The sequence below is a fragment of the Trachurus trachurus genome (genome assembly GCF_905171665.1).
Source record: "Trachurus trachurus genome assembly, chromosome: 3".
Classification (NCBI taxonomy): Eukaryota; Metazoa; Chordata; class Actinopteri; order Carangiformes; family Carangidae; genus Trachurus; species Trachurus trachurus.
Genome location: NC_139893.1, coordinates 22,209,988 through 22,498,345, shown reverse-complemented (window position 1 = coordinate 22,498,345; position 288,358 = coordinate 22,209,988). Strand labels below are relative to the sequence as shown.

Genomic DNA, 288,358 nt, shown 5'->3' with positions numbered 1-288,358 from the left:
ACTCAGTATGGGTGTGTTGCATTGTTTACATCCATCTCCTTAAAACTAAATAGCTAGACCCACTTAAAGATTCATCACTGGCTTGTGTCTGACAGATAGTTAATCACTCAACACAATAACCTACATAAAGAGAGTAAATAAAATGATACTACACACACCATGTAGTGGGGTCCTAGTTGAAATTGGGTCAAATCATTTGATACTGCGCAAGCTCATCAATTTGAGAGGGTTTTTATATCTCAAAGATGAAACTTTTTCTGTAAGTTGCATCTGTAGGGAACGGTCTAGTACAAGTACAAGAAACAATAATTATGTGAATCATAAATAATGTGAGGTAACACTTTACAATAACCATAGTTTATAAATGGTAAATAGACCATTTATAAATGGTAAACAGATAGTTTACTAATGCTTATTCATCATTTATAAACAGCATATAGACCAATTATAAATGGTAAATAGATAGTTTATTAATGTTTAACCATCATTTAAGAATTGGCAAATAGGTAGTTTATTTATGTAAGTTAATAGTTAATTTACCATTAACAAGCAATTATATTATGATTAATAATGTTTATTAATTATTAATGGACTATTTATTAACTGTTTATATAGGGTTTAAATATTGGTTGTAGAACATCTATAAAGATTAAAATGTATATCAGTGGCACTTTGTAAATGGTTAATATTTGGTTTATAAACCATCTATAAACATTACTTAGATGGTTATTGTAAAGTTGCAACATATGTTTGTAATACTTTGTAAACGATTAACAATTGGTTTATAAACCACCTATAAACATTACTTAGATGGTTATTGTAAAGTGGCGACTTATGTTCATAATTATGATTAATACGCTGTTTGTATGTAAATCATCAAGTGACATTTATTTGACTTCTTTTAATGGTGATCTATAACAGAGTGATTATTTTTTGCAAAAGAATAGGGTCTGATCATCGTATTGAACACATTAATGAACAGAGTCAATAACATGCAACACTGTACCACAGATAAACATGGTGGTAGGCAAAAATGGTGGGATTACAACACAACAATGACAACGTAATTTTAAATTTGTTGATTAAATTTGAATTCATGATACAATATTCAGGCACACTGCACTTTAAAATTAAAGGGATAGTTCACCCAAAATTCAAATTTCACTCATTATCTACTCACCCTCATGTGGACTAAGGGCTGGGAGAAGTTTCAGAGTCCTCTGTGCCTTCTCTGAGTTACAGCGGGGCTCCGTGCAGCACTGCATGTCCATATGACGGTTGCGAACGAGGCTCACTTTTCTTCGTACAAAAAGACACACCAAAAAACATCCAAGAACCTCAACACAGCTCGTCTGTAATGTCCCTCTTGTTCTTCTTCCCTTCCGTGCAAATCTCACGCGATTTGCACAGAAACAGGCAGAGCACTGAACTGAGACACTGGGAGCTTCCGCTACAAATAAAGCTTTAAACATACTTATTTGATTTTTTTTTGAACAATTTCTCATGTTGGGGCTTCAATACAAGAGGGACATTACAGACGAGCACTATGGAGGTATTTGGATGTTTTTTGGTGTGTCTTTTTGGACGAAGAAAAGTGAGCCTCGTTCGCAACCGTCATATGGACATGCGCTGCTGCACGGAGCCCCGCTGTAACTCAGAGAAGGCACAGAGGACTCTGAAACTTCTCCCAGCCCTTAGTCCACATGAGGGTGAGTAGATAATGAGTGAAATTTGAATTTTGGGTGAACTATCCCTTTAATTTTAAAGTGCAGTGTGCCTGAATATTGTATCATGAATTCAAATTTAATCAACAAATTTAAAATTACGTTGTCATTGTTGTGTTGTAATCCCACCATTTTTGCCTACCACCATGTTTATCTGTGGTACAGTGTTGCATGTTATTGACTCTGTTCATTAATGTGTTCAATACGATGATCAGACCCTATTCTTTTGCAAAAAATAATCACTCTGTTATAGATCACCATTAAAAGAAGTCAAATAAATGTCACTTGATGATTTACATACAAACAGCGTAATAATCATTTAAATAATTATGAACATAAGTCGCCACTTTACAATAACCATCTAAGTAATGTTTATAGGTGGTTTATAAACCAATTGTTAATCATTTACAAAGTATTACAAACATATGTTGCAACTTTACAATAACCATCTAAGTAATGTTTATAGATGGTTTATAAACCAAATATTAACCATTTACAAAGTGCCACTGATATACATTTTAATCTTTATAGATGTTCTACAACCAATATTTAAACCCTATATAAACAGTTAATAAATAGTCCATTAATAATTAATAAACATTATTAATCATAATATAATTGCTTGTTAATGGTAAATTAACTATTAACTTACATAAATAAACTACCTATTTGCCCATTCTTAAATGATGGTTAAACATTAATAAACTATCTATTTACCATTTATAATTGGTCTATATGCTGTTTATAAATGATGATTAAGCATTAGTAAACTATCTGTTTACCATTTATAAATGGTCTATTAACCATTTATAAATGGTCTATTTACCATTTATAAACTATGGTTATTGTAAAGTGTTACCTAATGTGATTACATATTCTGTAAATTAAATAAAATATATTAAGCCAATGTAAGCCCATTACTGGCATGATCAAAACTAGACTGAAACAGGCCTGTCCACAGAGGTGATAGCCTACATATTTTATCTGCCATATCAGCCATTTAAAGCAGAAGTAAGTGATATATTTGTGTTAATATAAGTCTTAAATAGTTATATCTTCCGACAGCAATCACTTACATAGAGTGTTTGGACCGAAACACGGGTCTGTCAGTCACTCTGCTCTGCTCTGAGCCGAGGAGAAAACATTTATCGTATCCTACAGTTTTTATCCAATGAGGAGAGAGAACGGCATGCAGGGCTGTGTGTGCAGCCAAGGGACGCCGTGAATGTGGCGACGTAGGGACGAGGACTGTTATGGTGCGTTCAAGGAAACTCGTATTTTTCCGACCGTGAAGTCGTACCAGTTTGATCTGGTACGAGTTCACCGGTCGGAAGTTACGAGTGGCCGTTATAGTGACTTTCACCGGTAAAACAGGTCGGAAAAACACGAGTGGGTTGCCTGGAACGCTACAAAGTCGTAAGTTGTGACTTGAAGCTGTAATTTACGATTTCAAAAGCCTGCCTGGAACGCAGCATTAGCGAAAACGACCGGACCACTTACTTCTGCTTTAAGTAAGTATTGGCCATGTTTCCTTTGTTATCTCTGACATATGATACACACGACAGTCTCTGGGTTGAAAGTCATAGCTACACAGCAGCAGTGCTATTTTTCTTGGCCTTTTTCAACTCTGAAAGGAACAGAGAGTTCCTGCTGTAATCATGTTGCATCACGTCTTACTTATAGCATTTTGACAAAGGCATCATTCTATTCATCGTATACAGTATGGGTGTTTTGCAGAATTATAACGCAACCAAATTGGTGCTATTACTCATCAGTACAGTGACAAAAAAAACAAGAAAGTAAAAGACAGTGACTTCAGGTTTGTGATGCATTTGTTGGTCAAAGCTTTTTAAAGCTATAGTGCGAAACTTCTATGTGTCTGTGGGTGAGTTGTTTTCGTCTCTTTTCAATAGAAACCAAAGCTAACAGATGTTTGATGCCTGTATTATGTGCTGGGACCCTGTTTGTACTGTTGATGACGTTTGGTGCTGTTCTGAGCATTATTTGTGGCTATGAGTGGCTTTTTGATTGCAGTTTGCGCGTGGAGAAATAGACTGCGCTGTTTGTTATGGTGCGGCCATTTTTCCTGCATAGATACTGTACTTTGGTGGCGGCCACCACGCTCAATGTCTCACTGCCACCAGCTCACGAGTCAGTGTTTTTTTTTCTTTCTCTCTGGCTTTTTGTGGATTTATTTTGAAAGGACAGCTGGAGTGAGACGGGAAGGAGGAAGAGAGAGCGTTGCTTCAGAGTCGAGGCAGACGCACAGTAATGGCCCTTTCCACTACAAAGTTCCAGCTCTACTGGGCTCTGCTCGACTTGGTTTAGGTCCTTTTCCATAACAGCTGAGTTCCTCCTCAGCGGGGACGGGGTCGTCACATCACGGCTCTTTTTTCTCTCCTACCGTCAGCTCCAAACACACTCGTCTGCAACTCGATCACGGACTACAGCATGGTTTTTCACACAGCATTTCCCCCCCCCCCACAACTCATGTGAAACACTCACCTGTTAACGTACACCGTAACCATATCACGAGCTAACGTGTCCTTTTTAGTTTACAATCTCCTCCCTGCAGTGTTACGTTCTCACTACAGCTGTTCTGCAAACTCACGTGTGGAGTTCTGCTGTTGGCTGTTTGTCTGTCACTCACAGCGTCCAGGGATAATTCATTGTCCCACATCCTTGAGTTTTACACTGCTGACTTAATCACCGGAACAAGTTTTACATGTCCCGCAACCTGTATTAACGTTAATGGTGGTTAGCGGTAGCAACAGAGATAACCCAGTACCACACACGTTAAAATTACGATAAACGATAGTGGGCTATATTGTACGCACTAATATACACACACATTACTGCCGATTAATATTTGTTTTCTATTATGTGCCGTAATTTGTTAACTGCATGTTTATTTATTAATCTATTTTTATCTGTGTTTTGGGATTTCTTTAATTATGATCGTCGTGGTTACTTTCTTTGATTTGAGTTTACATGCATGATTTAGAAACAGCCGATTATGCTTTGAAGCAGTGAACACAACCTCTGACCAGCCAATCGGCTGCTGCAGCAAGCCCACAGACTGATTGATAGGCAGGCCAGGTAGCCGGATGCTTGTGCCGTCCAGTGACTTCAGCAACAGTGTATCGAAGGCGTTTGGACGTGATGTAGCTGTGAGTCCCTGACCGATACAACTGTTACAGCCTGAAGAACTCTGAACACCAGAGAGAGTGCATCGTTTGTAGAATAGACTGCTGGCCATCTCCTGTGTTCTAGGTCCACGGCGTCGCTGGAAGGAGCTTCAGCCAAAGTGGAGGCCGTGAGCGGTGGAAGCAGCACAAACAACAGAGAGATCTTCAGACGGAGGACGGCTCGCAGTGGCTACTCGGCGTGGCGGAAGAGACTATAGGAGGACAAAGACTGGAGCGTGGTCATGAGCTTCGGACTGTCAGGACCACATAATGTGGTCCAGACATAAGACTGTCTTTTTTGTTAAGTTTTAAGTTGAGTTTTCTGTCTGTCTCATTTCCTGTTTTATTTTGAAGTCTGTGTCCTACCCCTGTCTTCCTGTCAAGTTTCCCACTTGTGTGATTGCCTGCCCCGCCCCAATGTGTTTCACCTGTGTCTCGTTGTCTCCCTAGTGTGTGGCTCTTAAGCCGTGCTTCCCATTCCTCCTGTGCCAGATCGTCTCGTCGTGTGGTTGAGAGCTTTCCAGCATTATTCCCCCTGAGTTTTCCTCGTGTGACCAGTTTTGTGTATTTTTGACCTTTGAGCTAGCCCGCCGGATTTGTACCGTTGCCTGATTGATTGACTTCCTGGTTTTGACCCTTTTTTGGAATAAACGACCCTGATTCTGCCTGAACCCTCTGCCTCTGTATTGTGTTGCCTTTGAGTTCCTGACACGGACTGTTGAATTTTAACATTGTTCTTAAACTTACTTTTAAAAAAGAGGCCCTCTCTCCTTAAAAGAAAAGATATTGCCCTGACAGTATTATTCCTATCGTGGTCTCGTAAATAAATCTCTTCTATATAACTTTCTGTGTTCGGGTAATTGAGTACTGCTCACCATCATAAAAAAAAAAAAGAACTTGCATTAGAAGTTGGTGGTTGATATAGAGATTAAAAACTAAAAACCACCATCGTTACATATATCGTAATATCACACAGCACTAAACACGTCTTCACATCGTATACGATAAATAATGTTATCCACCATTGCATTGATTGCTTTCTCGCTGGCTTTGTTGAATGCACATGGGTGGGAAGAGGGTTAACAAAACAGCGGAAAAGCGACTGGACTTGCATCACTCCCCTTTAAAAGAACTAGCCCAGAGTCCAGTTCACAGAGATGGAAATTAACTAGTTATCCTTCTACACATATCACCAGCTCCAAATCACTGCCACTGCCGAACTAAATGAACTATTGAACCACTGAAGCATCACAGACATGTGTTACATAAACAACAGCAACAAAAAAAGCCTATGGTGAGATTGAGAATTTATTTTACCACTTGAACAATGTGTCATATTTTGCTGAAGAACGAGGTGCAGTTTAAGTATACTATATATGGAAATTGTATTCAGACAACATGAATTTGTACAGCAGTTCACAAACACAATGAATTAATTCTGATTAATGGGAAAGAAAAACAAAAAACAGACTCTGCATTGAAAAAAAACCTCCAGTATCCTGCACTGCAGTTACTGTGACAACACCAGGTTTGAGTGTTAGTAGATGTATCTCTACCACTAGCACCACCCATGCTGGGCTGTGTCTCTGAAGACATATTGGAGTGTGCTGTAAAACTGTCGTTAAACGGGAGCAGCATTCAGTTCAGTGCTCCCAAAACATAATGTAGGCCTATTGTATAAAATAAGGTACAAAACTGGAAACAGTTCAGTTGGGCACAAAATTAGGAAACACCTTTGAGTGCAGGATTAGTCATACATTGATTTAGATTGTCTCACATGAAGAAAAACACACTGATTTTGTTTTGTTTTGTTTTTTTGTTGTTTTTCGTCATATTTATGTCATAATTATTAGGAAGATACAGGATTAAGATAGGGAAAATACACTTTTCATTTCATGAAATGTTTAAAATGTAGGCCCTATCTGTGGCCTATAAAAAAGAAAAATTCATCTCAGAGTAGTGATAGTCTCTATTAATTCTGCTGGAAGCATCCCTTGTGTGTGCAACACAAACCTGTTTTCTTACTGGATTGGCTGGAAATGGCACGCATGGACACCTATTAACTATCGTCAAGGTTGCAAGGTCCTAGACCTCCAGCTTCTTCACTTTAGTTGTCAGTGTTTGGAGGTGATTCAGGACTCAGGTGCAAACTGTGGATGATAGAAACTAAATGATTCAGGGGTCCCAGAGCGAGATAAGAGCAGTGGACCAAACATTACACACGCAATATGTAATAAACTTTGCCGCATTTTGTAATAAGTTGTTACATTTTGCGCCACTTATTACAAATTGCGGGTGTTGCACTTTTTTATGAAGAAAATGTAATAATTTGGTGCATTATGTAATAAACCACCAACACCCGCCAATGTGTGGCACAATAACCTACATGAATATCTACATGGACTGGACCATGGACTCCTAATTAGGGATGCACATTTAGAATTTTCTTTCTGACCGATAACCGACGCCCATTAACCGAATAAACCGATGAGATTACAACACTTGCGGGGGCGATCGCTTTATTTTTGCCGTTAAACATACATGTGCTCTGCAACAGCTGATTGCCACATCCACTGAGCTCTGTCTCAGCTGATTGCACTCATATGGAGGTTAGATCATCCAATGTTTAACTGTTTTTATGCTAAGTGCAGCCAAACACCAGGCTAAAGAGAGAGGAACAGCCGCAGGTGAACCATTTAATTTCTTTTTTTTTTTGCGCAGCACTGTCATTACAGGTGATGCACATCTACTGTATGTCTGTGTAGGCTACATTTGTTGTCTGATCTTCCTTCACGGGGACTGCACAGCACATAGGCTACTGTCAGTCCTCCTGTATAACTTTTTGCTGGGAAATATGACTGAAGGCACATGGAAGTCTGCATGTGTTGACACACCCCCATGAGTTGACGATATATAGCCAATTAAAAAAATAAATAAATAACCGGTCAAAGTTCTTGTTATCAGTTAAACTGTTAAACATGTGCATCCCTACTCCCAATTGATTTGATTGTTCCTCTTGTTCCTGCCTGTGGAATTGTGTGTGTGTACCGGTATGTGTGAGTGTGGAGCGCAAGGGGCATCGTTGGTTGACGCACATACAGTATACTTTGGTGTTGTTATGTTTGATGCCCTGCTCTCCTTGTGCTGCAGGTGAGAAAATAATTAGAGAAAAAAGCTTGAATGAGAATGAAAGCAGTACACAGGGGATGTAGCCTCTTATAATGAATAAAGTGCAAAAATGCGGCAAAGTTTATTACATATTGCGTTCAAGATTTTTATTACAAAATGTGGCAGATTACAAAATGCGGCGTTATTACATAATGACGTGAAATTTTATTACATTATTACATAATGCGGCTTTACAAGGTGTTTGAGTGGTAAAGTTGTGAAGAATCAGAAAACAAGGGACTGCAACTCAAACAGGCTTACAGCTCCAACCAATCAATGCTGCATTAGAAACAGGAGAGGTCAGACTAAAAATCAAAAGGGAACGTTCACCTTTGCTACTTCATTTTGATTGGCCACAATATTTAAATATGTTTTTTTTTTTGCATCTTGTCACATTTAGAACTGCAGTGAATTTACAGGATATACATATTGAAGATGCACTCAAGAAAATGTTGACTAACAAAGGTGTATATTTGTCATAGCACATATCAAGGCTAATGCATACCTTTCACAACCATGTGTCCACAAGAGTCTGCATTGGTTGATGTGACATAAATGCTGCCATCCATCAATGTCCATGTGGGTTCACACAGACCCCTATTAAGATGTCCGACTTATGACTGCAGCCCTTAATTTGTGACTTCATGGACTGTACTGTATACATAGCAGGTGCATTGACTCTAGGTTTATTGGATTCCAATTAGAAAGCAGCATTGAATGGGTCCTCCCGCTCCCACGCAATCTTGTCGGCTTGCAGCATGCCTCCCAAAGTGGCCACGTGTGACGTTCAGGCATTAAAGCAACCAGTGGGGATCGTGTGGCGAAGAACGAGGTGTGATGCACTTTAAGTGTGTTCTCTGCTTCGTCAACTAGGCGGAGCAAGAGAACACGCCACCATTGGATGTCTGTTTGTGCGTCAGATCTCAGAAGGAAAATGTCATTGAAATTGTCAGTAAAAAGTTTCTTCCTGTTTTCAGTCAGTGGCGTGTGAGAAGAACTCATGCCTACTCCAAAAAACACCCCTATGTGGACAGGGTTTTAATTATCACGGGGTCACTATTGAGGCATTGACCATGTCAGAGTCTTGTTCCCACCAGGGGGCTCTATAATGTTGAATACTAATGCACTGTTACGTTCTGGGCAGAGCCCTTATCATGTCCAGAAATTTTGATGCTGTTTTGATTAAGTATGTGGGCGAGAAATTTTTTGATGAGTCATTGAAATTTGTAGTGCCATAGCGGCCATGCCTATTGATGTACAGACAAACTTTTAATCACCATGATCTTACAATGACAAATCTAAAGTTGATCATACTAAATCCAGTAGGTGGCTCCTCTAGTAGAAGTTCATTAAAACATGAGGTGTGCAAATAGCCTAGGTGAGGTGTAGTAAGCCACCAAGAATGTGATTACAATAGACCCATGGTGCACTCAGGCCCTAAAGATCCATCCATCCATTGGCTATACCACTTCTGAGGGGGGCTATAGGGTGAAAGCGGTGTCTACCCTGCACACACACGCTCACAGGGCCAACATATAGACAAACAACCTTACATTCATTGAAACAATACAATGAGGGCTAAATGGTGTTGAACTCCTATTCAACCAAAGCCATTGAACATTATATCCTCTGTATTTTCCTTTTTCTTTTTCCCTTCCTCCACTTCTTGATTTTTATAACAGTGGACTAACAATTTGCAGCCAGCAACTGGAGTGGACATTAGTTGTAGTATGAATGTCTGCATCTTTGTTTGGCTATGAGACATTCTGAATACTTATGCTTATGTTTCTCCAGTTTTTTATTCTACCAGCCACATAGTGAGGGGTGGCCATACACAACAGAATATAAGATCCTGAAGAAGAAATGCACCATTTACCGTAATGTAAATTTTACACATCGGTCTTATGTCTGAATGAGTCCCTGAGCTCACTGAGTACCCAATGAAAGATGCTGTCTGACTCTGAACATCTCAAAATGCCCACAGAGATATATTCCAAGTGCATCAAACATCTTGGATGATTTGGTTTGTCTGTAACACGCCAAGGATTAGACACAGTCTGTACTGTTTTGTTTCTTTATTTTCATTTCCAGCAGACTAATCCTGGGAAATGCAATGCAGCTTCTTGCCAGTTAAATATCACAACGCTTTTGGTCTTTGCAAACACAAAAGCTGATCTATGTGTTTAAAGAGCTGGTCAACCGTAGTGCAAGTGGAGATGCACACTATGGCCAGATCTAAACTTGTGATCTGATCACCCAAAACACATGTTGTCATATGAGAGGAGATCCTCTTTTATTAAAAAAAAAAAAAAAGTCCTGTTGGAAGTCTTATTATGTTGGACCTGGTAACAACATAAGTGAAACTGTTGTACAAGTATGAATGATTGAACAAGGTAGAACAAGGTTAAATATGCACAGAGGGAATATAAACACACCTGTTCTTGAACTACTAACAACACTGTAATAAATACATTTCTTGTCAGCTCTTATGTGCACAGAAGAGCAAAATCAGCACCTCAACTTATCACGCAAAAATGTCACAACAAACAGGTTTTGCGCAGTGGTTTGCACAGATAAGTCTTAAAATGTGTGCAACACCTTCTCATCACAATCCATCCACACAGTTATTTAACATTTAACATTTAATCCACACTCAAACTTAAGCAACACAAATGTTAACTGGCTATTATTACAAGGTTTACAACAGATATGACAGACAACCTAGGCTGTGTGTGTGTGTAAAAAAGAGAGGGAGAGAGAGAAGTACGTTAAAACCTGCAAACTGTTAGCTACCATAGCTCAGGTGTTGGTGTCCCGTCAGGTAAAAGCTGCCGTTTATTCTTCAAATGAAGCTCATTAAGTTGTTCAGCCAGTAGCGTTATCCATTAGCTGCAAAAACCAAGGGGGCACATCTGTGTGTTGACAATTCACAAAAGCAACGTGAATGCAAGTCCCGCTCACACTTACTAGAGTTACGTTAAGAGGCAGCGTAGCCTCTGCCTCGTGGCGCAGAGTCTATGTGGGAACAAAGTGCGCATGCGCAAACAGCCACATACACACCGTACAGACAGAAGAGGCAGAGCAGCTCTGTGCCTCTGCTCTGAAATACGACGAGACGGCGAGTGGCTTCTACAGCCGCTGCCTGGCCAGAGGTAAACTCGGTTGAGTTGCCTTTATTAGACTATGAAAATTACCAAATGCTGACACATTTAAACCTGTGGTGAAGTTATCTGAAATAAAAAATTATAATTAAACCTTAGATTAACTAAATAATTTCATTTTTCCTGACAGCCTAGGTGAGACACTGCCTCACCTGACTTCACGTCACTGTTTGAGACCCTGAAGGGAATGGAAAATAACAGTACAATGTCAGAAATCTTTGGTCTGGCTACAAGCCATCCATATTAGATTACAACTTACTTAAATAGTCCCAAATGTATGGATGATCAACAGACAGGTACATTTTTGATGTACTGACAGCCCAGGCCTCCTGGTTCTATCTGCATCCCACCTCTCTTCAGATTTTATCCTCAATAATCTCAGTAATGAAAATGTGTGGAAGAGGTGAAGAAGAACCTATCACTGACTGTGAGTCATGAGCTGATATGTTTTTTTTTTTTTTTTTACAAAGCAGTTACTTGAGAAATAAGAAAAGTGAAAGTGTGGAAAAACAAGTGAACGCTATATTCTCTCTGCCACACAAATCAAAAAACATGAAGAGTGCATTTGCTCCCTTAAAATGTATTTTGTTGCATTGTTTACATCCAAGTCTGCTACCGTCTTTACCTCATGTGCCTTTGTTGGCATGTTTTTACACTTCTCTGCATCTGTTGATCAGTGAAATATTATGAAACTGACGGCAGGATCTTACACCCACGTAAGGAAACATTGCTCTATGGTGCTACTACTCTTCAGAGGCTTCACAGGATACCTTTAACTTCTAGGGGAGATTTTCTTATGTTTTATCACTTGATGTTTTTGAAAATGATTTCTTCTTTTTTTGAAGCAGGTTAAGAGCAAAAAAAACATACAACAATCATTGCCATTGCTTGTGCCCTCTTGGGATGTTACACAGTAAAATAGCAGCAGATAATTTTTTTTTTTAATTACCAGTGAGGCAGGGGCAATAATTAAGGCTTCAATCTCAAAAAATCATCACTAATTCATTGTGCCAGAGCAGTAAGTACTATTCTCTTTCTTAATATAACTTCTTTCTGCTTCATGGCTGTTCTCCAGCAAAGCTACCAGTCCTCACACAACAGATGCCAACCAACAAATGTCTAATGACTAGGGTTGCAAAATTCTGGGAATTTTCAAAGTTGGAAACTTTCCATGGGAATTAACAGGAATATATGGGAATTAACGGGAATAAATCAGAAATTTACAAAATTGAAGGTTGGCCCTTAACAGGGAATTTAAATATAGTTGGAGAAAATATATTGTAGCATAATCTTGGCTAAAACAACCAGATTTAATGCAAGTGCACTTGAATATCTATGCTATTCCATGCACACAGCACACTGCTTACTGCAGGGCTATAGGCCACGCCCCCTACATGCACTGTGCATTCCTCCATCACATGCACAGATGATTTCTTGAACCCTGGACTCCTTTCATTTAAAGGGACAACGAGGAGTTTTTGAAAGTGAAGTGTTTTCACACTACATTTCCCATGAGCCTCCGCGCACGGTGACATTCTTGGACCGGCGCAAGACGGACGAAAGCAAAACATTTGCCAAGAATATTTTCATTGATCAAGAATGAAGTCGGAGGTTGGAAGACGATCAGATACCGTCATAGTTCCAACCATAAACGGCGATTCGGTGACGTTATTCCCATGACCCACAGGGCAGCATCCGCGAAACCAAAACTAGGATATAATATATATAATAAAAACAACAAAATAACGATAAAGACAAAACAATATATTTATCGAAAGTGGACCCATTAACAAGTGGGTAATGTAGTTCATCCACATTAATATGAGGCTTTTTTATAACCAAATAAAAACTCCTCCTTGTCCCTTTAACATTTTGAATGGGATTTTTTTTTTTTTTTGGGGGGGGGGGGGTATTTTACTCAACATTCATGTTTTTGTTGTTCAGTAAAATAATTGATTGTTCAAACAAGAATTAAAACTTGATAAAGTTCTACTCACAAATATCTGTTGAAATGTCATGTTTTTTAATTGTATTATTTTGCATGGATGTCTGCTTATGACAAAACAAAATATATTTATGTTTGGACATGATACAGTTTGTTTAGGCTATATTACCCCCAATTTCTAGTTAAAAATCTCTGTTATGGTGCGTTCAAGGAAACTCGTTTTTTTCCGACCTGTGACGTCGTACCAGTTCGATCTGGTACATAGACTGTACAAAAAGACGTACTGGTACGATTTCACGGGTCGGAAGTTACGAGTGGCCGTTATAGTGACTTTCACCGGTAAAACAGGTCGGAAAAACACGAGTGGGTTGCCTGGAACGCTACAAAGTCGTAAGTTGTGACTTGAAGCTGTAATTTATGATTTCAAAAGCCTGCCTGGAACGCAGCATTAGCGAAAACGACCGGATCACTCACTTCTGCTTTAATTCCCATAAATTCCCAATAATTCCCATAAATTCCCATAATTCCCATAATTCCTGTGGAAAGTTTCCAATTTGGAATATTTCCAAAATTCCCCAGCTTAACTTCCCATGGAAAGTTTCCGGAAATTTACCGGAAATTTTCCGCCCCTTTGCAACCCTACTAATGACTAATAGTCCAGTCAATTTATGAGAAAAGGTTAAACAAATTGCAACAGAAGCAAACTCAACTGATTTTGTATCCTCAGCATGTCCTGATTGAGGGAAAAAAAGCCCCGAAGAATCCCATTAGGGGAAAGTTTTGAAAAACACCCAAACATATCCCATTTATACGCATATAAAAAAATTTTTTCACATGAGTAGGGTAAAATGTTTAACCTTTAGATATCTCCATGAAAATTACTGAGTTGATTACTTACATTAAGACAAACAAAAAATGTATTACAAGTTTTTTGAAATTCTTTGTTAACATGAGCAAATTTGCATAAATCTGCATATATTTGCATAAATCGCACCGTTTTGACGGCACATGTATATATGAAGTTGCTGTGGTGGTACCGGCATGAAAATTGGAGTGAGTTGACTCCATCGGTCAACCGACAAGTTGACCACTTTAAATTTCAAGATGACTGTAAAATCCCCTGATTCGCACAAACTGAAATACGCTGCTATGGCCGGGTTTTGGTTGATTTTTCAAGACAGCCACATCCTTAGTAGAGCAGGTATGACATGAGCCAACAGTGCATAATCCAATTACGTATGGCTAATTTGCATACATACAGCACCTGATCCAAACATTGGGTAGAGCAGGTGAAAATGTCTTGTTCAATCTTGTTAATATTACAGTTAAAAAGCTTAAGGAATGGAACCAATTTAGGCCCATGAGCATTAATAGAGACGGAGCGTGTCATACCTGCTCTACTAAGGATGTGGCTGTCTTGAAAAATTGCAGTCATCTTGAAATTTAAAGTGGTCAACTTGTCGGTTGACTGATGGAGTCAACTCATTCCAATTTTCATGCCGGTACCACCACAGCAACTTCATATATACATGTGCCGTCAAAACGGTGCAATTTATGCAAATTTATGCAGATTTATGCAAATTTGCTCATGTTAACAAAGAATTTCAAAAAACTTGTAATACATTTTTTGTTTGTCTTAATGTAAGTAATCAACCCAGTCATTTTCATGGAGATATCTAAAGGTTAAAAATTTTACCCTATTCATGTGAAAACATTTTTTTATATGCGTATAAATGGGATATGTTTGGGTGTTTTTCAAAACTTTCCCCTAATGGGATTCTTCGGGGCTTTTTTTCCCTCACTCAGGACATGTTGAGGATACAAAATCAGTTGAGTTTGCTTCTGTTGCAATTTGTTTAACGTTGACCCCTTTTTTGGCCTAAAATTACTGGACTATAAATAAAGCAGCCAGAAACATTAGGACACAGACACCTATGTGAATGATAAAGAGCCATCACTTTAACACACAGATGAAGCCAGCAACATGTCAAATTATCAGAAAACTGCCATAGAGAGTGTTTGCATGCCGTTGACAAATGCACGGCACCTTAATGTGGCATATACTATGAATAGCTGAGGCCCTATGTGCCACCAAGGCACGAAGTGGATAAAGAAGAAGAAGACTATGAATAGCAAACACTGACGTGTCTCCATCATTGGCTTTTGGCACTGTGCCTTATAAAGATATTTATGAGATATTACAATTCTGATCTCTCTCAGAGGGTGGAGTTTTAGCAGAGGAATGAAAATCTAGTTTACAGCAATACAAGTAAATGGAGGAACTCCACAGGACTTCTCTATAAAATCAATACACCAATGAAATGTTACCATAGGTTTAAGAGGGATTAGTCTAAGTTCCATAAACCTTGGCTTTGGGCTATAAATAAAACCCAAACTGGACAAGTGCTATAAAACATTCCCATTCCTTTGTGTCTTCATTGGAAAGACACAAGTCATCAGGTTTTATGTCTCTGCGACAGCCAGGAGGCTCCGTGTGTTCAAGTGTCAGTCCATCCCTCTGTCCCACCCCACTGCATGTGATATTTCAGTGACACTGCCAGGGAGTTTCTCAAATATTTGGCACAAGCATCCATGAGGCCTCTAGGGTGACCTGATTAGACTCCGATGGTCAAAGGTCAAAGTCGCTGCAACCTCACAAAACAAGATTTTGGCCTCTTCAGTACAATATATCAAGAGGGCTTTGAGGTACCTACTTCTGACACTCATTCAAACTCAGAGATGAACTGATTAGATTTTCATGCACAAAGGTCAAAGGTCACTGTGATCTCATAAAATATGGTCATGGTTCTTGGCCGAATTCATACTCAGATTGACTAACAGGAAAGAAATTAAAAATGATGATCCATATTCTGCAAAAACACCCCTGCCCATTATTCAACACTGTGTCTCAGGAAGGAGAGACTGTGACCATATTTCTTACATCTTGGCTGGTTGGCGGAGGCACACAAGGGGTGGTAATTCTAGTTTATTATTAATTATAGTGTTTTCTGTGGTAAGATATCACTCATGCTGTTTATATAACTAGATGGTACTTGGACACCTGCCACAGTGCCATAATGGAAAATATACAGTAGTGTAAAATAACAGTGCATGGCAGTGGTAAGAGACTAAGACATTTGAAGGTAGATTTTCAAGCAGTGTGGCAGTTATGCAGGATAACTGTAGGGGTTAAAACATAAAATTGGAGAGATGATGAGTGCTTACAGCAGCTGATGTTCATCCTGTCTCTGTTTGCAAGGTGCTGTAGGCCGATGAATAATTGAGACTGTGGATGTACAGCCACAAAGTGTAGCACTGGGCCGGCTGTGATAGAGCCTGGCTGAACAAACCGAGAACAGCAGGAGTGTTTTAGCAGGCTGGCTGCCACTCTGTGATGCCACCTCTAGTCTGGCAGGGACAGATCGCTGTGTAACGAGCCTCATTAGAACACAACTCCATCGCCACATCAAAGGCTTCCCTTTTTACACCAGGAGTGGGATCATAATCCTTGGGATATTTCAGCACCTACTCCATCCCCCAAAATCTTCACATCTCACGTCTGGAGAGCAGGAGAAGGCAAAGGCAAAGTTTTGGGTCATTTTTTTAAGATCTCTGCTGCTGAGTAGTGGAGGCGGCCCTAATTAATACAGAATTATGATAATGGTTTGGAGGATGGGGAAAGGGCAGATGAAGCCTGTTATTATCTCCCTTGCTCAGGTGATGATGGATCCAGGCTCTGATGTTCTCCCAGACTGTGAATGGACCAAGAAAGACTTTTTCATTGTGTCAAGTCAGCAGCTCCCAAAACAAGATGTTTCTTTAGGGTTTTTTTTTGTTTTTCTCTGGGCGGACACCGCCGTCCATTCTTTGGTCAGGGTATTCATGCTGGGTTGTAAATATCTCAGGGAGGAGACTGTGACCTCGTTTCCACCTGATCTCTCACACACACACACACACACACACACACACACACACACACACACACACACTTCTCTGTTCTGCATTACTCTAATTGGAGCTCAGGGTATGCAGCCTTTGCCAGACACCCTCCTTCTCTCTCTGTCTCTATCACTCTCTCTTTCAGCTTCCTTGTCAAAGTCACATTTCTGTCTCTCTGTCACGTATCCGTCTCTCTGTCTGTCAGTTTTCGGCTGAATTGAATTTCAACTTAAGCAGCAGTTTTATCCAGCAGTTTGTTGTATTTTTTTGTAGGATTTTGAGGGCGTTATTTGTTGTAGTCTCTGGGGGATATTTCCTTGTAGACTCGAGACGGAGCCACTGAGGTACAAAGTCAGAAACTGAAACCTCTGTCAAAAAAAAAGAAAATGGTGCTGGACTCTATTATTATTATTACACACAAGTCCCTCTGTTGAAAATCACCAGATCTATATCCACACTTCAAACTATCAATATATTGTCAGCAACTGCATTTTCTTGTATGTGTCCTTGGTGGTTGATTAATGAAAAGCCAAGGGAAGCAAACAGCTCAGACATTCACACCACACTACAGTACAAACTCTCCTGCCATAGCAGCTCCATACTCCAACTCCCCTCACTGCAGAACGAAAAAAAAAAACTAACACGAAAATATTATCAGCAACATTATTTATGGAAACTACTAAATACTACTTCCACGGTGAGATTCATTAAGCGTGCACCTACTATAAACACACAATTTCACAAGTTCAGTTCTGAATGCTCTTACACATTACTCGTTTCCAGATGGAAAGCCGAAGAGGAGAGTCAAAGGCTTCTTTCATCCAACGCTTAATTATGTGAATTTGTTAAACATTTGTTTGCTTCACATTCTGGCTCAGGACACATCTCGCTGTAGGTTTCAATAGATAGGAGTTAGTCAGTACGACTTTCAGACCTACTGGCCCTAATGCTGCTTTTTTATAGTCATGAGATGGGTTTTGACTGCTCAAGCTAGCGCATTTAAAAATAGTGCTGCAGGAAAATAATTTTTGCAAATGGTTAATGAAACTGGCTTAATATTGCTGTAGCTGGTCAAACACACCAGCTGCCTGACTGCACAATCCAACTCTTTTCAGAGTTCCCCACAATGCACCAGTAGCTCATTAGCCTGAGCAGCAGTTGTGCCTCATAGACCAAGGGACCTAGGACACAGGTACTTCAGCTACAAGAGCACTGGGTAACAAGAAGTGCTGGGGAGTCAGTCTGTGGTGAAAATAAGTGGTTCATGTACATTATCTTATCTGGCCCTGTATCGGAAAATCCCAACTCAGGTGGCCCTTTGCTGCATGTTATTCCCCCTCTCACTGCCTCCCATTTCCTGGATTACAACCTAACTGTTGATGCTGTATTATTTTAAATAAGCCTAATACACAAAAAAATGTAATTGTGTGTGTTGATTCTGAGTGACATTAACAAAATAAATATCCAGGAAACACATTGCTTACGGTCACTAAATGTTGAGACTGAGGACTTTGTTGGGGCATACGGCTAATTCCTGGAAGCAGTGCATATTGACCATGATACTGACCTACTTGAATACTGTGCCTAAGGCTGTCCCGATCGATATTGATATCGGATATCGGTCCGATATCAGCCAAAAAACGGATATCGGATTATATCGGGCTGCATCTAAAATCTCTGATATAAACATATGAATAGGTGACTCCAAGGGCGTAGAATTGGGTAGGGACGCTAGGGACACGTCCCTACCAATATTCAGCCGCTGTGTCTGCTGTCCGTAGTGTTTAATCAAATGATTATGGCACACAAAGGGTTAACAGTCGGTCTCTGTTAGAAGTCCCGCCTCTATCCTGAATATCGCTCTCTGATTGGCTCTGCCGTTTATCGCTAACGTATGTGATTGGCTGTCCCCGCGGTCACTCCGTCTGCTTGTAAAAGTTACCTGCTCGTTGGTCGGACGCAGAGCGATAGATATAGCTCTGGTCGGACGGACAGGAGGTCACAGTGCTTGAATCTGCAACCGCAAATGTAAGTTGTCAACATGTTCGGCATCTGTTCTGCCTGGGTCACGTTAGCTAGACGGATTTTAACATCAGTGTCATTTACATGAACATTTGTGTTTGTGTCTGTCTGTTTGCATGCATGCGTGCGTGCGTGCGCGCTCTGCCTGTGGGTCAGTGCTTGGTAATATGTCAAAGAAAAGGAAAATGGACAAGACACTTAAGTCAAAGTGTAAGTTACTTCAAGGGTATCTAACTGTAGAGCCTCAACAATACAGATAATGAATAAAAGCCAATATTTAATGGCAAACAGTAACACTTTTTTAAAGTAATTTTTTAAGTTACATTTTACTAGCTTATTATTTTCATGTAGGCATATCCTTTGTGTGAAAGGGAGCAACTGTTTAATAAAGAACATTGGTCGGGAAAATAGGCCAAAAAAAACCTCAGATTCCAGATGCTCATGTATACATCCATATTTTGGGGGAATAAATTACACAAATGTGTGAAAGTAAAGGCCTTTTTTCCTCAGGCAATAACTGTACCATCAAGCTCTATGGTCATTGTATCCCTAATGTATCTGTTCATATGTCATGCATCAACATTTTGTCAGGTGACAGACAGTAGAGAGGCTGGAGGAGATGGAGAAGGATGGAGAGACCAGGAGGAGGTAGAGGAGGAGATGCTAGAACAGATGAAGGAGGAGAGGCAGGAAGAGGTAGAGAAGGAGAAGCTGGATGAGGTAGAGAAGGAGGAGATGGAGGAGAGGCTGAAAATTCACAGGTGAGGTTAAATAAGGATGGATGTGTTAGTCATGATGATGCACAGTTGACTTCAGACAGAACTGAGAACTCTTCTAAGTTGCCTTCTTGTCTTTCATTAGTTGCTCATTAGTTACCCCTACATAACATGAAATTATGATTTGCAAATGCAAAAAACATCAACTTTCAGGAGCGATGCCTCGGAGCACTTTTGTGTCCCCACCAATGTCAAACCTACTCCCTTGGGTGACTCTGGTTCACACTCCAACACAGTAGGTGGCGGTAGCCTAATGCATGCCGCCCGCCAAAGAAGAAGAGCGCCCAGCTCCAGCATGCAGAGATCGTGAAAAGAAAAAAGAGAGAAATGAAAAAAGAAAAACCCCGGTGAATATGTTTTTGTTTAGCGGTAGTAATTGTTAAACCTGAGTGCAATCTTACCATGTTTCGCGCTTAGTTGGAGCTCATGGTTTTCTGTAGTGACTGTGAGTAGCCTACCTCTGTGTGTTTGAGAAACCAGCTGACCCAAGCAGCGGATGCCAAACCACTTTTCCCTGTCCTTTTCCCTGTCCGTCCGTCCGTCCGTCCGTCGGGACAGCTCCCCCGTCGGCGACGCTCCTCGGTGATGCTCGTCCGTGAACATATAGAGAGCCTAAGCGGAAGCAGGAAGTAACGGCGCCATGGGACCTCAACTCTGAAAAACTCGCCATTCAAATGAATGAGACTGAAAATTTTATTTCGTGATCCGATTGAATTGTGCCATGAGAAAAAAATATGTCCTCTACCTGTTTAAAACATCACGTTTCATGAAGATAAATCAGCCGTTTATCGTAAAACGGCAACAGAAGAATGTATTTTGTGTAAAGACCGCTCCACGGACTACAGATCTGTGTCCCACAGAAAATACGTCACCAACTGACACGGGAAAGGGCGGCATTTGGTGTGTGACGTCACCTACGCGACTTGTAGTCTTTCTGGTTACGGATTCTTCTGAATTTTATTCTACAATAGCTTTACAACAAACTGCTGATTTCTCGGGATGAAACGTGATGTTTTAAACAGGTAGAGGACATATTTTTTTCTCATGGCACAATTCAAACGGATCACGAAATAAAATTTTCAGTCCCGTTCACTTGAATGGCGAGTTTTTCAGAGTTGAGGTCCCATGGTGACCGTTACTTCCTGCTTCCGCTTAGGCTCTCTATATATGGTCGGTGAAGACCGGCGACACTGCCCCGCGACCCGGCAATCCTCGTTCCGTCCGTGCGAGCGTTTTCTTCTCACCGTCTCCTCCTGTGTAGTTAGCTTAGCACTAGCTCTGACTAGCTAACTCGGCTGAACTTTCTTCGTCTCTAATAAAACACTCAGCTCTGCGCTGGAGAGTTTAACTCACACACTCACAGCGTGATTTCCTACAACAGTTCAGTTCGGTTAAAACATGATACAGAGACGATACACACACACCCGGAGGGGTCCCTTCTTCCTCGCTGACAGGTCTCTTCCCGGAAGTGTAAAACAGTCTAAGGTCATGAACTCACGCAGAGACGTTCCTTTTAAAGGCATTCACGCACCATGAAATTATATTTTTAAAGTCTCTAATTTTAAACAAATTCTATATACATTTTAATACCTCATTTATATCAAATAGTTATTCATATAAATTTTATCTTCACCATGAACTGGCATTTTATAGGCTAAAGGGTTAGGTTTTATTCCCATGAAAATAATAAAATAAATAGGCTACACTGATATTTATCAGAGTAGGCTATTACACAAACAAATCGCATGTGTAACTTAACTTATATAATCAACTCTTAACAGTAACAACAACAAAAACAACAAAAAGTCATTTAAATTTGGCTCAAGCTCATAAATACAGTTGGGCTGCCAGGCTCAGACAGAATATTGGCTTGTTTGATCAACTGACAAAATACTCGTCAACTGCAAAAGTTGCAGCCCTAGTTTTAACCCATAACCATTTGGGTAACAAATTTTAATGCCTGGAATTAGGGATGCACCGATTGTGAAATTCTGGGCCGATGCCGATGCCGATGTTTAAAATAACAATTTGGCCGATGCCGATGTTTTTTCTTTTTGTTATTTATTCCGTCTTTGGTGCCACAGAAACATTAGGCTAACTATTTTAAAAGTCTTTCAGCTCTTCATCATATTATTATTTAATGAGCACAAATTCAGTTAGACAAATTTATGAAACAAAAACAAACTTTAATGTCAATTTTTACTTGACATAACCTTAAAACACTTACAGTGGTTAGAGTTGCTACATGGTAAAAGTAATTAGTTACCAGGAAAAGTAACTAGCATTCCTTTTTTTTTCTAAATAAAATGCTCAAATATGTCAAATTACTTCAACTTCTCTCCCTAACCCCCCAACTGGCTCAGTAGTAACACAGAGACAGAAGGATAAAAGGTTGTTTTTTCCCCCCAAACAGTTGATGAACTAAAAATAATCTGTATAATGTAGGCTACACTGAAAGAGGAACTAAGCAGGATTTCTCCCGTGGCTATGCTACATTTTTACCTCAATTAAAAAGCCCCAGAATAATTGTGAGTTAACTACATGACTTGTGACTGGTTACGAGTGAGAACGGAGGCTATCTGCCTTCACCTGGCGTCTCTCTCGTTGCATTAGTGTAGTAGGCTACCTGGCCACCAGGTCCGAACAGATCACGGATCAATGATGATCCGTTGCACCACTAATATCTCCCCCCCCCAAACAAAGGAAAAAAGAAAGGTTCCTCCCGAGCACAGCTGTTCATGCGGCATTTAAACAGTGCTAGTTACTGAAAAATAGTAACTAGTTACAGTTACTAGTTACTTAATAAAAAAGTAACTCAGTTACTTAAACCAAAAAGTAATGCGTTACTGAGAAAGTAACTTTTTCGTTACTTTAAAAGGTTTTTTTTTTTCCAATGCTCCCATTAACTCTTTCACTGCCAAAGACGAGTTATCTCGTCTTAGCGAATCCAAGCGTAGTCTGCCAAAGACGAGATAACTCGTCTTAGCGTTTTTTTAATGGCAACGCCATGTTGAATGTCTTGCCCTACTCCTCTGTGAAGATCAGACTTGTATCATCAAAATAAAGTGCAGAAAAACACATTTGGATTGAGAGATATAAAAAATATAGCGTGTTTCTCCCCCCTCACGGAGCGGTGCGGGTGTCTGACTGCAGCGGCGCCGCTCCGTGACACTCTGGCCGCCGGTGAGAGCTTCGGGGGCGGCGGCGGGGCTCATGGCGGCTCGGCAGCTCGTCGAAGCTCCGTGCAACTCCGTGATACAAAGCACAAACGTTAGTAACAACAACCCCGTTGATCGCTCGTCGTTAGTCGTCAAGAGCGTTAGGAAAGTCGCCAGATTTTGCGAGAAATCACTCGGATAGCAGCTTGAAAATCCCGCGATCTAGTGTGGATGAGGAGCGGAGCGGACGGCGCCGGCGAACGTGACGAGGAGAGCTAAAAATGGTGTCTGTCTGTTGTGAGCGTCAGCGTACTGTCTGTGGCTGTGGGTTCAGGGGGCACGTCAGCCAGAGCTGTAGGCTGTGTGTAGATGTGTGTGTATGTAGATGTGTGTGTGAGACAGAGAGAGTGAGAGAGACCGCTGCCTGCTGACCAGAGGAAGCTGGATCTGATCTAAAGTGCCGTGTTTCGGCTACAAAAACCTGTCGAACTGATCCGCGCACACACACACACACACACAGACACACACGCACGCACACACACACAGACACACACGCACGCACACACAGACACACAGACACACACGCACGCACACACACACACACGTCACGTAGGCACATACACTAAAAAAAAGGAAAGAAAAAGTTGTAACTCAAAGAAAAGAAAGAAAAAAGGCTGCAGTAGTGTGTGTCAGTAGCTAAATGTTTTGTTTTTTGTCATCAAAAGTCATTTGTCAGTGTTGATTTAGTTGTTGTTTACAAGAGAACAACTGTACAGATGCTGAGGCATCACTAAAGCAAAATATAAAGGAGCCAATTGTACTGGTTCACCTGAAAATGACAGCCGACACAAAAACCTCTTTTTCTCAAGATTTTGGTGCCAGAATGGCATTTTGGGCTAAAGTAACCTATATTCAACCGCCAATTTCACAAGACTGGAACAAGATAGAAACAAACAGGTTTTTTTGCTGGAAAGTAGAGACCCTCATCTTTCCTTTGATGGGTTGAATGTGTATGTAGTAACAGTACATAATATATGGTGGGTCTACGGAAATCAGTCAAAAAGCTGGAAAATGCCTGGCAAGCTGGAGGAAGCTGCTGTGAGAATGGCTGGCAGTCAAAGAGTTAAATAAAGGTTGAATTCCCCTCTAGCCGTCATTTCAGTTCTGTACTGATGCTGATGAAGAAACACGTGTTTTTATCTGTACAATTTTACCATCATCATGCTGCATGATGTCAGCAGCAGCTTGACCTAACTGCAAAAAAATCTCGAGTTACGTTTAAGACTCTTTTCAGTGACGGAAGTAAATTCACTCCACCGGTATTTTTTTATCGATCGATCAGCTGTGTTTACCCAGAGCGATTGCTGTGTTTAGCGTTTCAGGTGTCATAATTCGAGTCCGTCTGTCGGACTCCAACCGCTGCTGCTCGGGTGGAGTGGGTGCTTGTGTGTCTCGCTGTGACTCGAGCTGTGTCCCAGTTCAGGGGCTTCAGCCTGAACTGGGACACAGCTTCGGTCTCGGATGCTGCGTTAGCTAAGTTACCTTAGCTCGCCGTCATACCGTGCCCAGAGAATCGCTCTGGCCCTGCTCTGACCTGTCCAGTCCTCCTCTTCATGTACAGTAGCGTGTTTGATTACGTGTGGGACGCTAGAGGGCGGCCACCATAGACTGTATAAAGAAGTGCTTTAGTGTCTGTGCTCTGTCTTTCTTTCAATTCAATGAAACTTTATTGATCGCTGGAAGTGTGTGCCGCTGTAAAACATCACCAAAAGGAACGGAGTAACGCAGTGTTTGGTAACGGAAACGGAGTTACTGATTTAAAAAAAACAACGCGTTACGTTAGTAGTTACTGAAAAAAGTAACGGCGTTACTAATAACGCGTTACTACCCAACACTGCATTTAAACCAACATAAACATCGGCCACTGCCATCGGTGAATGTCATCTTTTTTTGCCGATGGCCGATGGCAGTTAACGAGCCGAACATCGGCCGATGTCGATGTTAGACCAATGCATCGGTGCATCCCTACCTGGAATCCATTGTGCAGTTGTGCAGTTCCAGTCTGCTAAAATACCCAGAATAAAACATTCAAAGCTTTGTTTAAGGTCACATTTCAGTCTCTGGTTTCAAATTAGCCATCACATTTAAATAAGTCATCAGGTAGAAGTTTAGTCTTGTCCACCTGCACCTACAGTATTAGACTGTTCAAATATGGTCAGGTTTCTAGGAGCATTACTGCCACTGTTTGAAGCCTCTGAGGCCTTGCAGACATATGGGACATGCATTAAGAGCAGTCCAACAACTTTATATCAAAGTCACTTTTCATTCTATTTCGTGATATCAGATAATTACAGTAAAACATGAAAAGGGCTTTAGGGAAAGTGAAAAAAAACCCCACAGTGACAACACATACAAAATACTGCAGGAAGATTATGACCTTCAATCAAAAATAAGTATTAAATACCAAAAACAAAACAAAGTCAACTTTTTTTCTCCTAATGATCAAGAAGATCCTCTTACCTTTGTCCCACTCGTCCTGCCCCCCCCCCCCCCCCCCCCCCCCCCCCCCCATCCCCTCCCACCCCTTCCCAGATCAAAGTAGCTGCTGTAGTCATTCCAGCACTGTTTAATGAACATATTCCAGTCCACCCACATGCTTATTCAGAGCCGCCCACATCAAAGAACTTAGGAGCAACCTTGACTGTTGCTGTGATGAAGACTAGGCTTGCCACCCCGTTATTCCAACTCTGCCTGGGGCTTTGGCTACAGAACCTGGGAGTTCCTCAGCTCGGTGTCCTTCTTCCTGACAGTGCAGAGGTCCTCAGCCCTAGTTTAGATTATCAGCGGCTTAGCAAATAAAAAGTAAAAAAAAGTCAAAGGTCAAGTTGTAAACTTATAGAATTGTTGTGTATGCTGGTTTATGAAAATGTGTCCCTGTGGAAATATTAGTTTTACTTACATCATGGCACTACAGGAAATCTTATGAACTGAGGACACTTGATATCTCCTTTATGTGAACTGACATTAAGGGGATATCAAATATGTTCACACCCACTGAAGTGTCACTGTTTTGATGTCTTACTTATTAAGCCTGGAAAAAGCACTGCCATTTTGTTCTTGACAAGCTTTAAGTTTTAATCTGTGACATTTTCTAAATAATATTATTTATTTATTTATCTACCCCCCAAAAGATTTTCTACTTGTCGTTCCACTCATCTCTACTTAATAACCCAGTCCACATGTAGCTTCATAAAGGAAGGAGAAGTAAGAACTCATTTGACATCTCATAGAAACAGTAATGAATGTGGAGGAAGTCAAGCATGCTAAAAGGGCATGTGACTGTCTCAAAGCCCCAACTGTAACACTGGAATTACGTCTCCATGAAGAAAAGCACTTCAAAAGTGAGAAAGACCTGAAGATGTTGCTCTCACAGAGCTAGGTCTGATACATTCACTCAAAGGTGGCCCTGCTGGTCATGAGCCTGCCTGGACTTACTTTGATTTACCTATAAATTAACATTCAGTACGTTTACATGACACTTGAAAAAAACGAATTATTGCCTTAATCCGACTATAACTGGACAACTGAAGTGCATGTAAACACCTTAGTCCGACTGAAATCGGAGTTGAGAACTCCGATTAAGACAACCAGATAATGCGATTGGAATTCGATTTTCTCCGTCATGTATACACCTTAATCAGAGTATAACTGGACAACGCATGTGCGCATGCTCCACAACAGTAGAGACGGCACCAAGTGGAGCAGAGAAGCCGCCTGAATCCCGCAAAGTAAAGAAAAAAAAAACCAACGTTAGCGCCGATTCAATGCATTTCACACAGCGCGACCAGTGTTTTATTAAAAATGAGAGAGAGAGAGAGAGAGAGAGAGAGAGAGAGAGAGATGAAAAAAGGAAGCCCGTATCCTATTCTCAGCGCGAATCCGGCCCAGACTGACGCGTCTGGTCGGGAACTGCAGTTGAGAATTTATTATTAAGCTTACTAAGTTGTTTATATTCAGTTTTTTACGAGGTGACAGAAAAGTCAACAGGACAGGAGGCGTATTAACCCGCTGAAACAACGGGTGACGCCGCATGAGGGGGCGGACCCCGTCAGTTATTCGATTTTCTCAGTTGCATGTATATTGAGACAAGGACAGAAGTCCGTCTTGAGCCAAAATCGAATTTTGAGCATAGCTCGATTAAGCTCTGCATGTAAACGTACTGACTGAAAATATATTTTTAAACCTGTATGGCATACGTAACGGCGTGCTGGTTTCTGTGTCGGCTTGTGTTTGGATATGACGGCTGTCAGAATTGTCATCAGCAGAGGCTTTATGTGAGGAGGTGGTGGGAAACTCGCATGTTCTCGAGGAATCTGTCATACTTAGTGTTGATTTCAGAAATAGCAATAATGTACCGTCAGACTAAAGCGCTACAGGGGCAGATGGCATTTTCAATGAATCACCTTTCCAGCATGTTTGCGACCAGATGGTCCAGTGGGTCAAAAATATCCACATCAGAAATGTTCTTGTCCTAACCTCGTACAAATCTTATGAATGACTAAATTCTATGTGATGGTTTTGACGTAAATGGAAAATAGATGTTTGAGGCCTTTTGTTGTGCTGTTTGTAACTGATCATGACTTGGCGATTTTGGAGTAACTCACAATTTCATACCGTTACGTTACAGACCACTATGCAAGATCGTACAGTAATGCCAGGATCAGACTACAAGAATTCAGGCCTGTTTTTGCATAATTTTGTCATGGCTGATTATGAACATCAGGGACGTGTAGTGTGACAGAGCTGACAAACAGTGATTTTGCGTCTAGGACACTCTACGATGCCCCAGCGGAATGTCTAGAATGTAGGAAGTTATTGCATCTCACCGCCTAGTCTGACATCTCCTACGACGTAAACCTTGATGTTGACCAATATGGGTGATGGAGCACTCAGATGTGCTTCATTTATAAAATGTTTTTGAGGTGAACACATTCATTAACGTACCTCATGTTCTCTCTGAAGGACAGACGGTCATACTGTCGTCTTCACAAGACCCAGGAATGACTCCACGATCATTTTTTCTTCCTAGACCGCAAGCATCACACACAGTGCTATGGTAGCCATGACTGACAGTTTGTTGTTACGCCTCCCTGATGACCTATGAACTCACACAGGGTCATGGACGATGATTGGTCAGGGCGATACTTGTGTTGCCAGTCTCCCGACCAAGACACTTCAAGAATTTATCCCACTGTGAGTGTTTAATCTGACATGGTGACCATCGTGAAAATAAAAATTGTGTAGTCTGATCCCGGCATAAACAAAGGTCGCACATCTGACGTCGGTACATTTTCTGTTGCACACAGTGACGTTCAGCAGCTGAAAACTCCCTATCTATCTATCTGTGTGTGTGTGTGTGTGTGTGTGTGTGTGTGTGTGTGTGTGTGTGTGTGTGTGTGTGTTTGGCCCAATTTTATGTGATCACATGTGAATTCCCATGTGAACCTATTTTCCACATGTGGTAACATGTTTTACACATATGCTCTACATGGTGATCACATGTAATCACATAAATATCACAAATAGCTATGTTACCACATGTGGAAAATGGGTTCACATGGGAATTCACATGTGATTCACATAAAATTGGGCCAAAATCACATGTGAATCACATGTGAAGTTCGTGTGGTTTTTCGATAAGGGGAGTAGTACACTGTTGACTGGTCCTCTGCTCATCATGTAGCCAATGTGTGTTTATGTCCAGGTGTGTTTCAGTGTGCAACAGTGAAGGAGCTGCTCTCTTCATCAGAGGAAAAAGAGCCTGGCTGTTGACACAGAGCTGAGTAGATAAAGTGTGCAGCTCAACCTGGTCTGGCAGTGTGTGTGTGTGTGTGTGTGTGTGTGTGTGTGTGTGTGTGTGTGTGTGTGTGTGTGTGTGTGTGTGTGTGTGTGTGTGTGTGTGTGTGTGTGTGTGTGTGTGTGTGTGTGTGTGAGAGAGAGCGAGAGAGAGAGAGAGAGAGAGAGAGTTAATGTAGCACAGTCTTCATTGATTTTATTTGTGCCATGGGTGTTGCAAGAGCCAAACTCAGACCAGACTACCTCTGTGTTTTGTTTTCTACTGCTGTCCCACTGTGAGTTTCTTCCTCTTCGCAGCAAGTTTACCATTACTCACTTGACAGGCCCTGCTATGAGGAGTCATTCACCAATGACTCTGGCAAGACATTATAAAAGTATTGATATTTGGCACCAGTATATTGATGACATATTGTGAGAGGAAGATACCCATACTGATGTTTTGTTCCACTTCTGCCTCCAGATAAGATTCAATAAAATCTCAAGGTCAGGTAAAAACAATATCCTCTTGTAAACACAAATGGATACATGTGTCTTTTACAAGTAGACCAGTCCATCCATGTTTCCATTTGCTTCATGGATAGTTACAGTAGCTATGGCTGATAAAGACGAAAAGCTAAATGTTAAATGGGCTGCACTTGCGCAGCACTTTTCTGCTCATATCAAGCGACCGACAACATTCACTGACATATTACAGCTGCATGGATACTGCATACAACTTACACACATTTACACAGTGATGATACAGCCAGGGTAGCTAGAGGTGCAGTGTCTCGGCCAAGGACACTTCAACATGCAGTGCTGGTAATTAGGGCTGTAGCGATACACTAATCTCACGATACGATACGATATACGATATTCAGCTCACGATATGATATATATCACGATATTCAGTCAACGATATGATTCGATTCGATTCGATATAATTCGATACACTTGCATCGTTTTCTGAAAGATTTAAAAGGTACAGTGTGATTTTGGTGACATCTTGTTGAGTGTTCCATTTACTTGGATTGAATTAATTGAACTGAAAACTAAAAACATCAATTACACTATGTGTCTGACTGGACAGAGAGTCTACAGCTTGCAAATGCTAGACAAAATGAATCAAAGATGTGTTGAGAAAATGAGTTCCATTTATTGAAACAGTGCAAACTGCATTACAAGCCTTTGAAAAGTAAATAAAGTGCAGTAACAACGGAGAGTTAAAAAGTGCAGCAAGTGGCCTGTTCTGAACAGGTTCTTTGACAGCTTTTTTAGCTTTAAACTGAACATGAGGTAACCAGTCTAGCCACCAGGTAAGTAAACATAGTACCATGGCTTCTCTAAAACATCCAATAATTCAAGTCACTAGGAAAAACATTTAACTTAAAATGTACCCAGGCCCGGTTCTACGAGGGTGCATAAGCATGCATTGCACCCTCAGTTTATGTGTTTGCATGCTCCGTTGAAAAGAGGGGAAAAAAGTGCACGCGCGTCAGTGCACGTCACTCATCTGCGTCCAGCGCGCAGTTACCTGCACCAGCAAAACGCTGCTCTCTGCAGCACCGTTAACATAACGTAAACAATGGATATTCGGAAGTGGTTCAAGCAGAACCACGCCAGCAGGTCGGACAACGGTGGTCATGATGAGACAGAGACTCGATCTCAACTTGAAATTCATGAAGCTGCTGCTGCAGCTTCGTCGGGCTGCTCACTCCTGCCCGAGCCGCTGCCGACGCCGTCCCCCCTCCCTTCACCCCATGAGCAGGTGCCCGGCCCACCCGACGACCTAGGTATGGAGGAACCACTTCAAGTGCGTTTACAGAAATATCCGTCATCATTTTTTGGAGGGGTAAAGCGCTCCTTTTGCAGCTCATGGTTTGATAACAGAGAATGGCTAGAATATTCCTGCAAAAATGATGCGGTATTTTGCTACGCGTGTAGGAAGTTTGGATTTGGCCATAGTAAAAGAGATGCCTTTACCACTAGTGGCTACAACAACTGGCGCCATGCTCTTGTGCGCGATAAGGGACTGGCAAGGCATGAAGCAAGCAGAGAACACATGACATCAGTGGCGTTGTGGCAGGAGAGGATCAGAAGAGAAGGGACTAAAACTGAGGTGTCTACGCTTGTGAATGAAGACCAGCTTGAGAGAAACCGCATTTATGTGACATCGATTGTGGACATCATTCAATTCCTGGCTATAAACCAGCTCCCTTTCCGTGGCTCTGTTGAGGCTTTGGATACAAGAGGTGAGACAAGTAGTGGTCTTTTTTTAGCCATGATGGATTACACACTTAAAAAGGACAAGGACTTTAAGAAGATTTTTGATACCATCCCTGCCAATGCTACATACACATCAAATCATATACAAAATGAAATAATTGAACTAATGAGCAAAATCATAACTGAGGAAATTGTGAATGACATTGGAGATGTGTGGTACACATTAAAAGTGGACGGCACCAAAGACCCCACGGGATGTGAAAATATCTCAATAGTGCTTCGCTTTGTGGATAAAACTGACAACAGTGTGAAAGAGAGACTTATTTCAATGCCAACCAGTAAACACTGTGATGCTAAGTCTCTAACTCAACTCGTTTTGTCACAGTTGGAAGATATTGGATTAAATACAGGGAAGATGCTAAGCCAGTGCTATGATGGGGCAAGCGTCATGTCAGGTGTACATGGAGGAATGCAGAAACTCATACAAGAAGAACTACAGAGGGAGGTGCCTTATGTGCACTGTTTTAATCACCAGCTTCACCTAGTGGTAGTGAATGCCATGTCATCTGATAATGCATTGGAGAACTTCTTTGGTGTATGTAACTCTCTCTACAAGTTCTTAAGGAAACCTACAGTAGCTGCAGTCTACACAGGAGAGAAGTTGAAGCGGCTGCTTGAGCAACGGTGGACTGGCCATCTGGCCACAGTGAAAGTGATCATGAACAGCTCTGACGACATTGTCCACCTTCTACAGGAAATTGAAGGCATCCTGACCATTGGAGCAGATGTGCGAATTGAAGCCACGGGGCTTTTGAAGGCCATTACCGAACCCAGTTTTCCATTCATTGCCTGTATGACACATCAGATATTGGCTTTGCTGGATCCCCCCAATACTGCACTCCAAGCAAAATCCACTGACCTCTACACTGGTGTCCGTCTTGTCCAAAGTGCACTTGAATGTGTGGAAGAACTTAGGAGTGACAGTCAGTTTGATGCACTTTGGGAGAAATGCACAAAAGAGAGAGAGATGACAGAACCTTCCACTGCCACGCCCTCACAATCCAAACGACGAAGAGAAAAGATGACCAGTCACTTGAAAGACTTTGTGGTGGAAACACCACTTGGTCACCGTCACAAAGGAGTGGGAGAGAAGACAGAGTGCAAAAGATTGTATTTCAGTACTCTGGATGCAGTAGTGGGAGAAATGACTGCTAGATTTAATGAAAGAAATAGCCAACTAGTACAGGCGCTGTGTGCCGTACACCCAGAGAGTGAACATTTCATGGATGTCAACAAAGTTAAGCCACTGTTGGACTTGACAGGGATAGATGCTAAAGAAGCTGAGTTTACTGTGGCAAAACGCTTTCTGAAAGATGAAATGGCCAAATCTGACAAACACAAAAGCTGGACAGCGCAGGACATTTTGAAAACATACAGCATGTCTCTGGCAGCTATGCCAACTGTCATAGAAACACTGAAGCTCAGCTTAACCTTTGGCGCATCAACTGCAACATGTGAAAATTCATTCTCAATGTTGAAGAATGTGTTCAGTGAACACAGAAGGAGCATGTTGCACAAAAGAAAAGCTCATCTGATTCAGATTGCTGTTGAGAAGGATCTTACCCAAAAGTTCACTGGAGAATGGAGAGAGAAACTGCTGAGAAGATTCAACACATCTTCAAGGAGGCTGCAGCTCTACTAAGTAAAGGTATGCTGTTCCTCTAGGTGGGCCTATATTTTAAATAGAATTCTGTTTTACTGTGTCCTATGTTATTTTTATGAGCTTAGTTTAACCTTTGTCATCTCTCTTTGTCCAATAAAGGTCATGTGCCCCCTGGTGGTGTCAGTGTGCAACTATTCTGGAAGTGCCTACACAGAAGACTGTCTCCACTCCCATAAAACCTGCACCTTATGCTGTGGTATGGCGGTTTCTGCCAGATTAAATGGACATCACAGGTTATATTTATTTTTGTTATTTATTTTTCTATGTTTCATTTTCAGGCTAAGAAATATTGTCTGATGGGCGAGGTAGCCCAGACTAAAGCATTTTCTTTGTTCTGCAGGAATATTGCTGCAAAAATGCACTTGAAATGTTTGACTGGTATCATTCCACTTAAAAAAACTGTTATATTTAGTGGTGGTTTTGAACTGTATGGATAAAATTAGTTAGAATTTCTATGTTTTATTTCCAAGATAAGAAATATCTGTTGCTAGATCATCTGATGGGTGAGGTAGCCAAGACTAAATGTAGCATTTTCGTTGTTCTGCTACAATATTGCTGCAATAAAGCATTTGAAAGACACTTTAAACATCCTTGTTTTGCTAGTATCATTCCGCTTGAAATGATGGGACAATGCATAATTTAGTGTTGTATAACATGCCAGGCATGTGCACCCCCTCTGAGCTGAGATGCACCCTTAGTCATCATTTTCTAGAACCGGCCCTGAATGTACCCGTCTCTTAGCCGAGTAGTTTAAGGCCTGTAGGCCTACAAGTATGTGAGGTAGCCAGTCTGGCCAGCAGAAAAGAAAAATAAACTATGGCAGCCAATAATTCAAGTCCATAGTACCCATCTTAGCTTAAGGCCTTAACACTAAACAGAAACTCTCCTCTACACATAACTGCAGACTAAGTAATCTACATTCTCTTAAGGTTTTTGTTCAGGAATAGAATCTGATCGACGTGCTCTGGGAGAAGTGCACTTCTTTGAGCAGTGATGATATCCCCGGCGGTGGAAAAGACCCTCTCTGAGGAAACACTAGTGCCAGGGACACAGAGGTATCTTTTAGCAAGTTGTGACAAGAGTGGATACTCATACTGGTGGTCTTTCCACCAGACCAGTGGATCTTCTTTCACTTCCAGGAGATCTGCCTCCTTGTAGCGGGTCATCTGCTCCTGGGCCTCGTCCTCTTGGGTAATTGTCTTGGGTTGTGCTGCACCACCACCATATCGTTCACCAAGAAGGGCAGCCAGTGGACAAGACGGCCTTGGATTCCTGGGTGGAGGATGCTGACCTTCAAATAAACAAACAATAAAAACAAAAACACATTACTTATAGTTAAGCACATTCCATAATTCCTACACAGAGGTTCAGACAATACAGTGCGCTTCACTGGATAACAATGAGTGATAATACTGACCTTGACTGCTCTCTCCTTCCATGAATTGCTCTCCTTCATCTACAGCCTCTTCTTTGGATGCCATCCCCTCATCATCAGCATGGGCATTTGCTGTCCCCTCTTCATCCACACTCCAAAGTGACTAAATTAAATAAGTCAACATGAAATGAAATTCATGAGCTTTTACTGTAATAAATATTTTAATTACTATATTTAATATGCCTTTAAACCTGTTAATATTACACTATTTATGCTTTTTAAACTATTTAATATTTATCTATTTTAAACTGTTAACATTGTAGGATTTGCCCTTTAAACTTTGAAAAATTTATTATTTAGGCCTATGCTTACTCACGCCAGGAGATGGCGGATGGGGTACAAGGCCAAAGGTTAAACCTAGCAGTACCATCACTGCCTTACCTCTGATGGCTGCATGCCCAGTCTTGCAGCCTCTGCAATCAGTCCATCATAAACGCCCCGTCTTTCATTCTCAGTCAGGAAGGGAAGACTTTTGAATCGTGGGTCCATCGCTGAACATGCATGGAGAGTTGCCTTGAGGTCAATGTACCTCCTCTGAAGATCCCCAGCCATGGCAGCCTTCATCTCTTTTATGACTGCAGATTCACCTTCGATTGGTTTCAGTCCGTTGATCAGTGTGTCCTGGAGGGGTGCGACGACGGAGAGTGTAGGGGTCTTCTCCTTGGACATGTACAGTGTAGCCTCCTTCATGGGCTTCAACGCGCTGACTACTTCTTCAGCTGTTGTCACATCTGACTCAGTCAGTGTGCACAGATCCTTCTCGGTCTTCCGGACTTCACTGGAGAGCAGGGCTGCACATATGGCCGGTTGTTGCTCGAGGAATCTTTCTAACATGTCATGAGCACTATTCCACCTGTTGTTAAATAAAAGAAATACATTTATTTATGAACCTATAGCGCCCTATACATTTTACAGCATGGATGCACAGAATGCTGCTTCACATAGGCCTAAATGACAAAAAAAAAAAATTAATAAAAAAACAAAATAAACTATTAAAAAGTAACAGCACACTAACCTCGTCACTACATCCGTCATCAGCTTGTGCTCTGGTAGTAGTAGAAGCCTTTGTTTCTCTTTCAGAATGTGGTTGGCTGTGGTGCTCCGTCTGAAGAAGTTCACAATGCGTCTCACCCTTCCCAGCAGCCGTGCGACTGCTGTGATTTTGAGGGCACGTTGTGCAGCCAGATTCAGGGTGTGAGCATAGCATTTTACATGAAGTGTGAATGCTGCCTCCTCAGCTGCTACTGTCATATTTGACGCATTGTCAGTGACAATTACTGGATCCTTCTCTCCGATTCCCCACTCGGTGAGGGCCTTTCTCAGGTGTTCTGCCAGGTTGTGTCCGGTGTGGCTCTCGGGCATGTCCCTGGTTTGCAAAACATTTGTAACGAGCTCCCATTCCTCGCTGATAAAGTGAGCCGTGATGGTGACATAAGCTTCGGTTGTGCGCGAGGTCCAGCCGTCGCACGTTAGGGCAACTCTCTCCGCGCTGGCCAGGGAGGCTTTGACGTGTGCCCTGGTCTGAGCGTACAACCTGGGGATGCAAACCTTGGTGAGGTGTTCGCGGGTTGGAAGAGGGTAGCGGGGCTCCATCGCGTTCACCATGCGCCGAAAGCCGGCGTTTTCCACCACCGAATACGGTCTTAAATCCTGACAAATAAAGTAAGCAATGGACTCGGTAATTTTCTGCGACCTTGGTGAAGCAGAGGGAAATTTGTGTGAACAACCGCCATCCATGCTCAGCATGGTTTGTTTCGGGTCACGCCGCGGCTTCTTGGGGTCCTCCGTTAACATTACCTTGTCCGGGTGGTGACGTTTGAGGTGGGCTCGTAGGTTGGTGGTGTTTCCGGAGTATTTTACGTTTGTGTGACACAGCTTGCAAACCGCGATGCTTTTGTCTAAGTCGTCACTTTCCTTCTTAGTTTTAAAGCCAAAGTGCTCCCACACGTCTGCTTTTAAGCACGAAGGTGCTGGATTTATATTCGCCGCCATTTTCTTGAATCTCCTCGCTCGCTCTGCTCTGACTCCGCTAACAGGTAGAGGTTAGACGTCGGCGTCTATGCAAAGAGAGTATCTAGACGGGTAACTTGCTCTACAGCGACACTAGCGGCCGGCGGACCAAATCGCTCTTCCTGCAGAGCAAACGGGGGGATAAACACGGAGGATATGAAAGGGATTTATGTATCGATACTAGTGGCTTAACAATCGATACTCTATTGGGAAACAAAATATCGATTTATATCGCAGAATCGATAAAATTGCTCAGCCCTACTGGTAATCAAACCACTTCCTATTAGCGGATGACTCATTCTACCTCCTGAGTCACAACTGCCTACAACACATAACTTGTCAAGATTGGCAGTATTGAGTCTATAGCCTTCATATGCGTTCAGAGGTTATGTTTTGCTTAGTTCAAAACTTTTTCAGAAATGTTCGGCCATTCAGGTCAACGCAATAAGCCAATACAACTTAGACAAGTTCTTAGTTAAACCCAAGTTCTTGTGGCACCCATGTTGGCAAACATTCACATCCAGCAGAAAGTTTTGAGTTTATGTTGAACATATGCAGTCCAAAATGCTCTACTTTGAGCTGCTTTACTCTCCACCAACTGCTGAGGGAACTATCTAGCAGCTGAAAGAGCCACTGCTCACTAACTGGTTGTTAACTTTGTCTGCTGTTCATTGCCTGGGCAGATAGTGAATGGTGGTTTGATCAGAGCTGTTTGGCTCTGCTGTGGAGGTGCTGAGGAGGAGCTGAGCCAAAACACTGCGGCTACTCGCTGTACATTTAAAAAAAAAAAATTAAAATAGCAAGAAGTGCAGCTATAGGAAAGAGTATAGTGTTGGGTAGACTTTTTGTTTTCCTGTTACTATCTCCATAATAGCACCAGTACTTGTGCTCCCACTTTTCCTTACCTGCAGAAACACAAATTAAGCCAAGGACAGCTTTGTCTCGCGGTCATTCTCTGGTCTGCTGGCAAAGCATATGTGCTTCAAGTGCCTCAGTATCAAGCCTTTTCTAAAGAGTGGTGCCGGCAATGATACAGATATTTTGGTTACTCCCTGGAGCTGCATTTGGAACACCATGATAGTGGCGACCTTGCACACCACAAAGGGATGCATTCAGGACCAGGGGGAAAACCCCCAGATAATAGAAGATGAGTCCATGCCACCCATTGGATGATTATCCGTCTTTGCTCATGCAAACTTGTTTTACTCTCTCATTCCAGTTTTCCTCCAGTAAAGAAGATTGTTCCTGCTTGAAGCATCCACACAGTGCAGGAGGTACAGACCATAATGAAAACACCCACAGGTTGTTTTCCTGCTACTCTGCAGCTGTTGACGCCATCAGACCTAAAGACAGGTGAGTGGAGTGAAAACTGTCTTTTGTTACCCCCATCATGCCCTGCCCCCTCCTTTCACCCACTACACACATATGGATATGTGCTGCATGGATTTTGATTTACAGTTTCTGTTAATTGATTTAGAGCTCAGAGTGAGATTTACCTCCTTGAATTTCATGTCAAGCTTACGTTCTTTTGATGATTGCAGAGAAAGGGTTTGCAGCAGAAATGGTTTTGCTTGATTATCAGCTAAATACTCAGTGCTATGCAGTTCAAGGAAGTCATAAATGTTGCTATGTTGTGACTATCATGGCCCATGTATAGTGAGTTGCTGGTTGTATTTGTCCACTGCAGGCAAACAATTCATCCTCTCTAAGGATGCTGGTTGTGAAGGGAGGGGAAGGTGACTAGTGAAAGGTGATGACAGTGCATTTCCTAAGAGCCATGAGGTGAGTTTGCTCACTCACTGCCACTTCAAAGGACCACAGCAGGCCACAGCGTTGCTACCTTAAACCTTACCTATTCTTGCACACAAATTAATGAAGATTATCAATCGATCTCATCATAAAGATTTATTGTGGTAGAGAAAGCAGCGCCGCACAGAAATGACACATTTCCTTTGTTTTGTGTAATGAAGCTGATATTAAAGATTTTTATTTCATTGCCATTCTTCTTGTCTAACCAGTAAAAGATTACTCAGTGAGCACTCAGTGGCAGGCCTCTTTTAATTTGTGTATGAGCTCCTTAATGTTTGGATTATTCCTCCCACCTCACATCTCAGAGGAACAGCATAATCAAGCAAGTCACTGCACACAGTACCAGCACAGTGGCACCTTGTACCCATGCAACTGTGTGATCAAATTTTAAAACGTGAAACTTGATACTTGCTTGACACAAATCAGTAACACATGGTAACTCAGATATCATGCTCTATTTAAAGGAGCTATTTGTATGTTTACTGTTACTACATACAGCAGTTTACTTATCAGCGTACCACTTCATTATTTTAGTCACTAACATCTGTATCCAGAGGTGGAAAGAGGTGAAAAGCAAAGCAAGTTCACTTTTGTCTCCATCAAATCTGTTCTCCTGCTGATATTAGCATGCTATCGAGCTAGTCCATCTAATCACTTTCCGATAGCGAGTCATTATCTCCTCTGATTTGCTCTAAAGACATACTGCTGTTCTGAGGGTGTATGTGTGTATTGTAAAAAACTCCTGTCAAGCAATAATCACCAACAAGAGACATGTTCATCTTAAAAATAGCCCCCTTAAAAAAAAACAGCCATTATTTTTCCCATATAAAGAGCCTGCAGTCTTTGTTAATGAGTATGTGGAGTCAGAGACTAACATTGCTTTGACCATGACTTTGTCTGGCATGGGAGGAATAGCTGGATGCAAACTGTCTTCATGTCTATCAAAACTGGAAGCATTCATTTTTATGTTTATTGAAAACATGTTCTGTGAATCAGGTTGTGTGTTTTTTTTGTTTGTTTTTTTGCCGACATTGGAGCAATAACACATCTACCTGAACAACAGTGATGTCAGACCACACTGCAGAAGAAACACTACATCTATCATTTTGTTATTTTAAGACAAAACCGCGATTATACACCAGGTTTCGCTTGTAAAGACTTATTGTTCTCCTATCCTCAGATGTACTGTACATGACGCCTAATCTCTGTTTAAATTCCTTCGAGGGATTACCCCGATCTAACATTGTTGCACTTACAATGAATAGGAAAACAGTGATGCAGCAGTAGCAGCGATTTTCATCCTTTTTATTATCTTCCCGTGTCTCCTTCACATTAAAAGCCAGTTCAAAGCTTTTAATGTGCAGCAGTAGCAAATGTTTGCATTTTGGCATTAGCAGTAACTTAATCCAGCTCTACTATTGATGAGAGAATCTCACAAACCCTGACACTGTGGCTTGTTTTCTGTGAAACCAACCTTGCATTTGAAAGATTTGAAAGCAGTTTGAATACAATAAGGCGATGGCAGACTGTCACAAACAATGAAATCTCCTATATAGAGAGGTACATACAGAATGGAAATACAATGACTATTTCTGAAAAAAGTACTATTCATAAATGGGTATAGTTTCAAAAACCTTTCATGAAAGTAATAAGGACTGCAGTTTAGTCTTTCTATATCCAGCAGTCCATCTCCCCCACTCTACACTTTTAGTTTTATGATTAATTTAGGTCTTAGAAATGTGTTTGAATGTGCACGTATGAGTCAATGCAGGTTGAATTTGGCCTCAAGAAAGAATTTGATTTACATTTTCAGTTACCGTCTGCTGAAATCTGATCATTGCTCGAATCATGTGTCTGTGACCCTATTGCCTAATTTAAGTTCCTCTCCAGACCAGCTTGTACTGGGTTGACAGGTGAAAGAGCTGTGCATCATGATGGTTGGCTGAGTAAGTCGGAGAGATGCTGCCACATGTTAAGCCTCAGTCAGACAGACTCAGGTGTTTGTTGTGTAGACGGGTAATCACAGTTATTTATTTTTGATGTTTCTAAGCTCGTAACTGGCAGTGGCTGTGCCAATATGATCTCTCACTCTCTGTACTAACAAGGTTTCAGTGACTGGAGAAAGAGCATTGTGCATCAAAATGGTTAGTGTTAGAGGAAACATCTGATTCACTCAGCCACACGTTAGAGCCTCAGTCAGACCCAGGCCCAGATGAGCTGTCTGTTGTGCACCAAAATATACATATTGTATCAGTCTGGGTCCATGTATTTTTGTTGAAGCAGTTCAGAGAGCACTGAGAAAAGGAGAGAGGTGCAGCAAAAGTGCTGGGGTTTCCACAGTACTTGTTGTTTATCATCTTGCTACACTTCAACCTTACCATGCCTTACTTGGTTGGCTCTATCTTATCATGCATGGGCTAAACACAAGCCATATGTTCCCTAAACATTACTCTTTTTGAGGAGTGAAAAGAATTAGGAGCTCATTAATAGGCATCCACCTCCTTCAAGGTGTGCTGCTCTACTAAAGGGAAAACAAAAGTGCAGGCTGATAACGCACCCGGCCCCATATCTAGGCAACACAGCATCTAAAGGGCATATTTCACTACTTCCAGTTTTACAATATCACAGTGGTTAGTGTAGTTAGCCTCTTTACGTAATTTGTTTACTTTATTAACTTGCAAATTGGCGATGGAGAGGGGGTCAGTTGGTTGTTCCAGTGACAAGTCTGTCGATGGTGTTTTGAAAGACATTACAGCAGGCAAAATGGTGCAATTGAACGAGTTCATCACTTGGGTGTTGTGTTTACCTCAATGTCGATCAGAGTTGACAATCTCAGTGTCTACTGTAGGGTCATTTGACCGAGATGTGAATGGTGATTGTTCAATTTTGTATTGCTGAAAAAAGGTCAATGTTAGAGGGCCTCGCTTATTTTCAGTGGGAAAAGGCCCTGATAGATTGTGCTAATCCAAACTGTCAACTCTTTAAATTGCCAAGGTTTGGGGTTTATTTTTCCATCCCCCTGTCCCCACAAGTTGACAGTATTGGTCTGTTTTTATGAAACTGTTACTGTGCCAATGCAGTTCCAGATGTCATTATGGCATTGACTGCTTTGCAGCCATGGTATGTCTTGTATTATAAAAAGTTGAACTTGATTTTCATCTTTGGTGTCTTTGATATCTATTTTTACTATTGCCTGGAATTCCAGAACAACTTCTTAAGGATGTCAAACCATTGACACCTTTAGACAGATGGCAGCTGATGGTCCTACAAAATGGGCTACATTTTACATGTTATTAGAAGCAGAGGTGATAACATCCATCAACACAGTCACCATGACCCAAATAGTGACATTCACAAAAAGTCAAGCCCTTTGCACTCTCCACACACTTATCAGACAAGCATTAAAGTAGTTCCAAGTACTTTTCAATGATGGTGCAAATTGGAGTTGCAAGGTCTCTGTGTGTGAGTCAGAATAGCTGCACGCACTTTAGCCCAAGCCAGTCCTACTGAGTTGGCTGCCATACAATCCCCCCTAATATAATAGAAACCAATTAACTGAGTGGGTGGCTTTACCCAAATCTTGATTTAAAATGGAGCTTTATTAAAAAGAGTTACAATGTGGCAGCATGCTTAACCTGACTGGTGGCAGAGATATGATAAGGAATGTAATCCCTCAGGCGAGAGCTGATTAGCTTATCCAGTCAGAGTCACAGCTAGTGCAGAATGAAAATGGCTGCCGTCTGGGAAAAAAAGTCAGTTATTCAGTTATTTAAAGCCTTGACAGACACAAAAAAGTATTTTGTTTTCACAGCTGTGTTGAAAGACTTGCATAGTGAAAGGCAGACATCTATCTATCTATCTATCTATCTATCTATCTATGTTTGTTGCTATGAAACATGCCCTTGCTTCTCACCCGGTGTTGGCTTTTATTTTATCCTTGCCAGAGCCCTTATGTCAATCAACCAGTGAATATAAAATGTAATGTAAATGGGGCTGTAGCAGCCACCTCCAGCTGGCTTGTTTGACTTGGCTGGCCGGCCCTGTGTATTGAAGGTACAACCATCTTTTACTCCTGCAGCCTTCCTGTTTGCCTGCTCCTTGTTAGTGTTTATCTATGGATTACACCTTGTCTGCATGTCGCAGTCCAATTGCTGCTTCGGATTCTTGCTGAACAAGCATCTCTGTTGGATGGGCACTGTGGTGCAAATGAGGAAACAGCATATTTTTTTACACACAACAGGATTTATGCGAAAGGTGTTTTGGATTTTTTTTTTTTTCTAAAAATATAATTGTGTTCTTGCAAATTGGTATTATGTCAAACCCCTTCCTTTAAGATGGAAATTGAAATGTGTGTCATGGAAAAATATATGTTGCTCCTTCTGCAGTGTATAGATTAGGGAGACAGTTTGGCTTGCCACTTATAGTGGCTGTTTTCTAATCTAGAGTATTTCAAGGAATGTCCATTTCCCTTTTTACTAACCATAACTAAATGTTTGAGATGCCTATTCCTAACCATACTTCACCATCGTTCATTTCACATAACCACAATCTTTCTCCAACATTACATACTGCACTTGCCATATTATGGAAATATTGTAGGAAGCATTACTGAAGCTTTATAAAACATTGGCTTTCAAAGTAATCCGGGGTTTTGCTGAATTTTCCAACACTGACATTCTTGTCAGGTGGCAGAGTTGCAACAGCTACAGGTTCACTTCCTGGAACTGTGTCCGAAAAGTGCCCTTTAAGCAGAAAAATCACCTGTACCTCTTCATTCATTATTAATTGCACTAGATTAACTTTTAATTGTAGAATAAACCTTATTTCTCCTTTCCTAAGAGACTGGGTCTGAACCAAGCTGATGACAGAGGGTTGACTTGTTACGGGTCCCAAGGATGAGGACCGTGGTGACAAATATGTTACTTGTAAAAGCAGGTGAAGAGCGGAGTAATGAAGACACCATGCGTCTCTGTTTTCCTCCAGAATGTGTCTGAGGTAGCAGCGGAAGGTGGGGCTCCTTTACCGTACCCCCCGAACGAACACCTGGAGCAACCACAAACGTTCCGCCCCACTGCTTTTCAAAATAAAATGACTCCTTTCATATGGTTCTCTATTTTTTTAAATAAAATAAATGAAAATAAATACATATATTAATGAAAAGTGTCCCATACATACATAGGTTTTATACAAAATAATATTAATGTGACCATTCCCTCATAGGGGTGCCACACTTGCATAAATTAGCACACTAATTTCAAACTGATGGACTAACAGTGATTTTACTTTTGATAAACCTAAACCAACCTCTGTGACTCCAAGTCACCAGTGAGTGACAAAAACTCTAATGATGAGAACACACATTAGATCAGTTTGGGTTTGAATACAAAACCATCAAATACAACTGAAAATATCAATTGACTATAAGGTCACATTTTGAAGCTGCTACTTCTCCTCCTATGTGGTGTAGTATCTTCTCACTGGTTAAGTTACAAACAAACAAAAAGTTACTCTAATTTGAGTTATCTTGTGAGCAGGAGTCACCTCAGACTGAATAAGGTGAGGACATTTTTTCATTTGCAAGCTGTAATTTTGATTTACTCTCCTCATTCCATTTGGTTCTGGTCAGGCTCCTTTTGTGATCATGACTACACACATAGCCTGCCACACAGGATAATTTATCAGTAGCTGATATAGGCCAGGATAATGGTCGACTGTCTGATATGAAATCAGTCTTCTTTGTGAATTATATTTGGTTCTTTCTGATTGGAATCTACAAAGGCTGTCTTCTTCATGAAGATAAAACAGGTAAAACACAATGTTCTTAAAGAAACTCTGGCCTTATAGTCAAATGATAGTTCACAGTTTTAGATTGACAGGGCATTACTTGATGAAACATCTACTTGACATGGGGTGCATATTGCCAACATGCACCTTGCTGCGCAGTGGGCTAATTGCAGGGCAGCATGGTGGGACATTGTGCGACTCTGCTGTAAAATAATTGTACAGAAGTACCGGATACCAGACTACTGAATATACTTACTGAGAGGGAAGCAGGTCACTGCTTTATTTTTTAGTGACATGCAAAGTTCTCCTCCAACACAACCCTACTGTATGTATGCTATCAGATGGATCTTTGACTTGAGGGATAACAAAAACATTTAAGATTAAAATGTACTTTAATTATTCTATCACTATTACAACAGGTTAAGAAGTGCCATAGTAAAAAGATAATAATCATCACTAAAAGAAAACTAACATTATGAGGCTCTGGGGTCACAGGCATGCAGCAGAATCATTTAATGAGATGTAACAAAAGATTCTTTTTTAACTGGTGTAAACACGTTAATCAAAGAGGTGAGACATCTCACATACAAGACCAATAAGATATCCCCACATTAGAACTTCATTTCACCCTCAAGCAAAACAAGCCACAAACCAACACACAAACATAAAGTAAATTAGTGGTAGTTAGTTGCCCGGGGGTTAGAACAGCAGTACTGAGAATGCTGATATGTTATGATGGAGCTACACATAGGCCAAAAAGACTGAATAATATTAAGTAATATTAAAATAATATTGAAATAATATCACTCGTTATTGTTTAAACTTATCCTCAAAATAAATCTTCCTTACTTGCTAAGATTTGAAATCCACTGTTGTTGTGATTTTATTACTACAATTCAGTTCATTTGTTTTAACAGAAAGAACGAGTAGTTGAAGTCTGATGTTATGCTGTATGATCAATCTCACCCTCACCTTTTCCCCATGCAGATGTTGTCACTCTGCAGTAAACTTGCCCTATTTCATTCCTGCTCCTATAACGTAATTGCTCCAGCTACTTATCACAAACATGAGCTATTTGCTGTGATCCTGATTCTGATTGTTTCTCATGGGAAGACAGTCTGATGTCAAGTGTTTGTGTATTCACTGTAACTAAATGTTACAGCTCGTCTGCGCAGGGGGCATTTCAGTCACGTTTCATGGGCGCCTGACAGAACATTCAATATACGCCCTACAGCTGTTTCTTACTCTGTGCAGGTAACAACAGCGATTTTGTGTTGGTGCTGTCGAAACTCAGGTGACCTACATACAGTGCTGTGCCAAACATGCATGCTGTGTTGACATGATCCAAATTTTCAAGCAAATTTAGCTCAAATTTTTAAGTTAATTTGTAGAAAACCTCCAAATTGAAATGAAATGAAATGCAATTGTGTTTCCATCCGTTAGGAGCTGGATGCATGTAATTAAACAGCTTGTGGTGCTAATTAAACCTTTAGCTGGAGAAGAGGGCTCATCAGAATGTGTAATATACATGCTTTATGTTTTTCATAATCTATAAAATGATCGATTACAGTGCACATACAGGAGACGTTGTGACTACTGATATGTTGCATTCACTGCACTGGCTGCACAGAGTTAGAGAATCATCATTCAGGTTCAGTCCCTAACCCTCTTTCATTTCTTTCTTAAGTTCTTTACAGTTTTTGAGGTAATTGTCCCCTGGGTATGTGTGCATTATAATTTGTGGTCAGGTGACTTACAGTACACAGATTCTTTGGATAATTTCCTCTGCCCATATTGCATTATATTAAACTGAGTCAGTCCTGAACATCCTACACAAAACCTGGCAGGATAAACACTCCCTTTGAAAGTATCATCCTGTCCCTTTTTTCTTTCTTGTGACTGATTGTATTCCTTCAGTGTGAGAAGCATTGTTTGCCACTTTAGTTTAATATGTATTTATAGTCATTTCACACAGAGGCTCTGATGTCCCTCTGGCCCTTTTGGCCCTTGAGCCTGTGCCTGTTAGGCCCAATGGGCAAGCTGATAATTTTTCTTTGAAATCAAACCAGGACTGACACTTTGTACTCGGTGGCGCTCAGCTGTTCATAGGCAGGAGGCAGGGGCTTAGCTGTACAATATTTTATTATGTGAGTTACTTTTTATGATTTGAATAATTCTTAAATGCTGAAATCTTAATAATAATTTATTTTTATTACAGCTGTGAGCTCAGATATTACAGCTATTTTATTATCCTCAGTGTGTTCATGATTTTAATTTTTTTGTCTTATTACAAGGCATACAAAATAAACATTTCATTGTATCTTAGGGCTGTCCCCGACTAAGAATATTCATAGTCAAATCTGATTCATCAGATTTTGCCTTTAGTCGAGTAATTGTCAAACCATGTTGTTTTTTCCCTCATTGATTCATGATCATTTGTATCTTTTTATGCTACAGAAAAGAGCTCAAACATGCACATAAACAAATGTAATTCTTCAGTTTTGCACAAGATATCAATAACACAACATTCTCCATCCATCCTTCTCCTTATCTCACTCATTAGGTCTGCGTGCATGGCATGCATCACTGATTCTCTTTTGGGCACGGTGTTGTGATGAGTAGATATGAGTTTCTGCTGTGAATTAATGAGTGTGTATGGCAAATGAAAACTTGTAGGCCAAAGTCCCATTGTTGCCAGGGCATGGTATGTGCAGTGCTTGTAGCCGATTAAAGGTTTGAGTGTCACAGCACCATGGACAGCGCTTCGGAGTGTACTGTATGTGCATTTGTGTGTGTGTGTGTGTGTGTGTGTGTGTGTGTGTGTGTGTGTGTGGTGTGTAGACAGAGAACACCTCACTCATTTTAATCTTGGAAATTAAACTTTCAGCCCAAATTCAAACCCCTTGCAACGAGAATGACATAAAGTGAGGAGAGACACAGAGAAAGAGACAGGTGACTCCTTCCTGACCAAGGACTTTTCCTTTTCCTCTGACCCTCTCAGTGTTCCTTCCTGCACCTCCTCATGGACGGATTAAGCACTGCTTATATTTGTATCAAAATAGACTATATATCATGAATTGGAATTCAATGTAAAACCAGTTGTTCTCAGCAGTGAGCATAGCACCCCCATCTAGTCAGAATGGTACAACCTATATGTTTCATAACCACATTTTACAACGATTCGTTGAATAAGACTTCTCTGAATCAAATCAATGAATTGTCGACTATTCAGGGTCACCCCTAGTATTTACAGTACAATGTTTAAGAAAATATTTCCCTGTTCCAAACAGACCATGTAGAAAGCATGTGTCTTTAAGAAGATGGTTAAAAAAAAAAAAAAAAAAAAATCTTCCATAGATGACAACACTTATTTTCTGAGAGCAGGTATCATATTTCTCAAAATGATGGACATCTCATTTTCGAAAGAGCCTTAAAATTGCAAAGCTGCCTACGCTCACCATTTGTCCTGTCGCTTGCTGTGTTGAAGTGTAGTGAAGGTGACAGAAACCACATTCTTACCTCTACACCTGTCTCCCTAACGACTCAGCAGTCGCCACCTCACAGTCTCGTTCTTCTTTGTGACTCCAGTTGTTCTTCCTGGCTTTGGTTTCCAGGAGTGCATGCCAGTAATCACCGTAGAAGTGCCCCTTTTCACTTGATGTTTGCTGAATTGCTACTTTGCTACACTTTGCCTCCATCCCTTGAGAGAAAGAACAAAATCTAATTTGCTTTTGATTAGAGGGAATTTACACAAAACAGCCATGGGCAACCTGTTGTAGGAGAAATTTAAACATTCAGTGTTTCGAAATCCACTGGAAAATCTCTGCTGTAGTTTAACTATAACGATGAAGGACTAAGACTGCAATATATACCACACCTTTAATTTACTCATTTAATGAATTTCCTTGGTTCCTGAAAAAGAAAGAAGCTGATTGCTGATATCTGGTCATTATAATGCCTCCTCTCTTTTCTGCACAGTTTGTCCCCTCAGCTGCCTCCCTGCCAGCTATAGCGCTGCCTCTTCCACTCCCCTGCCCCTCCTGCTATTCTGGCCAAGCTAAGCCACAACTGTCCCACATGCCATGTCTGCTGGATGTGTGAACAAAGCTCGGAGGGAGCGAGGTGAAAACGGACCTCTTAAGTGAGTCGAGCCCAGTCAGGCGGGACAGCTGGTAATGTCTTCCCCTTTGATTCCCCCGGGAACAGGGACGGAAAACAAATGGAGTCTGACTCCCTTATTCTCTCAAGGTCCTGGAAGTGACCTGCCGCTGCTGCAGAACATGGGCTGGAGTGCTGATGTCCGCCACCTGGCCGCAGAACTGTCCAGTGGTCTGTCAGTCTGATACAATGGAGAACCCCCCCCCCCCTTCCTCCCTCGTTCTCATTCAATCGCAGCCACACACCACAGCACAGCCTGCTCTGTGGCATTGCTGAGGAGTCAGTCGGCCTGCTCACACCACCATGACCCAGTGAGTAATTGGTCAATAGAAGTCGGCAGGCATCGACTTGTGTGGCTGTGCAGGCGGTGATGACTTGTGTGTTTGCCCGCAGTCGCCACGCTGTGGACATAAAGGCCTGCTCCGAGAGAAATACGAGATACTAAAGGATAAAATTCACTGAGAAGTAAAAATAGCCAGTGAATAATTAATGCAACAGTAGCAGCGCACATGGACTCGCATTTATCTAATCATTCCACAGTGGGAATGTGTACATAATAAGAATACTATCTGTCTGCAGTGTGGCTGCCAGCAGCCTCGGCCCATTTGGCTGGGAACTAACAGCGTTTGGCTACCGGTTACCACGTGGCTGCATCTCAGCAACTGATAGCTGATTCTGGCAGATACAGGATTTCCATCTTAACACGTCAGAGCATTGAGTCTGAATTTAGCATTGTATCGATGATCCAGAGGCTAAGAGTGAGAGATGTTTTCTTCATGTTCATGTAAATATTCACATGTATTGTATATAGGTTACACATACTGTACATAGCTACACTCTTGCACGCTTAGGCCTATAACACACACATTTCCTGCAAGGTGATACAGCATATCCTATTCATCTGCTCCTTATGTTTAATACAAACTGGGTTAGAGAGTGAAGCACAATGTTAGAAGCATTGTCACTACTGAGAATACTGACATTGAAGCACACAATGGTGTTTCATCAATCCACTATCTGATTCACAGACAGGGGCCTCAGTGCTCAAGGACACATTGACATGAAACATGGCTGATGGTTGTAGAAAGTACTGAACACATGAGATTACAGGGAAGGAAGTGTTTTGGGGGCAGCTGTGCCACCCACAATGTCCTGAAGAAAGGTGTGTGGGAATGTGTAGATAGAAACCTGCTCTCTAAAATATATGTAGACTGAAATGTTCCCTTACTCCATCCTCTTAGAAACTAAAGCATGATTGATGTTTTTAGGGTTATGGTTAAAGGGAATTATATGGGTTTGGGAAAAGCAAAGATTTTTTCTTAGAACTGGAAATAGGACAAGACAGGGTATGTTGACTTTTTCAATATTTAACAACAACAAAACTAGCCTGTGAGGAGCTATTTGCTCTTGCAATATATCCAACATTAGCCTCACTGTCAAGCCTCAGCCCTTTACTATTGTTTCTTTCATATTTTTCTCCTGCTGAAGTTATACTGCAAGTCAGCTAGCCACGGCCGATATTGCTGGCTCTGTAGCGACTTTCTGTATCCTCAAATCTTGTAAGCACAATGATAACTGGTGCTCTTATCAAGTAACAATCACCACCAACCGCTCTTCAGGTTATACCGATTCCCAGCTGCTGGATGTAATTTCTTGGTTGTCGTTGTTGCCTGAAATGAAGTAAGACCATATTAACGTCAAGTAGCGCTACATCTTCATGGCAGATTGAGGCTGCCTTAAGTTGCTGTATAAAGTGGCTAGCCTGCTGGCATGCTATTGGTAGTGGAAAAGACATGATAGATATCCAGCCATTAAGTTCCACCTCTGGAGACAGCTTTTGACAAATAAAGGGGTTAAGTTTGATGGTAAACCTTTCCGCTGGACTGTTTAGCAAACAGCTGTCAATGCTAACATGGGCTATCTATAGCATAGACTCTAGAGGAACAAACAACTCCTTCAATTGTCCGGCACCATTAGAGCTCTTAGTTCCCAGAATGTAGGTTGTGACTCCTTTGAGTCTCTAGCAGTACAATGAGGCACCGAGTGTTCAGCTGCCAGGTTACTACACTGTGGAACAATCCTCCAGTTTGCATCTGGGAGGCAGACACACTCACCATGTTTAAGAATAGCTCTAAAAACTTTTCTTTTTGATAAAGCGTGTAGTTAGAGCTTGGTTAAAGCTTGCCTGGAACCATTTCCTAGTTATACTGCCATAAGCCTATACTGCCAAGGGGCTTCCCATGCTGCACCAAGCTCCTCTCTCCTCCTCTCCCTCTCACTCTACCTCTCCATCTGTATGAATTCATACCCCATTAATACAAGTAACTAACTTGGCTTCTTCTTCCCGCTTTATTTGAGCGTTTTCTTGTCTCTCTCTCTCAGTTTTCTGCTGGTGTTTCTGCCTCTGGAGATGTAGAGTCTGGATGGACCCGTTGTATTATTGTCTTTTTACTATCATTAGTCGTATCGCTCTTCCCTCTTTCCTCTCTCTCTCTCTCTCTCTCTCTCTCTCTCTCTCTCTCTCTCTCTCTCTCTCTCCCCGTTCTCTCCTCCCTATTCCCCTCTTTCTCTATCTGTCTCTTTCTCTGTTGAGGCAGACGGCCGCCCACCATGAGCACAGTTCTGTTTGAGGTTTCAACATGAAAAAGGGAGTTTTTCCCTTGCTGCTGTCACCAGGTGCTTGCTCATGGGGTAACTTTGGGTCTCTCTAAATTATTGGGAGTATGGTCTAGACCTGCTCTAAGTGTCCCCAGATAACCTCTGTTACGATTTGGCAGTGTGTAAATGAAACTGAATAGAGGTGAATTTAATGTCCAGTGCTTTGTACCCTCCACTCTTCACCCCAACAAGATCCCTCCAATGTGTATGTGGTGCACAGATGTACTAATTAGGGAAAGTATTACCACTGGAAATGATCTAGGGAGTAACTGTATACTCTTCAAAAACAATTTGGCAACCCATTCTGTTCTGTGTGAGCAATATGTTTGGTATCAAACAATAGAATATTTCCTCTCACCAACTTAAGACAATGTGTCATAAGTCACAGAGCTTTTAGTCTCTCACATCTTGCAGGGCTCCTATCTGCAGGAATAGATTGCTTTGAGATTATTTCCCCATCGTGCTCCTGGTGGAGAGTTATAGAAGGAACAACCATTATTGTGACTTTTTCTCTCATTGAAACTAAACATTATTGTAAAGTTTAGAACTCACCACCACAACTGTCACTAGCTGCCTCTGAAATTACTTTTGGACATTGTATTTATGATTTCCTTCTTTTTTATTTTGGAAATATTTTTCTTGTGTCCAATACCATACCTATGTATTTAATGCTGGCCTGACATCAAACACTTTGTGTATCTTTCTAGTCGTGTTCATGCTGGCTATCACTTTTTGCTGTTTGCAATTTGTTGTGTCTTGTTTGGTGCTGGATAAAGAATTACTGAGTGTCACTATTATTTGGTTATGTCAACATATGAAACAGTTTTGATTTTATTGAAATGCCAAGAAGGGGAAAAACCTTCTTTGGTTTAGGACACCAAATGATTGAGCTATGAGAGCTGGCAAAAAATATCATGCATTTTCTTCCCACTCCCATTTGTCTGCTTTACCAATCTTAAGCTTTACCACTGAACAGACTGTTTAATGTTTCTAGGAAACCGTAGACCTTACTTAATGCCAAAGCTACCAGCAAGCTACCAAACCATTTTCCCAGGTTTTTGACTGCTTGCTGCAACCAGAGGCATTTAGATGTCCAACATAAATTATCACTGATTTGAATCCGAACACAACATTATGCTCACAAAACCTCTCCACTCTCCACTCCAATCACACAGGCAGAGATCTAATTTTGAGCCATCTAGAAATCACTTGTTAGTCATTGTTTAATTTTATGTCTTTAAACAGTTGCCTCAAGGAAGCATAAAGGATAGGACAAATATTGCAGAGGAAGGAAGTGAACATAGAGAATTTGACTGAACATTGAGAGTTAAATCTTCGATGGTTTAGTACTTAAAGAATTTGTCAGGTGTATAAGGTAACTCGGCCACTAAAATATCAGAAATCGTGAGAGGATTTCTAAAAAAAAATCCCCAATATTGCTGTGGAAAGAAACTTTCTGTTTCCTAAATTCAACAAAGGCGGAATAATTTGAATGTTCTGAACCTCATTTTCCAAAAGACTTCAAAAGCTCTTGTCTTTATTGCCAATCCAATTTGTAGGCCTGCATGTTTTCACAGCCCTGTTCATGGCCACATTTATAAATCATGCAATTGGTAATCCAAATATAACGGCACCATCAAAATTCAAAATACAGGACTGGAACATGCTGTCTCTTTCAAATGGACTGACAGAAAATAATGTATTAGTAAATATTATTTTATTTATTTCTCTTTTGAAAACCCGTGGAAATCATTTTCATCCCCCTGAGGCTGTCAGGCTGAGGGCCCGGCAGTGACGTAGCTGCTGTCACCATCTTAATCAGAGTGGATGAAGCTGCAGTGTCAGGGCTCTGCTAATTTGAAACATCTAAAAACCTTTGTGCCTTGTTCAAATCTATCAATGCCTGTGATGTAATTACATTTTAAATAGGCTTTGGTGATAAATTGAATCTCTATATTGTTCTGCCCCTAACCAAACTTGATTAATCCATTTTTAATCAGTTGGTGGCAGAGAGTATCCTTGATGTTTCATTTAACCGAGGCTGACGGCTGAGACAGTCATGCCTTTGTCAGATGAGTCCTGCTCAACCTTGAGACCACAGGTTGGAGACAAAGGGAACAGACCATGTTTGACACCAATTGTTGTGGAGTACATCAAATGCTTACAGGTAGCTTCAGAGTAGTGCTGCATTTCTTTCCAGATCTAGGAGGTGGGATGTCCAGCCAGCACTCATTCACTCCCTTTACTCACTGTACAGTAGGTTGGTGAGATAACAGTCAAGCTAAGAAGAAGTGCTTCTAATTATAGATGACAGACACAGAGTCATTCCCCCAGCGTCTTCCTCCTCCCAGTGGCTGTGCAGGGAAGAAAAACACTTTTGAATAAAGGAACCTTTGGCCTCTCATGTTGCAAATTGAGAAGTTAAATGAAATACAAGACTCAAGAAGAGTGATATAGTATGTTCAGAATATTGAGGCAGTTGCTTTGCTACTGTAATCAGTGGTAGAATACAACCAAGTACTTTTAATTATATGTCCAGGTCCCAATGCTTCAGGGTATTCAAAGGGGAGGTATTCTTAAGGTTTATGTCTGTATTTATTTTAGGATTGAAGATTTCCTGTACAATGCAATGGCCTAATTTTATAACAAATGACAAGTAAATCTTAAATTACATTACATCACATTAACATGTGAGCCAGACGAGTAAATGTAAATGTAATGTGATGTAATGTGAAATGATTGTTGAGATGACTCACAAGGCCCTTCTCCGTCATACCTCAAACCTGCCATCTAAGATTTACGGACTGTGTCTAACATGAAGCTACAGGTCATACCCATACATTGTAAATAAAGGAGTTGTAGCCTCCTTAATGTCACCCAGAGTTTCCTGAAGAGGAGATTTGAAGTTCAGAGTGGGCTACACTGTGGCCATCCTGGCAGCCTGATTATGCCTAACTCCCTAGGGTTGCAGAAGGTAAGGTCTGGTAATTTTCCAAACTTTCAATGAGAAGTTAAGCCAAGGAATTTTCCATTGGATATATGGGAATTTATGGGAATTAAATGGAAATTTGAGTAAACTGTATCATATCCAAACATAAATATGATACTTGTTTTGTCATTTGAAAATATCAATGCAAAATAAAACAGTTAAAAAGCATGACATTTCAACAGATTTATCTGTGAGTAGAACTTCGAAAAATTAAAATCTTGTACTGAACAATCAATTCTTTCATTGAACACCAAAAACATGAATGTTAATTAAACTACTCATCCTCCCTTCCCCCAGCCAATCAAAAAGTAGAAATGATAATAGAGTAATACTTGAGCTTTGTTGTTTCATCTATTTGAAGTCAGAGAACTTTAACTTTGTGTTGAACAAAAGTGTTTAGCTCATGTGTTCAGGCAAGTCCTCACTGCAGGTGGCCCCGGTTCGAATCCCGTGTCGAGTGGCTCGATCCTGCGTGTCATTCCCCCCCTCTGCTTCTCATTTCCTGTCTCTCTATCAACTCTCCTGTCCATAGCCCCCAAAAAATATACAAGCCGCACTGCGCGGCGCTCAGAGAAGACATCATCCAGGTCAGAGGTTAGTAGGTCAAACTACAGACCCCGAATGTTGATAACAGGTAACCTCGGACTCAGAGGGGAGTAGCACTAGCCTATCATAACAAAATATTGGTGAAATGAACAATTTCGCGGCAGATAATGTGTTATTTAGATGCTGCATTCCGCTGCCCTGTAGACTCGCATTATATGGATATACGCGGCTCTCGGCTGGATCTAATTTCGTTGGAACAACTTGTAATTACATCAAAGTTATCTGGGTGAGTAAATGATCGTATTTTATGCTATAAGGTCCAGATTGTAAAAAACAGCAATTCCCCTTTAAGGGCCAACCTACAATTTTGTAAATTTCTGGTTTATTCCCATACTGTATATTCCAATTAATTCCCATGGAAAGTTTCTAACTTGGAAAATTCCCAGTATTTTGCAACCCTAATAATCAAAAAATGGGCACTGGGGGGCACTACTGGAGGTGAGGTTTCAGTTTATACTGGTTCATACCAAACACTTGCCCACCCGACTGTCACAGTGGCCATGCCCTCAGCATGAAGTGTAAATAAAAATCGAACAGATGGATCATATAAAAATTCACCCCACCCCACCCCATACAGTTGTCGTGAAGGAAGAAATAAGCTGCACCAAAACTCTTTTTGTTTTTATTGCTGTTCACTGTTGGAGTCAGCCTCAAGTGGTCATTCATGCAGTTTTTTGGCTCTTGTTGGCTTAATTTTTCATGCCAGACCTTGGATAGTCAGTACACAGTGAATGTGTTAAAACCTCAACCTGTTACCTTCCAAAGTAATGCCAATTATTTATGTGCTCCTTAAAAATATAACAAATAACCTAATTAAACTGCAATTGACTGTTTCAGCTGCTGATTATATAAACGTGTCCAAGTGTCTCTGCCTCTGTGACCCTGCCTGGGCAGATGAGTCATGTGTGCTGCTGCTGAGTTCAAGCTGCTCTGTTAGTCCACATATAATAGAATAGTAGTAAATGTAAAACCCCTAAATGTCCATAGAGAAACATGTACTGTCATCATTCTGTAGGTATTGCATTCTTAATCTGTGGCATGACAGAAGCACTGAGGAGTGTAAATCTCAGGTCAGGATGACAATATGTAATGCACCTTGACTAATTGTCTGTACCATTTTCAATGGAAGGAGCTGAATGGATATGAAAACAGAGAAACTATAGGAGCTGTTGTGGAGGGAGGTGGGGTATCTTTAGTGCTTCTGGACTGCTGGGCGTGCTGGCTTCATCCTTGGCAGAGCTGGAGAATCACATCGCTGGATGAGTCGGGGATAAAAAACATCCCTCCCTTCCTGTCACTGTGAAGCCTTTCTTTCCAAATCCTCCTATTTGTCCTGTCTTATTCATCTCCTTTTTCCTCCCACTCTGCTCCTTTTCAATACTCATCTGTCATCCTTATTTTTCCTTTTTGCTTTCATTTTCCTCTAATTTTCACCTTTCCCCCCTTTCTTAAAAATGTGTCATATAGATAAGTACAAGTATACTGTAAAAGCTGTTGTTGTTTTTTGCAGGAGCTTAGAAACCAATTCAGATGCCTGAAACAGTGCATAGGGATCTGACTTTTTAAATGAAAACTGGGCACAATTTGTCCAATAAACAGAACTGTCTTATACAACATACTGTATCTGTTCTACAGTAGCCTATATTATATTTGGACAAGCTTCCTCTTTATATTGTGAATCACAGAGATGACGCATGACAGGACAACAAGAACTGAAGGCGCGACGTCTATGACAGATTACTCAGATGCGAGGCATGAGTGAGAGGTTTCTTGGAATTGAAACATGTAAAACTGAATGCCTCTCCTCCAGGTGCACAGATTAGACTTAGTACTGATTGAATGTGTTGAGTTCCTCCATTAGTCTTGACTTGCACACTGGAAATTGGTTCCTTAATCTCTTTATAGAAATTATGATCTTGATAATGTAATATCTAAAGTGACTATATCTTTGAAGGAAATTTGACCCTGACCAAATGGGACTGTGAGTTACTTCCTGATCAACAGACGTTTGAGTAATGATGCAGGGATACGCCCTCCTGTGCTTTATACTTTGTGTTTGCCTATATGTTTGGAGATGTTTTATGTGATAATCTAATAGAGTCTGAAGCTGAAGACCTTTCAGGCCCATATTTCTTGAGCTGGTGGTCACTGGTACTAAGGTCATATTCTGCTGGTGGCCACAGAGAAGCACTTTAGCTGGAGGTCAAAAATGAGCTGGTTAATGGAAAAGAATCAAACAAATTTGTCCTAAACTTCAACCTACTCTATCGGGATTCTTAGAATTGATATGATAGACATGCAAGACTGCTTGTTCCTTTCATCCTTGCTCCTGGAATAGAGATACCATGTAGTGATTTGACAATTGGTCCCATTATATCCTCTCCAAAGACATCTGCACATTCATCAAACGGAGAAGTACCACGAGTACCTCATGACATCTTTAGTGGATCGTTAGTATGCATAGTAAATGGCAAATGACACTGCGCGGTGTATTCTTAATGAACTAAGTTGCATTCTGTAGTTGAGGAACTGACAAAAAGGGGGGGGGGGGGGAATCATAGAGGATTTTTGATAGCTTGTCCAATATTTAAAGTAAGTTTTTTGAGGGAAGTTTCATAAAGTTGCATGAAAGCTTTTTCCTGACTCCTGTGTCTCCTGTACACTGTACATCAGTGAACTATGAGTCAAGGAGCATTGTATACGAGTAATGCAGAGTTAAGTTTGGTGTTACAATATCATGGAAAATGATGACAGGAGAAGCAAGAGAAAATAAATCACTGAAGAACCAAAGCTAAGAACACCAGCTTTCACATGTTGAATTCATTTTTTATCATGAAAACTCTTTCTGCTTTTCAAGTTGGCCATACATAATTTGACTGCTCGTGCTGCTTTGAAGGATGAGGCAGCATCATTCAACCTGATCACTCTAAAAATTTTGTATAGCTCCTGTTTAAATTGTATTAGAGCTGATGATTTAGGTGAATTAATGCATAATTCCTACAAACCAACATGCACCAAAGTCCTGGCTCTTCATGTGCCTCACCTCTGCACATTTTTGTGACAGCTGGGAGAGTGGTGAAGTCAGGCACTGCCAAGATGGCGGCAGAAGTGCAGCCCACTCTGAGCTTCCAAACGACTCTTTAGAGATTTATGGGTGATGTCATGGAGACTACATCCATCTTTAATTACAGTCTATGAAAAACTACTATATACTTTGTACAAAGGTATTTCCAGTAAAGCTGTGTCCTTCTATTGAAAAAGGCCAATGTCCAAAAAAGAAAAAAGCCACAGCAACAAAAACTCTCCATGTAAGTGATAGAATGGCTTCAGTCCAGCAGTCAGCCACCAGGGTCAGATGCCAAGTCAACTGAGATCTGGGATAAACTAATTTTGAGTCTGTAGTTTATTTTGCTAACAGACAGGCCGAGTCACACAGTTTTCAGGTCTTGATTTTTTGAGAATCCACAGAGATCAGTCCAAGCAGTTTGTTTTTCCTACTCCATAAACACACCACTCAATATTACAACCCACTTCTAAGCAGTGGAAGAGCGATTGCTTTAATTGTTGCACTGCAGGAGAAGAATTTTCAACTTTAGAGCGATATGGGAATTGTTTTGCAGCCAGTTACTAACCAGAATCTTCAAGTCTAGATTAAAAAAACATCACATGTGGAATGCATGCAAATGAAAAAGCCCTGTGCACAACTGTGTTGAATCTACTTTGGTGACCACTTAAAGCCTCACCGAGGCTTCTTTCCTTTCCCCTATTGTAACTACCACATGGCTTACTGTGATTTCAGGGCTCCCTCTAAGAAACACTGGAGGCACTAATTAGCTTCAAGATGTTGTTAGTGAAATGTCAACTCATACCCGGGATCTGGCTGGGCCCTAAATTGCCTATAGGTGTGTGTGTGTGTGTGTGTGTGTGTGTGTGTGTGTGTGCGTGCGTGCGTGCGTGCGTGCGTGCGTGCGTGCGTGCGTGCGTGCGTGTGTGTTGTTTGTCTCTGTATGCCCTGTGATAGACTGGTGAACTGTCCAGGGTGCACCCCACCCTCAATCCCCATGACCCAGCACAGATAAGTGGTATACATATTGGATGAATGGAATAAGAAAACCAGAAAAAAACATACATATTTGCGATTTCTACAAGCCTCTACACCCATATACATAAACCAAATCAAATTATACAGATTTCTGAATATGAATTGACCTCAGATTATTCTGTTAATGCTCTGATCAATTATGGTATCTCAGGTCTTTGAACATAAACTCTGTGCATAAATAAACTTGTTTCTGCAGAAGCAAAATGTTCTGTTAAACATGGGTGCTGCTTCGCTCTGGTTCTGCAACGCCAACTTGCCTATCGCTTCTTTCTTTGGGGTGCAAGAGATCTGAGACTGTGTCGTCTTTTAAGTTGCTCAGTTTGGAGAGATGGCAGAACTCTCCCTCCTCTTAATTAGTCCTCAACAACTTCATGCTCTGCTCATGCAGCTCTTCATCTTCTGCTAGCCCCTTTGAAGGCTGTACAGTTATATTGGGTGTTCCTGATTGATTCTAGCAGACCAGCTAAGCTGCTGAAAAGGTGACGGGAGATGGATGTCACAGCAAACAGACATTTTAAATATGTTCACAGACGGTTGACGATCAACAAAGGATGATAACTGATTAAGTTGGAAGAAGTTATTCAGAGGTTTGGTGTCGGGCTGCAGGTGGCCTGACTTCAGGTTAGCCTTCACACAGACAGGTGCACTGATGGATGACAGCCTCAGTGATGGCAGCCCTATTTGAAGGAAGAGGTGCAGATAGTGTGAGAGATTGTCCGATAGCTTGAGACGTTTAGAAACCCAGTGATGGCTCCTAGAAGTTAAATGGCTCCACTCCGCTCTCATTTGATTTGAGCTAGAACTGTCATGTGCTCGATAAGGTCTTTCATGTGTTTTTCAAACTTCATTAATGGAAATGTTTCACAGACAAATAGAACTTCAGGATGGGATCATGGAACCGTGTGGCATCTGAACCAATCGCATGTTGATAGAACTATGGATGACACTTTCATAGACTCATAGCTCTTTCTGTAGCTTTCATATCTGGTTTTAAAATTAAAGTTCAGGTCAGTCAGTGGTTGTTTCTGTCAGCCAGCCCTCCGTCTAAAACATCTTTCAGAACGAAGACGACACATATTTCATGCGGAACTTTAAAGAGGATTAAATGTGACAAAAAATATTTTAATGCAATATAAATGGTCAGATCTCAACTTCTAGACAGGTGCAGTTGTGGAAGTGTTTGCATCTGCATACACCGTTATACAGTATACATAATATATATGGTGGGTGTATATTAAGGAAATACATAATATTGAATTATACCCATTCCACTGAGCTGCTCTTCAAGTGTTTCATATTTTATTGGCTTTCAGATTTCATCAGCTTTATTTCTATTTTGAGGTTGAATGAATATGCTTGGGGAAATTGTATAATGCCCTGGTTTCAGTAAAGAATATTTGTCATCAAAATTAAAGTTTCTCGCAGTCTATTGAAAGGCAATGGGTATAGAGGCAGTTTGGGATTTGAGAGGAAATAAACAGTGGGATAATGTTTCCCATACATTACTGTAGAATTTTAGAAGATTCAAAGAGGTAGTGCAGAATTTGCCTGATTATTGTGCATAGAGGCAAACACTATCAGTAAATGACCAGGAAATTGATGTAAATATTGTATATTATAGTAATGGAGCAGGTGTTGTTAAAATGAAAATAGGATGTGTTAAACAAACTATATCAGAATATAGAAGCATCAGTGCAATTTTACACCGTGGTGCTTTGCAGGAGCTTTCTCAGATAAACAATGCAGAGCAACATCAGTTTAATTTGATGCCATCTTGTCTCAAAACTACCTTGATAATTACATTTGAACATTAAATTACTTTCATGCAGCCTCCCACTGAAACTGCAGCTTCCATCACCATTAGAACTTTACAGAATCAAATCAAGAGACAACCAAACAGATGTTGATCTCCAGTCTCTGTGGCTTAATCCAGTCTCTAATCAACCCAGGATTATTTTTCATTCACAGATTTGCGATACAGAAATGTTAATTTTGCCACTTGAGATGTTAACAAAGGCAGATATTGATGATTGTGATAGCAGAGTTGCTTATGACTTCAAATCTTAACCAGTGAGTGTAGGGGAGGGTTCTGAAGAAAAACCCATCAATACAAATCATTTTAAGTAATTTTAACGGAGTCATTAAAGCAGAAGTAAGCGATCCGGTTGTTTTGGCTAATGCTGCGTTCCAGGCAGGCTTTTGAAACCGTAAATTACAGCTTCAAGTCGCGACTTACGACTTTGTAGCGTTCCAGGCAACCCACTCGTGTTTTTCCGACCTGTTTTACCTGTGAAAGTCACTATAACGGCCACTCGTAACTTCCGACCCGTGAACTCGTACCAGATCGAACTGGTACGACTTCACAGGTCGGAAAAACATGAGTTACGGGTTGCCTTGAACGCACCATAACGTCTTGTCAGCTGATGGAGTTAGCAGTCCCCGCCCTCGTCCCTACGTCACCACATTCACGCGCATCCCTTGGCTGCACACACAGCCCTTCATGCCGTTCTCTCTCCTCATTGGATAAAACTTGTAGGATACGAGAAAAGTTTTCTCCTCGGCTCAGAGCAGAGCAGAGTGACTGAGAGACCCGTGTTTCAGACCAAACACTCTATGTAAGTGATTGCTGTCGGAAGATATAACTATTTAAGACTTATATTAACACAAAAATATCGCTTACTTCTGCTTTAAAAATCAACTATCAATACTCAGGCTATATTCAAGCATCTGTTCTGCACACTGCTGTTACAAGAAACTCAGAGATGATTGGTTCCCAAATTGTGGACTGTGTGGGTCAGGAAAGCATCACTAGTGGTCTGACAAATGAAATGACATGGAAAAATGACACGGGGAAAAAAAATAAATTAAATAATAATTAAAAAAACAAAACAAATAAATCCTTGGAAAAAATGCAAAAAAAATGTGGTTGGATGGGGGGCACTAACATGTTTTAGTGGGCCATGCATTGTAAAAGGTGAAGAGACTCTACACATCCACCTGACTTTGCATTTTTCATGTTTTATTGATTTACAGAATTGAATCAAAGTGGATTTAATGCAGCTTCTTTGACACAGACTCTTTCATCAAAGTGAAAACAGATCTCTGGTATCATTTGATGGAAAATGCATGTTGTTGTTCCAGCATTGTTTCTGTCTGTGTCTGTGTGTTTAAATGCTTTCATCCAAACATGTATTTTTATTTCCCCTTTAATCAATATCTTTGTAAAATATTTTTTGACCAATAATAATAATAATAATAAAAATCACAAATGTATGCCGATTTACTAACTAATACTGTAATAACAGTCTTTTTGTATTGATATATTCATTATAATGCAGTCGATGTGCTGCACGCTGTATGAATCATTATATGTCAAGTGTGGCTCTAACCACTGTTGATTGCATGCAGTTTCTGCAGGTAGGAGGGACTTGATGCTCCAACTTCTCGTTTTGTGTCTCTGCTCTCCAACCAGTCGTCCTGGTCCTGCTTGGAAAGAAACGACGACACGGCAGCACGGTATTCCGGGGAAACACCATGTATCTTCAGATGAATAGACGACGGGAGCCTCGCTTTATTTCGCTGTCTTATTTTTAATTCCCGTTTTTTCTCCTTTTTGTTGCGTCTTTTTCTTTCTTCTTTTCCTCCCTTTCACGCAATCTCTGACGCGCAAGGACACCACAGCATCCATCCACGGCAGAAACGCTCACATAGAGCATCCTCTGTACAGACGCACCACCATCCTCCTCCTTCCTTCCTTCCTCCTACTCTCCTCCTCTCCTCTCTCCTGTTCTGTTTCTAACACAGAGGACATCGGGACCTCTTTTTCTCCCCCCGATTTACCCGGAGACATGGATCTATGGTTTCATTCGATCCGGATTTGCTGGTGGAGGGTTTTGTTTCTGATGAGTATTTTCCAGGACTATCTGAGCTCCATGCTGGACTGCCCGCTGACCTGCAGATGCTCTCAAACAGAGATCTATTGCAATAAGTCCGACAACGGCAGGTTTTTCCCTTTACTCGCCCTGCAAGATACCGGGAACAATGGGACCAATGTTGACATAGAAGAGTTATTCAAAAACATCACCTCTATGTAAGTAGATGCGGATTATTCCGTGCGTTTTTGAATCGTTAATTGATCACATCCTCGGTGAGGCGTCTGTGTTCCCGGAGTGTCTGTTGCTTTTTCTTTTGCACCGATCTGACTTGTTGGCTGATTATCTCTTTTAATTCACAGACTTTTTGCACTTCACTCACTGTTTATTGGCCTTTCTTTTATAATAAACCCATCTGTAGCCATCGCTTCTGTCAGTGTGGAAGGGGAAATGCGCTTATTCTGGTACAACAACGCAAATCCTTTAGAGCTATACCAACAAACTATCTTGCAAATCGAGATTTTTTCTTCTTCTTATGCGTGTGTATGTGTGCGTGTGCGTGCGTGTATGTGCCCCCCACCCCCTCCAATAAAGTTGCTCCTCCGCAGCGGCACCGCAGGCCTGCATGGCCAAATGACAGAAGGACGTTGCGGAGAACCTCAGATCACCCATTCACTTGATTCCTCGTCCTCGTGTTACAGCAACTGCTCCGACAGATTGTGCTAAATGAAACAGAAATAAATGGTGCAGTAAGGTCAACCAGTTACATCTCAGCCCGCATCCTCAGAGGCCGATGCGACCCGACAAACTTTATTATGTGCAGATGATGCAGAGGGTCTAGACTGGAGGAGGGGGCAGCGGGGAGCGGAGAGGGGGTGGGGGGCTCACTTGTAGCTTATCCAACCCCCACTACTACCCCAATCCACCCCCGCTTCAGAGATATAAAAACCCAGGATGCTTCACTTTCACGGGATCCACGAAGTGTTTGCTTAAAACAGAGGAAGCGATGATGACGGCAGACAGCCCCCCACCCACCCCCACACCCCTCCCCAACGCTACCCACCCACTCACTCACCCATCCCTCACCCACACACCCCCAGAACTACATTTTCATTCTGCATCCTCTCAACCCTCCCTTCTCTTGCTCCCTCTCTCTCCCCTCCCTTTCTCTCTCTCTCTGGCATCGATCCTTCCTGCCAACATCAAAGCTTCCTTTCTTGAAAAGTCAGTAAAAAAAAAAGAGAGAGGGGGGGGGGGGACCAGAGCTCGGGCCTTAAAATAAGACCTCTGGTGTCGATGGGGGTGATTTGCATATAAAGTGAACATCTCCCTCTCTTTCACGCACTGGAATTCCCCGCACGGCTTCCCCCGCGTCGTCTTCAAGCCACAAAGGACTTTTCCTCCCATCAGTTTTTTGGTGGAGCGATTACCCTTTATCCGTTTGAGGGAGACAACAACTTATTTTGTGACACGGTCCATCGCTTTGCTGTGCCACTAGAGGGTAGCCTGGTACCCTCTATGCACCGGGAATCTCGAGCTCTTTACAACACTGGAGTCATTTACGTGACTGTTTTTTATCACAGACTTCTTTTTTCCCAGGCTAATCAGGTGCAGAATAAGAGTCATTTTAAAGCTCAGCAACATTAAAAGCAAAGAATAGCAAAGAGATGAAGGGTAGAGAGGTCACAGCACACTATTAGTGATTAGTGTGACCCCAGTGTGACCCTGAGATAAAGGTTTCTTCTATCTAAACCTGCTCCTGTTCGCTTAACACTAATTTATCTCTTCTCTTATTCACTGGGATCAACAGTGGGATAATCCGGTTTGTGTATTTTCACTTAAAAATGCCTAAAATCCAGTTTATAATGAGTACAGAGTCCTGCGTTTAATTGCCTTTTTGCCTTTGAGAAACCCTAATGCAATTGACCCAGGACTAATTGTGCATTTCATGGTCCCTGGCCATGCAGCAGGCTGGTTTGTTTTCTTGCTGCTCAGCATGGATGACAACCTCCACCCAGCACCACCGCTCAGTGACAGCTTATCAGAGGCGCTGCCCAAAGTCTCATCAGCTTCCATATCTGATGGGAATTCAAACCACACTGAGATAGTGGTGGGTAGAACTTGTGTAATATCTGACACACTGGACACTCGCCTCTGTATGGTGATGAACTATATATGATACAGTTAATTCTTTGGCTTGAAACGTTAACAGTATATAAATATGTATTGTGCTAACTGAGACATAATAAACAACAGAGGTGAATTGCTTGGTGTTAATTTATTAACTGGACAGAAAAAAACAAGCTCTAAAGATAACCAGCATTAATACAGAGCATGTGTGACTGAGGCTGCAAACAGTGCAAATTGTTGTTGCTCCTGCGTCTCTTTGTGAGGTGTTAAATGAATGCATTTTGCTAACAAGAAGTCTGTTTCATTCATCACGAGGGAAACAAGGAGAGATGAGGAAAATAGAAAGTAAATCGACGGCTCAGAGCAGGAAGTGTAGGAGGATTGGTCAGCCAAAAAAACCTGCCGAGTTAGTTTTCCATTTCTCTCACATTAGAGATTCATCGTCACAAGAGAAATCAGTGTGTGAAGTGCATAAAATAAGGCCTCGCTGTGATACTTGAAGACGGGACTGTTCTCTGAGTGCTGCTGAAGCGTTTGACAGGTCTATGTGTACACGCTCTGACCGCAGGTGCACAGTTGTTTGCAGAATCCAATCAGTGTTTTCACCTCTGGCATTGGCATGATGTTTGGCCTCATTTTGTTTTCCGTCTTTTTTGTGCTGTCGAGTGGCTGGTTTTGAGACAATGGTCTGATGTATCAGACAAATCTATACAGTCATCACCGTGGCGTCAGTTGCTAAGTGCCTGCAAAATGTATTTACAGAAAAATCAGCCCCCTTCATCTCCTCCCCTTCATTCCTTCATCCTTCCATTTGACTATAATTGTGGATGTATTCACCAGCATCCATGCATTTCCTGCTGAAACTGCTGCAGAGCACTGAACTAAATCAATTTGTGAGAGAGTTAGTGAATGTCAACGTGCAAAAGCTGCATTGGTGAATGAGTCATAACTTTTTGGTAACATTACAAAACATTTTTTAATAAAATATAATGTACAGGGACTAATCTCACAATCATGTAATCAATGTATAAACATGTTAAGTACAGAACCTGTAACCTCCTGAAAGATCATATTTTTTCATCATGTGCACAAAAAAGTAACTGTCTATCATCAGTTTGAAACATCACCATCAGCAAAAAGGTTAGGTTTTCTGTACTTGCCCAAAGAATATGGAGATTTTCTTAGAAGTGAAACATTATGTAATTTTCTGTTCCACCTAGAAAATGAGGTTAAGTCCCTCAATTTCCCAGGAAAACTGCACCACTTTTATAGTGAGGACATTATGACATTTAATGGCACCGTACGGTATTCACTGTAGTGTAATGCCTAGCATAATCTCACCGGGATTTATAGTTTGTCAGTTCTATTTAAAGATCCCCTCTGGATAAGTTTGAAGACGTTAAAATACTTTGCTTTGTATTATGGTTTATCCTGAAAGAAAATCAATGACCTTGGTTAAACATTCTCCACTTCATCTAAACATCCAAAATCTATATGTAAAGACTTTTGGTTAAAAAAGCTGAAATATACCATGTGTATGTGAGGTTTCCAGTTTTCCACATTACATTGCATGTTGGGCAATGATTGGCTGTCTAGTTGTGATGTCATAAAATATGAGGGTGGAGAAGCTTTCCTCCTCCAGCAGATGAATGTGAAACATCCCTGCAATTTCTATCTCTGCACAAAAAATTGAGCCATGAAAATAGTGAGAAATAAGATAAACACACTCTTCAGTAGAGGGAGGCTTAAAAGATTTAGTCCATCTATCCGGCATCTATCAATCTATCCATCCATCTTATCATGTACTGTATGGTGTTTGTTATTACTAGGGGAAGTCATTAGGGCAGATGGTTCTCTTTCAAAGATCCTCCATTGGTGTTTGAAATGAACCAACTGCCTAAAGTTGTGTTGTTTTGGCGTCTTTAAAGTAAACCCTTTCTTAAATCAAAGAGATTTATGTGGACTTGTAAAATCACCAGCTGTTTATCTGCAAGCAGAGTCCCACACTCCAAAATGGTTTACTCTTTATCTGCTTTGCCAAACATAGCTTGAAGTTTATCATCTGATAACTTTAAAATCTCAATGATCCAGTCAATAAATGTCTGTTGCTTCTAATATCCTGAGACTTAAGCTATAAACCCTCAACATATTTATCCTCATTAATGTTTAACTATCCTGGAAATGTCACTTTCAATTGTTAGAAGTCAAACATACTGGAAAGAAACCAGAAAGAGGTTCAGGTCATGTGTTGGCACCACTGAGTTCCAGTCAGACATACAGGATAAATTACTAGTATCCTGTATCAGACTTGGTATCTGATCTACAAACAAACAACAACAACAAAAGAAGAAAAATAAAGTAAAAAGCTGTCACAAGAATCAGTTGCATTACCTACTGAAGTGTGTACTTCACCTGCCATCACATTCAACAATTACCTAAAAACTTTGGGTCAATATGATTCCTTCAAGAAATGATTTTCTTTTTTCTCGCTTTCCATTTTTCTCTTTTTTAAATTTTAAAACACCTCGACTCTGCTTGAAACTATCGATCTTTGGACACCCTCAGCTTCAAATTTTATATGAAACCTGCCAGCTATGTGATGCTGCCAAAGAAACCTGTTTCACGTGTTTCCAAGGTCCGCTTAGGTGACTTGTGTGGGCTGAGAGTGTCCCCCAGTTCAGACACTGAGCATTGCTGCGTTACATAAGTCAACGTTTTCTCTCCCTCTTTAAACTCCTGTGCAGCCCACATACTGCATGTGTGTCTGACTGTGGCCAGTAGCAACTACAGCTCTAAATATCTGCTTTATAATTCTTGCATAAGGCTCCTGCATGGGAATAGACAAGTTAATTTTTATAGGATTTCACTGGAACACAAGTGGAATATTTCCTGTTCAACTGAGAGTCTTTACTAAAGTGGAGTAGTTGAACCCACGATCTTGTGCACATTTGGATGTATTTAAAGGGCCACTCCATCTATTTAGTTATGAATTTCTGTAAAGGTAGGAAAATTGCTATAGACACATTTAGAAAACAGATAAGTGAAATAAAGCAGTGCTGGCTGCAATCTTCTAAATTTGACTCCCTTGTACCGGTAAACTAAAGATAATACCAACACCCACAATTTTGCTAATGCAACACTAATGTCTATAACCTCCATGTCAGATTAAGTTCTTGTCTTTGTAATACAGGCTTTATCTAAGGCTCGAGAGAGCCACAGAAGACATTATACAACTATCCCAAATTTGTCTTGCCTTTCACTTGCAGAGTTGTACGGCTCGTCGTGAATAAAATAGTGGAGTGGTCGTTCAACACCTGGAGGCAGCAAAATATGTTCAAATAAAAGCAACGTATTGGACTAATTAATGTTAAAAGCACTGATCCAGTTGTGCAATTTTTTTTTCTTTTGCTAAATGTGCTGTTAAATATATTTATTTCTCAGCCTCAGGGCCCCGTTTAAAGGAACATTCATCATATGCACGGTTAAATTGCTCAGTAGAGGTGCTGGATTTGGCAGCATTAGCAGAGACATAAAGGATGAGAGAGATAGCATGACAGGAGAAAAAAAAAGTAATATACCCTACATCTCCAACATTAGGTATGACAGCAAAGCATAAGACTATTCTTGGACATATTTATAATGAAATCTGGTTTAATTGATAATAACATACTTGCAGCCAGACTGTGTGAATTTCAGATATTCTGAGTAATGATTTGATTAATATCTTTTGGGAGAATAACTGACAACTTCCAGATTTTCCCAGGCCCACTGAGCTGGAACACAGTCAAAGGGTTTTGTACTACCCCCTAATCTGGGATGTCAGATGGATGTACCTCCCCACCGCCAACTCCCCATCCAGATGCACTCACACACCTTCACTCCTGCCTCCCCCTCCTTGCTGCCAGTAAATTTATTTATTTCCCCTCCACCTCCATCCCGCTCTGTATCCATGCATGTCCCTATCTTTATTTCCTTATACGCTGTTGAAGTCTTGATGTCTGGGTGTCTGATGCCCAACTCACCTGAATCTCTTTCTCATCTTGACTTATTTTTCTTTGTAGCATTGATATTTTTCATTATATTGTGTTTTTTTTAGGGGGGAGGATGTTTTTTTCATACTGTCTAGGGTGAGATGTCTTAACAAGCCTTCAGGGGTTACTTTGTGTGATCTGCCGTTTTTGGTGTGTTAGTATCATTAGAAGGCGCAAATACATATAGGAAGAGCCTCACTTACACTCTGTTGACTGCTCTTGAAAAATGAGCTTTACACCTGCTTGACTTCAGCCTCGGATTTCTGCTTTACATTTAAGCAGATATGAAGCAAAAGAGACACAGTCATATTTTCACTGCAAACCTGCTGCACTATAGCTCCCCTTATGGAAAAGGTGCAATATGTAAGAATGTGGCCAAAAACAGTTACTGCAGTCAAATTCAAAACACAGCGATCTCGTTTTTTCTCCCAGTCGTAGCGGCAGCTCAGTGGACCAGTGGAGGCTGAAATGCCACTGACGCCGCCGTGACTGGGAGAGAGCACTAGGTGGCGCAACATGTAAACACGTAAATTCAAAACATAAACATGATTTGCAGTCTGCAAAAAAAGATTTTTAATGCGAATACTCTGGCTGTACTATTGTTGTTGGTGAGTTCAGCTTTATTCCTGAGTCTCTGTGACATAGGCTATTAGGAGGATTTTACGGCCAGTTGCTTTAGATTTCTTACATACTGTACCTTTAAATAGCACTAATCAACACATGATTTTCCTTCATATTTGTGTCAATACATGAGTTCTGGTTCAGATTTTTTTTTTTTAAAAGCACACAAAAAAAATCTTAGATCTAGGAATATGAACAGATTTTTCTCAAGCTTCCTTTCTTTCTTTTTTTATCATTTAACAAAAAGTCAGACTTCTCTAATACAAAATGTCTAACCACAGGAGACAGGAGGCTACATTAAATTAATTTGAATAAAATAGATGGAAACTGACAAAATATGGATTTGAAATGAGAGATGGAATCTGTCAAGACACATCTCCCGGTATATGACGGATTTCTCACAATATTTTTACAGAAAAAAGTTTGATAATAACCCTACGTTTTAAACTTTTAAATTGGTTTGGTGAGAATGAAGCAGCAGGATACTAGATAGACAGCACACAGTGTCACTACTAGCTAAAACAGCTTTTAGAATAACTACAGTGGCTGCAGTACTGTGTAATAAAAGGAACATTTTGTAAGAGTTATTCATTTTAATTAATGAATTAGTGCCCTGTCTTAAGGTATTAAATCGATTAGCAAGGAAGTGATTTACCAGTGGGACTCAGGTGACCATGGTAACCTTCAAACTTCTCGTCAACTTCCTGTCCCGTGCAGTGTCGGTGTCAGTGCTGCAAGTGTCGTTTAACCACCCAGGCTGGAGTTGCTAACACTTGTGCTCCAGGTCGGTTCTCACCACACAGACCCCCTGCTGCTGCCGCAGTGCGAGGCATACCTCAGGCTGTGCACGACGGGCTTCTCTGTTATAAGCATATCATCAAGTTTGCATGAGCCTGTCTTTGTAAAAAGTAGGTCACGGCTGCCATCTGAGAATTAGGAGAGAGCGCCTTTTTTTTCTTCTTCGTTCAGATCCTCTACATGCAGGGATGCAGTGAGAAGTCCCGACCATGTGACTGACCCAGCTTCTCCCACGCCCCCACCACCTCAGCTCCTGCATCTGCAGGCAGCCCTTGCGCCTTAAAAGATGCATACTAATGAGGCACCCCCACCACCGCCACCCTTTAACAATCAAAAGATGCATTGAGGCTCGAGGGGTGAAAAATACTGAAGGCTCTGCTGTTTCAGCCAGGATTAGAAAAACCCTTTAAAGCCCTGCAGCAGCATTCCGGGGGCTTTCTGTTGACATTTAGTTGAGCTTCTGCTTTTATACAGCAGATTATGAGTCAGTGTCGCTACTGTGGGCAACAGTTTATCATGTCAAATTTAGGAGATTGAAGGGGGCTGAAAAAAATCATGTATCTACCTATTTAGACTGCCATTTGTTCCATGGTGGCATGAAAAAACATAAAACAGACCCGACTGAAATGATTCCCTTGTGCATAGTCAATCGATTTCCATCTATTTACATGCATTGCCTTTTGCTGGAATTTTTTATTTATAATGTGCCATGTGATTGCTCAGTAATAGGCAACAATTATCAAGTACCTGCTGCTGTGAGATATCTATGAGGCAGACACTTTTATGTCTAATCAGGTAGCAAGAGCTTTACTGAGGTTTTATTACAGTTAATCATGTTTAAACATGGTATCTCCAGGCTTAGTGAAGCCACACTGAAAGCAGCATTATGGCTAATTCCTTCTTATGCATGATACTGATGGATGATTCATAGTATGAGGCATTGCTGTGATGGTGGTGACTTGGTAACTGTTTTCTCTCTTGAACTCTCCCTCTCCGATTCTCTCTGTTGGTCCGTCTCTGTCACGCAAACACATTGTTAATTTCCTAAGCGATAACCTCTACCCAGGTCAGGATGTATGTTTGACCCTCACAGCGTCCATCACCGTGTGTCAACTTCACCGCCAGACGTCACTGAAAACCTAACCTTCCTCCTTTCTCTCCTGGGCCCACTGATAAAGCTCCTGCTTATTATGCATGTGGGATGTTTTGTGTTTCAAAAAACATCAATCATCATGTATTATCAAGTAGGATGAGTCACCCCCACCGCCCTCCATGTCAGTTATGACTGGCAGGGCTGTGTGAATAATGCAGATCTCTTAGTCCTCACTGAACTTCAGCCATGTTCCTCTACGGGTTCGCTTTGTTGGTGGATGCTATTCAGCTGCATTCAGTGCTCCATTTGGTGAAAAGGGAAACATTTCCACAACAAGTCCAAAGTTCTGCTTCATTGTTCATCTCTGTGCTTTTTCCATTCATCTGCAGCTCTATTGTTGCCTGCAATAAAATCTTGCTTAGCATATCTCAGCGTGACCCCACATGGCTCCTGCTTGGGGTCATTTGTAGCTCCAAGCTTATTCCGGCCTTGCACCAGACCATTAGTATTAATTTTGTTAATTTTACTATTTTTCAGGTCACAGCCATTTCGGAAGCTGTGAACTAGAGGAAGAAAAACATTCACTTTCAAAAGCTGAAAAATAGTTGCTCTGTTTTTTTGGCATTTCTTTGTTCGCAGACAGAATAGCAGCATTACTCATCACAAAGCAGAGAGAAACATATATTGGCCCTGAGTGCTATACCAGCCTCTATTTATTGATTACCTCAGATGGTCTGATATCTGTATTTGCTGTGTTTTGTTGACTATTGGTGCGTATTAACACTACATCAAAACATTATGGACACGACAGGCCATTCAGCCGTGCTCACCGATCATTCTCAGTGAGCCGAGGACCCTGTGGCCATACAGGGGTAGAGAGCACCAGGAGGGTTTTTAAGACCCTGACAGAGCTTTGTGAGGCAGATGAGAACACATTAATAGTAAATGGTCCACTGGGACTCAGCTCTCCTTCCTACTGGCTCCCTGTTGGTGCAATGACCTTGGCACCCCAGTCAGAAACACGGCCACTCTCCATCTTCTGTCATAGGCTAAAAATCTAATCTTTTTAACAAGTAAAGGATATCTCCTCTCATCCTGCTGACCACACTCTCCTCTCTGACATCTGCATTAGCTACATACATTACCCTCTTACATTAAAAAAGTCATTTTTTCCCCCCTCTTTCCAATACTTACAAATTGGATTCTTCTGTTCTCTTTGCCCTTTAGTGTCCATTTTTTGTTGTCCTTATGTCAAGCTCATAGACTGTAAAAAGAATGGACGTAGCGTCCGTGACGTCACCCATTGGTTTTGGGGAGTCGTTTTTGTGACTCAAATATGGCGGCCTGAACAGCGCCATGTTGGATTGGCCGGCCGAGAACCCGCCCACTGGCCTCGAAGCGGCTGTCCACGGAGCTGCTCGGACCTGTCACTCAACGTTTCCGCGCCCTAATTGGCCAGAGTTTTAACCTAATAACAGTAAAACGGCAGAGTTTTAAAAAAAATTCACCGCCCTCAGAGTGTGTGCAGGGGTAGAAACTATTGATTGAGACGAAAAAACGTTCTGACACCAGGCTTTTAACATGTTTACTGAGGATGTAAAGTCGGCGATTTTAACATGGGGGTCGATGGGGAATGCTCCCTTCTGACACCAGCCCCCATAGGAATCCGAGGGGATTGCAGTTTTTTGAACGCGGAAGTGAGCTTCACTTCTCAGACCGACAACTGCCCCCTTGGTCAAGCTAAGCTAACCACCTGCTGCTAGCTTCAAATTAAGCAAATAATTCTAGCCTTGATATTTTTCATTTTATTGTTAAAGCCTTTATTGTTAAAGCCGGAAGGAAGACTGCATTTCCCATGAGCTCAAGCACGTGTTGTCGTAAAGATGCTTATCTGGCTCGGACATCAGGGCTCCAGGCTAACTTTTTTGTGAGCAGTTTTAGGCAAATTACTTTGGAAATGTATTTAAAATCCTCAAGAACAGCCTCTAGCAGGACAGCGGAGTACCGGAGCAGGCTGACTTTATAGCCCTGGATGGGTGCTCAAGTGTGGGAGAGAGGAGAGAGTCAGGGCAGAGGAGGAGAACCGAGTCTCGGTACATGTAAGCCCACCGAGTCTGAGACAGACGTGGAGCACCAGGACCGCTGAGTTTAGTGACACCGAGCTGCTCCGCCTGCCTCAGCTGTCTCCGGTGCAGAGAAGCTTCTCACTCATTCGTTTTCTTTTTCTCTCAATCTCGGTCTCCTGTCAAATTGCTCTGCTAGTCTCTGTTGGCGCATGCGCATAGTCAATTGCAGTAAATCGCTCCGTCTTTCCGAGGAAATGCTGGGTGAGTCGACCACAAAATAATCATATCAAAATAACTACAAAGATAAAACGATATATCTATTGAAAATGGACATAAACAAGCGTGGGTAATGTAGATTCATCCACATTAATGAGACTCTTTTATAACCAAAAGCAACCTTCACTGGGTATCTTTAAGTTGCACACCTAAAATATGAAGTGTATTGGGAGAGTAAGGCACTGCGTTGCTGATGAAGATGAAATGCTTTAAAGGTGAAGAATGTTGTCAAAGCAGAGGCCACACTTGTCAAAAAGTGATATCAAAGAACATGACATTTTGGCTTTAACAGCTGATATTGTTGGTGCATATTAAGTAAAAATTGTAAAACCAAGCAGATGAAAATAAACTAAATCTGTAAACTGTGCAACACATCACTTTCATGTTGTAATAGCTACAACTATTTTAAATTGTATCATCCCTATTAAATAAATACAAAATAAGATAAAATAAATCTATACTAAAAAAACTGAAGTATAATCCCTTGAACCAATTACCCTAGGTCTTTAATTAGGTGCAATCTTAAATGACATGTTTCTAGCATTTATTTACTCCCTTTTTTAATTCCTCTTAAGAATTTACATTGATTATAACACAAAATGGAGTCCGTTTAATATTTTCAGTGCACAGTTATGCATTGCTAAATGACTAACAGACAAACATCGGACAATTTGTGACCTTATTCCGCCGTGATCGGGACACTGGAGATTTCAGTAAATTTCATCATCCAATATTTCGTGCATTTCATGAGGCACAGAGTTTGGTGTATAAGTTATTAATAACACATGGTCCCCACATTATACAAGTCAATGTCAACAGAGTCAACAGGGCTAAACAACAACAAGTATGAGTGCAAACATTACTGGGAGTGGTGGCACCTTTGGGAGTAGAACCAATTAGGTGTCTCGGTAAAATTATACTCCATGAGGAAAATCGGAATCTAAACTTTTGACAGGACTTGATGGAGAAACTGGCTGCCACGTCTGTCAGGATAAGTGACTTGAGGCGGCAGCTGTCTGCATTTGACACTGTGAACTGTAGATGCTTCCTATTTCCAGAGGAAGCCATCACCTGTCAAGCATCACTAATGTGTTTATTGTTACTGGAAAGATCAACTTGTTCCCCTCTGGTTATTTTAGAGAGGAGACAGTTGGAGTGTCAGTGACTGAATGTTTGGTGTTGTGCAGATCACTGCCTTGTTGAAATCTATTGTTTCAGGGCCTTAAGATATTTTTCCTGAATAATTATTCCACTTTTGATACTGTCGGATGTGTTATGCGACTCTATAGATTCCCTTGGGCACAAACATGTGTAAGACTCCCTGCCCGTCCATCCTGAGCATGACATGACTGCTATACTGTATCTTTGTGGTATATTTGTGTCTATTCATAGCCAATGTTGCCTCTTTTGCATCTCTGTGTAGTTGTTTCTCATCAAAATGGGGTTATTTTGTGGCTTGTCCAATTGGCCCATAAGTAATCCATCATAAATGGTGATCACTCATTATATAACATTATTAGCACTTGTAAGGCATGCACAGTAGGGTCACAATCCCCTGCCAAGGCTTGATGTTCTTGTAGACAGATGAGGTGTGTTCTGAGGTGACCCTGTCTAGCTCGGCGGATTAGGAGTGGACTGGCATTTTAATAAAATACCTAGTACGAATGTGTGTAAGACAGATAGACAGAGTGAGAGTGTTATTTAAATGGAAGCTGGAAGAAAGCAAACAAATCAAATATTCAACCTTGACCTCTGTCTCCTCCTTGTTTCATCCTTCCTACTGGAGGTAATTGGTTTACACTATAGAAAACTGTAGTATGTGAGGACGAGATGTTATTACACATCAGTAAACAAGACATATTTTGAAAGTAAGAACCTTCCATAAAATCCCTTTTTGCTTGTACCCACTAAATCTGACAAAGTTGATGTTTATTGATTTGCCTAGAGAGGAGGAAATGTGGAAGCAATTCTTTGTAATGAAAGGGTTCTTCTGCCAAAAACACTGACAGTATCAACTGTATCTATTTTGTAGTCCACCTTTCCAAGTTATTATTAGGACTGCACCAGTACATGTACAAGCCTGAGATTCAAGTGCCTGTGTTTGTTAAGACACTGTCAAGAGATCGCATTCTGGTGGTTTCCTGCACCCCTGCACTAAATCGAGTCTGGTGCATTTTGCTGTAAAGACAAATGGAGAAATCTTAATTATTGTTCTTAATTTGATGGGAAAAACAGATGTAGATTATTTAAATAATAACCAAATGAGTATATAAAGGCAAACCCCAAATGTTTTACCACAGTTAAAGGAAAAGTTCAATATTTCAAAAGAATAAACTTCTAGTTATATAGTCTTACTTATACTATTTAGAAGCCAACTTATTTGCTTTCTTACAGAAACCCATCCAGCTTTACAAATATATCTATTTCACATTATGGCTGTTCCATTACTGTTCCATTGACAGAGTTTCAACCACTGTTGCACTGACAATAGAAGAGGGGATAATGCATATTCACGGGGCAGCACTACTTCTTTAGGGCAGCTTGGATGCTACAGTGACTTGGTATTGGAAACTGAAGAGACAGATACAAGTTACACTGGCTATGGCTTTTCAGTAAGCCAGGCTAGCTGTCTCCTCAGTCATCTCCATCACTCAAACTATTGTATGCATAAAGGCAAGAGAGCATATTTACCAACATACTGAATTATTCCTTAAAACTCATCAACCATTTTGTTTTGTTTTTTGTTAGATATTATGCAATGAATTTGGAAGCAAAGTAGTTACTGCAGGTTGTATTTCATCAGGGTGTTCTTCATAAACAACAACAACAACAACAACAACAACAATAAGACAACATTATTAAACACATATTACATGTTTCTTTCTAACCCTTCTTGTATGATTTGAAAGCAGCAGCAGTCCATGAAATCTGTAATATATAGTTCCAGGACACTGCTAGCGAATGGAATGAAATATTAAGAGGATTTCCACTGATCGATTTGATATCATCTAGTCGAAGAATATGTGTGGTTATATAACCTGTGAATTTACCATATTTGCACAGCCTCTTTTAAAACTCTTACCCCTGTTCAGCCTGGCAAATCTGGTCTGAATGCACTCCTTATAATCAAGGTGAATTTTAAATAAATGAAACCTTTGAACATGCGCAGTCTTTGATCCTTTGTTTTGAGGAGATGATAGTCCTCTTTTGTCTCTTGCACCTCTCCTCCACCACCTCACAGTTTTTTATTCCCTGGAACAGGACACCTTCAGTCACTCTCAACCCTGTTAACAGAAATAGCGCTCTGTTATTTTGACACCTGGCTAAATATCACCTTGGCTGAATCTAAATCCAGCTGCGAGCCTCGTTGTCTTGCTGCAAGTGTAAATTCCTCCTGTCAGAGTCCTTCGTCAACATGGAAATGCTAATTTACCAGGAGCTCTAATTAGCACGAGGACTCAGGTGGAGAAGCATCAGACACACACACGCGTAATTCAGCTTAACCTTTTGCTTTGATTTCCCTCATGGCTGATTTCTGGTATTCAAAGCAAACAGTTCTGTTTGCCCTCGTGGTTCTGAACCCTATGTCGTGTTGCTGTGTATCATTTTGGAACTGTGCTCTCCATTATTCATGCCTTTCAAGTTAATACACTTGCACACACACATACACATGCCAAATTACTGTGTCCCTAAGCATCCTTACACATGTTTCACGGCATTTCTGCCATCTTTAGGACCTTCTGTGCCATGATTAATTGAATGTATATATAAACCTCCCCCTAAACACTCTGAAATCATCTCTTCCTCCACCAGAATTACACCCTTTTCAACTCCAGCCTCCATTTATTTTCAAAATAACAATAATAATAATGACTTATTTTTCTTCTTTTTTTTTGTATTGTAGAGCTCTATAAATAAGGACAGTGGTGGGCTGATGAAGAATTACACCTTAGAAAACTCCACTGAGACTCACAATCATTTTGTGAAAACCTATGAGTGATGCTATACATGTTTAATAGCCTATAAATTGGATTTTTAAGTATGGAGAAATTTTACATATCTGATCATACCAATCGTGGAACACGGAATTACCTCATGACCTAACACTCAGTACTCAATTGACATTTTAAGGAGCTAATTATTCTACTTGGGAATTAAACAACACAACTAACCATTAACATCTGATGGGGAAAAATTATTCTTATTATAATTCACCATAGAGTTGCTGGGATGTCTTATTCTACTATCCTAGTCCTAAGTCAGAGTCATGTATGTTTATGTTTCTCCACGGACATCTAGCCAGTCCTCTGTGCTGAGATAATAACAAGGGGAACGCATTATCTTCCCAATGGCAAATATAAGCTGTTACACAAAGGTCAAAGTTCAGAGCAAAAACAAAATGGATGATAAGGAACTGGCAGATAAAGAAATGAAATATAAACAGAGAAGCGGAGGACCCCTAAATGTCCATTTTCGCTGTAAACTGGAAGAAGACAGAGACAGACTTGTTTCAGACCAGGAAGCTGCGATGGAGTGCAGTGAAGTGTAACCCAAACCAAACCGAGTAATTACCTTTTTTTTTCTCTCTCTCTCAGGTAATGGCACTGCTAGGAAAAGGATGGTAAAGACACTATTTGTGGCTTTTAAGTCCCTCAATTTCCAGGAGTTACATAAAGATGGGCGCACTGAAGTCAAACAAGAATGGTTAAAATGATAGAACCTCAAACAATAACGTTAACTGTGTGTTAAAGCTTTTAGTAGCAGATAATGACAGTGGCATGAATGTTAAAATGTAAGTACATGTTTGACATTAGAGGCTGTGCTACCATTTAAAGGGATAGTTTGGGTTATTTGTTGTGAGGTGTTTTGAGGTTCTAATTACTTGCAGTAGATTCAGATCAATTGCTGCCAATTTAGAGAAGCAGCACACAAGCTGAGTGATGTACTACTGCCAACTGGGTCAGCAAAAAACACAATTCCCGTTTAAAACATGACCAAAGACAAAACATGTATCAGCTCATGTGTACATTTTAATTTGAATATTCACAAAACTTTATTACTCTGTCAAGCAGCCCTTTCCTTTGGAGCTACATTTTTCAAACAATGGACTGACACATTCCTTCCCACAAGAAGATCTGCTGTATTAATCTGCAGATCAGCTTTTGGAGTTAGGTGTGTAATTCCAAAGGTAGGAGCTCTTTGACAGCAAGATAAAGCAGTAAAAATGAACTGAAATTAGTTTTTTTTTTTTTTTTTTTTTTCTGTGGGCATTTTATAACACCTTTTCTGCTGACCCCTTCCACAGCAGCAAATCACTCAGCTTCTCTGCTGGCCCTCACACTTTTAAAGTGTGAGGATGTCCCTGTGTGGGGCCAAAATAGAAACTCTTCAGTGGATCTAATCTGAATGGTTAAACAAGCTGATGTACAGCTGAATGTACTGTATGTAGTAGGACTAAGTGAATGGAGATAAACATCAGAAGTATTAGAGGTAGACATATTTAACCCAGGTAATTTCTGTGTTTCATAATTGGGATAATAGCTGTGCCTTTGTCACGTACCCTTATAATAGAGATGCTTATCAGATGCTATTAAATCTAATTATAGTGTTTATACCGACACGATTAGGTACATCCTTGAGACTCACTTTCAAGGCTGTGAACTGATCTCAACTTTAGATGAAGAACTTGGACATGAGTAGAATGCATATGTTCCTGGGTCATTCCTGTTCGTTACAAGACGCATAATTTTCACTATAGTGTCACTAGACTAATGTCTGTTTAGCTGCAAATAGATGTGTTATGTATTCATGATTAAATTCCATTGACACTGACCCAATTCACAGACATGTCATTCTGAGCTCAATTTACTGCTAATCAGGATGTGAAGTAATTACAGAGCAGAGTCATCGATCAGGGGTGTGGTCCAAGGGATCCACCAGAAGTTTGAGGAGATAACAAAGTTCCTTTTAAGGTTATCTCAGTGTGTGGGCAGGTGTCTGGAGCATGAAGGCACTCCACTCCTCGGCCCTCAATCTTAATCCTCACCCACATTTCACTCCAATTCCAAATTTCAAACTTCTCTCCTCCATTATGACACTCAACCTTTTGAGAGGAACTTTAAGAGGAGGATGAACTCTGAGCACAGCTAGTCAAATCAATCTAGTCATGGTGGAGGAATGGAGCGCTTCATTACTGGGAGGGCTGAGGAGCTCTCCGATCAGCTCTCTAATATCACTGTGATCCTCTTCTCTTTTCTTACCTAATTGAATTCTCCAGGAGAGATGCCCCTCAGCTGCACATTTATCATATCCTGAAATTGGAGGAGACTAGCTCCATGAAGGACGTGCGCAGAACATTTAATCTACCACTCGTTCTGTAAGCCGAGCACTGTGGTCTCTGCCAGAGCCTGAGTTATCCCACTGTAGACCGCTGGCCTTCAGAGAGGTTTTATTTATTTATTTTCATTTCACAGCTACCCGAGATTAACAGGGGCCGCAGCAGAAGGCGCACACGTTCCGTATCAAATGTGCTGCCCGTCATGTACAGGATGACCACTGTTTACACCAGATGGCATCATAATCTATAATCAAAGTCCTGTGAATGCAGCTGAGTGCACAATATGTCTCTCTCCACTTCAGCTCTTTCTTTCCCTCTACCACTAACTCTCTGTCCTCACAGTGGTAGATGTTCCTTTTCCTCTCATTTTCCCTTTTTGTTTACTTGCCTTTTCTTTGCTGTGGCCATATATAGGATCCAATTTACATAAAGATTGAGTGCTGATGAGTAGGCGAGGCATAAAGAAGATATTTTGTGGAGGACAGTTGCACATCCTGCTCCTCTGCAGGGGACACTTTAAATTGTTGAGCATCATGTTACACCAGCAGACCCACGTCATCCCTTGTCAGACTAACACTGTAAGGAACCATCTCTCATTATTTAGCTCAACGGTATTAAAATCATGTCCTGTCCTGCCTTGCCTTATTCTGTCACAATCAAATACATATCTATTTTACTTGCCCTAGTGTTACAGTGTATCACATTGTATCCCATCTTATTCTGTCCCATATCCAATCTTGTGTAACTTCCTTTCTTCACCCATCCGAATCCCATTCTATCTTTTATTCTCATATCAAATCCAACATCCTATAGCCATCTTAGTTTTGCATCTCAGTCTCTTCTACCCTACCCTATTTTATCCTATATCTTATCCTATCTTAGTATAAGATCCCATTTACAAGCCTATCTATCCTATCCTATACTATCTTGTTCTGTCCTGCCCTGCCCTGTTGCACATTTCCTCACAGAACAAGGTCCCTTTATTATAGCCATATGATTGTGTCCAGTGAGTGCAGGGGATTTTGTTCAAACTTTTACATTCCAGTAAATATGAATGTCTCCAGGTGGCACATACTTCTAAGTACACTGCATAGCTTTATGCTAAAGTTCTGCCACATTTGCATGCAGTGTGGTATTTCTGGCAATGGTCCAGTGCTATAAGATCACTTATTTGATTAAACAGTATCATGTTCAGCAGGATAGTGGAGCTAAGAAGAGTTGAGGTATAACTGCTGACAGCAGCAGAAAGCCTTTTGAATTATGCTCATGTTGTGTTATGGTTGTGAATGGGAAGGTCTACCTTCCATTATCTAGTGTCTCGAGGGCAATAGGCTTGAACCTAATAAAGCCAACCCATGATTTCAATCGTTGTGATTTTTTTTCCTGTAAGCAATTTCCTATCCTTCCTTGAATTTAGGTCTGCTCTTCCGTTGTTTTGTTCATTTATTAATGTCATCATTCATTCAAGCTTCTATTCTGTTTCAAATGTAGAAAGAAAGAAAGAAAGAAAGAAAGAAAGAAAGAAAGAAAGAAAGAAAGAAAGAAAGAAAGAAAGAAAGAAAGAAAGAAAGAAAGAAAGAAAGAAAGAAAGAAAGATTTGCTGTGGACTTGTTTCATTTAGGATTCTCCTTGTTCACACAGGTAACAGACAGTCCCTGAAATCGTTTGACTCAAGTTTTGACTGACACGCTACAATGCTCTGTTGTTGAATTTCACTAGTTTCAAAACAAAATGTCCACTGTTTGAAAACTGCAATTGTTTTGTATAGCTACTTTGGTAAGAAATAGATTTCTCTTCAAAGCTGCACACAATGATATTTTTATAATAAAAAAGATTCTGTGAACACATGTTAGGAATAATTTAGAGCATTTTAGCATCATCATTTGGGTTTCAGAGCTGCAGCTCCACTGATCTGAGTCACTCTCTCTATGTTTCCAGATGCAATGGGAAGCTGAATCTAGCGAGATGGCTTTGATTAACCCTCTATGCTACCTGCTCAGCACAAAGTCCAACACATTAACAGCTAGCTGGAGTGTATTGCAAAACTTAGCTGATGAGGAACCGGGGGCGGGGCTTCCAGGGGGACTGGGAGGGCGGTACTCTCCCACCCGGGGTCCACAAGGGCTTGTTACTGTCAGGAGGATTTTTTTTGTTTTTCTTCAGGCTTTTATGCATTTATTTTGACAGAACAGCTGGAGAGAGACAGGGAATCAGGAGAGAGAGAGGGAATGACACGCAGCAAAGGGCCGCTGGGTGGAATCCAACCAAGGTCTGATGCCTGTTTATGGGGCGCCTGCTCTACAAAGTGAGCTACACTACTCAGTATGACAAATTCTGTTTGAGGAAGCACACCCCGCCCCCCATGATATTGAGCAGAACCACTGATCATCAATGTTTTGCTTGTGAGCCCCGCAGCTGTGGGCATGTGTATGCTGTAAAAATATCTAATGCCAAGCTTTATTGGGTTTAAAGTTCTTAACAGGCTTGAAAATTACGTAAAACCCGACGCCGGGCCAACACGCGGGTGTTTAAGACCGGACCCGACGTGGCCTGACTCACCAGTAGTGACGTCATGTGCCCCGCCCCCCAGCCTGGCTTTGATTTGTTTCCATCAGGCATTGGTGGATTGGTGGCTAAAACAGAGCTAAAAGCAGTGTGGATACTGAGCTTTAATTGGCCAGTCAAAAGTAAATGTTGCTCATCGTGTGTATGTAAATCAGTGCTAACATGTTTGCTCCAGCCTTGGATGTGGTCTCCTGTCAAGGTTGTGTTTGCAGCTTGTCCACCTGTAACAAGATGGTGCAAAAATCAGTTATTGCTGCCTTAATGTCTTGCTTTGGTTGCCATGAAAACAAGGTGGCCTTACTCCTGTAAATGTTATACACATTTTTTGAGAATTTGTGAATAAGGCACTTACAGGGCGCCAGCACTCTTTGAAAATATCCCGTATCTAAGATTCAGTGCATTTAATGGTGTAATGGTAACTGTGGTTTGACAGTGTTGATGTACTCAGCTTATTATGTCATGCAGATGGAGGTGTAGGCTACAGTATTGAAAGTGACATCCGCTGATTTGCAGATCCTCTGCCGACTGAGCTAATGCTGAGTAACTCCAGTATATAGTCAGCTGAATCCGGAGAGGATCATAGCTTGATGACACTTGGCAAAATGGCATACTAATTATAGTCATTTTCATTTTGGGCAGAAATGCTGGAGCTCAGTCATGTGCAAAGCGTTGATACCTTTCAGAGCACGGACCAATGCTCCCACGACGTTTAGCCCTGCCAAATCTCTGCTGCGGATTGGCTGAGCCTGTAGCAAGCACTGACACTCAGAGGCTTAGGTAGTTTCCACCCAGGGCTGGATCGGCAAACTGGTGACACAGAACAGTCTGGGGGCAGCCTTGGGACAGCATACTGGCTGGGAATATTAACAGTGTTAAAACACTCTGAGCTGATGGCTCTGGCGCGGCTTCAGAGCAGCACAACTTTCTCTCTCTCTCGCTCTCTCACACACACACACACAAGAATTGAAGTGAATGGTAAAGTGGCTGACGGATAGTTTCTGATGTGTAGGGTTTAGTTTTAGAGCCAGAATAAAATAATTAAATCGCCAGTCTCTCTAATATAAATGATCGAGCATCAGGCTTTTGCAGCTTATTGTTTTCATACAATGCAGCCAAGATACTGTTGTTTAGCTGATGGTGTTTTCTGAAATGTATCTCTTACTTGTCTAGCCACACACACACACACACACACACACACACACACACACACACACACACACACACACACACACACACACACACACACACACACACACACACTACACTAGTCTAATGACTCGACAATTTGCTGTATGAACATTATTATTGTTAGCACTAGGAATAAAATATATGCCTGTCATACTGATTTGAAGAATATGAAAAAGGAGAAAAGATGCTAAATCTGAAGAATGTTGCAGAATAAGAATAAAAGTGTAGACTGATGCTAATGGATGTGAAAATAAAGACCTGTAGTGTCTTGCTAAAGAAAAAAAAGTAGTTCTCAGTGTGATTGTTATTGACAGGTACAGTTTAAAGGGTTTAAGGGCAATTGAGACCATGCAGGTATGATCAATATACATTAACTACCCACACAGTCTTTGTAGCGCTCCTGAAAAAGGTCTGTATAGCATTGTAGCCTAAATAATAGCCAGGTCCACTGAGACCAGCACTTAGTAGGAGCAGCTGCTGGGCTGATTGGTCCATAATTTGGGCCATCTCTCCCCTAGAGGACCAATCCCTGGGAAACCACAGATAACTGAGAAGAAATCAACTGAAATTCATTGGTGCCATTTTTCCATTTTGCGTTGTATTGAACTGAAGTCCTTTTGTTAGGCTACTCTCTCTCTCCCTCCTTCCATTTGTCTGTCCCTATGGATTTTCAGTTGCAGTTGCTGGTAAAATTTGAGCTTTATCCTTAGTGCTGAATCCATTGTTTCTATGCAGGGCAAATCATTTTTAATACAGCTGTAATTTGGTCAATTTTGCCTGTCACTTTTATATCGATATCATATTCTCCAGCTCACGGTCTCTGCTGTTAATGTAATTGAGACAAATTGTGACAATTTGCCCAGTTTTCATATTTTTCCAGTAAATGTGCGGCAGAGAAGAGCGGCAAGCCCATTTGTTTCCATGGTGTTTCTATCTGCCAATATGAACACCGAAGCATTCTTTTTTATTTTAACCTTTATTCATCAAAGGATGACTGGCTGAGCCTACCTGCTCATTTTTATGTCCTATGGTGAAATAGGAGAGAGAGGTAGAGTACAGATTCCTTTTCTCCACTCCAACCTTCCTATTCACAGTACCAGCTGTGAGACAACACTTGTGAGGCACTCCACACCCAGATCCCCACAGTAATGCTTCTGGGTCCATCAGTGTGCATGACTGTGTGGACACGAATCAGGCTGGAGCATCCAACAACACCTTCCCTGGAGAAATGAAGGTGAAAAAGTGTACATTGCACACTGCAGTTGGCTTTGTATATTAATACTGATGTTGGAGGGCATTTTGTAAATCAAATTCTGACCACCAGATGGAAGGCAGATATAATTTCATAGCCTCATACATTAAGAAGGAAGCTGGTACTGTACATCTGTCTCTCGGTGCGTGTGATTGCATTTGCATAGAAGTAACAGGCGTAGGTTTGTTTCAGTGAGCGAAACCGGAGGGATCGTAATACTTGATTCCCATTTACAAGGCTTGAATGCCAACTGTCCCCCATGATTGGTTTGGAGGATGACTTGTTCCAGCCTACCAGTTGCAGTAACGTTGAGCGAAATAGCTTCCTTTCCTCTGTTTTTCATCATTGCTACTTCCTCTGTGTCCTTTTTCATGCATCTCCCGGCCTCATCTTTAACGCAGCCAGCGAACACTTATGAGTCAAGCACAAAAAGTGCACACACACACACACACACACACACACAAAGAAAAACAGGTTATCTGATTGATGTTAGGCGTGCGCTTTAATCTAGAGGAGAGCTACTTCACCACTGTGTCCCCACTCTGAAGTGTTTGGGCTGTGGAAGAGTGCTGCTCTGCCTTTATGAAAACAGAGAGGGAGGCAGGATATAGATCAATATCCCAGGAACACACCAGAGACATTCTATTTTATTAAACATTTTCCCATTAAGGCAGTGGCGTGAGCATTGTAGATCATTCCAACAAAGTCGTAAATCACACACAGACAGCAGTACTGGAAACAATGGGCAGAATTAAAGGAGATTAGCGAGAAACAGGAGAGCCTAATGTATCTTATCCTTATATGAGCTCACATTTCAGCTGTAACACTTCAGTGATAATGTAGGATCAAAATTATATCATGTCCATCACATCTTCATGATAAAAGCGTGACTAATCCTCATTCATATTCATAGACAAAAAATGACTGAAACACCTAAAGAAGCTACATTTTTTATGCTAGTACTTTATTGTTACAGTTCTGTATTTTTTGTGGGGGGAAAAACTGCAAAAACAAGGTTCGTAACAGTTCAAGGAGTAAAAAAAGAGTATGAACAACATTTTAGGTTCCATGCAAAGTAAACAATACTTTAGCGACAAACCTAAATACGGAAGCTCATCCATGTCAAAACTATACTGCACAAAGACAAGGCAGAGTTAAAGAGTTAAAGCTGCACACGCTATTAAAAACAAACAATGGATTAAATTATGTTATGATGTCCACCCAGCTCTACAGAGCATTTTTTGTCATTCAGGTCTGTGTTGTCGTACAAGTAGGCCTATATAAGATCCAGACACTATTTTCAAGAGTTGATGGAGGCTGAAACAGAACCTAAACATGAGTAAATATTGGACTTAAACTCATTGAGTATCCAGAAAAACAGCTTCAGATGAATGCCAATGCTCTCTGTCTACTGGATGTGTAAATAAGCAGCTGTTTGCTAACATGTTACCCATATCAATTTTATAGGGTATTAATATGTCAGTGTGGTGTTTATGGCCTGTAGTGCTGCCCACAAGTGAGAAAGAAATCAATGCTTTTACAGGTCCTGCCCATATACTGATGTTTGGTCTTTTAGACAATGAAACAACTGATAGGTTACATGCAGCCTGGAATTATGTCCTTCAAGTCTTCCAATAAAATTATTTTTTAGAATTCAATTCTTATTTATTTATTCTGAAGTACCAGTCAACACACTGATGACTGCTCATTTTTCTTGTGTTCAATAAATAGTTTTTTTTTTAAATCATTAATTAATAAGCCTCCATACATCATTAATACTTACAAAAGGAGAGCAGTGAGCTTCTGCTATCCCTCTCCACATTAGAATTCTGCCTGTGTGCACTTTATTTTGTCATTAATAATTTATTGTATAAATAAGAAAATTCAAAATTCATTCATTTTTTCTATACCGCTTATCCTGCACTAGGGTCACGGGTGACCTGGAGCCTATCTCAGCTGACTTTGGGCGAGAGGCGGGGTACACCCTGGACAGGTCGCCAGTCTATTGCAGGGCTAACATATAGACAGACAACCATTCACACTCTCATTCACACCTATGGACAATTTAGAGTCGCCAATTAACCTAACCTGCATGTCTTTGGACTGTGGGAGGAAGCCGGAGTACCCGGAGTGAACCCACGCATGCACGGGGAGAACATGCAAACTCAGACACAGAAGGGCCCCAGCCGGACGGCGGGTTCGAACCCAGAACCCTCTTGCTGTGAGGCGACAGTGCTAACCACTGCACCACCGTGCCGCCCACGGATTCAAAATGCAACACAAAATTAAATATGACTGGAGGGACGTGCCATATGCAAAGTATTGTACAAGAAGCATGCTAACAAATCACGAGACCTGCCAGCTCCGCCCACAAACAGACAATGAAGATAGCAAAGAACTAATGTAAATCACAAATTAAACAATAGCAATGGCAGTTATACTGAGAACAAGAAAAAAAAAATGACAAAACATAAACACATAGGTCTAAACAAATAAACACAATGGCATTATCCCCATTCCCCATCCCCTATCAGCATTATCACACAATTACATAAGATCTTGCTTGCAGTTAGAGTTTGAGGAACACATGATGGTAAGAATAGCTCTACCACAAATGCACTTTACATGGATACAACACACAATGATTACACGGATCAGTTACCAGTAATTCATTCAGTCTCAAAGTAGTGACTGATTTTTCCTGCAATTCTGCTGCCTCTGTTTACTTGATAGTGTGTTTGCCAAATAAGAAACTTTTTTTTTCTCTTTTGCAACTAAAGAAAATTGCTCATCATCACAGAAGCTCAGAAGAAGATACAGTAGCAGGTAGGGGTTCAGTGTATATCCCAGGGCCAGCTCCACACAACAGATGGCTGTTGCTGGGATCAAATCTGTCACTGTTTGGTTCCAGGGTGTTCTCCTCGAGCACCAAGCCACCCTGCCACCCAGTTTAGATTGTACTTTGTTGGCGGTCATTTTCGAAAGCAGATGGAAGGTGGCTGTAATTTCATAGGCTTGTATGTTAGAAAGCAAGCTCCTGGATGTGCCTGTACGATTTGTTCTGATTGTATCCCACTCACCTCCTTTGTAGTTACCAGTTATTAATAATAATAATAATAATAATAATAATAATTCTGAGAGCACTTTGGACAGGGATGTAATTAATTCTGTAAAGAGAACAAATAATATTAAAGCAGATTAGAGAGAGGATGCAAGAATAAGGGAGTCAATTTCATGCCAGTCATGCTGTCAAGAGAAAAAAAAACTCACATCCCCTTCTCTTCTGTTGCTCAGATCTCCTTTCTTATGTGTAATATTCATTTTGACAAAGCAGCAATTTAAATTATTGCACTGTCTCACTTATTGTGAGACTAGATGAGAGTGTCAGCTTGAATGCCTGAAATGTAAAATGTTAGCGTCTCCATTAGTTTTCAAATTATGTTGATTTTTACTTTTTATTCATCATTCTCCAAGGATTTGGGAATAACAGGACAGAGATTGAATGCCCCTGTATTATCATAGCACCTTTGTTATTCATATCCATATTTCCATAGCAGTCTAATCCACATGCATATTGAATGCGGCACGGACAATCAGAGGGTCTGAGCAGACAACGTGCTCAAGTCCACAGGGAGGTGTCGCCTGCTTCCTCTGTGCTCTTTGTTGACAGCAGGATGAGAATAAGGATAGTGCTAAATTATATCAGAGAGCATGAAGCATAAATTTTGCACAATTTTTGCTCCACTGATATGAGCCAGTCAAGTTGTCTTGTGTATTTAATCACTGTAAAAGCTGAATACCTGTGAAAACTTTACCACTGCAGATAGCAGTGCATGGGCGGACTGGGACAATAAATCAGGCCAGGAATTTTGATAAGGGTAAAGTGATTCTTACCTGACAGTCGTTTTTGTTGCTGAGGAAAACATTTCAATAAATACACTCCCACCGATTTTCCCTAAACCTCTGCAATCTGCCAAACATCTTGATCCGAACAGTCTTACCGTGTTGCTTTATCATTCAAGTAACAGAGGTTCTGATGTTCCTTTTTAATACTGGAGCTGCAGGGTGTCTGTCAAGCAGCTCCCTACCAAGATACTTTAACTTGTTCAGAATCACATGGTGATAAGACAGACTGCATGTTTTATTTTATTTTCTTTCACACCAAAATCAACAATGTTCTTTTTTCTATGGCAAAAACTTCTCCAAAGCTACAGTAAAACTCTCATTTATTCCTTGCAGTAAATAGGTTCTTTCTGGCGGTTGAGAACGTTAATATCAGAAATAAGAGGGCTGCTTTTAGGTACTGAATGTATCCTCATCCTAGCCTTTAATTTCACTAAAGACATCTATTTTTACATGACACAATACATTGTTTGAGGGACTTTTTTTTCTTAAGGAGGTATCATGAAGAAGGAAAATGTGTGAATGTATTGAAGTTGAAGTTCATTAGTGACTGGGTTTTTCAGAAGGACAACTTTTCCAGGCAGAATTTCAAAGGTGTGGTAAAACAGCATGAAAACAATAAAGTCTGCCTGAGACCTTTGACTCTAGTTCAACAGTTTAAAGACGCCAACAAACTAGGGTGTGTAACAACTCAAATAAATGCTGCCACATAATGTTAAAACAAAATATTGTTAGGCTATATTTCCAAAATGTTATGATGTGACTACAAGTTTGTAGCCTATTTGAACAGTTTTATTTGTAATATTTTCTTTTCTTTCTGATGTCACTTAGTTTTTGATCAAAATATAAAAACAGTTTGGTGTCTGAACTGGTGAAAAGGTTTGATTCATTGGTAGCAATGTTAAAGTGATTGACTGGCTTTGCAGGTTTCAACAGGAGGAGGTCTTGACTGTTTTAGAAGCTTTTGCACAGGTGATTTAGTTTTGAGTAAAATGCATTAAATTACACAAACTGATCTGAGATCTGTGAGAAAGATTTTTCTAGTGTGAGAATTGCATCAAAGTGACTTAGAAAAACTGCTATTGTTTCCAGTCTCAGTTGACATGTTTTAATTTTAAATTGTAAAATAAAAACACTGGTGATCTTGTTGACTGGAGAGCAAGAGAGTTTCAATTCTAAGGCATAAGTCACAACCACAAAATTAAATTGGACAGGAGCCTTGTGTGTTGTATTGTGATTAAGTGATTTACAAAGTGGGCATGTGACAAGTTAAAATAATTATACTGTACAGCAATGGCCTGTAATAAGTTTAAAAATACAGCGAATTCAGATTCAGGCAAGACTTTAACCTCCCCAAGGTTACATGTTCTTGAGAATCAAATCTATGAGCTGTGCTAAAAAAAAACAAAAAAACGTTTGTCACAGTAAGAGGTCATATTCCAAAGCAAAACAAAAACAACAACAAAAACAACAATTTAATTTGATTATGACTGTTAAAAGTTGATCAATAACAATATTATCCTTATCTACAAAGTGGTCTGGATCTGTTATTCCGGAGTCGATTGTTCTTGTCTCCGCCCACTTCCGGTTGCTAATTGGTCACGAAAACCCCGCGAAAACCTCACTCTCCTGTTTGTTTTTTATCACTAACTCGGTCGTTTTCGCTCGGACGTGATGCAAGAACAGCAGTGGGAGCAAGGCTGTGGGCAAGAGGGGGAGCCCGGGGAGGAGGAGAGAAGTAGACAAGCACCAGAGGAGCCTAAAAAAGAAGGTATGTTTGGTATAATACTGTGGGGATGTATGGTTAAATGTGACGTCAGCTAGCCTACATAGATATAAACATGGCCTACAATAAGAACGTCTCTGGCCTAGCACAGGCCACCTGTGGATAAGAGCTAACGTTAGCCCACTTCACCCTCGCCCACTTTTCATCTAGAAGAGTGAAAATACTGCTACAGGTAGCTAGATCTAAGAAATCCTAATTCTCCACAGTTACTTGACGTTTTGTTGTGGCAAAACTGCCATAGGTTTTCAAGTGGGTCTATTGCTGTGGATACTGGTGGATCTCCCCTCTGCAGATATTAGCTAACTTAGCTGTTTCTGCATTATACTGTTGTTTAAATCCCACCTTAGCTAGTTAATCATTACACAGTAACACATTAACCAGTAGCAGACAATGAAATAATAAAAGTAGCCTAACCATGAAGAAGCACCTACTTTTATGTGTTATGCAGAAATATTGTATCCAACAAGAAATTATTTAACAGACATGGTCAAAGTGTGCAACCCATCGAATAAGAGCCAGACTGAGGCTCACCCATAGATGACAAAGGTGGTGGTTGAATAATTGTTATTTCAGAGCACAGTTCCTTAACTACCTATATTTTTAACTTGCACTTATGCTGGCTTAAAAAATGTCTTCAAAACTTTTTACCCTCTTCACCACGAAGAGAGAAAGTTAAAATTAGTGCACTTCAAAGACTGACCCTGACTATTTCTATGGTTTAAAAAAAGTTTCTGGTACTGTATACATGTAAGAATTACTTTGTTATTCATACTTTCTCTTTTTCTTGCAGTTTACATGACGTGCTGTGGTACGATGGATGGATGTTGTTCAAGAAAATTACGGTCATCACATGAATCACTGTCAAAGGGTGAGGAGCCCAGGAGAGAGATTTACCTGTCCCTCAAGTTCCATTAGTAAGTTATGAAATAAGCCCATCACCCCACAGTGACTCACAACAGCAAAGTGGTGTTACACGACAACATACAGTAGGCAGTTCACAGCATCTAGCACTGGTTACGAAATGCACCTGTTAAGGCGAGCTGCAGTCATTTATTTCTGAAAAGACCACCACTGTCACGCTGTAAAGGCATTTCCATTCTATTCACAATGTATGAAAGTTAATAAAGGGTTGATACGTTTTAGCATTTGTAAGTGTCCTTGATTTTTATTTTTAATTCATGTTTATTAGGTACACCTAAATAAAGCCAATGGATTATAATGTAACACCTGCGATAAACTCTACATCATGAGGATTATAATGTTGTTGTTTTTTTACTGCGTTTGTTTGTGAAGTGTTGGTTTGTTTTAAGTGGCCATTGTGGAGACTGTATTTTGGGGCAATGGTGAAGTATACTGAGAAATAATATTTTGCCAAATATAATTGATATAGATGTGACAACATCTCAGTGTTGGGTTTATTATGGTTTATATACAGTGGTGTCCATAAGTCTGAGATCACTGTAACTTGTAGCCTCACATAGCAGCTTTAGTATTGTTTAATTTCATTAACAAATAGGAATAAAAGGAGCTATTATTACCGGGGCTGCTCCATTATAGCAAAAATCACAATCATGATCGTGTTTAGCAATATCCAGATCATAATTCATTCATAATTAACACGATTGCTCATTGACTTTGGAAATGTGACTGATTTATTGTCACATTGTCACTTAAGAAATAGCTCAAGATGAAGCATTTAAATACAGATGTACTCCAAGTTGGTTCAAAAACTACATTTCTGCACCTTTGTGTGACAAACTTTTACCTGATTTTATGTTGCAATATCAAATAGGAAATCTCTTCATTCTCAGCTGAATTTGAGGGGGAAAAAAACTATGAAACAACAGATTGAACAAAACGGAAACTAAAATGAGGCTGTGGCGAGAATCATAATTTTGTCTTCCGAGCTGTGGAATAGTGGGTTTTGAGCAGCAAAATTTTCCTCTGGCTTTGCATCTCTACTCAAAAACTTGACATTATAGCATAAATTATTAACTTTTTTATTTTATTTTTTACTTTTAACTTTGTTATCCGTGTTGTCCTGAAGACCCTAACCTCATAACAAATGACACCTCAGCGTGCAGCCCTGATTTCCTTTGAGCCTGACCTGTTCCTGTCGCTGGGGCGGCACAGCAGCACTGTGAACGAGCGGAGCCTCGCGAGGAGAATCCGTCATGTCTGCTCGTCGTAGGTCACATTAATGACTCAGCTCACTGCCTTCACAATCAGCTGCTTTCAGTTCAACACTAATCTCAACATCAGCAGCGTTGCTCTACCAGTGTGAAGCAGTTACAGCTGCCATGTGTTTTCCGGCAACGCGTTCACATTAGCGCACACAAACATGCATTTAGCTCTGGTGCAGTGGCCAGCTTGAAGTGCTTTCACAGTGATAGAGTGAATGTTGATATGAATGTGTAAATGACTAAGTGGCTGTCCATTATGAGTGAGTTTGTATTACACTGACAATATTGGCCTAATGAAATCCCAAAATTTGACACCATGGATTTTTATGGTGACATTTATTTAATTGTTGGTTGCTGCTCTACTCCTGGATTAGCAAATTTGTTCCCCATTTCCCCCTGCACACTATGTACATCTTGCACCTGCTGTGTGGGCTTTCATGTATCTTGGATTGTCCATTATTGGACAAAGCTAACTATCATCCAGGCACTCCTCTCATATCTGATTAGGTGCATTCACTAAATGGTCAAAATAAATGCATGAACGGAAGCTATACAGGAAAAACTAATTACATTACAAAGATCTCACCGAATGTGGTTTTATTTTAAAATGTAATAGGGTGAGGCACTGAGTAGGTGCTTTCATCTGAACTGAAAGGCCTCTATTAATGTGAAAACGAGTTTATGAAAATAAAACCTTTGTGTCTTATCATAACAATGATTCATCCATGTGTTTGTGGATATTTCTGGAGAACTGGTAATTATTGCATGTAAACTAAACTAAGCTTAAGTGCAGAGGCTATTCATCTCATGGTGTTTTGTCAGTAACAAGTGCAGGTGCATTATCAGGCTGCAATATGATTTGTAATGGAAATTGTGTGTGTACATATTTCATTATATTATTTGTACACACTTGAAGTGACAGTTGTTAATTGGGTGCCAACGTTGTTTCCTAGAAACTGTGGGAAAACAGAAGCTTTCTGTTGACAAGATGACTATGCAAGCAAATGTGTATCAGTGCAGCAGTAAACTAATATGAAAGCAGGCCAGCAGAGGGAGGGAACAATCAAATCTGGTTTGGATTAAAGCAACAAACCCAATGCAAAAACCGGTGTCCCTGCACAAATGTTGTTTGCACTTAGTTTGGATATCACAAACCATTTGGCAGATCCACGCTGAGTTTTCTCTGCCTCAGCTCACATCACAAACAAAACTACTGATGGTATTCTCAATGTAGTCAGAATTTTATAACTCCTTTTTTGGGGAGGCAGGGGTGGGATGGGGGGCTTTCAGAGACAGCGTTATGATGTTCTCCTGCCTGCCAACCTTCATGGAGAAAAGGCAGGCCAGTAGCCACTAATAAAGTCATGCACAGCAGGGATCTGGTTATGCTGGTTACATTTGGCCGACCCGTATCCTCCTCTCCACCAGACACAGGTGATGCGCCCAGAGTGCAGTGCTCAAATAAACCAAATGTCTCAGGTGCTCCTGCTTCATCTCTTTGCACCAGATGCACAAGAGCCAAAGAATAAAAAAACAAAAAAACAATCACAGAAATGTTTTTTCCTGCCGTCATAAATCACACACGGTTATCTGGCCATAGAACTTGTGCTAAGTGATGAAATCTGAGTGCAATTCAAGTATTTGGCTCAGGCTGCAGGACCGGCCTTTATAATAAAATATATATGTGCATGAATCTCTATATACTGTATGTTTTAAAACTGCATGTGCATACAACACCTTTCAAATGAGATGTCTCATGTTTCTCGCCGGTTGTTGTGCATTGATTTGAAATTTGACATTTAGGATGAAATTCCCTTTAGCATTTAATCATATTTAACTTTTCCAAAACAAAGCAATAAAGCCTTTGCCTTGTCCTCTGCTACATCTTCTCATATCCCTGCAGGCTTAATTGAAATGGGTGTGCCTTGTGTGTGCATGTGTGCGTCTTGCCTATTTCATTTCCAAACCAAAACAAACAAATCATTTACAGATGCTCTTTTCCCTAAAGCTAATTTAAAGATGCCAGCTTCACTTCTTTTATCCCATCTCACAGAAAGAGTTTTCCCAGGGAGTCTGATAGTATTAGTCGAAGTAAAGTCATCTGCAGTATTTATTTGGTCCCCTCAAACTTCCCTTCACATAGATTAAGCTTCAGAAGCTGCCTCTTGGCAATTAAATCTATCAGAGGGCAGCAGAGAGCGCTCTGTCAGAACTGTTCCAATAATTGCAGTTTAAATGAATATGGATTCAAAAAGTTTGACAACACACAGCCAGTTATTTTCCAATTTGGGATTGGGAAAAAAAAGAGAGTTTTCTTCCGTCATGTCTCCTGGTTTTGTTTTCCTTTCTCCTCAGATGAACAGGAACCTCTTATTTATGATTCTCTTTTCCTCTGTTTACAGACACATAGAGAACTGGACAGAATTGCAGACTCTGAGAGACGTCGATATGGAGCTCTACACTGGACTACAGAGACTGTGAGTGTTGATGCTGTTAACTGGTGGGGAGTTGGGGGAGACAGACGCAGTCACAGACACTTGACTGTTTTTTTAGGCTTTATGTGTTTCAGATCAGGGACAGTGGAACCTGTACCACTGTTAATCCCAGTTTTCCAGTCGCCTCTGCAGAGGCCAATCGGTTTCACGAAGAGACGAGAGCACAAGTGACTGTAGTTGCAGCATTACCAGTATTGTACTGGGATCTAACGTCCACACTCATCTGAATGTGATTAAGTCCAGACAGATTCTCATAAGAGCATAGAGGCGTGAGTAAAGGGTGTGTTTCTGATCCTAAAACAAGCTGATGTTTAAACAAGCTTTTAATTCTTGAAAGTCACACGCCGGTGGAACATCCTCTTTGCTTTGCTTAGCTGCTGATCAAATAACGCTAAAAAAGCAGCAGGGAAAATTGAATTAGGGGCCCCTGCTGTAGCGTTGTGACTTTTTTTCTTCACTTCTTAAAGCAATGTTACGCTCCTTTCCTGCTTTGCTACCCTGCACGATGAGGCCACATCCTTTACATTCCTCTCGCCCCGGCTGCTCCTCCCTCAGGCACTGCCTGTGACCTCCTCTTCCTCCTCACTTTTTTTCTCCTCCCTCCGCAGACAACCATATTCTCCTCTGCCCTCCAAAGTCAGAGCTGGCCTCTCCCCTGATCCCCTTGATCCCTCATCAGGGAGGCCAAGTGCAATATCTCCACCACTAAATTAGCATTTTTCTCATTACCACCACCTCTTCCCAGGAAAGGCTGTTACCTTGTGTGATGCTGTCTTGTGGGGCTGTTAGCAGTATGGAGGGATGAGTGAGAAAAAGTTACTCTAGGATGCCTTGCATAACCCTATTTCACAGTTTACCCCCCTGTCTGAATTTGAATGAAATGAAAAAAACAAAACGGACATATTAAATATGTTATATAACTGTACATCTCCAGAATAAGAAGCTGACTGCATGCCTCACCTGGCTTTTGTTAGATTCTTTTAATATGCGGCACCCATCCATCCATCCATTAGCTGCAATGGTTTTCCTTAGAGAGGCATAGGGAAGGTCGAACCAATCCTAGCTGACATCAAATGCGGGCAGGGTACAACGTAGGCAGGTTGCCAGTCTGTCACAGGGCCGACAGACAAAAAACCTCACATACTCATATTTACACTGATGGGGAATGAAGAGTCATCTGCACATTTTTGGACTGTTGGTGAAAACAACATGCAAAATCCACACAGAAAAGTTCAGACCAGAACTGTTTCGCTGTGAGGCGACAGTCACTGCATCACCTCACTCGTTGTGGTGCTTTCATGAGGTTTACTATATCTAGTTCCTTTAAAGGTAAAACTAATGATGAGACAGATAAAGCAAGGCAGAAATAATATGCAATAATAAGTGTATAATAAAAATCACTACAGATATTATAAAAGTATAACTATACACACCAATATACGACGTGCAATAAAAATATGATATTAAAGGTACAATTTTTGTGACTCCAATATTACTGGTTCATACTGAGAACATTAATAATTACCTTTAAAAGCAAGTCACATATATGATCTTATTATGATTTATTATGATCATAATTCTACTCTGGAGCATTAATTGCAGCCTGTTTTCAGCTGCAGATTAACACATTAAGTGCTCGAGTGAGATTTTACAGCAGCAGGATGCTGTGTGTGGGAATAAATCACAATCAGTTATGAGATGTGTGGTCATGGTAACAAGGGAATAGTATTTGGTCACTTTGTGGGATTTATTGAAAATGCAGACTGTAACCAGACATATCCCATTATTTTGGTGCATCACTGTGCTAACATAGTATTTAATCAAATTTTAACTGCTATTTTCTAACTAAAATCTACATATTCTAGTAAGTGGTACATGTTTTTATGTGGTGGACGTGTGGTGGTAATGATGAAATGCTGTAGCCTGCCCCTGTTTGGCAAATTCAGTGAAACAAAGATGACAAAATAATGATTGCTCTTTCTCCTTTTGCCAAATGTATTTTGATTCGTCCTCACAATAAACGCAGCAACAATTAAATCACTGCTGTTTGCAGAGATGATTGTGTGGATAATTGTCATTACTGTTGTAGAAGCACTGCTGGGAGGAGTATAACCAAAGCTCAACACACATCCTTGAATGTTGTTGTGATCATTTCTGGGGAGTGAAATTATTGTTGTTAATTTTTCTGAGGAAGCCATTAGAGGGTTTCCCAAGGACCCCCCCAAACCTTCTTGAGGACCCTTGGAGGTCCCAGACCCCCACTATGGGAACTTTTGGGAACATCCCAGTCAAACACCACAGTAGTGTGATCCGACATCTAGAAGGTAATTGGCACCAACAGCTGGGTATAATCAGCACGCTGCGTTATGAGGCGCTCGCTGATGATGTCAATGACTTCTTTGGAGAGAGACATCTGTGATTACAAGATTAGAAGTCATTACTGTTGTCGCCCAGAACAGAGGTTTCCAAACTGGGGCACTGGGATTTCCAGGAGTCCCTCTGTGGATTCCATGGGGTCTCCAGCAAAATGTGGATTAAGTTAATTTCATAGTTATTTCACCCTGTACAAGTTAATACAGAAAGGGAACGCCCAGATTTCACACGCTCTACAGACATGCAAGTTCACAAATGTTTTATCAAATTTTGAGGTTGAAGGACTGAGCGGGCAGATAATTGCGACTCATTGTATAAGAGCCATTTTTATTATTTTATCAGCAGTTAAATGGTAAAACATTTTCAAAGGAGCAGAGAAGAACAAGCAGAATAAAATGCGTCAAGAAAAAGGAAATGACAGAGAATATATTCAAAATGTCCTTGATGTTGTTACGTAATCATTTCAATGTGATACTGTGGACACGTATTTGTAGGTGCCTGTGCTATGAAGAAAAGAAATGTTTTTGTTTTGCTGGTTTCTTCACTATTTCATCTTTATTTTATCATTCCTGGTTTCAGAACTATCATGAATTGCAGCCTGCGGGTGATCCAGGCTCGAGCTTTCGCTCAGAACCCACACCTACGCTACATGTGAGTAAATATTCTATCTTTGACAACCATGTTTCCTGCACCCTCAAAAGATTTATTATAATCTGTGATGCTTGACAGCCTGTAGTATATGGCTAAAGGTAAGTTAGTGTTGAATAGAAGTTGATGCAGTTGATAGAGGCTGACTACTGGGAAATTGTGGCGTTGCTATTACTGTCGCAACAGCCACACATCTTAAATGAGACATCCATTATTTGCCTTGGATAATTGGATTCCTATCTGCCCCGCTTCTTTGTGCTTCAGTAGAGCAACATGCAGAAGACGCACTTCCATTTACTGTGCACTCGCCAAATGGACAATTTGTGCAGGAGGCCGAGCATCAGAGAGCTGGGCGAAGACCAAAGTAATTTCTTTAACAAAGGCTGATGTGTCACTGTATGACAGCCTGTTATTCCCCAATTTTCCAGCAGTAAACATGGCGAGGAACTCAGTGACAGTCTTTTACCTGAACACAGTGCCATTTGCAATTTCCAGTTGTCGACTGAAAGGCAGCTTGGTCTCTCTTTTCTCTTGCGGGTGACTGCTGTTGTGCAGCCTGCACCGTGTGTGTGCGTGTGCTTGTATGTGTGTGCATGAGAGAGAGAGAGAATAAGAAGTATGATACACTAACACAGGGTATTTGTCATCTTAGAACTTAATCATGCTTTATGGGCTAATTTATGTTGTGCCTTTCTGGTGTCTGAATTTTTGTGCACATCCCTGGGTGCACACACTTTTGTATGATGTTTGTTTGTTCCTTTAATTTTCTGTCCTAGAGGTGGGTTTGCTTTCAAAGGACTGAAAACAAATAAGTGATTGTAACCCTCTCACCTCTTCCTCCCATCTTCTTGAACATAATTGCTGTGCAGATGTACTGTGCTTTATATGGTACAAAACACGTAAAGATATTTGAATCGGATGAATGGGTGTAAAGGGTGCCCTGTTTTCAGTTTTTTTTCCCCCACTTGCTTCCTCTCAACACACAGCATTTACTTAGGATTTGTGCAAAAGCTGCTGCTGTACAAATAGAAAAGGTCCACTGGGTGAGTTTCAGTGGATCTCACTACTCAGCGGCCCCCACCGCAGACGTTCCATGACAGGCCCCTTTTTTAAGGTTGCGTTAATGTAAGTGGACGGTTGCTAGGTGACGCTGAGGATAATGATATCAAAGAAGATTAATTATTATGCCTAAGCTTAGCCTCACAAGGCTGACCTCATTGATGGCTATGTCAGCCAGGTCTGGTTAAAGCCGGGCCCATCAGTCGCTCAACTGGTTGTTCCTTTGTGAGGAGAAATGAAGCTGTTCTCCTCATCAAATGTTCAGTCCATTATAGACTCAGTCCCACAGTATAAATATATCACTGATCCCAAGTGCTGCAAACCTGATGACTGTAATTAACACCAACCCCCCTTTTCAATTAATGTTCTTCTGCCGTTTGTTAATTACATGTCATAGGCAATGCTACTCTATGTATTTCATTACGTATTGTGTTTCATAACTTGACATCACATTCACTTAACCCCTCCCCAGTGATTGTCCAATCTTAGGTTAGCAACTGGAGCTATGCACAGCTGGCTCGTGCATTGTGTGACCTGTGTGCATGAGACTTAAGTGAAAGTGATACTATGTAAAGAAAGATAGAGTAACCATTTTTTAAACCCCCCCCCCAAAAAAAAAATATGACTTCTTGTTGCTCAACATGCATGAGCATATGCGCTAATAATAACAAAAACTATTTTCTCCCTAACTCTACTACTGTTGCTATCTTCATATAGCAACAACTGATAAAATCTTGTGACAGTTGTCATTTCAGCTTCCAAAATCCATATTTGCAGGCTTGAAATGAGGAGCCTACTATTTCCTATGTCTGTTTGACAGCACCCACAGTAAATCAAAAGTTCATACTGTGGCTCCACTGGCTGGATTTTGATGGAAACATCAATCTGGTTCATGAGAAGTGAAGACAGCTATATATATATATATATATATATATATATATATATATATCCCTTTTTGTGGTCGTCTGTATTTTCCTAGCAACTCTTATCAAAGCATCAGTCCTATAATCTTTAGGTGCCCTCTCGCTGCACCCACTACATAATATTAGAGGCTAGAATAAACCTAATTGCAGTGTACAATAAAGGATGTTGCATTCTGATCAGAATGATATTGATAAATAAAGGAGATGGAGAGATTTATACCCTTAAAGCCTGAACTATCAAATTATTGACAGAAAATCCTAGTTCTTTGAAAGTCTTCATTTGAGTCTTTATTGGACCTTCTGACAAACAATTTGAAAAAAAAAGAAGAAAAGGTAGGACACTGATGATAGAAGTCACAACAACTGAACTGTATTTATCAAATAGCAGCCAATGTATTTAACAAAACAGAACATTGCATTTTCTGACAATCAAGATAAATGAATATCAGCTGAAATATTATGACAGGAGATCATCAAACTGCTATAATATTTACATTAGACATTTTGCTGATGCCGAGTGGTTTTCAGTTAGTGTGACAGTAAAGCCACACTCAATGAATGACGGAGCAGTAGACAGTGGCCAGAGTCAGAGGTCACTGCACAAAGCCAGTTGACATATAAGGTCAAAATGGATGATGGATGGTCGCGATGTGACTGAGGAGGGAATACAAGTTTATAAGGAAAATAACTGGAAAGAAGAGGCTGGCTGGCTGGCTTTAATTATTTCTCTGGCATCGTATATTATCTTTCTGCTTCATCTCAACCACTGTGTATTGCTGTTAGGCAGTGCATGTTAATTTGCTCAAACATTAGAAGAACTTTCAAATTTTCTATATAATGTGTTTTGTCACTTTAACCTTTAAGTGTCAATTACTGGTCCAAGTTTGCAACTAAGTTATCAAATTTATGATTTTTTTTTTTCCAGCTGAGCAATTTAAGATCTCTGTGGGATATCTGGCTTAAAAAAGACCACTCATCAAGTAAACATATTACCATGTTTGTCTCAGTGGCACCTAAGACTCTGTAGCAATTCCCATCTCACCAGTTGTTGTGGCTGCATGGACGAACTGATGAAACAGCCTTGAACCTCTTAAGAACCATTAGGAGACATTAAAAGAACAAACTGTCACTGCAGAGAATGACCATATAGTAAATTTACAGTTGCATCAACGACTTCTGTGTAAATGGCCTTGTCTTTTCTTGTAGCTCATGTTTTATTTCATTCATGTCCAACCTCTGCTCAACAAGGACAAATCGTTCCCTTGGACTTCTAGATTTTAGTTTTAGAGCACAAAATGAAATGAAATAATTTACTTTTAGTTTTCCAGTATTTTCTGCTGCATTATGGGATCATGGAGGAGAAGTAGTTTGGCCAGACAAATTAGGCTCGAGTAGGAGCCATGTTTGCCAGGTTTTTTTTCCCCATTACATGACACTTAAGTCATATTACAGATTACTTGTGGGCACAAGTGCTTAAGTATATTAAGCTGCATGCTGTATTTGAGCATCAAAGAACCAATAAAGGAAGTATGAGGGTAGACGGTAACATCTGTGATAGGGGCTGCATGACAAGTCGACTCTAATGTTATGAAAGTTGAGTCAACGTCGACTAGTCGCTGATGATGTCATTCATATTTTTCCCATCATAACTAAAATCACAGGAGGAGGGAAATGCTTTGCAATTCACTGACAGACAGCTCATGCACAGAAATTCGTGCACAGAACAGCAGGTATATAAACAACAAGCTGTAAATCATGTTTTTTTTGTAACATACACTCCTATACAGTATAAGTGCCAAAGAAAATACTGTAGCCCACTGTCTGTTAAACAATTAGGGAGGAAAACGACACACAGGCCTCCTCACCATCACAGTCCTGCTCAGTCACAGTTTTTGTTTTTCGATCCTGGTTGGTTGGTTGTTGTTAGTTGTTGTGCGCGGCATAAAGCTGCCTATAAGAGCCGAGTTTTTTTTGTTTGTTTAATTGTTAAATTGTTGCGGTGGTGCACGAATGTTTTTTTTTTTTCAGTGAAAAGCGGGGCGCTAGTGTTACCACACTACATGCACAACTTTTTTTGTTCATCAAAGATCTGCGGAACACTCGCGTGCCGATTCGTGGAGATCGATCATGGATTGACTGATCCATTGCACCACTACTGGCTCTCCCTCAGGATCATCCACGTCCTCACTTTGGACACCCTCACCTAGAATAAAATTTATAACCAAGTTTACCAAGGCCATGCATTCAGCAATAGAAGACAATTTAAATCAATTAGGGTGACAGATTAGTTTCATTCAGCGAACTCAGCTGTTGTTTCAAGCAGCTCTTCTCTTGTACTGCCAAAATCATGTGGACAGCGACTAGTCGACGTCATGCTCAAAACATTATTGTGGAGCAGTAAAGTCGACTAGTCTGTGCAACCCCTAATCTGCAATAAAATGAACGAGTTTATGAAGACTACAACATCACTGGCAACTGAACTAACTAAGAGTCTGGAGTGGATACACTGTAAACAGTAGAGATGCTGATTGATTGGCTGATAATCAAAAAAGAGTCAATTTCTTTTCTTTAACATAAAATGGAGTTGTTCATTAAATAAAAGCTACAAAATGATTGTGTCTCTGTCAGTTATAGATTTTAGAAAGAAAACAGGAATTGGTCAAGAAAATTGCAGCCAGTGTGTCTGTAATGAAAAGTAATAGTTTTATTTTCCCCTTTGTAACATGGGAACATGATGTAAAATGTTGTTCAATGAAGCAATAAAAAGTGCTGAAATAGGTTTAGGCTTTTAGTCACATAAAAAAATACTTACTGTATTATATTCAGTTATGAACAGAAAAACTGATCATTCTGTGAACGTGTGAACTACGCACCTCTTGCTCTTTTCATTCCAAGAAATAAAAAGGTAAAACAACCAGACCAAATACTGTGTTAAACCATAAAAGTCTCCTTCAGTAGCTGTTATGGCAGAGTACTTTTGAAGATCTTTAGTTGCTTGGGCTCAACTGTCTGTGTGTTAGAAATCGAATATTTTACATTGTTTGTTACGTACTATACTGTAGTTCTTTCTAAATTGTTGGTGTGTAACAGTTTCCGTTATACAGGTGACCTTGTTGTATTTAGGCAGAGAAGGACATTTGGCCACACTGGACTGGATTGTGTCCCAGCAGGTTAAAATGCACCACCTTCATTTTCAGTGGCGTGACAACATCCACATACATTTTCCCGATGCTAACCATATGTGCACTTGATCTTTCACCCTTGATGTATCCAGACCCACTTCACTGGAAACCGGCAGTCTGTGTGTGTGGCTTAGCCCTGAAAGGCAGACCATATTGGCCTGAATAAGACAATAAGGAAATAAGGCTCATATAGAACACGAGGAAAGAATCTGTATAGTGCAGGTAAATGGACTCCATTTATATACAGTGTTTCTAGTCAATCAACCACACAAAGCATTGTACATGTATATCTCATGTACATACTAATGGTGCAGCAGATTGGCGTTTACTTTCTTGCTATCAACACACACTCCAGAGGCTCTGGGGTCCAACTAGGAATCTAACTATTACAGACAAGACAACCACTCCATCTTTTGAGACTCCAGTGTTATCTTTAGAAAATGGGTGTGGCCTCTAAATGTATTGAGTATTTCTACATTTTTAAATTTTTTTAAGTACTTGGTAGAAGTTGTGGACGTGGAGCAGTGTGTTTCATCCTCCTCCTCCTTTATTGTGACATTCTGACATCGGTAATTAGATTAGCATTGCATAAAGATGAGAGGAAGGGGTGAAATAATTAGCCTGTCTCTCTAAAGGTTAAAGACCTGCCTGCCATAGACTGTAAATAAAGATGCTGTTAAGTTGAACATTTTAACATGGGAGTCCATGGGGATTGACTTCAGTGTAGGTTTAATTTTTGTAGTGGATCTTGCCTGCTGTCATGCAGCAACTTTAAAGGTCTCTGACAAAGATGTATTTAGTTTCTTTCTTCTTTTCTTCACGAATAAATTGTAAAATGTCTATGAGTAAGCTTAGAGTTGTAGACCAAATTTTTTTTCTACTTATCTATTTCCCCCAGTTTCTCATCTTTGTTTTAAGCTAAGTTAACTGGCTGATGTTTTTTACGTAACAACAACGTAGAAGAGGTATCAATCTTGTCATTTAATCTTGGAGAGATACCAAGGAACGTATTTAGCCAAAATACAGAACTCAAGTGTGACAAACACTCACAAAAATAGCTGACTGCTAACTAGGTTGACACCTACCAGTTTCATTTCAGCAATCACTTCCTGTTCTGCTACTCCCTTTGATCCCTCAAAATGTCTGGGTACGAATACCCTGAGTTCACCTCACACACATTTAACTGGCACACAAAGCTCCATATGCAAATTAAGTCTATCCACAAAGGCTCCGCTACAAGGTCTTCAGCTTTCAACTCGTTCCTGCCACCGCCGGGTCCAGTTTTCTATTTGATGCTGCTGGTTGGCCTGGCGTTGTGCGCCATGCTTGTCCCCGCCTGTGTCAAATTAAAGGTCAGCGTCTGGATAGTGAGGCAACTCTCCTCTTCATTCCAGTGCAGCCGAGGGAGAAGCCCAATAAATCTGGAGGGAGCGTTGTCACCGGGGAGTCTGAAAGGTCACTCCCCACAGGGAGAGGGAAGTGGAGAGAGTCTCTCTCATTAAATCTTCCCAGCTACGTGTTTTTTCTTTCTTTTTTTCTTAAATGTCATTTTTATACTCGGGTCAGTTGGCCAGCTAGCCTGAGACCACCTTTAATTAGAAGTTTGATTATTCTCTGTTTACCTTGTCAAGGTTTAAACTCCCTACTTTTTCTTCCTTTATAAAACAGTCTTCCTTTTTCCCGCCATTTTTTAAAAAGTTACTCTCTCCGGTTTTCAGGTAGCCTATTCACTTCTGGCAGTGGCCACTGCCAGAAGTGAATAGGCTGACTACAAGAGGAAGCATTTACCTAGATGACACCTGGAGCCTCTGTAATGTTTTACCTGGCTCTTCCACGGGCATATGAAAAAATAGAGCAATGATCTTTGAGGTGTAAATGAATGCTAAACCCTGATATACTGTCTGTGTCAAGCATCAAACCTTCTCACTCAAGGCGGTTAGCTGTTGCTTTTATGCAGAGAAAGCAGGCAGGGTGCAGAGTAAAGCTGGAGGTCATCTCATCCACGCACAGTGCTGTCTTGACTCATCTGCCTCTGGCAGGGCTGAACTTTTAACCTTTTTTTCAATGACACAAGATCTGCAATTTAGATGTTAGCCCAACTAATATAGACAGGTGAATTTCTAAGTGTGTATGAAATGTTTCCTTTTACCTAATCTCAAAGAAAAGAAAGATGAGTTAACCCCTGTCAAAGTGATGTTAAAAATAGCCTGATAATAGCATAAAACATAATGGCTGTATGAAACAAGATGACTGTGGTAGTGGACGGTCTGGAGAGTTGCCATATTCAAACCCAGACAGACTGGTAAAATTAAGGAGGAAGGAAATGCTCAGCTGTGCTGAGAAGCTCTTAGGGTGAATATATTTAACAGTATATGAAGTACTCTGCTGCTGTTAATCATGATCATATTTTCTAAAAATAAATAAATAACAACTAACACACCTACATTTACTGGAGCTCTTTTAGGCTGTCTCTGTGCATGTTTATAATATTGATGTTCATTCACCATGTGTGACTAAAGATGTGAACAAAGCCTTGTCATGCCATTTTATGATAAAGCAGCTTTTGAGGTACAGTACACAGTGTCACTACCTACCTAAGTCTAGTTTTGATAGTTTAAAGTTTTTTTATGCATATAAAAAAAAAAAGATAATTGCATTTGCTGAAATTAAAACCTTAATTAATGCCCACAGAGTAAATGTTGGGGAATAGAAAACACTGAAAAACGTCATTAAAACATATCCACTACGATGGCTACTGTTCTGTAAAATCTATGACTAATCTCTCCCAAGAGGAAAACATTTTTATCTGTGCATTTGGATGTCTAAAATTATAGCAGCACAGAGTACATTAAAATAGCTGTTCAGCTGTTTGTAGAAGCGTAATAATGAAGCCATTAATGTTGGCTTCCGTCAGTGTTTCACTTCTGTGGGAGACATTGCAGGACTTTTGATCTCTAAGAAATGCACATGCTGTTTGTTTCTCCCTTTCCTGTCCTTTCTCAATTTAGCATTGCTCTGGAGGAGGACCTCCTCCTAGAATTCATCATTGAATCAACAGTAATTCAGCCGAGATGCCTCTCTAACGGTTCCTGCCCACTGTGCTCTGTGTGGGCGCTTTCCTGCTTTCTGAGTGTGTTAAATTGGAAGTTGGCGTTGCTCTGTGGCTCAAGGTTGTGTGGACCTGATTCCCTCCCACAGACTGGCCTGCCGCTCCGCTCTGCCGGGGCTGAAGCCCTGTGACTGTGGGAGATAGCTGATGGGGAGGTGAAGTGTACTTCAGGATCTCCCTCTAACATTAGATTTAGTAGTAGACCGCCCCCGCCATTTTTTTTAAAACCTCGCCACCCACAATGCACCACATGAAATCACTCCTTAGTGTGGGAAACCAACCATGGGCTTTTGTTGCTGTGCCAGCTGCTGTGCTGCTGCAGTAGTTCTGATGTTTGATAATGCACATTGCTTGGTCCTACATCCTGGGAGAAGAGGGGGTTACAGAAGGACTTTTTCATGAAGAGAAAAAAAAACACCACCAGTTTAACGGGGCATATAGTAAGGCTTATTTTCCAGATGTGGTGGTTTGGGAGAGCAAACAAGCAGTTCAAATTGAATCAGCACATTCATAAATTCATAGTGAGCTCAAATTTACATTCGGTCCTCATGCTCGGTTGCTTGGATGTGCATGTGGCTAATCTCACTGTAAACATAAACGGGGAGGCTTGCCACCCTCTGATAGTGGTGTCATGGAGCATGGTATCTGCTGGCTGTGTGGACCAAAGGGAAAAACGCTCCACTGCTCACCGGCCGACTATCTGCCACAGCACAACCACTGGGACCCGCGCCGCCTGTGAATGGAGTGCATAAGTCCACGTTCTCGTCTATACTGGCTGTGGTCATGCAGAGATTAGATTGGCTGATGATACAACATATAGAAAAGCAACAATGGTGCTCTGTCAAACAGACGAGCCAAAGGGCCTGCCTACAGGCTGTTGACTCACTAAAAGACATGTCCAATCCAATACATAAAGCTCAAATTCTGCGTTGTGTCTGCATAGCCAGGAGGGTCAGCATGACGAATTTCTGATGTCTGCTCTGCTGTTTGTGCTGTCTGAATCCATTTTGGTGTATATCAGGCCCTTAGAGGAAAAGTCTGATAATATTCTATCTTTTGCAAGTTGTCCAAAAACTATATTAAAGTGGCATGAGAGAGCCACACGTTGTACGGAGTGACATGTTTGCTCATACAGACAAAATATGGAAATTTTATGTCTTTGTTGTAGCTGATCCTGGCTGATAATGATAATGTTAGGCGTGAATTGCTCATGCCCTATATAATATCAGTCTCACACATTTTGTTAAAGTTTCAGTAGGCCGTTACAGACACTAGAGTATTGACCACAAGTAATTGGTGACTAGAGGCATTAATAAGATCTACCGATCACATATTTTTAATGAAAATGAGCGGGTCAACTGGGATATCCCCATTTATAGAATAATTAAACATGAAATTATTTACTTCTATTTTAGTATGCTTAGAGAAAATAGTTATTTCCTCTAAAGATGTTTATTAATACTTACATTTTTATGTGGATGTGACCATCCATCACCAAGACTGTAATGGTTAAAGTAAAGGCTAAAATCGGGGAAAAATATATTGCTTAAATTTTTTAAATATTGCTTACAATTACTTAGTTTTGAATTATTGAAAGTATTTAGCATGCTCTTTGCTTTTGACATTTTCTACCTGAATTTGGCCCCAGAATCATTTAATACATCTTTAGGGCTGAATTAATAGATGAAAGTAAACTGACAGGATTTGTGTGTGTGTGTGTGTGTGTGTGTGGGTGTGGGTGTTTCTCAGTGTTTCTTAAGTCTTAATTATGTTTCTTGCTTTACTCAGTCAGTGTCCTAACTAATTGGTGTGAGAGTGATGCCTGGCTCCATAGTACACTGACATCCTTTGCATCAACATTGTATAATAATGCATTTGACATGAAGCTCTGTCCTGTGATTTGAGAGATCTGTCTTTGACTAAGGATACATGATTGTAAGAGTGAGTGAGTGAGAGAAATGAGGATGAAAAAAGACATTGGGTCAAATGAGTGGCAGAGATAAAGAAAGTGGCTCAAACCAAGCCTGGAAACTGAGTGGAAAAGAGAGAAATTGGCTGTGAAGGAAGACAGACAGAATGAGGAATTCAGAAATAGAAACTGTGAGACATAGGCTACAGTAGATAACGATGGGGGAAGAGGGAGGATGAGAGAGATGAGAAATTAGGCATGAAAGCTGTACTAAGGGAGAAGCGGGCCTTCACCTCGAGGCCCGTTCAGACGAGTGGCCGGGCTATGCAAGGGATCTTTACGTCTGTGGTGGGTGGCTGTGGGTCGTGGTGAGCCACAGGAATAATGGCCTCAGTTAATCTGCTGTACAGGACATTCAGTCTCAAGAGAGTCCATGTCAACCGGCGTGACTGGATCGATAGCGTCTGCAACACCGAGCTCTCTCCTGCTGCCTCAAGTTCAAACCTCCCACCGACAGTTCACTGCATTCTCACCTTGCTGCCTTTGCTTTTCTGACGTTGCTTTTGATCTCTTGAGTGTTGTACTACCAAAGGGGGGAAAAAATGATCAAGGCGAGACAACATTTTCTTTACCTTAGCTGACAGAGCAGCTAAAAATAGTTGCTTTCATCTTGGTGAAGGATTGGTTTTAGGCGGTGTGGGGGAGCTCGTCTGTGGCGCTCCGTCCTCATAGCCAAGATGCTGGAGAGCTTTCAAGTTGCGGTGTAGGGGTTGAACATGCAGTGTCATCATGCTCCTCTCTCACAGTGGTAGCTAGCTGTGTGTCTGACAGTGCCTGAGAGCGCTGCAGCAGCAGCAGCACTTCTCCGAGGCAGCCAAATCCCGTAGGCCAGATGAGGTTCTCTGATTCCTGAGGCAGCACTTTGTCTCGGTCCCTCCTCCCCTCCACCCACTTCTACCCTCTTCCATCCTCCCACATCACTCGCCACTCATTCTACAACCTGTGCACTGACAGTTGTCTGGCTGAGGCCTGACATTCGGTGTACACAGCGCCAAGCCCTCTGACACAGGCACTGTCAATCACACAACACTGGCAAGAAACCCTCAAATGTGTTTGGACAAGAGGATGAGGATTTCGGCGGACCGGATTGCTATTTACTATGTCATGGGGGGGGCTAGGGGATCGTGTCTTTTCTCCCCAGTCCTGTGGCTCCGCTGCCTGGCCTCTGGATGGAGCCTACGGCCTCTCGTACACTGATGCTGTGTGGTGCCGTGAGAGTGTGGCAGTGAGCTGATTTCCCTGTGACAGAGACAGATAGAGGAGACTGACTTTGATAATGTGAAAAAGGAAATAAGCTTTTTTCCCCATGTGTATCCAGAAAGGCTGATAAGATGGCACTGGGGTTTGAGTCTGTTTCCATCACCACAGTTCTCAGTGGAAGAAAATTCATGTAGGTCCCAGCTTTAATATGAAATTGTTGGGGGAAAGAAATTCTACAATAAAACCCTAAACAACATGACATAACAATACACAAAATTTAGAGTCTGGCTTAAAACAAGCCATTCGGACTTTTGTCATTTTGTCATGTCAACACAAAGCAGTCAGCGTTTATAGCCATGCCCCATGGCTCACCTGGACCCACCATCCAGTCTTGTAGGATTTGGTTTCTCTGGCTCTCTGGTTTCTCTGCCTGAAAATTGCTACATTTCTTTTATTTGATCACCTGAAAAAAGTGTCAGCCAATCAGAAGAGATGCCAAAATACAAAAGAAAAATACTCTTGACTGTTTATGGTGGATATGAAGTCTGCTTCTGTCAGTACATGAATTGTTTACACTGGGCCAAAAAGGTTTATACAAAGAACACAGAAAATGCTTTCATTGGTGACAAACGGAATGACAAGTCATTTTCTACAGAAACCATTTAGCATGTCCTAAGTTAGCAGGTAGCAAATGTATAAACTGAGTAAACAAAATCTTCACTTTCAAGATTTGTATGTCATTTAAAGCTTATCTTCTGTAAAAGCTCCCAATGAAGACCTCACAGAGTCAGAGCTGTGATGCTGCATCCTTTGAGTCTCTGAAGCCAACATTAACGTTAGCTTCAACAGCTGCAGCACAGAGCTGTCAGCTGTATCATTATGGGTTGTCATGCAGAACATTGTATGACGTGACCCACCAACATCAAAAATAGTAAACGGTGTAGGTCTTGTCAGTAATTATGGCAGCATTTAATAGTCCTGTGATTATGCTGAGATAGTATTTATTGATGTCAACAGTGTAATATGTCATTACATGTGGGCTAAATTAGTCTGTTAGACTAATTAGGCTGTTTTTGTAAAAGAAAAATAATAAAATAGGTAAGAAAGATTACATGGATTTTCACATTTCCCTACCCACTGTTTGAAAAAAAGTACAACCCCAATTTGTGCCATGTAACATGTAATTTCATAGATGCACTTTAATGGTCAGAAATTGATGAGAAACCTGCGTGTATGTTATTATTGCGACAAAATCCAAAATGCGATCAATGAAGTGTACCATGAAAGAGCCAGCACAGAGTGTATACGGTATGTATTATTGAGACTCGACATTTAATGGTTTTTACAGTCCAGATGGCTATTGATCTTAAAAATAGCTTTTTACATTGCACAGGGAAAAAAAGTGTATTTGAGCCTCATCTCCCAGTCACTGAGATGAGACAGCTCGAGTGAGTGATAATTTTCAGAGGTGCTAACTCCTTGCCTCTCTCCAAATGTCTAAAAGACTCTGAAGTGATGTTAGCAATCACAGCTTAGGACTCACTGAACCCTTTGATAATCAGTAGAACCTTCTCTCATAAATGTCACCAAGACTGTGTCGCGCAACACTTACACATGCACACACAAACACACACTTTTCTGTCATTATCACTGTCCACATCAGGGTTTAATTTTAATTTTTTTTATGTTGTTTGCTTTACTTTGTTTTGTTTTTTCTTTTCTTTGTTTTTTTTTAACACCTTTTTTCACAGTTAAATACAAAAACGATACTGGTAAAAATCTACGATTCAAAGCTGATTCAGTACAATTCTATTCAGTCCCCATTTCTTTTTAGTATTTTTACTTATTGAATAAATACCTTCAGGGCCACTAACATGAAGCAATTGTTTTCTCTTACACAAACAAAAGGCCTATACATGGTCAGTGATACAGCAGATAACCTTTTAGCTAATCCCTGGGGAGGAGGGCTTTTTCATTGAAATGCTGTGTTAGCTTAACTTGCCTTGCTTCGACGACAATAGAATTTGTATTTGTGCACAGCATATTGTGAAGATTCAAGACAGTGGTGTAGTATTTTTATTTAATTTTATATTGTTATTTATTGCAACTCCAATAAACTCACCTTTCCATCACCTCCACCTGCCCCTGACAAACTACTCTGTCTTTGTTTAGCTTTTGAGGTGTGACCAAGTTTTCCAGGTGCAAATTTAATGCAACACATTTGGCCATGGCTGTAATTAAATCTGTTCTGCTAATGATTCAATTAAATCTGAAAAAGTTAAAGAAAGGCTATGGCACTTTAATTAAGTCGTGTCAGCAGAGAGCAAAACATTGGCATAGCCTTTTTTGGCTTCACAGTTGATTACTGGCTAACTCAGACTGGAGAGGACTCCTCTGGCCTCTGGTTTGAATCCTGTGTGATAATACAAACCAGCTTCACACTTCTTCCTACACAGCTTGAGGCCGCTTGCTTTCCTGCTCTTTTCCACTAATCCTATATAGATGCTGAATTCATTAATCCGTTAAATTTTTTCTCTCACCCATCCTCTGTTTGACGCCATGAAGACTCTGCTGTGGCTCACATTCCACCTCAAAAAAATAGACAGAATGAAAAGGAGACAACACAGCTTGATATGAATAGAGCTGTAGGTCACTGTGAGGCCACCGTGTGGGAATACATCTGGTACAGTTGACATACTAAAACACTGTTTGATGGATCGCCGTGAAATTTAGCAGTGCGGTTCATGATGCAAAATTATTTAGTGATCCCCTGTATACCTTTTTACATAACACAAATGGCAATGTGAACATTTTGTTTATTTATTTTTTATCTAGCCATTTTTATAGATGCGGTATTGAACATGGTAAACATTACACCTAGCTTACATAAATAGATATTAAGCATTGTCATTGCATGTTGCCACTTTCTATTTGGCTCAAGGCACAATAGAGATTCTCATAGAGAATTGGTGGACCATAGACCATTGTACTCATTTTCCAGATTTATGTAACACCATCATTTCAATACAAATACTAATTTTCTTTTTTTTCCCTCTAAAGTTGCCGTTCCCTCTCCCTCCCTCTTCTCACTCAGCGTCCTCTTCATCAAAAATCGCATTAGTATTCTCACAGACATCAGGCTGTTGAATTTAGATGCACAGAAACTGGACTTAGCCAAGACGTATAAAATTATCCCTAATAGGGTGGCAGAGTGCTAGCCAATGACCTAGGGGCTGCTGGGAGGCCGGGCTGTCTGAGCTGTCTTCACCGGGCCCGGATCTACATGGCCTGCAGCCCTGTGTCTCCAGTGGGTTGATGGGAATTACGATCTGGCAGCCCCGGCTGGGTTAAGGTGGCTTCCCGCTGTCTGACACTCACAGGGATGCCCGGCTCAATGCCAACCACGTCACCCCTGCCAGTTTAACTGTACCATCTGCCCCTGCTCCTCCTTCTGCTCAGCCAGCCTCGTCAAAACAAGTCAAGATGGCAGCCCCAGGTGGCTGTGTATGACAGCGTTGGTAGAGAGGATGCTGGGACATGCTGAGAGCTGCTGTGCGGTAGTGGCAATCATCCAAGTAAGCCTGGGCTGGTGTTATAGCGTATAACCACCTCAACACCTTCTCAGCTGTGAGACGGCAATGTAGCAACCTGCTGCCCCCTCCACCACGCAGACCCCTGGTCGGGGATTACAAGTTAGCTCTGGATCAGCTCAAAGGACTGGCAGACTGCCTGCACTCTGCAACATGAGGCCTTCTGCAGGTTGAGTTCTAAGCTTCAGTTTTACTGTTTCTGTGTGCTTTTCTTTAGTATGAAGTTCTGATGAAACTTCAGTAGTCTTGGCAGCTTTCATGGTTCTGGAGATCTACCGTACTGTAACAAAGCCTGGCGATGTCTGAAATGCTCTTATAGCACTGAGTTTGCAATGTACGCCATTAGTTTGTTGTTCTTAAGACTCATTTTTATAGCATCATATAGCTCTAAAAAACAACAACACTGCTATAAACTGGTTCTTCTCCATATGCAGCTGTTAAATAGCTGATTGCTCCCAATGGAGAATCTTTAATAAGAAGAAAGCTAAACATTTATCATGTGCTAAACTTTCAGCAGCACAGCTGGCTCCAGTTGAGCGACTGATTTACTAAGACGCTACATTTAAATTACATTACACATAATTGTCTAGAGTGAGAATAGACTTGCGGCAGTGTTTCTTCGCTTGTACTGTGTGTTGAGGCCACGTTGACCACTGTGAGCCATTGAGGCAGACAAATGAAATTAAGAGGAAGAGGTAAATTAAATCAGTTAGTAATTTATGATATAAGTTTTAACTCGCACAAATTAAATAAGTAATAGAAACTTAATTAAATGATTCAAAACAATATAAACGAGGTGAGAAAAACGAATATGTAATGTGCCGTAAAGTTTAGGTAATGTTCTGCCACAGTGCATGTGTTTGTTTTCTGTCTCTGCACAATTTCAACAGGTACAATTGTGTGGTCCACACAAATATTACTTGACAGCACCAATTTAACTAACGGAACATGTTCATTTATGTACAGTGGAACATAAGCAATCTGTGCAATTGCATGCTCTACATAATAATCTAATGAAATGTAATTGTTTGCCTGTAACACCTGCATGATGTTTTTAAATTAAAAAAAGGAGATCCTGTTTTATTATGCAAAGGTTTAAAAAAAAAACCAGCACCTTCACTTTCACCAATGCATCACACACAAAGGAGTAAATCAATTTCACTGATGTGATTTTTTTTGGTTTTTACCCAAATATTAATTTGCCAGCAGTGTTGTGTGGTAGATTACTCTTACATGAGCAAAGAAACACCCTCTTCATTTGAATTGGACTGTGTTTTTATACTGTTCAAGCACTGTAGTAAAGATTTACCTAAGACTTAATCAAGTGACTATCTCTTAATTATAGAAGAGAAAGTGAAAATTAGATGTAGCTACAACTTGCTTCCTTTTTTTTATTTATTTATTTTTTTTATTGGTGAAGTGATAGACAAGGTGACGTGAGGGACAAAAACGTTATAAGCACATATAACCACATAGACAAACATACAAACAATAGAGACAACAACAGGAAAAGACATGCCACGTTGATACTGTACATGAATGTAGTGTTAGGTGTATGTGTGTGTGTATGCGTGTGCGTGGATGAGAGGTAAGTGGAGTGCTATTACTTATATACAATATGGTATATGATACGGTAATAGTGACAGTAATAATAATAAAGAAAATAAAATAAACAAATAATGATAATATTAGGGATAATGAATAGATAATAAGAGAAAGGAGCAATACATGTATATAATAATGAAATAAGACTTTGAGAATAAAGGGACAAAAACAAAAAAGATGCATGTAATCATTTTCCTTTGTGTAGAATAATTTTCATGATAGTGATAAGTTGCAATGAGAGGTGAGGTCAGGTCGTGCCGCCGGAAGGAGGGCAAGCAGGGGCCCCCCTACAACTTGCTTCCTAATGGCCATTTTCGTGTGCATCACAGTTTAACAATTCAGTTTGCAGTTTCACTGGCCAGTCTTTTGCATATTGTTCATGGTCGTTTCTCAGCCTTTACCCGTTTGCAGAAGAAAGGCATTTTTAAGAAGGAAGACAATAAATAGATAATTAAAATGGTCAGTGCTGAAGGCATTAAGTTTTAAATTGTACTTGTTGCTTATTAAAAAGATTAATAAAACAGCTTGCTGGTTTTCATCTCCTAGCCATCACTAAACACACTGTAGTTTAAAAGATTATTGGAAAAATAACTTGAACGAGAGACTTGGTATGACAGTTTGCTACAGTACTCCACAGCTTTAGATGGGGTGGGGAGTTGACAGTTGCAGGTGAGAGATAAAAAGGTTGAGCTGCTGCCCTAAATGCAGGTGATTTGATCATTGGCTAGTCTTTTCATCTCAGATCCCTCAACTGTCTTTGCTCACGTCGTGCTCAGGAGGAGTTTAAATCGTTCGCACCTGAGTCAATGTGATTAGCTCTCCTTCCCTTCTTCTTTAAACCATTGCTCATTACTGGGAACACTGAGGGGACTACACTTGGCCAAAGCCACCCCGATGTGCGATGCGTGGCAAGGTGATGGTGGTATTGTTGAAGGAGTGCAGTGTGATGAAAAGATAAATGGATCCTCCAGGCTAATGGAGGAAGGCGGCCCAACCGGCAGCCTACTGAGTGGAGCCAGCTGTAACCAAGCTGAGAGGAATCTCTCCGGCTGGGCGGCAGAGCTGTTTTTCATGTTCTGAATGTCGCCGTGCTCATTTCTGCCAGCGAGAGCGGGAATGATTTGGATGTCACCTGCTAGGGTTATGTTTCTATGTCCAACCATCTGAATTTATCATTGTCATTCAGCTCACAGCCTCTGTGCTTCGCTCCCTCTGCAGAGAGGCTGCAGATGTTAGACATGACAACTTGGGTTGCACTGACAAACAGCTGCTATTTACAAAACCTCTGCCCATATTTACTGACCATTAAGAAGGAAAGTCTTTTTTTATTTGACTGATAAATTGACTTGCTGCACTGTGGTGACACTTGATGTTAGTATTACCTGCCATCCTTCAAATAATCAGTATTATTGTTTGCTACTGAAGTCATTTAAACACCTCTTATTTAAGTTTCTATTGGCATCGGGCAAGCTGCAACTTGACATGAATGCAAAGTTATTTCCACCACTTTAATCTGCTCTTATTATGCTTTTATGAGCAATTCTCAGCATTATTGTGTGAGTTGGTCGAGTAATTACTTCCAATTGACTGCCTCTGGAATATTATTCATTTTGATGCAGTTCCTTGGTGAATTTTACGAAACACCTCCTGTTGGATTAATATGATTATTTCTGTTAAATGGAATTCTAGTAGTGCTGCCTTGCTAGAAATAATTTACAGTATCTCATTTGCAGCCCGGTGTTTTATATTGCAGTATGGTCTGATAACTGGCTATCTGTCACTACAGCTCCCCATTGTACTTTGTAAAGCTTCATTTTAAAGATGAAAATTGTACATCGGAAAATCTTCTGGGTAGGCAAAAGGAGAATACTTAGTGCTTATTATCAAAATGTGTTTTTTTGGTAGATATTTTCCATTATAAATGACTTTGTCTGCACAGATGTGCAGTGGTTAGCACTGTTGCCTCACAGAAAGAAAGTTCTGGGTTTGGACATGCCTTCCGCCAGGGGCCTGCGTTGAGTTTGCATGTTCTGCCTTTGTCGTGGTTTGCTTTGAATACCCCTGCTTCCTCCTACAATTGAAAGACATGCAGATTAGGATAATTGGCGGGTCTAAATTACCCGTGAATATAAGCACGAGTGGTTGTTTTGTCTCTATACTGTATGTCAGCCCTGTGATAGACAGGATGTACTCCCCCCTTGCCCAATGTCAGGTGGAATTGGTTCCAGCCTTCCTGCTAGCCCTAAAGTATATGCAGTATGGCTAATGAATGAATGACTGGCTACTATTGGTATGAACACTAGAATTTGTATAGCCTTGAAAATTAATTCAGGATTTAATAGGTTACACCTGAGTGTGTGATTTAAATGTGATTGAAACACCACATCACCAAAGTCAAACAAGGGGGCAGCTTTTGTGAAGCTAGCTGCTACTGTAGTTACAGTACATGCCAAGCTAGCTACCTTTAGCTGCTTTTTCTCTATCATGATGGGATTTAGCAGAATCATCAATCTCTTAACCAAAATTGATATTTTTCAGTTACAGATAAACAGCTTTATTTCGTTCTGTTGCAAACCGTAAATGTACAAAACATAAATCACTTTTTTTCTGTTGTGTAACACACTCTTAGGGTAAAACCATTTGTTTCAGGTCTTAACTCCCCGTGGACAAAAGAGTGATTTCTGTCGTGTGTGACCTTTAACCTCACCGCTTCTGAAAATGAGGTCTCCTCACAAATCTCCATGTTCCGCAAATGCAGCCGCTGTCAAGGTGTGGGTGGCAGGCCATCACTTAAAGATAACAATACATTATGTGAAGATGCTTAGACAGTAAATCTTCTTCCCCCCCCACACCTGCACTTGCATTTCCATAAATTTGCATTGTTGTTGCGCTAGTAAATGGGGCATCAGAAAGTTGAACGTCCTTGAGGACACTGTTTTTGAGCTGTCAAGGAGAAACTTGCTCTTCAGATTTTTTTTCTTCCCTTTTTTAATGAAACAGGGAGAAGCAGAGACAGTCCTCATTTCATGCATCAGATTGTTAAAATACTCGAAGGCAGTAAAGCGTACTCACTTGACACCCCAGGTCAGTGTTTTCCTAGCTGTCTTGTATGCAGTTAACAAGCTGTTTGCTTCATATAGGAAGACTGCAATGACACAAGCTTTCTGGCTCCACTGTATGAACAGTCTAATACAGACAGGCACACAAGCCTACAAAGCGTGCTTGGTGACTTAGCCCTTTATGTGATGAGTAACATGTCATTTTTGTTTTGGATATTTGTTTCTCTCACGCAGCGTTGGTGTTCATCCACTTAGAACTACATAAACAAATTTAATGTTTCACTATTCGCTGCAGTTGGTCTCTTGGTTACCACAGTAACCAATGCTCTCACAGTGTCTTGAGATACACAGGGAGAGGCTATGCTACTCTACAGCCACAGAACGCAGCTTTCCTTTGAAATTAATGAAAGCTTCTCCATTACTACAGAGTGCTGGCAGTATATTATATTGGCAATGAGTTATGCTTTTGTGGCACTGGCATTACATTCCTGATAGAGGCGACCAAACGCAGGCTGCAGCGGTTGATGCATGCATTCATCTTTATGTAGTGCATTAAAATTACCAGAGATAAAGTTGCTGTTAGTGTATTGATAATGTAAACAAATCATGAAATGAAAAGCAATCCTCACTGGCTTTGATGTCCCATTTACAAAAGATGGAACATTTTTCATCGTGACAGACTCCGGAAAAGTGGATAATTTGTAACCTGCTGCAGGTTATTAGTGTCTGGCTGTTATTTGTGGAGATGTGGAGTACGCTCACTGCTACAGAAGAAAAACATGTAGAAAAGTTGTACTTCAGGATGGTACACAGCAGTGATGGAAACTAAGTGAGTCCATTTTCTTCCATTTATGTCTCAACTCCACCACAGTTATTTGACAGCCCCAGTTACGTGTTATTTTGTGGACTCAGTTTTTACAAAAAAATCACAAAGTCAATGTGTAAAATATGATGCGATCTTGTAGATTGAAATATGACTTAAAACAGGCTCAACCATAATTAAATACTTTCACATTAATACAGTTATGATTGACAGGAGTAATTTTCTTCCTGAAGTAATTTTATATTTGTTGTTTAAGTTTGATGTTTATGTTTACAAACTATAAATTGTGTTTAGAAGGTGGAACAGACACAATTTCCACAGCGCTACCAGTAACCCTTAAAGCAGATATCAGCTTCACGGCCGTTTCGGCTAATGCTGCGTTCAAGGCAGGCTTTTGAAACCGTAAGTTACAGCTTCAAGTCACAACTACGACTTGGTAGCGTTCCAGGTAACCCGTAGCTCGTGTTTTTACCATCCTGTGTGAAAGTTCCCTATAACGGCCACTCGTAACTTCCGACCCGTGAACTCGTACCAGATCGAACTGGTATGACTTCACAGGAAGGAAAAACACAAAGTACGAGTTTCTTTGAACGCACCATGAGTTAGCAGCCCCCGCCCTTGTCAGGCATCAATTGGTCCTCGTGCTACGTCACCACATTCACGCGCATCCCTTGGCTGCACACACAGCCCTTCATGCCGTTCTCTCTCCTCATTGGATAACACTTGTATCCCACAAGGAAAATTTTCTCCTCGGGTTACAGCAGAGCAGAGTGACGGAGAGACTCGTGTTTAGGCTGAAATACTTCATGTAAGTGATTGCTGACGGAAAATAGGACTATTTAGGACTTATATTAACAAAAACATTCCACTGATATCTGCTTTAAGGCAAAAGTGAAGAAAATTAGATTTTTCTAAGCCATTTCTCTCAGGGAAGTGTATTAGGACATCACCAAGTCTGCAGTAAAAAGTGGGATTTCTATATGATAGTTCCCCCTGTAGCTTCTGGCAGTGGCACAGGATTCCCCTGCCACATCTAGATGATAGGAGCTTTGATTGCACAAGCCTTCAGTGCTCTGAAGAGTTGTGTTCATTTTCTTGCAGCTCCCATGGCTTTTGTCTCTGTTATTGGTGGGGGGAACATTCATTGTGGCAGAAACAGAAACTAGACCTTGGCCTGTGGCTTAGTAGAAATGTTTTAATTGACTGAAACAATGTTTAATCCAGTCCTTGGGACAGAGGAAGAACAAATGGGCACAGCAGAAGCCCAGTGTTGCACTCTGGTCTGGCTGCCTGCTGCAGGCTGTAGTGGATTCGGATGCAGGTCTGTCTCATATGAATGCCTTGATCACTTCTCTGTAACCTCTGGATTATGACTAAAAACCACTCAGCTGGTCAGGCTCACAGCGTGGGATTTATGGAGTCCTGTTTTTGGGGAAAGGCGCCAAAGACACACAGTCATCTTCAATTCCTTCCCCTTGACTTCCCTTCATGTCTTTATTTTTTCCCTCAGAAATGGAAAACCGAGACTGCCTGACCAAGAACCAAAATTACCATGTCAGAGTCTGAAGGTTCATTATTACCTCTGACTGATGGTAATTTTCTATTATAGAATATAAGAAGCAAATTCAAACAGAATTTTTTACACCGTCATCGTGCTTTGTTGAGCTGCATCAGAGTGTGATTAATTTAATGACGACTGACAGACTCAACTTTATCTCCAGGGCGAGAGGGAACCCAGTACAGTGCAGGTGTGCGGTTAAAGCTTGGTTGAGTAAACTCAAGTGTCCTTAAAGTACCTACCTGTTTAACTAGAGCTGTCAAAAAGGCAGGCAGACAATAAGCTAACATCAAGGTTAAGAAATGGGGTTTATGGGTAATGGGAAGTATATGATACGTTTTAACCTCCCCAAACTGTTGTGTTTGCCTTTTTTGGGGTGGGTGAGGGGAGGGGTCAGACCCACCACAGTCCTGCCCATAATTTTAACCCTGAGTTGCTTGTCAGCTGGAAAAGCACTCTGAGAAATACGGCTGGAGGAGCGGCTGACATGTTTCTTGCAGTGTCTGGAAGAGAAATACTCCCAGGTGTCTTTATTGGTGTTTTAATCAAGTCTAACATTTTATCGATTTCAACAAGAGGCATTTCATAAAGCAGCAGGCCAGAACAGGTTGGCAGTGTGTACCTTCAGCTGAACAAGCAGCAAACTTTTGTCCCTGGGAACTACGATGATATGAGCCACCGGTCCACTGACCCTACTGCTTCTCTCCTCTCCTCGCTGTTGTCTTCTCCAACAAAGTCGCTCTTTGCAATGCAGTTCTAAGGCTCACTGCATATTTCATCTCCATAATTAACAAACACAATCAGAATTATGGCTAAAAGGTTCGAGTCTGCCTGTGGCAATACTGTCAGCCCAGTGGCAGTTCTGTCTGTGCTTGTCTCATTAGATTGATGACAACTTCCATTACATTACTCAGTCTATATTAACATCTCCATCCCTATCTGGGAAAATAATCAGAATCATGGCTTAAAGGCTTCGTTCTCTTGTGTCTTGGAACATTGACTCACATCTCTCCCTTGCAATCAGCGGTGTAGACAGATGACTGTGCACAATATTGTCTTGCATTAATTACACTGACAAACTGAAATCTCAAATGATATTGCAGGGCTGTATTCCAGTTACTAATGTCTTTACCATAATAGTACTAACCTGACTTAATGGCTCAGTGAGCTGGGGTATAAGGTGTCATGCCTTTCAAACTGGCTCACAGCCCTCTTTTGTGTCATCTTTTTCATTCATCTCTCTCCTCTTTCCTATCAGCTAATGCTGAAACCACACAAAAATGCTCTTCAGTGATTAAAATCAATCAAACAATGCAGCTATACAGAGACTAATTTCGTTGGTGTTATTATACTGATAGCCGGATGAAAAGATACTGAAAAGCCAGTATTAAGCCCTTATTCAAAGCAATCATTCATCGTCATCCGCAGCTTTTGCTGGAATGACAGTAACAGATATTACAGGTTGTCGATAATGTTATGAGTCGCCATAGAGCCTTTGTTTACACAACAGTAAGTGGGCTGAAGATAAAGTCGTCTCCACCGCAATACTAAATGATTCAGGTAGCAATGAATGGGTAGTTCATCAGTTTTTAAATGAAGGAATTAATTTGTATCAAGGTCTTTGGGTGCATTTAATGTCATGCTACATGCTGCGGCAGTCAGTCTGCCTTTTTAGGCTCTCAGACACTTCATCATTGATTGGCACGTAATCATGTAAAGATACTGATCTGGTCTCAAGAGGATGAAGCCTACTGAATTGGCTGTCCCTCAATTTTTCAGCCACTGCCACCAAGAGGTTGACATTTATAAAGCCTAGTGGGACGTGTCAGCAGCTTTTGGACGGTCTGCCATGAAATCCGAGACAGACATCTCACAGAATCCTAAAATGACAAAGTAGCGTGCAGATGTTAACCACAGAACAAATTGTAATGGCTTCCCCAAATTTTCGTCTAACACCATCATCAAGCTGCAGTTTCAATTTGTCCAATCTAGATGTAAGTCAAGAAAAATCCATAAGCCTCAGCTGTACATCATGTCTGGTGCTAATTAGCAAATGCTTGAACGCTCACACCCAAAATGACGATTAACATATAACTATAATCTCCTATTAATTAGCATGTAAATACATTCTGCTGAATGTTAGCTTTCAGCAGAAAACACTGAAGTACAGCGTCATTGAGCTGCTGGTGTGCAAACTGAAGCAGAGATGAGTCATAAACTATACAGAGATGATTGCTCTCTGTCTGAACACACCTAAACACCAGTATTGCCCCTCTGAGCTCCATGTGTGTTTTTTGCAACACTCTACTTCACACAATGTAGTGAACATGACCTGAAGAAGCTGCCCAGCACTCACCACAGCACAGCCACACTGCTAATGCTGTACAGTAGCTGCTGTAATGCTTTTGACAAGCAGTTGGTCTCATTAAAACAGCCGAGGGGTATGTAGCTTGCTCAAGGGTACTTTGATAGTGCTTCCAGTTCCATGTTATTTAACCTCGTTGGATGTGGAAGAATAAACAGGTTTAAAAGCAGATGAGAGGAATTCTGCTGTGAGATTAGGACGACACATGCACACACATACCACAACTGCAGGATTTCTCTGAGATTAAAGAATCGACTATTTTTATCCCTCTTCCCCAGAGCCAACCTTACCTATGCGTGATGCAGATTTAGGCAGAATAATATTCTCTATTATAATGAAGTGGTGGCTGTTTGAAGTTTCTCCTTGGCTGTTTTGATTAAATGAATTCCATACGGTACCTCCAACACAATTTAAGCAACTGCAGTGATTGAACTGCCTAAGGAGGGAGTTTTTAAGCACATTCATCCCTATGCTTTTACCAATAATACTATACAAGCACTGTCTCACTAAAGCACGTCCCTCAGCACATCCCATAGTGTATTTGACTCTTTGTCAGAAATGATTTACAGGTTGTCTTCATGCTGGATTGTGACTTGATGTTTTGGGGATATTTAAAACTGTTCATACTGCCTCCTAAATTTATGAGCTTCCCCAAAGGGCGAGCAAACCTTAAGACGACAGCCACCAACTGATGGTTTTCCAACTCTGTCAGGTGATTGTTTTCCACCTATGAACTAGCCTCAAAAATGAAATCTTCTGTTGAGGATCTGCTCTATGGCTTACAATGTACTTGCTTCTTGTGTAGGGACAGTACTGATTACACAACTATGCTTGGATATGTGAAGAGACACATTTCATTGGCAAATTATTCTATTTTTAATTATTGCTCAGTTTCTGTCATTAATAGATCATCAGCTCATTGATTCTGTGACATTTTAGGTAATTACAGTAAACAAATGAGACAGCCACTGAGTCGCTCGAGCTCCTTATAATGAACCATTTTCAAGTAAGGCTGAACCAAGCTCATCAGGATTTCTATAAAGCACACACACACACACTTAATGTTTAATGACACATGACAAGTGAGAAGTTGAAGAAACTCCTCTCCTGTAAGGAAAAACATGATTTGGTGAAACCTGAGGAGAATTTTCCATCACATCCATGCCATTGTTTATGATAATTATAACAGAATTACAATTTCAAAGTGCACTGACTGTACATTAGAAGTCAACTATTAAAGCACTATATGAATACATACATTTGAAATTTTTAAGTGTTTTAGAAAATCCCACTGGAGTGATTATGTACAAGCATAATGTAATTTACACAAAATGGTGAAATAATCATTGAAAACAAAATTTATTAAGTCAATGGGATTAAAGATAAACAGCAGTTTAAACTAAATGTATCTGGTCAAGGTCAAGTGATTTTCACCAACAGCAACCCCTCCTCTTTTCCTTTGGTTTCTGTTTTTATGCCACTTGGAGGCAGCGCAACAAGCTGCAACCAACACATGTTAGCAAATACAGTTGCCCTCATACTGAAGCAGTAGATCAGTATTTGGCATAATTTGACTTGCAATTCAAAAATTCACATTTCGCCTTGTCACTAATAAATACTTTGATGATGATCCTCATGATCCTCTAAATCAGGACTGAAGTTTGTTCTTTGTAATTTCTGGTCAGCCGCTGAATACGTAAATTAATTTCCCTGTTTGCTCTGTTAAGTTTTTTTTTTGTTTACACCAGCTCTGCTACTCTGCTGTTGTGCTGGTGAGCAGTTGGTTAATGACAACTTTTTTGGCAACAGTTTTGTGGTGTTAGAGAGCGATGCGTGAGCCACAGTGGGGTAAAACTTTGTTACAGTTGTGCAACATTACAGCTTGTTATATGGCTTATTATCTGGAGTGTGTGTAAGGTCAGAGTGGAAGGTGAGCATTAAAACCAGACATCAGGGTTGGTTCAGTGCTGGACTGACTTGTTTTTGTGGAGGAAGTCCTGAAAATAGATCCCTTTGTCAGCAGCTCTGAAGCGATGCAGGAGTGTGGATGTTGAGATGTAAAGCTGACAAGATGTTGAGATTAGATGAGGTCAATTTTACAGTTTATGTGGTATGTATTAAACGGTATGGATTCGGAGGAGTACTGCCTCTTCAGATGGTGGTTATTTACAACCCAATTTAAATTAAGGTCCACTGTGAAAGTTCATTCACCCCAGATGATAACACCAAATCATTAAGAAGATGAACTATTCAAATGTGATTAACAAAATATGGGAGGTAGGAAATAAAGTATTGTCTGTGCTCCTCTATGATTGACTCATCATTCCAGATGACATTTCAACCATCTCAATCACATCTCAATCACATAAACATGGACATTCCACAGGATAGTGCTCAAAGAGAAGGCCAAGGAAGCACAAGAGATATATGACATCGAAGATAATATTATTATTATCTTCAATGTCCAGTGAGAATGAAAAAAGCTCATAGCTAATTCAGTATACTTTTAACGGTGACAGAGTGTAAATAAATATAGGCCAGAAACAAAAAAAAAGTGCTAGAGAGAATCTAAATTACAGGAGGACCTGGGGCTGTAATTATCACTGTGGGGGGAGGGAAAATTTACTCGTACATGCTCTGGATGTGATTAAAATCTCTGACCAGTGCAGGTAATGTTAAAATCACCACTCCTGGAGAAATAAATTCTGTCCGACTGTGGTTTAAGAGGCCTGGGTTATTTGAAATATACATTTTCAGCCTGTGACAGAGGCATTGGTGGTCTGGCTGTGCATGCATATCCATATACATTCAGTACTCTTATCACTGTGTGCATTCAGGCAGGATGCATGCAGCTTCAGCTGTAGGAGGGGGATGGACCGATGGATTTTCCAGTGCATAGTTACACTGGTCGGGATAAAAAGCATGAAATACATCGTGAGCATGCAGAAGGCTGCAGTGGCGTAGACTCATGCACATGCAGACATCATTAGCAGCTTAAACCTTAATTCTTCACTGTGCAGTTTACTTTTTATTTGCCACCTTCCAGCTAAAGGACAGTTGTTGGGGTTATAGGAAGTTCAACCTTGGCAAATGAGGGGGAACAATTTATTTTGGGAATACCTTTGGTGATAAGGGGTTATGGCTTTGATGTTTTAGGCACTGCATCAACATAATAAATACAGAACCTGCACAATAATACCTGGCATGGCACATTTTATCTTTGGAACTGCATACTGACATGCACTCAGGCTTCATGGAGAGGATGTTTTCCTTGGTGTTGGGATGAACATGAGCTTGAATGAGACCTTGACTGCAGGCTGTGTTGCCACAGTCAGTGATAGAGAGAAGCAGAATGAAGTTGCAGTATTTTCATTATACAGTTTTGCATTTTATGCATTTTACATTTTCATTACATTTGATTACATTTTATGTAGCCTTCAGTATTACTCTCTTAGTTGTATTGCTGGCTTCCTGTTCCAATTACTTTTACCCTTAAATTCGTAATGCAACATTATTTCATAAACTGCAAATGGCTGCTGTGCAGGAAAAACCTCCCTCCTCTGAAATGTCAGCTTTGCAGGACTGAGGAAAAAAACAACTTTCTTTTAAGATTGACGTCTCTGATATTTTAAAGTTAGACATTCCGTTTTCGAGAGGTCTGTTTTTGCAGCTCACAGTCATTGACGTTACTCATAATAAAGGGCTCCGAGACATTTCAAGGAAACAAAAATCTGTTTACAAATAACACAATGCAGCAAAAATGAACACAATAAAATAAGTAATTAATTTGTGGCTCCCACGTAGCCTGACAGATGACGGCTAGATTGCACAACGGCCAAGCCGCTGATCGGTTGTGACATCTCGCTCAGTGGCTGTCTGGTTCTCCTCTGCGTGGTCCTGAATGTCAATGTGCATAGCTCCCCCACACTCAGACAGTAGATGCTGCACTAATTAACCAACCCTCTTGAGTAGCCGAGCCCTCCCAATGGCATCTGTGCCAAACAGAATTATTAAAGAAGGAGGGAGGAGGAGTTGCACCTCCTCTGCAGAGGAGCAAATACCCAGGTTGAGTTTAGCATCCACTTCGTCGCCCTCTGGCTTGGGAGCCAGTGCTGTCATCAATATTAACACCCTAGATACATCCGTCGCTGTAAAGCTTTTTTTTAAAAAACGAACCTGATGAAAATTTCATGTGAATCACATAATTATAATTCTATATTCAAATGAGTGTCGTCTGAGGAGCAGAGATTTGTGGCTGGTGAGGATGCTGAGGCTGTTTCCATTTTACAGTTTAGTCAAAGTATAGGAGGTCTGACTGTATACATCTGTGTGTGTGTGTGTGTGTGCTTGCTTCTCATGTGGCAGTATACAGTATGTCCTTCCAGTTCTCGAAACTGAGCTGCCTAGCTTATAAATAGATTAATTTTCTACTCTGCTAATTTTTTAATTTAATAATCATTGAGCCCCCCTCCTCACCTCCTGTCTTTTGGCATCCCGTCAGCTTTGATGGCTTATTTGTTGATTTGTTTATTTATTTATTTATTAATTAATTCATTTACCACCTCCTCCCTTCCCCTCCCACCAAAATCCAATTTTAGCTGACATTTCTTGTCGAGATGCAAAGGATGACCTTTGAAAACAGAACACTTCCTGCCAGAGACGTGAAGGAGGTCTCACTCTGTGCTTGGAAAACACTCCTCTCCTCCTCCTCTCCTCTCCTCTCCTCTCCTCTCCTCTCCTCTCCTCTCCTCTCCTCTCCTCTCCTCTCCTCTCCTCCCTAACATTATTAGTGTTCTCTGTTGTTGTCTTCCTACTGTTGAGTGTAGTTTGTAGGTGACTGGGTAGCAAACACACAACAAACATAGTGAATAAAGAGTATTACGTTTCTCTTTTTCTTTTTTTTTTCTTATGATATATTAAACACATATTTTGTATGATATACATATGGTTTGAACATGCAAAACACAACAAAATGACAGTAGATCTATGCCTATAAACTGCTGTTTGGGCCCTTGCTATTGGTCCATAGTTCAGGGACCCTGAAGGCAGCTCTGCAAAGTCTCCATGGTGGGTCCAGGGGTCCATAAGAGCTTCAGCATTTAATTTTTGTGATTCCCTCAACATAAATTATTCCATCATTTCTGAGGACCTCTGTACAATTAAAGGTGTACAGAAATAGCCGTTTGTCCTGTTTGTCGCGCCGAGTTGTTACGAGCTGCAACACGAGTTTACCCGAGTAAGGAAAACGAATTTGATTGGTCGTTATCGAGCGGGCGGGATATTCAAAGCTTGGGGCGAGACCGAGCTCCGTGTGTGTGTGCGTGTCTCAGACGTTTGAATGACGGATGACGGATCCAATATCAGTGGCTGGTGAATCGTGTGCAGGCTGACGTATAATCCGTGCGCCTGCATTATCCAATGCGAGAAAAAAAAATGCACACTTTCATCCTGGATTTACTCAAAAATAGAATTTTGCACAAAGTTTGGCCTACATCATCTGAAATATGAGTTATAACATTCATTTTATGATCCAGAGTGGGCTCAAATTCAATTTTCTTTTCTGTACACCTTTAACTCATTGAGTGCCAAAAACGAGATTTCTCGTCTACGACGAGTAGAACTGAAATAGATGACGATCAAAAACTCATGATCTGAAAGTTTTTATCATAACTCGGCTTTTGCAAACGGAGTTCTGCATGTGGATGCAGCGCAGCTGCGCCGCTCTCACCCGCGAGGCTCCAGCAGCTCGGAGCCGAAACAGGAAGCTCTCAGCCGACAGTCCCACCCGGTCTTCATCTCGAGCAACACCGTGTCCTCCCCAAGGTCCTCCCGCGGTAAAATGTGATGATCCCTCGGTCAAAGCAGACCGGCATCACCGACCCGTACCACAGACGGACCACGACCACCGGTGGGGCCGGTGTTCCCTACCTGCTGTGGCCGACAGACCATCACATTCCGCGGCGAGAGGCTGTGACACGGCACGGTGCGTCTGTGTTATTGTTGTTTAGTGGCGCCCCCCCCCGCCCCCGATGGTGGTTTTGTGAATAGAACATTTGTTGTATATATTTATCTTACACGAGCCCTTTGATCCAGAAATGCGAGTGTCAGGAGAGCGACAGGCACAAACAGAGCACCTTTCATAAAAGACGCTCTATCTCCTTTTCTAGAAAAAAAGGAGGGATTTTGGTGAAACCCAGCCATGTTTAGCTTGACTTTTCTCAGGGACAGAGGCACGTAGAAACAAACAGTTTGTGGCCATTTGAAGCATAAAGTTTCACCTGTCAAATGAGCCACAGTATGTGTTGGTGGCAATAATATAGAATACACCGTGGCTCTACAAAAATCGCCAAAAATGGTCCAAATTGCCGTACACTTGACTAAAACTTTGGAAAGGAGCGTGGCACTCAATGAATTGGGAAATATGGTGTTTTTGTACTGAAATCTAAAATGCCCCCTAAATCGGGGCATTTTGCCCCTAAAATCTGAGACAGCGCAAGCAAATTTTTCACCTACTTGCAAATGTGCAACCAATACGTTGGCTGAGACAACAATGGATGCATACTTTCTCCCTGGTGTACCAGAGGCAAATCCTGATTTAGAGGATCATGAGGATCATCATCAAAGTATTTATCAGTAACAGTAACCAGGCGAAATGTGAATATTTGCTTTGCAAGTCAAATTACGGTGTGCACCCCTAAAATTTCTGCTTGCACTCTACTGTGCTCCTAAGTAAAAAAGGTTAGTCAAGTCACTTTTTCTTCATTACAGTAATTCATGTCTATTTGAATGTCTGACATCTCTGTGCATCTTTTCGGAGTTGTGTGATCTAACGTATGTGTATTTGGAGATCTTTGGTCTTAACGTTTGTCTATTTTAGGGTCCTATCGTTTGACGTGTGTCTATTTGGAGATCTGTGCTTCGTGTGATCTGTGTCTCTATTTTCGGGGTTGTGTGATTTGACGTAAATGTTGAGCAGACCTGCTCTACATCACCTAATGAGCTGCTGTTTGCTCGCCCACCTTTTCGCTCCCTCTCCCTCTCTCTCCCTGTAATGCATTCTTTCAGTGTATAATACGGGCCCTGTGGGACCACAGCTTTTCACTGGGAGGGGAAATTTCATGCAGCATCTTTACATAATTCTCACACACATTCCCTGTATTCAGAGCAGCGCATTCACGCTAGTACACATTTCAAGGTGATGGTATTTAACCACAGTGTGAGTGACTCGATGCAAATGTTGTAAAACTGTGGCTTCTAGCTGTGTGTGTGTGGGTGTGCATGTGCGTGTGAGTTCACACATGGTGCGCGAGTGTGTGTATGTGTGATTGTACGTGAGCATGAGTGATAGAAAGTCCTGCAACATTCATAGCTCCCTGTTGCCATAGCGACACTTCTGGTTACAGGAGTATCTATTAGGTCTCCCATACAGATTAACCTACTATGAAGTATTTGTGTGTGCATATATGTGAATATGTGTGTACCCTGTGATATTTCTATTGATCCATGTGTCTTTATTAAAATTCAGTCTTTTTCTTCTGTACATACATTATGGCAAATCCTCTGTCGCTGGCTGCAAACACACTGTGAGCTGTGTTGTGTTCAAACAGACAATAACATGAGAAGTGTGTGAGTCATTAAGCAACTGTTCACATCAAAGAAAACATCAGATCAGATTGAATGCCGCTTGTTCATTTCCCTCTCATGATGTAATGCCGCACATCGATGGAGCAGAGGCTGATAATTGGATTTGATAGCACACTTTATGACAAACTGCTGTGTTAATGCCCTCAACAGAGATGCTGTATTTCTTAATAACTGTATAGACAGATGCCTGTTGTTCATGTTTAAACTGATTAAAGGTTCTGGTCAAATCACTTGTAAGTCTCTGGATATTTGCTATTGAATTTGGTGGCTTCCTGAGCTGCAGGGGTTCCTTAAGTCAACTGAATTATTTGGCGATCAACTTTCTTTTATCGAGTTGGCTGAGCCCTGAAGCTTCACACACACAGGCCTGTGTCCCTGTCCACGTCAATAGCACTTTGCCTTGCCTGCATATCTAGTTGGCTATTCATGTTCTTTTTTGTTTTATTAAAATTTACTTAACTCATTGAACTACTTCACAATAGTGTAGATAAAACAAAACAAAACCTAAAGAGACTGAAAAATTAATTTCACCTCAAAGGGAAGAGAAAAGAAAAGCCATCAGAATGACCCCCAAAGAAAGATTTGGTAATTGTGTCTCTAAAACCATACATCAAAACTAAAAGTGAAAAAATGGTACACAGACGTACAATCATTATATTTAACTTTCTCTTTGTTTCTTTTTTTCCTCTGCAGAAACTTGTCAAAGAATCCTCTCACCACCCTGTCATGGCAGCTTTTCCAGCACCTCCAACTCTCCGAGCTGTAAGTCTTCTTCCCTCGTCTGATCTCTCTCATTGGCTTTTGTTGTATTTTATTAGAGCAATTTATCACCGCTCCCTGCGCTCTATCTGCCTCCATACAAATTGTCTTCACTGCATACTATCATAATTCCTGTCTTTGTTGTACAAAACCTCTAATTTGTCTGAGCACATGCTGAAGACTGAATCTATAGGCGATGCAGTGGCACTATGATCTTATAAGTCATTTGTTGACTTAATTAACACACACAAAGGAAATGTAATGGCCTGGTAGGAGGAGGGAGTCTGACCCCATTTTCTTGTTTGTTATGAATATTTTAGCGATCATTGTGTTTATGAAATGAGTTTGCTCTTTCACCACCAGGGAAAACATTGCAGTGTCGACCTGCTTGTAATTTACACATCATTACCCCTGTCAGCACTGTCCATCATTTGAACCTGTGCTGTGCTCCGAACACTGGCGCTGCTTTCTGCGCCTTCTGGCACATAAGGCTGAGGTATAGCAGGATGTGATACAAGACTATTTCAATCAGGTCTCCTTATTGTGCTATTTTCAGAGGTAGAAACAGGGCAGCTCCTCTGAGAGCACGGCACAATGCTGATCTGGGGTAGTCCTGCTGCTGCTGCTGCTGCTGCGGCATGGGCAGCAGAGTGGAGGGAAAATCCCGTTTACATTGACTCTATAGTTTTGTGCCTAGCCTGCTATCCTGAGCAACAACTTATCCCTCTACCGCGTAGGACCCACTGATATTACAGAGCACTTTTTCTTATCCATCTTGTGTAGGAAGCAATTGACACCACCAGACCCCATACCAGTGCTACAGAAGTGTCATCTCACTGTGGGTCCTCACCAGAGGCAGATGGGCCACTGAATCCCTCAAAATGCCTTTTATTGGGTTGTGAATTTCATTTTTCACTGGATTGTAGAGGTTCTGTATAGTTGTATTACCAGCTGTCCAATTCGACTCATGCGTGAGCTCTTCTGGCTGCTGCTTCAATGCCTCAGTTTTAAAACCCATACTTTTATATTCATATATAAAGTTATCTAAATTAAACATAAATCCCCTGAAAAAAAAACCCCAAAAAACAAAAACATTTTTTATGCATCAGCTTGTTAGAATAAATGATGGATTTCTGATGACCATATGACCAGCGTTAGAAGAATTTTGGTAATTTTTCTTGAGACAGTTCTATATTCCTGTTTTGCCCTGAACTAAGAAATTGGTTCAGTCTTGATTTTCAACTCAGTCATGCCTTTATCTCTTCTCGTCTGGATTATTGTAACTCCCTATTTTCTCGTTGAAGTGAGTCTGCAATTTCACTACTGCAATTGGCTCAAAACGCAGCAGCCAGACTCTTGACAAACATTAAACGAAGACAGCATGTCATCCTCATTTCTGGCCCAGCCACAGTGGCTTCATTGCACAATTCAGTCTAAGGTCCAGTTCAGTCCAGGGTAATGAAGATTGTTTAACCAGTTGCTCTTAAATGTCCCAGAGTTCACGCTCGAAACAAAGGATGACAGGTTTTGCTGTGTTACATCTGAATTTCCCCCCCTTATCCCCGCTTCACTGTCTGGTCAGCTGAGGAAATTATTATGTTAAATTAATGATAATGATAATAATAATAATTGTAATAATAATAATAGTAGTCCATTTTATTCATGAATCCTACATACAATCCTGTATCTAGATTTAAAGAGAGGCTTTAAATGACAGAAAGAGAAAAAAATAACATAACTACCTAGAGAACTAAATCATGCAGAACAGTTAGATTAAAAAGCTTATTTCTTTTTTAAATAATGAAGTATCGTGAAATAGAAATACTCAAAGTACAAGAACCTCAAATAAGTAGTGGAGCCCATTATTACACGTTCACCACGTTCTACAGAGCAGCCTGAATTTTACACTTGTATGAAATAGAAATAAGATCAGGGCCATTTTGTCTACAGAGACACTGAAGTATTAATGTAGTTCAGTAAAATCACCTTAAATTCTGAGACAAACCACATCGCCTGCAGCCAAGCAAAATAACTAGTGCAGACCCTTTCATAACCAAATCACCATTACATCTCCCAGAGCATGATTTGCTCCAATGTGCAAATCCTATTTCTTCCTAAGCAACCATTTTAGCTGCGTACAAATGGTGTCTTTGTTGTTCTACATGAAAAGCAGGGCAGGGTGATGCCCGTGTTTCCTGGTGAATGCTGATGAGGAGTGAGGGTTTATGTCTATTCCATTTGGTGTGTTTAGTTAAGAGGTGTCAGTTGGAGTGGCGTGGCGGCACAGACGTGGGCTGTGGCGTTATGCAAGAAAGAAGCCATGTGGAATCAGGCCTCGCTAATAGGAAATGAGTCACTCTATCATGGGCAGAGTCTGCGACGTGGCCCTGACATCATTACTCTCTTCGCTGTGTCTATGTGCTCACCCAAACCATATTAGCTTGGTAAGTGCCAATCATTCAATCATGCCAAATGAAGCGTGCTCACCGGGCAGCTATTTCCTTTAATTATTAGTATAATACACAATGCAGTATCAATGATAAGTGCCCACCCGTGCTGCTGAACCACACTGATATTATGTAAATAGAGGAAGATCAAACCAGCTGAAATAATTTCCGTTTTATGTGAGGAAAGGAGAGCATGGCCCTTTGCCATGATGCTGTTGCTACACCGTGTTATCTCAGTCACTCTAGGCATTGCTATTGTTATTGTATTTCTTTTCTTTTTTTTTGTTTTGTTTTGTTTTTTCAATGAAACACCACCAATTTCAAAGCTGCAACACATCGGTGACGCTGAATACAATTTGTACAAACATTTTATTTTTAAACCTGGAAATTCACTGTGCAAAATTCTTGTTTGAGTATATCATTCTATTGTTTATTTTATTAGAGAAGACTCCTGCACACTGTCTTCACTTACAGTACATCTGGTTTATTGGGGTTACACCGTTTTTGGTCTCGAAGACCTTCATCAGGTAGGATACGAGGTATTTATACCTGAAGATTTTCTCTCAGATTGCTAATTGTAACATTTCCCTCTTGTTGTTGCTCCTGCACATCTAATTAATTAAGTGTAAAGCATGTTAAAGGAGCTGAATAAACAGCTAACCTCAACTTGAAAGAAGGACCTCTCCGTTAACCTCAAACAAGTGCTGAGCCTGTCATCCAGTGGCCAGTCCTCCTGTTTCATGAAGCAGTAAAGGTGAAGAGGAAACAATAGTTCCCTGCAGAGAATGTACATCAAGTCTGTTTTTCACTTATCAGACCCTCCTGATCAAGGCTAGTAAAGTGTAACAGCAAAACAGTTGCTTTGTTTTGCAGGTTGATTGCACAGATATTTCACCCTGCCTGTAATATCTTTATCAGTAACAAAAGCAATACTATCAGTGAAATCTCAATAATCTCAAGTCTTTTGTGGATCCTGTGAAAAGGCCCCAACATCACATTGGAGCCTTACAATGGGCGTCTGCTGTGTGCTGCCTCTGGATGAGACTCGGATAATCGGCTCTGCCTCTTTGTCTGTGTGCCCTTTAGCCAAAGGACCAGAGCTACTGCAGTGTGCTGCGCAGGCCAGCCAATCAAAAGCCTGAGAACAGCAGCAGGGTGAATGGGGTGGCTAAATGCTAAATCTTCTGCTGTGGCTTCCAGGGTGATATTATTGGAGATTATTTGAAGCTAGCAGTCGCCAGCACCGCTGTCTTCGAGGAAGCTCTTTCTGTCTGGTCCACAAAAAAGAGGAAAATATTCTCCTTCTTTAGAAACTGAAGCGATCTGCCTGAGGCAATGTGCATCCCGAATCCCTTTATTCTGTTAGCGCTTCTTTAATCCCGGCTCTCTTGGAAGCAGGGGCCGACGCAAAGTCAAACATTTACGCCTCTCACTGCAAAATGGATTTTTCTTTGAATATGGATGAAATATGAATAGATCAAACCTGTAATCTTCTGAAATGACTGCTAGTGGATTAGGATGAATTAAACATTACATTTTCAAGGGCTCTATGAACAGGTAAATTACTACATTTTAACCTTCATTTCATTAGACTCCAATTGCACTCAGGGCAAAGTCTCCCTGAAATACATTCAGACTGACTCTTCAGAATCATCAAAGACTGACTTATGAGAAGGAAAAGAGAGTTCCTATTCAAAATGGTGGAAAAGACCAGACTGAGACTTGGAGCAGCAATGGCCTTAAAGAGGTCACAGGCTCAAACACAGACTGCTGAGCAGAATCCATGGGTGTAAATGAAACCTTCACCTGTCAAGTATAAAGGCTTACAGTATACATGTAAAAACTATAATAATGGAGTGGGTGGAGACACTTGGATGACCACTGCCCAGAAAAATCTATCTTTGGAAGTCCGACCCAACACCCAGTTAAATAACACACCAAAGACGTTCCATCTTTAAAACAGAGGTTTCCATATGTGTAGACACAAAGTAAGTCAGTGTTTTTTATTGTGAAGGTATCAAATGCGCAATCCGCAGTCAAAATGACACAGACTGTATTTGGAAGCTGAGCCTTAAAGCAGAAGTAAGCGATCCGGTCGTTTTGGCTAACTTCTTGTCAGCCGATGGAGTTAGCAGTCCCCGCCCTCGTCATGGATCTATTGGTCCTCGTCCCTACGTCACCACATTCACGCGCATCCCTTGGCTGCACACACAGAGAGGACCGCCCCTTTATGCCGTTCTCTCTCCTCATTGGATAAAGGTTGTAGGATACAAGGAAAGTTTTCTCCTCTGCTTATAGCAGAGCAGAGTGACTGACAGACCCGTGTTTCAGACCAAACACTCTATATAAATGATTGCTGTCGGAAGATATAACTATTTAAGACTTATATTAACGCAAACATTCCGCTTACTTCTGCCTTAAAATGAGCTGTCAGTGCTTCTGTAATTTTGTCAGAAAAAAACTACCCTCAGCCATGCCCACCAGGACTAGCGTTACAGTTTCTCGGAGTGTTTAATTGAAATCTACTATATTTTTTCTCAGTCAGAGCAGTCAAACAGTCGGAAGAGAAGCTCAGATGCTTCTTTCTTTGGCTAACCAACATATTAGAGGGAAGAGTGAGTGATCAAAAACTGTATCTTCTCATAAAACCTTGGATAATACACCAGCAAAGTGTAAAATATATAGGACTTTCAAGCTGAACTGTGGTTGAAGTCAGTCTGTCAAGACTGTATCTCCATGTAAATACAAAGAAACAATGAGCATGTATTCAAGATAGGGACAAGAGATCAAATGTGTATGTGTAGAATAAGCAAAGTACTTCAGATACTGTGCAGAAGAAAACAATAGTTTACAGGGCACATGACAGCTCACTATATCAGCTCATTTCACTTGCCAAACATGAGCAGATTATCCAACGAAAAAAGGTATTTAGAGTAAATGTTCAGGGCTCAGGTAAAGACTACAGAGCCAACACTTTGTGTTACAACATAATGGCAAACAGATTTATAAAGTAGGGACCAGGGATGTTGTCAGCATGAGCAAATAAAATAAAAAAAAGTAAGGGACCCGCCTACAATAAAGTCAAATGGCAAAGTCAGTATAATGTACATTTCCATTCATTCCAACTAATTTGCCATTGGTCTGACTGGTGTTAAGATATCATCCACACTGAAGCCAGCCTAATGTGTTTGTGACGTCAAAGCCAGCTTATGACAGAAAGGCTGAAAAACGCTGAGAGTGTTGGGTTGCATTTCATTCATGGTATCTTAACGTCATTAGTGGAAACAATTCAAGTGAACGCCTGAGATGAATCTTGCCTACTGATGAATCAGTGCTGTGGAAATCGGATTATACCGAATTAATGAGGACAACAAGTGAATATTGAAGAGGATTTGACATGATAAATAAGAAATAAACCTATGTCTAACATAAGCCTCGCCTAGATAAAAGGCCACTAAGGTAAATAAAGGGCCTGTCTTCGATCGTCACCGGTTGTGACAAGGTTGTCGTCCAAATTGAGGGGGAAAAACAAAACAAAACAGGCAAACAGTAATGGAACAAAAAAGTGGATACCCAAGGTTCACTTTCTCTCCAGGAGTGTAACATCCACTGGTGAACGTCACACTCTTCTACTCAAGCAAGCTTTGATTGAAGCCATGAAATTACCAAGCACTTCCGACTTGCACCTGACTGTGTCTGTGCCTCCGCCAGATTTGAACTGGCATGTAACTAGAGCCCTGAGTATCAAAGTGCCTTGGATTTAGGCACTTTGTCCATTACTTAACTGCAAGTTTGGTTAGAAGGCTGTGGCTGCACTGGGCAGCTCCAGGGGCTGGATGTGTGTCGACATGATTTTGCTGAGTCAGATGCCTTTGGAGAATAACAGTGGAAGTGAAGGCAGACAAAGATAAACAGTGTGTACCTTCCATCTGTATTGGATCTGTTGTAAAATAACCAGTCAGCAGTCAGTAAGAGCAGGATTTTTCCTCAATACTGAGGGCACAACATTGACATGATCAGGAGATGCAATTGCTGTCAACTAGTAAAAGGCATCGAGTAACACGTAGTATGTATTTGGTACCATGTTTCATATGACATGATGAGAGTCCTTTTAGCTCTGTCTTGGTCACCAACACAAAGTTCTTAACTCCTCTGATACCCAGTGCTCCAATAGCTTTTTGTCTGCTATTCCTCTCACCTGTTACTGTATATACTGTATATAGTCTAGATACATGTTTAAAATGAACAAATGCACACGAAAAAACATTTAATCTAGAATCCACATCCATCCAGAATGTATGTATGTTTTAATAGACCTGTACTGCCAACGTACTGTATATGCTGACATGTTATACAAAATGTAATCATATAAATTGTATGTTGTATTACATTTCTGTATTGGTGCAATCACACAATGGTTCACCATCCACAATGGACCATTGGACATGGGAAGCTGTTCTATCTCAGCTAGATGATGTAGTTAGTACTTTCAGTTTTTGTGAAAATGATTCTAAATGCATGACACAATATACACTAAAATGACATGATTCGATCATTATAAAGAATAGCACTGATATGCTATACATCAGTCCAGAGATACTGTACTGTAGATAGGACAAATATCACTTCATCATCCATCCTGAATACACTATGAATACATAGATAAAGCATCTTTCGAAGCACCTGTCTGCTAAAAATAACTGCCAACGTATCTGAAGAGCCCCTGCTTCAGTCTTTGAAGAGGAATTCGCCTTAAGCTACTGCTCACTTTGTCATTTTTTGCTACCTGGAGCCTTCCCTGACCTGACTATGGTGCCCCCACTCCTCTACATGATTGCAGCACAGGTGGTGTTGTCGATAAGCCAAAGTCAGGTCTGGCTCCTCAGACAAATTATGCCGTAGTGGTTAAAAAGGAAAAAGAGTCAGCCAGTGAGTGAGGCTGCCGGGACAGTAACTGGCCCAGTGGCTGCAACCTTACAGAAAAGCAATGATGGGACAAAATGGTGATTTATTTATTCACAGTGTGCCACTTTATTCATGACATAAGCAGAAGATAGAGCGTGACAATGATGGAAGCAGTCCAGCAGCAACCAGGAGTGTGGTAAAGCAATGATACAGAGTTTATGCAGTGTGGTAAAAGCAACTATTTAGCAAATTTAGCAGGATCAGAGGAAAAGGCTTATGTTGTAAAAGCTCTCGGTGGCGAGAAGAGAATTGAATTTGACATTGGTTGAGTCAACTCTCGGTTTTTTTCCTGCACTTATTCCCCCTGATTGATTTATAATATTCTTTCTTAACGTTCTAATCTCTCAACTCCTGCCGATGATGAAAAGTGAGCGTACTTTGTTCGTGACAGCAACAGAGCACCGGGTGCAGCAGTGTTGTACAGTAGCAGCCCAAGCAGGATAAAATGAGACCAGTTCATGTCTGCTTCTCATTATTCAACCTGACAATCAGTCAATCAGCTGATTCAAGACTCTGGAAGAGCATCTAAGGACGCGACAACCACAGTATCTTCAATATAATGAGAGCACTGGCCACACTGTTTGATTGACAAGTGATCTATGGGAGGTGCACAGCAGCCATAAGATGGAAACAAAAATAGACGGAGAGCATAATAATAATGGCGGCAGATATGCCACTCAAAATTCAAAATAATGATTGGAAGATTCCCATTTTCTCTCATTAATATGCACTAACATCTGGAGGCACTGGATTGTTGCAGAGGTGACGTGACAAGCAAAGCAACTAGAGCAACTCCTCGTTTCTGATGAATTACCACAAAGCCAGGCATCACAGGGAATACAACCCGCAGTCACACCCAAGATCAATGCAAAAAAAAAAAAAGCCAAATAAGGCGATTTATTAAACACACAGGATTTAAAAACCGAAAATAATTCCTGACAACGGTATAAGTAGAGGAAGCAGTGCATTCAAGCTGAGATCAAAGCGTGCCAGCAACAATGCCGTATATACAGTAGCTTATCGTTGCCTGTGATCCATGTCTCCTGAGCCAAAGCACCTGTGTGTACATTTCCCAGAAAAACAGCCTCCGGTGGTGATCATTACCTCTCCTCTGGAGTAGTGGGGTGGATCGTTAGCCAGCTTCAAGGAAACATCACGCTGTTAGCTCTCCGTATCTAGGGTCACACTGCTGTTTACTTTTGTTCTTTTTTTTTTTTTAAGTCTAATCTGCTCTCCTCCAGACATTTATCAACTTCCAGCTGTCAGTTTGCTGTACTTTTTTTTTCTCTTACGCCTTGTGTAGATGGTAGAGCTTTAAAATCATTATGTTATTGTGCCATACAGACTGGGCTTTGAAACACAGGGTTGCAGCTCTCTTGTTCAAGTGCAATCTCCTCTTCTTCTTTTTCTTTTTCAACTTTTGTCTGTATCAATACGGCAGCATGTTGCCCCTGATGAGCTCTGCCCATAGGAACACTGAGTAATGTATGGAGGTTGTGCCTCTTAACAATTACCATAATTACAATACAAATGGGAGAAAGCCAGAGCTGCCTCCTCTGGTGAGCTTTAATCCCTTGTGGTTTAACTTGCTCAGCATTAAATGAAAACCTTAAACAGTGAAACCCTTCTCCACACAGGCATGTAGGGAACAACCTGCCTCTGGAGTGAGCTCCCCTGTGCCATGTTCAGTGAAGTTTCAATTTTCTCTAAACATTCATGTTAAATTTATATATCCATCTAACTTGTAAGGACACATATGATTGCTATTTTCTAACTTTAGCCTTAAGCGACAGTTTAAGTATCCAGCTAATAGCATACCCTTTCATTTCCACTGTTGGCTTGTCATTTGATGGCCATTATAAAAACTGAACAATATTAAAATCCATGCTTGCTGAAACCCAAGTAATTGAATTAGAGGTTGTGGAAAGTACATTTAGAGTACAATAGACTACAATTTTCAGGTACTTGTATTTCCATTTCTTGCTATTTTTTACTCCCACTACAATTCAGTTGAGAGGGAAAAGGTACACTTTCTGCTCCACTGCAATGCTACAACTTCAGTTAAACCAGCAAATCGGAAAATCAAATGATTTTCATTAAAAAGGAAAAATGGTTGTGTTGCTATAACACATATTGGTGCAACAGTGCAACACACAATGAATTTGTTCCCTTTTACATTTTACCCTAGCTGGTTGTTTTTCCTGGCTCAATACACTGATAAAAACAGTCCACCTTAAAGTTCAAGTAAAGAGTTGATGTCACTTGGATTAGATTCTGTCGTCCAATAGAAGTAAAGATGTCACAATATACGACAACATGTGTCTCGTCCTGTCTGCAGCATTCAATCTCCTCGCTGCATCTGTTTCAAGGTATTTATACCCCTCAAACCTGCTATATTTGTTCTGTCTAACAGACGGAGATACTGACTCAGAGCCAGTATCTAGTTTTTACATTCTGTCCTTGAACGCCAAGTCTCTTTTAAAATAAGACAAGACACTCCTGCAGTTTTCCCAGGGATGATTAAAAAGCTTGAGAAACAAACTTAGTACACATAAAGCTCACACAGAGTTTTATATAAATGATAATGCACAAAGTAGTTAAAGAAATCATTACACCATTTAAAAATTAGCTGAACGGTGCAATTTTTCTGAACCAGAGGAAATGAAAGCAGAACATTGAATTTCACTAGAAGGGAAAATGGATTTATTTTGTTTGTAAGTTAAAGATTTTGATTTTGATACTTGGGTGGGTGGAGGTATAAGAGCTAAGAAATTGTACAACCACTGACAACTGTACAACAATGAGCACGTATCTGCATAGAATAATTGTGGATCATCATAACTAAAACAAACAGGTTTTCTGCAGTAATTAAAGAAGAAATGATTTTATAATGGATCAGTATGCTGTTTTGTCCTTTCCTTGTAGCAGTGTGAGTTAGCTCAGTGAGTAAGCTGTCATGTAGTGAATGGAACAGGCCCTGCTCTAACTACAGTATCAGATCCAGAGAGCACCTGATAATAAGTGCGATCCACCTGCGGGAATCTATTCTCATTACTTCATACAGCACAGTGGACGTGCCCCATACATTATTCATGCTGTCTGCAATATCTTATTGACCTCTGTCAAGGACATTTGGACAGGCATTCATCTTAACAAAATTGGTCAATCACAGCCTCCAAATTGGACATATGCAAAATGCAGAGGTGGCGTACCACATTGAATAATGTGACTCTGTGGTGCACACTACTGTGAGAAGGAAATGTATGCACAGAGAGGCCTAATGATACCTTCCTGCTGCTAATATAGCCTGAGACTGATAGCCTGAGCGCTGCTTTGGCCTCTGACCTCCTCACATTTGAATGCCACAGTACAGGCGTTCATTTCCCCCCCGTATGTTGATTTGAATGGATTTAATTATTACAAAACTATTATAAAACACACATCCATGGTGACCGTCATACAGGTTATACAACGTTCAACATAGGGAGTCACTGCCATTGAATTGCAGATTTTTGTGAAGACAGTGTTAATAATATTGTCGTTACTGATGCTGTACAGGAACGTTGCTAATTAGTTTGAAAGTGTTGTCAGATGCCTCCTATGTGTCTGTTGCTAATGAAGAGGGTCGACCGCATTAACAGCTTGGAGGAAGCAGCTGACTGAAGTTCATTTTACAACCAGAGAGGAAGGTTTTCCTGGAAAAGCATCACTCTTTTGTGCCATTCCTGTGTTTCCCTCCATGGGGTTTGATTTTAAATTGCACAATGTTTTTCCATCTCAGTGTGTGCCACAATTCTTTGTCTTATGCTGTTAGGGACCTATCAATAAGTCCTCTCAGAAGCATTATCTATGTTTGAAGCAGAAAATGAAGAACATGTATAGTATGAATAAGATTTTTAGAGTTTTATCTCAGTTATTACAAGTTTTATTATGTGTAGTTACAATTATGGAGACAATTTTCAGCGTATTGTGGAGCTCAGCTGAGGACAATGATTGGATGATGATGCTTGCGTTGCTCAAAAAAAATATTTTTACCAAACAGCTGAGAGGCATACTGCCATTCGTGAGTCGTAACTGAAATAAACTAAAAGGGAATAGAGTTGTTGTACTGTAACAAAGGCGTTTGAATGGCAAACTCTAGGTGTTCATTTCATGAAGTGTCTCATTATGTGTTGGGTAGAAACCTTCCAGACCTTGGCAGGAGACACTGAAACATGTATTGACAAGAACTCTCAGGAATCAGTCAGATCTAAGTATTCAAGTATTTAATAGTATTAAAAGCCTGTTGACTCTGTGAATATGGAGGGTAAGTCTGTTTACATGTCTTGAGAGTTCCAAATGAAACATATTAGATTATGTCTTTTTGTGGCTCCAGAGGGAGCTGCACAGAGGTCAAAGGAGTGCAAAGTTACACCAATGCAGGAGCCTCTTAATTGTGTTGGTGTTACTTATATGCCCTCGACTGATATAATGGTTGTTTCCTTCATTAGGCTGCTGCTGTTTTCAGTGTTGTTGTTGTTGAGGATGTTTATGTACCGTATATATGAAAGTAACAGTGTCACTGCCTGCGCTGTTTGTGTTTTTTAACATCTTGCTGCACAGTCTGATTGTTGTTGTTGTTGTTGTTATTGCTCTTGACTCTGTTATTTCTCTCTTGTGTTTTAAGGCGTCTGGATAGTGTGGTGTTCGAGTGTGGTTGTGATATCCGCTGGATCCAGCTATGGCAGCAGAGAGGAGAAGCTGGACTCCACACACAGCATCTCTACTGCAGGAACGGAGCCTCCAAAATAAGACTGCACAACATGTACATCCCCAGTTGTGGTAAGAGGAGGGGGAGGGGGATGAGGATGTGATGTGGGTTTTAAAGAAGAGGAAGAGAATACAGTAAAGGAAGAGGAAACAGAGTGGAAGGGAAGGGGTGGAGAGAAGGAGAGGGGGGGGGGGGGAGTGAAAGGTGTAGCCGGGAACAGCTGACAGATGGAGACGGGAAAAACAGGAGGAAGACGGAAAGGGTTAAAGGTGAAATAGAAGGAAGAGGGGAGGAGCAGAGAGAGGAATTGAGGCGGAAAGAGGAGGAGGTGTGACAGAGTTCAGTGGGTGAATCTGATGTGAGGAGCCATGTGTTAATTCTGACAGAGGCTGTAGACTGCAGTATTATCTCCTGTTGGTGACTCATCCCTGTGACATCTAATGTGTGTGTGTGTGTGTGTGTGTGTGTGTGTGTGTGTGTGTGTGTGTGTGTGTGTGTGTGTGTTTGCAGCGTGTGTGTGTGTCTGTCTCTCCCACTGGTTCCTTTGTACCAATTTTATTGCAGTAATGAAAAGTGATTAATTGATTTAGTGTGAAAATATGTAGACACAAGCAGTGGCAGGCGTTTATTAATATGAACATACACCGTGTATGTGTTTGCGTGTGTGTTTTCAGACTTACCAGAGATCAGTGTGAGCCACAGCAGTGTGTTGGTGATGGAAGGCGACAATGTGACAGTGAGCTGCAACGGATCTGGAGCGCCCCTTCCTGAAGTGGACTGGACAGTCAGCGGCCTGCACTCCATCAACACACACCTGGTCAGACACACAAACACAACCCTGCCCTTACAATCGTGTTCAGCTACCTAAACCAATAGTTGTCAGTGCTGTAATAAACAAGGTTTTGCTATATTCATAATTTCAAGTTTAAGTATTCAAATATGTTTCAATGTTCTAATGATAAATTAAAGTGAAATTACCTGAATTCTCATAATTAATCATGATTATATAAACATTTAGTCATCATGCCTTTATGTAAACCCTCCATTTGTATCAAAAAGATGTGCTCACATATGGGCGATGCAGAACAAATCTCGATAATAATACGAATAATGGTCAATAGACTCAATAGAGTCATTCATCAACACTGACTGTGAATTTACTATTATTTTTGCCAGTTTGGGACATGTTGCTATGACATAGTCTCCACATCTAATCTAAGCTTTAAAGAATTAAAAGAATATGAAAATAATTAACAATTGTTAGGCTAAATCACAATTTGCATACAAACAAAGCGATTTGCCGAGTAGCTTTGCTGCATAGGTTACCATGGTGACCTGCCCCTTTTCAAAATAGGCCGGTTTTGTGAGAGTGAGAGGCATGGGTTGAACCTACACTGAGCCAGCTAAGACACTAATCTCACTCCCCGGGTCAGGCCCCGGGGACGTCACAGCAATAACAAGAGCAGAGATAAACAGAAAGAAGAGGAGAACAGCAGTTTCTGAAATTGCCATGTGGCTGTGTTTGGCATCTGTGTCTTTAATGCTTGCAGTGACTTTACAGATGAAAGTTACCTCGGCCTCAGGCTGAATGATTTCGAGTAGACGGATACTGTGCACATTGAGATGAGTGAAGTGTTGGGGAGCCTGGCCAACTGAAGGCAAATGCATTGTTTTTGGCTTCCTAAAGGTGTCAGTCTGAATCAGTTTACAACATATCACAGTTTACATTCCTGCTGCCTTTCCTGCCCTATGGACGGAGGAGTGTGTAGCCTATGTTCTCACTGTATTCTGCGTCTTCCCTTCCCTCTGCGAATTTAACAAATGAATAATTAACTTGTATTTAACTTGTAATTCAGTAATTAAATATTTAAACCCTGTGATATAATTGTTTGTGGTGCAAAGTATATCCTTCACATACCTAAACATCATTCTCTCTCTCTCTCTCTCTCTCTCTCTCTCTGTTTTCATTCTCTACCCATAGTCCAATGTGTACTTGCCAAATATACACTCTATCAACCTGACTCTTTTCAACATCAGCCGAGATGACAACAACTTCCAGCTGACGTGCATTGCGGAAAATGTGGTCGGGATGACTAACTCCTCCATCCAGCTCAACGTGCAGTGTGAGTGCATTGTTCTATTAAACTCTGGCCAGTCACTGTAGAGGTGAGGGGGGCTAAAACACCCATAATAATAATGCATTGTATTTATAGGCGCCTTTCAGGACTCTCAATGTTGCCTTACAATAAAACAATTAAATACAAATAGTAAAACAATAAAACAATAAAACAATAACAAAACATCAGTAATAATAAAGAACAATAAAACAATACAGCAACAGTGAACAACAATAATGAAATTACAATATGTTAGGGGGGGTGGGCCAGTCAGAACAGGTGTGTTTTGAGATGTGACTCGAGTGTTGTTAGAGTTCAGATGTGCTTTGTGCCTATTGCCTATAGCGATATGTTTACTCATAACCAGAGACAGACATTTCAAAAAGCACACTAGAGGCTCTCCTTCATTAGCAGCTTAAATTTACATATAAATAAGGAAATATTATTCAAATAAAATGAGACAAACTGGATTCAAGATTCAGAGTTCATAATAATGCTGCCAGTATTATGGGATGTGAGTGTGTTTACATAAAATACAGTATTTGCTAATTTTGACTAATTGGTTTAAGGAATCTCCTAATTAGCAAAGCTGTTTATGTTTAATACTGTATCATAAAGGTCAATTTGACCAGACAAAAAATAAATAAAAAATGGTTTGCTTGACAACATGGTAGAATATTGGATATGCTTTTTATACCTGTTGGTCAAATGCTACACTTCAAAGAAGGTGTATTTAAATAGATCGCATTAATAAGGTCATTAGAATATTTTCGTATGGGAATGGACTGTGACATTTTATAACCTCAGTATTTAACACTATTACTTTTAATGCCAGGACGAGGCTGTGTGAAGGCGCAGTAGTGCTTTGAGCTAAACACTTAACTTCTGCGTCATCAGCTTACAGTACTGTAGGCTGTACACCAAAACACTGGATAGATTCAGATTTTGAACTGAAGATGGCACTTGGGGCCGGATTTACTAAGATCCCAGATAGCGGGCGCTATATTGTTTGCGCCCGCTAAAATATTGCGTGTTTGGTTAGTGCACGCAAAACAGCTGATCTACTAAGAGTAACCCGCTAAATGAAAACACGTGCAAACCGCAATATGTAAATGAGGGTTTTGCGTGTGGTAATCGTTTCCGCCATGGAGAGAGTGGACAGAGAGCTGGACGGACGAAGGGACAGAATGACATTTGATCCGATGCATACAATGACAGCATGTGTGTTCATCTCTCTCGCGCTCTGTTTAGATAAATAAACACAAATCGCTACAGGGCCCAACTCGTCATATAGTGACGGACAGGCAGCAGCTGCAGCGACAATCACACACCTATAACGTGTGTGTGTATGCCGCGCATGATCCAGTGGATTAATAGAGAGCTCAGGTGGGACACACGCATCTAAACGCTCTGACCACTGACCAGAGCGATCAAAGATGGGTGAAGGCAGCGGTGACGTCTCTCAGTCCGGGACCGGGACTGAGAGACGGAGCTGAGCAGCCAGGTACTGGAGAGGGAGGAGAGGAGAGGAGAGGAGCGCATTGCAGGACAGACGTGTGCTGTGCGTAACGGCGCGTAAAAGACTTTTAACACGGCTGAAAAACTGTTACAGAATTACTCAGACGTGAGGAAATGCAGAGATGTAAGATCACGGGGCTCTGACAGGTATCAAACCAATAAACGCATAAGTTTTGGCAAAGTTGTATCAGTTAGTACATGGTTTTCAGACGTGGTAAATAAAGACGCAAAAACAGCCACCGCAATCTCTTCCTGGTTTGGTAAATCACATTGCCCTCGCTAAATAAATCGATTTGCATCTACTCCTCCCAGTATTTTGCACGTTCTGGCTGAAACGCCAATATTTACATATTCATCAAGGCAAACACGCTAAATGGATTGCACGTGCTATTTTGCCCATTTGAGAGACCCAATCCTCGGTGCGTCCGGTTAGTAGATCAGGTTCCACGTGTGTTTGCGCGTGCAATCACGTTTGCACACGTTTTAATACACGCAAACCTTTAGTAAATCCGGCCCTTGGTTGGGACAGTTTGAGAAGGGAATAATTCATGGCAACCCATATGGTGAGTTAGATATTTCAATGTGGATGGGACTTTTACTAGTACTTGCCTCACCTACAGCCATGCTACTAATATCCTACTGATGTTAGTTTTATATTTAGTGCTCAGAATTAAGTGCAAGGTCAATAAAGGTTATTCCAGGGTTCAATGTAGCATATTCTGTCCATTAACAATTCTCAACAATTCCTTTGGGGACTTTTTTTGGATGCTAAGAATTCATTTGAAGACTTAAAATGTAAAATTATGCTGCTCTGTTGTTGAAGACATTAATCAGTGAGCCCTTCTGGTGAAGTGATTGCTTGAAATGAAATCTTGTGGCTAACCGCTGAGGCAGTAGCTTATCCACATTAGAGGCCATCAACTTATCTGGGGTTGACCGTGGTTTAGTTAAATCTTGCAAACCTCGAGTCAGGTGTCGCCATTAAATAACCATTACACCGAGAAGGACAGGCCAATTTGATATTGGCCTTAGACATCAGTGCTGAAGTGACATTCGCACACTTGACAGCTTCATTGTCAGTCATCTGTCAGTCAATTGTTTTGTGAGTCGTATATCAATGAGCTAATGCCACTGCAACTATTTCTTCAGAGCTGAGACAGGCTGGGCTTAAACACAGTTCTGCTGTGTGTGAATTTGATGGCCATAGTGTGTAGACCTAACAGTCACAATAGTCCATGCCAGCTAATTATCCTTTAGATTAACATCCCTATAGCCTTTATTTGCATTAGTGAATGAAGGAACAGAAGGAAACAAGAAAGCAGAAAGAATAAACGAAATGTAGTAACGTAATTAACAAAGTATATTATAAGGATTAATTAAGATTGAATTCAAATACAGTATTTTCACTGTTAAGGGCACATAACTACAGTTGTTCTTCCCTCTTACCACTCTCATCCCATTGTTTTTGGAACAAAGACTCTGACTGTAGTTGACTGTCTAATGCTGGACTGTGGTACAATGAATTCTGGGCAAATTAAGACTTTTTTTTTTTTAATCATAAAAAATGGCCAACTGAAGAAATACACGCAACTGCTTAGCTTACCTCAGCAAAAAATATTCTTTCCTGTCGCATTGCTCTCTCTCTGCAACAATGTTTGCAAAACATAAATTATGAGTCGTGTTTTCCTGTTTTTTGTTGCTGGGTGCTACTGGGCAGCACAAGTCTCATTGATTGTTACCATGGTAACATTGGTTCTGGGCCTAAGTTAGCCTGAGGGTAAGGTGTCAGTCAGTCTTCATTGGTCAGTCTGACTTACATTAGAGCAAAATTGAGACTGACCCAACACCACAGAGCAGTCTGAAATATTTACATTAGACTTGGTTTATATGGTTTTCTGATGTTTTCTGTTTCTTCTTTAGTGTTGTAGCATGATTCGTGTCAGTCACAACGTGAATGTTTGCCGCTGACTGGCAGGCAGACAGTAAAAAATCTCCATGATCTTTCAGTTCTCCATGAAGGAGAGAGAGATCATATATTATGATTTCAAGAGCATTTGGTGAATTCATTTTGCATAGGGTGGCTTTCCTGGATGCTTTGATAGACATATGTTGAAGACTGAAATATATCTTGTATTAATGACACTGACAGTCTAAGAGAATAATTTACGACAGGAAAAAAATCTCCTTTATCAAGCAGAGCAGCCAAATTATGCAGGTACATTTAGAATGCAATGAGGTGTTGCACAGTTACAAACCAAGTGAAATTGATGCAGCCAATTAGCAAGAATATACCCTGCAGCCCACATCAAAGCCCAGCCTTGATCGGAAAGAGAAAAGGAAAAAATATATAACCCTCGGCAATGATAAAGCAATGATTTGGTAAGCATCTTAGGTATCGAGACCATGAATTACAGCATCAGCTCTTACATAACTCTACCCAATGGATTGGCCCGGGTCAGATTTGGGACAGACTGTATTCAAAGCCGATATTTATCAAAGGTAGTTGACATTTTTCTCTTTGTAGCAAGCTTGCTGCTGTAGAACACAATCTATTGTGGCTGTTTGCAATGTATCAAACTACAGGACAGGGAAGATTTGTCACCAATTCAGACACTCCACAACTGGAGCAGGGCTGCTAAGGACCATGCTAGAATGACAGATAGACATTGCAACATCTAGTCTTCAGGGCTTCCTCCACATGGACACTCTATGGGTGTACATCTCCAGGCACTTTTTTTTCCTGTTGACACTCTGCTGGTGCTGCAAATTGACTTATTAATTTTTCACCACATGCTCTGATGGTAATTACATTTCCTCCCCTGTGCAGCCTATTGTCTCTGGAAATGTCAGAAAATAGCTTAAACTGCTGCTCTGATTAGGGAGTAATCTGATTGACAGAAAAATTACCAGCCGTCAAGTAACATTTGCTGCATTCAAAGATGAGTTCCCTATTTTAGTGAAACTGTAATTAGCCACAATGCAAATTTTGCAGACCCATTGTTCTACTGCTTCGTCGAACAATAGCAGCTCTACAGCATCGAGGACTCACATACGTTGCCATGTTTTGTTTTGTTTTCTATTACTCCTATAGGCAGAGTTGCTCTGCCTTAGGAACATGGTTCTAACACTTGGGTTAGTAGTTCTGTTCCTTGAGTAGCACTGAGCAAGGCATTAATGCTAATTAAAGAGGAAATTAGATGACTGGAATCCCCTCCTGAGACTCTGGATGTAAGTGTGCTGCTTTGTAGGTTAAAGTCTTAATCACAAAGTGGCCCAGCCCAGAGGGAATACGTGACAATACATGTCTCATGAAGCTGTTGCTTCCCCTGTCACCGGCAGCCATAATGGCCTATCTGTAGTCTGGCTGGAACATGGTATTTGAAATATGCCACCAGTGTTACCACTAGATAACATTGCACATGTATTCAGTGTTCTCACTGATCAAAGGCATGTAGTTATCAAAGCTTGTCATCTGTATGAGCTCCACGAGGACACCATGTTGTTATAGACCAGTATGGAGCGCTGTAATGACTTGCATTGTATTGACTGAGACTGGGCTGACAGCCTTGCTAAGGGGAAAATGGATCGGTCCCTAACTGTCCATCAATGGGAGAATTTTTGTTTTTCCTCTTTTTTTTTCACTCTGTCTGTCTTCAGGCTGCAGAGCTACAGTATATACCGCCTTCACTTCTTCCTCCCTCCCCCTTCTTTCTTCTCCCTCAACTCTATCCTTTCTCTTTTTTCCTTTCAAAATCATAGCTCTGCACACGCCTCCACACCAACATGTCCACACATACACATGCCTTAGCCTTTAGTTCAGTTGAATGACTTTATTGTTACTATTGTCTGGCAGAAACAATATCACCAAAGCAATTTATGAAATGACAGCTTTCAAGTTTATTCATGTCCTTACTGCTTGATTATTTGCTTTGAAAACATAAGCATCCATTTTCACACAGTTGATGACAGGTATGCGTAAAGGTAGCTAATGTTTGAAATCACTTTATCTAACATCATTTTAAAGTACTCAATCATGGTCTATTACTGTCTGCTAATGATAAAACACAATTTCAGCATTTGCAACCATTGTTATGATAGAGACAAGCAGGTTCGAACCACCTGTCGTCCAATTACAGTAAATCTAGTGTTTATATAAAATCCAATCATCCATACTGAAAGACAAAGTGGTTGTCATAGAGATGAGGGACACACAGTAATCACTTAAATGCGGGGATGAACATTCACATTTTCAGACAGTCTGTCTTGGATGTTAATCAAAGTGCAGCCCCTTGTTTTAACACATGAAAGTGATAGATGTACTAGATGTGTGAAGAATTTTTAAAAAGACCTTGAGAGAGACGGTCAAGCCTCGCTTACTGTCTCACCTCTATAACTGGCTATTGGGTGTGAATGTGAATGTCAGGTTGTTGTTTAGAAAAGTTGTCAATTTAATTCTGATGTCAGAAAGCTGAGAGGGATCACACCTGCCCCATGGGCCGGAAAAGTTACACTGTGTGTTAATAGATGTGATTAAACAGCTAATTTTAATTCCAGGACTTTGCACAAAACAGTATAGGATAAACCCTGCAGTACAAGTTGTTATCCAGGGTCTGTGACATTATATCTTACAGCCTTATCTTGACCCTGCCTTGTGAATAGTGTTTTTAGCAATAGTGGTGGTAGGACAGTGTTGGTGTGTCAGTTCACTTGTAGTCCAGAATAGAATAACTGTTAATCGGTATTCAGCTTTGTTATCCAGTGAAACACTACCAGAAGAGTTGGAAACAGACTGACTCCTTATTTGACAGCATGGGGTTCACATTTGTGTTTTCTAGAGATAAATATTTATCTTGATGGGCATTAGTGTACTGCTGCAGTGAACCAGGTGGGAGACACAACTACACTACACTGCACAAAGCGCTTCTCCCAGCTGTAGACGGGTATTAATCACAGCTGATAAGTTGTGACTAGAAGTGTTTATTCTAATCTACAGATCACATATTTATTATGAAAACTGACTGATTATCTTTGGCTGAACAATCATGACTGTCCTACTTCTAACCTCTTCAGGATGAATGGTAAAGACACCAACTTTCATATCAGTGCCATCAACAGATCAAATTTCTAACATGTCCATTAGCCACTACTTTTTACAGGATTTTGAACCAGATACAGTACTTAACATTCCCATCATCCTCCCCTATAATGTTAAACTAAGAAGGTAAATGTCACACCTCCAAACGTGAGCCTCTCAACTTGTTCACCATTAGCATGTTGCAGTGTTGATGCAAACATGAAGATCCAAGCACTAAACATAATTACAGCCTGGCAGAACTGCTAACATGGCTGTGCAGATATTGAACATTTTCTAAGATAAAGCTGTTTAATCAAATCCCTCAAACAAACTAACCTACAGAAACCCTGGGCTGAGAATGGGAGTACTGGTGGGAGGCAAACAATAAAGCTTCCATATAGCCTGCTTTGTTTATTGTTCTTGCACTAATGGGAACTTGGAGGCGATAGGGTACAAATACAATCCACAGATAACGGATGGAGATAGTGGGCACCCAACAACAGATTTGTTGCCGCGGGGCTCCCAAACAAATTAATCTGACTATGCAAATCCCTCATTCAGTGATTGTAATCATCAAGTACTTTATATTTTTAATTAATAAATGACCATTAAGCAGCACACTGCATGCAACTAAAGGTGGGGAATTCATCGGGACAGCTGCAGGGCTGTCTGAATGACAACATAACCACACAAATACATCTCTGATCTAGTTATATAAATAGGATTTCTCACACATGCCTATAGAAAATGCCAGCTCCATTGAGACCCAGCAAGAGACAAAGCACTGGTGTATCATGAGTGTGTGTGTGTGTGTGTGTGCACTGTGGAGGTGGGTGGGTAGGTTTGGATGGGGGGGTGGCTGGTATGTAGAACAGACAGAGAGAGAAGGAGAGAGACTGCCAGGTAATACCATCTGCCAAATATTTCCTTTTGATGATGTAGCTGCAAGAGTGACTCATTGCAGAGACAAATCAGTGGATGAATTGTTTATGAAATGTATCTGATGTTATTAAAGTGATAAATTGCCTCTCAGCTTGGCGGTTTTGTGGATTCAGAGGTGTGTTTGCTGCATGTCAGGAAAGAGATTCTCTGCGTTTGTTTATGCAGAGGAGATTCCTCTGTCTATTTCCAGCAAAAGGAGTCCCTATCTGTTTGTTTTCCTCACCGTCCCGTGCACTGCTGCAATACATAACGGTGAGAGACTGATTGCCACGCCAAAGCGAAAAACCTAACTCCCAAATGTCATCAACTCACAGTTTAGTCAGCTGCAGCCTTTTTGAGATTATTCAGATAATTAGGAAAGGTTTTTAGTAGCCCAAGGAACCTTCTAGACACATAAAGGTCTTCAGCTTCAAATTGAGACAAATAAAAGGTTTTAAGATGATAGAGGAAAGGAAGGTGGTCAAAGAATGACTCGCCTGCATTCCCTCATGTTCTGAATACTTTAAAATTCATGCTCCGGTGTCTTTTAAATTATAACGTTTCTTTCAATCTCTCACTGCAGTTCCTCCAGTCATCCTGAGACTGGCTGAGCCTGAGCAGCGCCTCCACACCTGCATTGAGTTCACGGTTCGGGGTTACCCTCACCCAAAGCTCCGTTGGTTCTACAAGCAGAAGGAGATTCTCCAGAACGACTACATCCGAACTGAGATGGACTTCTACCAGGACTATCTGGAGGGCTGTCTGACTTTCCACAACCCCACACACATCAACAACGGCAACTACACTCTGGAGGCCAGCAACCCCCTGGGAACGGTCACCAAGACAGTGTATGGTCACTTCCTCATGGAACCAGGCATCATTGACGAAGGTGAGGGGAGCATTTCTGCTTGCCAGTTAGTCCCCAGCGTCAGATATAATGTACATCGGGGTAAAAGGTGATTTATACAAGGGGTTACTAAAACACTTATATTACCTGGATATCCCATTACTCACTGATTTCCACAGGAGGGCCAATTTTAACCAGCTGGAGTTCTTGTTTTCACTACCTGTTGTATGAATCAGGTTCTGCTCTAGTGGGAGCTTTTAGTTCTTATTAAAATCTCGCTTCACAGGTTGCAGGTTGTGGAGCTGATCCCTGTTGGCTGGATAACAGCCAGGGTTCATCCGCAGTTCAGTCAGGTAGATTGTTCGCCTGCAGTTCATCCTGAGTTCACAGGGAGGGGGGAATAAACCCACAAAGCTGGCAAATTCCTCCCTATGGTCAATATTCCAAGGTTAATACCTTATGTCAATTTATTGACATAGTGTGACTTTCTCTATCTTCTCTTTTGCAGACATAATGGTACTAGGTGAGTTACAAATTTTCAAATTCAAACTGATATGTTTTTTCTTTTTTTGGCTTGGTTTTTTAACTGCTTGTTGTTTGGTGTAATCCCACACACACAGACAAACACGTCACTAAATGGTCCATTATGGCTGTTAAAACAGTAATCATGGAGACAATGAACAGCAGTTAGCACAAAGCTTTGCTAAACATCCCGCGTGTAACTCTGTGCTTTCCTCAGGCCGTTGAGAGAGAGGGGACAGTATTCACCCTCCTGACTTGGATTACACCCCATAATCCAAGAGTTTCAAAATAACAACCTGGAGTCACTACCTGCTTTTTATGAGCTTGTTGGGGTGATGCTGAGTCTCTATGCTTTAATTCCTCACACAGGCTGGTCTGTGTCCATACTCATTTGAAAGCAGGGCAGCAGCCACTTATACTGGCTCATGGTTTTGTTCTCTTATACTTCAGATGATGCTTTGGTGATGCCCTGTTTTACCTACAGACCATACACTTGCATTGTGAGGCACTCTGAGAGCAGCAACATCCACAGAGGTTGACTCTGATAAAAGCTGCGAGTGGAAACCTGTTGGTCTGACAATAATGTTTGTGTTACTGCTATTTCTTGTTTTCAGATGTGCTTCTCTCGCCATGAAATGAAAAAAGTACCATGAAATAACTCTGTTTGCGCTTGTTGTCTCAGCCCTGTCCTTCAGTAGATGTTTTTCTACCTGTTGATTTTGTCAGCAGACTTACTAGTCAGCATGCTTAGTAACTTTTGAAACTATGACTCCCTAATTTCTGAAAGAAAGATGAAAGATAGACAAAAAAGAAGAAAACATGTATCCCTTTATAACATGCAGCCATCAATTTGGCAGCTGAAACGACAGAAGATAGTATCAGTTGAAGCTAATAAGGTAATATTAGCAAGCCATTACAGCTAACAGTATCTCCAAGAGTTGATTAAAAACGTCGACTTCAGCTGACCTTCGTAATGTTTCAAGCCAACACTTCAATATCTACCGGTACATACATGATGGCTTTACATGACATGACTCAAAACACAAAGTATAGTAGCCGGGAGGAAAAATATATGGATGCGTCTGTTATTTCTCTGTAGCATAAGCCTATTTCACCTCCCAGCTTACACACTCAGACAAGACAGACAGAGGTATTATGCTTTAATGTGGATGCTGGTGTTATATTTCAAAAATGACACATTTTTATTTTAACAAGAAAAAATGAGGATGAGGACAAAGCTCCTCAACTTTCCCCAAATGTGTTAAAAAGAAGACAGAGCTGCTAATAAAACGGCACCAAAAACCAGCTCCCACACAGCGCAGCAAATACACTGTTGCCCACTGTTTTTGTGACACATAGTTACCAAGGTGAAACCAATTAATGCTTGTGGACAGTATGCCATGGTGTCTTAACCCAGTGATCTCTGTCAGGGGTGGCCATACTCAATATTAATAATAATAACATTTATATAGCGCTTTTCTATTGAAACCCGATACCCAAAACGCATACAGAAACCATTATTCATTCATACCTCAAATACAAATACAGTCTTGTCTTGGTACTGGAGACACATTCGAAGAAACATCAAGCTCAGATCCATAATAAGAGCAAAATTTCGGAGGATATTTAGATGGATGACATGCGTACCAGCATGCGGTAAGGAATATTTTTCTAATATAAACCGTTTTCCAACTGCACACTGTTCCGAAGTCACGTTGCTGCTTTGACATTTTATTTACAGTTGCCATGACGACTGCTTAGCACATGGATGTGGCGGCAGTGGATGTTAGGACGTGCAAAAAATAAATACAAAATAAAAATGTTACGATGTGCACAGCTTTGATGTCATATCCGGGCCTTAATGTCAGTAAATGTGAGTAAAATACAGACTTCACTTATCCCGTGCAAATGCACTGCAAGAAACACAGACGTCCCCAGGTACTACTAATCCTGTGCGAATAGGGCTTAAGTGAGCACTTTTCCTTTGCCGAGAAAATCCATCCACCTCACAGGTATCAAGATGCTGATTAGACAGCATGAGTATTGCACAGGTGTGCCTTGGGCTTATGTGCAGTTTTACTGTATTGTATTGCAGGGTCAGAAAACCAGTCAGTATCTGGTGTGTCCACCATTTGCCTCACGCAGTGCAACACATCTCCTTCGCATAGAGTTGATCAGGTTGTTGATTGTGGCCTGTGGAGTGTTGGCCCACTCCTCTTCAATGGCTGTGCGAAGTTGCTGGATATTGGCAGGAACTGGAACATGCTGTCGCCGATCCAGAGCATCCCAAACACGCTCAATGGGTGACCTGTTCGGTGAGTACTGTATGCTGGCCATGCAAGAACTGGGATGTTTTCAGCTTCCAGGAATTGTGTACAGATCCTTGAGACATGGGCCCGGGCATGCAGTATCATGCTGCAACATGAGGTGATGGTCGTGGATGAATGGCACAACAAAGGGCCTCAGAATCTCATCACAGTAACCCTAACTCAACCCTAACCCCCCCACCACCACCAGCAAATGACATCAGCAAACCACTCACCCACATGACGCCATACGCGCTGTCTGCCATCTGCCCTATACAGTGAAGAGAACACCTCTCCAAAGTGCCAGGCGCCATCGAATGTGAGCATTTGCCCACTCAAGTCGGTTACAACGACGAACTGCAGTCAGGTTGAGACCCCGATGAGGACGACGAGCATGCAGATGAGCCTCCCTGATACATTATCTGACAGTTTGTGCAGAAATTCTTAGGTTATGCAAACCGATTGTTGCAGCAGCTGTCTGGGTCTCAGACGATCTTAGAGGTGAACATGCTGGATGTGGAGGTCCTGGGCTGGCGTGGTTACACGTGGTCTGATTGCATGTACTGCCAAATTCTCTGAAACGCCTTTGGAGATGCTTATGGTAGAAATATTAACATTCAATTCACGAGCAACAGCTCTGGTGGACATTCCTGCAGTCAGCACGCCAATTGCACACTCCCTCAAAACTTGTGACATGTGGCATTGTGCTGTGTGATAAAACTGCACATTTTAGAGTGGTCTTTTATTGTGGCCAGCCTAATGCACACCTGTGCAATAATCATGCTGTCTAATCATCTTATCTTGATATCTTGATATGCCACACCGACACCTGTGAGGTGGATGGATAATCTTGGCAAAGGAGAAGCGCTCACTAACACAGATCTAGACAGATTTGTGCAACAAAAAACAATATTTGAGAGAAATAGGTATTTTGTGTACATACTGTAGAAAACGTTTTAAACCTTTGAGTTCAGGTCATGAAAAATGGGATTCATATTTTTGTTCAGTGTTTATTCCAACTTTATAGGCAACAGTGTATTACACAGTGCATGTGTTTTTTTTGTAATTAACCTTTGAATGTAATCACACAAAAGAAAAAAGTATGAAATGCTTCTTGGAATTAATAATTATGAGTTACTACTGATACGATCACATATCAGACTTGTTGCACTGTAACTATAATTACCATTCAGGGTTCAAGAAACATGGAGCACATTTTTATTTTTGGATTGTAGTGTTTTTATTTGGGGAGTACAACGTGCAACAAAGACCCCTGGCATGGACGATGAACACAGCAGTCAAGTGCTGTGAGTCATAACATTCAGCTATTAGGACATGCCAGATATTTCTCATCCTGTTTATCGACAATTGTATCAGCAACTCAGGCAGCATACTGTAGGTGTGTTGTTTCTCTAACCTTTAACTAACCACTCTCATTGTAAACAAGCTAGTTCCCTTTTAGCTAGTGATGTGTGAATGTTTGTGAAGTGGTAAGTGCTGTCGTCTTGCAGCAGCCATGCTTTGGCCCACTCTCACACTGCATCGTAAATCTCCTGTGTGCAATGTGTGGCTCGGCCTCAGGCTGTTGTGACAGACTCACTGTTGACAGCTTAAACAAAGTGGGCTGGTCTGATCTTTGACCGTCATCACAGTCTTCTTCCATCTCCATATGAGGCCGTTCTTTCTAATAAGCCATGGATTATAAAGCTGCAGCACAGCCAGGCATAGAGATGAATGGATACTGACTGTGTTGGCGAGCTGCATCAGGCAGGCAACGACTTTATGTTGCCACACGTACACACATGCACACACTTAACAGAGTCGCGCAGTTTCTGGGAGCAAGGCAGGTAAGGGAGAGGTGTTGAAGTGATGAAAGTGTGAAACATGATCGCGGTGGTGTGTTACGGAGTCCAGCAGTCGAAGGGAGACTGACGGGTTGACTGATATCAATGCTGCTGAGGAGAGAGGAGGGTAGAGGGAGGAGAGGAAAGAAGGATGTGGGCAGGCATGTGTGTGTGTATGTGGGGGGGGGGGGGGGGGGGGGGGGGGGGGGTAGTTAGGACACACACTCTCACACACAGAGCGATTCACTTTAGTGTACTGTGTGAGTCTGAGCCAGTGGCAGCCAGTCTACCATGTGGCCATTAATTTGCCAACAATTAGTCTCTGATGTCCTGGCTGGAGGCCGTAGAGTGGAGTTTCCCTCACACCAGTTCGTTTCGTTCCATGGCCCTCGCTCTGTCCTCTTCTCCTTAAACTTCTCACACCTCTGCTCTGCCAAAACCTCTTGTTTGGAGAGGTGCATTTTAATATCAAGAAATTAGTCAGATTGGATTTTAAGACATTAACAGGGCTACTAGTGATGGTAGAGCTCTTCTACCCGACTTCAGTCAAAAATCTGTGTGAGATTTTTTCAGATGAAGATGTCAAGTTTGATTTGGTTCAGTGCCTTTTTCAGCTGATTTAATTTTACCTAATTTAGCATTTGGTGCTCAGGGCTGTATGATTTCTTTTCTGTTTTTTTTCTGATTGTGTTTAGCTCTCAAACGGCTTGTTTTCATTATTATGTGTTGTCGTGTGTGAACAAGCACGAGCATGCCTTTGTGCAATTATGATAAAATATATTTTCTGTCACTTACCTGAGTCTGGCAGAAACTCTGGATGGAGAATGTCAGGCCTTGGTAGGAACATTGTGACAGGTGCCAGACTGTATAGACCAAAAGCCTTTTATCTGCCTCTAACATTACAGTGCATATTATATTGTGTCAAGCTGCACAAAGTAGCAAGAAGGTATCATCTTTAATCTAATTTTAATACAATACAGAAAAACATGTGTATATTAAATACTCCAGAGTTTACCTAAGGGGGGAGACATGCAAGTAGCAGGAAAAAACAACAAAACCTATGTTAGAAAAACATGAATACACCCATTTGGGGTTTTTTCTTGAGATACTGAAAATAGGCTTTCAATTATATAGACTAAAGAGCACATCAGGTCACCTTATGCTAGCCTTTTAAGCTGTGCATTAACCCGTGTAAGTGTTATACTCATTTTGCATAAACAGGCTCATACCATAATGGCCTGAAAATATACCCCATATCAGTGTATCCACTGCGTTCTGTTCGTATACTGTATATTTTCCATAGCACAGTGGCACAGCACTCATTATCATAAGAAATCAGACAAAAATAAAGTATGAAACATTTTCAGTTTATTCCATAATTACTGTAATTTCATGTGAGAGGAAACCATTATGGGTTTATTCCTATTCACAATAACTGATGCCTGCTTTGTGTTTTGTTCTTGTTTTTTTATGTTGCAGTTACTTCAACGCCATCAGATGGTGAATCGGGCCGGCCAGATGAAGATACATTCGGGGTAAGTTTTTTCCTTAATGATGTTGATGAAACAGATGCTAAACATGTTGCCCCTGGACTCTGCAAAGAGCTGCTTTGTGTTTCAACGCAAAGCTTTAGTTGTCAAAGCCCCTTGTAGGGATTTGTACTGCACTGACATGCAGTGTGGAGGCACAAAGACTACAACACTCTAAACAATGTTCAAGTCATTTTTCAAAGCTGTATGTCTGGACACTAATAGTGTTGGTGATGGTAACACATTCATGCAGTGGCTGATGCTGTTTAGAAGCATTATGCAATATGCCCACTCTGTACACTCTTTGAAACCGCTGCTGGTGACTTAGACAGAGATGCTCACTACTGCAGTTAATGTTTTTTTTTTGTTTTGTTTTTTTGATGGTACGCATTTAACTGTGTCATAACAGGAGCAGCAAAGTGTAATTAGTAAGATTAATAATGGCTGCGGTCATTGAGGTGTGACAGTTCCAGTTCACTGACTACATGCAAGGTCCATCGGAAGCAATGGCTTACTGGGACAACCTAAAAGGGACTCAACCATTGTTAGTGACATCGATTACACCTGCGTGATTTTCCTGTTCTGACAAGTTAAAAAAACATGTTTAGCAGTAGCTTATGTTGTGCAGCAGCAGCCATATTGAATATTTAAAGATCCGTCAGTCGAGCTTACATGAGCTCAGTGAATCGGGTATACTGTAGGTCACTGTTTTTGGCTGTCCTTATGTTTACAAATGAGTTGTTTTAAAATGGGACTTTTGCAAAAGATGTTTGATATATATATGCACATGATGGCTAAAAACATGACATTGTCTGATAGCGCCCGGCGCCAGCTTACACACTGTGGGGAAACACTATACAACAGATGTGTTAATTATGAGAGTTTGTTCCTTTCTTTTTTTGACATAAATGCTCTATTTCTGTAGCATGTTTAGCTTAGCATGTGAAGAAGCAGTGTTAGAAAGAATTAACTCAGTTAAGAGCTTACACTTTTGCCTTTGTGGTGGTTGAAAAGGTAAAATAGAACATTTTCCTTTTTAGGATGCAAATGACCTCTGCCTGTTGCATGTCATTACAATTTGAGGAGAAATCAGAATTATTTGCTCTGCCTATAAACATTTTGACTTGTCACAGAAGGAAAGTCATGGCTCATTTTTCAAATGTCCCTGAAAGCCATGACAATGAAACACCATAACATTATGCTGCCACCAGATCACTTAAATGGAACTCAGTCATTTCTAAAGGTGCTTTAGGTTGTCTTTTTTGTTGTTGTTGCTATAACCAGGTAAGCATTAACAGTCCAGAAGAAAAGTTTGCATTAAATTTGATGCCTTTCCTCACCAAGAGCCGTCACCTGTGGTGGAAAGCAACACCACTGTTTTGCCTCTATTTCTATCTCTTACTGTATCAATAGCATGCTACTGACCCCAGTCTGAATGAACATACAGTCTGCCTTAAAGATGTAACACTTCTCTGAATTTTTAACCTTTTGTATTGCTAATAATGGCTGGAGGTCTAGGCAGTGACCATCACCACCACTCACTCCCTGTAAAATAAACACATTAAAAGAAATCATAGCCCCTTTAATGTTAACCTTTACGCCCGCACTGTTCCTGCCATAATAAGTTAAAAATGTTGTCTGTAAAAAATGAAGCTCTGTAGGGTTGCTGGGTGACCTTTCAGTGTCAATTTGATAAGTAAACAGTAACTTATTGGTTTATTAAATGTGGCTTAAAACATGAGAGCATCACATCCTGTTGGTGATGATGAGAAGCAAACTGTGCAGTATAAGCTAAAAATAAAACCATCTGTTAATATTTTTATTACTTACAGTAATTATTCTTACATGTCCAGATTAATACACTTTGGATCAGAAACACCTGTTTAACAATCAGCCTGATGAGCCTTTCAGATAAAGCCGCTTTTTCAGTATCACATCATACACGAGACTTTAAAGTAGCTACTGCACTTTTCCCCCAAACTGCACTGAGAGTAAATCTGGCTTTAGATGAGGATCACGTATAAATTACATTCTGTCATCTAGAATACATCACAACCAGACAGCTGTTAAACTATTTCCAGACTCCTGTAATCTATGAGAAAGCAGTAGTCACAGTACAGTGGATTAAAGTCTGATATGCAATATTTAAGGTGATCAAAATTTGGATGGAAAAAAAAAAAAAAGATGTGAACACACTTTGATTGCTGCTAGAGTCTGACACAGCATTTTGTTTCTCCCAGGTTTCCATCGCCGTTGGATTGGCAGGCTTCGCTTGCGTCCTCCTCCTTGTCCTTTTTGTTCTCATCAACAAATATGGCCGACGCTCTAAATTCGGTATGAAAGGTAAGATTACACAGATTATCTGACAGCAGCTAGGAAGACAGACAGCTTTGTTTTTTTTCCCTTTCTGCCAGTTGCGTCATTGTGCAGATTCCATTCCCCCCAGTTAATCTTCTCTTTTCTTAACCTTTGTTCACTAAAAAATGTACATATGCAGCTACTTGAGTAGTCCTACTTTTTTACTGCATGCTTACTGAACCACTGCTTTAGTCTTATTCTCAAGAGATTCGTCTCCCTTTTTTTCTCACATATCTTGCACGTGGTTGAATCCTGCCAAAGGCCATATACTTGCAGTCATGCATACACATGCATGCACATACAGTATATAGACACTTAGATCAATACTCAAGGACAGCATGCATGCAAACGAAGTCTGTGCACTGTACACACACCTCATGAGTAGTCTGCTGTGTAGAGCGATTGCAGAGGGGATCCTGAATTAATTAGTGGACTAGGCACTGTCGATCATGCTGAGGAATTCAATAGGATTAATATGGCTTTTGTGCATGCTGAGCTTTCATTTTGGGTCAGCTCCAGGTTTTGCTTATATTTGTTGCGTCGGCGTTGTGGAAGAGAAAAAAGCGGTTGAAGCACTGATCTAGGAACAGAGAGCTGAGCAAAGAGGAGAGGACAGTGAGTGGCTCACTTCCTGTGGCTCAGGTTCAAGTGTGGGTGGCAAACAGGCACAAAACATATATCCTCTGTTTGTTTCTCTCAGCTTCTAGCTCATTGTTCTCTTTAATAAAATATGTTTTAATATTATGTCTCTGTGACCAATCACCTCTGACCATGTTGCATGGTATAAAGTAGCATTAGCTCCTGCCACCTCTTAATTAGCTACTTTACAGGATTAGACTTTGATACTTACCTCAGCAGAGAACTCTTATTTAGGGGTTGGCAATTAACCTATTGCACTGGTCTAAAGCTGGCTCTAATCAACAATGAGTCTAATAGTTAATGAGGCTGTACAGACAGGTTTGTAGTGTCATGAGGAGTCATATGAATTTAAGCTTTACTAACAAACTGATGCACAAACAAAATCCTGATTTAAAAAAAAGAAAGATGATTAAAAGCAAGATGTTGCAAACAGGAGATCACATGCAGAACAGAAGGCAGATTAACCCTGTGTGTTTATATATGAGAGGATTTAATTGGTGTCACAGCTGTTTGCTAATGATACTTCTTTACTGTATCATACATAGTGATGTATGAGCACCATTATCAGGAAGATGCCAGAGCACAAGTTTTTCACCCAAGTATTTTAATATCTACATCACCCTGCCGAAACAGTGAGTTGTTTTTGTTATTTTTATGTAGTTCACAGTCCAGTAAATGGAGCAGCAGAAAATCAATATGATTCTGGGTGTAAAACTCAGGAACCAGGAATCTGTGTTAGAGCACTGCCTTAATTTTACACTCCCTATCATATAAAGGAGGCGCTGCTTCATAGTGCTGGCAGCAGTGAGAGCTTAGCATGTTTTAATGCTCACAGCACTGGCTGTTACTGTAGGAGTCAACCCTCAGCAGAAGGGTGCTTCAAATGCAGTTTCAGTGCTCTCCAAGTAGGAGCAGTGAAGAAGGTAATTTATCTCCGTGATGGCAAGGTCCAAAGTTCTCTTGGACACTGTAGGCCGTTTTTTAAAAATTGCATTGCAGGGCTATCTCAGCGAAGAGGGTGCGGTTCTCCAGCAACACTCACTGCTCCATACAATACATTAAGATTACCTGCTTGGCTCAAGGACACCTCAGCGTTTGAATGAGTCAGAGACTGAAAAAGCATTTTTCATACAGTCTGCTCAGAGTGGTTCAAGATTAGCCGCTTGTCATGGTAACTAGTTGTTGTATGAATTACTGTAATAACACAGGAAAAAGAAGCATGCAGGAGGTTGAGGAAATCCTCAGGTTGAGCTGTTATCAGTGCTGGTAATTCTAGCTTTTTCCCCCGTTTTTACATAAAGGTCAGTCTTGTGTGGAGGATTTACTGCAGCTTATAGTGTGCAGGATGAAAATCCAATACCGTATCTGGCATGTTCCACCTCATTGCTGCCCTAATGCTTAGCTCTATATCTTCATGTGGTGATTAACAAATAAGAGGGATCAGAAATTGTGCTTCAATGTTTGCTCATCTTGTTTTCCATCCAGCCTTAGTTTGGATCGCCAGACTGTAGGTGTACGTGATCCAGACACCTCCTTCTCCACTGTTAGTCACTGAGTGATTGAAAGGATAGAAGAAAGGTGATGTCAGTGTGGACTCTTTGAAGACCCCCTGCTGTTCTGGATAGAGGGCTGATTTGTCCCCTTATATGTGTGTGTGTGAGAGAGAGAGGGAGTAAGTGTGTGTGTTTTCTCCTCCCACTCTTGGAGAATCAGCTGGAAGGCCTGAAGAAGTCATTACCTTTGGATGGAGCCATAATGGATTTTCGCTCCACTAAATCACTGTGGCTCTTTTGGTTGTTGGAGTTTGATCACCGACCGTTTCTGGGCATCCAATAAAAAATTCTGTTTTTATTTTTTTCAGTTTTGTGGCTGGAGTGTGTGTGTGTGTGTGTGTGTGTGTGTGTGTGTGTGTGTGTGTGTGTGTGTGTGTGTGTGTGTGTGTGTGTGTGTGTGTGTGTGTGTGTGTGTGTGTGTGTGTGTGTGTGTGAGAGAGCTATATTCAATTGATTTGCTAGCATTTCAAGATCTGCTGCCAGTGCCGTCCGCAGACTGCCTTGCATTTACAAATCTGACTGATACACTGCTACTCGTTTTATGGGGTTGTAATTGTGTTTTTATGGAAGATACTTTTACCTATCTGCGTGTGTGTAGGTGTGTTTCCATGGAAATTGATCCATACTGTAGATAACCTGTTGATCAATATGTTTCCAACTTACCTCCCAGCTAAAGCATCTTGCAGTAAGCAGCTTTCACATTGTGATTCACACCAGTGGGTTTTTAAAGTATCTTTCTCAAAGATCTTTGTCAGCAGGGAATCAATAATGTTTCTTTAGAAAAAGACACTCAGCATGTCAGTAATAAGTATTACTGTATGCTCTGTAGGGCTTTGACAACGAACTTCGATATTCGAATATAATTCGAATATTAAAAAAATAACCATATTCGAACGAATATTAGGGCAGCTCTAAATATTCGAACCTGTAATAAGTATTATTTTTGGTAAATGTGTTTGCCTGAAAAGATAGTTTTCAATCCAGATTCAAGACTTTTTTCAGCCTGTTGAAGTTGTGAAACGCAAGCTCATTAGCCTTGATCACCTGGGGCTCCTGTACTTACAGTATGACGTTATCACGTCGTTAGCGCCTGACGCCTGTTCACACTTCTTCACTGATAAACAATGGCGGAGCAAAAGGCTGCGAGTGCGACTCATGGATCTATTATAATACATCCATGGTGTGACCGGACCATAGATACTCTACAAACCACGGAGGGAGAAGTTGAAATACACAGTGTTTCCTCTACATTCATTTAGGAGTGGCGGGCCGTTTTTTTTTTTTTTCTTAATTGTCGCAAATAGGCTACACCACCGCCGCATGTCATCCGTCCATTCATCTCCGCATAGCGCTGTTTCTTTTTGGCATGCGCGCGCACGCACGCACACACACACACACACACACACAGAGAAGCGCGCATGCATGAAAGCAGTGAAAGCGAAACTCGCCCCCCCCGTTGGACAATCCGGTCCCACGGGCGGGGGGGGTCCAGCAGTCTGGGACCACGACTTTGTGGTTTCAGAGCAAAATGATTTGGACCATCATCATTTTTCAACCTTTCCTACCTTCTCAATAAAACCTCTACACATGATGTTGCCATATATTTTGGGTTTAAACCTATTGGTTGCCCCATTTGTTTCCAACTTTTAAACATACCCAACTGTAACTGAGTGTAAATGTGAAGTCACAAACACCTGGAGGGTTTTCAGAAATAATTTCATCACCACAATTCAGTACAGTAACCTACCCAGATCTGAAGTTTGGAAATAAATAATTTTGAACTAATTCTGAATCCCAATAGGGCTTGGGAATCATTGCCACTCTCTGTTGCATTCTGGGTATTTTTGGGGCTCATCCATAATAGTTGTTGGCAGTTGCTGTCTGTTTTCCTAAGAAACAGATGACACAGGCACTATTTGCAGCTACATTTCAGCGTAGAGTTTTGACTGAACATATACAGTGAAGTGACAAATGATGGAAGGAACAGGAGTGAACAGTGTGGAAGGCAAGATTGTGATGATTATTAATCAGCAGCTCAAAGACAGATATTGAAACTTAGTTCTTCTGTATCTTCCTCAGTCTCTTTGTTTCAGTTTATGACCTGAGTTCATCAGCAGAGCTTTCGGAGTTGTCACCGAGATTTCTGGAGAAAACTGTAAAAAAGTTTCTCTTCCATGCCAAAACCATCCTTTAATTTTCAGATATGCAAAAGTCAGTGTTACTGATATGAGTTTCTGTGAGTGGGAAAGAATGCTTTGGGCTGTGTGAATAAAGTGTGAGCTGTAACCAAGGTCCAATGTGCTCCATCTGTAACAAGCATCCAATCACTTATCTCGAAATTCTGTCACATGACCAAAAAACAGTGGGCGAGAGCTAAGGATTACAGGACTGAGAAAACTGGAAACACAATCTGCAGCTAAAATCAGATCGCTCTTAAATTCTGGGTGCGTTTTTACTCAGCAGCTACGGTGCCAAATTTCTTTGATAACTCCAAAAACAAAGTGACTTGAATGCCAAACCTTTCTGATTCGTGCCTCTGACTGATTCTTCTCCATACAAATGCTGCCTGAGGCTCATGGGAATTGTATTTTTAGACTTGGCTGGCACATGAGAGCGATGGACAAAACATGATTACTTGAAAACACAAATACTATACACTATAATATACCATGAATTTTTAAAATTATTTTATTTGCTTTTAAATCCCTCAATGGTCTTGCCCCGCCGTACCTCTCTGAGCTTCTACACTTTTACACCCCTTCCCGGTCTCTCAGGTCAGCTGACCAGCTGGTGCTGAGAGAGCCTAAAACAAAGCGGAAGCTCAGAGGGGATCGTGCCTTCGCTGTGGCAGCTCCAAAACTTTGGAACAATCTGCCTCAGCACATCAGACAGGCCTCCTCTCTGTCTGTTTTTAAATCCCACCTTAAGACCCACCTATTCTCCCTGGCTTTTAACACCCAGTAGGCAGTTGACTTCATTTATTTTATTTTAATGATTTTATTTATTTATTTTTATTTGTTGATTTTAATTCTGTTTTATCATATTTTATTTTATCTTATTGTGTCCATTGTTTTATTGTGCTTCTGTCGTGGTACTTATTGTATTTTATCTTGCTGTGCCGCACTTTGGAAACCTTTGCGTTTGTTTAAATCGTGCTATATAAATAAAATTGGATTGGATTGGATGAAATTATCAGACAGTTAACTTGCAAGAAGAATTTTGGACTGTGTGGCCATATTTCACAATCTACTGAACCTGTGAAGACAAAAAATTAATATTGAATCAACATAAACAAACAAAAAATGAAAAATTGTACAATCATCCTTACTTAGCTTGATCCCCTTTTTAAATACATAATTCCTGTTTTGGCATTCGCAACAGCCTCATAAGATAGACAAAGTTTCAGGGTTTTCCATTGTGCCTGTTGGATAAATGACACAAAAGTCAGTGGGTGCAGACTGTATCTGAAACAAATCTGGCCCTGAGTCTTCAACACTATTAATGCTATGAGATTGGAAATGCTGAACGAAGCAAATGACTGACCGATAAGTGCTGAGACACCACAAAGTCAGGGTCAGATGAAGTGGAGTTGGAGGGATTGGTACCTGTGAGTCAAGGTGAGCACTGGCGATTTTTACATTAAATCTCATTTAGACGTGCAGCCCCTTCGTTAACACCGGAGCTCAGAGTGCACAGGTTGGAGTCTTTCTCAGTGATCAGTACCACGTGTGGTGAGAAGTCAACTTGTGACATTTTTTAAGATGGTGGCCAGTTCACCCAATTGTGAGTTTTTGACTTAATCGGCATGGACAGTTGTCAGGTTTTTAGACCCAGATAGATATGTTGGTAAATCACAGAGATGCCCACCAACATAGTGATTTACACAGTGACATACCTACACTGACACACACACACACACAAACCATACCCTGCGGCTGCCTGCTAGCTTCTGTGATCCAGGCGTGTGTGTCAGGGAAGCTTAGCCTCCTCTCCGCTACATTACCTGAACCAGGCCTGGGGATGATCAGCCCACACACACACACACTTACTCACACCGCAGCATTTACTGCATCACTGCCTTACTTGGCCTCCAGTGGCCAGAGTGAGCTGTGCTGCCAAGCAGTGAGACATGTCCATCTACAGGCAGACAGGCAGATACTCTTGCTGAGTGTCTGTACAAATGTCAAGTAAATGTTCTGCAAAAAACCTCTCAATTAAATGTGATATAGTATATGGCTTTATGAACTTCAACCAGCTGCTAAAGAAACATATAACAACAAATTATCAAAGTTTCCCAATTAAAGTTTTACACTGACAATCTATTATGATTATTATTGTTATGTTTATAAAGTAAAATGATTTGAAGATTATCTTCCAACAGTTAGCTTTTCAGTGATTCCAACTTGTATTTTAACCATGTAAAAATAGAAAACAAGACACATATCCTCTCACTCTAAAGAACATCAACACAATCTCCCTGTTAAACAGCAAATGAGAAGGCCCTAATATGATGAGGTAACCAAGCTTTGCTAGGATTAGTAGCTGTGATATAATTTCTTTAATTGTAATCCTTTCATGAAATAGCACACACCAATTTTCCAGATATACTTAATCATCTTCAAGGCAGTGCAGATATTTAAAGGTTCCATATTGTGTGAAGTGAGATTGTCATTTTGTTACTTATTATAAAGCAGTTCTATGTTCTCTATATTAAGACTGTGAAAATATTGAAGCCTTAGTCCACAGAGAAACACATACAGCCTGTATTCAGAGACTGGGCTTTAAAATAGGCCATCAGGACTTAACTTTGTGATGTCACAATCAAGCGGTCACAGCTGTGAGCCACACCACCCACCATCTAACGCTTCAGGATTCGGCTTCTCAGAGTGTTAACCTAAAATTTGCTATATTTTATCTTGTCATTCAGAAAATAGTCAATAAAACAGTGAGCCAATCAGGAGAGAGGCTCAGAGCCTCCTCTCTTCTGATTTGCTCATTGACCTGTTATTGCTAGAGCTCCAGAGAGAAGAGAGAGAGGAGATGTAAAACTACTCTGAGATTTTTTTGTACCTTCTTAAAACCACACATATCTCTTGTTATGAAGCAATACCTCGAATAAAAGACAGGAAACGTGATGTTAGCACTGACCACATCTCACAGGATTCTTAGTGAATTTAAATCTAATCTAAGATATAATCTAAATCACAGAGGGCCGAAAAATGTAACACATTCACAGTTCCACTGATTGTGTACAGATGGAGACGTTTTAGTGGGCAGATGTTTTATGGACATTTTCAGGAGCCTCGATTGAACTATGGCGTATGAGACTGACAGCGTTTGTGCTGCTACATAACTGATGAAAATAACAGTTCTCTAAAGTTTCCCCTTTGTTGCTGAAAACATAATTACCTTTTTTTCTCTCCATAAAAGCCTTCCAAGCAAACACAAATATTTAAAACAGCTTCATTCAGTTTTTCACATATTCACATATAAACATGCTCTGCGTCATCAACAGAGGCACAGAGATACGGATCACAAGCCTCTTGTCTTTCCTGCACAAATGGTGTTTACCCTTTGCTCAGTTGCCACAGCACCAGCCATCTTAATTGGCTGTAATTCATTCCTCTGAACGCATGCGACAGATGGGGACTGCCAAGAAAACAGCAACAGGCAGGGGAAGGCACAACGGGAAGAGCTTCTTCCTTTTTTTTTCTCTTTTTTTAAATGTTTCTTGTTATATGTCTTCCCAGAAAAGGAGGCAGTAGGAAATAAAGTTCATCTTCCATCATCTGCCATCATATTATGTTGTTTTCCGGACTATCTCCGAGCTTTTAGTTAAAAAGGATGTTGCCAGCAAGCTCTCAGCAGCAGCACAATCTCACGTGTTTTCCCTTAGTTCTTTTTGCACCTTGTGTAGAAAACGAAAATACAAAAAAGGTATGTTTACTTATTTATCTCGCTTCAAAGTTGCATGAGAGTCTTCCCTTGGAGTTTGGTTGTGGTGCTGCGTGTCCCTGGATGCAGCTAGAGTGCATGGTGACCTGGGGCTGCTTCTGTGGACATGATGTTCCCAGTACAAATAGGATTCCTATTTTCTGTTTTATTTTATTTTGGACTTCGGACTATGAGCACTAGACTGCTAATAGCTAAGTGCCTTCTGTCCTCTCTGTCTTTTCTGCAGAGCTTTACACTGCTCTGCCCGGCTGCGCATTGTAAAGTAACACCCAGTAAAAGGCCTGGCTTGCCAAGTGGTCTTGTCGAATGCACTTTGACTGTGTGTTTGGAAGCGTCTTCCCTTTTAAGTCTCTGCTATCAATAGTTCAGGAGGTTATCCTCAGTCTTCTGAGTTTAACAATAGCTTAATATAGCATCTTTAAAATGTCAGAATACGGCAGGATACAGATGTAGGAGGAGAAGAAGAAGCCACACTGCAGCCTTTCTGAGAGGTTGCAGCAATTTGGCTCCATCCCCGGGGGAAAATGTTCAGAAAATATCATGTTTGCTCCTCTCTACAGCCATGGAAAGTTACAAGAGCTAGCTGTGTTAGAGACACGGGCATTTTGTTTTATAATGAATACAGATGTAGTTACACTGTAAACCATTTAAGAGGAGGGACTGACTTCAGTGCAGCTGAACAATAGGTCCATGAAAATGCATCAGGGACCACTTCTACATTTCCGTGTTTCAATTAGTATTGATTTGGAAATTTCCTCAACTCCTGCTCTGTTGCTGCTGTTTTGATGTTGAGCTGTATCTTAAATTGAGAAATATGGCCATGTGAATTGAAACAGTGCATGTCAGTTTTTTTTTGTTCTGATGCCAGTCCAGTCAAGTATATTGACAGCAGCTGAAATGAGCAGAAATCTGTCTTTTCTCCCGTTTTTCACATCATTTTTTTTAAGCCCATGGTAGCATCACATTTTTTTCATTTTTATCCTGCACAGTACACCCACAGACCTGGGATTTGTTTAAATTCACATTGGCTATGGTTGTAGGTAGCTATATTTTGCAAGGGGCAAGAGAATCAGCTTGGTAAGTGATCATAGGCACATTTATCTGTGCGTTGAAGCTGAATTTAAACTGCCAACCATACAGTATATACCCTGTCCTGGAGGACTTTGCTAATGATTATTTGTGCTCATATTTTCTGCAATTTACATGAGGTCTTGAAATAGACCCGCTGTGCTGCGTAGTGCTGATGAGTTTCCTCCAAGTTAATGAACATTAGGGGACTGAGTCTCACTGGACAACTCTGCTGGGGAGCGGTAAAGTCTGCTTGGATAGCACTCTTCAGATCTCATAACACAAAACTGCTTGTTCCCTGTTAGCTGCACAGTGTCAGCAGGAGGTGTTTGTAAGTGCTGCCCTTGTTTCAACCATTAAACAAGTTGTATTATAGGCTGGTCGTGGCTAAAAAGACTTATGGAAACCTTGTAGGAGCAGAGAAACTTTGCTTCCTCAGCCTCTGCAGGCTATAACAGCAACTCAGCAACTGTACCAGCCAGCTGACCGAAGAGACCGTAACCTGCACTGCAAAACTACCCGTATAGAAAGATGTTGAATGAGGAGGTGTAGCTCAGTCGTAAACCTCCAGTCTGGGCAGCTCAACATTTCAGCCCTTTGTGCCCCTCCAGACACCTTTTGGCATGACTCCAGTTTGGATTTTATACTTGTGGAGGATGATGCTATGCTTATGATACCACACCAAGGGGTATCCACTGAGAGGTGGGAAGGCGATTTTCAGGGTCTAACATGATATTTATCTATTTGTTTTTTTTTTGTGAGGGGGGTTTATAAGATGGAGAAAGAGAAGCATGCTGTGCAGGTTTTAACCCCCACTTGAACCACTGGTTAATTCAGTGTGAATTTTAGCCACTGGCCCTGGAAACAGATCATATTATGTAACAGCCAAATGCCAGGTTCTGCAGGCTCACGCCTACACTGATAAGAACTGTGATTCTTTTACAGATGAAGTGCAGAAGATATATTATACAGAAATGAATTTCCTTGCTAAATCAAAATAAAACAATTTATAATACATTTCATTATAAAAAATGAAATGTCCACCAAAAGTTGCACTATAGGTTGATACAATGTGACTTTTTTTTTTACTGTTATAAAGACACCACTAATTGTAATAACATTTTGTATAATAGTGGCTGACAGTGACGACTACATAACGTTTAATCATATAGAACTATACAGTTAAGTATAGATATTGCTGTATTATGTTCTGTTTTCTGTTTTGTCTGATGAAGTCTAGCACCAAATGTTGCAAATTAATTGTTTATTGCAAGTTTGACAGTGGGTGGGATTGGGAACATAAGTGACACACTATGCTACAGTGGCAGGTTTCTTTTATAATGACAGTTTTACATAATATGCTTGTTATGTCAAACATTTCTCACTTTTAGACTAGCGCTGCCTTCATAATTAAAAGTATCACTCACTTTATATTAATGTGTAAAACAATATACATACATACTTATGTGTGTAAGTATTAAAAGTTAACAGTACTCCATTATACTCTAATTGGACTTAACACTGTGATACTTTATATTTAAATGCCAAGACTGAGTTGTAATGACAATTTTCATTTAAACACTATGTATTACTTAATTAAGATTGTATCAGCTGCGACAGCACTTAGCTACATGTGTTGCATGTATTGTAATGAAAATATCATAGCAGCCAATATTGTTTTAAACAATATTCTGGAAAATTGATGTATATATTCACATCAACATAACTTTGATGTGAAGCATATTTGAAATCTAGAAGATATTAAAAAATATTATGATTTTATGTTTATTTTTTTGTAAACACAATTGTAAACACTTACGTATGTTAATTGTTGTCATCAACAATAACACATTGTTTATTAACTTTAAGCTAATGTATTTTTAACTATGACAATACTAAACTGAATATTTAACATGACATTTTTGTGTATCTGATTATTGCTTATGTGTTTATTTGTGATATAGAATTATTGTGCACATACAGTGTAAGTAAGACTAAAGGTTTAGTAGTAATACACTGTAGTTTTAAAAGTGACAGCAACGGCTGTGTTTTTTATCATGACTAAAAGCTTCTAATGTACACACGGATATCTACACTATGCTTCATATTAATTTATGTACAACATTCTGTGTATAGCTTTTGTTAAATCATGCTAGTCACTGTAATGGGTAAAAAAAAGCATACTAGTCACTTAAAGTAAAAAGTATATTTTTGCAGTAGCACTATATTTGATATCATCATTTGATCAGTAACCATATTCTACAATTTGTTTAATAATAACTACTACAACAGTGGTTAGCAACCTGAAGGGCACGTAGAAAGTGTAAGGGTTCATAAAATATTAAAGGATGAGAAGAAAAAATACAAACATACTGTACTGTATGTATTTCTGTTGCACTTTTCCCCATCTTTCGGGGTTTTGCCTTTTTCTTGTATCATGCTGCAAACTACTGCCTACCGGGTCTTCTATAAACTCCTCAAATCTGGAAAGTAAACCACCACGCTTTTGTTGAAAATATTGCTTCATTGTATGGGTTCATAGCCGAAACGTTTGGGAAACACTGTTCTGAAATAGTCTTCAGCACAAATTGTAGTTATATGAACACACACAAAGCACCCCTCTAGTAGTCTCATCCAGCAGACCAGTCATCCAAAATTCATCAGGCAGCTTTCCCTCTGATAAATATGGAGCTGTCCTTCCATCAGCCGCACTTCCCATCCCTCCGTATTCCCATCGGGCTATGTTCCCATCAGCATCTCTCCAGTTTGCATTAACACACCTCTGGGACTAGCAGACCACAGCCTCAGTGATATAGATAGAGAACAAGCCTCCATCTTTCATAAAGGTGGTTAAAGTTTTATCTGTACAGTAGAGAGTAATTGTTGTGTAATCACAACTAGGGGATTAATTATTCATAGAAGCACACACACACATACACACAAAGCAAATCTCCTGGAATCTCTTCATCTCACAGTGTCTCCCTGCACTCGTCTGCTCTTTGCATCACTCTCCCTGAACCTTTCTCTTCATATGTCTCTCCATCATCTCACCTCCTCTCTCTGTCTCCATCTCTCTTTCCACACTAATGAAGTTGGTGAGCACCGAGGATAAAACAATTAAAACAAAATTCATTTGAATGAATTAAAGAGCAGGGAGCTGCAGTAGCTGACACTTCTGAGGCAAAACAAATTATTCTGCATGGCTGGTTTACTAGCATTTTACAGCGGCCCTGCATTATCTCATTAACCTGGGTAGTAACCCATTGATGGGTATTGTTAGTACACAACAATGGAAAATACATGTTGAGATAAATACAGTATGAAAGGAATCAAACAGTTAATGGACAGTTTTGAATTTGGTCAGGTTGCTCACAAGCAATATAGTAAAAAAAAAAAAGGTAACCTGCCAGTCACATCCAGGCATTTTCCAATATTTTCCAGTGAGCAGCAACACGAGACGCACAAGATTTGCAGCCCGGCCTATGAAAAGACTTTGGAGGTTGTTAGGGAAATGCCAATGCCATCTGTGCTGCTCTAAGAGGGTGTGAAATGAAGATGGAGGGTATGTCACAGTGCGATGAGAGGTCATTACTGGCTCCTCAAAGGCAGAAGATTATGTCAGTTTTACAGGTCACAGTCTTGTGGGTCATTACATTTTTTACCCCGCCTTCCTCCTCTGTGACACCTCAACACTTGGTAATGAGTCCACAAGTATCTTGGGTTCAAATGTGCATTAAGAGCTTTGATGCTGGGAAGCAGCAACAAAGCCAGAGTTGCTGGCTGATGATTAGATGCAGCCAGATGGCATCAAGATGTTTGTTTCTTGTGCTCAGAGTCACTGCAACAATTCAAGCCTGTCTCCCCTGGCAGATTGTCACCTTATGTGTTTATGTGTTTATATGTGGCGTAATGACTGAATATACAGCACAGGTTGTACATCTTGCTAGCACAACAGAGCCATTTCCATTTGACTAGATCGAGCATGTGATCCAGAGCAGTGACATAGTTGAGGACTTCTACTTTATGTTGTCCGGCTGAAGTGTTCTTAAGAATGACACTAAAACCATACTTGGCTTGTGGCACATTTTATTGCTGAGCCTGACCTCCGACGTCTCTGTTGAGATAACAGGATTTCCCTGCAGGGAGCCGTATAATAATAGTGAGTTAGTCGGTAAGCGCTCAGGCCCTTGACAGACCTGTCAGTGGCCAGACTGAACTGTGATTACTCGATGCAAGCGCAAAGGCAGGAGAATTTTTTTATAAACTATTCTAATTTGTTTCTGCAGGAATTTAACTTTGGAATGAAACTATGTGTGCCTTTGGTTCTGTGTCAGAGCACCTTCTGTTGTGTGTAAAGCTTTATATTGGTGAAAATGTGCACAGAATTTACATATAGGTTTAATTATACCTTACTTACTTCTATTGCTGTATGTGTGAAGCATATCAAACACTTATTTTTCTACTGTGAGTATAAAGAAACTGTTGTGGATTAGTGGGTCATTTTATCTGCAATGTCATCCACAACTACATTGCACAAAAGATGTTTTCCTCTTATTTCCTATTCAGGTGATAACAAATCGTCCCTGCAGCCACCAGGGACATTTTCTGTCTGCTGTTGCTGGTTTACAGTTTTGGGATTCAGTGTTTATACGATGAGTAATTTGGGTTATTGGTGGCATCCTCTAACTTGTTTTCGTGTCTTTGTATTTGTTTTTGATTTGATTTCACTCTTTCAGAATTCTCTGGAAATGAATCTTGAATCACAAGGTGAACACTGTTTCAGACAAAACAAATGACATTCAGTCAGACAACACAACAAACATACATCACATCAAATAGTGTTTAGATTTAAAGGCCTGGGTGCCTCAGAAAGTAATACAGCATGTTCTAAAGGCCTCCCAATCAACCTCTGTTTCAAACGCTTTACCAAAGCTGTGTACCACCTCTGGTCAGAAGACTTGACAGTAAGCAAACATGTATTGCACATGCATCCATTTTCATGCACTGCACAGAAACCTCGGCCTTTCTCTTGGATAGATATATTTCTCTTAGCAGCCATCATTAAAAACACCAACAAAAATGTTCGCAGAGTTTGTTTTTTATCTTTCTGTTCCATTTACATTGCTTTTGAAAACTTTCTAAACATCCAATATTGTGTCGTAGCTGTAATATTGCGTTTCAGCTGCTTGGCAAATTGGCTTTATTCTGCGTCTGGGCTTCATGGCAGCTAACTGGCAGGAAGATAAACTCCATGTAGCCCAGGGGAGCGTGGTGATGATGAGCTAAACAAACAGGCTAACGGTGCTACAGCACCACAGCACATCAGAGTCTGCTGAACACAGCATGTTCTTTACACATGGAGGGGGAGGAGAGAGGAGGAGGTATGAGGTAGGAAGGGACGATTGGAGAAAAATGCATAGAAAATGAAGAGAAGAGAAGGAGGCGTTCAGGGAGCTCGGACAGGCTGGCTCAGCTGTGCTGACTTTCCTCTGTGACCGTGGGAATGAGCTTTTCACCATTGTAGCTTCAATTGCTTTTGCCCAGAGGCAGCTGAGGGGCTCTATAACAAACCTCTCCTATCCTGAGAAATGTAAAGTCAGCTATAGGTTTATATAGAGCAGCTAAGGCCATTATAATTACGAGATTATTACAGCAAAGAAATACACACACCTGGCTGAAGTTGAAAAAGATGCCATGTTGACGATGTCATTAACATGCAACAATGTGACACACCACATCAGGCAATAAACTGAAAATGACCTCATATCATATGCATGATGTACAAAGTGCAGTTTTATTTACATCATGTCTACAGCATATTACACATGTATACTGTAGGGCTAGGGATGTGCTGTGCTGCATTTGTGTGTGTGTGTGTTTGTATTATGTACATGTGTGTGAGAGCACTTGATTTAATACCGTCTCAAGGGACTGAACCCTGATTTAAGAGCGTCTTCATGGCTACCACGGCAATAGGCACTTTCTGGGTCATGTGAGAGATGGCATCCTTTAGATTTATATATCAACCCAGACCACTCCCTACACACACACACACACTCTCTCTCTCTCTCTCTCTCTCTCTCTCTCTCTCTCTCTCTCTCTCTCTCTCTCTCTCTCTCTCACTCACTCACACACACACACACACACACACACACACACACACACACACACACACACACACACACACACACACACACACACACACACACACACACTGCGATGTACACACATTTTAATGTGAATGGGTTCACATGAAAGAGAGACATGAAAAAAGACAGATATAGTTTGTATGTATGTGTGCGTGTGTGCCTGTGTGTATGTCTGTGTGTGTCCGCTACCTTTGCTCTGCCAACAGTAAAACACAGTTGAAGCCTATTTCCACTGAGAGAGGAGCAGCAATATGTTTTGGACCAATGCTGTAGCTAAGATAAAATCCACGCTCCTGCAGCACACAATCTGATCCTGCCGCTGTGTCACAGGGTAAAATCCAATTTCCTCCACACTGTGAAAAAAAATGCAAAACAAGAAAAGCAAAACATTTTTTAATCAATGATTAATGCTTTGCAGGGGATGGCTATTTATCTTTTGGATATTCCAGTAGGCCAAAGTGTTGCAGCTAATATATTGTGTGTACTTGCAGTAGGTTTTTGGCAGAATAATTGTATGATAAGGCCTGGCACGTCTTTAACCTGAGCTTTTGTGTCTCCCTGGCCTTCCTCCACCAGACCATGTTTGCCTTCTCACAACATGACATTTGGAGCGCAAATTGTCTGGCCTTTTAGAAGGCTGGACTGTCTAGCTCATACTGACAAGACAGACAAAACAGTTTCTGAGATAACTGCTCCATCCTCAATTATTAGTCTTCTTTGAACTGAATGTTCCCTACTCTGTGCATGTCTGTCATCTCCCAGCGATAAGCAGGGCCCACAGCGCTGCAACAGCTCTGGTGTTGCTACTGGACTTTGTCAGTGTGCCACTCAGGGTGCCGAGAAGCACTTACTCATAGGTCAGCGTGAGACTATCAAACCAAAACATCAGGACGTACGGACAAGAAGAACTGACCGTTTGCTAATGTCTTCCCTGAACAGTGTTTGTCCAGTCACAGCTCAGGCACTGTAACTAGGCACAGCAAGCCAAGTCAGTCCGTCGATTCTGGATTTCACATTGTGCCTAGGTTGTAGTGAGAATGATACTCTGTAGATAGGTTTATCCAAAACAAAACAAAAAACACAAAACTGATTTAACAACAGATTAAACTGTTTGTACATTTTGTGCTACAAATGTTACTATCTCACTGTCTATGGATGTTTTATTTAAAAGGTTATGTTAAAAAAAGACATTGTTATTTTCCACATCTCCTTTGCTGTATCTAGGTATTAAGTGTGAGCCACAGCTGTGGATGCTACTGAATCAGAGATCAGGGTAATCTTAGTAACTCTGTCTTGAGGGAGGTAAACCCAAGATAAAATTGCATCTCATCTCTTTTCTTTTGTAACATCAAAAGTAAATTATGCTGCTTGAATCTCGAATCTCAACTTTAACTTCTGTAATGCACATCCAAGTGTAAGATAAGCAGCAAAACCGGGTTATATAACCTTCTGATCTCATACTTTTCTTATATTTGGGGCTCTAACTAAATAAAAGAACACTTCTTTTGATTTATTTCGGCACCTTCTATAGATCATCATCAGGTGAGGATTCTTACTTTATAATGGGGACGTGCAACATTAGCCTCAATCTTTTAACATGAGATCAGTAGCCATCAAGTGGATAGAAGGCCATTCTCCAAGGTGATTGATTTAAACCAAGTCAGATGGAAACTCAGCCAGAGATGGCATTTTAAGCTAACATTAGCTTAATTAGCTGGCTAACTATGATAAATTCTTCTGGCGATAGTCGTCATTTTAGTTGACAAACTCAACACAAGCCGACCAAAAAATGTTGCTAATTCTCTCTCTCTCTCTCTCTCTCTCTCTCTCTCTCTCTCTCTCTCTCTCTCTCTCTCTCTCTCTCTCTCTCTCTCTCTCACACACACACAATGTTTCATGAATTTTAACTGAACTACTGTCTGATGTAAGCATAGTGTTGGCTTAATTCTCTGTCAGAGAGTGCCATTTGTGTTTTAACCAAAACGCACAATCAGAGTTCGAAGATATTAACAGTTTGGTTTGCTGGTTTTAATGCTGGCTTTATGTAACTTTTGAGTTTTCTGTTTGGGTTTGGATTTTTATGAGCTATTAAAATAGCAGGTGGGCCAACAATCACATCAAACCACATCAGTCCTTTATCCATTAACTAAGTGGTTCAGCATATAGGTCAATAGTTGTCCATATTTGTGTAGGAGATTAGGTGGTTAGAGCTGTAATTTGGGATAAACTCCATTATGTGCTTTGATTTTCTCTTATGAGCAGCAGTTGTCACATATATGTTGCATAAAAACCTCTTTCAGCTTTTCAACAAATAATTCCGTCTAACTTACAAATGAGAGTCAACAGTCATGCCGATGCATTTTGGCTGCATCTCTCTTGCGGATGCAGCCATCAGTAATTTAAGCATGCAGCAGGGAGAGGCAGTGCTACAGTTGCACCATCTGTATGTAATCCTCTGCTGATTAGCATGTAGCACTACTGTATTGCTCAGATAGCCAGCTCGTCTTGTTGCCCCCAGAGTCTTAATCCTTTCTCCTCCTGTTGTGTTTCTGCTCCACTGGGGACCAATCGCGCCAATTCCACTCATCTAGCTTGATAATTAGTGACAATTGTAAAAGTAATTTACAAACTCAAGCGAGGCCATTGAGCAAATGGTGCCAATTAACTAGAGATGCTAATGTGGGCAGAAACGCGGAAAAGCAACATCCGACCTCCATTACAGTGAGAGGAGGAAGGCCAGGAAGCTGTCGTCCTCGTGTCACTGGGAATTGTCCAGGGAGGAGAGGAGAGGCGATGCTCATTGTTGGACTGGGCATGTCACCATGCTGCAGATTATTCTCACAATACAAGTCCAAGTCCCAAGAAAAGGGCAACAACATTTCAGTTTACATTTAACACTATTTGATGATGCCCTTATTTTCTGTCACATCTTTCAACTCCTGTACATCATCAACATAGCACACAGCTCAATGTTGTTTTTGTTTTTTTGAAAAGTGCATCATGCTCAAAACACAAATCATCACTTTTATTGCACTGAGATGTTGCACAAATTGTTGTTAGTGTCAGATGTGGTTCCTGTTTGAAAATATTCCCCTCTTCACATGAGATGATTTATTGAATTTGAAAATGTGCTTTTTTATCATGATACTTGCAGCCTCCAGTTTCCCTCCTTGAATTCATCAAGTGAAATAGCACGGAAAGATAGATAAGTAGTTTAGCTCAATAGTACTGTTTGACCATTAGAAGTGTTCTAAGAGTCCAGTGGAAAGCTAATTTAACAGAATAAGTTACAGCCATGCTGTGCTTAGAGAATCTCGATTAGGGTAGCACCTTTGCTTTGCTGTTTACCAAGGTTGTTGTTTTGTTTTTTTTAATCAAGCTCGCAAAGTGGATCTAGTGATGGTGTTTCAGGTCTGTTGGTTTTTTGATCTAGCACATTTTGGTCCTGACTGAAATATCGCAGCTCTTTGATGGATTAGCAATGTGGAAAAGACAACAAGTTTAACAGACATTTTTACTCCTGTCCTCCTCATGTTTGGTTGTAATCTGGACATTGTTTCTGTGTGTCTTATACTTTGCTTCATGACCTGTAGAGTAGCATTCCCATCAGCCACTCTAACCTACTTTTTCTTTATACTGTTAATTAGCGAATGTTAGCATGCTAATGGTTCAAATGAAGATGGAGAACATGGTTAACAAATATACCATCTACACATTAGCATGCTAGAGTAGTATTGTCACCTGGAGCTTGTTAAATTGCTGTCATAGGCATTTAGCTCATAAGACTGCAGCTTCATAACGCTGCATGACTGGCATCTTGTATAATGCTAGCCTACCCCATAACAAAATACTAACATTCTGCACCCAGTAGCTCTATGTCATTACAACTACTGTTTTTATTATTTTCAAAGTTCTGTGCTCCGTTTTATTGCCAAACAAAATACAAAATTACAGCCTGACCAATTCAGACTGAGGTTGATCATGACACATGACCATGATCAGGTATTAAACACAGGTAGCCTATAAGCTGTGGTGGACAGACTATATACAGTATGGTGACATATCTAGTATTGTAATATGTTTTTTTTGTCATTCATTGGCTCACACCAATAGTGATATACTTGCAATGAGGTAATATTGTCTGATATATCAGCCTGAATGATGTTATGGTGAGGCTCTATACACTCTACAGCAGAGTTGATCACAATATTAGCTCTCGAGAACAACAGCGCAAGTTACTGTAACTGCTTTGTCCACCGACCCTTTGCAGTATTTTCTGAGAAATGGGTGAATGATTTCCATTTTTTCCCCCCAATACAAACATTCCCTGCCACTGCCTCTCTTGTTTGTCTGGAATTTAAACTGACAGCCATGCAGTCACAAGCTCGCCTGTGTACCGTTGAGGCCCTTCGGTTTTCAGAATAACCCTCTCTTCTCGCCATAAATCAAGGAAGTCTACAAAGCTGCTGGCATGTTGGAACATATACTGTAGATGCCATGAACAGGTCAGATGTTGGTGTGTTTGTGTTTAAGCAAACAGAATGTCTCAACAAAGCTCGTTATTTGAAGTCAAGGCCCCACTGTCTCATTATGACGACGAGTGCAATTGTTGCTCAGTTCAGTCTGCTTTTCGTTTCCTCAAAGTGATGTTATATGATAGTCTACCATTTCTTGACACAGGTCTTTGCATGTGTTGTGTCTTTCTGGCCAGTCTTGTCCCCCCAGTCCCCAATTATTCAGAGCAACCCTAGATTGTCCTGTTCTTGTTCTCAGGTGGTTCAGGCCTTTTCCACTGGGTCCATGGTGCGTCTAAGCCAGGAGGTAGTTCTTCTGCAGTTGGTATGTGCATGTCAACTGGTGGGGGTTCCTTTTGGAGCTTTTCCATCCAGAGCTGGAGTCAGCTTTCTTCCCGGGATGTTGTTAGGGGTTGGACATGGCTGAGAAAGCTTCTTCTTGACTTGAGTCATTGTGTCGGAGTTTGACGTCCATGGAGATTGTGGTGTTCATCTATTGTGGCTTTCGTCATCTCGACTTTGCTTGTAACTTCCCGCCTGATCTTGGGATGGGCAATATTGGCAGGGAGATATAGGTTGTTTGTGTTGGTGGGTTTCAGGCATCCAATGATCAGGTGGCAGGTCTAGGTTCTTTGCACGGGGTGATCCCTCCCAGACAGGGCAGGCGTATTCTACAGATGAGTAGCACAGGGCTAGGGCCGTGGTTCTTAGGGTGGATGCTGTTGCTGAGTTGGTTTAGTGCTTCCAGCTTTATCAGACCTGAAAAAGAATCAGTAATGTGACTGATCCACTGCATGCAGATGGGAACCTTGTGGTTAATTGTGTAGTTTGGCCTTTTTAAAATCCTCTCCTCTCCTCTCCTCTCCTCTCCTCTCCTCTCCTCTCCTCCTTTGTCTTCTCTGGGATTAAAGACAGGAGGTGTATTCCCATTCTGTCAGTCACTTTTCACTCTGCCTCCCAGGCTTCAGCCTCTATCAGTGTAAACAGAAGAAGGGAAGCAGTGTTTGGTGTTTTCCCCTGTCTAAAAACCTCCTTTTGGTGTCTTTGATCCCAGGCACTGGAATAGTAATTGCTATCACTTAGGAAACAAAATGACAAGCCCTGCCAACAGCTTAGCAATGCAAATACAAAAGAGGAGAGAGCAGAGTAGTGGGGATAAAGGTCTATGAAGAAGAGTTGACACAGTGAGCATTGGTTGCGTGGAGGTCCTGAAAGTGCAGCTGAGATGTTTTTGATTGATGTTGAGATGTGAGAGAAATCCTTTCATTTTACTACATATATTTTCAATGTTGTAATCCACAAGACCATGCTTTTCTTGGCACCATCTGGTCATTTCTATTTTTTCCTGCACTCTCAAAGTACACCCATAGGGAATTAATATGCACATCTCCACACATTCTGCATTTAAGGGCACATACTCAAGCCCTCCCTCCCTTTTGTGTCCATATTTTGGAAATAACAATTAACCAAGAGCCAAGCATGGCACCCAGCCTGCGAGTGAACATTGAAAAAAGTTTGGTTATTATAAGAAACCCTTCCAGAAGAGCAGAGAGCTGGTCCTACTGGGAGCTGAAGTCTGGCCTTTCTGGCTTTCATAAAGTGGACGCAGCCAAAGCAGTGATGGCTGTATGCTGGTGATTCAAACAGCATACAGAAAGAGAGAAATGAAGGAACTGGATGGCTCCTCTTCCCTCTTTAAAGCTGTAGAAGTGGATAAGCCTCTGGTGTTATTCACAAGCTCCCTCTGACATCCTCTGTTGATGTTTATTTAAATGGCACTCAGATCGGTGTGGAAATCATCCCGTTGCGAATGCCCAGCAGGACACAAAACAGCTGGGCTCTGGAAGGGGAACAGATAAAGAGAGCTAGATAGGAATATTTTCTAAAAAAGGACACAAGAAGAAAAAGAAGGGAGAGAAAACTTGAGGGTTTTATGTAAAGGAAAGGATTTGTGTGAAATGTATTTTGTGTAATGAGACGCCCCAATTCTGCTCTTTGAAACAGCGTTACCTGGAGCTGGAAAATAAAAATCTCTCATTTTGCCTGTCCCCTATTGAACCAGCTGTTCTTGGCTTACACTGGGCATATCCACCATTTCACAAAAACACTCCAGCGCTGTATTTTCTCAGATTTAGTCGTCAGGATGCTCATCAGAGGAGGGTGTCATTTCTGAGCTCCTGCTGGGAGATTGCTCTTTCTGCTAGGACATTCTGACACACAGCGTTAATAATGTAGCTTTCTTTTCATAGCACTCACAAACACAGCCAGCGACCCTATTGGCCGCCAATAGAAATGTCCATTCACTGAATAAGCTGCTGCTCTTTGCTCTATTTGTTGATGCATTTCTGCCGACTTAGTAGGGTTTGTTGCCTCGGCATGAAGTGTGTTGGACACCCATTTTGTTCTTGCAACATGGGAACGCTTTTCTCAGTGTGACAAGCATCATTTGACAGTCCCCTGTCTCAGCATCCTCAGCATCCAAGCCCATTTACAGCCAGCTCATTCACTTTATTGCTGTTCGCTGATGGCAGCACTTTGAAGTGTTTGCTAAGGGATGGAGGGGGAGGTTGTGTGTGGGGGTAGGGGAAGTTTAATTGGCTGCATTAGCTGGTTTGCTTCTCTTCCTCTTTCATGATGCCCCCTAGTCACATAGAGTCGGATTAGGCGACCTACATTTTAGTTTTGCCACCCCCCCCAATCTTGAATCTTGAGTCTTCCTCATGTCTTATTTAGGTTTCTTTGAAGGATCCCAGTTCATCTCCAGCAGCCCGTCACTAAATGAGTCTTGGTTGTTTGATTTGTAGAAAAAAAGAAGGGACAATAAGACATCCTCCAGCTCCAGTCCATGGTCCTCTGTGTTTACATTGACATGCATTTGCTCACACAGACTACAGGGAAAGTTAAATTTTGCAACTTCATCCCTATTCACATGACGCTGATTGACAGCCCACTGTGGGTAATGATGTGTTTTGTTTTACAACGTGTCACCCACAGCAGTCGCCCTTGGAAAAGTTTTGATGTTTGCTTTGTTTGAAATGCTCATAATATACATCCTGCATGCCATCTCTTGAATTATGTTTGGGCTGGTGACGCTTCCATACACTGTAGAGGACGACAGTCAAATCAATCATTTTAAAGAACTTGAAATCTTTGGGGAACAAATTGTTGAATCACCCCAAAATTACCTCAATCTGCATTTTGTTTCGGTCTACTTCCTTTGTTTCTGTACTGAGCCTTTGCACAACATGGGCTTTACTGTGAATGAACTACACGGACAAATATAGAAGCTTTTTGGTGCTATTAAAAACATTTTTGAAAGGTACCACATTATGAACAGTCCACTGAGAGGAAATAAGTATTGAGCCAATTACAAAAGAGGTAACACTTAAATTAATACTTTCTGTAATCCTCTTAATTGCACTTTGTCACACATACTATAGCACTAAGCTGCTACATATAACCCTCATGGTGCCATTAAGACCCATTTAACAGCTTAGGAAACATTTTCTAAGAAGTTTGCTCAGAACCACACAGACTACTTTTTTTCTTTTATTATTCATATTCTGCCAGTCATGTATTGAAGTTTTATGCTGTGAAACTCTTACACAGACTATAAACCTGTGAAGACGTGAAGTCCATTCTCTGGGTCTAGTACATGGTACAGTGTTCAGGTTCAAATGAAGGGGGGTTGATGTTACACCTAACCTTGGCTGTGTGCCCTGCATGACTGCCCCTGTAAGCCATCAGTCTGCTGGGAGTCTGACTGAAATATTAAAGAGCCTGTTTGCCTGCCTGCTGTAGCACCTCACTAGTGAGCAGCCTGTGTATAGTATATGCCAAAGCTACTGCACTGTAGATGTGTAAGAGATAAAGAACAAGGTGAAATAAAGGCCTCACAGTAGCTAAGACAGGATTGAAGTTTACCTGTTACATGAGGTTTTCCAGCACATCAGACACCATACTGCATTTGCATATACTCACAAAACTATACCTTAACCACAGATCCATGATTTATCCCTTACCTTAGTCACAATCCATGATTTATCCCTTACCTTAGTCACAATGTTGTCAATATAACTGTTGACATTGGACATAAACATGACCTGGATGTAATATGTAATGTTGAGAACAGTACTTCCATGCCTCAATTATCTTCCTTGGTGAGATTCTAAAAATAAAAAAATGATACATGTACTGCACCAAATTCATAAGGAGGTTAAAAGTGGGTAAACAGCAACAGTAGTTGGAATTCACATCCCAAGACACACCTGTGTAGACTTGTTCAGATTTAACTGGAATTAAACCGGATGAAGAGCTTCAGAAAGTATGCAATGAAATACTGTAAATATACCATTTATGTTACAAGGTAATTTAAAACGTGTCATCAAGTTAAACAATTTTGTCAGCATTATTCTCTGGAGTTCTCTGCAGTGGCGCCCCAATTGTGTGGGCTTAGTGGCCTCACTGAGACTAATGAGTAAATAGCAAGTACATTAATTAACAATGTTTCCTCATTATGTTGTTGGAAAACACAAGTTGGGCTATGTCATACAGTACACTACACTTTCTTGTGCCTATGTCTGTTAGTAAGTCCATCCTAGACATAATGGTTTGCAGGTTAAGGTCAGTGTGACATCACAAAACGTTTTAGCCATTTCACACAGCAATTAAGACATCATTTCACACAAATCGCTCATATTTTATAAGACTCTAAACAAGGATCTGAAACAAGTCAGAGTGGCAGACAAGCGCGGGGCACTAGTTGTAGTTAATCTCATAACGGATAAATATTAATCTGTTTGTACAAAAGGTCGCGGTCAGTTTTTAGGATCAGTCTCCAGTGGTCTTGCACAGCTGTATCACAGCTCAGTCCCTTTGAGCTCTCTCTACCACAGTAGCCACCACAGTGCAGTGCAATGCAGGAGCCTCGTTTTTAAAACTGTGCATAGGATCCTCCCTTTAGTGAGTGCCTATAGTGTGCACACCTGAATCGGCGTCATGTCCCGCCCTGTGCACGCCCTTTTTTAAACCATAAATGGTCAATGCAAACCACCTCATAAATGCAGTCTGCATAAAATCAGCCAGGCATGCTATTGTTCTGTCGTTGTTGTGAATAATGGAAAGAACAGTAAAAGAAATTCCTCAGATGCAGATATAGGCAAGGCAAGGCAAGGCAATTTTATTTGTATAGCCTGTTTTTAAACAAAAGTTTGTCTCATGGCATCGTAACAACATCCTCTGTCCTTAGACCCTCACATCGACTGAGGAAAAACTCCATGGAAAACCCTTTTAACAGGGAAAAATCGGGAGAAACCTCAGGGTGAGCAACAGAGGAGGGATCCCTCACCCAGGACGGACAGACGTGCAATAGATGTTGTTACATACCCAGATAGAACCCCTTATAACAGAAAACAAAAAAGCATGCTGTTTTGAGGCCACAGCAGTGGAATCACTAACAACAGGAGGCAGAGTGAGTGGCAACACGTTGCTGCCACTGTCAACAGGGTCAGTGGCACAGAGCGCACGGTGGTAGAACTTTTTTAAAAAGTAGTCTGAGGTGCCATGCCATGGTGCAGCATTGTGCACAGGGCTCGCTGCATGATTTATACATTTACAACAATTATTTACTACCGATTGATAACACCTTAAATCCCCCATCACACTTTTCTTTATGCTGGTTTTGTTATGGGCAGCATTATAAGTAGGACTGACAACAAGAAGATAGAGTGTAATGATTGTGCAAAAGATTTTGGGTTTATTTCCAGACTTTGAGATTTAATTGACATTTGATTATATTCTGAAAATATTTAGTTACTTTCACCATGTTAGGCGTACTGGATGCTTTATTCCATGCAGCTGCACCGTCCTCTCCTACTGGACAAAAAACTGGTGACAATTTAATGGTGAGACAGTAGTGATTAAATATATAGAAAGAATTTTGATTCCAGATATCAGTTAGATTTTACAAGAAGGTGTTTATTAAACAATTACTCACTCCTAGTGAAATGTAACGCTGTTGAATTTAATCATCGTGACATGGATATAACGTATGATACAGGTTGAAATTAAATGTGTGAAGGACCAGTCAGTAATTATAATCGTTCTTCTCACACTACATTTCTATAATCTGACCTCAGTTCACCACCACACTGTCTGTGTTGCCAGTTGCCCCTTTTCTCCAGAATATGTGTACACAACATGGTTCAGAGTTTACGTACTGTATGGGGAAACACATTCTCCCGTCAAGTTTGTTTTTTATAGATCACAACCTTTGCGTGGAAAATGTTGTACGCCACTTTCAGGCCCTGTTTTGCACATGCCACTCCAATAAATGAGGCCCCAGATATGTAGCTCAGTATCTATGCAATATTAGGCAGTGAAGTGTGAAGGTTGATTTTTACTAACGTGTCTCAGTTAAATATGTAATTAGATAACTTCCCCCTCCTGTGCACACACACACACACACAGTCAGCTTCCTGTCACCTCCCTCTCTCTCACTCCTCCACCTCCCGGGTGAACAAATCTGTTTGGTCCTGAACCCTCCAATGAAGGGAGGCAGTTGTGAAAGAACTGAGGCAGGAACCAAGACCCCTGGGAGTAGAAACAAGAAATAGGCAGGGGCAGAAAGAGACAATAAAGAGAGATAAAATGAATGATGGGAGTCTTCTTTTAAAAAACGCTTTTAAGTCGAGATGAAACGAGATCATAGAGGAATATAGGTTTTGATCAGTTGCTGTCACTGTCATTCAGAGAGAATTATGTATTCCTCTAATTATTAGTATGATTGCTGGTATCTTGACTTGCTCGTGCAACATTCTGATAACAAAGACCACTGGAGTGAGATAAAGTGGTTTTGTGAAATGGTGGAGAGAAAACAAATGAGACTGAGTGGATGAAAGAGAGAAAAGGAGAGAACTATAAGGAGGGAGGAGGAGAACATTTACAATGATACCTGTTAAACTGTGGCTCTGAGTTTAATTGTGCACGTGTGTACTGTATGTAACTAGTCCTGAATGAATGCTTAGGCAATGGGACCTGAATGCACCCAAGTGCTGAGAATGTGTTTAACAATAACCTTAATGTGCTTCCTCAATTTCATTTTAATCCCAGAGTATGAGCACAAAGCACCAAGAGCTCTTTGCTCTTTTACCTTAACCAGCTGAGAAACTTCTGCAAGACGTCTGAAAGCCTCCCACTGGTTTGTTCTAATCCCTTATTTATTTTACCATAGGTCTAATGTTTGTTCCAAACTAAAATATGACAAAAAGGATCTGATGGATTGTCATTGGCAACACGTTTGTGTTTTGGCTGATGTCTGAATCCTAATGGCTTTCTTTGACTTTTCCTCTTGTGCTACAATGAGGTTGACATTTGTTGAATCAAATTTCCTTTAAGGATCATTACTTTACATCTAGCACATCATGCCAAAATTTGTTCACTTCTTTTTGCAAAACTAAAGGTATAACCCTAGTGCTAATTAGCAAACTTTAGCATGCTGATTTGTTCAACTAAGACAGTGTGATGGTAAATGTTGTACCTGCAAAACATCACCATGTTGCCCTCATTGGGTGAAGCCTTTGTAGTGCCCCTGATTTTCTTTTAGAGCCTCTGCGAGTTTTATAGTCTGGAATTTGAGCTGGACAACTATTGGATGGATTGCTGTGAAATTTGGGTTACATCAAGGTCCCTAGCAAATTAATTTAATCACTAATTAGCAAGTTGTAGCATGCTAAACTTAGATGGAGAGCAAGCTTTGATGTCTGCATTTAAGCTTGAAGCTCTTTTGTACAGTCTCAGAGAGTTGCCATGACTGTAGTCCGGGTTTTAACTCAAGTCTATAATGCAATTATAATAACAGAAACAGTGGTGATTCTCTGAGTGATAGTGACACACAGAGATAATCAGAATACATCAGAATTTCAGGGTGTCGAAGAAAACAAAATTCTAATGGACTCGGGAATATGAAGGTGAGAGTGGATCAGTACAACATTCTTTGAACACATTTTCTATCAAAAAAAAAGAAAAAATCTAAATTGAAACCAGCATCTCTCAGTCTCTCATTGCCTGCGTCGCACTGGAAGACACGCAATCATGTCTGTGTGCCGACTACTTTTCTACTAATTTCTTATTCTTATTAATCATCTTCTTATTAAAGAGTATAATGATAATTAAGCTAAATTACGTGTTTTATCAGTGTTGTATATGACATTTCTGCTCCGTCTTTTATGTGAGCCAATTGATGGTATAGGAACCACTTTTAGCTGCTGTGTAACAATCATCAATATCCATTGTGGGGATCTGACACAGCTGGAGCGCAGCATGTGCTTGCTGCTGCTGTTTTAGGAATGTTATCATTCATCACTGTGGATGCTCACATCATTATCGTTACAGTTATCTTTCTTGGCGTATGTGGCCCTTAAGTCTTGCATGGTAGCAATGCACATACAGGAATGGCTACACTGCTCCTCCTGTCCAAATCAGAGCAATCAGAAGAACACACTGATTTGTGTCCTTGGCTTCTCATCTACCGGTACCTTTTTGGGCCACACACATCTGTACTGTGAGTCTGTGAGCAGTCAACTGTTCATGTTCATGTGCAGACTGTGAAAACATTGTTTTCTCCTGGGAGCACAATGAAGTAGCTGTCTGTCGAGCTACCCAGCCAGCTATAAATATTTATAAATAGGGAATTATTCAGGTTCGGTGCTGCCATTGAGCTGATTCGTTTTGCTGATATATGTCTGTTAAATTAACATCTGTGCACGTTTTGCCTGAATTTATCACAACCAGCTCCTATGACTAATAATTAAATAATCTTCATGCACCCCCACCACCACTGAAACACTTGTTGCCTCTCAAAAGAATGGTGCAAAGTATTAGCATGCTGAGGATTCACCCACAGCAGGGGGGCAGAGATGGTACAGATAACCCAAGACCCAGGGGGGAGGGTCAATGCAAAGGTTTATGCTTTGCCCATATGTGAGATAAATTACAATAATTTATTCACTGACTTATATCCCTAACAATACAGTGTGTACAGTATGTATTTATGTATAAATATGTCCCAAAACTACATTTCATCTTGTCATCTGATATCCCAACCCCCGCTGTTATTGTGAAAATGGTGCAGTCGAAACACTTGGCCAGTCAGATGTCGCTCGCTCTCGGCCTCTCTCCCTCTCCCTCTCCCTCTCCTCACAAACACATTGACAACAGGCACGTCCGTCACAGCCCCTCCTCTCCGTGCACATCGAATCAAAACATGATCATGAGAGGGAGGAAGGATTGTTGTTGTCTTTTCCCCTCAGAGAAGATGGCTATACATACCTGCGAGTCAATATGGACCGCTTGGGCAAGTGGAGAAGTGGTGTTAATTCTCCAACGCTCCCTCAGTCCACATGAATATTGAGAAATATTTTCAGACTCTAAAGGGTTTGTCATGAGGAGGCACAGCGACAGTCTGGATCAGAGGTTTTAACAAATCACAGTACCTTAAGACTTTAGAAAACACATGGAAGAAAGCAGAACAGTCAGACCAGTGTGATTATTAGCTATCCAATTTATTTGTTCCAGCCTTCAGCCAATGCCCCCACCCACTCGCTCTCTCTCTCACACACACCACTGTGTTGGGGATTCTGAAGTGTGTGTGTGTGGATGATTTTGTGGGCTGCCGTGGCTGAATGTGACTCTCAGTCTCGTTTTTGATTTAACATGCAAACCCTGCCAGATGCTTGATGCTGGGGAATCGTTTCATATTCTAATGCCCTGACAAGAAATATAGCCACTGAGTGTGCAGTTGCTAGCGTGCATATGTTTGTACTGCGTGCGCTGCTGCCTTTACTGCTGTGTTTATGATGCAAACTAGCTTCTGTAACAATGCCACTGTGAGCTTTTCATTTCGCCCCGTTCTGATTATATTGCCATGAGAGAGGAATGAAACCACCAACAGAGTGAAGAGTTGCGTTGTTCTAAATATCATCTCAGATTGCTGCATGTTTTCTTTGGGCACATAACAGGTAATAAAATATAGGTCCTGGTTTTGGTAAAGATCCCTTGTCTGTCAGAGTCATAAATCAAGGAACAGCCTTAGGAAAGCTCAGCTGGTGGATGATGTCATTTTCCATCACTTTTCAGACTTGTGTAAAATTGCTTCGTCTGTCTTCAGGGAGCTTAAAGGGTAATGTGTTGTCAAAGATATAAAAGCTGATAGGGCACTGTGGGAACCGAGTCAGAATAACAATCTCAGTGTTTTGTTTTATTATCGTCGTGAGCATCAATGCCACAGATATACAGCAACACGAACTGTAATTGGCTCAGTGCTGTGTCATGATTGTAGAGGACATACAAGTGGCTTCAGATACAATGACTGATAGGTTTACTACAATTTCAAATGCATGTGTATTTCCTGGCTCGACTCTGCCAGCCTTCCCTCAGCCTTCACCATTGTTTATACCGCAATAAGAACAGACATGCTGAGCTCTATGTGGCAACTGTAAATTGTCGGTAGCCTATCGCAGAGGACCGTAAATATAAGCTGTCCTAGCGCTCAGTTGAACTTGGTCACCACTAACGGGACAGGCAACAGCTTGCTGTCCAGAGGTGTTTGACTGTGTAAGAGGCTGCTGTTTGGATCGGGTGAGAAATGCGACGAGCGTGGGTTCGCTGCCGGCCTGCGCAGCTGTTACTTGCTCGCCATCCTCGTCTGTGAGTGGGAGGTTGAGTGAGCAGGTTGAGGCCATTTGTCAGAGGAGCTATTTACATGTCTTCGTCAGTGCAGCGAGGGGAGTTGTCATCTGAGCTTCGCACATAACCTCAAGGCTTCTTCACACAACAGTGGCATTTGGCAATTAACTGGCCTTTTTATAGCACTAATGCTGCACTCACTGTGCAGATTTACACGGTGGCTGCCACCAAGTTGGCAGCCTCAATCTCAATGATTTTCTGTTGTTATTTGGGGTCACTCAATGGTTTATTACAGTAGGTGTCAAAAATGCCGGAGAAGTGGCTGGGCTTAAGGTTACTGTTGAGAAATGCTGCCATAGTGAGTCTCAGGAAATCAGGAGCTACAGTACAACTGCAACAGTATCAGCAGATGAAGCTGCTGTACTGAATAACAGATGACTGATAGATTTATTTATTTTTTAAATGCTTGAAGCAGTGTGACAGTTGAGTCCTATTAACCCATTGTCTTTGCCTTGCCACAACCACAATATTAACTGTTTTTAACTCTTCCCACGACTGGATTTAATTCAGTTTAAATCCATTCTTAACTAGAAGAGGGGACTTGCCTTAGTAAGTTATGCTTCCTGTGTTCTCTTTTTCATTTTACATGTCCTCAAGTTAATTCCAGTTCTAATTAACTACCTTTGAAAGAAATCTGTGCGATAATTACCACAAGGAGGTGGAACGGAAGCAATCACACTTTGCACAATTTATTCTCCACCACAGGGAAAACCCTGCCGAGTCACCCCCTGCTGCCTTTTCCGTTTTTCTTTTTTTTTTTCTTTGTCCGAAAATTCACCTTCAGCACTCACTTGAGTTTGTAGAGACATGGAGACGCAGAGAATCACACAGCTCCATAGACTAATACTCCTGCTGGTTTTTAGTCAGGTCAAGTATATTTGCATAATTAATACTAATAATAAGAGAGAATGTCATGCTTATAATACATAATGTTTCTGTTCGGATTATTAAAACATGAACAAGGACATGTGTCACTCATGCACAGCTTCCTCAAATAGACCCTGGTTCAATATGATCCACTTCCAGAGGCACGAGCAGTTTCAGTCCAACCTGTGCCAACCTACCAGTACAGTTGAATTAAAAAGAAGCACGAAAGACACTGAAACTTTAAGATAAAACTATTTGGTGAACTATTTGTTTGGGACTATTTTCAGTTAGGAATTGATGCATTATTGGGACCCTGGTAAGCATTTCCAGACACAGCTCAGTGTGTGTGGGATTGACTCAAAACAATCTACAGCGTGTGTTCATGGTGATGAACAGAGTTCTGCAGCAGACAGAAAAAAGCTATATTAAGTTTTGGCTACAATATAATATGAGAAATACTTGCTAGTGGAATAAACTTATTGTTGGTTTTGGTCATTTCTCGGGATTTGTGGATTTATAGAATAATGTGCACCATCTACAGACAAAGAAAGAAATGGTTTCTTTAATGTTGAAACATGAGTATTTTATTCTAGTGTGTAGCTGCTGTTTGTGAACTGTGGGTCTGTTTAATGTTTTATACTGTATTATACATTTTAAATGTAGAAGTTTTGTTAACTGAAGCATATTTTCTGCTGAATAAGCTGAAGAGTACAGAGTTCACACTGCTGCGCCAGTACAAGAACTTTCTCCAGCCCAGAGTCATGTCTGCAGGTATTTAATTCCTTTCACGCTGAAAACAGTAAAAGCTTAACAACTTTCAACATTAAACTGCTGTGTGTAGCCTGAGAGGCAAAACTCAGGGTAATAAAAGTAAACAAAGGACTCACTTGCTGCTCGAGTCCACTAACTGCTGAGTGCACAGTAATACCTGAAGCATATCAACATTTTTGGGGAACTAAGCTCAGAGAGACTTACTGTATAGCAAAATTATTAGGGAACAATATAAAGAACTGGGACGTTTCCCTCCCATCCACTGATTAAAGCTTCAGTTGTGAGTAGTGGGAAATTAGAGACAAAGAAAAAAACTAATTAAGGTCAAGTTTCTGAACAAATAGTCAAAGGGAAATCCAACATGTGTTTGATTTGGGAAAACAAGTGTACACACACAAAAATATCTTTTGTTGAATCCCTAGCTAAATTGAAGCTGCTACTACTTTCCTTCTCTGTAGGTGTTGCAGGTTAGCTAACATCTTATTTTTTGTTTTTAGTTCACTGTGATTATGCTTACACAGTGACAACGCCTGGAGATAAAAACGTTGACTTGTGACAGACAGGTGGCTGGTTCAAAGGTTGAAGCTTTGTTTTAATTCATCATTGAGTCCTGGTTCACAAATGGACTGTCTGGCCCGGCACCTGAACAATACCATAATGAACAGGTCCATTTTAAAACCCAGGAGGGGTAGGCCACACTGTCTCTGCTCCTGTTGAGTAAATTAGATTGACTTCTAAACTCTGTGAAACAGATGATGCAAATGTCACACTTGATCAATTGATTTGGCTGAATTAGCTAATGCACCTGCAAACTGCACCATACATAAACATAAAACATTTCCTCTACCACCACGAGCCACGGTTGACGAAGGTTACGGTGTAGGAATATTGAATAATGTCGTCCGGAGTGACATTTCTCCTGGAAAATGATGGAGAAAGCTTTGCTATAGTGACATACAGTAAGAAAAAAATAATTGAAAGATGTTGGCGAGAAAAACAGGTTTTCAGGCAAAACACTGAAGGATGTTAGCAATTCAACTAATGTTCAAACAGCACACCATCGCGACCTAAACCATCTCCAAAAAGATGCCCCGTCTTTTAGATTTAACATGTTAAGTGAATAATTTTGTTTTTCAGACAGACAGTACATGAGGGTATTTCTTGAATAACATGACTTGATAATTTCTCTGATTAAATATGATTGTTTTGAGTCATGTCAACAATTTTGTTTGTGTTGTATGTTTTCTCAAAGGTTTGACCTTTTGGTTTATGTTCTTAGTTGCTTTTTTTTTTTTTTTTTCGAATTAGCATTTCAAGCATCTCTCCAGTCTATATTAGCAGTTTTATTTTGATAAGCCTCATTCCTTCCTGACAGACAGTCCCAGAACACAGCAGACCCTCAAAACCAGGAATCCTACTCTGTCAAGCTGTAGCTACTCCAGACATGACTTGCTATAACTGTCAGAGACAAACTGTGAGTATTAGAGTTAGGCTCAGAGTATTAGAGCCAGGCTGGCTGGGGGTCCTTTGGGGATCTGTGTTTTTGTTATATCATTTTGCCATATGTATTGCCAGCCATGACGTCTGTTCGACTGACTGAAATAGTGATAGTGATGATGCTAATTTCAACCAATGGAGAGAAAAAACAAACAAACAAACACTGGCCTTGTGCCTTTAGGAAGGCTTACGGCAGTGAGATTTTGCCCCACCCACTAAAAAATCTAAATGGAATTGGTTGATTCATCAGTCACTTTCTCGACAAACGCATGCAGCTAAGCTGGCAGACTTCAGTCAGAACAAAAATGAGGCTAAAATTACAATTTTAGGCCAAAAAATATGTTAATGATTAAATGAAATAGATTAAAAGATATCATTTAAAATGCTGATATATTTGGCCTTCTATGAAGGCCTAGAAGGCCCTCGGGGTTTCCCACTGCTGACCATCTACTACAACTAATACTTAGAAGCTAGTCAAGCTACTGAAGTGCAGCAAGTGAATGGATGTTGAGTTGTAACATTCAGTGAAAGAAAGACGACATTTTATGTGACTGAGAAAGAGGAAACTTGCTGCATCTAGATTACCCTCATTTTATTCTGCCTCACAGGTCAAGTCTGCATTTGAAAGGTAGGCAGTGCTTGTGGCTAATACGAGCTGTGGTCCACCACTGTTATATTCCATAAACTCCTACAGTTCTTATTTTAAGACCCAGTAGCAATTATTAACACTCAAGAGATACTGTAGATATTAGAACATATGATAACACATGAATCAGTGCCGAAACTCTAAAAGACACAGGCAGAAGGTTGCATCACAAATAATTGTTTGGTCCAGTAAAACTGCTTTGTACACTTCAGGGTTCAGTTTGTTACTTATCTTGTTGCAAAGTACTTCTACTACAGTAGAAATAAAAGCAGTTATTCCCTCAAACATAGTATCATTCATCACTTCACTATAAATCCCCAAATGTTGACACTAATCCTTAAATGTACACATTTTGTGCTTTGTGGACAAGTCAAGTGAATTATAGGGTTCGGATGCTTCAAGACCAGTAAACTAAATTGAGTGTCAGAAGTGTATATGTACATGTTATTCAGGGGTAGACATGTATTTATCATCACACCTCTCATATCATAGACCTAAGTAATAGAAAAATGAAAAAAAAATGAGAGCAGAAAAAACATCTGAAGCTTTTAGTCAAGGTGTCACTGAATGCACCCTCTGTATGAACTATAAAAGCTCTAATAAAAGTTGTGAGAGGAAGGAGACATGAAAAGAATGGAAAATAGTCAAAAGTTTGCACATTTCATTTTCCCTTCCTCCTGAATAAATCAAAGTTGGTTTAATAGAGAGGAACTTTACTCTCAGATATATGTTTGGAGGGGAACTGTCCGGTGCTGAAACTCCATTCTGTGCACAGGCAACATCTCAGATGATAAAAAACCCTCTCAGAGACCATTGGGCCTTTTCATCACGGAGGAAACATAAAGCAATTTTTAGGATGTTCTCAAGTCAAGAAGTATAGTTTCCCCTTCACTCCTCGGAAAACCTTCATCTCAGAAGGAATCAAGTGAGAGGTTTTTGTGTAGTTTCAAGTGCTGCTGTTTGGAGTGAGGCCAGGCATTCCCTGAGGCCTCATCCATCTGGCGCTGCAGTGTGATCAGATTGGTTTTCATTCCATTTCATATTGTATTAAAAAGAAGAACATATTACCTGGATCCTTTTCAAAGCATCTTTTCACATATTTTAAAGACTTTGACCTATGACTCATGCAACGTTGTGAATTCATTTCAATTTGTAGCTACACTGTATGTTTGAAACAATGCAGTGCATGCAGTATATCTCTCTGCCTGTGCAGTGCAGTGGAGGGTCAGAGGCACGAGCAGAGATTTAGTGCTGTAGCGTGCAACTTGTCCCTAGTGGTTGGGCAGGTAGTCACCCGATAAGGACCTGTGCCCCGCTGTGCCCTAGCTCTGCACATCTCTCCAATAAAGTGGATGCTCAGGTATGAAAACCCTGCATAAGAGGGAATGTTGTAAATAAATCACTGCTTTACATGTGTCACTTGATCACACCCCACCTTCACCCCACCCCGCTGCAGCTGAGGGTCTATAATTTTACATGACTGAGTCTTGATTACTATTTACTGTGTTGTCAAGGTGTGTGTGTGTGTGTGTGGGGGGGGGGGGGGGGGGGGGCATAACTTTGTGGTTAAACAGACTTACTGTCACCACACCACTGAATCAGCCAGTGTTGACTTTACATTCACTCGCTGTTTCCCATCTTCTCCCTCCTTCTTTCCATCCCTGCTCCTCCCTGAAGATTGCAGCTGTCACAGCTCGGTGTTGCTTTTGACACAGCAGTGATACAAGAGCAAACAGGATCACATTGGCTGACAACAGAACTTGACTTTTTGAATTTTGATTAAAGGCAGGAAATCATGACTGAGAGGCATGTGTTGTATGAAAGAAGCCTTGCTGCTCTGTGCTGATAATGATTCAAATGTTTATTCGTATGTTGAGGCGGAGGTAACTTATTTTACAGATTTTGTCAGATGAATGGTTGTATTCAAAGCTGTGTGAATGCACATTAATGCATACAAGCCCCTTTGATATCACTTTAATTTACATGCACACTAAGGACACTTACATTTGGTGCGTGTCTGTGTTGGTTTCATTGGTTTGGCTAATAAAACCAACACAGTTTCTGTATGTCATGATCACACTGATCAGCTGTATTATAATTAACTGACTTCAGCTCAACATTTACACTTTCTTCTGCTCTTCTTCCAGGTCCAGTAGCTGTGATCAGTGGTGAAGAGGACTCTGCCAGCCCTCTTCATCATGTCAACCATGGGATTATTACCCCCTGCACTCTGGATGCGGGTCCTGATGCGGTTGTCATAGGGATGACTCGAATTCCCGTGGTGGAGAATCCTCAATACTTCAGACATGGACACAACTGCAACAAGCCAACCACCCGTGAGTCTCCTTAAAGTTTCTCTCTGTTGGCCCTGCTTTATCACAGCAGTGTGTTCCTCAAAGGAAGCTCCATATAATGGGCTTGTGCGGCATTTCACAAACACAAGCCTCCACACAACATAAAGAAACGCACAACATCTGATCAGAGAGGCAGATACCAGTCACTACATTTTTATGAGGCTCATTCCAACCATTGCATCTCCATGTGTAATTTGCTGTTTATCTTTACAATTAGATGTGCTCAGGCCCTTGGGGCAAAAGCATGATTTAGTGTCATCTACAGTCATTGTGATTGTGTGGTTAGTATAGGGTGGCACAGTTCCAGGCCCTTCATATAGGATCTGTTTAGACAAAAAGCAGCCTCTCTATACTAGATACTGGTGTTCAAACAGCCCAGAACCCTCCCTCTCACTCTCCCTCGGGACTCATGTTCCAGGTTGGGGAAAGACAAGACCACTTTAAGGCCTAATTACTCACAATTACATCAACTGCTCAAGAGAATCAGCAGAAAACAACTGTGCCAGCAGCCAGCCGCAGCCTGGCGCCTGCTGCTTCCCTTCCAGAGGATACTAACCAAACCAACTGGATTTAGTCAGGGTAGCATCTCTCCTGCTCTCAGAACAACAGATCAGCTTTTCGGTTCCTGTTCAACTTCAAATTGCATTGTTTACATCTTGGTTCACTCTCAAAATAGCCATTGGTCAGACTAGGATAAGTTGACTTCTGAGTTGGAGCCAATGAGAAGGAAGAAAATTCCATTTAGAGGTGATAAATAAATGACGAATCTTATGTATTATGAATTGCATGAATTGTTAATGGCCAGCCGGTGACTGATTTATAACATCTCATGCCTTGCACAGGAGATCTGATTGCGAGCTAATGAATAAATGACAGTGCGCACAAATGAAACTTTCTCCAGATTACTGTGCACCTGGACTTGAAAGTCAGCCCATGCATGTGCATGATGGCAGCTTCGACGTAGGCTTTTAGCAAATGTTCCTTCTCTCAGAATACAGCATCCTTTGTCTTTTTTCTCTAATTTCATTCTTTGTACATGCATGACAAAGGAAACTGTGGGAAATGAACCCTGAATTCATCACAAGGTCATAATGGCCACTGCTTTCTGCCATCGGCTGGAAAAACAAAATGGCTCTGAATGGCTTCTGCCTCTGCTGCAGCTCATTCCCTGAATATGAATGTAGTCTTTACCCTCAGGATACACACAGGGAAAGGAAAAGTCTGTGTATCCATGTGTATCTCTGTATGTGTGTAGGTGTACAAGAGTGGAAATGAGTCTCTGCATGTATGTGGATGTAGGCGTTTTGATAGCATGGCTCATAGGTAGAACAAATTCGCAGATGTGTCACCTCACTTTCCGCCAACTCCTCTGTGGTTTGATAAGTGTCTTCAGCCAGGGTCCCCTCGGGTCCCCACTGTCCTCGTAGCCTTGCTCAGTCTGATTGTGTTGCAGCTTCACGTGTCAAACAAAGAGCTTCCGTCAGCTCACACACGGTATGGCTGCTTTATTGATGGTCGACCACCAATCCATAATGTATTCATTCATTTACTTGAAAGCTTCTTATCCAGGAAAATAGCTTGCTGCCAGGGTGTCTCTCTTTCCTTCTCTTTCTCTCTCACTCTCTCTCTCTCTCTGTTTCACTCATTCCAGCAAGTCACAAACTAACACACAGATACATAAATTTCAACACACCCACGCGTCTTACCTATGTCAATCAAGAGTTCAGGTCAGTCCCAGCTTCCTACACCAGTCCTCTGGATAATTTATAGAGTTTCTCACTGCTGGGCTGAGTGCCAGCTATACATACATACACACACACTCTCTCTATCCCTCTCTCTCGCTCTCTCTCTCTCTCTCTCTCTCTCTCTCTCTCTCTCTCTCTCTCTATATATATATATATATATATATATATATACAGTATAGTATATCCCTAACCTAGCCCAAGAGAGAGAGTGGTTATGTAAGGTATATCTGTTCCATTGGTTGAATACATCTAGTCAAACAAAATAAAACACTCAGTATCTTTGGATGTCAGGCTGAGACACCTGGAAATGGTAGAAGAGCTGCTGTCACTTCCTCACTGCCAGAAGGAACGTATAAAAAAGGACAATCATCCAATTGTAGTTGTCCCTTAGTTGAACCACCAACCTGTACACGTGCTGCTGTAAAAAAGCTTGAGAGATAGAGGGCATTACAAAAAAATAGTGTTACCAAATGTGTTGTCTTTCGGATACCAATAAACATGAAGCACTGACATGCAATTGATTCATCTTCCGCATGAACCAGTGGCCTCGGATTTTTGATGCAGTAAACAGGCGAGCCGTGACTGATTAGGACGTTTGTTGAGATCAGCCGTTTTTTTCCAGCTGGAAAAGGCCAATCCTGGGGAAACGCAGCCGCATTAGGGAGATAAAGGCAGAAAAGGCAGAGGACAATTCTTTAGTCTAATGACAGATCCATATCTAGCAGGATCCGCTGTCTCCCAGCAAGTGGCTTTGTTTTATCACTCAACTTGCTATTTTAATTACGGATTTGTCACATCCCGCTGGCCAAAATTAGACAATGGCTTTTGATGTTGGAGTATAGCGCTTAGCCTTTCATTATATCCATGTTATTAGGGATATCACATGTGGGCACAGCTCGGACAACCCCTTTCTCTGTCCCCTCTGCTTTTGGAGTAACAGAGACATAATTATGCTCAAGGTGATGTTTTTGAAGATTAAAATGTTTCCAGCAGAGACAAGGAGTGACTAATTTAGTGGCTTAAAAGCTCAGCAAATTAATGGAAATGCAGAGAAGATTGATTGAAAGGTAGTTACGTTCCAAGACTATTATTCCATGAATTAGTCTGAAACAGAACATCCCCACAGGCTGGCCAGCTGTGGATTCAAACAACTTTATTTTGTTTGTACTGTAGAATGATGTAGAAAGATGTTTTCCCTTAGCTCAGCCTAAAGAGGAGCAAAACAGAAACTGCGTGAAGATGCCAGGTGGAGTCCTGTGGAAGCTATATTCAAGTTAAAATCACATTGAAATTCACACCAGACAAACTTTCAGGAATGCCTTTAGTCTACACAGATCACAGCTACACGGTCTAAGCAGTAATAAAAAATAAATCATTAAAGAGTAAATTGAAAATTTTAGCCTCTGCAAACACATTTAATGGGTCTGCAAACCTTTGCAGAGCAGGCACAAAAAGCTCATTGAGTCAATGAAAATTTCAAAGAATCTCTCCACACTTGCAGCACTGTAAAATAAGAAAATATACCACTTAAAACAACACAACTAATTTAATTACATATATTAGGTCTCTATTATGGTTGCATATAGGTTACGACAACAACCAATTTGGTCATTAACAGGGGAGCAAATATTTGCACATTAAAGTGGGGTGTTAAAATAACACAACCTCCTGAGTGTTGACAGGTCAGCGCCATAATGAACAGTTCATTCCCGTCACTGCGGATGGAGCCTCCAGTTTTCCAGCAGCTAAATAAAACTAACCCAAACATAGTTTATACTGTATCTGTGGGGACTAACAGCTCAGGGTGGATATCATGCGTCTCCTCTCAGACGTCAAATACAACAATTCTGTGCAGGCAGTCAAGACATTTAAAGAACTTCCCCTGAGCAGCAAGTGTAAAGTACTTAGTGCTTAAGTGTGCTTAATGCTTAAACTTTAATCCAGCAATAACACTGAGGCTGTGCCCAGGGAGAAGCTATTGTTAAAAGGAAATCAATCAGAATTTTATCTGTATATACATATGCTATGGAGCCACAAGTGTTCAATTTTAAATATGAGACCTTGTAAAATAAATACCCACTTGAATCTATTATGTAAATATTTAGATAAAAATAAAAGAATGAACTTCAGTAAGAAACTTTTTTCTTCCTTCATAATAATCTTAATAAAACAGCATGCACAGAAAGGGACAGAAACTAACATTTCTTCATATTTTGCTTAACAAGGACACAGTTGCTGTGTGCTGCTCATCTTACTGGCTCAAGGTGAAGAGTCATTTATACCATCAGCAACAGCTACTAGGTTAATTAATAACCTTTGCTGTGTTTTGATTCTGAACACGGCTCTATGGACAATCTTCTTTTGTGACTTATGTCACAACATGATCTAGCTGCCTATGCTACAGCAGTGAAAGGGGCTTGTGGCTGTTATATGGTCAAAAACTAATCTCTGTGACTTTCCAAAGCCAACAGTTCTACATTCACGGTTATTTCACACAGCGATTGTTCCAGTTGTGAGGAGGTAACAAAGACAGGAGTTTAAACTTTTATTTTTTCATTCTTGACACAACTATTTGTAGTTCTTTCTGAGCAAACCCCACAGTCCCTCTATAGGTGGTTTGTCTGCGCTGCTGACAGTATGTGTTTGCCTGAAAGGTGAGGGGGTGGTGGTGATTGGTGACAACTCCACTGTCATCAAAGTAACTTTATGAAAGATTCTCTGTCATTATGAAATTAAAGTGTAATTAAGAAAGATATCATTATAAGATAGAAAAGAATAGAATAAAAATAAGAGTGATGTGACATTTCATGATAAAGTTGTGGCGTTTATTTTTTACGTTAAACTATTTCACTATTCATTAGTTAAAGCAGAAGTAAGTGATATATTTGTGTTAATATAAGTCTTAAATAGTTATATCTTCCGACAGCAATCACTTACATAGAGTGTTTGGACTGAAACACGGGTCTGTCAGTCCCTCTGCTCTGCTCTGCTCTGAGCCAAGGAGAAAACATTTATCGTATCCTACAGTTTTTATCCAATGAGGAGAGAGAACGGCATGCAGGGCTGTGTGTGCAGCCAAGGGACGCCGTGAATGTGGTGACGTAGGGACGAGGACTGTTATGGTGCGTTCAAGGAAACTCGTATTTTTCCGACCGTGAAGTCGTACCAGTTCGATCTGGTACGAGTTCACCGGTCGGAAGTTACGAGTGGCCGTTATAGTGACTTTCACCGGTAAAACAGGTCGGAAAAACACGAGTGGGTTGCCTGAAACGCTACAAAGTCGTAAGTTGTGACTTGAAGCTGTAATTTACGATTTCAAAAGCCTGCCTGGAACGCAGCATTAGCGAAAACGACCGGACCACTTACTTCTGCTTTAATTTATTTATTCCATTGTTCCATATTGCAGGAGTCAGGACTCAGTATTTCTTTGTACTTGCCATAAAATGCTATCAAAAGGGTTCAATCCATTTTACCAGGGCAGCCAGCGTTTTGCTTGTCTTTATTTCCAGACATTTCTGACCATGAAATGTCATCAGGATGATTTCTGGGGAGCATGTTATATCTTAGCCAGGTTCAGGGGTAAGTCACACAGGCTGGAGTGCTCACTGAGGCCAAGCAGCAGCAGAGGCGCAGCCCGGCAGTCAGCCAGCCGCCGCAGGTTAGGAGGAGATTCCCACCGAGAGTCAACAGTAAATGCTGGTGTTCATGTCACTGTTGCCCAATGTTGCCAACTGACACAGAGCCCCTGCACTGCAGTGAATTTAATGGTGGAGAACATTTTGTATGCTATTAGCTGTTGGATGAGTACCTCTCACCTAACCATTAAAACCCTGTAGGTCTAGTTGTGTGGAAGGGACTGAACTACTAGTTTAGTTTTTATTTACCTTCAGACCTTACCATTTTTAGCAAGTAAATCTGAGTCTAATGTAAATTGTTTTTGGTATCAATACATACTCAGTTAGTCCTTTGTCTTTGTTTTTGCATCATTAATCAGAGAATGTGTGATCAGGAACCAGTTGTTAAGATTAATGAGATGCTTGAGTTTTAATTTAAAGCTGTAGAAGTAATATTTTATGAGCATTAAGCTAATGTGAAAGAGTTTAATTTTGTACTTGATTGTTCCTAATAAAAGATGTTTGATTGAATATCATAAGTTTATGTGCAACGTAGCAAAAACGGGGAGCTGATACAGGAAATAAGAATCAGTTACAGTAGGATGTCCTCAGCATTTTTGACTGAGCTGCTGCATCTACAGTAAGCAATAAAGCATCTGCCCTGCAAAAGACATGTTGTCAATGACCAGGAGACACACAACGATCAACCTAACGTGCACATTCAGGGAAGCTTTCAGACAGAGCAATATTTTGCGCGCACACACACACACACACACACACACACACACACACACACACACACACACACACACACACACACACACACACACACAGACAGAGAGACACGCCTGTGAGGCAGACGCGCACACATGAAAGCTCAAAGTTGGCAGGTAGACAAAAAAAACACAGCCTCAAACGTACACCTAAACACACACATACATACTCAACCTGGAGAAAGTTGGCAGGTAACTGTGGCGAAATGCATACACAGACACGCATACACACACACAGATACACACAGGTACAGAACAAAGCCCTCCAAACATCTGTGCTCCCCAAGAAGCCTGACCTGACTAGCTGAGTAAATCTCGGTGCTGCGTTTTCTTCCAGCCTCCAGGGAGAGTGTTTGCTGGCGCCGAGGCCTCAGGTGAGCCAGGACAAATGAGCGATGCTGAGCTGTGGGATAGAGATTTAATCTCAGGGCTTTTCAGTTTGCCAATCTGGGTAAATAGGCTGCAGGACGCTGCCTGAGTCCGATGCAGAGGAAACTGAAGGTTAAAGGAAGTTGTCCTCCCCGCCATCGCCAGGCATGCTACATAATAGCTGCTTCATTCCCCTAAGTGGAGGGAATGAGGCAGCCAGTGGCTATTTAGCAGCTGAATGAAGCAAACTGAGATAAAAAAGTATTTACATGCAGGAAAATAAGAGACAGAGGGCACCTGGCACAATTGGAAAGTTAAACAGGTGTTCGATTTTGCAGCTTTAGCAGTGGACACTGTGATATTCTCTGAGGAGCTCCCTACTTCCTTTCATTAATTTGCTGCTGTGCAGATGTTATTTAACTGTTCTCCAGTCAAGTAGCTGTTATAATCAGAGGCAACTTGTCAGGAAAGATAAACAAGAAAAAATGGTGAGGACCCACATGTGGTAAAGGGTCCCATGATGGCCCCACACATTGGCACATTTTGCCATGAGAATTATTAATGATGGGGTGCTGTTTAGCTCAGTGGGTTGAACAGGCGCCCCATGTGCAGAAGCTATGTCCTCTCTGTTGGCCCTGGTTCGAATCCTGCATCGGGTGGCCCTTTGCTGCGTGTCATTCCCCCTCCCCATTTCCTGTCTCTCTCAACTAACCTGTCAATTAAAGGCAAAGAAGCCCCCCCCCCCCCCCCCCAAAAAAAAAAAGAAACATTAAAAAAAATGTATTAATTATGTGTGCCCACTTAGCATCTACCCATTGCCTGCATGGGAGGTGTGTAAGAGACTTGGCAGTGTTCTACAATAATTTGGAGTTGGGTCAGGAATTTGTCCACCCAACATACATACATTTAGGCAGTAATATCATTGTAGGTTAGATGAGCTAAACAAGTTTGTTTCAACCATCAACTGAAGTAACTAATTAATAATATTGTGAGCAATAATCATAAAAGTTCTGCACTTGTGAGAGAGGTCTTTAGCCCTGTGTAGGTACATGTGTTTAAAGTTGAGTCAGTGTTTGGTGTGAAAAGTTATGAGAATGAAAGGAAATCTGGTGGTGTCCAGTTTACGAGTAGTGATCTCCCCTGTATAATTTACTACTAGCATAACACACCAAGCTGTCAGTGTTCCAGTTGCATTGTGGTTCAGTTTGTGGTGCCCAGTTTTGACAAAGATTGATGAGAAGAAAAGACAGTGTGTCGGTTCCTGGTGCATCAGTTTGTGGATGTAAATCAATGGGTTGACTTTCAAAGAAATGACTGGCTAGTTCACAGTGATAACTGCAGGTTAATGAAAATGAAAATTAGAAGCCTCTATGTGTTAAGTGAAATATAAACAGTGAGATGAATAATACATATGTGAGATTTATGTGTCATGTCCCCCACCATTAATGCACTGAAAGCAGATACTGTATATTGAGTTGATTATAGTACATAGGACACACTCTCAGATCAATATGCAGGTTGTCAGTCTCATCAACATTCCTTTTGATAGATTTTCAGTGACGACTGTATGTTTAATCATGTAACAAAAAAGAAAAGGGCATAAAATAAAGTTCCATTGTTCCATAATTTTTAGTGGTGTGTACAATGGCGGTGATTGACTATAGGTGCAGTCACAATGCGATGATGGATGTGGTCACTTTTATATCAAGACTTGTTCTACTCTTGCAATCCAACAATACATCACTGCTGTAGATAATAGAGTGAATGTCAGTGGGGTTCTGTGACTGTTTATGCTCAAGTCTCTTTGGAAATAAAATCTCTAAATGGGTTTGAAATTTTGCCAAACCTGGTGACAAACCTGAGAAATAGACAGCGATGTTCGTCTCACGGGAAAAACAGTGTCACCAATGTTCTGCTGCCTGATGGAGAGTCTACATCGCTTGTTGAGCACGAGGGAGTTCAGACTGGCTCATCAGTTATTCTACTCAGTGACATTTAATTATTCTTTCTCTTGACACGTTTTGACAGCTAAAGGCAGATCCCAAATGTAACCTGTGGTACAAGCACATCTTGTAACGTCTGATGCCTTAAAGAGATCTAAAAGGGATTTTTACAAAACATTTCCCAGAGTGAAAGCGCAGTAAGAGTTCAGTTAGAATCTGGCGACGGTAGATGGAGTGAGTGGCAAAAAGACAGACAGAGGAGTGAAGTGTTAAAATAGTTGGAGGTAATTTAACAATTAGTGTGCTTCAGTTTAGTTAATTTACATAATGACAAAGATAGAAGGGGAGATATTCTGATAAAAGTGATTAAATATGATTAAAAAATATGCTATTTTCCAATTTGCACATGTGAGATAAGAAATCCATATCCTATGAGACCTCACCTCACATCACTGAAAGAGAGAAAATAAATAAAGTAAAAGTCAAGATAACAATCAAACACTAACTTCTGAGGAAAAGTTGGAGAAATAAATCTATTATGCTTCAGCTTAATGCAGCTAAAACTTTTTCTGAGCCTCCACCTGCTGATGGATGACAACCTTCACAATTTTTTTTTTTATTTTTTTGGCAATTCCCCAACTATCTCACCCAGAGAAGCTTAATGATGGGTGCAGCCATTGAATAAGCGTCAGTGGTTGGATCATCAGCGTGACAGGCAACCGCTAGTAAGGCCAACACTGATCCTCCAATGATCATGAATGATGGAAGGGTGCAGGGAAAAGAATTAAAGTGGGGGATAAAGATAAATATTATTCATATTTCTTAAAGACAGTGAAATAGCAGAGAAGCAGAATTCAGCAGGCAATAGATGTTTGGGAAACTCTTCTGACACTTGGCTTCTTTGTCACCTGAGAAAGAGTTTGGCCCACAAAAACCAGTTATATGTTTTCAATGAAAATGTGAGTGTATATACATAGAATGTTTTGTTTTTTCTCAAGTTTTGGGGAGCAGTTTTTTTTTAGAGGATGAAGATTTGACAGCAGTGATGTGTCGGTGTCCCTGGTGGGGCTCTCACCCTGCAAACTGGCTGCCAGTTTCTGCAGACACCTCTGTTCTGATCTACTTTAAAACTGGGACATTTCTTTATATTTAACACTGATTTCAGAAATACTGGTTAAGATGCCGTCTAGTGGAAACACCAGAGGAGCAGGTGAGACTATTGGTGTGGTGATTCTCGAGAAATGACAAAAAAGATGTAGTGTCTCAGAGTCAGTGAACATTTCATAGACTGAACATTTTGAAAGAGAAAAAAACAACATAACAGAATCACGGGTATAAAGGTTGGGGGTTGAAAATTTGAAAAAAATAAAAATAAAGCATAAATCTAACCTCTGTATTGGTTGGATGTTTAAGTTATACAGTTAAGTTAGAATGAAATTAGGCTGATTTTACATTTTGACCATTATGTTTATAATCAATCAATCAATCAATTTGTTTATTTCGGGCATGTCAATTTAAATCATCATCATCACACTTCATCTTAGTTCGAGTAATACAATACACATGGCCGAAAGGGAAAGCGGGAGAAGCAAAAGCTTATCTAGTCCCGCCCCCATTACCCACAGAATAAAATCTTTTTCATAATCAGATCATATCATAATCTTTTTCTTTTGTTTTTGCTTTTTTACATTTTGATATAGAATAATAATAACTCACTCCAGTTCTCATCACAGTAACAGAAGTATGTGAGTGTTTTGGTCTTTTTGCAACATTGATCATCTACTGGTGAGAATTGTGAGGGACCGAGTCGGTTGCAATGAGGACAACAGATAGTAACTTCAAAAAAAGGTTTTTTTTATTTACCCAACGTATACAGAAAACAAAATTACTCAAATGAACATAAGGTCTGGGCCCATAAAAGAGGTCAAATTAACAAAACTGTGCAAAAGTCAACTGAATAAACTAACAGAAGACAAAACAGAACCGAATTAAACGGACCTGACTAATGAACACAAGGGAGAACGTATATACTGGGTGGTCAGCCCATACTGTACTAACAAAAGAGGGGTTAACTTAAACCCTAAACACAAAAGACCACAGCTAATTCACAAACAAAACAACTTAGGAAAGGTAACGTATTAGAATAAACACAATCTATGCATAACCAAACAAACTGAAATTACTAATGGTCTAAGGAAAATAATAAACATAACTAAACCACTAAACTTCCCCCCATGGTGCACCAGCCCTTGGGTTGGCCCAATTAGTGCTGCCTCTTATAAAATGGCCGAGCGTGTGGGGGCGGATCCTTTTATCTGGAGGATCCCAGCAGCACCAGCAGCACCGGTAACTCAAAAGAACACAAGAGAGAAACAAGAACAAAAGCTAACTAAATATGTGTGCTCAAATGGAACTAATGTATTGTCAAATAATAAAGTATTGTATGCAACCAAACCTGTGTGAGTTATTTCAATACTTAAGTATATTATTGAATCTTAACTTATAGAATGTATAAACAAAATATGGTTAACATAAATATAGAAACAAAATAGTATAGTGTATAATGTGAATGTAGGTGCAGTGGGCTACCGTTGTCATGGCTGTGTGGCCACGGCTGTGGCCATCACAAGAATGAATGCAATTTTATTCTCAGTCGTTTACCAGACTGAACACTTTGATACTTTCAGTAGTAATATGGAACATACCTCGTTTATTGTATTAGACACAGACATAGAAATCTACCCGTATATAATATGAGACAATAAAGATGCCTGGCATGGGGTTTTTGTTTTCAAACAAATCAGCGGGAGACATTAGAAACTAAGCCAAGGACAGGACCTCAGCAAGAAAGCGTTAACTCAATTAGCTGAGTAAAGGAGCTGATAAAATCTGATGGTGACAGTTATTTTGAGTCAACAAAATTGCCACTCTCCTGTTAGAAATATGGGATGCTAATATGTTTGAGACCCTGATCATACCATCACTTGACATGCATACGTGTGCAGTGTGAGGACTGCAGGTACCTGGTAAAGGACAACCGTAAAAAGAGATCCAATTGCATCAGGTTGTGGGAGAAGCTGAAGCGACACTGACCTGTCTGTGTTATGGCTGTTGATGACCTTGGACTGATGAGCTCTCAGATTATGTGCAGACACATCAGTGTTTTCTCAGCAGACACAGGCTTCTGTTGTCATCCGGCCTCAATAACATATTTTCCATGATACATCAACAACACAAATGTGATTGCCAAAGCACAAAGAATGCACAGATGGAGGATAATAAATATCTTCCATTTCCAAGAACATGTTTACATGTCTACTGTGGAGAATGCATTAGGCTTGGTGACTTGGCTAAAAAGTAATGCATACTGTAGAAAGCCTGAATCTATAGTGCGCTGTGAGGGTCATGCATTATGTCTCAGCAGCATCAGTCAAGAGTCAGAGGAAGAAAAAGCTATAAAAATGTACTTCTTTACATAACAGTGTATGTCCAAGGACAGTTAGATGAATACCTGTTAGTCTAGAGATCACGACTTTCCTAAAGAAAATAGCCATGGTTGATCTGTTTTAATAGATATTTAAATTCCGGTTTCTTCTTGTAATAATTCATTGTGCCCCATTTATTTACTTTCCATTTATTGGCAGGTTTTCACAGTGAAAACATGAGTTCAAAGTGGTTTTGGATAGATTAAGAAAAATAAGTTGACTGCTTTTCAATTGGTATCATTCACTGTAGTAGTTATAAATGTTTAACAGTGATTGGAACCATTAAATGTAATTTAATTCTTAAGGTATAAATTTGATTAAATCCCTAATGTATGATTTCATTCAATAATTAATGGCATTGCTTTGGCCCATCACCTACTGTATAATTCTGTTTTCTGTCGCTGGGCATTTACCATGCTCACTTTATTTCATTCATATTTTAAAGCAGAGAGAGCAGCCACTGACACTTTGTATATTCACATAATGCCTCTTCTCCTTATCTAAGCGTGTAGGTGGTATAAACAGTATAAGGTAGAAGCAATATGAATTTGGCCAACGGTAGAGATTTTGACTGTACCGGCCTACTGCAATAGTGCTACTACTACTAAGATTTTTTTTTTTCTGTGAGAGACTAGTGAGGGGTCTTCCTTTACAGCAATATAGTGGGATCTCTGTTTGAAAGGGGCTTCAGAGTGTGCACAGAGAGGAGGTGTATTTAGCAGTACTTGGTTCATGGTAAACCTACAACCTGTCTTACTCTGCTCAGAAGCCAACTGCTACACGTCCTCATCTCTTTCATTCTGAACCTGGCAGGATTCGTGGGGTAAAATGTTAGCGACACCCGCCAGGCTTTGGACTTTTTGTCTCACTATTTCTTTAATTTATTCCTCGTATCTGTCTTTCTCACTTATTGTCTCTCGCTGTTCTGAGTGTGGTCAACTTGCAAGGCTGGCTGTTTTTGTTAGGCTCATTGAAAGAGGGTAAACTTCAGTTCTGTGATCACAAATACAATCACAAGAGGAGAGAACAATGGTCGGATTTTGCAACCCAGTAAATGATCCTGTTAGAGTGAGTTATTGGGAAAGAATAGAATAAGAAGCATGCGGAGAGAGAGCAGGACTGTTGTTCTATTTTACTCGCACAGACTTTTCAGAAATAGCCATTTTACAATTCTGTGCTCATTAGAAAATGTCCCCTGTCATTGTTTCAATACCAACAGTAAAAGTAAGAAATCCAGATAAGAGATTTGTAGCTGCAGGTCCAGTGTCATCTCACCATTTGCATTTCACAGATTTAAAACAACTTGAACCTGAATGTTCCCAGCCATCTCTCTTAAATAGCTTTGAAGTTAGATAAAACATTTTTTCCTATTTCCTTTGCAGTTTGACATCACATGTTTCTGTTACTGCTTTTTTAAGCATTGCACTGCAGCTAGATCACACTGATATTGAGAGAAATATTCAGACAGCTTTCTTGTGGCTTCATCATCACATCGAACTGTGTGCATCATTTTGTACACATTTGTATTTTACCGTGACATGATGCTGTAGAAACCTTGAGATCCTGACTAGAATTTAAAATATAATGTAGCTGCACCCATTGTGCATCTGTCCCTGCTTTGTGTTCTCTCTCTATCTCTCATTTTTCTGCTTTTTCCATGTTTTAGAGATAATGATGAAATAGCCGTTCGTGGGGAGTTTCTGCAATTGTAACATAGAGTTTAATATCTGAGAAAGGGTTTTAAAAAAAAAAACTTTATATCTCTCTTTCTCCATCCTTTCTTTTCCTGTCTCCCTGCATTTCAGTTGTCCAGCATATAAAGCGCAGAGACATCATCCTGAAGAGGGAGCTGGGTGAAGGAGCGTTCGGGAAAGTCTTCCTGGCAGAGTGTTACAACCTGAGCCCCACCAAGGACAAGATGCTGGTGGCTGTCAAGGTACATCTTCACTCCGTGTGCGTGTGCGTGTGCGTGTGCGTGTGCATGTGCGTGTTATAAATAGCAATAAAGGAATAGTTCAGAGTATTGGGTTTATTTGCTTCCTTGCAGAGAGTTTATTTGACACCATTCTATCTACCTCTGTGCTGAGCTTCAGCCAGAAGCCATTTAGCTTATGTTGGCATGAAGCCCCCCCACAAAATAGTCTTTGTGAGTTTTGAGATGTTTATCTGCTAACCAAATCTTTACAGGGTTGTTACCACAAGTCACCATAACCTCTTTGTCAGCTCCCAACAATCAGGTCATAAACCCCTGACCTCTCTCATCAACAAGAGCCCTTGTCCACTGACCTGCTTCTCACTGAGTGTTTTGGTTTGGTTGTTTTTTTGTTTTGTTTTTTGCACCATTCTTTGTAAACTCTGGAGACCGTGAGGTGTGAAGAAGACATGGCAGGAGATCAACAATCTCAAAAATACTCGATCTAGCTTGTCTGACGTCAGCAATGATGCTGTGGTCCAGGTCTCTGAGATTCTTACAGTGTGTTTACCTTTACATTCACATTTACATTAATTTGGCACACGCTTTTATCCAAAGTGACTTACAGGTGAGGGACAACACTAACACTGTAGAACGAGACCTTGGTGTAGGATACTAAATCTATTCAGTAAGGAGGTAAAGAAGTGCATCGAAAGTGCATAGTGCATACTAAGTGCTCGTTAGGCATGTTAGGGTGTTAGAGGTGTCGGGAGAGGAGGGGCTCTCGGGAGAGATGAGTCTTTATGAGATTGTCACAACCTTGCTCAACAGGATGTGGCAGAGAGAGAGAGAGAGCACACATGGCCTGTAAAAATGATAAATGTTTTAATTAAGTAAATGACAAAAATGGAGCAGGGTGTGGCTGTCAGCGGCTCGGCCCGTATGCAGTGTCTGTCTGAGTGAGCGGTGAGGAGGCAAGGGGAACAGAGGGGATAGGGTGTTGCAGGTCTACTTTACAGTCTCATGAGCCCAGCCTGCTCAGGCATGTTGCATTCTGACAAAGTCTCAGCTCCACTTCAACAGAGACACAACCAACTTAGAAAGGAGGACAAAACAGGGCTACACCTGTGGTCATCAAAAGACTTGTGAAGAAGATACCGACTCTCCTGATCTACCACTGAGGAGATACAAATGACAGGAGCCTGAATGACTGAGTTCAGGTGGATGTGTGCAGACCCAGAAGCCACTCTGAAGGCAGCAGTAGTGACTTGAATTTCAATCTGGCGGCCATGTGTAGCCAGTGGAGGTCAACAGGCTGCGGAGTGACATGTGCCCTTTTAGGCTGATCAGAGATCTGATGTGCTGTTGCATTGTGGTCCACCTGTCAGAGCTTCACTGTGCGTGAAGGGAGGCTAACAGAGGGACATTGAAGTAGTTCATGTGAACATTACCTGAAGCTCCACAGCTGTATCTGCATGATTGTATGCATTGCACTGCTGTCACGCGATTTGCTCCTTGATAGATCTAATATGTAGCTTGGTGAGTGTGTCTACATTGTGTCTGCAATGGTTGAACTACCACGTCTGACTGGCCCCACTGGCTTGACAGGTAGATTCGTCTGAATGTCATGGCCGACTCAGTGGAGCAGACATCATCCCAGCTGATCTGGCTCCACTAAGGTTACACAGATTAATTACTGGTTGGCAGAAATATTTTCCTCACCATTCACTGACCCTGATGCATCTTCCAACAATCTGGGATTCCTTTCTTCACCTAAACAGGATGCACAAACTGATCAAGGATTGGCAACATCACTGGCAGCCCACTAATGTGTCCAACCTCTATGTACAGTATACCGACCGAGGCTGATGAATAGCCACTGGGTGCTCCCAGCTATACCTGTCTTTGTACACTTCAGACACCTGTGTACAGTAAGTAAGAAACCAGCATTCACCGTCAAGTAAAAGTTAACTTGCTGTTTTCTTTCAAAGAGCCTACAGCACTAAAGCAATTGTCCTTGCATGGCAGCTCTCTGTGCCTTTAAAGCACTCACCATTAAGTTGTGCTTGGCAGCTCCCAGTGTGAATATGAGAAACTGTATGAATGTGAATCATTACACCATGTGAGGGGTTTGCAGACTCAGCAAACCTCCCCATGAGAGAAAGTCAGAAACAGTGGAAGAAACACAGTGGCCTCATCAACAGGAGAACGTAATAGAAGAGGTGAAGACGACGTGTGAAGATGATGAAGTGTCTGGCTGTCAACTTCCTGTCCTTAGTATTAAAGGATTACCCAAAAAAGCTGTTTCATAATAAGCCTCCTCCACACTGATCTTTTCATTTAAAAACACAATACAGTGTGCATTTTTATCCAAACATGTTCTGTGATAAAACAGGAAGAAGCTCTCAGAAAACTCTTAAAGGTCAACAAAAGGAAAATTCACTGCAGCACTTCCCCTCAATTTATTGTAGTCGAGCACTTGAAGGTATTGTTTTGGAGGGATGCCCAGACAAGAAACATTTCCTTAAGAGTGCGGTTTGATTTGGTAATAGAATTTTATGGCCATTTTACCTACTCTGCCGTACATCTCAACCACCTCCAGCACTTCACTGCTGGAAGAGCACATATGAGTAAATGTATTTCTATCCCAAGGTCTTTCCATCTGTATGTCAGCAGCAGGCGGGGAAAGCAGGACTCAAGGCCAAGTTGCTGTATTTTCCTCTTGCTGATAAAGTGTCAAGAGCCTTTTTTTCCTCCAGTTGAGACTGCAATAATGCCCCTTATTGCTGTTATTTGATTTTAGTACAGCCTTTTTTCTAATACCGGCTGCTTCAACTGACATCCCATCAAGATTTGATATTTCATGTGTCCTCCAGTTCAACAGTGTTTGAGCGACTTGCTGCTTGATGCTATTTCCAATCAGATCAATTTGTTGTGTGTGCAGTTGTTGTTCAAGCCAGCTGCACCTGTTCTCCTTGAGCATAACAGCTGTAGCAAACACTCCTTTACAAGCAATGCACAGGAGTATTAGGGGGCTTTAGCTATACCTGTACTGTACCTATGCTAAATATAGACAGCTAGTTTATACTGCATCACGATACCAAATTATGTTGAATCGAGACATACCGCATAATCTACATAATCTACTCCCTTAATTGGAAAAGATAAAGAGAAGACACGATGTATTAACATATTTCAGTCTCCGCCAAAGTGGTGGACAACTGACCGAACGGCTGAGCAGCACTGCCATCCCTACAGCCATGTTAGCAATGTTAAAACCTGAAGGACAAATGGGCACACTGAGTGGATGTCTAAAACCAAAAGGGAGTTAACTAATTGGATTATAGAGGAGAGCAGCAGGAGAAGAGCAGAGCACAGTGAGTAACTTAGCATACTGTTAGAGGGAATGGCAAATGGGAAAAAGTAGAAGCTGTGAGACAGTTCAGTGCAGTTCAGAAGCTGGACACAATGACAAATGCATCCTTTGAAGGTGCGTCCTTTGGAAGAGTGGAGGTCTAGCCTGAGGAGACGTAGGTTTATACTATGTCTTTGGAGAATCAAAGAGTAATGGTGTCTTCGTGTCTTCGCCCTCACATGGTCACCAAAGTAGGAAACGCGTTGCATCAACAAATGAGCCCCAAGCAATGTGTAAATCTGACTAATTGTTTCTCATTTCAGACGCTGAAAGATCCCAACCTGTCGGCGAGGAAAGACTTCCAGAGGGAAGCAGAGCTGCTGACCAACCTGCAGCATGACCATATTGTTAAATTCTATGGAGTGTGCGTAGACGGAGACCCTCTCATCATGGTGTTTGAATACATGAAGCATGGTGACCTCAACAAATTCCTCAGGTCAGTTTTTTCACTGAAGGCTCGGTCAGTTTACCCTTAATACACTAGGATAGTGCTGGCTAAGTAAATTAAACAGTAAGTAGAGAATAATAATAATGAGAATAATAATAACTGTATGGTGCTATATTATCATTAATGCCTTTCAAAAAGTCCAAGGTCGCTTTACAGTGTAACAAACAAACAAAGAGGGAGACAACTAAACAACTAATTAGGAAAGTCCACAGAGAAAAGGTGCATCTTGAGGTCTGATTTAAAAGTGGCAGATTTCAGGAGGGAGAGAGTTCCAGAGAGTGGGGGCAGCCACACCAAAGGCTCCGTCACCGAAGGTCTGTAGTCTGGTACTATGGATGGAGAGCAGACCAGTGTCAGAGGAACCCAGGGTCCAGGATGAAGTGTGTTGGTGGCGAAGGTCGGACATGTACGCGATGGCATGAAGTGATTTGTACGTGAGGAGGAGGAGTTTGTAAGAGATGCAGAACTTGACGTGGAGTCAATGGAGGTGGATGAGGGTGGAGGTGATGTGCTACCAGGGCTTGGTGTGTGTGAGAACCCTGGCAGCTTTTTGCAAATACTGGGATTTCAGTCAAATACAAAACACAAAATACAGTCGAGACATGATGATGGCATGGATGATTGTCTCCGAACCAGAGTCTGAAAGTGAGGGGGGGAGTCAGGCAATTGCGGACTTCAGGAGATGGAACAGCTGTCCACATGGGCTCCCATGAGCTCTGCTTTTAACAGTTTCAGCAGGTTGATTGTCATCCAGGTTCTTATGTCACGGAGGCAGTTGATCAGATATAGTACTGTATATACGTAGTATATGAACAGACAGAAGCAAACTACACTGAGTGAAAGCCTATTTCAGTGTGAATGTGTAAGCGTGCAACCCAGGGGCTTTTTCACTCTTTTTCACTGGCTGAAGCAACCGGCATGTAAATGTGAAACTTCAAAAGTTAGGGAAAAGTAAATTTCTTTTGTCAAATCCCTGCCGCTGATACAATATCCGGCTAACTTCCCCGCTTTGTAGTTTAGCAAACATGAGTGCTTTAGTGCTTTTGTGCTGTAATGTCAGACTGTACCGGGGGAAGTGACCTCTGATAAGCCTCAACAAAAGCGACACAATGCTGGTTCAGCGAGCACTTTGGTAATGGGAAGCTTCACTGGAGTTGATGTCGGTGTGCAAAGGAGGAGTCAGGGATAGAAGTGTGCTATTTCAAACACGTTGACAGCAGCGGTGTGTGTGTGTGTGTGTGTGTGTGTGTGTGTGGGGGGTCTACATTGTTTTTGAAGCTCGAGCAATAGTTGAAAAGATGACATGTTGCGATTGAGTGTGTGTGTGTGTGTGTGTGTGTGTGTGTGTGTGTGTGTGTGTGTGTGTGTGTGTGTGTGTGTGTGTGTGTGTGTGTGTGTGTGTGTGTGTGTGTGTGTGTGTGTGTGTGTGTGTGGAGTCAAGAGTGCGTGAAGACTTTCTGTTGGGAAATCATTCCTGAAATGAAAGGCAATGTCGCGAATGATGAAATTCTTTCATGCAAGGTGCAAGATGTGGCTGATTTTTGGTCTATTGGTCCTGTTGGTCACATTTAACAGATGAGATGTGCAGGGAATCAACAGGAGTGAATAGAGGATTAATGTGCAGGTCCGACTCAGCCCTCAAATAAACCCAGACTGTGGCCTGTACTCAGTCGGCCAAAGCTAGACATGTGTGAAAGTCCATTGGAGAGACAAAAGAATGTGAACATTACAGAAAATCTCCTTACAATGGGTCTGAATTATGACATATACATTATAAAGCCAAGAACATTGAATTGCACCAAAATTGAAAGCTGGGAAAAGGAAAGGCAGGCTAAGAGAGAGTAAGATAGCTGTAGTTATACCTGCACGGTGCCTGTAATTCACAGTGATGGGAACAGCAGGAACGTCTTACAGGAAATGAGTTCTTCAGTGTCACCCAAAAATGCTAAGCAGGGGAAGAGCTCTCAACCCACAGTTAAATTGTTTTGGTCAATGTGTGATTTACAGCACCTTGGTGACGACCTTGAATTAAATCCATGAGAGGCCTGAATACATAAAGAGTTGCAGAAAGCTGCTTTAAAACTACAGAAGGGACATGTAACAGTTACATAATTCATTTAAAAAAAATGTCCAGACACTTAACACTTCATTATTGCAATTAAAGCTGATTGAGTACTTGCAGTTTGTGGAGAATTTGTAAGAGTCTGTCTTGATTAAGCCAAGTATTCTCAATAGGTAGACCAGTACTGCCAGGAAAAGATGCTCTCAGGAGCTTTTGATTATTAAATGGTCTGTCAGGTTGTAGTATGCTATACATTTAAAGCATTTACTTAAGCTACATCCAGTGTTAAAGCAAGAATGTAGAACGTATAGAGCAACAAACACAGCTGTCTTCTAACAAACAAATAGTTGAATTCATGAGTGATACAACACACTCGGTTCACTTAATTCAGTCGACTGTGGTGAGCTACTTTAGCTTTAGCTTTTGATTCCTAATTAGTTAGTTCATAGAGGTTTTGACCCTTCTTTAATTGTGTGACAATTAATCAATCAGTGATAATAAACATTTTTTTTAATCCTGTTATTACCACTTTTCATCACAGTTGCATCACAAAAAATGACAGTCTCACTTTAACTCAGAGACTAGAGAACTCATTCAACTCTTATCAATTCATTAAACCAATCAACTTAATTCACTTTGTAATGCAGAGCCCACGGCCCAGACGCCATGATCCTGGTAGACGGCCAGCCGCTGCAGTCCAACGGAGAGCTGGGTCTTTCCCAGATGCTGCACATTGCCACCCAGATTGCCTCAGGCATGGTCTACCTGGCCTCCCAGCACTTTGTCCACAGAGATCTGGCAACCCGCAATTGCCTCGTGGGCAATGGCCTGCTGGTCAAGATTGGAGACTTCGGCATGTCCAGGGACATCTACAGCAGTGACTACTACAGGGTAAGCCTTTAAGATCCTTATTCTGCTTGTCATTTCCTACCAGAATTATCTGTTGTTATGTGTCTCTCAGTGCTGAGAGCTAGACAAGTGCCATTGTGATTTATGTTAGAAGGATCCCTTCTATTTACACACCTTTGTCCCCACTATGTGTGTCTGATCACACATCACAAAAAGTTAATTTTACATGTGGATGTTCTCAATGCTTTTGTCCTGGTTTTAGATTTGGTCCAGAACAGCCTTAAATAAATCAATAAGTCCTCTGATGCTGCAGACTAACAAGATGTGGCCAAGGAGTGAAGACTGTTTCCCAGCATTTTTGTCATTTTGTTTCTCTTTTCTCACCTAAGGAGACTTAGCAGCTCCCCTTCCCTCCCCAATACAGCCCCGAGCCCCCACACCAGACCTCATACATTGAGGCTAGGATGTGTGCTAGGAGATGAGCCTGCTGAGCCTCTGGCTTGATGCTTAGAGGCTTGTTTATATAGCTTTCGATTCATGTCCTCTGTACTGTTTAACATGATTAGCAACTATGAATGCTGCAAACCAGGCTCCACCAGCTGGGCTGAAGAATTTAGCATTTTGCTGAATAAATAAGTGGATATTATGGAGTGATGGCTGCTATAGATCTAGCTCTTTTAAACAAGCTTTTGAAATTACTTTAGGTGCGTCTAATTCTGTTTTTCCAACGTGACAGCTGGGCAAGTTCAGACTTTGCTGGGGGCAACGCCAGCAGTTATGAAGTACTAGCCTGCTGGGTGAACATCTCTGCACACATGAATTAATAAGTTGGGACTTTTAAGCAAGATCTATTTAGTGTTTCGTACAAGGCCCCTCTATGCACACCATATTTGCAGCGTTTATATAATTTAAGCCTGAATATGTATTGTTCAGTGCAGGTTGGGGATGTGGTTGAGTGCATATCAGTATAATCAAGCTTACTAACTGTTTTGGCCCTGGGTGGATATGTGTCAGGTTGGTAATGAGGTGAGGATGTTTCAGTGGGGGCAGAAGATCATTACTCTGACTTTATTAAAAACAGTCATGCATAATTCTATTTAAAGATCTATGAGCTCAGCACAGAGGCAGAGGTTGCAGGCTGTGCAGACCAACATGACACATCTAACAACAAACATTTGTACATTGCATACATTGTTGTAGTCTGAAGTCAGTTTCACACAGAATTAGATTTTGTAAAAAATATTTAAATAACACAGTATCATAGACCTTCCCCGTGCTGTGAGACATGACAGTTGTGAAATATAATATTCAAAGCTTATTGTGGGATTAGCATAAAGGGTACATAAATACTCCACTTACAGTCTGAATTACTCATTAAGAGCTCTCTGGTGGAGAATAATTGGACATTTAGACACTGGTGGCTTCTAGCCATGTCAGATATTATTTCAAACCTTGCACATGGGTTGTGCAAATTTTATAATGTCATGTCCCCCTGTTTCTATGATATAAGTGTGAATGCATGATTTGTGTGTCTACATACAGTAGTTGTTGATTGTGGTCACTGTGGCCACAATGTGACTTTTGACTTGTATCATTTGATTCTGGTCTTTACTTTTAAAGTTGGTTTAATCAGGTGTCAATGAGTGTTTATGTTTTTAATACATACTGTAGTTGCAGTAATCCCTGCCTATCATGCCATATTGGTATGGTATGACATCAGTTTACAACAGAGCTCTGACTTTCATTTTTGGTTCTGTGCAACATGAAAACCTCTGCTAATAGAACACTGGTCTAGAAAACATTTAGGTTTGGGCAGTGTCTGTGATGCCAGTTAAATAATACATGTATGCATTATTGGCATTGGCCTCCCATTTAACAATTCCATTCATGTCCTCTCATACTGTTCAGCACAATTATGATTTACATAATCTTTGCTTTGGAAAAATGCAGCCAAGTCTTATATTTCATGCCAGTGAAATCAACACAGCTTCAGGTATATGAGCGAGTGTTTAGCTATTTGTAGACAGCATGAGTTTGTGGAGCAGAATTCCCAGTTATCTTAGCCTTATTTTAACTTTAGACAGGGGCTTTACACATTCAGCTAAGATGATCATTGGGTGACAGGAAAGGCAAGGCAAGTTTATATAGCCCATTTTTACAAACAGTTTGTCTCAAAGGGCTTTACATTGCATCATTACATCATCCTCTTTTTTTCACTTCTTTTCCGAAACATAAGAACAGTGATGTTGGTACCTTTTTGGAGTATTTTTCATGTTGAAAGGATCCAGTGGAAGTGATACAGGCATCTGACCAGTATGCCTCCTGGGCACCCTCCTTTGGAGGTTCTAGGGGCCTGTCAAACTAGTACAAGACCCCCAGGGTACACCCAGAACTCGCTGGAGGAATTACATATCCCATTTGGTCTGGGAACACTGTTACAGTAGATCCCCCAGGAGGAGCTGCAAAGCATCGCAGAGAGGGACATCTGGAATGCTCTGCTTATTAGCTGTCACCATGACACAACCCCAGAAAAGCAGGAATGGATGGATGGATGGATGGATGGATTATACTACTACTAATTAGCAGGTATTGATGTGTGCATGCATCATGCCTGGCTTGTTAACTTAGCTCATTAACTGGCTAATTAGCCAGCACGTTAATTAGCCTTAGAATTAGCCTTTGAGCAAGATGCTCAGCTATGCTAACAATGCTAACTGGATTTTATGCTTGCCATAGAATTACAACCAAAGTCTCAGCTCAACACAGACCCCATCTCTTTGCCCACTTTTTGGAGTCGTTGGGGCTCAGGCGGAGTCAGGCACTGCCAAGATGGCTGAGGGACAAAAGCTTCAAAACCACTCTTCAAAAACCTACGCCCATCTTGATGATCTTGACATACACTCTCTCTGGGTAAAACTCCAACCGCATTACACTCCTCACTCACAGTTGAAAAGACTCAGCTCATGACTCCATGTAGTTAGAAAAACATGAAGACATTCATTATAAAAACAACTTTGCCCTATTCACTCAGCAGTTGCCCGTGTATGTGTCTAAAAACCTAAACAGGTTGTGTGATCACAATGAGCTGAATACATGTGAAGAAAGAAAGCAAATAAACCACACAGTGAGCGTGTATTAGGGAGAATTCAGAGGAGGGTGTTTCAGTCAAATGTTGGTTCCTTCTATCAAACACAGTGTTGAATTTATTGAGGAAATTTTAGACGGTTGAATTATTTATTGAATAATTTAGAGATTCTGCTCCCACACACACACACACGCAAACACATACTAACACTCTGCAGCAAGAAGAGGCTGAACAGTTCTTGCAAATCTGTATGTTGGATTAAGCATAAACGAGAGACATGGTTTGTAAATAGATACAGTGTCATCTTGAATTTGGGGTGTAGCTTTTCTCTGTGTGTCTGTGGCGTGCCTTGTGTGAAGCTGCTGTTTGGTGCGTTGCGATAGCATCACTGGCCGCCTACACAGAGGAATATTGACAGAGCCCAGAGATGAGGAGCTCCTAACCGTATTGGACACTTTCCCTGTGCTGAGTGATTATAAATAGCAGCACCCTGCCAAGAACACAATCCTCCCATCGCTGACTACTTGTATTGACACTCGCTGCCCTCTGGGACTCCCAAGACACTTTGCAGCAGAGGGGAACAACTTCAAGAAAGATATGAGTATTGTCCTAAATCACATCTGTCATATCCCTGTGCAATGAATATGTTTTTGTGTTGTATTTTTCAAAAGAGAGAAACGGAGAACCTGCACAGGTAGCACCACTGTCTGTTGTGTAGGAGTCTTACACCAGTGCCTCGCAGAATATCAGGCAACATTTTCCTGAGTTGAGAGTGAAGCACTGAATTATGCATGTTTGGGTAGGTATAAATGACAGTGAATACTCCAAAGGTGTCTATGTGTTAAAGGTGCAATAAGGCAGATGGAGTGAAGAAGTGACTTTACCAGGACTGTCTCAGTCTCAGCAGCAAAGACAGGGGGGAACTCTGTCAACCTGCCAGTTTCAAATATCAGTGTTAGATGTGTTATTTTCTCACAGTGTAATAACAGATTTCTTTGTATTGCCTGTCCCTTTTAATACAGAAATGAGTGTGGTATTAGTGTGGTAGGCATTGCAGTAGAGTTGATGGCTTTTGACAGCTAATTTCCTTCTGTCATTTTTCTCATAATAACCAGTTACATTTGTACAATACCCATTTGACTATTGGTTAAATTCAATTTCTAGCATCATGAAAAACACTCCAGTAAAGTTTTACGATGGGTTTTCTGAAAGCTGCAGGTACTGTGCACTGTGTTGCTGCAATATTTGCCTTCAAAGCAACTCATTACAGCCAGCTTATGAACGCTGACATATATACAGTATGTTCTTGTCAGAGGATAAGAAGCAGAAGTTTACAGTTTCTACTGTTGCTTGAGAATATTAAACACTCCTCATATTATTCTCCAGAGATTTGCTTGCAGCCCGAGTGTTTTCATTTAGCAACGAGATTGTTTTGTTCATGTCAAATGAGTGCAACCCTGTCTGAATGTAAAGCAGGATCGTGCTAGGAAAAGTATGTGTCCAGATAACCTTAGGTTAAAACAAGGTAAAAACAATAACAATCTTTACCATAACATTTGGTTATAGAATAGTTATAAGATATTTTGAATCCAGCTTCTTCATTTTTTAATCCAGGACTAACGACTCTCAAAATGCTGTAACAATGTTATAATGTAATAACTCAGTTTCAAGGACTTAGTGTTCTTTGTGACTCTGCCAGGAAGCCTGTGCTTACCTGCAATGCTTTGCTTTGAAGAAAAATGGTCCCCAGGTTTGTACTGTTTCAAGGATCAAAAGACGCTCCTCTGCTGCATTATTTATCAAGCACAAGCTCCTCAAAACTGTATGTAGCTTGGTGCTAATGAGTACACAGGCCATATTTATTACAGCAGCAGAAAAAAAGTCTGTTTTGCCCCTTCCCATTGGTCTTGTTTTTTTCTCTCTCCCAGTCGAGCACTGCCGTCTTACAGTACATGATAACTCTCATGGAGTAATAAATCTGAGAAATGAAGGAGGTGCTGCCGTTGACCTCAGAGGATGTCTGTGACCATAGAAAGTCCAGGAAATGCTGTTTGTGCTTTCTCTGATACCACTCTAATGACTGTTTATTAAATATAAAGGTACCACCTGCAGCTTTGCTTAGCATAAACACCAGCTGCAGAGGGGAAGCAGGTAACCTGGCCTTTTCCAAAGGTAATAAAAACTGATTTCCAGCATATCTGCAGCTCTAATAGCGAATTAACATTCTTTATCTTGTTTGCATAAAGTGTACAAAAAAATATCAAAACATGTAATATCAACAGGTTGCAGTTTTATCAGATATTATACTTTTCTTGGCTCTGAGCTGTAACTCCTTAAAGTCTTGTCGTCTTGTTGCCAGGCAACCCGTGGAGAAAAAGCCAGTTGTCACAATTCAAAATGCATTATTATATTGAGGATAATAATATTTCAGTAGTTGTTGCTTTTGGTAACCAGCAAAGGTTAACAATATTACACTAGAAAATTACACATAACACATTAAGCAGTTGGCTTTAGGCAGATTTTGATGAATTTGCTCATGCTAAAATAAGATTATGGGATGCTGCTGGTTTAAGTCCCGTATTTGACGAAGAGCTGAGAGAGTATCAAAGTATCATCTAACTGTCAATTGTCAACAATGACACCTGAAATGTCAACTATCACTTTGATTATGTTTCTGCACCACATAATGGCTCTTACAGTATTTTAACAAAACTTTACAGTACTACCTAATGTCACAGGAGACAAAATTTAACTGCACAACACAGGGCTGTATTGCTAATAATTTTAGATTCAGACTGCAATAACATATCAACACTAATGAGCTACCTACAGTATGTAAATATTGCATTGTAGTGCAAGCTAAGTACAGAAAGTGTGAATGTGAAATTACATGATTGCAACAATGTTGTGTATGTGTGTGTGCGTGTGTGTTTGTGTTTTGAAAACCCTCAGAAACTTTCACCACCCACTGGCATGCAGCGGCCAGGGTAGATACCACTTTATCTCCACTTGGCAGCAGCGCAGCAGGTAGAAACCTAATGGACATCATAGCCTCTAAAAGTGAACTTGTGTTCGCTGCTGTTTGAGCTGGGAGAGCAGAGATATCAGCGTGGTTAGAGCTGGGAGAGAAAGTGTGTCTAGATGGTTATCAAGGCCCTTTAAGATGTCCGGGGCCTCCCAGGGCTCCCTCTAGGCCACGGAGCGCCCATCGAAGAGCCCAACTGGGCCAGTAATCTATCCCCCTGCCATGCTGCTGTGCTCTCCACGCCGTTAATCCAATCACTCCCCTGCCACGGTGGGACAGGCAGAGCACTAATCCAGTTTACACAGCAACAAAAAAAAGCCCCAGACTCATTCCTCACTCCCCGCAGAACATCGCCAGCTTCTCGATATGACATTGAGTGAGAAAGATGAGGATAATTACAGGGGCAATTATTTTATTTTTATTATGTGTTCAGCCTTTTTTTTTCTTTTTTTCCCTCATGTTCCAAGCTAATTGCCATGGCCTTGTCACAAAAACCCAAGGTGATAGCACACAGTCATTTGGGAAGTAGAGAGTCAGCCAGTTTTAATGCCCCTTGCCACTGCAGCGGCGGTTAAATCATTAGTATGCATCTGATGAGGTTTAGCCTTGCGTGCAATGGGCAGGGTGGACCTCAGATAAGTCATTTAGACTAACAGGAACTTAATTAATTCTGTTTAATCTTTATAAAGCTCCATGGGGGGATAGATTGGTATACAGCCCCTCGCCAACTCCTTCACCTCACTTTCAGCCCACCTAGCTTGGCTCAGCCCAGAGGTTTTACACAATAGGGGCAAGTGGTCTCGGCATCAGTATTGGCTTATGTTGTGTACTGTGCTAAAACGTGTCATGTCTAATGAGACCAGGTGGCATATAAGTCAGTATTCATTTGGCCATTAGCTTGCAGTGGAACAGTGGCAAATGAGGTCAGGGGTGAACACAAAAGAGAAAACTACTGCCAACCCTCCTAGATGCCACAAAATTCACTACGGGACTGTCAATAAATACTGTGTGTTCCAACTGTAGGGAGAGGCACCTTACTTAACCTCTTCATGTTTACCTTAATTACTGTTTCATCTGTCCCATCATTGAAAAAAACCAGTGTCAGTTTTGATTGTTCTTCCGGCGCCGTGGTGGTGGATAATACTTGTTTAGGCTGGGAGAGTGATCTTGCAGGAGCACAGAAAAATTAGGAGCTAAAGATTTTTCTGTCTTTGAGGTTGTGCTAATACCTCAGATGCCCTTGGGCAAGTTATAGAGAGGCAGAATTATGACTGGAGGATGCGGGTAAAATGACATAAAGGGTTCTCTCCTCGCTTTACAACTCCACACTGAGATGCAGTTGAGAGGAGCACTTAACCCCTCGTGGGATTAGCATTAAACTGTGGTTGTACCGGGCGCCTCTGAGGTGTAAATGTGTGTAAATGTATTTATGCGAAGCAGGATGGGGCCGAAAAATAAGTACAGGCTCAGCAACCACTCTCCAGACTTCTAGATAAATGGAAAAGCATTTTCAGAAAAGTTTTTAAAACAGTGGGTCTGAAATGTTAGTAAATCTATGTGTAGATTTGCACCATGACGCAAACAAGGAAAGAGGGAGAGAGAGAAAGAAGAGAGATTGGAGATCATGTCATTTTGGGTGAAGTGGAGTCCCTGAAAAAATATTTATTTCTCTTCTGATGGTAGTGGTGTGACTGGGACAGGTAAATCAAAGGTGTGGAGGGAAGTAACGGATGTAGTGATCCTTGGTTTAAAGAACCATTTAAGAAGTAAGGCTAGAATAGTTAGATATGAAACATAAAAAAAAGAAAGAAAAAAATACACATTACTACAGAACTACAGCAGCTACGGGAGGAGGAGTCTCTTCCCAGCCTCAGCTGTATAGGAGCATGGTTGTATCAACACATGAAGTTGTATTGGCAGGTTATATTCTTACAGATGAACCAGCCGTCTCTCACAGGTTCCATCCAAACCGGACCGCAGTGAAGTTAGTTTCAAGTTGGATATTCGACAGACATTCGCAAGCCAGATCTAAACCGTATTACAATATGTCTGCTGTACTCCTTTCCTTCTGCCTTCTTCTTCGTTGGTTTATATATGCACGCAAAACTCGTGAAACATGCTCTCTGTCTGGCTGGATTTTCCATTCGGGCTGCCGTACAAACATGCCAGCGCAAGATGGCGACGATCTCTAAAACAAGACCCTTGCTATATGTATATACTGTATAACAAAGAACTATAATGCTACAAAAACAGATTATATTTTTTATGAATTATATTTTATAGCGATGATTATACACTTATACAAATATATTCATGGGTAGTACATTCAGATTTTTCCAATAAACCTTGCCAATTATTACACACTGAACCTCTAAGGAATGACGATAGTATGAAATTGAATTTTTTCAGTGAGGGGAGATGAAGGGAAGTAAGACGATGCCCTTCATTTGTTTTTGCTGAAACATCAGAAAGACCAAAAGCTGGATATTCAGGAGGTTAATGGTGTGTGATTTTGATTCACAGTCAGCATTTAGGTGTTGTTGTAGAAACTGCCTCTAACAGTCTTGTTGACCTCCAGGCCATGTATACAATATCGATTTGTGTTTAATGTATGAAGGGCATAAAGAGTTGTGGGATCATTGTGCAGTAAAGACAATACACCAGACACCAGTTATTAACTCTTTCAAGACACTCAGGGCTTTACATGAGGAGTCCAAAGATCCATGATGGCACAAAATACCTAGAAACAAATTGAGGAACTGGGAGAGGATGTGAAGTGTGTGGAGGTTTTCCCCAGTGAGAGGGGCAGGTTGTCCTTGTCGAAGTAGTTTTGATGTGACATTAGTATCTGATTGATATTAAAGTGTGATTATTTCTAAAGTAGTTATATAGTTTGAGGAGGAGTTGGACGTGGAGGAGGAAGCCAGACATGGTGGAGTTTTAAGTATATTTTTTGGGCTTTTAATGCCTTTAATTGATAGCACAGTTGAGAGAGAGACAGGAAATGGGGAGGCAGAGAGGGGGGATGACATGCAGGAAAGGGCTGCCTGATGCGGGATTCAAACCGGGGCCACCTGCAGTGAGGACTATAGCCTCAACATGGGGTGGCAGCTCTCCCAAGTGAGCTAACCAGCCAAACCCCCCTCCCCCCCCCCCCCCCCCACGGAACAGACTTGATGGGAATATGAGGAGGCACAAGGGGTGTGAGGAATGTTGTCATTGTCATCTTTTGTCATCAAAAGTAATTTGTCAATGTTTGTTTTGTTGTTGTTTAAAAGAGAACAACTGTACAGATGTTGAGGTGTCACTAAAGCAAAATATAATGGAGCCATTTGTACTGGTACACCTGAAAATGATGGCCAGCACAAAGACCTCTTTTTCTCAAGATTTTGGTGCCAAAATGGCTTTTTGGACAAAACTAACCTATATTCAACAGCCACACTGGAACAAGTTAGAAACACACAGTACTCTTTTGCTGGAAAGTATAGACTCTCTTCTCATTTGATGGGTTGGATGTGTGTATGTGTATGGCAAGCTGGAGGTAGCTGCTGTAAAAATGGCTGGCAGGGAAAGAGTTAAGGGGCATGACCTGAAAACACTCTGTGACTGTAGCACATCTAGTGAAGATCCACAAATCAGTAAACAGTTGCAGCAATGTCATTTACACAGCAAGATTAATCTTAAGTCAGACCAAAACAGATGCTTCGTTGGCAATACCTCTGGTCTCCCTTCAGCCACAACTCCCACCTCCATCCCAGCATGTTCCCAGCTTGTTCCCAGCAAGGTGCATTAACCCAAACAAGCATTGGCATGATATTCTAACCAGGCAGGCTTTGATTTAGCCATCTAGTGATAACAACATTTGCCAAATAAGTTCTGGTTCGTTTAGACAGACATATCATATCATTATATGGCCATCAAGTTACTTAAACATGGCAAAGTCAGGCTGGAACTCTCCATCAGCTCTTGATAAAGCCAGACCAGTCCTGGCTCAGCTGTTCGGAAAGGATATTCAACCTTGGTCTTACCCTCTGGGACCAGCCAAAGCAGTAACACTGATGGAGCTGGTAACTCTATTGATGTTTTAACAATCTGCTGTCCATAGGGTTTCAAAGTCCATGGCCAGTCCAGTTGTGCTCTGGTAATATCTTTCTCCTTATTTAGGGTATTTTAGTAAGAAAAAAATGTGGTTTCTCTCATGGAGGAAACTCTGGAAGGTCTTTCATCTGAACGCTGTATACTGCACTGTCATCTCACATGTGGGCGATGACTGTGTTTACAAATGTGGTGATCACCAACAGTTTAAAGAGGGAAACATACACACAGACAGACCAACTCCCATAACAAAGAACAAAGAAGCTCAGATACAGCACATACTGATGGTGTGTAGCATCCTTACACAGAAGTTGTTTGCTGCTTTATTATCAGATTAAAATCTCATCTACAGAACCTTTAAAATATCCTTAAGATTTATCTGGTGCCTTTCAAAGGAGACGTGTGAGACTGTACTACGTATCAGTGGGTAATTAGTAAGACTTTTGTTTTGTTTTGTTTTTTTCATATTTAAAATGCCATGCGGTGCTCATAGCTGAGGGCACACAGATGTTGGAGCTGATAAATCGAGTTGGGCGCCGAGTTTATTATGAATGAATGAGTGAATAAAATCTGAATGTGGTCCTGCTGACGTAAAGCGCGGAAACCGTGTGCGTGTGAATACAGCTGCAAGCTTAGAGGATGTCCCAAAGATGATGTCAGAGCTAATGGAATGGATGACTTCATTTGAAATAGTCTCATGCCTACGGATGGATCGGTGGGTGGGTTGGGTGGCTGGATGGATGGATGGATGGATGGATGGATGGATGGATGGATGGATGGATGGATGGATGGATGGATCAAAGATGTGTATCACATTCTGCAGAAGAACCTCCACTGACTTCAGGACAAAAATGTTCAAAGGAGCAAAAGAATCCAGCTTGTTGTTATCTTGACAAAAATGTCAAGATAGCAGCATGTCAAAACAGAGCTATAAAGACAGTACTTAGTGAGTACAACATATTCCATGCAAGTCTGTGATGTTAATAATAATTAAAACAAAAATTGAATTGTGTAATTTAAAAATTAATCATTTCTTAATTTGTATGCATGTTGTCCCGTTTTAACATCACCCGCCCAAACCTGAGTTATTTTCTCATCAGCCTACTCAAACGCAGTCAGTAGTCAACCCACAGGTCAACTCATGGGACCTGCAGGTGAAAGGCTAACTGGAACATCACAAGTGACAAGCACTTTCACTATTATGTTATGAGCATGTAGTCTGCTATACTGCAATAGGCTCTGTTTGCCTACAAATACAGGTACACGCTATTTTTCAACCTTGGGGTCGGGACACCACTAATTACTATTCATTTTAAAATTCACACAATCTTAAACAACTGTATTCTATAGTTTCACTTTCTCTAATATAAATCGAGTACCAATAAAATGCAGCATATAAAAATATCTGAGCTGGCGCATCTTGATTGACGGCTCGCCAGATGTCAAAATGGGGTCATGAGCCAAAAAAGGTTGGGAACCACTGCAACAGGCTTATATACTGAATATTTACTCAATATTAAATAATGTATTTAAAACTTAGGATCTATACTGTATGTATATAATTTATATATAATTTTTTGTCATATCAATTTAATTTCTATTCTTAGATTATAAACCACATAAGTCCTTTTTTTCAGGGACATCTGTCTGCATTTAATGTGAGACACTAATCCACCCATCAGATTTTTTTATATATGCAAAACTAAAAGGCTTTATTCTAAATGCAACCATGACACCAAAAAAGCAACCATGACTATATTTCACATGTCATGCTCTACCTGAGGAAATTGAATTTGCTCACTACTCATGTCGTCAGCTCAGTTGCTATCACGTGATCAAAGAACACTGGTCTCATGAAAACATGGTTGTATGTGAAGTTGAAAATACTTTAAATGGAGATTCTTTAGTGTGATTCTCTCAGGAAGGGAAACAAAGTAGCGAACAGTAACAAAGGAAAGCCTGCCATGACTCCAGTAACAGCAGACTTCACATCAGTTCACAGCAGCATGTCGAACTGTACTTGGACTCCTGAGCTTCACAGTAATCACTGTAATTAATACTGTCCGAGGATTCTGAGCTGAAACTTGCAATGTTCATTCCTTTCACACAGACACACACATATGCACACACTCATTCCCACATCAGTCTTGTCCAGCTCATCACCGCCATGATTAAAGCACAGCCACTGACGTGAATGGGAAATAGATTTTAAAACAATGCCTGCTAATGGAAGCTGAGAGCAAGAATGATTAATGGATGATTGTTTAATTGATTAATATCCAGCCTCAGAGGGTTTACAGTAAGGGAGACTTCATTTCACGTTCTGCTGGTTTGCAGACATTAACACCCCTACAGCTGATATTTCCTGCACCTCAGTTGCTACCTTGCTTCATGCGAACCTCATGATGCAGACGGGTTGTATTTTGATGAGCATCTCCATCTGTGCAGTTAAAACATGATTCAAACATTCACCTTTCAACTACTTTATTATGAGAGTCCATACTTTCAGACATTTGGCAGTTTTCTTAACCCCTTGATAGAGGCGGTCTTGTATTGAAAATGATTAGAATACATTTAGTTTCTTGCATTGAGAGCTTTTCTTTCTCTACTTATGCTGCAGAGAAGGGACTACAGATTGCTATTTTTCATCAAGAACAAAAGGGGCGGTTTAAACCTCAAGAATTTCACATTCAATGATTCAATGCATACAGAGCAGGTGGCAGATAAGTCAGCATTTTCCTCTATCGCATCACTGTCAACATCCAGCACCACGGCACACATTCATGAGATGTTAAGCTCGCCGTATCAGTTACATACAAGGACAGTTAATCCCCAGGTGCCCGGGAGTTGTGTTGATGACTAAATTTTGTAATCTGTGTTTTAGCTGCAACATTTCTATTTGCATTAAACATCTCTTCTCGTCTCTTCTCCTCAGGTTGGAGGACATACCATGCTACCTATCCGCTGGATGCCCCCCGAGAGCATCATGTACAGGAAATTCTCCACGGAAAGCGACGTCTGGAGCTTTGGCGTCATCCTGTGGGAGATCTTTACCTATGGGAAGCAGCCTTGGTTTCAGCTGGGTAACAATGAGGTACAAAGAGCCTGAAGCTTGTAGATAAACCTCCACAAGATACAGTGCATATACGTGTATTGGCAAAGACATTGAAAATTGCAGGTTTTCCAGCAGCAAATGTTGAAATCTACTTATCCATTCTGAAACGTGGAGTAAAGGTGTTTGTTGCAAACACATAAAAACAGTATACTCAATTGATCGAGTGCTATTAAAGAGGAAAGAGGTAGGATGGTCTTGAATAGATTGGCCTTCCCTCACTGAGCATTTCGAGCGAGGAAATACTCAGAGGGAAAGCATGAGCTCTCCAATACTAGATTTAAATAAACATTACCATTTTGGATCTTAATCTACTACCTCATGTTGTTTCCCTTCTCTCTCTGAGACTCACGCTGGCCCAACGAGGTGATAAATTGATGCTGCTTTGCCACCAGACAAGATGCTGCATTACATAACACCCATGATTGGTTTGTTTTTTCATTGGAGCCTCTGCTTTGAATCAATAAAATTCAATTAGGATTACTCTTGTAAAGCGAGCATATTGAGAAAATTAAATTGACCTAAAAGAATAACCTGGCATGTTGTGTGTACAGCACTTGTAAATATTTCAATTGAAACATCAATATGTTCTTGGGCTTGACATTTTCCTATGTATTTTTTATTCCATTTAATTTCTAAGGAGTTTTGAGACACTCTAAATGAAACACTCAGCTGATTAAAGTACATACTGTAACCACAACCTTAAATGTAATGCGATGAGTAGGCTACAGTACCTTGTCATAGCTCAAAGTCTTCAGATGGTGTTAGATTATGATATTGTACTTATTATTCAGTTATTCATATTCATCGATGATGTCACACACTCTGGCCCGAACATTCTGCGCAATACACACCCATTATAATCTCGAAATTTCTCCAAAAATGATAATGGTCATTGAACAGTGACTGAAAAAAAAAACTGTAATACCTATCAAAACGTGGATTAATACACCTATATAGACAACACTACATTTTTACAAGTTTACAAGTCTACAAGTTTAAATGCAGTCTCTAGGTCAAAGTATGCCGGAGCAGTAGACAGCAGTAGGCAGTAGAAAAAGTCCAATGATTTGTTTGTTTTTTAACTCCTCCCATTCATTCTCTATGAGAACTTTTTCGCAGTTTTTTGCGACTTATAACAATAGTGCCTTGGTGCGTTTGCCCCAGGGCCCTAATTATTACCTGGGTGATACAGTATACTGTAGGAATCAGGAGCCATGATGTCCACCAGGCTCCACACCCACCACACTCACACTCCTGCGTGATGGAGCTTCACAACTCCTGTTTACAAGTGTTCAACCCAACAAAACCTTACTTTATTTTACAGGAGGTTTCCAAAGATATATGTGTGAATTGTGGTAAAAGATTTATAAAATGATTTATTAGACATGGAGAACACAACTGTGCACCCCTAAAAAGGTGGACTTAGGGTTTGGATAGATCAGAGATATGACACTGAATATTTACGAGACAGTGTAAGACAGGTGAAACAAGATGATGTTAACAAGTAGCATGAACTATATACTAGTACACATTCTGATATACTACAGTGTTTTAATGGTGTATGTGTCTCCCCCTCTCCTGTTTGACACTGCTGCCTGCTGACTTCTTAGTCACAGCAACTCCCAGTCCAGTCTGTGATTTGGGCCTGCAGCTGAGTATCTTATCTGCTGCTTATCTGTCCATCTGAGGGGCTTGTTAATTTAAGGGGGCTGCAGTCAAGCTTTGTACTATGATCATAGGTTCCAGCTGCGATCACAGAGCCAGGGTGGCTAATCACAACCTTGTTTTCGCTCTCCCTTGGCTATTAGCTAAAGGAAGGATATCTGCAGATACTATATTGCTTCTACAAAGGATTTACATGACACACTGGTATTCCTTATTATGTTCCCTCTAGCATCAGCCCTTTTGGTCTGAGACTCATCCTTGATGGCCAAAGCCAAATATAATCTGCTGGACTGTTAAACATAAACAGTGTGTATCTTACATTCACCTTTGCACCTGTAAAAATGCCTCAAAGTTTATTCAGCAGTCATATTAGTTTGTGGAGTGCTGGTTTGTAGTGTCTCCACAGTAAGCAGAAGTCACACAGCTGGGGACAAAATCAAACCAGAAGTAAAACCATATTGACTACAAATGAGGAACTAAGTTCCTGATAATCTGTTTGGGGTCCTGGAGTCCCAGGCCCTCTGGAAAAGCAGAAGTGAGGACATTAAAGAAATAGTGTTGATCCCATCTGTAAATACCAAGGATTTTCAATAACTCTTTAGCTGTGATATGTGCTTAGTTTTTTGGTGCTTACACTACTGTTTACGTAGTACTATTGGTGGTAACAGAAGGTTTGAGTAGTGAAGCAGTGTCACTTTTTAATACAAATATTGTTTCTCTCAAAACAAGCATATTTGCTAATTTATAGTCTAATAACATAAAAACTAAAGTATATTTCCCTCATTGGTGTTATCTATTGTCAGAACTTTGTTGCCACTTCAACATCTCACTAATTATCAGGATTTCATAAGTTTAAAAGGGGGGAAAAAAGGGGAGGTATGTCAACAAAAGACAACAATACATCAGGGAGTATGGAACCATTTTGACAACAACATACAACTCTGTAAAATGTGCTGCTAATATAATCATAGGAAATGTTCATTATTTGTGTTAATCTCAACCCCAAACCTGATGCCATATTTTAATTTGATGACTGACTGGAAATGGTAGGTAGAGGACGTAATTATAATATTGCGGTTCAGTAAGTCTGTAATAGGAAGTGCAGGAAAATAAATTGCCACTGTAATCTATAACCACAACCTTGTCTCTTGGTAAGTTGCGAAATTATCACAGAAGTTTCAACAGGTTACAAAAACAGCTCTGCATTAAAAGACCTGGATTCTCTGTCATTCGTGATCATTCATGAACATTTTTAACTTTTAAGCAGTGTTTAAACTGCTGCTGTTGCTGTTACCACTGCAGCCATTATTACTGGTTGATTGTAATGTATGTGGGAATTTGTGCAAAGAGGCTCCATATGCCTTTTCAGGAGCTGAGGCTCTGTCATCGCAGTCTCAAGGCAGCCTGTCTGCCAGGTCTGCTGTCCTTTGGTGAGACGATATGACAAACTGAAAATAACAATAGAACAAAAAGAGTAGACTTTCGCTCAGTAAACAGATGTAACAGGTGTAACAACAGAACATGGTTTTCCCATGGGTTTGCTTTAATATTTTGGATTGTTTCACTTTGGTTGACACACTTGCATGGAAAAAAACCAACAGTAAAATTATATTTATTTAGACACAGGTTTTTAGGTTTGTCATACACTCTTTCACAAAAAATAGGCTTCAGATAGCAGCAGAAGGTGAAATGTTTTGTTCTGGCACCATGGAGTTGTGCTGTCTTGCTTGTAAAAGCATTAAATTACATGACAGTGTATATGTTGCTGTTTTTTTTTCTTTGCAGCTGTGTTGGTGATTATTCTGCACCTTTAAAGAAGAAAAAGAAAAGAACGACATATCCGAGCTACCAGTGTAACTAAACCTTAAAGGGATATTTCAGCTTTTTTGAAGTGGGGTTGTATGAGCTACAAATGCCCATTAATTACACTACATGCAGTAGAGAGGTCTCTGCTCCCCCCCACTGAGAAACACTGGCGCATCGCGCTGCACCGAGACACAGGCAATACGCTGAATGAGGGACAATTAATCAGTGTATTTTCGCTGCCTATGAGAAGTCCTGTGTCTCGGTGCAGCACGATGCACCGGTGTTTCTCAGTCGGTGGAGCAGAGACCTTTCTACTACATTTAGTGTACTTAATGAGCATTTGTAGCTCATACAACCCCACTTCAAAAAAGCTGAACTATCCCTTTAAGTGGTTACAGTGATAACTGAAGAAAAAAAAACACGCACTTTTTTGATCCAATTTTTTTTATTGCATCCATAAAGTTTGCACACAGATATGCCAACATCCTTTCTTAGTTAGTTAGAGTTACAGTGGCCTGGAATTGACGTAAATAATCAGTGAGGCATCTGGCTTAGTGGTGCACAGGTCCAACAAAGAAATTATCAATCACCTTAGAAGGTGCATCACAAACCTCCACTCTTTCTGTGTAATTGTTACTTTGTGCTGTGGGAAAGAAAACAAAATCCCTTTTGCCATTAATATGGCACAGATTTAAGACCTAATGCATTTGGTTTATTTCTTTCATCTCGGTTTCATTAGTTCAAAGCTCAAAGGACAGTCTGCTCAGTGTCACTGGTTTCTCATTATGAGCAAGCCGAAGCAATCAGTCAATGAAAATCGTCTGTCTCACTCCACTGCCCCTCTCTCCTCTGCAGGTTATTGAGTGCATAACCCAGGGTCGGGTTCTGGAGAGACCACGGATTTGTCCTAAGGAGGTCTATGACATCATGCTGGGCTGCTGGCAGAGGGAACCGCAGCAGCGACTGAACATTAAGGACATTCAGAAGGTCCTCTTTGCCATGGGAAAAGCCACACCGGTCTACCTGGACATCCTGGGCTAGCAGCAGCCCGTTGGATGGCCCATTCCTCGCCAGACAGACAGATCGACAGAGACATACAGACAGACCGACCCACATGAATCCAGGAATAACCAAACCAACCTGCTCCACTGTCGAAAAACACCTACAAATGTTTGGGAAGGACTTAAGTGCCTGCAACACTTTTGGATATAGTGGATAAAACGTATTCAAAAAAACACGCACTTTTACATTTTGTTTACTTGCGTATAAGATGTACAGGTTTGAAGACTTTTTTTTCCCTCAAAAAAAAAAAAAAACTGCAAAAATACACAAAAACGGAGACAAAAACGGAAGTAATGTGGACTGGCAATTGGAAAATGGCCATAGCCTGATTATATAATAGAGAGAACATGTCAGAGTTCAAATCTATCCTGGGTTTGGTTTTATGAATATATATAGAAATATTACATATATTTTATATTTATTTCTTTTTGTCAAGGTGTTGGAGGGTCTGCCATGTGTTGTTGCCAGGTTCGGCCCTGTCCGAAGACATCACCGACAAACTATTGGCAGGGACTTGACGAAGGAAGCCTTACTTGCACTCTGATTGGCCGGCACTCAGCTTTTAATGGGAATTCTGCCTCTGTGGAATTAACACTGGATGGTTGAAAAGAAAAAAAAAACCAACAACAACAACAAAGGAACGCTCCGAAGAGAACCTACCCAATCAGACAACTGACAAATCTATTTTAATTTAAAAATAATGTACATATTGTAAAATTCTATGTGTCAAAATTATGTTAACTTATTTTTTTGGATGTTATTTTGGTTCCTTTTCTGACTGTGATCTGGGTGGCTAAACTTTAAAGCTATGGTATTTGTTTTCATCCTAATCTAGAGGAGATCTCTCTTGGGAACTACCTGTATCAGTGCTGGTAAGTTTTATGTATTGAAGGTGAACAGCAGTGAATACAGCTTGAAAAGCCCACTGACACTGACACTCACAAACTTTGGAGAACGGGGGACTTTGAGCCATGGAATTCAATACAACACGTTTCCAAAGAGGTGATGAAGCCTCACATTCACGTTCCTGTTCATTTGCTTTTTATGGTGAGAGCTATGTGTTGATGAGTAAAATATTACACCACACCCCTCAGACACATACTCACGCTTTGAAATACTGTTCTGTCATTTTCAGACTTTTTGGTGTAAAACTGCTTTTCCACTCTTAAGAAAACGTTTTTGTATCTGAGAGTATACATCATTTGTTAGACACGCGAGTTTGGCCAACACACACACACACACAGGCTGAGAAAAACTGTTACAAGGAAATGGTTCGACCTTCTCGGAAAATGCACTTATTTAGTTTCTGAGAATTAGATGCCACTCTCATGATCTGTCAGAAGACAGATAGCTTAGCTTAGCTCAGCTGAGCTTTGTGTAAACGTTGAGAGTAAATGAGTTCTGTCACACCTAAAATCACATTTTCAATAAGTTTATATTATATGTTTTTAATATATTCTCAGTGAAATAGTTTTGAGGGCTGGAGTGAGATCAAGACTTCTGAGCTCAGAAAAGATCATTCAGCTTCACATTTGTTGTGAATTATAAATCAAATAACAGGGAAAAAAAAAAAAATTATTTTTGCTTTGAATATTTTTATCTTCCTTTAACAAACAACATGGCTCAACAGGAGAGTCCATGCTGGGAGTCACAGAACCAGCAGCGCAGGACAGACGCCAACGCTGTTGTGTTTCAGGTAACACATCCGATTCTGATGTTCAATCACACAGGGCAGGATAAAGCTGTGATTGATTTAGTGTAAACAAGTGAAGGCGGCTGGCTTAATGACTGGTTTTTTCTCGAATGCAACGTAGCAGCATCTTTGTATGAAAGTGGCTCTTGTTTACACTTGTTTCCTCAGCTAAGCTAAGCAGCTGGTGGAGCTTCATATTTACCCTGTGGGCATGAGAGTGGTGCCGCTCTGCTCATCTAACTCTTGACAAGAGAGCAAATAATTGTATTTTCCATCACGTTGAAGGATTGCTTTAAAGTATTCTAGGAGGATACCATCAGCGTCCTGCCACTTCACAAGCCATGAAAAGAATCGCAATGGCTTCCTCCCTTACATTTCATTTGGCAAAACAAAATAAAAACAATTCTTCTTTGTTATTCTGATTTCTGTTTCATCAACTGTATTTGACTCACAGTCACTCTTTTCCTCCTCGCACTCGTGGCCTTTGCATGTTTAGCGATGCCGAGGTTCTACAGCAAAGAGGAGCCACTGAAGCAGGTAGAAAACTAGTGTTCATTCATGGACGGTTCGTCATAAGTAATAATCACTGACATGGATCAGCTAATTGTGTGGTACGCGTTCCATAATTTTGGTAATTAAAGTATTTACTGAGCTGAAAAACATGAAGAGTTTTGTTCCAAAATGCGACCAAAAAGCATGACCCCCACCCTGCCCAGACTAAAGCTTCACAGCAGAAAAAAAGAAAAGAAACTAGAACCAAAAGATATTACAAGAATCACTTGTAATAAAGTCCTCAGTTGACAAAATGAGTTAATTTCTACAGAGGAGGGGGGGTCCTGTAGATTTCTGCGACATGAATTAAAAACCTCAGGCAACAATTTCATTTTGTGTTCTATCTGGATACGTAACGTTTTGGAGTGGAACTCTTCACATCTTTTCCTTATTATCTTGACATGAATTCTCACAGCATCACTGTGTTGTCTCTGTTCCCCTTGGGACTATGTAAATCATTAATGAGCATTCGGTTATTTCAAGTGTTTTATATGAAAGGCAGGATCAAATCCAATGAGTTACCCAAAGCATTCAGTTTTTGTGTATTCTCTTGTGGTAAAGATAAACGCTTAAAGACATTATGACAGACTGTGAGCATTTGCAGGGTATTGTAATCCTTTCATGGTGAGTTGAATATTGTTTTAAAAAAGTTTTCTTTCCTTTTTTTCTTTTCTTGGATGAACTAACTGATCACTTTTTGAAGCAAAGTTGCAAAGTATTGAAGCAAAGTATTACCATGTACACATGTTACAGAATATAAAAATGTGGTATAACAACTGCAGTATATAAAATACTGGTATTCCATGATAGATCTTTGTATTAATGTGACTCTCTTAAGAAAATGTCTTCAAACAATCAGATGATCTCCTTTTCCATTTTGTCCTGTCTTATAAAGATGAGTGAATTTGACTAAATCTTGTCTTCATCTAAATCTCTTGGAGAGCTGAACAGCGTTGTGTTCACTGTGCACCTGTGTTATCTGCTTTTCATCTCTCCACTCCTGAAGTGGTAGTAGTATGTCTTTTTCTTCTCTGACAGAGGTCAGGACTGGCTACAGATCAGTGCCTGTGCAGTTTGTTCAGATTTAGTGTTTTTCTACTTGAGCCGGAGTTTAAAAGACTATATTCTTTGTGTTTGTGTCTGTGCCCAGTCAGTGTGTCCTATAATAACTGTGCTTGGCCAATTCGGGAACACAGAGGCTGTAGAAATATGGACAGAATCAACTGTCTTTTTCCATCTCTGCTGCATATTACAGATAAACATCCATAAACCAGCTTTGACATTATGAAAAAAAGGCTTACAGTCCCTATAGCTTTAGGTTGCAGTTCATTTAAGTCAGTGCAGCCATGATTACGGAGCAAACAGGAGCAAATGTGTGTGTGTGTGTGGGGGGGCTCAAGGCACAGCCCACAGTTACTTTGACTCACTGACTCCATGGCAACAGGATACCTCCAGTTTACATCACCCAACTGTCATACTACTACAGTAAATATCAACATGTTTTGTTTTTTTTAACAGACCAAAATAGGAAAAAGTAGCATATTAATACTCTGACGTCACGTAGAAGTACAAGACGCTTTGTATTTCCCTGAAACACACTTTTGTTTAGCCTATGTGTTCATGAAAACCTGCAACCAAAAAGGAAGAACACTGAAACAATACACTACAATACTGAAATGCAGTGACTGCAGAGACATGCTAAAAAGTCTGTTCTCCAAATGATTAAGGAAGTCATTTATTTTTGTACTCTTAATTCATAATACTAGCAATAATTTTACCCTTGGTCCCAAAACTTCTTGGTCCAACAGGGAAGTTAGCAAAGGCATAATTTCCTGGTCTGAAAATTGTACGTTTTCAATCATTTAACCTAATTTTGTAATTGCTCATAGGAAACATACAAAGTAAGGTTGCAGTAAAGATGAATACATGCTGAATGATGAATATGACCAATCATATTAAATTATTATTCTCATATCCCTTCAACTGCTGATAATTAAACCTGTGCCTTTTAGAATAGGCCGATTGTTAATTGGTTCATGTAGCAAGATAAATCTACATTAACAAAGATAACTACATGAGGTGTGTGAGGTGTGTTCGGGGAATATCAGTAATACCACTGGTACTGTATGAAGGTTCTGATGTTTTTCAGAGCATGAGCTGTAAACAACTCAACAGTCAGTTAAATGCAATGAAAAGAAACATTGTTATCTTTATACTTGCTACATTCTTCAGGGCTTCATTGAAGATTGTCCAGACATGAGGACAGCCATCTCTGTATCGTTTCACTTGCCCTCTTACAAACAGCGGGGAAATCGAGACACAGTTGACACAGAGGGATCTGAGGTCAGTAAGCAGTATGTTATGATGGTACTGTAATTGTTTATTGATTTACAATTACACAGCGTTTTGTGTTTAGGTTTCACTGAGTGAGTGAGTGTGTGTGCGTGTGTGATCATATTTGTGGTTTGGTCTCAAGTGTTGTGTTTCAACCACTGTGTGCTCTGACTGCAGTCTGTTATATCAGATCATACAGAGAAATGTACGCAGCAGACTGCACTAAGGTAAAGCATTTCAACTACAAGTCAGTTACACACACAACTACCTGAAATGCTATTGACTGGAAGCTAATGAATCTATATCAGTCAACGAACTGACAACTAATGTCTCACAGTATATCGTATTGTAAACATCATATAGTTTGACTTTTAGGCAACTATAATTATTCCTACAAGTATTAAGCAGACCTTTAAATTAATCCTTAATTGTTTCTGGATTTCAGTTTATGCTCCATTGATTAATAACTTTTTGATCCAACTTTGGGTATTTTGTTATAACTGGTTTCTGGATGTTTCAGGTTTGTCAGGTGCATTGTTCCCAATCTTTAGGAGACCTCTGAATACACATCATATATTTTATCTTGCTGCTACTGATTCCTCACAGATCCATTATTGGCCTGTAGCCATTGTCTTCCAGTTAGCATTAGAAGATCCATAACAGTGATTGGTTGATTATGTTTTTTCGCATGTGTGTTCAATTATTGTTGATGTTTACAGCTGCTTCAAGTGGTGGATATCTGTTGACGACACTGGACTAGTTGACTGAAATGACACAACGATGAGATTTTCATTGTTGTTGTAGTGTCCTGAAGTAGACATGATAATTACTGTACGTAGGAGTTGAGGAGCAGCAGGTGGTCCCTGCTGCATGAAAATTAATCCGTCAAAATACTTGCACTCATTTATGATAAATTACATTAGACTTCCAGATGGTCAAGATTTTCCCAGTAGGTGCTGCATGAGGTGAAAGAGACTTGTGCATGCTGGGGGAAAGTAGCTTTGCCAAATCATAAACATGTTCAATACTGAGTTGCCTTGATGCAAAGTCTGCACCAAAAGTTAAACTTTCCCTGAGTCATTACACTGACAATCTGAGCACATACACATATTTAGAATATCTGTGTAACTAACTTCTCTAATGTCAAATATACAGTATGTAGATAAATATGTTTAGCAGGCATAGATAAAGGACATTCCTTTATATTCCAGAATTTGTCTGAGAATGGTATTGTTTTTGTCAGGGTGCTCTTTCTGTACATACACTGCAAACAGGAACAATGAATAGTGTTGGGGGGGAGGGAGTGGTCTTGCTTTGGTCTGGACAACTGATGTGGGACAGCAGCACACCAGACTTCACTTGACATCTTAGTTCTAGTTGATTGGTCAAACTGTGTTCTCTTGATTGGTTGGAACAAAAGCCTGCAGCCACACGGCCCTTTGTGGAGTAGTTTGGACATGCCTGTTTCAGTGCCTAGCAGCCTACCTCTGACATCATGCTTCCGTCTGCATAGTTCAGTCCGTTGTCAATCCGGATCAGCAATGGATTACCATTGGGACAGGGGACTTTGAAAGCAGGAAACGCTACCTAAGATCCTCAGGAAACACAAGGTATTCTCGGTGCTGGTTTGGGGGACCTAACAACGATGGCTGTAAATAAACCGTTTATGGCGGTAAACAGAGACAGACTAGCGTTCCACTAAAGCGGGGGTCAGCAACCCGTGGCTCTGGAGCCACACGCGGCTCTTCTGCACTTCTGCAAGGCTGTCTGTAGTTTTGTCCCAAAATTACATGATGGAAATTAATAAAGTTATTTTATTTTATCTTTTTCTTTCATTGCGTACATGTTTTCCAACATAAAACAAATATTTTCGGAAGGTTAAATAATATTTTAAAATGAATACATTGTCAATTAAAATATGCGTCACAACATTCAACCAAAGGCAGAAACTGAACTAAGGCCGTGGAAGGTCGTGGAAGGCCGTTCACAGACGGTGAATAGGAATAAGAAACATTCATCAAGATATTGGAGCATCTGTTCAAAAATAAACTGCAAAATAAACACGAAATTGTTCAGAAAATAAGAAAGATGAGACATCGGGGAGAGGGCCATAAAAATGGCAACAAACATCAATTCAGCTCCAGAATTCTCAATGGCCTGTGATGAGTCAAGTGATGTTAACAATATCAAACAGTATTAGTGTTGCTGTATATATTCGAGTTCTGATGACCAGCAGGAAGAAATCATTGAGTTGATCTCACAGGAAGGCCGGAAACAAGAGGACAGCATTTGTGAGGCTGTTGTGGGATGTTTAAAGTGTTTAAAAGCCAAAGAAATAAACACCAGCCATATGGTATCAGTGGCTAAGGGTAGGGTCCTGAGTATGAGAGTACAGAAGGGGTTTGGGACTTTATTACAGAAGGTACTGGATGGAAAGCTGCTGACATTTCATTGCATATTGAACCAAGAAGCATTGTGCGCCCAAACATTAACCCCGGAATGTGTGGACATGATGAACCTTGTTAATTCAGATCGTGAACAAAATAATGACAAGAGGATTAAACCACTATGAGTTCTGTTTTTTGTTGGACGAAGTCGACAGCACATATTCAGATCTATTGATGCATGACAAAGTCTGGTGGCTGTCCAGGGAAGAGGTACTGAAATGGTTTGCCTGCCTGGTGCATGTGAAAACCTTCCTGGAAAGCAAAGGTCTTGTTTATCCCGAACTGACGTTGACAGACACAGGCTGCCTGGAAAAGTTTCACTTCTTGGTGGACATGACAAGTCACCTAAACACACTGAATAAAAGTCTCCAAGGGATTGGATGCACAACCCTGCAGATGCTGGACAAAGATTTAGTGAGGTTAGGAAGGAGAAAAACACACAATCCTTCCCTGTCATGCCTCTTGACATCCACCCATCCCTGTTAAACTTGTCCGCATTCGCAGGGGTAAGCCAGCCTGATCTTGAAATGGAACCGGCCGACGTAGCTGATAAATACATATGGGTGTCTAAGTTCAAAAGTCTGTTAGCCGATCACGAAGATGTCGCCTGTAAGAGGGCCACTCTCACTCAAGGACACAAACAGAGTGACATTGAACATCACCAAACCTGAAAAACTTGTGTTTGAAACATGGAATGCCATTCCATACACTGGGTTAATTGCACTTTGGCTGTGTGATCCGTAAGTGCTGCTAGTTTGGTATGTGTGCGGATGTGAGAAGGATGGTATGATATATGTCAAGTACTTGTGTAGGGCGGGCTGTATTTTTCATAATTCGTCAGACACACTCTGATTGGCACTCCGGCTGCAGCTGTGACCGCTACACCATGTATCCCACAATGACAGATGAATCTTTTCTGCTAGTGCTACTGGATCCTCACCTAATAAAACATTGCTATATGCTGAACTTTGCAATGATTAGTATTTACATCTCATACATACTAGCTGACAGTAAACCGCCTCAGTCAAGCTTGTGGTGTTAAAGCTCCTGCTGAGAATGTATTCATTCTTTTTTTCCCCTTCTTCTCTTGGTATTCCAGTCGTTCGTGTGAGCATCATGTGCTGCAACACATCCAAGCCATTTGTGCAACAATCCCAACATACTGCAAAGACGTCATTCCAAAATTGCATTCACCCTCAAGTACTTCATTCACAGTACCAAAATGACGAAATGATTCACTCTCCACACTGGAGATTGTCTATACATTTCCTTTCCTCAAAATAACTCTAAACTGTGTTCACATGTGTACGCTCACCTTAGAAAAGCAGGTATTGAGCCTCTGGAGCAGCTTTTATAGAAAACATAAGGACAGGAAATGAGAGCTGAGGATTCTTTGCATCTGCTCTTTGGTGCAAAGATGAGGAGGTGAGCTCATTTGTGTAGAAGAGCTTGTACAAACAAAAAAGAAAAGCTCCACTGAAGCTCATTATATAACCCAATTCTACACTGTTTTCTTACCTGCAGACACACATGCAAATGAACTGACCTTGAATGCAAAACTGCCTGCCGCTATTTGATCAAAAATGTTTCCCTCCATATGATAAGTTGAGAAATCAGAATCTTCTGTTCTGCCCTAAAGCTGTCTTCACAGCTATCGCACTGTAAACACTGTTTTTGTTGAGTACCTGAACCTAGAGCTGCTTTCTCACCACCCAGAGAGAACGCCTTTGACTAATCCCTGAGGCTTTCTTATCAAGTGTGATTGAATAGAGCCTTCAGTCCCCAGAAGACGGGCTAACCTTTATCTTGCCTATTTTCTATTTCTGCATCTCTTTCTTTTTCTCTTCCACAACTAGGTATTTGTGGAGAATGGAGACCTGTTAACTGTTTACCCCCTTCAGTATGCACGTCGTTTCCCCAGTGGGCGTGTGTTTGAAACATGAAAGGCTCTGAACAAAATGGAAAATTTCCACTCCATTTGCCATGCAGCCAATCAGTGTGCAGTGACCCAGATAAGGAGTGTGATATTGATGATGACAGCAATAAAGACGTATTTTCACCACAAGCCTCCCTTCTAATTAGGTTGATCTGTGGAGAAAATAAATGAATTTTGACAAAATGCAAAAGAGGTGGTGGGGATTAGACAAGAGAGTGCGAGATGGGGGCTTCTGGGGGTTAAGTGACTCCACTGTTGGGAATGGGTGACAATTACCACTGAAATGAGAATTTGTGACTTCAGGTGCCTCCTAAATATGGCATTTGGTCAAGGTAATTGCTCACGGTCAAGTGGGTGGTACTCGCTGATGATGCTTTGGATAGTTTTGCATCTCCTTATGATCCCTGTACTTCAAACAGTGTTAAAAGTGTAGCTGTTTCTTTTTCCCAGGCTGCACATTAAATGCTGGTTTGCAGGAATTCCCTCATGATAACTGAAAACTAAAGATTGATTGCAATCTAGAGGCCAAGTGCCGATGGCGATTAGAATACCAGACTGGCTTTAAAAAAGTAGCAAGACGCAGCCATTGAGAAAAGAGGGATGATAACTGATCATTTGCAGCATTGGGTTGTTGTTGGTCAGGACCATTCCAGAGTATTTTAAAGCTCTTTACAAGTCTCTACATGGAAGGAAGAGGGCAGCAATTAAGAAACAATTTACAAAAAATCAAACTGTAATTTTCATGTAATTTCATGGACTCAAGAAAGCATTTTGTTCCAGTTTGTCTTGTACTCTGAAAGTACTGACAGAAGGTAATTTAATGTTAGTGTTACTGTAATGTTAGACATTGGTTAAAGAATTTGTCACACAGTGACCACATGGGTGGCCTGAGATAATGCTGGGCATCAGTCTAACTGTGTTTATTTAATTTATTGGATTTACTTTATTCATTACAGTTATAATCTTTCAGTCTTAGCTGTTTTTGTTGCCACTTCCACAGCAAATTAATTCTATTTAAACTCATCAGTTACTTGTCTGTGTAGTGCTTTGTGTTCCACCACTCCCATGTAGGATTTAATGGGTGCACAAACACTGGAGAGATTCATAGAACAAAATGCATTTACAGAATAAAATTTGCAGTAGGCTACAAAATGGTGACAGCTGACATCGAACAATGATATAAACAAGAGCAGCCTTTTTTTTTTTTGGTGCCTATTTAGGCCTCTAATCGACAGAACAGCTATAGAGAGACGAGGGGGAGTGACAAGCAGCAAAGGGCCACCAGTGGAATCGAACCAGGGCCGCTGCGGCAAGGACTATAGCCTCTGCATGGGGCGCCTGCTTATTGCACAAAGATGGCTGCAGTGGAGTAAAGGTAAGGTGATTTGTAATTTACTACGTGTTTTGATTTAAGTCGTCTGTGTGACGTTCAAGTCTGTGGAAAATTCCCAGTGAATAATCAGCTGAATGAGCTGAAGTTGTTGAGGTTGAGAGGGAACAGGAGCCACTTGAGTAGGCCTGGAAACGAAGCAGACACTCCTCCATAGGCTTGACCATCTCAATGATTTACCAATGATCTGAATTGATGTTTAATGGTTAGTAAGTTTAGCAACTTGCATGCTAGCCTTCTGTATTAGCAATTGGCACTGTTCAGTTTAGGCTGATGGCAAGGTGTCTCTAGTTTTAAAGATATTAGTCACAAACCAAAACACTGAACAAACCTCAATCTGACCTGATGATAGTGCTGGAGTTTACCCATACACACACTCACACATGATTGTTGGTGTAGCCTATTTAATTCTGGACCAAAGTGACCAACCACCAGATGGAAACTGGCTAACAAACACATATTAGGAAGAATAGCAGAGGGTTCAGAGCTCAATAATAAACATTGGATGAGAGAGAAGGGAGGTAAAATACTGTAAGCCTGATAATTTCCATTTTATTGCCTCTTTACTCATTCTATTTCAAACCCTGAAGAAACTGGAGATACCGTGGCGTAAACATATTATGGTAGGATCACTTAGGCAGCTTAAAAGAATAGTTCACCCAAAATTCAAATTGCACTCATTATCTACTCACCCTCATGTCGACTAAGGGCTGGGAGAAGTTTCAGAGTCCTCCGTGGCTTCTCTGAGTTACAGGGGGTCTTGGCGTAGCAGTGCATGTCAATATAACGGTTTCAAATGGATACCACTTTTCTTCGTAACAAAAAGACACACCAAAAAACATCCAAATACCTCCATGCTGCTCGTATGTAATGTCCGTCTTGTATAGAAGCCCCGAAATGCGAAATTGTTCTGAAAAAAATTAAATAAGTCTATATTTCAAGTTTGCAGCGGAAGCTCCTCTTCCTGGTCCGTCCGAATCTCGAACAATTTCGCATTTCGGGGCTTCAATACAAGACGGACATTACATACGAGAAGCATGGAGGTATTTGGATGTTTTTTGGTGTGTCTTTTTGTTACGAAGACAGTTGGTATCCATTTGCAACCGTTACATTGACATGCACTGCTACGCCGAGACCCCCTGTAACTCAGAGAAGCCACGGATAACTCTGAAACTTCTCCCAGCCCTTAGTCGACATGAGGGTGAGTACTGTAGATAATGAGTGAAATTTCAATTTTGAGTGAACTATTCCTTTAACAGCATACTCACAGTATAAAGGTGATGAACAGGAGTGTGATATTAGATTACATGTGTAGGCTAATAATTGTAATTTACATAAACTGAGGTGATAATGTTTACCTCCATTATTTGATCACAGCAGAAACACACGTCTGAAAACTGCAGGCAGACATGGGGCTCTGTCTGCTGCTCTCACCTACAGCTGTCATGAGCTTGTTGAAAAACATGTCTGACATTTCCATGAACATTCAGCTTTATTTTTGTTTTGTTTTGTTTTGTACAATTGTCCATTAACCCATACAGCCGAAGCCAAACACCTCTTTCCCACATCTGATGGAAGGCATGTGAACTTGCAAAACTGAATTAATATTCTCTGGTACTCATAAGTTACACAGTGGAAGTTGCAGAACCCGTTACCATGGCAACTCAGAAAATGGCATTGGAGATAGGGATGTTGATCATTCCTGATAAGTATGGACAACATTGTGCAGTCTGTCCTTCTGAAAATGAATCAAAGGTTAGAAGAACAAATACTTCTTGTTAGAGAGTGATACCATAATTTTGGTTGGTTTTGCTTATAAAAACTTGGTCATCTTAACAATTCAGCAGGTCCATTAAAGCTGTATAATGCAACAACTCTTTGAGCACCTTCTGAAAAGCGTTATTCATGTGTCATGTGCATTGCCTTTGAAACCCAAGAACATTTACAAGGCAGTGAAAGTCTGACAAAACTAATTCTCATTCTTATTTTTTTTTATCTGTCTCTTGTGAGCCTATAAACTTAACAGTGCAATAATGAATCGCCAGAGTAGCCAGCAAGGACTGCTTTGTGTATAAAAGTCCCAGCCTGTACAATTAAAGGAATGTTGTTCTCTCACTGTACTTAATCATCTTTAAAGTTATTTAAAAACTACCCAGATAAGTTTTTGACCAATGGCAGGCTTGTAGAGCAGTGTTTTTACAAGTGTGTCTTGGCACCACACAGCACGACAGCAAACACATTGGGTCTCATTCATGAAACGTTAGTACAGTAAATAATCTGTGTGTAGATTTGCAGATAAAAGTCCAAGCTACTAAAACCCTACTCCGGTTTCATGAACGGTGCAGGAATATCAGATTTGATTGTAAGTACGTGTGTAAGATTTTTATTTATTTGTTTATTTATTTGTTAGGATCCCCATTAGCTGCGCTCTAGAACGCCGCTAGTCTTCCTGGGGTCCACAGTTAAAACCAATACATTTAAACATAAATCTGCAATCACAACATAAAGACAAGTCAACAAAATCTTACATTAAATCTGTACCATCAGATTATCATCCACATCAAAGAACCTGTGTAAGACAACTCCGATGTACAGCAGTTATTAAAATTAAATAAAATTAAATAAAATAAAAAGAATAAAATAAGAGGGTAAAACAAATGAAGATGACAACAAGAGACCCTATTACGCTACATAAGACCCTAAGATCATGAATGCCCATCCATTGTAAATCGACAGCACATCCCCGATGATCAGCAATTAGCATAGATCTCTGCCCATGAAAACTAAAAGCCATATAAGGAGACCGTGACCACCATATAAGGAGTTAGGTGCATCCTGTTCACCTGCGGCCATGACGCAAACAAGGAAAGAGGGAGAGAGAGAGAAAAAAAGAGAAATCTGGGATCAAAGTCATTTTGGGTGAAGTGGGGTCCAGAAAGATTATTTTAATTCTCTTCTGTTAGTAGTGGTGTGACTGGGACAGGTTAATCAGAGGCGTGGAGGGAAGTAGCAGATAGTGAATTAAGTATCCTTGGTTTAAAGAACCATTTAAGAAGCCTATAGTTTGATATGAAACATGGGGGAAAAGGCCCTTCCTACACTACAAGCACTACACAGTCAGGAGCGGGGAGCATACGTCAGTCCGACTGCCCACAAGTCCGACGGCTCATTTCTCCGACTACCCATTCTACAGTGTTGAGGTTAGGTTTAGGGTAAGGTTAAGGGTTAGGGCTACTTAAGTCGGAGAAGTGGGAGGTCGGACTGATGACGCAAAAATAAAGAAATGTATGGTCGGAGTCGGAGAAATGGGTGGTCGGAGAAATGGGTAGTCGGACAGACGTCATGCGCCCGTCAGGAGCAGGTGTAGATTTTGTGAGTATTACTAAAAGATTGATGAATGTTTGAACGGTTTACACACAAATCTGTGCTGCTCACGTTTAATGAATGAGACCCATTCTGCCTTTGGTCCCATGCTGTTCCACTAATCAACAGTTTGGTGGAGTAATGCACCAACAAACATAACATTGTACCAACAAAGGCAGAGAAGAGGCAAATTCACGAGGCACCTTTAATTTCTTGCTGCCCATCTCGAGGTCACTGCTGCATTAACTTCGTGGAGCAACCCACCCTGGGTTCTTTCCCTCCAACCAAGACTGTATTTTGTGGCTCTAACTAAATGGTGGTGATACAGTATGAGCAGTAACTTCAATTCAGGCATTTACTGTAGCATATCTCCTTAAAAACCTATACATTCCTGGGTTGATTTTAGTCACATTGGCGGGTTTTGCTCTGAACTGTCCAGATATAGACAGATTGGATATATACTGTATATACTCACATTATGAGATACAATGATACAATGTTGATCAGCATCAACTAGACTCAGTCCAGTTTTAGTGCTAAACTTGTATCTATCATATTTCCTTAGTTGAGTCTAGATTCAGCAACACTGGTAGTTTCTGCAGACAACAAGCAACAAAAAAAAACTTTCCTCTCCTGATAATTTCTTAAAGTCTTTCAGGCAGAGGTGGAAAGCCAGCTGTGTCACACTGAAGTGTTTGGTGGTGTCATGACTCAAAGGAGAGAGGTTTATCTGAGGCAAACCACTTCAGAGCTCCCTTTAGCAAAACATGTTATAGACCTATAGGTACATAGTATATATATTACAGTATATCCATCAGGGCGGTGACATTAGGCCAGCCAATGTGAGCGCTCTGCAACTACGCTGACTGAACACTGATTAGTAAGCTGAATGTAAATTATATTGTGCCAAACTATGACAGTGGCGACTCAGCCTGCCCAATATGCTGAAAATGGCATATAGAGTAACAGTAATGTCAGTTGAGTCATGTGGTGACATGTTCCAGTGACTGCACCAGTTTTTTTTTAAACTAAGCATTGCAAGAATACTTTCAACAACAATGGTTGTCATGTTTGCAATAATAAACACATCTGTATCAACAGCTTCGTACATACCAGACCATTGTTGCCTTAGTTACAATAATGTCTAGTCATGTCTTGGTCATGTTTTGTCATTACAACAACTTGGTTTCTGGTCTAAAAGGGTAGTTAAAATTAGACAATCTTTATTGCCATGGTTACATTAAGTTACTATTTTCACATGGGAATCGAACGCCACTCTCCTGTGTGATAACCGTGTCTTTTGTTGGCTCAAACTCTTATTTCTGGGGCTATATTGTTCAGGAGCTGCTTTTGAAGACCAGTTGCATCACAGTGGCACAATTAGGCTGTCACATTTCAGAGGCCATTCCAAAAGCACCCAAGATCCAGAGGTTTTTTTCCTGAGCAACTACAGTTTGCCTAACTTTCCCATTTTCCCATCGCTCATTGACATAAAAAATAATATGGCAGCAAACAACAGAGGATTACGCTTTATTGTGTTTCAGCTCAGTCAAACAACAACTAAAACTGTTGAGGTTGGTTGAGGCTAGCAGTCGGCGACAGTAAGCTGTGCCGCAGCCAGTCAGTGCGTTTACATGCACAGCTAAATCGAGCTATGCTCATAGCTCAAGGTGAGCGTCTCGTTGGAGTTCTGTCCTTGCGGTTTACATGTAACAGGGCAAATTTAATTGTTGAAAGAAAGATGTCTGCCTCCTCAACATAGGTGCCGATATGCATTGATCTTGTCATAATTACTACAGCTACTAGATGTCACCCAACAGCCAAATGTAATTATGGATCTAATAAATTCCTGCACACACAACCTATAGACACATTTATTAAGAGGATAGTAATCATATCTGTGCACCTCTATTCAAACTGATTTATCTGTTGACCTGCTGAAAGTTTTATACTAAATGCCCCTGGCTACACCGATCCCACTAAAGGAACTCAAAGTTGAATGGATGATGTGTTCCTGTGATGGATCATGGAGGAACTGAGGTGGCCATGAGTTTACTGTAAACATAAGACAGCTCAGTGACTGTTGCTGAAAGCCACTCTTTTAGACCTGTATTGTCTTAACCAGTAGAGTTGTGTCAAGAGACTGATCTTTTTATTTGCCTGTCTAATATATTTATCTGCAGCAGACCTTAGAGTTATTGCTGAGCAGAAGTGCAGGCCTTCAACCTGTAAAGGCATTTTGATCTGGGATTATAAATGTGTGATAGTAGGATTAAGATGCAATTAACTTGAGGGCTGTGAATGATGATGATGTTTTAAGACTTTTCTTCCCTTTCTTCAACCTCTTTGCAGTGGTGCACCAATGCCTTAGTGCAAATATTATAAAGATCTATAGCCCATTAACAGTAGGATTTTCAACAAATCATTTCTCAGACAGCCCACAGGCATTGTTATATTCGGCCATGCCTGCGTATGTGGTGTGTTTGTGAACAAAAGTGTGTATGAGCGTGTGTGTATGGGCATGTTTGTGCACTGCAAACTGCCCACTCTGTATGGATGTGAAGGCGCTGGTTCATATTTTGGATGATTTACAGATTAGACATGCTCTAAATTCAAATAGCCTCACAGCTCAGTAATTTCAGCGCCTTACCCACAATGTGCATGTGTGTGCGCTTATGTGTGTGTGTACTGTAGCTGTGCACCCGCACATATGTTTATGTTAGTGTAGTAATAAGATTTAGCATTAACTATAAATTTCTCTTTCTCCTGTGACTCTCAGACTTGACTGTGACATTATTGTAAATCCTTCACTAGCGTTACAGTACTGTCCTCCTCAGAGCCAAAACACCCCCACCACACACACACACAAGCACACACACAGATTTTTTATCTTTTATCCTCAACTGCCCTCTTCTTTCAGAGATTGAAATTTACAGTCCAACCTTTGTTAAGAAAGAGAATACTGCTTTCTGCCAGTCCCAAAGTTAGCTGAATAACAACAACCTGACAGCACCTTCTGCTGTATAAAAGAGCCTCTTTTCCCATTTTGGATTGAATTATGTATAGCGGCTTAGAAAACACTCGCTGGCCACAGTGGTGTTACTTTCCTGTATTACTTATTCAGCATGTCTAACCTTAGGCCCCATTAGTGTTTGTGAAGGAGAGCTTTTTTCCTCATCTCTTCATGTTCAAACACAGAACCAACATAGATGCAGAAGGTGGAAACCCACTGTGAGTCACATGGCATCCCCTTCTCTATGTTCTGTCTTCTGCTCTACCCTCTTTTGGCAAATTAAGGCGTAATTTCATAGCTGTAAGCTAGAGATAGCATGCACTGCCACAGGCAGAAGAGTCCCAAGGTTCGCCATATTTGTCTACAGGATGTGACACTGTTGCTCTGCCTGTTTTTGATCTGCCTTGTCTTTTTATGTTAGGTTGTCTCTGTGAATCAGCCATGGAGAACAGAGTGTGTTTATTTCTCTGAAATGTGTAGTGCACCAGCCGTCACCTGGATGAGGTGATTTGTATGTACCGCCGCTACTGTCAAGTATAATGCCTATAGTGTTCATTTCATATAACAATCCCAAGCGTTGTACAGCAATTGAATTTGGGTATGTTTTTTTATTCCTTTGTGTCTGTCTGCCTTTGACATGTTGTCAGTGTGTAAATTCACAGCAACCTGCCACTCTTCCTCCAGCAACCTCTTGATGTGCCACAGTGAGAGTCATGTCATGAATAAACATGCTGATGTACAAAGGGATGAGTGTTGGTTAGAGACGAGATAGACAGTTTACATGTGTTTGAAAGGGAGGGTCTGCAAAAGGCAAGTTGCAGAGTCATGGAGCCCAAATAAGAAGACCAAGCACTATTCACCAAGGTCTTTTTGAGTATGAGACGTTCACATGGGAAACTGGTTATGGCTCCTGCTATTGCTCAGTTTCAAGTGAAATCCTAATTGTGGTTAAAATATTTTAACTTATGTAAAGCAGCTGCTTTGAGTGGTGAAGACATGCAGAAGTACAACATTCTCAAGTTTTCACAAATAATAAGGAAAACAGCTTTTAGTGGAGAAGTTACTCATGCAGACAAACTTGACTCATGCTGCTATTCCGACATGCCGCTATTTCGACATTGACTTCTAATTGTCGGAATAGCGGCATTAACATTATTTTTCAAGCGTCCCACTATTCCGACTTTTTTTTTTTTCATTGTCGGAGTAGCGGCACTTTACTATTTTTCAAACATTCCGCTTTTCCGACATTGATTGATTACGTTATAGTCAGACGTGTCTTTCTGATTTTTCATCTGAGACACTGTTTCTCATACACAAATACATAGGCCTATAAGAGAGAAGAAAAAACAAACCCGCCAAGTTTAAAAACACACCGGCAGCAGCGCACACTGATCTGCAGCTACTGAGACTGTTCTGTCACCTGAGTTATCGAGGTGCATGTGTGTTTGGAGCTGACGAGAGAATAAAGAGTGAGACAACGCGGCCCTGAGGAGGAACTGTGAAGGACTCAGCTGTAATGGAAAATGACCTAAACCGAGTCCAGTAGAGCTATAACTGTGTAGTGGAAAGGCGTTCAAAGTAATGGTAACTTTCGTCCTGCTACATTGATTTTCTGGGATAAAGGGGCAGATTACATAAGATTATTCTTCTTTCTGCTCCATTTTGTTGAGATTTGGGAGGTTTTTGTTTTTATTGTAGCTTATTAAAATGCAAGATAATTTTTCTGACTGATTTTTTGCCCGATGCCATGTAGCCTATCTCAATCATGTAATTATTATGTTTGTTAGATTTTGGTTTGATGGTTCATATTTCAGTTTTTTGTATTTGGGAAGTGAGAGAAAATCTGTTTCATAAATATGAGGAATTTTGAGCAACAAATCAATAAATTCAGTAGGCAATTATTACTCTTCATCTTACTTAGCCTACTTCAAGTTCAGCTTGGTTGTCAGTCTTTGCCCACATACAAAGTGGTATTAGCTGCTATAGTAGGCTAGCCTATTACCAAACATGGTCTCTCCTACACCATTTTGAGCAGAATATCTGATTGAGTCTAGCTGCTTTCACATGCATGTGGCACACACGTTGTCTGACTGTTTCCTATCCTCCATGGGTTGTGAATGAATAGGATGGAGTGCTGATTAGCAGCTGCTGAATGGTATGGCGGCTAGCAAAGCAACAGAGAGATCTTATCGGGGGTAAAAAATAGTCTCTCCTGGTTGATTTCCTAGTCATGTAGTCTGCTTGTCTGACTGCAGTATAGCAGATAGTGTCAGAGGGACATCAGAAGAGGCCCGGGGGATTGTCCACTAACAGATCAACCAGGGGAAACACGTCCTCAATGACATGCTGTCTGACCATGGTCAAATACCAACTGTTTTCATCTGTAGCATTTAAAGCTGCACTGAGGCAAATTTGTATGTATGGAGGCACCCGTCTTGTTAAATCAAAAGTTTGGGCTGTAGCAGAGAAAAGCATTCCAATACCTCTGACTAGATGCCATTGATTTACCCTGTTTGCCTAAATTAGAGTCAGGTATGGACACTGATAAAGTACCAAATCTATTCCCCACAGGAAGTGATATTCAATAATTAAGAGTGAAATGCAAACAGTATTCACATCAGAGTGAGTGAGTGAATTATCCACTCAGAGAAAGCTCTACTACCCATAAAGCAGTGTTGCTGTTCTTTTCATGCTTTTATTTTGTCTGTCTTTTGGTCAAAAGCATCTGCTGTTTCAGTTAATGTGAGAAATATGTGAGCACTTGCTTTCAATTTCTCACGGTCTCTGAGTAATGACCTCCGAGTTCTTTGTTTGTGTGTGTGGGTTGGCTGTGGTCAGAAGTTTATCCCAGCATGCACTGGGCAATGGGCAAAGGGGCAAGAGAACATGCTGGACAAGTCAGAAGGTGATCACAGGCAAACGCATGATGACATGATAATGTGTGAAGTACATTCAACTCATCTGACTGATACTGTAGAGTAGGCTATTCATTCGACCGTGAGAAGGAATCAAAAATGCCTGGGGAAAACACACACACACACACACACACACACACACACACGGCAAAAGAAAGCAGGGCAAAGCCACAGCGGGGCTTGGCCAGGTTGGTTCTCGCTGTGAGGTCACTGAGCCACATTAGCCACATTCTTGAGAATTTAGAGTTATGGCTGACTCCCCTACCTCTCCCCCAAATGTCATAAAAATAATTGATATTGGATGATCATGCATTTTTACTGTAAAATCCTCACTTTGAGACTGAAAGAAACATTTTGGTATAACCGCAAATGAAATATTGTGTTTTATACGGAAGCCCTAAAGGGCCAGGTCCGTATAATTATTTTATTAGCCTACCGTTTTCTCTTGATAACGACTTATTATTTCGTTATCTCGAGATAACAAAGTCAGTTTTCTCGTGATAACGAATTAATTTATTTCGTTATCTCGTTATAACAAAGACAGTTTTCTCGTGATAACTTTTTTATGGTAAAATGTGTTGACATGGTTGCCTAGCAACAGGAGGCTACTGTTCAGCTCAAGCATGGGGCAGTTAACTTCTGTAACTTCAGTCTACTCTACTCACTGGTGTGATTATTGTCCACACCAGCTGTCAACAATAACTTACCGGTAAGTTACACTTAACGTTAGTTTGTATAACGTCACTGTGCTGGGTTTATTTAAGGGGCTACCGGCCAGTGGTCCCATCTATCCTGTTTCAGCTAAGCTAACGTTAGCTACTGGCTGCTGCTGTCAGAAATCACAACCTTACTTTATCATAACATGATTATGGTATGTCGAACCAACAGACACCGTTGGCTGCGACCACTGACATGTAGGCTAATGTTAATTTGGCAAGACAGCAGTGTTCATATGGTGTTCATGAGCTTTATCTGAGCAGCAACTAGCTAACATTACCTTATAAGCTGCCATAACGTAGTCAACTCTCATGTGTTTATGCTAACCTGTAGCCCCTTAAATAAACCCAGCTCAGTAAACAAACTAACGTTAAGTGTAACTTACCACCTACTTCATTGTTGAGAGCTCCTCAGAGCAGACTAACGTTAGTGGCAGCTCTTGAAGGCTGAAATCAGGATGATGTGATCACATAAATCAGCTCACTGATTTGAGTTCTACACATGGTTCTGGGCAATTATCCCACGAAAACATCTCTTCTGTTACGTTAGATCTGTAGATGTGTAGTGTTTCAAACAGACTCGCTTTAGTAGCCTCCTGCTACGAACATACAACGGCTAACCAGCTGCTACCATTATATTAACGCCGTAAGCAGAAGCGATTGCACCAGGGAAACATGTTGCTAGGCAACCATGTCAACGACACATTCTATGATTATTTCGTTATCACGAGAAAACAAGATGACATTAATTCGTTATCACGAGAAAACGGTCTTTGTTATCTCGAGATAACGAAATAAATTAATTTGTTATCACGAGAAAACAGACTTTGTTATCTCGAGATAACGAAATAATAAGTCATTATCACGAGAAAACGGTAATAAAAAATTGTATACGGACCTGGGGCCTCATTTATCAAAGAGGGTGTAAAACTGCTACTACATTTTTGCGTACGGCGAAAAGACGGAAATTGCGTACACTCAAAATATTTACACCTTTTTCAGATCAATCAAACTGTGCGTACGCACAACTCTCCGCAATTTGCCTTTGGTAAATCACACCGGACCCAAGAACAGTGTTGCCAACTTGGCGACTTTGTCGCTAAATCTGGCGACTTTCCAACCCCTCTTGGTGACTTTTTTTGTCAAAAGCGACTAGCGACAAATCTAGCGACTTTTTCCCGTGATATTACAAACGTTTCTGGACCTGAAATCACGTTATCACAGCTGTTTTCAACGAGCAGCGGCGCTGCCGCGGGCACTCACAGGTATTCAGCCTACACACAGTAGTGTCACGGAGCTGCCCCCCCCCCCCCCCCCCCGAGATAATGACGTCATTTAGCGACTTTTAGCTACTTTTACGACAGCCAATAGCGACTTTGCTTACTGAGGAGTTGGCAACACTGCCCAAGAATGGTGCACATGTGAACACACCTCTTACTCCACCCCCAGAACGCCATATGGTCAGCACGTGCATATTTAATTAGCCATGTGCTCTGTGGAGCGGCTACAAAGTGACAACAAAGTGACAAGGAGACAACAGGCGGAGGGTGGGGGAAAGAAGCAGAACTTCTCCGAAAGCACATACACGGCGATATCGGGCTACAAATCAGTCAGAAAAATGATCTTGCATTTTAATAAGCTACAATAAAAACAAAAACCTCCCAGATCTCAACAAAAGGGAGCAGAAAGAAGAAGAATCTTCCTAATCTGCCCCTTTATCCCAGAAAATCTTTATTTTTTATTTTTTATTTTTTTTACACCTAGATGTTAAAACAATGTAGGCTAAATCAACGATAGTTACCATTACTTTGCAGGCCTTCCCACCACACAGTTACAGCTCTACTGGACTTGGTTTAGGTCATTTTCCATTACAGAGTCCTTCACAGTTCCTCCTCAGAGCCGCGTTGTCTCGCTCTTTATTCTCTCCTCTAGTCAGCTCCAAACACACGTGCACCTCGTTAACTCAGGTGACAGATTAATAACAGTCTCAGTAGCTGCAGATCAGTGTGCGCTGCTGCCGGTGTGTTTTTAAACTTGGATGGTTTGATCCTTGTCAGACGTCACATATTGCCCAGCCTAATCAAAAAAGCAAAATCCTCAATCCGCTCTGTTTATCAAATAACATAGCCTATAGCCTAGTGTTATTATAGAGCGGGTTGGATTGCCAGCATCAACTGTCAACCACTACCACAATTAGGCCTACTTCAAAAAATCCTACTGTGCTCTTCTAAATGTAGGCCTACTCCGCGCTCCTCTCTCCCTCTCACACTGCAGTTCTCTGACTCAGCAACGGTGTCGCCAATTCCTCCTGTTCCTCAAAAAAGGCGTACGCCAGGGTCAAAATGGGTGTAAATGTCCGCACTTTTCCCTGTCAGGTTTTGGTTTGATAAATCCCAAATTTGGCGGAGAAAAGTGCGTACGCACAAAACGGGGGGAAAAGGGTGTAAAAAAAAAAAGGTGTATCCACAATGATAAATGAGGCCCCTGGCCCTTTAGGGCTTCCGTAATAATCAAAACATGTTACTGATGAAGACAACTTAAATTAGCTGAGAAGGGAGGTACACCAATTTTGAAAATTTGACTTATCCACCATCCTGACCTCCACACCTTTATTTTTGATGTTAAAAACATAGAAAACCCCACTTCTGCAATAACACAGAATACTGGCACTGTATGACAATTGTGAGGTACAAAATCTCTTAATATGGATGTAATTTCTCAATTCTCTGATGAAAAATGCAGGACTGTAATACTAACACAAGAGAGAGAGGAAGAAAGGACACCCAAAAGAGGACAAGTGTGAGCTCTGATGATTTCACACATCACAATTTTGGCCCTCATTTATGAAACTTGCGTAGGCTACACCAAAAAAATGGGTGTACACCAAATTCACCGCAAGGATCGGCATTTATTAATCTGAGCGTGAGCGTACGGTACGCACAAATCTCACGCCAGCTCTGACCAGGTGTACGCACATTTGGAACCAGCGTAGAACAGGCAGGAAGGAGTGCTGCTGTGTCAGAATGATTATTAAACCATAGTCTAATAACGCAGCGATGTGGACCACATGTTGTTGTTGTTTATATTGATAAAAAGATAAAAAGTAGCCAAAAAAAGAGAAACGATAAAACCAAGTCCGTGTTGAAAATGTAACTCGACTTTTATTTTGAGCAACTGAGATGAATTAAAAACCACGATGTGACAGATGCTCGTTAATTCATAATCAGCTGTGTAAACAGAAACAGTCAATGACAGACAGACCTGTTACTGTAGATCACACACACAAACTTCCAACATCTCCTGCACCGGACGGCTCCTCATGGGTCGTTCAGACCAAAAGCGTCAAAAGCGTCAAAAGACGCTCTTGACGCTTTTCCGCGACGCTGGTGGTCTGAACACCCTGGCGTTTTTGACGCGCGTCAAAGAAGTTGACGTCGGTTGTGGTTGGTTGAGTGGGGGACATCTACACTCTGATTGGTTGCCGCTGCTCCGCATCATCGCTCATTAGCATAAAGTTCAGGAGATTTCAACTTTCTCCTGACGCTCTCGCCGCCAAAACGCGACGCCAACGCCTTTGACGCTCTTCAACGCTCCTCGACGCTGGTTCTCATTGAAAATGAATGACTTCCGGCCACCGCGACGCTCTCGACGCTTTCGGTCTGAACGCACAGTCAGTCTCTCTCTCTGCCGGACATCGGGCCGTCACCGGGACCTGTCAGCGGGACATCGGGCCGGTGTTTCACATCCCTCCATCAGCCGAACCATGCCAGCGGTGCTGATGGCCATAAAGTCGCGTTCGCAGCAGTAATATGCCTATGGTTTCTCCTCAATCACTTGTGTTTAGTAAACTGCAGGAGCATTTCATGAGATCGCTGGGTTTCCTGACGTGGTCGGTGACACGTGCGTCTGCAGCCTCCATCCACCGGGATGACGTTTATCAATCACAAAATCTATCAATCTATCAATGTCCAGATATTTAATGTTGCCGCCCTCTCCCTGTTCAACGCGGTAATGTCGGTCTAAAAAAAAGTCCCTCTTCTTGGCCGTCTTCCGTGTCTCCATGTCGTAAAAGGGGCAGGGCGACGCCTCTAAAGCAGGAATATATCGGGGCGTGACATTTAAATTACTTTCGTTTTCAGCCGCCGGATTTATCACCACCACGCCGGTTCTACGCCGAAATCAGCAGCGTACACACTTTTAGTAAATCACACGTGACACTTGGCGCACACTGATATTTACACCAGAATCTACACCAGATCCTGCGCAAGTTTGATAAATGAGGGCCATGAGTGTGGACAGTATCCTCTGTTATTGTTTATTAATGTGTCCTACTTTTTGACATAACTGTATTCAAGAACAGCACCGGGCTTGTTAGTCACTGAGGTAACTTTCTGTTTATAAGTGCATCATTGTGAGACTACCAGGAGCAAGAGCTTTAACATTACTGACTGTATTTCTTCCAAAATCACTTTGTCTAATTGAATCTTCTTGCTCTGCTGCATCCTGCTATTTTTGCAGATGCCAGTTCCTAGTGAAAAACAACATTAAATGAACCTTTTTGTATTGAGACCACTGTTCCCAAGAGCATTAACCTTTACCGTGGCCAGTACGGAAGTCACCTGAGGCACCTCAATTAAGTGGTTGAATCGTCTTCCTTTTCTTTTTCATATTAAGGTAAAACTGCAAAGCACTGAACCAAAGAAGCAAGGTTTGTCCCTCAACGTCTGTCACTGCAGGAAACCCTGCAGCACTTTCGTTGTCTGCTCTGCTGCTTATTTGCCTTCAGTTATAGTGACTAGGTCCTTCAGCAGTCTGATGCTAGTGTTTAATGAAAAGATAAAGTCTTGTCTGGCTCGACCGCTTTCCATGGAAGACGATCAAGTAAACAGCTAAAAGTCAAAGCTGGCCTGGAGCATCCTGGGTACACAGGCCTCATTAATGAAAGACTTCCTCCTTTGTAAAGCAATAAGATTATGGGTAGGACAGAAATTCAACAGGGAAAAGCTTCACTCTAAGCTTTTTTAATCAATATTTGTGATTGAAATGCTTGTAAAAAAAAAAAAAAAAAAAAAAAGTGTTGTGAATAAATGGAGCATATTAGATGGTTTAAAGATATTTTTTGTGCAATCATGCTCCGTATCCTCTTGGGCTGTTTTAAATGTAGGCTACTCTGTCTTTTATGTGCTTAATCATAATAGACAGAAAACTTTGACAAAACATTTACGAAGATTCATCCTGGTAGGTGCCATGTGGAGTAAGGGGTGTCATCAGAAAGACTTGGGATCTATTGGGACTAATAACCTTGTCTCTCCTTCTCCAAGCCTTTGGAGACACAATTCACTCACAGGGAAACCAAACATTAAGCCGGAGATTAAAGGGGAGAAGGTAGATGAGAGGAAACAGTTGCAGATCTCTAACAGTAGCCTACTCCCTGATGAGGGCTCAAACTTCACAGGGGGTTTACACAAGTGACACTACAACACTCTACTTCTTCTGTCAGTCTTATTTAACACATTTTTTAACTTCTACTTTTGATCTAATATTTCACTCTACATTAGCGTCATACCTTTGTAGGATTGTGGCAAACAAATCACTTTCATTTGTTCATGTTCATCAAAAGACTGTTTGCTTTGGTATTACTTGTCTATACATTCTTTGGTAGAAATAGTTAAATGAGAAGGTATGGATTTGATGTACTTGACAGGGACTTTAAGCAGCAACAGTTGTTGGCTGCGACTATTGCTTCTGTATATATTCCAATGTGTTTCTCAGCAGCTTCTTTTCTACATCAGGAAACCGAGGTCCCTCTGAACATTGCAATGTGTCTCTTAAAATGGCCTGAGAGCACTTGACATTTGCTTTAAAGGACAATTTGATAGCAAATGAGTTTGTATAAATCCATCTGTTACTTCAGCACCATGGATAGCACCGTGGTTTTCTCAATACACAGTGCAGTGATGTTGTGGGCTGGAGAGGTGGGTTAAAAACTTGTGTTCAAAAATTGGAAAAATCTGTCGAATGAGCCTCTTCCTTTAGCAGCTATACTCATAATCCGTAAAACTAACTGTATAATTGAATATAAACAAAACAATAATGAATGCGGTGAAAATGTTTAATTACAAACACTTTTCAACACATTTCTGAACATTTGTGTAGACTTAACAATACCACTTTATGTCATGGATGGATTGGGGTTCAAACAGCCTATCAGATGGAACATGTTTATGTTCATGTTCAGCTTTTCAGAAGTGGATATCAGTGAGCTGTTTGTGTTTGATAATACACCACCATGTATAGGATTTGACATGTTTATATGGTACCAAACATTGTGCATTAAATGTTGTTCTAATATCAATTATTTAAGCTTGTGAACATGATCATTCCTGAACTAGGACTTTCAGTATTTTTGATGAAGTAGCTTGTACCAAATTTAGTATTCTGCATGATTGCATCTGTCATTTCGACATGTTGGATTCATATTTATCCAACACTGCATATCTTCTCCTGATATTGGACTCAGTATCAGTGAATACCTAATATTAAACAGGGACTGTGACAGTATGTGAGAAAAAAAGAGGAGGGAAATTCTTTTTCTAACCCACATTTACCCAGCTGGTCTGTGGACTCTAATTGGCAACATTCTCACCAGCCCGGCTCTCTAATCTAAAAAACCACCAACAGGCCAAATATACCACAGTCGAGTTAAATTAAACTGGCCTCGACCAACATGATGAAGTGTGAGGCACAGTGCCAAAACAACTACATCTTCAGTAAGTCCCAGCTGAAGATGGTATTTTACTAAGATAAATTAATACAGACACCCAGAGAATTGGGAACCCCCAAATTAAAGGCTAACTACAGAAAAGATTGGCCTAGATTGGTCCTTTTTTTCCTAAAGGATAAAAGCAGTATGTGTTTTCTCAAGGATAAAGCAATGTGCACAGATGAAAAAAATGTTTGCATGTCTTTTATTTCATATAGAATATTCACTTTCTAATCTGAAGGCATATCCAGTGGTGAACAATGCAAACAAGACTGGGCCAGGTGATATTTTATTCTCTTTTTCTTTTTCATAAGTTACCTATTTGTTGGTGATGGAAAATACACAAGCAAAAACAGATCCCCTGCAAGGCTGCTGCTGATAGTGGCAGCTCCTGAAGTCCTGCAGATGTGTGGGAACTGTTCCGCATAAATGACAGGACACAGAAGTCAGAGTCACTTTAACATCAATACAAAAGTGTGCTGCTCACACACACACACACACACACACACACACACACACACACACACACACACACACACACACACACCACTGCTCACCACAAGTATGAAAATACAGGGTTTATGCCAATAACCTGTATGTTTGAACGTATGATAGTAAAAGGTTTTAGGACAATGTAAGTACACATGGTTGTAGAAAGGTGTAGCAATGTATTATGAATCTTTAAGCAAAAACATTATTGAAATACAGACTTACCCAATACAGCGTATATCAGCTCGTCTATTGATGTGGTTTATGCTACTTTTTGATATGATTTCATGGGGCATTCATGACCAAACTGACAAAACAGAGAGTAAAGTCAAGGGAAATGTAAATGTGACAGTGCATACTGACTTTGCATACTATGGACATTGATGCAAATTGAAAGCCAAGATTTCGATAAAGCATACAACACTTGCAGGAAATACAATTTTACCATGAGGGGGAAAATGTGGCTCAGTCAGAAAATCAAATAATACAGAACCCATTCCCATTTCAATATCCTTGATAAACATCAGTCGAAGACTTTTTGCTTTCCAGACAGCATCTCATTCAATCAAGTGCTACCTCAGACCAGAGACTGGGCAGTAATTTGCAGGGTTTGTTTTTTACTGTTTATTTTGTCTAAAAGTGCATCAGGCAACATGCACAAGGAAAAACTTGCTCATTCACCATGACTCGCCTCTGCATGTTTTTAGAAAAAAAAAATACTTTTTTATTTTGCGCAGGCACAGACAGTAAAATAAATCCCCAAATTATATGAAGATAAGGAAACATAACATAATTTCTCATACATAATAACAATAATCTCATACACTTTTATTCCAGTCTATTGACTGTTGTGTAATCATCTCCACTGTGCATAAATTAATAATAGAAACAGACAGAGGCTTTTTATGGGAAACCTGTGCAGCTCCCATCCCTCACCATACAAAGCTTAGATGATACATGTGATGGCTGCCCTGCCTTCATTAACCATGCATGTCACATCCATGTCTTGTTTGATGGATAACTTCTTGGCACCTCAGTACATATCAGTGAAGCACTTGACCTTTATCGATATGGCCCACTTCAATATACTGAGCAATGAGGGGCTCCTTCAATTTAATACATGATTGGTTTCGTCAAAAGGCTGCGCTGGGCATGAGTGAAGATCTGTTTAGATTTATGTGGCCACCGCGTTGCTAAATGAATGAAATTAAAGGAACTCTTAAGATGAATGGAATGTTAAACAGTAGAAGATGAATAAAAGATCAGCGTGTACGCCTACAATAAATGCAGGTCAATGGTTTTAACCCATGCAATTATTTAGACAAATGCTTGTTTCCACCATCAGGCAACTGATGCATCTAAACGTGGCCCATAATGTATCTCTCTATTTGCCAAGTGAATGTACACATTTAGGATTTGTACTTACTCTGCGAGAGGTGTGAGACTGCAATATCACACAGCAGCCATTAGCGGTAGAGTTACAGTCAAAGAGGTGTGAGTTCTGTTATAATTGCTTGGCTTTGATCTCTGCTCTCTGCAGGAGGCTGCGTATGATCCGTCCCCAGAGAAACTCCTTCCGTGGGCCTATGACGGATCTGAAACCTCCTGGTTCTCATCGTTTTTCAGAATCGAAGACAACACACCCAGTAGCTTATTCTGATGTAAGGATTTCACTGATACTTGAAGGTCAATGACTGTCTTTTCAGCCTGAAGCTTGCAGTAACTGATATTTTCCACTGCAATTTAATTTCTCTTTTGTGTGCGACCCCCATGCTAAGACAAAAAAGTCTCATCCATCTTATTTTGATATTATCAGCAAAATGATTAGTGTCAAAGCAAAAACTGAACATTTAGGGGAGGTATCTATAGTCTGTTTTTTCTTTCCATGGCAGTAGTTTCTTGGGAATGATACTGCAACATCATGTGTTGTGTTGATCATTTCATGTTTTATTTCTTATTTCTTGTTGTTGCAGTTTTCTGTCCTTGTATGCCTCCCACTCTTCTTCAACTGATCCTCATGCTTACATACAAAGGCCCTAATAGGCATAGACCAAGCTGCACTGCTAACTCTCTGATTAACAATATATTTTTTGTGAACTATCAGATCAACTCCTGCTACTACAGAGGTTACTAACTGTAGTTATCTGAGAGGCCAGCTCCATAAGTATCTTTAAAATGGAGCTCAACACTTATCGCTTCACCTGAGCCTTTAGTGTTGAGACCTTGTACTTCTCTTAAACGCCTTCTACAAGTACATTATCTCACCGATTGAATTCATTATATAATCACCTATTTTATTTTAATGTTTTATTATACAATTTATTCACTATCATTATTATGTTTTCATCTGCATGTTATCTCTCTGTTGCAAGACACTTTGTACTACATTTTTTGTAGCACTTTATAGGAGTGAGCTCCAATATTTGGATTCAGGCTCAGGCTTACTATAAAGATGATCAGGTAACCAGAACCCTTTACAAATAAAAGGCCATTCTTATGTTATACATCTTCAATACTACTTCATACCTCCATGCAACGTTTCCTCAGATGGGGCAGCGTCCAGAGACACATTATAGTAACTACACATTATTGATGCTGTGGACCTCGTCTCTCTACTCGGCAGCACTGGGACAGCTGTTTGCTGAAGCCAGTTGGCAGTTTGCTTTAAATTTGTCTCAGTATCTCTGTGTCGTCCTGCTCCACTTGGGTGTGTGTCTGGTCTGTCTCACAGTTGTGGAGGCTTTGTTCAAACTTTACAGTGGAATTCATCTTAGAGGTCATAAGCTATAATAATTAGGGAGGAAACAGGAAACACATGAAAAGTACAGTATGAAAAGATAAAAATCTCTTGACTTTTCCAGAATTAACATAACTTCACTTGTTCTAATGGTTCTTTGTAATCGATGTAAATTCCAGAAAAGAATAAGAAAAAAATAAAATAAAATAAAATGAAATCAACTTCCAGTAGAAAACACAACCACTCTTTTTAACCTCAACACCTTTTTCAATCTGAATACAAATACTAATACAGTTTTTGAGTTAAAAAGATACAGATATACTGGCATCTGTGTGCACTACCTCCTAGTCATCCCTCTCTGTATGTACTGGATATTTCCTGCCTCATTGCCAGATTCACTTTAGTCCCCTGTGTGCTCACTGCTTCCTTTTTTCCCTAGCATTTTCTCCTGCCCTATAAATAAATACATTTTTCCTGTCTGTGCTGACTGCAGGCCAGCCGACATGGATGAGGTCTTTCTGACTGATCATTTTACAAATAAACATTGCTTAAATCAAATCACAGTCTTTGTTTTTTAGCTGTATGTATGGCGATTATGTTATACAATATGCAGTTATAAAATCAAGCGATCAGCAGCTTGGAGATGTGACTCCTGCTTTTCTTCATGGGCTGTGTTTCAGTCACTATAATATACTTGTTTGGTTCTTTAAAAAACGCTATACATGAGCGCAGAGCACAGGAGAAAAGCAAGCAGGGCTGAAATCGAATAACACTTGGCAGAATGCAAATACAACACTGTCCAGCTATATACTAGGCTTTGACCTAGTCGTGTTTGACTTTGCAATAGTTTTCATGGGTCATGGATTTTTGCCAACTCTGCCTGAATTGTTTGACTTTTTTGGACTGCCTACCTGTGTGTCACCTTTTGGACCTCAGTAAGGACTTTCACTGTTTGAACTCTTGTTTTTTTTTTTTTTTTCTTTAAACCTTAAATACAGTCTCTTTATGTCCAAGTATTGTTTCAGAGATAATTGGACACAAATTAGGGATGTCTGATATTGGAAATTTGCCGATTTCCGATATGCCGATGTTTTCCACCTTAATTTCCGATTTTCTGATAATAACCGATACCGATATGCAGGCTTTCCCCCCCAAAAAACGAATTATTAACATATCTCCTGTCAGGTCTGGGCCGAGAATGAATGCTCGTGACATGAGTCCGGGGCCGCATCGGGTCCAGGCTTCAACACCTGCAGATCGGACCGGGTCGGGTCTTTGAGAACTATGGCAGGATTGAAGCAGTTTAGAATCTGCTCAAACGGGCGATCGTGGGCTTTGAGAGGTTTGGTACATTAACAAGACTACATGACACACAAGGCGCTGCTTTGCTGATCTGCTGATTCCAAGCATTCATCAGTGACTTTATGCAGCTTTGTGCAGCCCTTTTCAAAAAACAATTTGAGTCATGGTGTTTTACAGAAGCAGTAAAAGCTCTTCCATGCCCATGCACATGCCCCCGTCCATGCAGTGCTGAATCACTACATGATAAATTAAAAGATAACATAAAATAAAAATAGATAACAATACTAATAGGAACCAAGGAATTGGTGAGAGTTTCTGTTTTGTAACTTGGCCAATCACACTATTTGTGTTGATTAGCTGCAAATAATTTGATAAACTGCAAATAACAAGCTGTTGGAGGCTTTCACTTCCAACAGCTTGTTAAGACACTGTTAATTATGTAATGTTTACCTCACAAATGTGAATGTGAGAAATAAAATAAGTCAAATTCAATGAAATATTATTTGAACCCTAACATTTCCAAGATAGTAGCTACTTGAGGCCATGAACATTGATGTATTGGACCTGGAAAGTCTTTAAACTTATTTAAGACATTCCAGGTCAAGACATCATTCTTTATGTGATTTCAGAAATCTTAAAGTGATCATTCAGGTTATTTGACTAGGTACTTATCTATGATCAGTGTATTATCTGCAGTAGATTTAGATCAGTGTGTTTCCAGTTTGGAGAGCATGCAGACGGGAGAATCTGTACAGAAGCTGAGCCATGTACTTACTCTAACCCAATGACAGGTAGTAGTTGACAGTTGCCAGGAGCACCAGGACATTTCCCATGTGGCTTGATGACGATCGTTTGGGCCTGTAGTGTGAACAGTCAAACAGGAATGAGCTGACAGACATCTTGTATCACCTCACCTGTGTGACCTCTGGGACCTGCTTTGTCCACATTGTTGCTGCTACTGTACCAGCATTATTTTTTTACAACACTTACTTCTTATTGAGTTTTCTATACTAAGATTAGATAAAAGAAAAGAAGGCATTTCTTCCTTGATTGTCACTGACAAAGGTTTTTATTTCTATTTTCTTCCCACATTGGCATAGTGGCCAAGTCTGGTACCTGTTGAATCAAAAAAACAGGATTAGGATACAGCATTACCGGTCCGATGGTTTGTGTGAGGGTGGCTGGGGATGGAGTCAAATTCCCACCCTGAGCTCCTCTGACAGACCACTAGTTGATGCCACTTCTTCTGTGCTGTTCGTTTGTATTTAGGGTTTAGTCCTGCAGGGATTGGTTTGCTGTCTGCCTCTGTCCCCTGGAGACGGTCTGTCATTCATAGCTGAACTGTTTATTTTTTGACCTTTGCATTCGTTGTATCCATCTGTCCTTTGGTTGGCTTTGCGAGCAGAGCCATGTCCTCGGAGGCAATGCGAGATGAAAGATTCATACAGGCACACGCAGTGTGAGAGAGGTAGTGGGAGATCTCCACCAGAGAGAGTTAATTAGGATCTCCTTTTCCCAGGCAATCACTCTGCTCTTGACATTTCATCTCACTTTTTCCTGAACAAATCTCCCTACGACGGGAGGAGACAGGCAGAGAGAATGGAAGAGAGACAGAGAAAAAGTGCTTGACCTTGGTTAGGTGTTGTGATGCATTGCTGGTTTTAGCCCACATCAGTCTGCCTGCCCATGATAACGTTCAACATGAAACAGTGGAATAATCCCACAGCGCTCCAAGCAGCCTGTCTCTAACAACCTACCTCCTTTCACCTGAAACGAAGAGGCCTTTATCCTTCCCACCAACACACCCCACCCCTGTGCAAATCCATTATTTTGTTGAAGAAGCACACATATGAATGTTCCATGGACCCATTTCAGAGAGTCCAAGGTTGTCCTGCTGCAAAATTAAAGTGGTGAAACACAGAGACACATTCATACGCAAATCAGTCCCAGTGGTGAGGTTAGAGTGAGTGCAGCTGTACAATGCAAGAACAAAACAGGCCATCAACACTTCTGATTTTTTTTCTTCTTCACACGACAATAGAAATAGGAAACATAATCATAGCTCAGCTAAATTGAAAACCTTCGGTGTTCAGTGTGAAAGAGATGGATCTGATGATCAAACTGTAAGAAGAGAAAGCCTTGGTGTGAGAGAGACAAAGAGAAAAAGAGAGAGTGTGTGTGCGTGAGGAGGTAAAATGTGTTTATTGTCCCTATCTCCCTCTCTGTCATTTGAAATTGGAGAGAGCAGACTGTATTATTGGACACCAGTGCCAGTCTCAGCCAATGATCTGGCTCTATGATAGATCTGTTTAATGCACACTTTATAGCTGGCAATCCCCCACTGAGGATTTTTCAGAAAGCTGAAAGAGTGGTTATAGGTAACCTGCTCACAGAGAAAGGGTTGAAATTACCGTTCTGAAATTACTTCAACCCAAAGCTGAAAGTAGCAGCATGTCTCTCTGTCCCCCAGAACCTTTTTTTTTTGGCTGGGCTGAAATAGTTGACTGAATATTGTCACCTCAAAGATTTTCATCACGATAGGATCAAACAGAGAGAGACAGAAAGAAAGAAAGAAAGAAAGAAAGAAAGAAAGAAAGAAAGAAAGAAAGAAAGAAAGAAAGAAAGAAAGAAAGAATGGCTGGCTGGACACATGTCACATTACTGTATGCTTTGTTTTGCTGCGTGATAAAGAAAGAATATCTGGGCTATGCTGCAATATTAAAACAAATACAGTATGTGTTGTTTTAGTGTCATCTTTATCTTTAGATCATGCAGGCATCTTCAACCACGGCGACAACCTGATTATGGCCGAGATCCACAGGGGGTCACATGACAAGAGATCTGAGAGGTCATCCAAGTGGTGACGGGTGCTCAGGAGCCCTTGGCAGAGGTTAGGTGCATTATGGATTTGCTCATTAAAACCTTTGTATGGGTGCGGGTCAGCTGGGTTCTGACAGGCGTCACTGAGATGAATGACTCTGTCACAAACAGAGTCACACACACACTTCCAGCATCACCACCCAGCGAGGGCAACCGCTGCTGGTAGGAACAGTAGTCATGGAAATGAGGGTCGCTAACCCTGCCATGCTTAATTCATAAATCTAATGCTGTGACCGCTGATGAAGCCGTACAGTTTCTCCAAACCATTTCTTGTTTTTAGACACAGGCAATAAAGATATTAGTGGAATAATTGCTTTCATTTTTTCAATCCAGCATATCGCTTATCTGTTGATCTTCATAATCATCCAGATTTGGGTGTTTTTTTTCTCCACAGCATGTTACATGAGAAGCATCACTTCATTTACATTGTTGACATTTGATTAATTCTCCCTACTACAAACAGGAAGCAGTGAACAACAAGAAATGTTTTCAGTTCTTAACACTCACATGGTGTTTTTGACTATTATATATACGTATGTATATTCCCAGTTTAATTAACATAACATCATTTAGTGGCACAAAACTAGCATTGAAACACTGTGTTTTTTAGAAAAGTAATTGAATGTGATGAGAACGTTATTTTAATTAAACTATTGTGGGAAAGAAATCAACAAGATATGTGGTAATCTGCAATTACATTTTGATATGTGACCTTTCCAACTCCAAGTCCTGCCCTAACTCTAATTCTGAACTCTTTGTTTTTCCACCTTCTGTACAGGCTACAATTCACTTCTGTTTACTTTAGCTCAAGGGTTTTAAAGTCAGTGTGTGGTACAGAGCCTGTGGAAGCTCCTCTGAGACCAGCTCAGCTTGTTCTGTTTGTTGATTCAGGGTCACACACCTGTCTGTGGCTGATAGAAACACAATGACATGTGGACAAGGAAGGTTTGTCAAAGTCAGAATGCCTGTCTGTGCCATGGTGATCTTTGAAAGACGATCAGTGCAGGACTGAAGTGCTCATCTCTGGCCGACATATAGTTTATTCTTATCTAAAGTGGTTGAGTGAGAGAGTGGAGCGCGCTTCATTTCTACATCAAGAACATTACAGTAATAATCAGGGACATATAATGTCTTAACATATTCCATTAGTGTAGAGCACTAGGCCAATGAATGATCATGTGAAGGGGAAGGTCTTGGAAAAGATGAGTGGAAAAAAAAGAAAACTAAAGCACCGAGAAAGGTAAATGAGTTATTCTAGCAAGATAAAGATGTATTAGAGCAAGTAGAAAAGGAAGATGAGGGGATTTGATTCCATGTACATAGGAGGACAAGGTTTATGTGAGAAGAAAATACTTTATATTTGCAAAAGTGAGTTAATCATCAGGTCCTTTAAGGTCAGCAAGACAGAAAATATAATATTTCACAAGTACCAAGTTCAACTTAAAGTAATGATTATTTCCTCTGTCACAATTACAGTGATTTCAGAATAAAATCCCTCAATTAAAGACCCGATTCTTTTAATGCCACTTTCTCACCATTTATTTAGTCCCCAGATTTAGCCGCTCTTTCATCACAGCACAATGGATTATTTTCAGCCTTAAAGCTTAGATCTTGATAAGGCATCAAACGTTTGTCCAGAGACATTTCAAACAATGGCAATCTTGAAAGAGACAAATTATGATTATCAGCTCGCCTGCAATTAATTAGGATGTCATTTGTAGCAGAATGAACTCAAAGAGAAATAACTGACAAATTATGAAACTAGCTAATTGTCTCAGATAATGCCTGGCTTAGTGCTTGGTGTAGAGTTCTCTCGCCGGCGACTTTCATGTCTTTCCCCACAGCAGTTAACGTGTGCATCAACAGCCATGTGCTCTGGTGCAGTGTCCTCCAGCAAAAACACACTGAACCCCTGTCTCCTTGGTACTGGCAGCTTATGTATAAGGACGTTCCACTGTTGAGATGGAGACCAGTGGACAATGCCGTCTTCTCTGTCCCCTAAACTGCACTTCTTTTCCCCTAGTCTTCCTTAAAAGGCCTTGAACATTATCATAATCCTGCCTTGTAAACCAAGAAAATGTCCTCCTATAATGTGTGCTCTGACCTCTGATCTCATTGCAATTGGTTGCTTATAATTTTGGCAAATTATGTACAAAGTGGAGCTTATTCTGCCTCAGTGGAAATGGACTTCAGCTGTAAAATGCACATCCTGTCTAATCCCTGGCCAGCAAAAGAGCACAGCACTTGTTCTAATGTTTGGGTAGACTGACCTTTAACTTTTAACTAGAGTGGTGTTAAGCTACGCTAGTATGGCAATGTTTGTCTGTCAATCACTATGTGGACAATCATTGTGGTCCGGGGTGCAACTACCCCCCTAATATTTAAATAAATACTATTTATTTAAACTTATAAGGTTTCAAAACTATAGCAGCCAAACCACATATAAAAAACATGAAATTAAAATTGGATATCAGTTATTGATTGGATGCTGCATCTGAACAGAAGCTCAAGCTACACTTGACTACCTGTCATTCAACCACTTAGTTATTGATCGTATCATTTACACATGCACAATACAGAAAATGCTTACTCGAAATAATTTCCCTCCCATCGCTTTGGCACCCACTCTAGTGCAGCGGCCCTATTCGCCACATACTATAGTGCATACCCACTTTTTGCGCCACTGACTGTGGTTCCAGCTTAAATACCTACCATCCGGGATGGATTGCCCTGAAGTTTGGCACAGAAAATCCACCGTGCCCAGAAGTTTAGTCATAATGACATCTTCTGCCAACAACAGGTCAAACGGTTACATCACATATCCTGAGGACCCTTGACCATTGACCATATTTATTTTGAAATCTGGGGCAATTACCCATGTTTTCCTCAGCATGAATTGCTACGACTTAAACTCTTGTATCACCAACAGGTCTGACTTTCAATTTCCAGTAGGCTACTTAGGCTTATAGCCAATTAGACACACAAATGGCTAAGAGCCAATTAGCAAATGTTAGCATGCAAATATTCTCTGACATGACATGATCTAACCTGATGCTAATTCTACATTTGCCACTCTGTGCCCACATTTGTGTTGCAGTTCCTATGAAATTTACTGTCAGTCAGGGTCAACAGGATTACTGTGACTGGCAGGCTAGTGGACATGAATTTATTAATATCATTAAGGTAGTTAGAAATATTACATGAGCTTTGTGTGAATGAGGCATTTGTTGTATTGTTTATTTGATATTATTTCCCGGTCTGTTATGCAGTACAGTGTTGGAATGTGATTTTATTTGTCATTAAATGAAGTGTGTGATTAGGTCTCAGGAAAAATTGACTCGGTTTCGGCAATACTAATGGGGATCCTAATAAATGAAATTGCATTCATCAGTGCACAAATTAAGTGGTTTAATTTCTCATCTTTCTCACCTGTTTTTTTTTTACACTTCCTGTCAAATTAACCTTGAGGTGGACGTCATCATCCTCAGCCCACTCTCTCTAAGCTGGGTAAGATGAGTGTAAACGTAAATAAATAAAAATCTTTACTTTTAAAAAAGTAAAATAGTCCCAAGCAGTCTTATTCCTCCTCTCATACAGTGTCCCTTGCAATTTGGGATAATAATTTATCTCCATACCACGCCCTAATGATTATTGATATGTATTATCATTGAATGAAATGTGCTTAGTGTGCTTGAAATTGAATTGGGAGGCGTACATTTGCTTTGATGCCGGAGGGCAAATACCAAGAGTCATTAGATGCGCTTCTCGGATAAAAACGTAAACTCTCTTCCGCTGCAGATTCAGCTCCCTCTGGCTGATAGAGAGCCTTATTAGGAAAATATTGTCTGACTTGTTCCTTCGCTCTGTTGTACAATTATATCAATGAATGTACGAAACAAAACACACAACAATCAACACTGAGAATAGCGTTGAGTCAGATAGTGTTCAGTTTGAAGAGGGTGTCTGTACCTTGCAATATTGGTGATAAAATTGAAAGCCGCTCATTCATGAAGACTGTCATGTGTTTTTACATCAATCACCTATTTTGACATACATTTGAATCCAGCTGATTTTACATTTAACTTTGAATTAATGCTGCTAATAAACTTGACAGGTTTTAGTTCAAATTTACTATTCATCACCTGCTCTTTTGTTAACATTATAAAAACACTCACGCATTATTACTTATTTCCAGGCTCCTTATAAAACAGTGAAGCGTAATTATTTTGAAAATGTCAACAATGAAAACCAGAGTTTAATTAACACATTTGTGATGACCTCATCACATTTACTGTCTATTTCACACTGTCTATCTCAGTCAACGTGACAAAGCCACACAGTTTTGTGGCCATTTGAGAGCAGATGAAACAAGCTCTAAACACAACACTGGCATGCTATCACCTTCTGAAATTGCAATGTGGCAAACTTCTTAGCAAAGGGGCAACTTCTTTACCCTTTCAGCAGACACTGAGCAACGTTAGCATTCACTTGGAGTTTGGTTTGTGGCTACCTCACGAATTTAAGTCCAATATCCACCAACTCCTGAGGGAAATATCTGCCTCTTTAGCTGCTAAATACTCTGTTCACCAGCTCCTCACTGGTGTGTGTGTGTGTGTGTGTGTGTGTGTGTGTGTGTGTGTGTGTGTGTGTGTGTGTGTGTGTTTTCTTTTGTTTTTAATTTGTTTTTTGCAGGAAATGGCTGTGCCTATAACTGTGCTCCTATAGTGAACCGAAGACATTAAAGTTGCAGGTTGTGTGTGTTGGGTCATTATACATAGTGGTTTCATCCATTTGAATGTAAATAAAATCTATTATAGCCCCTACATAAGTCTGAACTCCAAATAACTCTCTCAGCCAACAGAGAGTTAACACTCCTGACTGAATTTGAATAAATGAACATGTTAACAACATTAGCCGCATGGTGAAGCAGGTGTGCTAAGACATTAGTTTGTGATGAGCTTCCAGTCATCCAAAGTAAAAACACCAACACTGGGCAGACTTCAGGTATATTGTGTATACATGTTGTTCTGCCGTTATCACACTATAACAACTCAAGTTTGAGTCACTCATTTTTCTCAAAACCTGCTGAATTTTACGGCAGCATCCTCTTTTGCTTTTTTCTTGTATTGTATTTTTCATTTCTCTCCACATAGCACCATACATATAAATGTACAACAATTTTGATGGCCTCCTTTAGTACTGTCACAATTCTGTATTTCAAATCATAGACAAACACCCAATTAGGAATGAGGACATACTGTACGTCATGTTACCACGGTGTCACATGACCTATTCGGGAGGCCACGTCATTTTGAACTTTCAAGCTATCGGTTGCCATGGGCGACAGCAGTGCATCAACTGAGTACAGGCATGCAGGAAAGAGCCGTATAAATCAAGATGTCCCTACAGGGAAAAACTAAATGTGACCGCTAAGAAAAGGTACTTGGAGAAGATCCAAGATATTGACATTAAGATATTAACCCCTATGAGCTACTTGCGTCCGACGGATGCAGGGACCTTGACGCGCTGCCACCCAGTGTGTCCTCATCACCACCTCTCTCCCTCCAATCTTTTCCATTTCTGAAAACCAAAATAACGCACCCATTGTCTCTACGTTTGCTGTGCCAATCGTGGCGCTTAATAAAATAAAATTTCATATAGACTTTTCTGTTCATTTTAAAACATTTATTGTTGTGGTGATTTCTGTAGGCTACATACAGAGCCCCGAGGCAGCGCTGCTGTTCTGTCCAGTGCGAAGCTTCACTTTACATTCAAACAATGTGGCTGCACAGTTGTAGAAAAACAACATTTATCTGTCAGAAGGAATTACCGTATATCAGCCAGCGGTCAATCTCCAGAGAGGTAACTTCATCAGATCACTTTCTCCCCGGGACTGGCCAATCATCACAGGTAACCAGCTGTTGCCTCTGAGGAGACAGTGGTGACAACTCTCTGACCGGTCTGCAAGGTTTGCAAGTCACATTTTAGTACCTCCACATACTTTTACCAAATAGTAAAAACGACAAGTCAAGTTGAGCCGGTACCACGTAGTGGAAACGCAGCATTAAATTAGATTTCAATCAGACAACTCTGGAATGAGAAATCATTTATTGAATTATTGTGTAAGCATGGCAAGCTGAAGCACAGCACAGATAGCATATCCTTGAGCATGGCTGCAGCAGGTTTGGCGTCAGGCTCTGTCTCATATTCGTTCCCTGAATGATCTGCTTTGCCAGACATACAGGGAATAAAGCAGACCCCCCCACACACACAGGGGATCAAGAGACAGAGCCCACAGATGGATGCTGGGGAGGTGGTTGGTTTGCAAACCTCAGCAGCGGTGAAAGGCAGAGGCAGCGGCAGAAGCATAGCCAAGGATGAGCAGGTAAGCTGGGGGATTTAAATAGCCCGCCCTATTTGGACGAGGAGAGCATACATGGGTGCGGCTTGAGTTGTCTTCCTGAACTAGCTCCACAGGCTTCGCATCATTAGAACAAAAACAATGAACGCATTGCTATAGAAGCGGTTGGTGCCAGTAAATTCAAAATGGTGTAACAGGGAGGATGTCGTCATCTCCAGGGGCAGAGCGCTGTCTCATTACATCAACTCCTCATTCCTAATTGTGTGTCTGCTTTGCATATTGCACATGCATAAAGTAAATCATTTTAATACTCCTTATTTGTCAATTTAAGATTTTCTATTGACATGTCCTTAGTGTTCTTATCCACCTGTTTACTCCACTTTAAAGTTTTGACCTAACCAGTGTAAGAGAATTAGTCCCCCTCCCTGTCCTCCTGCTGCACCTACAGTGCACAGTCTACATCTTGCTCCTCTGCTGCTCTGTCGCTTGTTGACCACAGACGACCTCATCATTCCTCCAGTCCCAGGTGAACTGGAGCAGCTGACTAACTCTGAAGTCTGTCAAGCTCAGGATGTTATTGCCCCTAATAGGGAAGTTTGCATGGTATACACACAACACAACACATACCGTAACCTCAATACATTACAGAAACATACACGATACACTGTTAAATCAATTTTTTTCCTTTTAACTTTAAACTCAAATTTTCCTCTCAAAAACAGCACAGTGCAGCATCCCGAACTCACATGAAGCAGCAAGAGCGATGCACTCTTTGTGGACCCGCTCGGTGGGAAGGTCATGGATGTCAGACCCGTGGTCTTACCGCAGAGACAGGGAGGCCACAAAATCTTCACCCTGGCCACCTCACTGCGGACTGCTTGTTCACACCCCAGGTTCGGCATATTATTCATAATGACATGGGCGGAAGCATCCCATAGTTTGCAGGACCTGTTTATTCATAGGCTTAGCACAGAGTGCTCTCCACAGCTGAGAATGTATTTTCATATGGAGGGATGAGGGACTGAAATACACAATATAAATATTAATGACTGAAAACACACAAATGCTCCATTCACATAGAAATAGTTCAGTCAGACAACTCTGAAATGAGAACAAATAATTTATTGAGTATAAGCATTGCAAGCTGAAGCACAGCATAGTTAGCATATTCTTGAGAATGGTTGCAGCAGGATTGATTGTAAACTTTGCAAGCTGAAGCACAGCATATAGGTATCCTTGAGCATGGCTGCATGGGCTGATGGGCGCAGCTTGAGTTGTCTGCCTGAACTAGCTCTGCAGGCTGCATCATGTATGATCCACAAACAAATATTTGTCAAAATTATGTAATTTCCGGCTGTATTGAGTTAACGTTTTCCATTCATGAACTTCCAGTTGACCAGTAGCTATAACTTTCTCATTGACTCTGGCAGAGCTGAAATGTTTAATGCTTGTTGCACCTACAAGCTTTGAAAATGTGAATAGATCGTTTTGAATGTCACAGAGATTTGTGTGATTGTTTCAACAAAAACTTACCTGAAAATTGTTCATGTGCAGTTGTTGGAGCTTCCTTCAGGTACAGTAAGCTCCACTGTGGGAGACTATAACACAGCTGTTAGAGTTTACATCCACCTTTGAAAAACGTAGCGCAGATAATAATAGACATATATATGTTCTGTCTAAACACAACATTGTATTACATTTGTGTAGTTGTGCTCTTACAGAGATAAATAACTCATGCACACTGCTTTTGTTTACAGTCACCTTAATGTGAATATTAAACCATTTAAAGATGTTTATGTTCCATTTAGTTATTACACTGAATGAATCCAATTATAAACAGACTGGTTTGGAAACAGGAGGTTTCCTAAAATGCTGCGTTATCATCTCTGGTTTGATAATACTTAAGCCAATAATAGCTACAAAAACAAAGCCTGTTCATTTCAAACAACATGTACAGTCAGTACAAGCAATAACGTCAGAGCGCTGAAAAAAGAGACAAAATCCCTTTTAGTCTCTCAGAAATAAATATTTAATCTTTCTTTATTTCAGTCATGTGGAGGATGGACCATGACAGCAGAAGGTCTAACTGGCTCTGGAAGTTTATGTTCAACAAAGACCCTGAAAATATGGTACTACTTTCAGAGCAGTTCAACAATCACTAATTCACATTTCACTGAGGGTCACTGTATGCAGGGCACATACTGAGCACAGCAGGCTACAGATAGTTAATAGGGATCATACAGAATCTGAGATATGTTTGCTGTTTACATTTTTCTGATATGCCTTTCACATGTAATTCTAACAGAGAGCTGGCCAGCCATTTCATCAATTACAAATATTTGTATGATTTACTGTTGGTAATGTAAAGATAAATGTTTTAAATTGATCTGTATCTTGGGGACACAATATGGGCCGTACTGAATACAAAGTATACCTGCATTTAATGTCATGCTATGACAAACATCTTGTCCTCAATACTGTTATGTAATTATTGTACTGTTTTATTTTGTTGCTGTTATACTTACTTACTGTGTACTACAGCATTGATGTCTTACTGATGATATGCTTTCTATGTAATCATTTTTGTTTTATTTCATTTCTTAGTTTATTTAATTCATCTATGATATTATTCATTATTATTACCGGTATTATTATTATCATTTCATTACATGGATGTTTTTTTCACATCTTTTTATCTTCACTTTCAAGTGATGCACTACTGTCACGCTTTCTTATACTAACTGTATGTGTAGGTGCACAAGGGCTTTTCGACTTATTTTACCTGTTGGAAAGGCGACAGGACTTTGCCCCCCACCATGTTTTCTGTGGGTTTCAAACTGCTCCTGCAGCCAACTGTAGGAGGTGTTGTGATTGTGTGGGTTGCTGCAATCCAAATGGTGCCTGTACAGTTAGAGCAACAGCTATGGGCTCTGCTCTTCTGCACGCTCAAGGTGGGTATAAGTCTTTGAAAGCTATTTGAAATACTAAGTATACACTGGTGACACTGGTGACAGACAGTAAGTATTTTTGTTTGCAGATGACATCATGTCTTTGTGACCTCCAGTGTGAACTTCATGCACATTCTTCATCTTACAGTAAAGGTAGGGTGGGACAGGTTGTATGTCAATCACAGGGCTGACATTTAGAAACAATGCACACACTCACATTCACACTGTTCAAAGGCAACCATACTAACAACAGTAACCCCGTGCCGCCCTACCAAGCCACTGATTTTACTGAAATTGTCACCAGGCCAACACTGGGACACTTTTTGTTGTGTGTTTGTCTGTACTGTTTGTTTCTGTTCTGTCAATGTCTCTCTACCTGTTTGTATGTCTATATAACCAACCCCTCCCCCTTGCACTCTTTCACCTCTGCTGGATCTGCCTGCCTCCCACTCCACACCTGCCCTGATGCTGCAATCAAGCCACCTGGTTTCCATCAGCTCATCACCCAGTCTGCACTAAGTTCCTGCCCCAACCTCTTGTAGAGAGAGAAGTTTACTCAACCTGAGAAACAGCACTAGCTTTGTTTGCCGGTAAATTTGAAGCCTAACCTGTGTTTCTTTTGTTCAGTCCCTGTACTGCCTGCCTTTTGACAGTCAGTGTATCATACTGGGTTCCTTGCACAGATGTGACAGAAATATCTTGACAGATATTGGATGGAAAGTAAATTTTGTACAGACATTGATTGAAATGTGTGGTGTGTGGTGTGTGTATGTGTGTGTGTGTTGTTGACTGCTGCATCCTGCTTCAGTCTGGCCTTTGGTTCCTTAAAAGGACTCACTTTTGCAGAGCATGTTATTCAAAATATTTGTTAAGTTAAAGTTTATTCATATAGCAATTTTCAAAGACAAATGTCACAAACTGCTTTACAAGAGAAAATATAAAAAGTGTTTCAGCAGTCCACACAAAACACACACAATGATACTGTAGAGACAATCAAATATAAGACGGGATAATATTCAAAGATGAAAAGCTAGCTACCTAGTTACCCTAACGCCTAAACAGATGTGTTGACGAGTTGTTTCTCCAATTTGTTTTATCAACAAAGGAATATTAACTCAGAGGCACAACGTTTTCGTCGCAGAGAGGGTAAGTCTGGACTTAGCGAGACTTTGTATTACAGCTCCGTTTACAAACATGTCGGCTCCAGAACACATATAATAATAATATATATATTATATATATTATATATAATAATAATAATAATAATAATAATAATAATAATAATAATAATAATAATAATAATAATAATAATAATAATAATAATAATAATAATAATCTGGCAGCATTCAGTTGTGCCTCTTGTTGTGTGCTTAGTGATTGTTTTCCCTGAGCTTTTACCAACTAAATGATTGAGAACGTGAGAAAAGAGGTAAATGTGGCTAGAAAGTATACATTTTGGTTGGAGACGCTGTAAGTCTGGTGCAACATCTAGTGTCAGTGAAGACCTCTTGCAGGAAAAGAAACTGCAACATAACAAAAAGAGAGAAAGCGAGTCTATAAAGAGAAAAGAGAGAGAGAGTGTTGCGTGAGTGATTTCCATTAACTGCTGTGCTCTCGCTGCCAACCAGGATCACTGTGGCTGTAAAAGCCCACAGGTGAAGCAACTGATTTTATACCTAAAAAGGTTTTCAATATTTAATTACAGGCAATGCACACACTACCTGTGGACTCATCATATTTATTTTACATGCCCATTTTAAGCAAGTATGGTATTTAAAGTGGAAGTTGTCATCTGTGAAATGGCTGAGAGTGCTCTCTTCAAATAGGACCAGATACATGCTTGTGGTATATTCAGTAACCATGAGAAATTAATGAGATTTTCAGCACAAATGCTGAGAAAATTAAAACAAACGCTAGTTCAGGCTCTCTCTGTAACACCTGTCAGCCAAGAGAGGGACTCTGATTTTAAAGCTCCACAGAGACATCTATACCCCCAAAACACAGCAGCACTCATCACTTTACCGTCCTATTTCAAAACAGTAATTACATGACTACTCTATTCATTCATACAATCAGTGTATAGACACAGGAAAGAATGCCTGCACATATAATTATTCACAGAATTTGTACACTGATATTTTTGTAGATTAACATCAATTAGTTTAGAAACTTCCACAAACAATCATGTGCTGATAACTTTTGGAGAGCTCGGAGACCAGCCGCACATCCCAGCCCTGCTCACTCCCCACAGTTCGGCTCGTAATAACACAGTGATTTGATGCTGCAGAGAAAAGAGGCACAGGCATCTGAATGAGACACTAATTAAGAAATTCAGTCATGTGTGAACACGTCCATGCTTGTAGCATCCCGATGAAGTCACTGCTATCGCTGTTACCTGGCCACCCCACATCAGGCTGATAAAGCTTTACATCGGAGGGCACAGGATATTCACCATAAAGAGGGTTGCTGTGCTACTGAGAAACTCTACAGCTACTAAAAACAAAACAGAGGCAAAAAGGAATTATTATTTAAATAGCATGGATGTAAACGGCCTATGCTAATCCCTCACAATGCAGTATATTGCACTTTCAGGAGTCAGGACAAGCGACAAATGAGAAACAAGGGAATTTCAAAGCAGGACTTGAATTAACAAACGGAAGCCACAAGACATTGTCAAATAATGCAGAGGAAACATTTGTGCGTGCAGGCAACACATACCACTTACAGTTTGAGAAATAGTAAAGACATTAAATGACTTAACCAAAGTGTTTTTCTTGCCTAAATCAGACCACAGAATGAACTGTGGATGCAGTCCCAGCTCTCTGGTGTGAAGGTCGTGCTTTGTTCACTCGCCACCCAGTCACCCCCCGCAACCTACATCCTGTAGTTGAATCTGCAGCTTTTAATGAATGTAGCACTTCATTCATTCATTCATTCAAAACATGTTTCCATTTCGTGCTGTGCATGCCACCAAAAACATGTCCACAAAATCAATAAATTAGATTTAGTGTTCCTGGCCATGAACTGATGTGAGAACGTGCTGGTACAGGACACAATGGTCCATTCCACCGAATCACTTTATTTACAGAGTGTATTTCAAAACACTCACACAACAAAGCTACTCAATTAAAAGTACAAAGCAATACCAAACAGTAAAAAAGGCTAAATAATAAGGATACATGGGCAAATACATGAAATAAGAAACAAACAAATATAATTATAAAATCATTGATAAAAAGTGCCAGGTATAAACAGGAAGATTTGAAAAGACAGCAAAATAGAGAAAACTTGATTGTAAATGGTAGATTATTTCAGAGTTAAGAAGCAATAGTGGAAAAAAAAAAAAGATTGATCACCCTCGGATTTCAGAGAGACGTGGACACTGAAGAGCAGCTGAAAGTCACAAGAGTTGACACAGGACTGAGGAGCTCTGAAAAATATGGGGGTGCCAAAACCTGAAGAGATAACTAATAATCTTAAATAAATCCAGGATTTGACAGGCATCCAGGACAGTTGGAGGGTATTTCAATTTCTCATAGCACCTGCTGAATAGTGATTTGAATATATGGATAATGAAAAATAAACCCCTTGAAAAAAAGAAATTAAAGAAGCACTAGTTAGACAATTAATCTCCAACAACCTCCCCATGGGCGAAGGTAACACCCCCAAGCACATCCCACAACGAACAAAGATGCAGGAGGAGAAACCCCAAAATAGGAGTACACCCACACCCCCAGAAATAAAAATTACTTTGCAGAGCTCCATAAAAGAAATACTTGATGTGCCAAACTCAAGGCAGAAGACAAGAAGTTGGAGCTCGAAAAGGAAAAACCAAAACCAGAAATCAAACTATACACAGATAACAAGTTAGAGCAAACTAACTAAAAAAAAAAGTATCTTTTCTATTATGTTTTTTTGTTTGCTTTCTCTTCATTCTTAATTTCATCTTAATAGCTTTTCGAAATGATTAGCCATGATGTCAGGAGACATATTTAGAATATTTCTATGCCAAATTCCTAGAGCTAAACTATTTGCTTGTATAATTCATATTGATAATAGGGTTAAGGTTGCAATATAATTAGCTTTACATAATTCAGTTATGTTTAAGTTCATATACTTGTTAGATAATATGCAATAAAATATATGATCACAACGGTGGGCTAGTGTAAAACAAACAGACAGTCATAGTATAAAGGTTAATTTTAACAGCAGGTGGTCAGTCATTCTCTTACCACATGTCCCAGGGCCTTTAAGTTGTTTATGATATGATATGATTGCAGACGCCTCATCCAGCGATATCCTTGGGGTTGACAGGAGCCACGGGGTTCTAAACCGCCTCCAGCACCACTTCTCCTTGCCACACAAAGAAGAGTCTCCTTTGAACACAAACGTTGTGCAGCAACCACAGCAGTGGCAGCACCAACACTGACACAAACACGTTAAGGATGCATTCACATTTCACTGTGGAGGCAGCCAAACATAGTACCAAAAATAAGCTGGTCAGTAACATTTCACAGTATACCGGCCTCAGATTCATTCATTTCTAAATCCATTTTATTTGTATTGCTTCTTATCACGAGCATGTCACACAGGGAATTATCAAATACATGAGAGCAAAAATAACATATCACGATATAACATTGCATAAACAATATTTGACTTATTTGTTTTTCCCTCATGGTGTTCAAGCCCATGAGACCGGTTTCACCTTGTTGTGAAATGCTTTTTGTTGTGGTTGTGCTCTTAGCCACTGCTTCACTTGGTATTCACATATGTCCAAGGAGAAGAAGTTTAGAGACCAACATGAGGGCCATTTGAGTGCTTAACTGTACCTTTCTGATTTAAAATAGAAGTCCTGCTTGGTCTTTGCTGCTGCTTCATTGGTGGGTGGATATGTTTGAGGCAGCGTTGGAAAAGCAAAGGCCATTCTTCTAACAGCCTGACATGCTGCTCTCTGATGCAGTGTATTGAGTTTTTTTTTTTGCTGTCTTGTTTTTTTTTTTTTGCAACCTTGTGCTAAAAAATATATACTGTAGGCTAATATTATTACACAGCTCTATTAAATGCTGTATTCTGGTCAATGACTGCATTCTAAGGTCTGTTTTTTCTGTATATCAGACCATTGCTATGTACAGTATAACAGACTTGTAAGGGACGCTGCTCTGATTGGCCCTGACCATTGTTACCTTTTCATTAGGCTACTGCTTCAGAAAAATAAAAAAGAGAGGAGAGACTGAAACCCTTTATTCATTGTGTATGTGTTGCACAGCACAAAGCGGCACACTATGCTTGTGCGTGCCGCTCTTGCTTAACACAACACACGGCACAACAAATAGGACGTACTCCCTCAGTTTGCTGATAGAATCTACAACCAGCGGCCATCATGTAACCAAAGCTCTTGGAGGGGGCGAACCTCTCCCAATTCTTGCCCTGAGGGTTTTCGTGAAGTCACTCCCTTCCCTCTTTGTGTTTGCTGCTACTCGTCTCCTTCTGAGAAGAACTAATGACGGGATTTTCTTCTGCTTATTTGTCAGATATATAGGGCATCAATATCCACTACACAGGTACATAGTACATAGTATTATATGTTGCGTTCACGTGGAATTAGGCAGACGGCAGTTGGCAAACAAACCGCATGTCATTTTAGTGGACGAGAGAATGACGGTAAAATGTGGGTGAGGTAAACAATACAACATCACAATAACAAACTGTCACGTGTGTATAGTTTTGCCTCGTGCAAACGGACCACTTGTTTATTCCGTTACTGTACGTGCAGCGGCTGTCATCCGTCTGCCATCTGCCCGATTCCACATGAATGCAGAGTTGGTTGCGATCATAGACTGAATTAACGCAAATTCAAACAATCCCTGTGTATTTTGTGCGATCTTGCAATTTTGTCCAATCACCGCAACTTTCCCACAAATTGGACCAATCGTCGGTGCGTTGAGTGTGTGAGCTGTCCTGGTTGAACACCCGAGCCTGTGTGTCCCCCACAGGAAGAACCCAGTACGCTACCGCAGGGCCGGAACAGAGCAGCCGGCGGCACCAGGATCCCCTTCCCCCATTCTAAGGCCCTGTCCCTGGACTCGAGTAGCTACTCTCCCTTTTTTATTACAAAAGACTGGACTGTTTTATTGGTTGGATTATTGGATTTCGATCTATAAGAAGACAGGAAAGCGTCAAAAACGTTAAAAACAGCAAGCTATAATAACATACAAGGTAGAGAAAGCTAGCAACTTCATGCTGTGCAATACATTTATTTCTATATTCATGTCTAAAATTTCAGTTTGTTAATGACACTATTGGGTATATTTCGGCCTTTTAGGAAAGAGAGTAAGTCATCTTCTTCTGCCATTCTTTGAGATTAGCCCGAAGGCTGAGCTCATGACGGACATCGATTCCGCTACCATGCGCATGTGAAAGTTTTGCATGCGCACCAGAAAGTTTCAAGTGCGCACCTTTCAAACTTTCATTTTCGCACCTGAAACTTTCTGGGACTTTGGCACTCTATATGGTTTCTTCTGGCTCCAAAAACGCAAGATGGCGGCGCCCTGTAAGCCAAACTCCTGGCTTCACAAACCAATGGGCAGGGGTTAATTTCGAGCCGGATCCTGCCGGAACAAGATCCTGCACCTCTTCATTTTGGCCTCCCTGCGTTCCGGTACTTATTTGGGCAGATCCGGCACCTCTCATAAAAAAAAAAACGTTTTAAAAATGTTTAAAATAAAATAATAATATGTATATATTAATTTACAGAACAAATCCCCATAATTCCATGTTGTTTATTATGATTTAACGTCATTTGAAAGAGTCGGAGATCTGTTGAAATTGACGCACTGATCGGGCCGTACCTATAGTTTCGCTTTTACCGCGCGCGCACTGCTGCACTCGCCATTCTCTCTCCTCCCCCCCCCCTGTGTGTGTGTGTGTGTGTGTGTGTGTGTGTGTGTGTGTGTGTGCGCCAATAACGGCGAAAGAGCGAGATGAATGAACAGAACGATATTGCCGAAAAATCTATTCGTGGCGGACGTAATTTATTTGTAACTGTGGGAAACAGTGGCCGGAGCAACAGGCGGGGACCAAGGTTATAATAGTTTTGGATTTTTAATTATAGTTTAGTTTTATTTAGTTTTGACTTATTTTTCTCTAATTCAGTTTAAATTAGTTTAACTAGTTTTAATTAGTTTTTTAGAGCGGGTTTGCTAGTTTTAGTTAGTTT

General features: G+C 40.8%; 1 protein-coding gene across 1 annotated transcript; it reads left to right on the top strand.

Annotated features, from left to right (window-relative positions):
• Window positions 1-62,264: 62,264 nt before the first annotated feature.
• ntrk3b (neurotrophic tyrosine kinase, receptor, type 3b) lies at window positions 62,265-237,279 on the top strand (the record flags this gene model as incomplete). The annotated part of the gene is made up of 17 exons (XM_083969282.1): window positions 62,265-62,506; window positions 94,920-94,994; window positions 97,965-98,036; window positions 130,813-130,881; window positions 142,957-143,111; window positions 143,715-143,857; window positions 145,022-145,163; window positions 153,254-153,559; window positions 159,669-159,724; window positions 161,959-162,061; window positions 198,626-198,814; window positions 212,567-212,697; window positions 216,352-216,524; window positions 219,246-219,489; window positions 220,176-220,244; window positions 232,588-232,746; window positions 237,094-237,279. 17 exons carry the CDS (start codon window positions 62,265-62,267, stop codon window positions 237,277-237,279), a joined length of 2,514 nt encoding a protein of 837 aa, XP_083825408.1.
• Between the last annotated feature and the right edge of the window lie 51,079 nt (window positions 237,280-288,358).